The sequence below is a fragment of the Schistocerca piceifrons genome, chromosome 6 (genome assembly GCF_021461385.2).
Source record: "Schistocerca piceifrons isolate TAMUIC-IGC-003096 chromosome 6, iqSchPice1.1, whole genome shotgun sequence".
NCBI classification, from domain to species: Eukaryota; Metazoa; Arthropoda; class Insecta; order Orthoptera; family Acrididae; genus Schistocerca; species Schistocerca piceifrons.
This window is the reverse complement of record NC_060143.1, coordinates 91169349-91457706: the sequence shown is the minus strand read 5'-3', so window position 1 is coordinate 91457706 and position 288358 is coordinate 91169349. Positions and strand designations below refer to the sequence as shown.

At 43.7% G+C, this 288358-nt stretch overlaps 1 protein-coding gene and 2 non-coding genes across 4 annotated transcripts; 1 reads left to right on the top strand and 2 right to left on the bottom strand.

The window, feature by feature from the left end:
* Window positions 1–48699: 48699 nt before the first annotated feature.
* Window positions 48700–286641, top strand: LOC124802607 (pancreatic triacylglycerol lipase-like). Of its 2 annotated transcripts, none has more exons than XM_047263490.1 (8): window positions 48700–48771; window positions 111574–111670; window positions 181035–181221; window positions 184633–184769; window positions 202962–203097; window positions 257888–258073; window positions 265944–266121; window positions 283098–286641. In XM_047263490.1, exons 2-8 carry the CDS (start codon window positions 111596–111598, stop codon window positions 283225–283227), a joined length of 1029 nt encoding a protein of 342 aa, XP_047119446.1. In that variant the 5' UTR covers window positions 48700–48771; window positions 111574–111595; the 3' UTR covers window positions 283228–286641. The 2 variants fall into 2 exon arrangements, with proteins under 2 accessions (XP_047119446.1, XP_047119445.1); XM_047263489.1 differs by lacking the exon at window positions 181035–181221 and adding an exon at window positions 145216–145364 and having other exon boundaries at window positions 48706–48771.
* Window positions 254176–254250, bottom strand: Trnas-cga. Its single transcript has one exon. It is a non-coding gene; the product is annotated as a tRNA-Ser (tRNA).
* On the bottom strand, window positions 273046–273120 carry Trnap-cgg. Its single transcript has one exon. It is a non-coding gene; the product is annotated as a tRNA-Pro (tRNA).
* Window positions 286642–288358: the final 1717 nt, after the last annotated feature.

Below are 288358 nucleotides of genomic sequence, written 5' to 3'. Positions count from 1 at the left end.
TTTTCTTGCAGTTATGAATACAAATTTATCGAAAATCGAGACGTTTGCTAGGGATTTAAAAGTATTCGTAGACCAAGTAATATGGTCAGATATGCAGAAGAAAAAACTAAAGCCCTTCTTTTAAATGACTCCTCGACAGCCAATATAAATGACGAAATATAATTCATCAGTTCCTGAAGGCGGTGAATTCATCAAGAAGCTGATTCCAGGAAAGTGCGCAGGCATTGTGCAACCTGCCGATGTTTCCTTCTTTGTCCATACGAAAAATTTGTGAAGTTTATTACAGATACAATTATGGTATCTTCTGACAATGATATTAACATATGGCATAGAGATCACTTCTTGGGCCTTCAATGGTTTGTTTATTTCGAGTTCTCGGCGGCATGACTCTCCATCTTCATCAAATTTGCCCTTTTTGCAATGCGACTAGATCAAGGACCTTCCTGGTGTGCTTCAAACATTCTTGGAGTATTGCTTCGAAGAAGGACTAACGGAAGAGTGTTTCGAGAAGAGCTGTGACCAACCTGCTTTCATCAAATGTGGACACTGCGAGAACTGTCTATGCACTGACCATGCTGTTATTGCTGACTTGCGTATAATAATAATAATAATAATAATAATAATAATAATAATAGTAATAATAATAATAATAATAAGCAGAAAGGAAGGAGGAAGGGGATTTATCGACATAAAAAACCTACATTATGGACAGGTAGACAATTTAAGAAAATTCTTTATAGAACGAGCAGAAACTAGCAAAATACACAAAGCAGTCACTCATATAAATACATCGGCTACACCACTGCAATTTCATAACCACTTCTACAACCCTTTAGATCACATAACATCAACAGATACGAAGAAAGTAAATTGGAAAAAGAAAACACTACATGGCAAGCACCCGTATCATCTAACACAGCCACACATCGATCAAGACGCATCCAACACATGGCTAAGAAAAGGCAATATATACAGTGAGACAGAAGGATTCATGATTGCAATACAGGATCAAACAATAAACACCAGATATTACAGCAAGCATATTATTAAAGATCCCAATACCACAACAGATAAATGCAGACTTTGCAAACAACAAATAGAAACAGTAGATCACATCACAAGTGGATGTACAATACTAGCAAATACAGAATACCCCAGAAGACATGACAATGTAGCAAAAATAATACATCAACAACTTGCCTTACAACAAAAACTTATAAAACAACATGTTCCCATATACAAGTATGCACCACAAAATGTACTGGAGAACGATGAATACAAATTATACTGGAACAGAACCATTATAACAGATAAAACAACACCACATAACAAACCTGACATCATACTCACCAATAAAAAGAAGAAATTAACACAACTAATCGAAATATCCATAGCCAATACAGCAAATATACAAAAGAAAACAGGAGAAAAAATTGAAAAATGCATCCAACTGGCTGAGGAAGTCAAGGACATGTGGCATCAGGATAAAGTTGACATTATACCAATTATACTATCAACTACAGGAGTCATACCATACAATATCCACCAGTACATCAATGCAATACAGCTACATCCAAACTTATATATACAACTACAGAAATCTGTAATTATTGATACATGTTCAATTACCCGAAGGTTCCTAAATGCAATATAACACATACCATAAAGTTAAAAGGAAGTGACACTTGATCAAGGTCCGCATCACTTTCCATTTTTAACCAGACTTAACATCGGAGGAAGTAAAGAAATAATAATAATAATAATAATAATTTTATTGTCATTCAGCCATTACAGCAATAGACAACGTCATATACATACTAAAATACAATTAATAGTTTCAAAGAAACAACAGGTTTGTTGTTAACATTATAGTATTATATTACAGTTGATAAATTCTCTTGTATCATAGAATGGGTGGAGGACTAGCCAGTCATGAATTGTTTGTTTGAATAATTGTTCAGGTAATTCTTGAACAGATTGAGGAAGATTATTAAATAATTTGTACCCCATGATTGTTGAGTGACTTTGACAATCTGTGGTAAGGAATATAGAGGCACCTATTCCTTCTTGTATTGTGGCTATGTACATTTTCTCTGGTTTTTGTTTCTGGTAATTTCTTCTTCATATAAATTAGAACATAGTATATGAACAAGTTTATAACAGTCATGATTTTCTGTTCACAGAACAATGGTTTACAGTGTGCCTAATATGCAGAATCAGTAATCATCCTAATAGCTTTTTTTTGCAGTATTAATATGTCATGTACAGAGCTAGAGTTCCCCCACAAAATAATTCCATATGTTATTATACTTTGAAAGAATGAAAAATAGGATATTCTAACATATTTTTCAGGAACACAATCCATAAGTCGCCTTAACAGGTAAATAACTCTTGACAACTTACCACTAATATATTGTATATGTTGACCCCAAGATAATTTACCATCTATGTATACCCCCAAAAATTTGACATAACTTGGATCATCTGACAGCAGCTTGTCTCTAAGACTACAAACCATCTGCTGTGTTTTGTTTTCATTCAGCAGGAATCCATTTGCCTTGAACCAATAGGATGCTTGGTCAGTTGTCTTTGCTGCACAAGTTTTAAGGCTATTGAAATCATCACTAGCATGAATAAATGTTGTATCATCTGCATACAACACAGTGGTGGACTTGATAAATGACGGCAGATCATTTATCATTATCAGGAACAAAAAGGGGCCCAGCACAGATCCCTGCGGAACACCTACCTTGACTTGTTCTATGCTCGACATTTCTTTCCCTACACAAACAACTTGCTTACGATTCTGAAGATATGATTTTATTAATTTAAGGCTGTTATGTCTAATGCCATAGAATTCCAGTTTTTCTAGGAGTGGCTTATGCTTTACACAGTCAAAAGCTTTGCTTAGATCACAAAATGTGAGTTGAGCATAGCCCTTATCCTCAAACATTTGATGTAAGTATTTGACTACAAAGTCTATAGCATCCACAGTAGACAACTTTTTCCTAAAACCATATTGAGATTCACTAATTATTCCTAATTTTTCAAAATAAACCGATAGCTGTTGGTAAATTACACATTCCAGTCTTTTAGAAAAAGCTGGGACTATGGAGATTGGTCTGTAACTGGAAGGTGAGTCTATATCTCCATTTTTATATACTGGAACTACCCTAGCCACTTTGAGTTTTTCAGGAAAATATCCATCAGATATGCATTTATTTATACAGAATGTTAAGGGGTACACAATATAGTCTATTACTTTCTTTACTAAATTACAGGATATGTCATATATATCTACACTGTCTGAAGATTTCAAACGTTTTACAATGCTTAGGACATGACTAGGTGAGACCTCGGAGAGCATAAATGTACCTGTGTCTGTTGGTGATCTGCAAACATTTTTAGAAAGTAAGTCTGATGAACCGATATCAAGTTTGATTACAGTAGTTCCTACATCTGCAACAGATTTAATAAAGAAATCATTCAATTTTTGGGGACTTCTGCACTACTGACCATTAAAATTGCTACACCAAGAAGAAATGCAGATGATAGACGTGTATTCATTGGACAAGTATAATATACTAGAACTGACATGTGATTGCATTTTCACGCAATTTGGGTGCATAGATCTTGAGAAATCAGTACCCAGAACAACGACCTCTGGCCGTAATAACGGCCTTGATACGACTGGGCATTGAGTCAAGAGAGCTTGGATGACGTGTACAGATGCAGCTGCCCATGCAACTTCAACACGATACCACAGTTCATCAAGAGTATTGACTGGCGTATTGTGACGACCTAGATGCCCGACCACCATTGACCAGACGTTTTCAGTTAGTGGGAGATCTGGAGAATGTGCTGGCCAGAGCAGCAGTCGAACATTTTCTGTATCCATAAAGGCCCGTACAGGAACTGCAACATGCGGTCGTGCATTATCCTGCTGAAATGTAGGGTCTCTCAGGGATCGAATGAAGGGTAGAGCCACGGGTCGTAACACATCTGAAATGTAACGTCCACTGTTCAAAGCGCCGTCAATGCGAGCAAGAGGTGACCGAGAATGTAACCAATGGCACCCCATACCATTACGCCGATTGATATGCTACACTCCTGGAAATTGAAATAAGAACACCGTGAATTCATTGTCCCAGGAAGGGGAAACTTTATTGACACATTCCTGGGGTCAGATACATCACATGATCACACTGACAGAACCACAGGCACATAGACACAGGCAACAGAGCATGCACAATGTCGGCACTAGTACAATGTATATCCACCTTTCGCAGCAATGCAGGCTGCTATTCTCCCATGGAGACGATCATAGAGATGCTGGATGTAGTCCTGTGGAACGGCTTGCCATGCCATTTCCAGCTGGCGCCTCAGTTGGACCAGCGTTCGTGCTGGACGTGCAGACCGCGTGAGACGACGCTTCATCCAGTCCCAAACATGCTCAATGGGGGACAGATCCGGAGATCTTGCTGGCCAGGGTAGTTGACTTACACCTTCTAGAGCACGTTGGGTGGCACGGGATACATGCGGACGTGCATTGTCCTGTTGGAACAGCAAGTTACCTTGCCGGTCTAGGAATGGTAGAACGATGGGTTCGATGACGGTTTGGATGTACCGTGCACTATTCAGTGTCCCCTCGACGATCACCAGTGGTGTACGGCCAGTGTAGGAGATCGCTCCCCACACCATGATGCCGGGTGTTGGCCCTGTGTGCCTCGGTCGTATGCAGTCCTGATTGTGGCGCTCACCTGCACGGCGCCAAACACGCATACGACCATCATTGGCACCAAGGCAGAAGCGACTCTCATCGCAGAAGACGACACGTCTCCATTCGTCCCTCCATTCACGCCTGTCGCGACACCACTGGAGGCGGGCTGCACGATGTTGGGGCGTGAGCGGAAGACGGCCTAACGGTGTGCGGGACCGTAGCCCAGCTTCATGGAGATGGTTGCGAATGGTCCTCGCCGATACCCCAGGAGCAACAGTGTCCCTAATTTGCTGGGAAGTGGCGGTGCGGTCCCCTACGGCACTGCGTAGGATCCTACGGTCTTGGCGTGCATCCGTGCGTCGCTGCGGTCCGGTCCCAGGTCGACGGGCACTTGCACCTTCCGCCGACCACTGGCGACAACATCGATGTACTGTGGAGACCTCACGCCCCACGTGTTGAGCAATTCGGCGGTACGTCCACCCGGCCTCCCGCATGCCCACTATACGCCCTCGCTCAAAGTCCGTCAACTGCACATACGGTTCACGTCCACGCTGTCGCGGCATGCTACCAGTGTTAAAGACTGCGATGGAGCTCCGTATGCCACGGCAAACTGGCTGACACTGACGGCGGCGGTGCACAAATGCTGCGCAGCTAGCGCCATTCGACGGCCAACACCGCGGTTCCTGGTGTGTCCGCTGTGCCGTGCGTGTGATCATTGCCTGTACAGCCCTCTCGCAGTGTCCGGAGCAAGTATGGTGGGTCTGACACACCGGTGTCAATGTGTTCTTTTTTCCATTTCCAGGAGTGTAGTATGGAGATGACGAATACACGCTTCCAATGTGCGTTCACCGCGATGTCGCCAAACTCGGATGCGACCATCATGATGCTGTAAACAGAACCCGGATTCATCCCAAAAAATGTTTTGCCATTCGTGCACCCAGGTTCGTCGTTGAGTACACCATCGCAGGCGCTCCTGTCTGTGATGCAGCGTCAAGAGTAACCGCAGCCATGGTCTCCGAGGTGATAGTCCATGCTGCTGCAAACGTCGTCGAACTGTTCGTGCAGATGGTTGTTGTCTTGCAAACGTCCCCATCTGGTGACTCAGGGATCGAGACGTGGCTGCACGATCCACTGCAGCCATGCGGATAAGATGCATGTCATCTCGACTGCTAGTGATACGAGGCCGTTGGGATCCAGCACGGCGTTCCGTATTACCCTCCTGAACCCACTGATTCCATATTCTGCTAATAGTCATTGGATCTCGACCAATGCGAGCAGCAATGTCGCGATACGATAGACCGCAATTGCGATAGGCTACAATCCGACCTTTATCAAAGTCGGAAACGTGATGATACGCATTTCTCCTCCTTACACGAGGCATCACAACAACGTTTCACCAGGCAACGCCGGTCAACTGCTGTATGTGTATGAGAAATCGGTTGGAAACTTTCCTCATGTCAATACGTTGTAGGTGTCGCCACCGGCACCAAACATGTGTGAATGCTCTGAAAAGCTAATTTTTTGCATATCACAGCATCTTCTTCCTGTCGGTAAAATTTCGCGTCTGTAGCACGTCATCTTGTAGCAGTTTTAATGGCCAGTAGTGTATTTATTTTTTGCTTCTTACATCTTTAGCAACACCATTTATTAATTTCCATGCAGCTTTGCACATATTTGTGAAATTATCAATGGTACTGAAATTATGTGCTTTTTTGGCTTCCACGATGGCTTTTTTGTACTCAGTCCTGCATTTTATATTTACTAATCTGTCATGTTCTGTTTTCTGATTGCTACATATATTGAGCAACACCATAACTTGGTTTTTTCATATGTGATGATTGTTTAGTGAACCATGAATTTTGTCTGTTTGTAGCCCTGTTTGTAAAGCCATTGTCAGTTAATTTGCATTTCTTTATGGAGATGTTGTCATTAAATTATGTCAGAAATGTTTTAAAAAGTCTCTCAAATAATAGTGGCCGTGCGGTTATAGGCGCTACAGTCTGGAACCGCTCGACTGCTACGGTCACAGGTTAGAATCCTGCCTCGGGGATGGATGTGTGTGATGTCCCTAGGTTAGTTAGGTTTAAATAGTTCTAAGTTCTAGGGGACTGATGACCTCAGAAGCTAAGTACCATAGTGCTCAGAGCCATTTGAACCATTTGACTTGCGTATTTTTTTGCCTCCGATAGTGTAGTCGTGTAAATAAATCATCCATACTTACAGTATTCTCATAGCAGGTTTGACGACTGACATCTCCTGTTCTAATAGTCCATAGCACCTATAATTTTGTTCGTGTAATCGTATGTAAATTTTGTTGTTGCATTAACTGCACTATCTATGAATAGAATTTGCGCGACAACATATCGTGACTTTCCCTTGTGAGAACGCACTCATGACGCATCCTAGCATTTATTTCAAAACTGTCCAAACTGGGCTCTTGGCACTTGCCTAGGCATGGTTGTTCGTACCTGAAGTAATATTAGCATGATATTCAAGTTGCGAGCTAACATCCCAAAGATGTTTGGGCTCACAAGCGGTTCCTCTTTGTCGAAATGTCTTGGCTCAAACTCGTCGAAGGATTGAACCACACATGTAGCATTACACGCCCTAAATTAGACACTTGTGCCCCTTTGGTTAAATTGTCTAGTTGCTAGCAAGTTTGCGAAATTTTTTGAAACATACTCAGTTAATACAACATATAATAATAGTAATAAAGCTATCGGGAGCTAAATTAACGACCCATAAATGATGTATGCCACACAGTTGCGATTTGGTTAGAATAATGTTTATTCAGAAAGCAAACTAATGGCGAAAGTGGTCGTATTTAGAGTTACAGTTACACTCGAGCGCATATCCATTTGACACAGTTCGATCATCCACAATCTCATCGCAAAATACAAGTCCAGTACTTCACCTCGTTATCTACGCGGAAAGTTAAAAGAGTTCACACCAGGCGCGCGGCTGCTCACCGTTCAGAGACTAAGTTCCGCGATACCACAAAATGCGAAATTTTCTAAGTCGTTTCGCTTCCTAGCTAACTAAAGACCGACTTTCCGCTTTCGTGTCTCAATTCGAACTGTACCCTTTGGTGTCTAGACCAGCACTGTCTCTCTGCCCATATCCGGTCGCGTCTCCCTGGTGCCGAACATCGTCACTCAACTGACTAGTGCAGTTCCCTTCCCTGAAGACGTCAGACGTCCATCTCATTGGCTACGGCTTATTCTACATTATTTTACATTTCAACATATTTAAATACTCAGAGCCTGACCACTTTCACGTTCTAAATAAACTAACAATAATATCCATTACATAATAAACGATAAATTCTTTTACATAAAACCAGTGCAATTTCCTTCTTAACTTTGAATGCCATGGACAGTAGCCTTGCACCAATGCGCTTTCTGATAAATAAATAAAGAACGAAAGTGACTATTATGCACTAAACTTTACAACAAATATACTATTACCTAATGATTCAATAAGGTGTCATGCTGTCATCGTTCAATGTGTTTTGTGTGTAGGAAATGATGATCTGATGCTTAACTGAAAATACTGATAGTTTAAATTGATATATCTTTTAAAAAAATAAATTTACAGAGCTGATATTTACAACATTTGTCATTTTAATGATGCGCTTTTGTATGAAATGTCGATCGTTAAGATCGACGAAAGCGTTCAGATTTTAGCATTTAGGTCTTTGTTACAAAACTTGATAACTACACTTAAACAGTAAATCGTAAACTATTATAGATATGATCAATATCCAAGTTTTTTAGGACTACCATGAAAATTCAAGAAAGATGGTAGATTAAAATTACTGTGGCTTCATTCCCTGAATTACTACAGAAATAAATAGTTTTCATAAATGTTTCCCGTTATGACCGATCTTAGGTCCGCCATATTTAACACTGCTAGGCCTCCCTGGGCAAAAACAGCTCCTACTGGGTTTCCATATGTTGTAGGTTCTCATATGTCTCACTCACATATTATAGTGCTTAGGCCTGATCAGCCTGGTCTCATTCAGCACAATAACCGCCTGCGAATTTCCACATCTCGTGCCGAATCTGCGCTCTTTGTGGCACACGGTCTTGCATGACAGGATTCGTTTCACAATTCTTGGAAGGCTGTCTCTTTTGGCCATATACTTCAAAGAGAGCGAAATGCTCGTTAACTCAGAAGGTCCTTTGTGCGCTCTTAGATCATGCCGTACTAATGGTCAAGGCAAGCTATCAAAGGCTTTCTCTGGATCGATAAATAGCAGCAACTGTTTTTGTTTCTTGCTGTCGATCTATCATTATTACACCGTATATCCCATTCGTTGTGCTTTTGTCTAATTTGAAACGATGTTGATTTTCAGTTATTGTTAATAGTTCGAGAATTCGCTCATATATTATAACCAGGGCAACCAACCAAGAACAAGAAGCTTTCTGGCACCCGAAGGAGCGAAAGGAAAAAAGAGTGACAAACAAAAATTGAGCAGAGACTAGGAAAAGCTACTAAAACCGATCGGTCAAATGAATTCTGCTCTCTTTTTGCCTTCTAGTAATAGTCAACATAAACAGACTAAGTTCACTTCTGCTAAACAGGACTCAACTTCTCGATTCATTGGCATTCGAAGTACTGGTTAAAATCGCTTTTCAAATCAATCTTTTTCTGCGGATCGGTGAGAACGCCCGATGGCAGGCGATATTCCTGGCAAGAATGACAGAGATATATCGCTCGTATGTCGGGCCTTTAATGGACTCGTCGTCGGGGGGACTACTACATCTGTCAGGCCACGGGCTACACAGATGCGTAAGAGGCCATGTGCGAAATTATGCTTATTGCTAGAAATTATCACCGAAATGAAACGCAGCATTAACCAGTGACGCCTATAGTGTTGTCTCTACTGTGCACAATATTGTTTGATATCCAAATTTGGCAGCAACCTTTACCTATCTACTGCTATAGAAATGTGAAGCCAACAAACGCTGTTCGATCTGTTCTGGGATTGAGGATACGAATTAATTTGACAAAAATACGATAAATTTAACTATTTGTCACCAGAAGCACCAATTTCGTATCGCATGTTAACAGACAGATTGAGTCAAAAGACAAATCAGTTTAAAGAGAAAAATAGATCTTAAAAGCATGAAATCCATTTACAATGTGTAAGAAATTCTTAACGAGATTTATTATTTCGTGTAATACTTGCAAGGAAAGCGAGTGTTTCAATACACCATGGCGACATACTCAGATGGTTGAACATTATCAATACAAGTTTATACAGAAGCAGACTTGGCATGGGAATTTCATAGGAGAGTGGAGAACTTGTAGGAGTCCGATTTTCCTATACTTGCAGGATTTATAAAATTCGGAGTCCTCCAAGACAAACTACTTCAAACAACGAGTGGCAAACAGTTTGGATGACTGGCTTGCAAAATAAAATTCCCCTGGGTATAACTACCTTGTTAAAAGATCTGCATATTTATACATATTTGCCTATTGGACGTCATCAGAAAGGTGCAACCAATTTTACGCTTGTGTTTTGAGTGTCACAGACTGACTGATTTCTTATGTTCGTTGATGACTTGCCTTCTGACTGCTATCATTGCGCCGTCCACTTACTGTATTTCACGTGTTTCCTAAGCTTTGCTGACTAGGGACAGACACATCTGCGCTGCTCTCTAATCGTCTCGTCTCAAACTGATGCTAAGCAACGGCGTGGGCCGTAGCCGGGATTCCTGTATGTTTAAAAGTTGCGGCACCTCTCGATATGTTGTTTTTTCTAAGAGGACACCTGGAATATTATCACTGCACAGTTATGGAAAATAACAAACGATAACAAGACGTAAGAGAGATGATATCGAGCTACCCTGACATATGCATAACCGTTCTGACTTATCTAGCAGAACCTAAAGCTGTTGCGAAAGGAAGCGTTCTTTTTCGAAACTAAAATATTTAAAAACTAGCTTCTGGGCTTGTGGTTGTAATGGGACTGGTCAATGATACACTTTTGTCTTTAATGTGCAGCTCCTTACATTCAGTAAGGTCATTACCCAATCACTAACATTCTTTACACAATACGAAATTTTGATTTTTATTTATTTTTAAACGGATAGTCTAATATTATTTTGTTCATATTCGAACATAAACAAGCCAACAAAAAAACTATTTGAGACTAGAAACTGAAATATTAAAAAAAAAATGTTAAACATATTTTTACAATTCTGAAAAACCATGGTATTTAATATTAATATTATTATTATTATTTCTATGACACTTTTATATTAATTTAAAAATATTTATAATGTTTATTATCAGATAATACTAAATTTACCTTCCCTTCTATAGATCGGTGTTTAGCAATATGATTTAATGATCAGTACTTCGGGGGCCGGCAGCCATCTCTAAATCTACATGGCTACTCCGTAAATTACACTTAAATGTGTAGCGAAGGGTTCAGCGAACCACCTTCAAAGTATTTCTCTATTATCCCAATCTCGAACAGTGCGCAGAAAAAACGAACACCTATATCTTTCCGTGCGAGTTTTGATTTCACTTATTTTATTATGATGATCATTTCTTCCGATAGAGGCCGGCGTCAATAAAATATTTTCGCGTTCGGAGGAGAAAGTAGGTGTTTGAAAATTCCGGAGAACGAAAAACGCCTTTTTTTAAATTTTTTTAATGAGGTCTACCCTATGTCCTGTATCATGTCGGTGACACTCACTCCCTTATTTAGCGATAATACAAAACGTACAAAACGTGCTGCGCTTTTTTGAACTTTCTCAATGTACTTCGTTAATTCTATCTTGTAATGATTCCAGACCATGCAGTAGTACTCCAAAAGAGGACGGACAAGTGTAGTGTAGGCAGTCTCTTTAGTAGATGTACTACACTTTTTAATTGTTCTGTCAATAAAACGCAGTCTTTGATTCGCCTTCCCTACAATATTTTCTGTGTGTTCTTTCCAATTTAAGTTGTTCATTATTGTAATTTCTAGGTATTTAGTTGAATTTACGGTCTAGATTTGGCTGATTTATCATGTAAACTAAGTTTAACAGACTCCGTTTAGCACTCATCTGGATAACCTCACACTTTTCATTATTTAGGGTCAGTTGCGAATTTTCGCAGCATACAGATATCTTTTCTGAATGGTTTTGCAATTTGTTTTGATCTTCTGATGACTTTACTAGACGATAAACGACAGCATCACCTGCAACAACCTAAGACAGCAGCTCAAATTGTCTCCCAAATCGTTTGTTTACATAAGGAACAACAGAGGGCCTATAAAACTATCTTGGGGAACGCCAGAAATGACTTCTATTTTAGTCGACGACTTGTTTGCAAGTCGTGGTCTAGTGGCTAGTGTTGCTGCCTCTGGATCAAGGGGTCCTGGGTTCGATTCCCGGCCGGGTTGGGGATTTTTATCTGTCCAGGGACTGGGTGTTTGTGTTGTCCTCATCATTTCAACATTATCATCATCATTCGTGGCAGTGACTAGATTGGACTGTGAAAAAAAAATTGGGACTTTGTACAGGCGCTGATGACTGCGCAGTTGAGCACCCCACAAAACAAACATCATCACTCGATGACTTTCCATAAATTACTATGAACTGTGACCTCACTGACAGGAAATCACCAGTCCAGTCTTATAACTGAGAAGATATTCCATTAGCACGCAATTTCACTACAAGCTGCCTGTGTGGTATAGTGTCAAAAGCGTTCTGGAAATCTAAGAATGAGGAATCAATTTCAAATCCCTTGTCAATAGCAGTCAACATTTCGTGAGAGTAAAAATCTAGCTGTGTTTCACAGGAACTATTTTTTCTAAATCCATGTTGACTGTGTGTCAATAGACTGTTATCTTCGAAATAATTCATAATGTTCGAACACAATATATGTTCCAAATCGTGTAATTTAGTAGATTACTCCCACTACCTCTCTTGAATATTGGTGTGACCTATACGGATCTTTCGTCGAGCGAGCGGTTGAACATGATTATTAACTAAGGAACTATTTCATCAGCATACTCTGAAAGGAACCTAATTGGTATACAGTCTACACCGAAGGATTTGCTTTTATTAAGTGACTGAAGTTGCTTCACTAATCAAAGAATATCTACTTCCAGTCACTTATGTTGGCAGCTGTTTTTGATTCGAATTCTGGAATATTTATTTCGTCTTCTTTGGTGAAGGAATTTCGGAAGGCTGTGTTTAGTAACCCTGCTTCGGCAGCAGTGCCGTCTGTAGTATTTCCATTGCTATCGCGCTGAGAAGGCATTGATTGTGTCTTGTGCCTAGCATATTTTACATTCGACCTGAATTTCTTTCGATTTTCTGCTAGGTTTCGAGACAAAGTTTCGTTTTGGAAATTATTGTAACATCTCGCATTGAAGTCCGCGCTAAATTTCGAGCTTCTGTAAAAGATCGCCTATCTTGGAGATTGTTGCTGTTTTCGTTGTTTCTACAACAGTGTTCTGACCTGTTTTGTGTACCAAGGCGCACATCCCAAAGAGCCCCATTCACAAGATGGTTGGAATACGCCTAATATAACGTAATGTAAAAATATAACAGACTGACGTTCATGGTACTTTTTATATCTTTTCACATTGGTTCTGTTAAACTTCTTATAAACAGGAGAAATGCACTCTTTTTTCAGTCATTTTTCAGTCACTTGGTAGTGTTCGCAGGATGAAAGGCTCGACATATTTGAATGCAGAAAAGGGAGATAATCTTGTAACGTACTCACTGTACCACTTGACCCGTATACCTCGTGGTTAGTATACCGTCGTGGTTAGTGCGTTATTCGGTTTTAAAGACTTCAGCTACCTCTCGACACCGGGATGTTTACATGTGTGGCGTCCACTCGCATGTTCGTGTCTCACATTGGCACAGTATCACGAACTTAGTACGTGAGTTAGAAGCAGGATTTAAAATTTCGGGTATGCTTGCGTCGTTGCCTGTTTGGGCACCAACCTAGATCCACGAGTGACTGAATAGATTATTTTGATTATCTAAGCGATTTTATATGGATCAGAATTTTCTCTCTTTGTTTGAAATGTCTTTTGTTGATGACTGTAGTAGCGTTTTAAGACTTGTTCATGACAAGTAGGGGTTGTGTGAACTGTTAACGGTCCCAGGAAAAAGGCTTTCGTGTTTCTGACTAGTGCCTGGAAACTGAACACTTGTTATCGAAGCAAGGAAAATGTCCTGAAAAGAACAGGACACAGATAATGCTAAGTACTCTTGCAAAAACTGTTAAGAAGCTAAATTTATCTTGTTCGTTTTAGTCGTGCTTGAAAGCGGTGAAAGCGTTTGAACAGGAGCGAATTCTTGAAGGAGCACCAGATACCCACAGCTAGTTCTCAAGTTCCAGGACATTCAGATTGAGAGTGCGCACGCTGGTGTATTAATAAATCTTTTCCTAGAGCCTAATTATTTGTCACAAATAAAAATTATTTTCAGCCATCAAAAACATCTGGCATGCCCTACTAGTTTCTGCTTATTATTGTTATTGTCGACTTCAGTCCGAACTTGTCTGATTAAGCTTTCAGCGATAATAAGGAACCTTTCCATCGTTTTTGTGATCTATTACTGCTAGATCGACGGTGTAATCAGATCCGTAATTGAATTTGTCACTCAATGGATCGCATTATGAAGAAAGAAAGGTCCTCATAAGTGAATTCTGGTGTCGGTTCCTACAAGATCATTAATGAATGATATCTGGGGTATGTTATCTGTCTGCTGAATTCATAGTATTGCTCCAGATTAACCCCAATTGTATTTACTCTTTGCAAACACACACACAAGGAAAAAAGCACACATTAACGAGATTAATAAAATACAGAACTAAAAGGAAATACAAGCCGTGAACATCGAGACAACTTAACTGAGTTTTATATCTGCTTGGCATGCCCACAAGGAACGGATAATCCAAGAGTGACAGACATCTCAGTAGGTTGTCCCCTGAAACGCATAATCGAGTTCGGTGCATAATGATTGCTCCGATAGTGCTATGAAACAAGGTACTGGTTCCACATGTAACAGTCTGGACCCATTCGGTTATGGATAATCCCTCTGTTACAAGAGGAAACATCAAGCCGTTTTGTCTAAACATGTTTAAAAGAAACGAATCGAAAACACGTAGCCATTCTCTTCTCGTGACGGCCAACGCAGCAAGCTATTCTCAACGGAATCGACGGCTCAGAGCGATAAGACTTGAATCTGCTACGGCCTGCTGGCAGCAACAGCCCATCAGTTATGGAGTGATGAGCTGATTCTTGCATGCAACTGTGTACCTCTTGTCCACGTCTTCCGATCGAGTGTTTTCCTCTGCATCCCCTGACCAAGTCTCCCCAAAATTTTACATTCGTCTCCACTACAGAGACTCCCGCAATAGTCCGTACGAACTTTACTCCTCCAATGTGAAGGCTCGCCCAAATGTTGTCCAGTAAAATTTGAGAAACGAAGCTTCAGCATCCCACGTAGCAGACACAGTGACGGAAAAAAATCACAGTACCAAAAAATAATTAATGTAGTATATCAAGTTCCGGGAGTACATTTGTCTAGGTAACACATTTAAATGATTAACATTGCAAGAACACAGGTTAACGTAAGCGCGAAATAAGCCATTGCAAATATGAAATGCTGGTAAATTAATAAGCCGTGTAACCGCCAGGGTGTTGCATGCAAGCGTACAAACGTGCTTGCATTGTGTTGTACAGATGCCGGATGTCAGTTTGTGGGATGGAGTTCCGTGCCCGTTGCACTTGGTCGGTCAATACAGGCACGGTTAATGCTGTTTGTGGATGACGCTGGAGTTGTCGTTCGATGTTGTCCCATATTTGTTCAACTGGAGACAGATCTGGCGATAGAGCAAGTCAAGCCAAGATGTCGACACTCTGTAGAGCGTGTTGCATTATAACAGCTACATCTACATATATTACTCCGCTAGTCACCAAGTGGTGTGTGGCGGAGGGTACAATTCGAGCCAAAGTCATATTCCCCCCTCCTCCCCCCCTCTGTTCCACTCGCGGATCGCACTAGGGAAAAACGACTGTCTGAACGCCTCAGTACGAGCTCTAATTTCCGTTATCTTTGAATGGTGATCATTGCGCGATTTGAAAGTTGGTGGCAATAATATATGCTCTACATCCTCGGCGAAGATCGGATTTCGGAATTTAGTGAGCAGCCCCTTCCGTTTAGGGCGTCGTCTGTCTGCAAGTGTATCCCACTTCAAACTTTCTATGAGATTTGTAACGCTCTCGCGGTGGCTAAATGAACCAGTCACTAATCTTGCCGCCCTCCTTTGGACCTTTTCAATCTCTTGAATGAGACCCAACTGGTAAGGGTCCCATACAAAAGAACAGTACTCTAAGACTGGACGAACTAACGTATTGTAAGCAATTTCCTCTGTTGAAGGACTGCGTCGCTTCAGGATTCTACCAATAAACCTCAGTCTAGAGTTCGCCTTGCCCGTTACTTGTGTAATCTGATCATTCCATTTGAGGTCATTTCGAATAGTCACACCCAGATACTTGACGGATGTCACCGCATCCAAAGACTGGGCATTTATTTTGTACTCGTACATTAATGGGGATTTTCGGATGTTATACGCATTACGTTACACTTACTGATATCCAGAGATAACTGCCAGTCATTACAACACGCATTTATTTTCTGCAAATCCTCACTGATTTGTTCACAGCTTTCGTGTGATACTACACCCTAGACCATAACTGCAAATGTAGGTCAAGTGTGTCTAGCATGCAGACAGGTTGTTTGCAGGCCCTCAACAGTCCCCCTTCTAACCAACATACGACCACCACTGGCAATGATGGGGTCAGGGATTTTCACCTGCCTTTAGATGACTGGGTGTTTGTGCTGTCCTCGTCATTATCATTCATGACAAGTGGCGAGATTGGACTGAGCAAAAGTTGGGAATTTGCACGGGCGCTGATAACCTCGTAGTTGAGCACCCTGCAAACCAAACATCATCATCATCGCTAGCAGTGAGGCAGAACCAGCTTTCATCAGAAAACGCAACTGCCTTCCAATGAGCTCTCGCTTGACACCGCTTAAAAAAAAGTCGCAAATGGCGATGGTTTGGGGTCGATGGAATGCACGCCACAGGGCTTCTGGCTTGGAGCTGTCATTGAAGTAACCGATTTGTAACGGCTCGTTGCGTCGCTGTAAATGTCACTGTGAAGAATATAATGGGGAGAGCCTGTCAGAATAGCAGAGACATTAAAAGCCAACTCTTAGAAATTTGGCAAAGGGAATGGGATTCATCTGAGAGAGCTAGGCGAGTATATGGTTTCTTACCTTACATTCGAGAAAGACTTAAAATGAAGTGTTTTCAACGAACAAAAGGGATAGTGCATTTCCTAACTGGTCACGGAACCTATCCGTTGTACCTGCTTAGGATGGGGAAAAGCCCAGAGCCAGCCTGTGATTGTGGGGCAGAGATGGGAATCCTGAAACGTATAGTCTTTGGGTGTCCTAACAACGCACAAGTTGCGTAAGGAGAGGCAAACCACTGGAGGAAAAGACGTTTATGGTGCTTTTGGTGTTGCTGAGAAATGTAAAATTTAGTGTGATCTAACAAAAGAATTCGATCGACGCTCAGCAAGCTTATCAAAGAGAAATGCTGCAGCGTGGCGAAAGATAGGAGAGGAAAGTCGTGTGTGCTGAGAGGCACACATTGTCAGTAATTGAAATGAGTCAAAGTACGATTATGTTTTCCATCGATGAGGGCAGGCCAGTCTCTGGCGAGACCGCTCCTCCTCGGAATGGTTTTAATTACCAGACTGTCTATGAAGGTTACAGAGGCAGAGATGTAAGCGATGGAAGACTTCCCCACATAGCGAAATCTAGGGACAGGATGGAGTCGACAGGAACGGACCTTAGTTGATGGTTTGCCTCCTCTTGACCTTCCGACTTATCCTAACTTGAGTGAATTAGTGTTTGGGGCAGCTCTTGATGGTGGGTTAGCTCAAGTGAGCACCTGTAGACTAATGATTAAATTGTTAATGTTTTGTTATTGGATATTAAAATTATTTGTTATTAGGCTGGCAGTAGTGTGTGCTAGGTGCTAAACCCCGTCTACTTCCACGTAGTTAGGGATGGGTACTGGTCCCTTTAAGGAGCTTGCTAAGAGATGGGAAATGTTGTATAACAGAGAAAGATTGTAAAGTAGAACTGCTGTATACATTCTAATGAACTAAAAAGTAGATATGCTTAGTCGTAATACAGTTGAGAGTCTGTTCATCGTTTTCTAGAAAACAGACCAGTAGTGTTTTGTTAGACGAAAAAAAAAGATGTCAATGTGGGGTCAACTGCTGCTTAAATTGGTGCTGCAGATGTAGAGCCATGCACCAGAGCCATACGCTGAACGAGCTGATCTTCCCTCTCGGTAGTGCTTTGTTGCCGTCTGGAGCCCAGTCTTTTGCGATCATACATTCTTGTACGTGCCAGTATTAGTGTAAGTGGCCACATTCGTGCCAAGTCTTTTTGCAGTATCGCAGCGTCTCGTAGCTCTATCACACGACATCGTGCAAACTCAGTGAGATGTTGTTAATGGCGTCTTTGTCGCCTTAAATGTATTCTTGACCGACTTCAACTCATCACGGCCAGTCTCAAAGGTAACTAACGCTCACGGCTAATCGCCGCCACTCGTATGCGGCTGGCACGAAATTTCAATAGACATCATCTTTCAGATGTAGAAAGACGCCCACCAACTTTCTTTTATGTCACACATTTCCTCCTTGGTGTTGCGATATTTTTTCCGCCAGTGTATATTTTTCAGCCACCCAATGAGGTGCTTTCCACCGCCACGAGAGAGAAATTTGTTGTTCACGTAGTTTACGTCCGGATGGTGTCATTCCTGCCCTACAAAAGAGGAGATAAACACTAACAGCCGGCCGCGGTGGCCGAGCAGTTCTAGGCACTTCAGTCCGGAACCGCGCGACTGCTGCGGTCGCAGGATCGAATCCTGCCTTGGGCGTGGATGTGTGTGATGTCCTTAGGTTAGTTAGGTTAAAGTAGTTCTGAGTTCTAGGGAACTGATGATCTCAGATGTTAAGTACCATAGTGCTCAGAGCCATTTGAACCATTTGAACACTAACAATAACCGATACAAAGCCTTCCAACGTCAAGACAACGAGATTGCTTCATTTTGCCAGGATGGCTTCCCACAGTTGTCTCGAAAGGCCTGTCAGAGAAAACATATCACCAAGAGTTTCTTTTTAACAAGAACAGCGGTTGATATGACAATTTATTTCGCATCAGGCTGACTCACAACATTGTTCCCAAACCGATCCTTTGAGTGCAGTGCCGGATGAAGTTCGTAATTCTAGGGACTTGGAGCTGTACGCGAGCTCCTGGCGCCACAGTGACCAAGTGGTGTGGCTGACGCATCCTAGCTCTGATGAGTGGTCGGTGCATTGTCTTCTTCTAAGGTCGACCTCCTGTCACAAATCGCCCCATCCCTATGGACATACCTGCCGCCCACAAACGGCTTTCGAGGCTGCCTTTTCCATGATCCATTAATTTTTTTCTGCGGAGATGTATGAGGGAAGTCAAAAAGCAAATGGACTTATGAGAAAAGGAATATTTATTCTAATGATAGAAAAATGAAACATACATTATTCTTCTAAATAATCTCCCTGCGTTTCGACGCACTTTGTCAAACGTATCACGAGTGTTTTGATTCCGTTGGAAAAAAAGTTTTTTGGTTATACCTGTAACCAATGTTGCACCACATCAATGACTTCTTCATCGGTTGCTAATGTTCTTCCCCTGAGCCCTTCCTTCAAAGGTCCAAACGTATAGAAATACGCTCGGAGTCAGGTCTGGCCTGTATGGCGGGTGTTCCAGAAATTCGAATACCAACTCCTTTATTGTTTCTTTCGGCCGTCCATTTCGCAGAATATGGGCGAGCGTTGTCTTGCTGCAGGATGATACCTTTCCACAGTTTTCCGCGACGTTTGGTTCTGATCGCAGGTTTCAATTTAGTTCGCAACACATCACTATAGTTCTCACTATTCACAGTTTCGCTTCTTTGGGTGAAATGAACGGCTACAACATCTTACATGTCCCAGAATAGTATTAGCATAATCTTAGCAGCTGGTGGTTGACGTTTAAATTTTTTAACTTCTGGTGATGATGAGTGTTTTCAAACCATGCTCGCAGCTTCACTTTTCGGTTCATGATCTTGCACCCATGTTTCGTCTACTGTAACTATTTGCCGCAAAAATCCATTTCCCTCGCGATGATAACGAGTCAAATGTTTACGAGAGATGTCCATCCTTTGCGCCTTATCCTGCGCTGACAATTCTTTCGTTACCCATCTTACACACACTTTCTGAAAGATGGAATACACTGGACCATGAATGATATGTAAAGTATTCGCGATTTCGTCTGTTGCGATTCGTCTGTTTTTCATCACCATACCATGAGTAACTTCCAAATTATCCTCAGTTGTTGACGTCGATGGCGTGCCCGATCTTTCTCGTCACACAGAGAAGTTCTTTCCTGTGTGAAGCGCTCTACCTATTCGTAGATCTTAATTCGCGATGAACAGCTGCCGTCATACAGCGTTTACATTAGACGAATAGTTTCCGCAGGTTTAACACCTTGTGCAAACAGAAAGCGAATCACTGCCCTCATTTCCTCCTTGGTGCAAATAGACAATGGAGTTCTCATGTTTCACAGTCTGCTACAGTAGAACGAATAACACAGGAATAAGAGTGACACATTATGTAGAATTCTTGCATGCAACCATTCTACAGTCCTGGGTACTAGCGTGTTACCAAGCCCTACGGCGAGAAATTGCAAAAGTCCCTTTGCATTTGGACTTGCCCTCGTACATCCCATTAAATAGAGAAACGTGCAACTATATAATTAGATAAAAAAATTAAATGAAGCAGATGTCAGTGGCATGGTCCTTGCAGTTCTTATCATTATGCATGATACTAACAAACAGATTTCTATACATCGTCTGGATCACCACATAGAGTTCCATAAGTCGGAACAACTATAATGAAACATGGAACTATCAGCCCAATACTAGTGTCTTCATCTCTGTATATGAACTACAACCTATATTATTTTGGAACCTAAGCCTTAGACTTCCTCTAAAATTTTACCTTCCCTCACTTGGATCCGTTACCAAATTAGCAATTAATTGATGTCTCAGGTTGTATCCTATCAGCCTACGCTTTCTTTTTGTCAATTTCTGTCATAAAGCTCATTTCTCTCCGATTCAATTTGGTGCCACTTCATTAGTTATCTGATCTACCCATCTAATATTCAACGTTCTTCTGCAGTTCCACATTCCAAAAGTATCTCATGTCTTTCTGCCTGTAGTGTTTATTGTTCACTTTTCACTTCCACGCTAGGCTACTCCTACCTTCCAAACTTCACAGAAGCTCTCCTGCGAACCTTGTAGAACTAGCACTCCTGGAAGAAACGATATTGCAGAGACATTGCTTAGCCATAGCCTGAGGGATGTTTCCAGAATGAGATTTTCACTCTGCAGCGGATATGAAACTTCCTGGCAGATTAAAACTGTGTGCCGGACCGAGACTCGAACTCGGACCTTTGCCTTTCGCGGGCAAGTGCTCTACAGGTTTGGAAGGTAGGAGGCAAGCTACTGGTAGAAATGAAGCTGTGGTGACGGCTCGTGAGTCGTGCTTGGGTAGCTCAGATGGCAGAGCACTTGCCTGCGAAAGGCAAAGGTCCCGAGTTCGAGTCTCGGTCCGGCACACAGTTTTAATCTGCCAGGAAGTTTCAATAATTGTTACTTTGTATATCCTCTACTTCGCCTATTATTACTTCTTTTCTCCCCAAATGACAACACTCACCTACTCCTTTAGTGTCTTATTTCGAAATGTAATTTCCTCAGCATCACCTGATTTAAATCGACTAGATTCCATAACTCTTTTTTTGCTTTTGTTGATGTAAATCTTGTAACCTCTTTTCAAGGCAATAATCGTTCTGTTCACCTCATCTCCCAGGTCCTTTGCCATCACTGACAGATATAGTGCCATCGGCGAACCTCAGAAATTATATTTTTTCTTCCTGAAATTTAAACCCTTTTCAAATTTCATCTTGATTTCCTTTACTGCTTGCTCAATTTACAGATCGAATAACATGTTGGATTTGCTACAACCCTGCCTCACCTCCTGCCTGCCGTTCACAATCTTCCAGTCATAGGATTTAGGTCCAGCTTTTACACTTACAGGCACATCTATGATCTGAGAAACCGCTATGAAGTGAATGACAGAGGATACTTACCACTGCAGCACATGTTAGGACTTTTTCCCGTTCCATTCGTGTATGGAGCGCGGGAATAGTGATTGGTAAAATGCTTATGTGCACGCTGTAATTAATCTGCGGCATATAATGGATCGGCACTTATGTCCCAGATATCTGCATGATTTGTTTTATTCTTGCTGTGACTCAGTGGTATTGTATACGTATGATACTACGTTTCTTCGTTTTGTGAAGTAAACAGTTTCACATTTCTGTTCATTTATAGCAAGTTGCCAACGGTTCCACCACTTCAAAATGTTATCAAGGTCTGACTGAATATCTGTGCGGCTTTCTACATCTACATCTACAACGCCTCTCCGCAGTCCACCGTATGGTGCGTGGTGGAGGATACCCCGTACCACTATTATAATCCGTTCATCATAAGAATAAACCAGATGTAAACATTGCACTATGTATTCTTCCGCGTTTGCTGGAACCTCATTGGATTTCCGTTTCACGTATCCGCAGCTCGTGGTCGTGCGGTAGCGTTCTCGCTTCCTACGCCCGGGTTCCCGGGTTCGATTCCCGGCGGGGTCAGGGATTTTCTCTGCCTCGTGATGACTGGGTGTTGTGTGATGTCCTTAGGTTAGTTAGGTTCAAGTAGTTCTAAGTTCTAGGGGACTGATGACCATAGATGTTAAGTCCCATAGTGCTCAGAGCCATTTGAACCGTTTCACGTATGACTGCAGCCAAGCTGTCCGGAGTACCGTTAAGTACGATAAGAAGGGTACATTTTGTGCTGTGCGTAGTACTGTTAAGTACGATAAGAAGGGTACGTTTTGTGTTGTGCGTAGTGCTGTTAAGTACGATAAGGAAGGTACGTTTTGTGCTGTGCGTTACGCGCACATCGACTTAGCGATAATACGGAACAACAACTTCACCGGCGGATTTATCTTAGACAGCACTGACCGGTCAGTTGGAAGAGATAGCCTGCAGTGACGTGGCTAGCTACAGTTCACACGTAAAAAAGAGACGAGCAGAGGACCATTACAACTTCGAACGTCATTTAATTTTTAAGCAGAATGAATCAATACACTGGAAATCTCCCACAATACGCTTCTTAGACGATTAGACGAAAAACTACAACACGTTAACTGTTTTAGGTAACATACTGTTGTAATTGAAAACAAGAATGATGAAAATTGCTGACTTAACCACAGGGTAATTTTTATGCATAAGCTGTGTGCAACGTAAGAGAGTATTGAAGAATTCACCGTATAGTTAAATATTGAAACCACTGAAGATATTACGTACAGTCAGTCGTCTGGTAATGTCTTAGCCCCTTCTTTATCCGAATCCGAGAAATACATTTCAGTTCTGGAAGTGTCACCTGCTACGTTGAAAGAGCCTATCAACAACAGAATCCACGAAGACAACCAGCCGCAGCATTTTCTCTTCTTCTTTTATGACGAGCCGTTCTATATCCCGCCAGCGTTCGGCAGTGACGTGTGAAAAAGCTGAGTGTGTTAGTTCCAGTGCGTCTGGCAGCTTAACAGTCTTGTTACTTCTCGGGTCAAATCACGCAGCTTGGCTCCAGATCAGTTCCGTTGGGTCATATTGTAATGGTACAGTACCAAATGTAAAAATGCAGCATTTGTATGATGTGCTCGATGCTGCGAAAATGATTGTTTTTTATTTTTCTACGATACTTACCTACATCTGTGGTACAAAACGATGGACATAGTCCAAATAAAGAGGATATGGGTTTTCATTTTTGCCTTAAAAATTAAATTGTTATGTTTTCTTAATTGAAACATCTGAGGTCATCAGTCCCCTAGAACTTGGAACTACTTAAACCTAACTAACCTAAGGACGTCACACACATCCATGCCCGAGGCAGGATTCGAACCTGCGACCGTAGCAGTTGCGCGGTTTCGGCCTGAAGCGCCTAGAACCACTCGGTCACAAGGTCCAGCCTTTGTTTTTGTTTTTGTTGTTGTTGTTATTATTATTACTTTTTTCTTTAAGTCTGACGGTATTTCATCTGTCTATTAGTTGGTGCATATCAAGCAGAACATATTATGTCAAATCAAACTAATTTAAGTCACTGTTTGGTCATCCAAAGACTTTAATAATTATGAGAGAATGTCGTGTGCAGGTCCTTTGTGTCAACTTCGGTCTTTCACTCCATTGAGCAACCGAGCTTTCGTCTTTTCTTCATTCAGTCACGAATCGAAAAAAGCTTCTTATTTTTTTCTTATGCAGCGATTCCATGCAACAGGCTTTAACTCCACCACAACTCGTGAGACGTGCAGCTGCCAAAACTTTCATTTCAGACAGGACTCAGGGACCCACAAAACGACGAAAGTGTATACTGGTGTCGCCGTGTCTACAGTCATACATGAAACCACTTGCGTGCAACTCACTCAACAAAACGAGTGGCGCAACCCAATGTCGTCGTGTAGACTAGGCTTAAGCAAGCTGAAATGTTGCTACAACAAACAACTTACTACAGGGAGAATTTTAATGGGTAGTACGCTACGAATTGAGTAACACGAGTGTGATGAGACTTCAGTATTTTGTGAGGTTAAGCACTTCACAGGGTTGCACTGTTCACATTCTGTATAATATTCCTTGAGGCCACACACAAATGCAGTCACTGCAGTACACCAAATATCCGTTCGTGGCAGTAGAATTAATCAAATAGTGTCATACATGCGGCGCAGGGGATGCACGCGGGTATCAGCGTGTGTTTCTCTCGATTCGATTCACCTTCATACATTTTGCGAACCCCTGTACTATTCCGTGATGTGTACACGCGAATGCACATCACTAAACACCGTTTAATACAAAAAATGGTTCAAATGGCTCTAAGCACTATGGGACTTATCTGAGGTCATCAGTCCCCTAGATTTAGAACTACTTAAACCTAACTAACTTAAGGACATCACACACATCCATGCCCGAGGCAGGATTCGAACCTGCGACCGTAGCAGCAGCGCTATTCCGGACCGAAGCGCCTAGAACCGCTCGGACACAGCGGCCGGCATATACAAAATTAACATCTTTTCACGACCCATTTCCTTCCTTAGCTCTGTCATGTGAGCCAGCCCATCTTTCACTCCACTACTTACCGACTTCTCGCTACACTTGGCGCAAACCATTTCCAATAGCGCGCCAAACAAAAGGGAACCAAGTACGCTGATCCAATTGTCACGGGTAACATTTATTCCACATTTCCTACAAACGGGCCGGTCGAAGTGGCCGAGTGGTTCTAGGCGCTACAGTCAGGAACTGCGCGACCGCTACGGTCGCAGGTTCGAATCCTGCCTCGGGCATGGATTTGTGTGATGTCCTTAGGTTAGTTAGTTTTAAGTAGTTCTAAGTTCTAGGGGACTGATGACCTCAGAAGTTAAGTCCCATAGTGCTCAGAGCCATTTGAACCATTTTTTCCCTACAAACGTGATGTCATTTTGACGTCACACACAGTGTCGACAACCGCAGGAACTGCTGTCGACTTTCGTTATCGTTCGATGCGGGCTTCTCTCGCACAGGTAACAATTCAAAAGACTTTGCGGATACATGACGTCACTTTGACGTCGCATGCATTATCGAAGATTTGTAAGAACACGTCTTTCTTGGTACGATTCATTATAATTATTATTATAATTAAACGTCATATGTCACAATACAGAATCTAAAATTTCGCATCGTAATCAAAGAATGGCTCAAAAGGCTCTGAGCACTATGGGACTTAACATCTGAGGTCATCAGTCCCGTAGAACTACTTAAACCTAACTAATCTAAGAACATTACACATCCATGCCCGAGGCAGGATTCGAGCCTGCGACCGTAGCGGTCGCGCGGTTCCAGACTGAAGGGCCTAGAACCGCTCGGCCACAACGGCCGGCGCAACGTAATCATGGTGTGGAATTGCGAAGCAGAAGGTTGCTGGTTCGCGCCACATCTAAATTTAGTTTTGCCCTTTATAAAAGATTCTGTGGCATCCTTATCAGTTTAACAGAAGTATGTTGTGTAATATTCGATCTTACGTACATATAAGAGTGTTCCCTCAGGAGTGTGTTGTCTTGTCAGTAATTTGCAAATGAAGCATGAAACACGCAACGACGAGTGAAACAAACCACCACTGAATAAAAAGCATACAAAAGACTGACACATTTGCAAAAAAATTAAAATGTAACTTAGTTTCAGCTATCTGCACTGAGGTCACCAAAGTCGTGGGATGGCGATATGCACTTATAAAGGTGGCGGTAGTATCGCGTACACCAGGGCCGTGCATTAGCGGTGCTGTCATTTGTACTCTGGTGCTTCATGTGAAAAGGCATCCAACGTGGTTATTGCCATATGACGGATACTGGCAGACCTTGAAAGCGGAATCTTAGTTGGAGCTAGACGCGTGGGATATCCCATTTAGGAAATTTTAGGGAATTGAATATTCCGAGATCCACAGTGTCAAGTGTGTGCCGAGAATGCCAAATTTCAGGCACTACCTCTTACCACGGATGTCACAGAGGCGACGGCATTCAATTAACGACCGGGAGCAGCGACGTTTGCGTAGAGTTTTTAGTGTTAACAGACAAGCAACACTGCGTGAAATAATGGCAGAAATCAATGTCAGACGTACGACGAACGTAACCGGTAGGATAGTGCGGCTAAATTTGGAGTTAATGGGTTACGTCCGACGCGAGTGCCTTTGCTGGCAGCACGATATCGCCTATAGCGGCTCTCCAGGGCTCGTAACCGAATCGGTTGGACTCTGGACGATTGGAAACCATGGCCTGATGAGATGATTCCAGATTTCATTTGATAAGAGATGATGGTAGGTTTCGAGTGTTGCACGGACCCTATGAGGCCCTGGACCCAAGCTGTCAACAGGACACTGTGCAAACTGGTGGTGGCTCCGTCATGATGTGGGCTGTGTTTACATGCAATCGACGGGGTTCTCTAGTCCAACTGAATCATTGACTGGAGTTGGTGACGTTCAGCCACATTTTAGATCATTTGTAGCTATTCATGGAATGCATGTTTTCAAACAACGATGTCATGTGCCTGAGCCACTGGTGTTCGCGACGGGTTTGAAGAACATTCTGGACAATTCGAGCGAATGACCTGACGACCCTGTCGTGAATGCTATCGAACATTTATGGGACATAATTGAGAGGTCAGTTTGTGCACAACATTCTGAAGCGGCAACACTTTCGCAATTGTGGACAGCTGTAGAGGCAGCAGGCGATTTCCAACGACTTGTTGAGTCCATGCTGCGTCGAGTTGCCGCATTACGCCGGCCAGAAGGAGGTCCGACACGGTATCCCATGATTTCTTTCACTTCAGTCTGAAGAGAATAAAGGGAAATTTCCGAGCAAGTTCTTTTAGCACATTTCTTTGTCAGACGAGAATGTCTTCAATTAAAGTGCGTATTTAACTACCACTATGATGGTTTTAGTTATTTTGTTGCAACAAATTGTACCAATACGGACGCGGTTTTCGAGCTCAATGTGCTGATGTTTTGAAATAGCGTGTATTCATACACTACTGGTCATTAAAATTGCTACGCCTCGAAGATGACGTGCTACAGACGCGAAATTTAACCAACAGGAAGAAGATGCTGTGATATGCAAATGATTAGCCTTTCAGAGCATTCACGCAAGGTTGGCGCCGGTGGCGACACCTACAACGTGCTGACATGAGGAAAGTTTACAACCGATTTCTCATTCACAAACAGCAGTTGCCTGGTGAAACGTTGTTTGATGCCTCGTGTAAGTAGGAGAAATGCGTACCATCACATTTCAGACTTTGATAAAGATCGGATTGTAGCCTATCGCGATTGCGGTTTATCGTATCGCGACATTGATGCTCGCGTTGGTCGAGATCCAATGACTGTTAGCAGAATATGGAATAGGTGGGTTCAGGAGGGTAATACGGAACGCCGTGCTGGATCCCAACGGCCTCGTATCACTAGCAGTCGAGATGACATGCATCTTATCTGCATGGCTGCATCGTGCAGCCACGTCTCGATCCCTGAGTCAACCGATGGGGACGTCTGCAAGACAACAACCATCTGCATGAACAGTTCGACGGCGTTTGCAGCAGCATGGACTATTAGCTCGGAGACCATGTCTGCGGTTACCCTTCACGCTGCATCACAGACAGGAGCGCCTGCGATGGTGTACTCAACGACGAACGTGGGTGCACGAATGGCAAAACGTCATTTTTTCGAATGAATCTAGGTTCTGTTTACAGCATCATGATGGTCGCATCCGTGTTTAGAAACATCGCGGTGAACGCACATTGGAAGCGTGTATTCGTGATTGCCATACTGGCATATCACCCGGCGTAATGGTATGGGGTGCCATTGGTTACACGTCTCGGTCACCTCTTGTTCGCATTGAAAGCACTTTGAACAGTGGGCGTTACATTTCAGATGTGTTACGACCCGTGGCTCTACCCTTCATTCGATCCCTGCGAAACCCTACATTTCAGCAGGATAATGCACGATCGCATGTTGCAGGTCCTGTACGGGCCATTCTGGATACAGAAAATGTTCGACTGCTGCCCTGTCCAGCACATTCTCCAGATCTCTCACCAACTGAAAACGTCTGGTCAATGGTGGCGGAGCAACTGGCTCATCACAATACGCCAGTCACTACTCTTGATGAACTGTGATAACGTGTTGAAGCTGCATGGGCAGCTGTACCTGTACACGCCATCCAAGCTCTGTTTGACTCAATGCCCAGGAGTATCAAGGCCGTTATTACGGCCTGAGGTGGTTGTTCTGGGTACTGATTTCTCAGGATCTATGCACCCCAATTCCGTGAAAATATAATCACATGTCAGTTCTAGTATAATATATTTGTCCAATGAAGACCCGTTTATCATCTGCATTTCTTCTTGGTGTAGCAATTTTCATGGCCAGTAGTGTAGAACGTGAGTTAAATGAGCTGCCACTTTAATTCGTCAGCTAGAATGGCTGTCCATCCTTTTCAATTACAGAGCAACTCCTGTAACTAGTTTTCAACGTTTCTAAAAATAAACTTACGTTGTTGGGACACTTTAATGAACAATGTTGAATACATACATAAGTGTATTCAATGCTGGCCGGTTTCAGCTGCTGCTTGCTTGTAAATCAACGTGTATCAAATTCGCGTTGATGAAGGCGTATAGGGAGAAATAGTTAGCACAACTTTTTCAATAAGTTTGTGAATTAATTCTTGCAAACATTTTAATCTCTCCCTTGTGCAGTGCACAATCCTCATGAATCAGAACTTCACACATTTGTAAACAACGTCACATCGAGCTTAACCTGTACAGCAGTAAAGAAAAAGCGCAACCTCCAATTCTCTCTAAGTGAAGCGAATTTTGCTGTTTTGAACGTAATGATCGCTTTGCATGTTGTGAACGTTGCGATCAATAAGTCGATAGACAGTTCTTTCCGTCTTCGATTTGCTTCGATACAGCATCAAAATACGTCACGTCTGCACGAAATCTTGTGACATGCGTGATACCCGACTGTCGATCGCAGAGACAATTGGTGACTTACAAATATCCGTGACATGTTTTTACTTTCTTTCAGACTGATGCTGAATAAACACATCAATCTATTTTGCGAGGCAGAATGCTACTTCGGTTTACAGAGATATTTTCGGGGGTCTGGGGATAAGCAACTCCCTCCTCTGCTTGATCTTGAATCCAGGAACAAATGGTGTGCACTGGGCACTAGATCAGGTCTACATGGTGTGTTTGTGTCCCTTTTCTGCATCAGGTCTTCAGGACTGGCAGGTGGTCGCAAATTTGACCCTCTTTCAAGAACATTAATACGGCCATCTTCAAGCTGTCTAACCCGTTTTCTTACCGTTCCACCATTTATTGTGTTTCACCACGAACTTTATTAATTTTCAGATGAATTTCGACTGGTTTCATGTCTTTTATCTAGGAAAACAGCGCATTGCGTGTGTTTCAGACTTGGTGGGACTTTCGATGAAGTGAGACATTCTTTGGTGAGACAACACATTATGAGCGGCTGCTTAGTAGCGTGTTGGAACGCAATAAGCCGGTTGCACACACGCATCTAATGAGGCGCCACAACTTGTGTCTTGGTGTAATGGCATCATAAGCTACCGTTCGCAGTTGCACAGCTTTCAGTATGGCGTCAATTGAAATCATATGGGCGGGTATGAATGTTATGTGCAGGTTATGACTTTAGAGCTGTGACAACAATTAAACACAAAGAACACGAAATCTAAATGTTGGTTCCAAAAATAGATTTCGCACTGGAAAAAATCAGGGAAATCAAACACGTTTCTAAAAGAAATAACGCCCAGAGACGAAAATGATGTCTGTAATAGCAAACTAACCAACAGCTGGCATGTAAATATCATCGGCAGATATGCCACTCTTCCAGGATTTTAGAATCTTATTATATTCGTTGATATAGGCATTTTGAATAACTAATTTTTAGTTTAACAGCTGCCACATCACATTCTGGAACTATTTCTTGCATATAATCCACGATTTATACAATGCTTCGTCTCACAAATTACGAAGTTTATCCGACACGCTTTTGTGGTCACATATATTAAGTTTAAGACTGTGGGATACGTCATAGGCTTGCACACACACACACACACACACACACACACAGACACACACACTCTCTCTCTCTCTCTCTCTCTCTCTCTCTTTCTCTCTCTCTCTCTCTCTGCTGCAGAAAATCAAACATAGGTTGCTGTTCTTTTAATTCTAGAAGCTGAGGAAGTGTACCTGCCGACCACTGTTTTCACTTGTTTGTACATACACTCCTGGAAATGGAAAAAAGAACACATTGACACCGGTGTGTCAGACCCACCATACTTGCTCCGGACACTGCGAGAGGGCTGTACAAGCAATGATCACACGCACGGCACAGCGGACACACCAGGAACCGCGGTGTTGGCCGTCGAATGGCGCTAGCTGCGCAGCATTTGTGCACCGCCGCCGTCAGTGTCAGCCAGTTTGCCGTGGCATACGGAGCTCCATCGCAGTCTTTAACACTGGTAGCATGCCGCGACAGCGTGGACGTGAACCGTATGTGCAGTTGACGGACTTTGAGCGAGGGCGTATAGTGGGCATGCGGGAGGCCGGGTGGACGTACCGCCGAATTGCTCAACACGTGGGGCGTGAGGTCTCCACAGTACATCGATGTTGTCGCCAGTGGTCGGCGGAAGGTGCACGTGCCCGTCGACCTGGGACCGGACCGCAGCGACGCACGGATGCACGCCAAGACCGTAGGATCCTACGCAGTGCCGTAGGGGACCGCACCGCCACTTCCCAGCAAATTAGGGACACTGTTGCTCCTGGGGTATCGGCGAGGACCATTCGCAACCGTCTCCATGAAGCTGGGCTACGGTCCCGCACACCGTTAGGCCGTCTTCCGCTCACGCCCCAACATCGTGCAGCCCGCCTCCAGTGGTGTCGCGACAGACGTGAATGGAGGGACGAATGGAGACGTGTCGTCTTCAGCGATGAGAGTCGCTTCTGCCTTGGTGCCAATGATGGTCGTATGCGTGTTTGGCGCCGTGCAGGTGAGCGCCACAATCAGGACTGCATACGACCGAGGCACACAGGGCCAACACCCGGCATCATGGTGTGGGGAGCGATCTCCTACACTGGCCGTACACCACTGGTGATCGTCGAGGGGACACTGAATAGTGCACGGTACATCCAAACCGTCATCGAACCCATCTTTCTACCATTCCTAGACCGGCAAGGGAACTTGCTGTTACAACAGGACAATGCACGTCCGCATGTATCCCGTGCCACCCAGCGTGCTCTAGAAGGTGTAAGTCAACTACCCTGGCCAGCAAGATCTCCGGATCTGTCACCCATTGAGCATGTTTGGGACTGGATGAAGCGTCGTCTCACGCGGTCTGCACGTCCAGCACGAACGCTGGTCCAACTGAGGCGCCAGGTGGAAATGGCATGGCAAGCCGTTCCACAGGACTACATCCAGCATCTCTACGATCGTCTCCATGGGAGAATAGCAGCCTGCATTGCTGCGAAAGGTGGATATACACTGTACTAGTGCCGACATTGTGCATGCTCTGTTGCCTGTGTCTATGTGCCTGTGGTTCTGTCAGTGTGATCATGTGATGTATCTGACCCCAGGAATGTGTCAATAAAGTTTCCCCTTCCTGGGACAATGAATTCTCGGTGTTCTTATTTCAATTTCCAGGAGTGTATATATAAAAAAAACGCTGAAATCGAATGGCGTACGGCAGCAACTACACCACGATAATTGCGACAGAATGCTCGTGTTTCGATGTACTGCCACCAGGGAGCGGTGGTGGTAGGAAAGTGGTGCAACAAAGTACAACCTAGCTTAACCTTTTTTTATGTCACAAAATACTGGGAGTTCACACATGTAACTACTATGCAACTAGAGTATGCCACTAGCTTTGGCGACACTTTTGTTGCGTGTGTGAAGCCGTCTATACAGCAGCAACTGTGCGTGGCATGGATTTGACGCATCGGTGGTAGGTTTCTGGAGGTATGTGGTACCTGATGTATATGCAGGTTGCAGTAGTTATGCAGAGATGAAGGGGCCTGCACGGGATAGAGTGGCGTGGGTAATTGCAGGAAACTAATCTTCGGGCTAAAGACAATAACAGCAACATAGTGGTATTATTGCACATAATGTGAGCACATAACTCGTCTCTTAAGTTTATTTTTTTCTTCCAACTTTGTTTCTTCATCAGTCTCCTGAGAGATAACGTAGAAGGACAAAGAGCAGTAACCTTAATGGGCAATAAAACAGATCTGCGCGGTCCATCTATCAGTTAGAAAATGAGATCTTACTTGGGGCACGGAATGTTTAGCGACTTCATCATGCTGACGGAGTAAACCCAGGCGAGTAGCCAAATGAACCCCTTCCAATAACAACGGCAGCTTATTACACTTTTTTTGTAATTAGCTATCAATGAAGTGCATAGCAGAATACCCCTTAAGAATTATACCATGCAAATGTATTGACATCTGGTTGGCAATGGCCAAATACCTAAAACAAAATAAAGGAAAAAAAGTAAATGTCTTATTACACGAGACGTCTATATACATGATCCTTGTAAGTAATCTGGTAGATACGATAAGACAACACACACATTTAATAATTTGTCGGTGATATAGTTTCAAGGTTTTGCATACAATCGTTGTAGCTAGACCAAAGAAGTTCTTCGTAGGTTTTTAAAGAAGAAGAATAAATTGAGACGACATGATTTTGGTCAAGTGAAAGTAATTAGAAAATATTCAGCAGCAATATGGGTACTTGCGGTTCAAGAGACCATAATGCGTGAAGAAGTTTTTATTCAGTAGTCGATAGTCGATAGGAAATGATTGCTACTAATGTTCAAAAAATGTCTTTTCAATGGAATGTCCGTTTTCGCCACACTGTCCTCGTATGCGATTTTTTTGGTCATCTCATATGATACTGCTTTCATAATTTAAATGCGGATAAATGCCACAAATGCCCCTAAAAAGGAGAAAGAACCCTTTAGCATTCACTCAACAAGATTACATGTGAACTTCTGGAGTACGCCACGTAGTTCACAGGCGGAGTGTGTTTTTCGAAGAAAGTATCGCTTTCAAATATGGCCGCTACAGCGATGCTGTTGGCAATCCATAGCCAAGCGGTGTTCGTAATATAAAGCAGCCAACAACAAAAGAATTGTGTGACTTGTAAAATGAGCGATTTTTGAGTTGATACTTGAATGACATTAGTTAACAGAGAAAACACATACAACTGTTTGTGAGGAAATGAGGCAAAAAAAAAAAAAAAAAAAAAAAAAAATTAAGAACTCATAAATGCGATTAATTTTGTACATAGCGTATACAACATTACTTGCACGTTTTTAAGCAAAAGTTTTGACGTCTTTGGAAAAAGGCAATATTTCCGTGAGTATGAACTGTTAGGAATATCTGTGGCTGTTTTAAATGTAGTCTACAGTAGTTGTTTAGTAAAACATTCACACATATCCAAATAATATTTTCATACAATACGTAATACTGAGGCATGCACATCACAGTCGGTTGTATTCACACAGATTTTTTTTAAAAACTGAAACTTCTTTTGCAAGGACTTCCACTTTCAAATGGTTATCAATAACAATAAACACTAAGTAATGGGTTGCACAATAGAGCGATACACACAAAAATGAAACATTCTTGTTTCACTACTTTCGCTCAGTTCTTCTGTAAAGATGTCACATTAACATCATCTTTCAGCTTATAAATGCTGTTATATGAAATTCTTTTGAAATACTCATTATGGATGGCTGCACAAATATTGGTGCTACCCTGCAATACCGTTGCTCCAACAATCTTTTTCTTCTGGTCCCTTCTGCATGGTCTTCCAGTTGAAAATAGGTAGGCTGGACAGATAGGAAAAACGCTTGGCACGGAATTTGAATCATGCCGTGCTTTTGAAAGTGGATCAGTTCTATCGATACTTCCCAGATGATGTAGCTAGCTTTGAAACGCTTGGTGCACCACTCAGAAATGAGCAGTGAAATACAATATTTGTAATATATTCTAGCCAAGTGATCCGGTAAATAATAATGTACCACAACCTAAAGAACTCATTACCAGATTACATTCAATACAAAACTTATCAGTGATTAAATTAGTAATTGTGAGATTCTGCCTTGAGATTTAATGGAGCCATTTGTGTCTCATTGTATCGTATTTAGGAATCCTGAATACATGTATCTTGCCTCCGGCTGTGTAATATCCATTAGCTTTTCGCGTAATGAAGATGGAACTGCATAAACGTATATTATGTTGCGTTAAACTCACACAAACACAACTTTGAAACACTCAATATGACTTCACTGTACTTAAATAACGATCTCGTAACAAACTCATGGCCAACAAGTTTTTATACCCAACACATTGTTGATACAACACAAGACAGCTGTTGACATTCGCCGCTTCGCGCTGACATCACAATTTCCAATGTTCGCAGTTGTTTGAGATTTGATTAGATGCACTTTCCGATTAAGTTAATCCATAGTGAAGAGATCCTCTGGGATGTGGAACATACCAGAAAACAAGAATATACAATAATATTTACAAAATAAGGACAGATATGCTAATGTATCTTCCACAGATCCCAAATGAAACTGCTCTTATGCATGTGGAATCGGTAAAAAATATCTTAAGCATATTTACATTTAAAAGAATATAAAACTTTCACCAAATATTAAATGGTCAATACAGTTACGATCGTATGATAACTCTTAGGCTTTTGTAGTCACGCATCATCAAATAAAAAAATAAAATTAAAAAAAATTACAGCACTTATTTACAGTGATCGCATTACTGCACGAAATTTGTACAGAAGTCAAATTGTATGCAATATTCATATTCTGTGATATTAATAATATACATGTAAGAATCCGTTCCCCTGAGAAATTCATCAGTGGAGTAGAAGGAACTGCCGCCAATAAATCCTATAGACTCTTCTCGAGCTGAATTTTATTATTAGTTAAACTTTTTTATGACCGCTGGCATGTTATTGCAAAAGTGTATTGCCGAATAGTGGACACCTTTCTGAACCAAAGTAAGTGACTATAAGTCTTTGAAAAAGTTATTTTTATTTCTAGTATTGATTCCACGACCAGAGCTGTTGATATGAAAAAAAGATATATGTTTTAATGGCACATTTCATTAAAGAATACATATATTTGGAAGCAGCAGTTATTATCCCTAGTTCCTTAAACAGCCCTCTACAGGACTTTTTGACTACATACCGCAAGTAATTCGTATTGCGCGTTTTTGGGCTCAAAATTTTAGCTTGGCTTGATGAATTATGGAAGATTTTTATTTTTATATCATCTATGTCTGACACATTTGCATAGCAATTGTTTAGTGTTTCAGCAGTTCTGTGGTATGCTCCTCCCACTTAAATTTATTACTAAGCCGTAATTCCAAGAATTGCTTGTCGTGGTATTTAGGCATATACAGGCGGGAAACTTTTACAAGTTCTGAAATGAATATATTATGTTTTTCCAAGGTTTGGTGCTAGAGAATTGGCTAAGAATCATTTATTAAAGTCCATTAAAATTTCATTTGCTAACCTTTCTAAGGCTATACTTGATTTACCATCTGGTAATGTTACTGATGAAGAGTCACTTATACAGGGTGGTCCATTGATCGTGACCAGGCCAAATATCTCACGAAATAAGCGTCAAACGAAAAAACTACAAAGAAAGAAACTTGTATAGCTTGAAGGGGGAAATCAGATGGCGCTATGGTTGGCTCGCTACATGGCGCTGCCATGGGTCAAACGGATATCAACTGCGGTTTTTTAAACATGTACCCCCATTTTTATTACATATTCGTGTAGTACGTAAAGAAATATGAATGTTTTGGTTGGACCACCATAAATCTCTTTGAACTTATTACCGTATTCAAGCCTTAGTGCCCTATACAATTTTTATTCCTCACACTTCCCCCCATTACCAAATTGGCAATTCGTTGACGCCTCAGGAAGTATCCTATCAACGGATCCCTTCTTTCAGTCAAGCTGTGCGTAAATTTCTTTTTTCCCACTTAATACAGTAACCCTTCATTAGTTATCCGATCTACCCGTCTAGTCTTCAGAATTCTCCAGTAGCACCTTATTTCAAGAGCTTCCATTCTCTTCTTGTCTGAACTGCATATCGCCCACGTTGCGAACGAGGCTACACACCAGACAAATACCTTCAGAGATGACTTCTGAACACTTAAATTCGTATTAGATGTTAGCAAATTTTTCTTTTTCAGAAACGTTTTTCTTTTTATTCACAGTCTTCATTTTATATCTTCCCTAGTTCGGCCATCATTAGCTATTTTGCTTCCCAAATAACATAACTCATCTATGTACCAGGTAATTTTCATCTTGTTTCTGAATTTTAATTTCTTTTCAAGATATCTCCTTGGTTTCCCTCACGGCTTGCACATTGTATGCAATGGATGCATCGGGGGTAGGCAACGTGCGTCTCTCACTCAAAAAGCACTATGGGACTTAACATCTGAGGTCATCAGTGTCCTAGAATTAGAATTACTTAAACCTAACTAACCTAAGGACATCACACACATCCATACCCGAGGCAGGATTCGAACCTGCGACCGTAGCAGCAGCGCGGTTCCGGACTGAAGCGCCTAGAACCGCTCGGTCACAGCGAACGGCGTCTCTCACTTCCTTCCCAACAACAGCGTCCCTTCTTGTCCTTCGACCCTTATAAGTACATTCCGGTTTCTGCCTAATAGAGCAAAATCGCTAAACGTATTCTAACAATGTTGTAACATTTATGTGATGTACAGACGGTAGCAGAGCCAGGATGGGGAAGGTGTAGGCACATTTATTTGGTCCAAGCCAAGTTGACACAAATTCATTATTTAACAATAATTGGTTATACATCCAAGTTAATACAATTAACAGTTTAAAAGGAAATTTTAGCAATAATTTTTTTTGAAACATTCTCTAGAAGAACATGCAGCTCCACTCTGAAACATTACATAAAGGTACTGTTAGTAAAAAGTATATTATATCGTACAATAGTGCAACATGTACAAATATTAACAATTACACCAGAAAAATATTGAACTTGTGATTTGTACTACATGTAAATCAAACCTTTAAAAAATCCAATTTGGTAAGAGTGCAACAAATTCCCTACTGCCTGCTAAAAACAAAATGTGGCAATGATGGTCAGTTTTTTTTTTATTTCACTTAAGCTCACGTAAACCGTACACAAATATGTCAATGTCATGTGACATCAGTTCACTTTCGTGACAGATACACAAAATTTCTAAATTATTTTATATCAGTTAAATAAGCTACAAGACAGAAATAACATTAACGACTGGTGACATGAGTAAACACTGTCAAGTTTTCAATTTCACGACGGTTGTCTTATCTAGCAAATTTTCATTTAAATACTCCCCTCCCCCCCCCCCCTTCCCACGTGTTCCACAATCAATTCAATCAGTCTCGGGAAGGAACACAACTTAATACAGAAATATGGCAATATCAAGAAATAGATGGGTTTATCCCAAGCAATATTAGTAGAATTAGGAAATTTGCAATTTAAACGCATCAGTTTTAACAAAGACTAATGTAATAATAATTTGGACAGAACTTTCATAAAATGATCGATGATAGTGGCTCCCGTGCCATACACTATGGAACAAATTAAGAATTATTCGCAGTAGACACCTGGCATATGATGATATTCTGAATTATTCCAAATCACAAAATGTTGGTTACAAGTACCAACCCCATAATAAAGTAATGGTCATGAAATATAATAAAAGTATATGAAAATTTCGGCCTTAGCCAGGTGACGAGAACCACACCAATGCAGTTTCCTGTTACACTCGAGTGCTAGGCCCAACAAACAACAGCTGGTCATTGAGAACTACGCTAAGCAAGCGAGCATTTCGTCCTCCCCACGTGATCGCAAACAGCCACACTCATCGCAGTCCTTAATCGGCAGGCACCAGTTGACTCCCCGCCGCTTCCGTCCTGTCACCACCATGTCCCGACCGAGCCGTCCTCCAAAAACTTGCTCCGCGCACCAGCGCCGACAGCGCTCAGCGATCACGCCCCCTATCCCTGCGGCGAAAACAACTGAAATAATCTCGCGGGTAAATCAAAAATGCTCAGCCGTGACACAGCTCAATTTATTAAAATTTAATTTATAATTTTGCAGAATATTTTTGCGACATTGCATGCGTAAAATGGTTCAGTTTATTCGCTTTTGGCAAATTTTAATTTTTAGGGGGTTGCTTTCAGAAAGCTGTAGCTCTACAGAAAATTACGATTGGTCACATTTAAATAAAAACTTCTCCGATTCGTAGGTGTTCCTATAACGTCTCTCGAATTGTCACTCCCGATGTTTCCTATAAGGTTGTACGAGGGGGTGCTGGAAAGTAATGCCTTCTAATTTTTTATATGAAAATTCTGAAAGATTTTTGAATAAAACAAACTTTATTAACATCCTGAATCTTTATTCTCCTTGTCTACGTATTTATTTCCCAACATAGTCACTCTGGCGACGAACACATTTCTCCTAACGGGAAACTAGTTTGTTAATACCGTCACTGTATTATGTTCCACTTTGTTTATGGAGCCACGACCTCATCTCTGTCTGCACCGCATTATCACTATCAAAGTGATGTCCTTTTTTTACCTTAATACGCTGATCTACAGCCGAGAGAAGAGTTAAACAACACAATGGTAAGATACCAAACAATAAAATAGGCGATAAAACGGTGACTTTGTTAATAACAGTCAAATGGCGGAAAGTTGCGGAATTTAGAATATAAAAAGACACTGGTGACGATGCGGATGAAGACACACAGTAAATAGACAGGAACAATTAAAAAACACGGCGACAGTCGGGTGTCTGTTCGCACGATATAAAAAAACACAACTAGCGACAGTATGGTGGCTGTTCGCAACACTGACAGGGGACGCACAACACTGAACATTGACCGAAAACAGCACTATAGGCGACACGGCGTTAGATGGGGGTGGGGGGAGGACCTGGACCGATGAGGGGGAAAAAAGGGGGTAGGAGTGGAAAAGAAAAAGAGGAGAGCCGATGGAGGAAGAGGACATAGGAAAAGGGGGGGCAGAGCAGACACAAGAAGGAGTGTGGAAGGCAGTGGAGGGGAAAGCAAAAGGACTTGGGGGAGAAGGAGTCGAAGAGGGGAGAGTTGGGGAAGAACAGGATGGAAATGGGGGGGGCAGAGGGAGCCCAGGAAAAGGACAGAGGGAGGAAGGGGGAGGGAGGTAAGGATCAGAGTTGACAGGACGGATAAATGGAGCGAGAGGGCATCATCTGATAGGGGGAGTTAGTGGAAGCAACCTCAGGAAAGGAGATGAAGGGTGAAAAGGTGGAGGGTAGGGGGGATACAATGGTGAAGGTGTCGCAGTGGGTGGGGGTTGGAGAGGAGAGGAGCGACCATGGGATGAGGGGGATCAAGGCAGTGGGAGATGTAGAGGATGTGGATACGTTTTAGGAAAAGGAACAGATGGGGGAAAGGAATCAGGTCATAGAGGATCCGCGTGAGGGATGGGAGGCATATATGGAAGCCGAGGCACAGTGCATGGTGCTCGAGGATCTGGAGGGACTTATAGAATTTGGAGGGATGGATATCCAGGCGGGACTGACATAACAGAGGATGGGAGAATTAAGGATTTGTAGGTGTGGAGGTTGGTAGTGGAGTTCACCCTCCATGTCCAGCTAGAGAGGAGTTTAAGGAGTTGGAGGCAGTTGTGGGCATTGGATTGGATAGAGCGGTGATGAGGGATCCAGGTGGTGTGACGGTCTATGCTCAGGCCGAGGTAGGTGAGGGTGGGGGAGAGGTGGACAGGATGGGCGCAGATGGTAAGGGGAAAATCAACGAAGGGGAAGGAGCGAGTGATACGACCTACGATGATTGCCTGGGTCTTGGAAGGATTGATTTTCAGAAGCCGCTGGTTATGCCATGCGGCAAAAAGGTTAAGCTTATTCTGGAGAAGGCATTGGGACCGATGAAGGGTAGGAGTGAGGGCAAGAAAAGCGGTGTGATCAGCATACAGCAGGAGGTGTACTGGAGGAGGTGGCGGTGGGTGGGGCATATCTGCCGTGTACAGGAGATAGAGGAGAGGGGAGAGGGGAGAGCCCTGGGGCACACCCGCAGACAGGTAAAAATGTAGGAATCGGTGTTATGGATGGTAACATAGGAGGGGCAGCGCGAGAGGAAGGAGGCAATCAGATGGACATAGTTGATAGGAAGGGCGTATCATAAGCTGCGACATCGTCGTAGGTCTTGAGTTTGAACAGGAGACCAGGATGCCATACACACTCATAGGCCTTTTCAAAGGTGAGAGAGACAAAAATGGCGGAGCGACGGGAGTTAAGCTGGAGGGAAAGGAGATGAGTGAGGCGTAGGAGTTGGTCATCAGCAGAGAAGGAAGATTGAAAGCCACATTGGGTGTTGGGGAGGAGGTGGTGTCAGTGGAGGTGGTGATGGATGCGCAGGGTAAGGATGGATTCCATGAGCTTGCTGAACACTGAGGTGAGACGTATAGGGCGATAGGAAGAGGCATCAGATGGAGGCTTGTTGGGTTTGGAGAACATCAGGATACGGGAGATTTTCCACGGGTCGGGGTAGAAGCCGGTGGCAAGGATTACGTTGTAGAGGGTGGCAAGGACTGCAAGGAAGGAGGGAGGGCAGTGTTTGAGATGGCGGTAGGTAACGCGGTCGTGGTTGGGAGCAGTGTTGCGTTTAGTGTGGAGTGTGAGGCTGATGTCCTGTGTAGTGATGGGAGTGTTAAGGTGAGATGGCGTTGTATGGCCCAAGTACTGGAATCTAGGAGCAAGGGGAGGAACAGAGGTTCGATGACGTTGGGGAAGAGGGAATAATCAAATTGTGGATCATCGGTAATGGAAAAGAGACATTGGATAGGTGGGAGGCAAAGTGGTTGGCCTTACTGAGGTTGACAGGAAATGGATGGACATCAAGGAGGAGAGGGTACTGCAGGGTAGGGCGGTTCCCAGTAAAGAGGTGGAAAGTAGGCCAATACTTTGAAGAGTTTATTGGGAGTGTGGCGTTGAGTTGTGTGCATGTCTGTCACCAGGCACGGCGTTTCTTCGCAGTAAGCATGTTGCAGATGTGTCGTTGCAATTGCCGGTGGCAGGTGAGTGTGTCCCGGTCACGAGTGCGGAAAAAGATCGGTAGAGACAGCGGGATTCACGAAGGAGAAGGACGGCCTGTGGGGACAGGGCTGGGCGGTGAGGGTGGATGGCTTTGGTACGGATATGGATGGCTACGGCGTCAGACAAGGTCTGGAGGAGGAAGGCAGCGGTTCGGGAGACGTCATCAGGAGATTGGAGGGTAAGGTCGTGGCGTTCGACCTGGGTTGTATGGAGTCCCGGTAGGCAGCCAGTTGGCGCGGGAGTAATCGTGGACAAGTTTAGGAGGAATGTCAGGGCGAGGAGCGGGACGGGGAGGTGACGTCCTCGAATGTGTTCTTTAAGGTTTGGAAACAGATGGAAATCGGATGGGAGCAAGTCAGGATTGTATGGAGGATGCTCGAGGACAGTGAACCTAAGGCGTTGGATTGTTGCAGACGGCGTGGTGCTCGTGTGATGTGGCATTCCCATGCCGAAGGAGAGCGTGCTCCACGTGTGGACAGTCAGAAACACGATTACAGCACGCTGTTTCTCGTGCACCGTCATGCCACCGAGTTACACGCTACAATTAGGAGCCCTCTAGCGCCCGAGGGTTGCAAATTGCGCCAGCGCAGCGGGAAAGTCGACAGAGTAATATGCTTGGCAGATAATACCCGAGCCGATATCGTGAACAGAATAAAAATGAAATTTGGAGGCATTATTTTTCAGCTCGCGCTCGTATAGTAATGAACAGCGAAATTTTACATAGGTAAAAATAAGCAATAATATAAACAAAAACGTTTCTGTTATCGTTCTTCCGCAAGCAGGCCGTTTGCAAGATGACTGCGACTGCACGGTTACCAGCCACTATTCACCACAGTATGAAATATTGTCCTAGTTAGTGCTAAAATATTTGAAACGTGTAAATTTCGATTGAGTCTCCATCTATTGGGATTCAAATTTCACCAACAAGCCATGGTTGGGAAATCTGGCAGATGCAGAACAGGGTCCCAAACACATTTTCCCGCTGATGTACTTCGACATCTCTGGCTCTAATATGGTCCAGTATGGACCAGCAGAGGCTGTATCTTGGTCTCCAAGACCATGTGACACCATTCCTCTGGATTTTTATGTCTGGTGTCATCTCAGAAGTGAAGTGTACAGCACTCCCGTTGATACGGTCGGAAGGTCGGAGCAACGAAATTTAGTCTTGTCAAGATTGTTAGATGAGCGGGGGATTCAAAAAATCTGTAACTCACTGCAGAGATGAGACCACTATTGAATCAAAATGTGAAAAGGACACGTGGAAGACCTCCTTTAACAGGTAGGTGTGTACAGTGAATTGTGACATACAACGTGCTGAAGTAGTATTCTACGAAGCGTGTTCAGAAAGTAATGAAAATTATGTAATTTCGCTTGTTGTACTAGATTGATTCGCGCGTTTTTTTTCTTTTTGTGTTTGTAAACATGTCAGATAAGTATCTGCACAGTGTTAGCCATATCAGTCAGTGTGCTGTCACCTGTCAAAAAAGGTTACATGTGTTGTGGTAGTATCGGCGATTATACTGGACAACAGATTTTTAGAACTCTCAGTGTACTATCCTGCGGTCGGCAGGAAAGAACTAACAGTAAATATGAACACAATTTATTACAATTAAAGAAAAGATGCCTTCTTTGCATACACAAAGCAGAAAAAAACCGCTACTCTGTGGTGCCAAAACAGATAAGGAAACACGACAGTGGAGGAAAATACTGACCAAAACTACTCTGCAAAATACAACGTGCGACTAAAAGACTACGGCGAGTGAATACAAGGCTAGGGCCGGCGTAAGTAATGGCCGGAGCTGTTCCTGGTTAGCCGGCTGGTGTGGCCGAGCGGTTCTAGGCGCTGCAGTCTGGAACCGCGCGACCGCTACTGTCGTAGATTCGAATCCTGCCTCGGGCATGGATGTGTCCGATGTCCTTAGGTTAGTTAGGTTTAAGTAGTTCTAAGTTGTAAGGGACTGATGACCTCACATGTTGAAGTCCCATAGCGCTCAGAGCCATTTGAACCATTTGTTCCTGGTTGGTAAACACTGCCGGTCTGACCGTCTAGGCGTACTTATAAAGCCAGGTCGGCGGAGTGCCACATCAGTCATACGAGTTCCGATTGGTGGAACACTGTCACATGTTGTCTAGCTAAGTAGTTCCCTGTTTATTTGGAAAATCTGTTATTATTTCAGTCTGCTGGCGATGTTTCTCTCCGCGACCCTGAAAGGGGGTCGGCAACCCATCTTGCGAGTCGGTTCTGCGGGCCCTCTAACAATAAGGGGCCGCTACGACACTCAGTTGCATGATATTTATTTACTGATTCTTTTACTGATTTTTCCCGTTCCAGTTTTTTTCGGTTATAGTAAATACTTAAAAGGGAGATGGGACAAATATAAGATTGCAGATGGATGCTGGAGGATTAAAGAAGATCTCCCTGAAGTGTTTCGCAAACATAGGAGCTTGAAACGAATTTTGGTCTCTCTCCAAACTTGTAGGTGAAGTGGTGTGCTGAGTGATAGTGTAAAAGTCTCAAATTAATGAAAGCTGGAAGGGGTCTTTTCTTTGATATTTAACAGAGAAAAAGAAATGTGTTCATGGGCATATAATATCTCATGTCTTCTCTACGCATTACATTGTACAGTCCAGATGACTGGCGTTTATTTGTAGACAATTCAAAAAACAGTCTGAAGTGTGTTGTATTACATAATGGAAATGTCTGTGGTCATGTTCCAATTGTTCATATATGTATTTACGAGAGGAGCATAATGACAGAGACTACGATTAACCGGTTAATTTGCTGCTGGGTTAACAGAGATGGCCATGCGTGAGACTCTGCAATCCAGTATGCCAATTGTTGTCAATGATTCAATTGTTAGTCGAGAGAAAACAACTTCCCCTTTTACTACACATCATACAGGGTTTCATTAAACGGTTAGTTAAAGCGTTAGATAGAGCAGGGAATGCTTCCAACATGTGGTCAGCACTCTTCCTGCCTTGTCTCTTGAGAAGATCAAGACAGCAGTGTTTAGTGGACGCCAAGTTCAGGCACTTCTACGTGATAATGAATTTATCACAAAGATGGATACCAAAAGAAAGACTGCATGGGTGTCACTCGTGGCAGTAATGGAAAACTTCCATGGTAATAAAAATACTGCTAACTTTGGAAGTTTTGTAGGTTATAATTGAAATTTAAAACAGTCTTGATCGCAATTTTTTTATTGGAGTGAGTGACCGGTTTCGACTCTTCAATAGAGTCATCTTCAGACTCCAGAGCGGTGGATTTACACTGCCAGACGAGTTCCGTCGACCCTCGCAAGAGCGTCCAGGGTCGACGGAATTCGTCTGGCAGTGTAAATCCACCGCTCTGGAGTCTGAAGTGACTCTATTGAAGAGTCGAAACCGGTCACTCACTCCAATAAAAAAATTGCGATCAAGACTGTTTTAAATTTCAATTTTAACAAATTTTAAGATCGTTGACTATATTTTCAAAAATTTTAGTTTCTTAGGTGATACGTCGTCAGCATTTCATGACCTGGGGTGTAATATGAGTGTCAAACACCATTTCCTATAGATCAACTTGATAAATTCCCTGGTAACTTAAGCGATGATATCGTGTAAAATGTGAAAGAACTGGTTATGAATGATCATCGAATCAGAATAAGAGATGTCGCTGATTATGCTGGTATGTTGATTGGCTCTGGCCACCACATTTTCTCGTATGTTTTTGGAGCAAAAAGGGTGATAGCAAATTTTCTAATAAAACTTTAAAAACTTGAACATAAACGGTGACGAAAGAAAGTTGCTCGGGAGTTGCAAGATGAAGGAAGGAAGTTTAGAGTTTAACGTCCCGTCGAGTATTTGATCATTAGGAAGGGAGCACAGGCTGGAATTTGAGCAGGAAACTGGCCGTGCCTTTTACAAAGGAACCATCCCAGAATTTGCCTTAAGCGATTTAACGAAATTACAGAAAAGCTAAATCTGGATGGCCGGACGGGGATCTCAACTGTCCGCCTCCCGTAGGCGAGTCCGGTGGCCAACTCCTTCTACTCCGCCGACGAATTTCTTAACAGAACCGATTCATTCGAATCTGAAGGGTGACACACACAATAAAGAGAGATAAAACAAAACAATATTAAAATTACGTGCCAAACTCCAACAACAGCGAGTACACCGCGTTACGTGAAATAAAAAGTCATTTGTTCAACCGAAATGACACAATGTACATGTAATATGTGTGTTCAGTACCCACAGAATGCGAAAGAAGAAGGATCAGTCACAACAAAATGTGAATAACAATAAATATATACACAAAACATACTGTCACAGCAAAATCACGTTTTTAAAAATCACAGGATGTATTAAGTCGCGGATAAAATTCACATTTACATCGTTGCTTTGCAGATGAAAGCTATCGGTGCAGGACACCACACAGATGGTCCTGCAAAACCATATAATGTAAAATCCTGATAAGAACAAAACCGAACAAAAATTGTCTTTAGGCCTAATTTTGTTAGATCACCTACAACCTAAAATTGTTTAATTTTTACAGTTTTTCATTAAACAAAACCCACTGATGATGGCGCAGAGTTGCCGAAACATGTTTGGGTACCAAGAAAAAACAGTGGTTTGCCTAAAAGGCGGAGCTTATATCCAATAATTTTAACTGCAAACACGGAAAAAAATGCAAGAGCTGCAAATCCAGAAGATGAATATTTGAAGAATGGTACACTGAGATCTGCTTGTGCTAAGAATACTTGTAATGACTACTTGGAGTGTCGATTGGCTACAAAGTTATACCCAGCAGTGTCAATCATAACCATGAAAAACCAACGAGCCAAGAGTTGAACCGACGAAAGTTGAGCAATTTACGAAAAAGGAAAAGCACTCGAAGATATTTCGTGCAGGTTGGATGAGTTGATGCGTCAAGGCTGATGAAGAACGGTGCTATCGAAACTCTCACACAGGAAGACGAGAGTTGCATTCGATGCAAAATACATCTTGCTCAATGACCATTCCACCTAAACTTTCCCCGTAGCGAAAACGAAACGCTCGACAATATAAAGCTCCTCACACTGAAGACGAGTCGTGACGAACAGTTTTTGATGACGAACGACGATGTTAACTTCTTTATATTTTCAATACCTACAAATTTGAAGGTACTGAGTGAGCCGTCGCAAATATATGTGAATGGTACGTTTAAGAATTATCCACGATATTTCGCACAATCATTCACCTTTCATGGTCTGATAGATAGTGTCTACGTGCCATTTGTATTCGTCGTCCTGGCTGATAAACGGCCATGTTCATAAAATACAGTGTTACAGCATGTTGCGCAAAGTTCTCATGGCCACGACATTCAACCTGTAGAGGTTTTTATCGTTTTTAAAAGTGGCATTAACGAAGCAATGAACAGCACTGGATCAAATTCAGGTATCAGTGACTGTTGGTTTCACCTTGCTCAGTCTCGGTGGTGGAGGATACAGGAGCTAGGCCTGTCGAAAACGCAGCTCCCAGCACGCCAGAGAATAAATTCTTCGGTGTGCCTTTCTTGAATCTAGGTGAGGTGATGGATTGTTTCACTGATGATTTAGAGGCAATTATCCCTGGTGACTCTGTGTGGGGAAGACGAGGAGCTCATGTTCAAACAGAAACCTGCAATAGTAAAATTTACTGACTACGTTTTCGACGCGTATTTACGCCCTGAAGGCTTGTTTCATCTAGCTGTCTGGGCCGAACACTCGCCCACCTGCAACCGTACCACCGACGGTTGTGAAGCTCTCTGTTCTAAACTGAAGGATCAGTTTTATTCTGTCCACCCTTCTGTCTACAGTCTTGCGGAATTCTGATTGATGTGCAAGCAGACGCATACGTGAAAATCAGGAGTGCGAACAGTGCCAAGCGACGAAAACAAAACTGTTGAGAAGGAAGCTTTTTAACGGGAGGAAATGGAAGACTTGAGGAAAGGAGTCATCCATTGTTTCTGTTTTGTTAATAGATCTTATAATTAAATTTTCCCGGAAACATATAAGTCTCGTCGCTATCTAAGATAATGAGGGAATCTGAAGAAGTGAACTAAATTTGTGCCACGGCAGAGACTCGACCCCAGGTCTTCCTGTTTAGTAGACAGAGATGCTAACCATTACGCCACTGGGGCACTATAGTCAGCATTGTATGTACGGAGAAAATAAGCTAAAGACATGAGGTTGTGTTGCGGAGGGCATTCACTTGGGTAGTTCGTGCAGCAATGTTGACTATAGCGCTACGGTGGTGTAATGATTAGCATTTCTGTCTAGTAAGCAAGAAGATCCGGGGCACGAGTCACGGCTGTGATACAAATCTTAGTTCATTTCTACAGTTTTCATCATTTATTAAAAGAGTTAGCTTCAGGTAAGTTTTTGTCCCAAGAACTGAAGAAGAAACCAGACGACTTATTTTTGACGATATAATGATTTCCAATGATGTGTTTGTTGATTGTTAGTTTAGTTATAATTTCGGTCGCGTATATGGGAGACCATCAGCCAGTCTCCTCGTGATGTCTCCCTGGCAATGGTAACTGGCTGACTAATTCTCTGCCGGCATTTCGCAAGTCCCAAGTTGACCCCTTCCCGCAGTTCACATGATTAAGAGACGGCTGTCCGCAGTTCACAAGCTGTGGACCGGAGAACTGCCTTCAGTAAGTGATTTAAGCTGCTCCGCTGGTTTTGGTTCTATTATCGTCTACTTCTGGCGGTGTCAGCTTTCGCTATTAGGACCGATGTCCACTGTACATCGTGAGTAGTACATTTCTTTCAGACTTGCTCGAGGTGCTCGCTTATGGCGAGGATCTCACTGAGAGCTCGTGGTGAGTTCTAGAATTCCGACGAGTTCTAGAATTTCACCACAATAATGTTACGGCGTGCCTGCGGATAAAGGGGTGCGCGACCGCAGCGCCACGGACCGTGCCCCCACCACAGACGCCAGTGGGGACGGGGTACATTAGCGCATCGTCGCTGGCGGCGTGAGGCCAGTGCGCCACGGGACTGGCGCCAGTCGCTATACATGCCGGCCGTCCGCCGATTGCTCGCCGCGCTGCTGGCGCTCGCAGGTAAACTGTTTGACTGATTGGTTTTTATTCGTCACCTCAGTTACTGAATGTGTGTATGCATGTATGTGTGGTTGTGAAGGCCGTATCAGGACAAAACAAAAGAGCTACGTTGTGAGGGAACATTTCAGTGATGGAGGGGCGAGGGGTAACTCCTGTTTGCACGAATATTCTGTCTTGTTTAGCGCTATTTCTAATTAATTCTATTTTCTGTTATGGAAGCCGTGTTATATCCATGTTCATTATCTTTATGGTAATGTAAGTTATCAGTACATGTAGATTGCCGGCCTGTGTGGCCGAGCGGTACTAGGTGCTTCAGTCTGGAACCGCGCGACCGCTACGGTCGCAGGTTCGACTCCTGCCTCGGGCATGGATGTGTGTGATGTCCTTAAGTTGGTTATGTTTAAGTAGTTCTAAGTTCTAGGGGACTGGTGACCTCAGATGTTAAGTCCCATAGTGTTCAGAGCCATTTGATTTAGTACATGTAGATTATTCAATAAATTACTGTTATGGGAAGAAAGCGGTAAAGCGTGTGCCTGGAAACCGAGAGGTCGCGGGTTGGAATCTTGGCCGGACCACGGATTTTTCAGTCTTCGTTTTAACATAGCGTTCACTTGTTAATGATGTGAGGGACTGCCAGAAACAACACGTGACACGTGGTTCGGACTCCCCATTAGACTGTAGTTCCCCTTTCCCCGTTTGGAGAACTGGGGTATGTTGGGGACACGCAAGTCGACGAAGAGGCGTCCAATAGAAGACTCGCATTAGGCCACTGAGCCACAAAATTGTTATTATCACCTCTTTAAAATGACGCATGTATTTTGAACTTATCGTAACTCTGAGTAATCTTAATTTATTGTCTAAAAATTTCTGACACACGTTTGTCGCAACTTGTTGGCTGAAAAAACCCGCTTTTCAAATTTTAAATTAATTCCACAGATTATATGTCAGATGTTACATCCTGTGCAAAGAAACGTCATGGTTTTTAGAACCAAAATTAGGGTACAAATCACCATTGTTGGCTCTCTCAATCCGATTCTCTGTACAACCATGAAGAGATTTCTTCCATAACTCAGTGTCAGACAGAGCTCTGAAAAATAAGTTTGATGTCTATAACGTCCAGATGACGGTAGCCTCTGGTTGTATTTCCTGGTTTCTCTGATCCTTGGTATCTAGCGTATTTGCACCAAATGTATCGCCGCACTGGGCATAATCCATGTAAAGAGCCAAGATATGTATTGTGTTCTAAATTTATAATCATATGATGCTCTTGTTACGAACAGCAAAGGAAAAATATTACAGGGTGACACAGAAAAACGGAAACTTTTGAAACACCCAATTAAAATAGAAAAAAATCCAATAGAAAACTTTCACTGAGAGCAATTGAACCACCACAACTTGCATTTCAAGAGACAGTAATCCAAATTATTGGTGTTTGAGGATTACATCCTGTAGAACTTCGTGACCATATTATGAGTCCGAATATAATAGATTTTCTAGAGATCGAAAAGCTTATGTTCAAGAACCAGCACGGTTTCTGAAAGCATCGCTCATGCGAATCCCATTTTGCTCTTTTCTCATATGTATACTGCGATCTATAGATGAACAGCAACAGACAGATTACATACTCGTATTTCTAGATTTCTGGAAAGCATTTGACATGGTGTTCCACTGGAGACTGTTAACGAAGGTACGAGCATACGGATTAGGTTCCCAGATATGTAAGTGGCTCGAAGACTTCTTAAGTAATAGAATCCAGCACATTATCCTCGACGGCGAGAGTTCATCAGAGACAAGGTTATTGGCAGGAGTGCCGCAGGGAAATGTGATAGGATTGCTATTATTTTCTATATACATAAATGATCTGGCGGACACGATGAGCAGCAATCTACATCTGTTTAGTCCAAATGGTTCAAATGGCGCTAAGAACTATGGGACTTTACACTTGAAGTCATCAGGCCCGTAGACTTAGAACTACTGAAACCTAACTAATGTAAGGGCAACACACACATCCATGCCCGAAGCAGGATTCGAACCTGCGACCGTAGCAGGCGCGCGGTTCCGGACTGAAGCGCCTAGAACCTCTCGGCCACAGCGGCCGGAAGCTGTTTCGTGATGGCGATGTGGTATGAGGGAAGGAGTCGTCTGTAAACGACTGTAGGAGGATACTTAGACCGAATTTCTGGTTGGTGAGATGAATGGCACCTTGACGGTTGGTGGAGTTTTTGCTAGGGCAGAATTTCCCAAACTGCGTGTTTCACGGAAAGTGAACAAGTGCTCTGCAAAAAATAATTAATACAATTTTTTCGACAAAATTATTTTTTAAAATTTTATTGTGATTATTGTGTTATTATTTATGATTTACAATTGAAGTAATCACTGAATAACACAGGTTTTCGTCATTTTTAAAAATTTTAGTAACCTTCAAACTAAGACAAGGTATTCCATGAAAGTGTATCAAAATTCTCAAAGAGGTCCACCTGAGGAAAAGTTTGGGAATCACTGTCCTATGGGTTCACTGGAAGATGGACTGCAAAGCTCGAACTAACATAAAAAGGCTAAAAATGAACAGTAACATAACGGCTATACGGAAACACGCTTACCTTAGGATGAATGTTTGTATGAAAAATCCGTTCTCCGCTCCTTAAGAGCAGAGACTCTGTCAATGAAGCATTCACTGGAGCCTACGATGCTGTGTACGAAATCTCTCCTGATAGAGAGCACTGCATCTGTCGTTAGCCGTGGTACCTCGTAGAAAAATTATATTCTCTACAGAGCAGAGAAAGATCGCTCTGCATCATACGCTGTCACCGTTGCCGGTTTGATAAAGATCGGTTTCTGGACTTTCATTTTATCCCTAAAAGGCTTCTGAAAATTATTTTGGAACGCAAATTGCAGAAGCAGAACAGCACCTGTGAGAGTTACAAACTCGCTCCTCGTGTAGAGTATCTGAAGTTTTGCTCTCAGTCACGCGGAGTGGCGGCGTGGTTTGAGGCGCCATGTCACGGATTGCGCTGCCCCTCCCATCGGGGGTTCGAATCTTCCCTCGGGCATGAGTGTGTGTGTGTTGTTCTTAGCTTAAAGTAGTGTGTAAGTCTAGGGACCGATGACCTCAGCAGTTTGGTCGCATAGGAATTCACACACATTTGAACGTTTTTCTGTTCTCAGCTTATTAGCATCAGCGAAGGGATATGTAAGACCTCTGCGACAAACTTTGTGGAAATTGACTTATAAACGAAGTAAATTTTTCAGAAATAAATAAGCTTGCACGACGAGATACCCTGTGAAGTCAAAGTGTTCAACAACCTGAGCCATTATTGTATCACACACTACTTTTGCTAACAACAGGTTTTGAAATTCGTTTCTATGTCTATCTTCGCAGAACCCAGCAGTTTTCGGCACATATAAATCATGTCAGTAATGCTGTCTCGTATATGCTGTACGGCATTTTTGAAATGTTCTTCCCTCTGTTATTCGGTCAATGGCCAACCGCGCATTTTTGGTATTTGCTGTACAATATCTCAACGTGTGGCATAATATAAGAAAATATAGACAACCAAAATTTACTTCGGGCGCAGCCTCTTTTTTGAGTAATTTTTGCAGTTTGTCGAGATTTAAGCTGAATGTACTCCAGCCATTCTAAAAGATGCTATCTATTTTCGTACACAACAAGCTCAGTTCTCAGTTAAAAATTCCATTTCGTTTTGCGAATTACGGGGACTTTCCTGTTCATTATGTCAATTAGCTCGCTGTTCGCTGTGAAGAACTGTGAAAAAAAAAGAAGTAAGACCCTCACAAAGGTCAGCAAAAGCCAAAAAACTCTAAAGTCCATACTCAAGAATCGTTCTTTGGGCTGAAATCAGCTTACATGTACGAGCATAACAACGAATAAATAGATATGTCTAACATGCTCTCTCAGAAGAGTCTGTACATCTGGACGACGACCCATGATGTATAGTACGTTTCTTTAAGCCATTGTGGTAACGTTTTTGTATCATGTTCATGACGACTGAGGAACGTTTAAAACCTTTCTACAAATTTTCCCTTAGACGAAACGTACCTGATAACCATGGCAAACTGCGAAATTGTTGAAATATCGGTTATGTTATCGACGATAACTGATACAAAATCAGTGGCAGCAATTTATTTTCTTGCTCGGTAATGATAAACCTCCAGTGTACACGAAATGCATGCTCAAAAGTACGATAAAATTTCATACAGTCCACAGTTTTAGAGTAAACGTAACAATATTTGTAGATCTGATCATTGTGTCTTTCAGTTGACTGCCTATAACCAACATCCAGTTGTAGTCTAATATCCTGTTTCCCTAAAAGATTGTGCTCTAGCTGTGCAGTTACATGTGATGTGGACCGCTCATGTTTCTTTTATTTTCCGTGTTTAATGTACGAGATCGTCAATGTCTCTTAGCCTCCAAGTCTTTTAGCACCCAGCATGTTCTCTCTGTCTGTCTGTCTCTTTTTAAAACAAAAAACACGGAAACAATACAATTTGTTTCTGATATTACAGTCACATACTCAATCTACTCTCCTGTAAATGTGTTGGCTGAAATTTATTTCAACTTCCTTACTCGTCATTTTAGTTATCTTGAATAACTTGATTTCCGGCGTCAGGCTCCCTAAGTCCTTAATATGGAGGATATCTTGAAGTGACCGGAAAACAAATTATTTTTTCTAAACCTCAGCGTTGAATTATCACACATTTTGACTTCTTCCTGTATGCTGTCACATCTTCAAATTCACAACTGTATATCGAATCTTCCTGCGTGACGAATAGTAAAAGCTGGTCACAGTATTGGTAACTTAAAAGCAACAAATAAGAAATTGGCTCTGAGCACTATGGGACTTAACATCCGAGGTCATCAGTCCCCTAGAACTTAGAACTAATTAAACCTAACTAACCTAAGGACATCACACACATCCATGCCCGAGGCAGGATTCGAACCTGCGACCGTTGCGGTCACGCGGTTCCAGACTGAAGCGCCTAGAACCGCACGGCCACACTGGCCAGCCAACAAATAAGAGAAAACTTCCGCCTATCGTTGCTGACCAGGCTCTTGTTGTTATTGCAGTCCCATAAATATAACAGCTCGCAGAGATCAATGACACAACAGATATTATAAGTTAGAGAATATTGTTGATATGACTATGTTGGTTCATAAGTTCATAGCGTTTTCGTTTTGCTTGTGGGTATTCCGGTTGCAATGGGTTTATTTATCGTTTGTCAGTTTTTATTTGTGGTTCACTGTTGCTATTTGAGTTTACATACCGCCCTTTTGTCATTTGGAGTTAGTGAGTGGAGCTGTGGACGCTAGAAACTGGAGCGCCAAGTGGAGAAATCGGAACATTTCCGACACATTCTTCTGTTTGAGTTCAGCAGTGGGGTGACAGCAGCGCCGTGTATGGGGATAATGCCATTGGACAGAGTACGGAAAGAAAATGGTTTTCTCGTTTTAAGGAGGATCGTTTTGACATTAGTGACTCTACACGTTCAGGAAGACATTTGGGGTTTCACGAAAATCGTTTGAACACATTAATTCACAATGATCCACGTAACTGTACTCCAGAACTGGAAGATGTTATTGCAGCATCGTGCGCCATTTTCATGCAGTGAGGAAGGTCCAAAGACCGGCTATGTGGGTATCACATGCTCTATGCCAAAACCACTCGAGCGTATGGGTATCACATGCTCTAAGCAAGTGGCCGTATGTGCTTCTCTGCTTGCTCATCAACTGGGTCATGAACAACATCGACCATTCCTATCTAGCTATCCATTATCGGTACTGGTGGTGAGAAATGGTGTCTTTAGGCTAACATAAGGAAAAAAAGAGGAATGGTTGAGCTCAAAGAAAGCAGCAACTATCCGTACGAAGACTGAATGCATCCATAAAAGATAATGTTATGCATCACATCTACATCCACGTCTACACCTACGTGATTACTCTGCTATTCACAATAAAGTGCCTGGCAGAGGGTTCAATGAACCACCTTGAAGCCGGCCGCGGTGGCCGAGCGGTTCTATGCGCTTCCGTCCGGAACCGCGTGACTGCTACGGTCGCAGGTTCGAATCCTTCCTCGGGCATGGATATGTGTGATGTCCTTAGGTTAGTTAGGTTCAAGTAGTTCTAAGTTCCAGGGGACTGATGACCTTCGATGTTAAGTCCCATAGCGCTCAGAGCCATTTAAATTATTTTGAACCACCTTCTAGCCGTATCTCTACCGTTCCACTCTCGAACGGCGCCCGGGAGAAACGAGCACTTAAATATTTCTGTGCGAGCCCTGATTTCTCTTATTTTATTGTGATGATCATTTCTTCCTATGTAGGTGGGTGCCAACAGAATGTTCCAGCAATCGTCGGAGAAAACTGGTGATTGAAATTTCATGAGAAGGCCCCCTCGCAACGAAAAACGCCTTTGTTTTTATGATTGTCACTCTAATTTACGAATCATGTCTGTGGCACTATCTCCCCTACTTCGCGATAATACAAAACGAGTTGCCCTTCTTTGTACATTTTCGATGTCATCCGTCAGTCCCACCTGATGCGGATCCCACACCGCACAGCAATACTCAGAATAGTGCTGACAAGCCTGGTGTAAGCAGTCTCTTTAGTAGACATGTTGCACCTTCTAAGTGTTCTGCCAATGAATCGGAGTCTGGTTGTCTCTATTCACAACATTATCTGTGTGATCGTTCCAATTTAGGATATTTGTAATAGTAACCTCTAAGTATTTAGTTGAATTTAAAGCCTTGAAATTTTTGTGACCTATCGCTTAATCTAAATTAGCGAATTTCTTTTAGTACTGATGTGAATAGCATCACACTTTTCTTTACTCAGGGTCAATTGCCACTTTTCGTACCAGACAGATATCTTATCTAAATCATTTGGCAATTCGTTTTGGTCATCTAATGACTTTACAAGATGGTAAATCACAGCGTCATCTGCAAACAATCTAAGACGGCTGCTTAGATTGTCTCCTATGTCGTTAACATAGATCAGGAACAATAGAGGGCCTATAACACTTCCTTGGGGAAAGCCGGATATTATTTCTGTTTTACGTGATGACTCTCCGTCTATTACTGCGAACTGTGACCTTAGGAAACCACGAATCCAGTCGCACAACTGAGGCGATATTCCATAGGCTTGCAGTTTGGTTAGACGCTTGTGGGGAACGGTGTCAAAAGCGTTCTGAAAATCTAAAAATATGGAATCAATTTGACATCCCTTGTCGATAGCACTCATTACTTCTTGAGTATAAAGAGCTAGTCGTGTTTCGCAAGAACGATATTTTCTGAATCCGTGCTGACTTCGAGGTACTTCATAACGTTTGAAGTTCGCCCCCGGTAGCTGAGAGGTCAGCGCGACAGAATGTCAATCCTAAGGGCCGGGGTTCGATTCCCGGCTGGGTCGGATATTTTCTCCACTCAGGGACTGCGTGTTGTGCTGTCCTCCTCATCATCATTTCATCCCCATCAACGCGCAAGTCGCCGAAGTGACGTCAAATCGAAAGACTTGCACCCGGCGAACGGTCTACCCGACGGGAGGCCCTAGTCACACGACATTTACAGTTTTATAATGTTCGAATACAGTATAAGTTCCAAAACCCTACTACAAATCGACATTACTGATATGGGAATGTAATGGACACTGCTTTTAACAACAGCTTTCCCTCCAGCCTCCAAGCAGTTCTCCCAGTGTATGACGTTCATTTGCAGCAGCGTTCTCATGATCTCTGCTGTGTGGCTGGGTTCCCTTCCGGTCACCACAGCCGTCAGTTACCCTAGAGGAGATACGTAGTAAGAGCCACCGGTCTGTGAATCGCGTTAACTTTGCCCTGTGTATAATTGTGCCTGTAATTAAACTGTTTGTGTGTCGTATGTTATGAAGCGGCTGTTGGCACCGGCCTAGGATTTGCCTGTGCGATTGTCAAAAGCCGCTTACAAGCCACATTCTGGCTGGCCAGTGTACCAGACCAGCGGTTGGTTAACCTAGCTCTGGATTGCGATATGAGTACGTGTGATTCCAGCGGAATACGAACTACAGCAGTGTCCCGTAACGCCCCTAATGCCTTAATAGCGGGAAATGCGTGGCTTGATATTGGGCTTCTATTGACTAAAGCTCTATGTTTTCACTAATTGGTGCTTGTTAGCTGCAACTTTTATGCCTTTTATGCCCTCAGGTGCTCAATGAACCCTCTGCCAGGCACTTAAATGTCATTTGCAGAGTATCCATGTAGAAATAGATGTAGATTTAATTGTATTACTATACACTTAGAGTCGGTCCGGGATCTTCTTGTCACAAAGTATACCAGTCACTGTCCGGCATTGATGCCTGGCGTTGTTAACGCGGTTTATTATTTCACGGTTCTCTCGTTTCTGAAATCACATGCTGCGTTGGCAGTGCGTGGCTTAAATGGAAGGGCAAAGACTGGAGTGCTCTGTTATAAGAAGATCCCGGGCCAACTCAAATCGAAAGTATACCGCTCTGCATTCCGCCCAGTTGCCTTGTATGGTGCAGAATGTTGCCCCGCAACAAAAGAAACAGGATGAATTGCTATAATGGAATGCAAAATGTTTCGGTGAACACCTATCCTGAAAGTTCGTGATCATGCGACCAGTCACGGAATTCGCAGGCGGTTCGGAGTGACACCTGGCGTTGAGAGGATGAGGAAAAGCTTTCTACTGCGGTGTGGACACGTACTTCGAAAACACAGCAAAAGGCAAGTTTTCATTAAAAGTCGAAGGTAAACGATCTTTTCGCAAAGCGAGGTAACGTTGGTTGGATACTTAGATACCTTCCATGTACTCGTATAGTGACGTGACAGATGTCATGGGATATCAATATATACATATACAAATAGCGATAGTGTCGCGTACACGATGTACAAAAGAACAGTACATTGGCGTAGATGTCATCTGTACTCAGATCATTCATGTGAAAAGGTGTCCGATGTGATTATAGCCGCACGACGGCAATTAACACACTTCGAACGCGGAACAGTAGTTGAAGGTAGACAAATGGGACATTCCGTTTCGGAAATCGTTGGGGAATTCAATATCCGAGATCCACGGTGTCAAGAGTGTCCGGAGAATACCAAGTTTCGGGCATTACCTCTCACCGAGGGCAACGCAGTGCCCAACTGCCTTCACTTAACGACCGAGAGTAGCGGCACTAGCGTAGAGTTGTCAGTGCTAACAGACAAGTAACACTGCTTGAAATAACCACAGAAATCAATGTGGGACGTAAGAAGAACGTATAAGTTAGGAAAGTGCACCGAAATACTGCGTTAATGGGCTATAGTAGCAGACGACCGACGTAAGTGCCTTTGCTAACAGCACGACATCGCCTGCAGCGCCCCTCCTGGGCTCGTGACCATATCGGTTGGACCCTAGATGGCTGGAAAACCGTGGCCTAGTCAGATGAGTCTCGATTTCAGTTGGTAAGATCTGATTGTAGAGTTCGAGTGTGACGCAGATCCCACGAAACAATGGACCAAGTTTGTCAACAGAACACTGTGCAAGCTGGTGTGGCTTCATAATGGTGTGGGCTGGGTTTACATGCAATGGACAGGGTCCTCTGATTCAAGTGTGCCGGCCGGAGTGGCCGTGCGGTTCCAGGCGCTACACTCTGGAACCGAGCGACCGCTACGGTCGCAGGTTCGAATCCTGACTCGGGCATGGATGTTCGTGATGTCCTTAGGTTAGTTAGGTTTAATTAGTTCTAAGTTCTAGGCGACTGATGACCTCAGAAGTTAAGTCGCATAGTGCTCAGAGCCATTTGATTCAAGTGAACCGATCATTGACTGAAAATGGTTATGTTCGGCTACTTGGAGACCATCTGCAGCCATTCGTTGACTTCATGATCCCAAACAACGACGGATTTTTTATGGATGACAATGCGCCATGTCACCGGGCCACAATTGTTCGCGATTGGCTTGAAGAACATTATGGGGCGAATGATTTGGCCATCCAGATCGCCCGACATGAATTTCATCGAAGATATATGGGACATAATCGAGAGGTCAGTTCGTGAACAAAATCCTGCACCGGCAACATTTTCGCAGTTGTAGACGGCTATAGAGACAAGGTGATTCAGTATTTCTGCAGGGGACTTCCAATGATTTGTTGAGCCGATGCCCCGTAGAGTTTATGCACTGCGCCGGGAAAAAGGACGTCCGATATGATATTAGGAGGTATTCCATGACTTTTATCAACTCAGTGTATTTGTATGCTGCATTGTAATCGTAGTCACTAGAGCTGCTTTTTTATATCTTTCTTATTTCCTGCTACCGGTTTCGAGCGTGACTCATTTTTAAGCGCTATCTGAACATAATGAAGGCAATGAGATCGTAAATGCTATTTTTCAAATGGGATGTCCTTCTGTTTTATTATTTTCGTACATGGTCGTGACATTATTCATATAAATCTCAAGATAGCGTGCTCCACCCTGACGAAGGTCAAGACAGACTGCTGAGGAAGAAGATTAGCATTCGTTTGTCTTTTCATGCGTTCGTAGCCTTACGGACCACACTGCTACGTACTTCGAGTCATAGTCCACTCTTGTGAGATCAAAGGCTGTCGCAACCGGAATCAATTTCTATGAAATTCTTCCTTCTTGTTTATTACGTCACGTTGTAAGATGCGATAACAAAATTTCCACCTCTGTTGCAAGCGGCCTCCATCAACGCAGTTTAATAACAGAATCGTTGGTTCATCATTTTTGTTATACCGGAGCCAAGGTAGTCCCTGAGGGCCGGCATCCCATGTAACACCACAGAGGACGAAGTTGTCTATGCCCAAGGCGTACCCAAAAGCACCATGGTAAACACCGGCTATTTACGTACAAGGTAATGGAAACAGGCATTCCGAGCACTACTTCCTACAGGGGGAGCTCGAGCCACGGCCTGCAGGAAGTATCACTACGCCAAAACCTGATTGGCTGGAGACAGCTATTTAGGGGCTAGAACCAGGCCCGAAGTTGAGTTCACGCCGGATGCCGACCTCGTGTACTGCGACCGTTGAAGATTACGTCTTCGTCTCGGAATTGGACTGTATGAGTATGTTACCGCGAACCTTTGTGGAAAAATAGAAGTGAACTTTTGTTTGCCTCAATTAGGAAACTTTTATCGTTATTGTTACTTTTCGTTTCTATGTTCAGTCATCAACATTGTGTACTTACATCAATAAAGTTGTGTTTGTGTAAAATTGCGAATTGTCAGTCACAACAATTTTATACAGGGTGTTTCAAAAATTACCAGTATATTTGAAACGGCAATAAAAACTAAACGAGCAGCGATAGAATTACACCGTTTGTTGCAATATGCTTGGGACAACAGTACATTTTCAGGCGGACAAACTTTCGAAATTACAGTAGTTACAATTTTCAACAACAGATGGCGCTGCAAGTGATGTGAAAGATATAGAAGACAACGCAGTCTGTGGGTGCGCCATTCTGTACGTCGTCTTTCTGCTGTAAGCGTGTGCTGTTCACAACGTGCAAGTGTGCTGTAGACAACATGGTTTATTCCTTAGAACAGAGGATTTTTCTGGAGTTGGAATTCCACCGCCGAGAACACAGTGTTGTTGCAACAAGACGAAGTTTTCAACGGAGGTTTAATGTAACCAAAGGACCGAAAAGCGATACAATAAAGGATCTGTTTGAAAAATTTCAACGGACTGGGAACGTGATGGATGAACGTGCTGGAAAAGTAGGGCGACCGTGTACGGCAACCACAGAGGGCAACGCGCAGCTAGTGCAGAAGGTGATCCAACAGCGGCCTCGGGTTTCCGTTCGCCGTGTTGCAGCTGCGGTCCAAATGACGCCAACGTCCACGTATCGTCTCATGCGCCAGAGTTTACACCTCTATCCATACAAAATTCAAACGCGGCAAACCCTCAGCGCCGCTACCATTGCTGCACGAGAGACATTCGCTAACGATATAGTGCACAGGATTGATGACGGCGATATGCATGTGGACAGCATTTGGTTTACTTACGAAGCTTATTTTTACCTGGACGGCTTCGTCAATAAACAGAACTGGCGCATATGGCGAACCGAAAAGCCCCATGTTGCAGTCCCATCGTCCCTGCATCCTCAAAAAGTACTGGTCTGGGCCGCCATTTCTTCCAAAGGAGTCATTGGCCCATTTTTCAGATTCGAAACGATTACTGCATCTCGCTATCTGGACATTCTTCGTGAATTTGTGGCGGTACAAACTGCCTTAGACGACACTGCGAACACCTCGTGGTTTATGCAAGATGGTGCCCGGCCACATCGCACGGCAGACGTCTTTAATTTCCTGAATGAATATTTCGATGATCATGTGATTGCTTTGGGCTATCCGAAACATACAGGCGGCGGCGTGGATTGGCCTCCCTATTCGCCAGACATGAACCCCTGTGACTTCTTTCTGTGGGGATACTTGAAAGACCAGGTGTACCGCCAGAATCCAGAAACAATTGAACAGCTGAAGCAGTACATCTCATCTGCATGTGAAGCCATTCCGCCAGACACGTTGTCAAAGGTTTCGGGTAATTTCATTCAGAGACTACGCCATATTATTGCTACGCATGATGGATGTGTGGAAAATATCGTACTATAGAGTGTCCCAGACCGCAGCGCCATCTGTTGTTGAAAATTGTAACTACTGTAATTTCGAAAGTTTGTCTGTCTGAAAATGTACCGTTGTCCCAAGCATATTGCAACAAACGGTGTATTTCTATCGCTGCTCATTTAGTTTTTATTGCCGTTTCAAATATACCGGTCATTTTTGAAACACCCTGTACGGAAAAAAGTGATGAAACAACTGCATACGTGTTCACTAACAAACACGTCTGGTATAAGAATCAAACATGCAACTGAAATTCATTTGACTTTAATTCGCAGAACAAAGTCTTTGTCCCCAGATTCGTTCAGCGACAACATGAACTCGACGACTTTCACGCAACTTCTTTATTTTACAGAGACGCAACAAAATACAGGGGTACAGACAGACAGTCTTCCGAAAAGAAATTCGAAAAATGCTGATAAAGCAAAGGCTGTTGCATTCTTGGTTCAAAAGAGAAAGCGAAAATTAGGGCAGCCAAATGTTAATAGAATTCCTGCATCTGTAAAAAGATTGTTGCGCGAAGCAAACAACTGCCACAGTCATACCTTAGCAATAGATCTCGTCGAGAATCTGAGAAAATTCTGGTCCTATGCAAAATCGCTAAGTGTATCTAAGGCTTCTATCCTGTCGCTTGTTGGCCAGTCTGATGTGGCAACAGATGGCAAAAAAGACGAGATTTTAAATTTCACGTTTAAGAAATTGTTCACGCAGGAAAATCATGCGAACATACCATCGTTTACAGACTCTGGTATGGAGGACATTGTAATAATCATCCCTGATGTAGAATGAAGACTGAAAGAGTTGAAAGAAAATAACTCACCAGATCCGGATGAAATCCCAATTCGGTTTTACAAAAAGTCCATACGGCAATGGCCCCTTATTTAGCTTGCATTTATCGCGAATCATTCGCCCCGTGGAGGGTTGCAAGCGACTGAAAAAAAGCGCAGGTGACTCTTGTACATAAGAAGGGTAAAAGAACGGATCCACAAAATTAAAGATCAATATCTTTAACACCGGTAGGCTGCAGAATCCTTGAACATATTGTCAGTTGTTGTTGTCTTCTTCAGCCCGAAGACTGGTTCGATGCAGCTCTCCGTGTTACTCTATCCTGTGAAAACCTTATCTCTCAGTAACTACAGGGTTATTACAAATGATTGAAGCGATTTCACAGCTCTACAATAACTTTATTATTTGAGATATTTTCACAATGCTTTGCACACACATACAAAAACTCAAAAAGTTTTTTTAGGCATTCACAAATGTTCGATATATGCCCCTTTAGTGATTCGGCAGACATCAAGCCGATAATCAAGTTCCTCCCACACTCGGCGCAGCATGTCCCCATCAATGAGTTCGAAAGCATCGTTGATGTGAACTCGCAGTTCTGGCACGTTTCTTGGTAGAGGAGGTTTAAACACTGAATCTTTCACATAACCCCACAGAAAGAAATCGCATGGGGTTAAGTCGGGAGAGCGTGGAGGCCATGACATGAATTGCTGATCATGATCTCCACCACGACCGATCCATCGGTTTTCCAATCTCCTGTTTAAGAAATGCCGAACATCATGATGGAAGTGCGGTGGAGCACCATCCTGTTGAAAGACAAAGTCGGCGCTGTCGGTATCCAGTTGTGGCATGAGCCAATTTTCCAGCATGTCCAGATACACGTGTCCTGTAACGTTTTTTTCGCAGAAGAAAACGGGGCCGTTAACTTTAAACCGTGAGATTGCACAAAACATGTTAACTTTTGGTGAATTGCAAATTTGCTGCACGAATGCGTGAGGATTCTCTACCGCCCAGATTCGCACACTGTCTTCACTTCACCATTAAGAAAAATGTTGCTTCATCACTGAAAACAAGTTTCGCACTGAACGCATCCTCTTCCATGAGCTGTTGCAACCGCGCCGAAAATTCAAAGCGTTTGACTTTGTCATCGGGTGTCAGGGCTTGTAGCAATTGTAAACGATAAGGCTTCTGCTTTAGCCTTTTCCGTAAGATTTTCCAAACCGTCGGCTGTGGTACGTTTAGCTCCCTGCTTGCTTTATTCGTCGACTTCCGCGGGCTACGCGTGAAACTTGCCCGCACGCGTTCAACCGTTTCTTCGCTCACTGCAGGCCGACCCGTTGATTTCCCCTTACAGAGGCATCCAGAAGCTTCAAACTGCGCATACCATCGCCGAATGGGGTTAGCAGTTGGTGGATCTTTGTTGAACTTCGTCCTGAAGTGTCGTTGCACTGTTATGACTGACTGATGTGAGTGCATTTCAAGCACGACATACGCTTTCTCGGCTCCTGTCGCCATTTTGTCTCACTGCGCTCTTGAGCGCTCTGGCGGCAGAAACCTGAAGTGCGGCTTCAGCCGAACAAAACTTTATGAGTTTTTCTACGTATCTGTAGTGTGTCGTGACCGTATGTCAATGAATGGAGTTACAATTTATGAAATCGCTTCAATCATTTGTAATAGCCCTGTACTTTAAGTCCTTCTTAAGCTGCTTACAGTATTCATCTATTGATCATCCTAACGTTTTTTACCTCCCACATTACCCTCCAGTACTAAATTTGTGATCCTTTGACGTCGCAGAATGTGTCCTACTGACCAAATCTTTCTTCTACTCAGATTCTGCTACAAATTTCTTTTCTTCTCAGTTCTATTCATTATCTCCCCAATAGTTATGTGATCTACCCATATAATCTTTAGAATATTTCCTTGAGAGGGAAAAGTTTCTGTCCAAAAATCAGCACGGTTTTAGAAAGCATCGCTTGTGCGAAAATTAGCTTGCAGTTTTCTCACATTATATCCTGCGAACCATGCATGAAGGGCAACAGATGGATTCCATATTCCTAGATTTCCGTAAGGCATTTGAAACGGAGCCACACTCGCGACTGTTAACGAAGGTAAGAGCATACGGAATAGGTTCCCAGGTAAGTGACTGGCTCGAAGACTTCTTAAGTACGAGCGGTATTTCAAAACTAAGGTCCGTCTGGTCGTAAAAAAATAAGATTAGGTGAAAAGTTTTTCATAGACAATAATATTTTACCATATATCTTCTTTTCCACATAATCGCCGTTTATAGCAACACACTGTCTGTTACGCTGCACCAGATCAACGAAAAGTTTGAATCTTATCGACGGTTTTGGCAACGGAGTGAGAGCGTGCGTTGTCGCGGAGGAAGATTATGGCAGGCGGCAGTTTCCCGTTGAGTGATTATAGGAGGATAGAAGATGAATTGACAAAGTTTCTACTTGATGTGGTGAACAGCAGATAGCTTTAAATGTAGAGAAATGTACGTTAATGCAAATGCGTAGGAACAAAAAAAAACCTAAATGTTCTAGTACAGTGTACTGCTTGACATAACCATGACGATTAAATACCTGTAAGTAACGTTCCGAAGCATATGAAATGGAGCGAGCATTGTACGTTTTGGTAGGCAGGCCGAATGGTCGACTTCGGTTTAGTGGGAGAAAATAGGAAAGTGTAATTCATCTGTAAAGGAGACGTATTTTTGAGTACTGTTAAAGTGTTTGGGATACTCACCAGATCGGATTAAAGGAAGACATTGTAGCATTTCAGAGGTGGCTGCTGGATTTGTTACCGGCAGATTCGAACAACCCACAAGTACACTACTGGCCATTAAAATTGCTACACCACGAAGATGACGTGCTACAGACGCGAAATTTAACCGACAGGAAGAATATGTTGTGAAATGCAAATGATTAGCTTTTCATAGCATTCACACAAGGCTGGCGCCGGTGGCGACACCTACAACGTGCTGACATTAGGACAGTTTTCAACCGATTTCTAATACACAAACAGCAGTTGGCCGGCGTTGCCTGGTAAAACGTTGTTGTGATGCCTCGTGTAAGGAGGAGAAATGCGTACCATCACGTTTCCGACTTTGATAAAGGTCGGATTGTAGCCTATCGCGATTGCGGTCTATCGTATCGCGACATTGCTGCTGGCGTTGGTCGAGATCCAGGAGGGTAATACGGAACGCCGTGCTGCATTCCAACGGCCTCGTATCACTAGCACTCGAGATGACAGGCATCTTATCCGCATGGCTGTAACGGATCGTGCAGCCACGTCTCGATCCCTGAGTCAACAGATGGGGACGTTTGCAAGACAACAACCATCTGCACGAACAGTTCGACGACGTTTGCAGCAGCATGGACTATTAGCTAGGAGACCATGGCTGCGGTTAGCCATAACGCTGCATCACAGACAGGAGCGCCTGCGATGGTGTACTCACCGACGAACCTGGGTGCACGAATTGCAAAACGTCATTTTTTCGGATGAATCCAAGTTCTGTTTACAGCATCATGATGGTCACATCTGTGTTTGGCGACTTCGCTGTGAACGCACATTGGAAGCGTGTATTCGTCATCGTCATACCGGCGTATCACCCGGCGTGATGGTATGGGGTGCCATTGGTTACACTTCTCGGTCACCTCTTGTTCGCTTTGAAGGCACTTTGAACAGTGGACGTTACATGTCAGATGTGTTACGACCCGTGGCGCTACCCTTCGTTCGATCCCTGCAAAACCCTACATTCCAGCAGGATAATGCACGACCGCATGTTGCAGGTCCTGTACGGGCCTTTCTGGATGCAGAAAATGTTCGACTGCTGCCCTGGCCAGCACATTCTCCAGATCTCTCACCAACTGAAAACGTCTGGTCAATGGTGGCCTAGTAACTGGCTCGTCACAATAAGCCAGTCACTAATCTTGATGAACTGTGGTATCGTGTTGAAGCTGCATGGCCAGCTGTACCTGTACACGCCATCCAAGCTCTGTTTGACTCAAGGCCCAGGTGTATCAAGACCGTTATTACGGCCAGAGCTGGTTGTTCTGGGTACTGATTTCTCAGGATCTATGCACCCAAATTGTGTGAAACTGTAATCACACGTCAGTTCTCGTATAATATATTTTTCCTATGAATACCCGTTTATCACCTGCATTTCTTCTTGGTGTAGCAAGTTTAATGGCCAGTAGTGTAGTTTTGTGACGGATAACGTCCACTAACTAATTCTACAAAGTTTGTAACGAGAACACTAGTCATCTTACTTTTGAAACTTTTTCAGAATATTCTTTTGAAGCCACTGATATATTTCAATCGAAGAAAAATACCTCACTTCTGACGGCTAAGCCCACTTAAAAGACGATGTTTTAATCGCTTTTAATGTAATTTAAACGTCGGTAGAGACATATAGATAACTTTCATAATACTTTGCCAGGACGAAATCCAATCATCTCTTTTAATCCTCTCATAAAACTGAGTCTTTGATATATAGGATCATTCACGAAGATATGCAGATATTTTAATATGTTAGTCTAAAAGTAAAAAAAGTCTAATCACATTTCATTTCTAGTATAAAATATTTGTTCAATGAATACACTTTTATCATCTGCATTTCTTCTTGGTGTAGCAGTTTTAATGGCCAGTAGTGTATTACGGATATGCTTCGCGAAATCAAACAGGAATCCCTGGAGGGAAGGGACGCTTTTTTCGAGGAGCACTATTGAGAAAATTTATAGATCCGGCATTTGAGGCTGACTGCAGAACGATTCTACTGCCATCAACGTACATTTCGCATAAGGACCATAAAAATAAGAGTGGAGAGATTTGGGCTCTTGCGGAAGCATATCGACATTCGTTTCTCCCTCGTTCTATTTGCGAGAGGAACAGGAAAGGAAATGACTACTAGTGCTACAGGGTATCCCTGCGACGCACCATACGTGGGTTGCGGAGTAGGGTACACTCATGTTCAGAGAAAACAGAACACCTCGAAGAACTAGAGGTAGGACTTTCACATTCACAGGACTTGTCCTTTAGTATGTTCTGCAAAAATGATTAGCATTACAGTCACCTTAGTTCAGCATGTGTCATGTTGCCTACCAGGCAGAGGATCCGCCTTAGGCCCTGATAAGTTGTTCCATGCGTGATGGCATCGAAGTGTATAAGGTGCGAATGGCGTGCTACGGTATAGCCATCCGTGCTGCATTCACCTGGTTCCAAAGCTCATGTGTGGTGATTGGCATTGAGTCACAGCGCTGCACCCGTCGTTTCGTCATATTCCACACATTTTCGATTAGACAAGTCTGCTGGTCTGGCGGATCAGGCCTAAAGGCTGACATCCTGTGACACCAGGAAGGCACGTGTTCATGCAGCGTCATGTGGTCGTGCATTGTCTTGTTGAAAAATGGCATCTAGGTGTTGTGCAGAAAGGATGTGGCTACAGGTTGCAGGATGTCATTCACGTAGGCCACACTGGTCACAGTGCCCTGGGCACACATCAGCTGTGATTTATGGTTGTAACCAATAGCACCCCAGGCCATAAGGCGTTGATTTGGCGCTGTATGTCTTGTGCGAATGCAGTCACTGTGATGCCCTCCCCCTATCTGCGACGAACCAAAATGCGGCCATCATTTTCAAGCAAACAGAACCTGCATTCATCTGAAAACACTATATGATGCCATTCCTGTCTCCACACGCCATTGCCGTCTAACATGTTTCTGCACATTCGTCAAAGGTAGGCGGAGAAGTGGACGACGCGCACGTAACCGATACCGTAATAAGCGGGGACGGACTGTCACTCTTGATATTGTACGATGTGTTACATTGTTCCACTGTTGCGCCAGAGCCGAGAAGGACCCAGAGCTGTCCTGCAATGCCATTCGGATGAGGTGTTGATTTTCCCATTGGGTGGTCTGGGTGGTGGAACATCACCCATCTCGTCATGTTCTGCGGCCCTCCGTGAACCAGTATGCTGCACACACCCGTTGCCCTGCCGAAACACTTCGTCCTACACGTGCAGCAGTTTTTTGGATTGATTCATCACATTCACTCATGCCAATAATGCGCCCTCTCTCAAACTCACTGATTTGACGGTACGGTTCGCGCCTACGTCTGCGAGACATCCTGCACGTCTGCTCAAGTCACACTGGTTTATTACCTTCCGTTCATAGCGACAAAGAGAGCCGGATTGGGGTTGTTTGGGGGAGGAGACCAGACAGCGAGGTCATCGGTCTCATCGGATTAGGGAAGGACTGGGAAGGAAGTTGGCCGTGCCCTTTCAAAGGAACCATCCAGGCATTTGCCTGGAGCGATTTAGAGAAATCACGGAAAACCTAAATTAGGATGGCTGGACGCGGGATTGAACCGTCGCCCTCCCGAATGCGAGTTCAGTGTGCTATCCACTGCGCCACCTCGCTCGGTCGAGAGCCGGAGGCACATCTTACCGGTACGTGGTGTTGCGCCGCAATATCGATGTTGACCTTGAACCCTGAGGGCCGACATGGTTAAAATGCTAATCATTTCTGCAGAACATACTAATGTACATGTCGTGTGAATATAACGTCCCACCTGCAGGGTGATCGGAAATTCCCGTTACAAACTTCTAGGACATGTAGAGGGTGGTGACTACATAACATTTGCCGGCCGGAATGGCCGAGCGGTACTAGGCGCTACAGTCTGGAACCGCACGACCGCTGCGGTCGCAGGTTCGAATCCTGCCTCGGGCATGGGTGTGTGTGATGTCCTTAGGTTAGTTAGGTTTAAGTAGTTCTAATTCTAGGGAACTGATGACCTCAGAAGTTAAGTCCCATAGTGCTCAGAGCCATTTGAACCATTTTTACATAACATTTTTAATAGGCACCCATGTCGGGAAACGTATCGTTTCCATTCTACGACAGTTTCAATGCAGATGATTATCTCATCCCCCCCACGTGAGGAATGTACTTTAGGCGTGACCCAGTACAATTGTTGCAATCCATTTGAAAAGAATAGTGACTCGTTCCATTATAACTTACGCATTTGCATTACAACGTACACCTTATGGTTTACATTAGTCGACAGCAACAAGAACCCAGCATCTACGGCACCAGTCGCAACGTACCGATGCATTACAACAGCGGTTCGATGTGGCGAGTACCAACGTTGTTACACACAATGTACCTCCGAAGCATGTTCTGGTACACTCTCTTCATCCCACCTGGTGTCTCTTCAGTGTCTTGTGCAGCGGCCTGAACTCGTACCAGCAGATCTTCCTCTGTCTCTACAAGTGTCTCATAAATTAGGCTCTTCATACAACCGCACTGGGGTCCATAGGGGTTAAATCCGGAGATCGTGGCGGTCACGCAGTTGGACCACCATACCGTCTGTTGAGATGTCTCCGGACAGCCAGTGAAAAGTGAGGTGGTGCTCCATCATGCTGTAACCACATTTCCTGACGGACATTCAATGGCACAGCTTCCAAGAACGGGTCCATTAGTGTCGTAGGAAGACTAAGTATGTGGGACCCGTGAACTTGGATGGAAGGAGGTATGGTCCAATCACAAGACCGTCCAGAATACCTGCCCACACGTTAATTCCAAACCTGTCTTGAAATCACTGAACATGCGTGGCATGAGGGTTTTCGTCCGCCCAGACATGGCTATTTGGAGCATTCAGAACACAATCCCTTGTGAACCAACATTCATCTGTGAAGAGAACTCGACGTGGAAACAGGGGCGCGTCGATGCAACGGTGTAGGAACCACGTGCAGAAGGCGACGCGTTGTAGAAAGTCTGCTGGACCCATAGTGAGTACCCTTTGTAAGTGGTACGAATGTAATTGTTGCTCATGCAGGATGTCCAAGAAGGTACTGTGACTAACAGCCATGGCACGCGCAACTGTTCGCGAACTCGTTGACGAGCGGTCTTCAATGCGACACAGTACACGTTCTTCAAATTCGGGAGTGCGGCGTCGCCTTGGAGAGCACCACAGTCCTGCCTCCTAACGGTGAAGGTACCCGTTTCTCGTAGCCGTTGTGTAACTTGGGCAAACAGTTTGTGCTATGGAGTGTGACGGTGTGGAAAACGTTCGTGATACAGCCGACTAGCAGCTCTTCCGTTACCTCCTGCTTCGCCATACACCAGGAACATGTCTGTGCATTCCGCAAAGGTGTACTGGACCATGTTTCCTCTATCGGTGATGCACAGGTATTGACTCGCAGACAATAAGTGACATCTGGGGATCGTTTGACGTAGTACACGTCATCGAGTCTACCCTGTTGCATACCAGGACAGGGAACTCTGAGACGTTTCTCTTGCCCTAAGCAGACGTTGACGAGGTACACATCTGAATTGAAACTGTCTTAGAACGGAAACGATACAATTCCAGACATGGGTTCCCATTCAAAATGCCGGCCGTTGTGGCCGAGCGGTTCTAGATGCTTCAGTCTGGAACCGCGCGACCGCTACGGTCGCAGGTTCGAATCCTGCCTCGGGCATGGATTTGTGTGATGTCCTTAGGTTAGTTAGGTTTAAGTAGTTCTAAGTTCTAGGGGACTGATGACCTCAGATGTTGGCTCCCATAGTGGTCATAGTGGTCACTACCCTCTACATGTCCTAGAAGTCTGTAACGGGAATTTCCGATCTCTCTGTATAGTCGTTCAAGGTGTTCTCTTTTTCTGAACATGAGGGTAGGTAGTTAATGGTTCACGTTCATTATCTGTCGCGCTAACAGACGCCACTCCTATTGTTCAATTCTTTTATCTTGGCGGTTTGCGCATGCCCGCCCAGACTCGAGAGATTGCTGCGTTGCCAGTTGTACGCGCCAAGAGAAGCGGCAGCATAGTATAGTTCGCAGACTTCACGTTTAGGGGGGACCGCGCAGTTTATGAAGTAAAGCCACCACGGCCGCACTAACCCTTTCGCTGCTACAGAGACGTGCTCCCCGCATTCCGCGCTGTGCGCGATTTTGTCATCACTGCACTGCTCGCCTGTGCAGACTCATGGTGTTTCACTGTTTTGACTCACTTTATCATTCGATTTTACAAAAACTGTTTGGCCCAAAAATTTGATTTTTACACACCTTTTTGACTGATACCTTCCCCCAATAAATGACTTAATTTTGTTTCGATGTTCAACGCAGTTATTGTACAGCATTAGATGTAGTAAACCATTGCACGAAATTTTGAAGAGTTTGCAGAGGTAAAAGTCCATAGCGTATACTTTCTGTATGGTCGATTTTAGTTGCCACTAGAAATTTCCAAAAATTACATTAAAACGAATAAAATTCATGAAGTAAGACACTTCGATATTGTTTTTAAATAAAGAAAATATTAAGCTCCAAACAAAATTAGAACTCAGAACCTGTGGCCCAGCAGCCATACACTTTAACCATTACGCTAACGCAGCTCGTCATTCAATAGAAATACCGGAGGACTTTAAAATATCACGCAAAATACCGACAAACACTGTTGGTATGACTATGAATTACTCACGTTTCGTCGAAGCACAATAGGAAATAAACAATTACCGCTGTTTTTTATTGCGAAAAAGCGGTCAGTGAGAATAATACAAACACCTTCCATTGCTATCGCCTGAATTACGAGGCTTATTGCTTGTTCGGTTTAATTAATTAATAGAATATGAAGCAATTGGTATAAAGAATGCTTTTTCCAAACTTTCCATAAAAGAAAGTCTGCTATCAAGACATTGCTTTTGTTCAATTACTTTATTTATGACTGAACGTTTCCAAAACTGAAGACACTCTTCCACACTCTGTACCACTGTCTAACATAACAGTCGCGACACTCACTGCTGTAAAAGTTGTTGCCGTTTGACAGATGGAGCGACACTAGTGCTCCAAGCGGCGGGTAAGGTGAACGTCAGACGCGTCGTAAGCATAATGTTTGTTTGCATCCATTTCCTACGTAATTTCCGATTTATTCGACTTATTTTCTTGCCTCCAAGAGTTTGTGTAGTATCAGAAGGCATATACGTTTCTAAAAATGATTCCAAAATATGCGTAAGTATGGACAAAAACCATGAATAGAGTGGCAAGCTACAACACATTCGTGAAGAAACACCTGTGAAACTGGACAGAATTGCAGCTTTCCACGTTGATATCAAAAGAATATAAACACACAGATTCACATGTAAGAAGCACAGACACGTACCTCTACGTGCAAAAGCGATCGACAGCTCGTTTATCGTTCTGTAAGCTTACTGTGTTTGTCATTGTCGCCTGTTGCCACAAGTACGACCTTCATCTTTATATTATTCTAAGTGGGACAAGCAACTGCCAAATAGTGGGAGACATATGCTGAAAACACTATAATGAGCTGATTACATTACATTTCACGAAAAACCAAATATTTGAATAATTTTCAAACAATCTGTCTGTAGGCACTTTCCTTGTCCCGTAATAGTTTCGCTTCTGCACATTCTGACACTTCACACGCTTTTGTAAGACACGAACAGCTGCACTTAATTTAACCACTTCATCGTCAAAGCAGGTCTGTGTTGGTGATTCACACGAATCTGGCACTGATACATGGAGAGTCGAACTGGCTGCTTCTGTGTCATAGGACTGTTTTACAGCTTTAGATTGACTGTCGAATCTTTGTGGCAGTTTCTTCTTCATCGTCAATTGAGGGGGTTTATTTGGAATGTCAAACAGTGTGGGTACTGCATTCCAAACGAGTTTTTTATTGTCTGCGTTCATGAACCGGTTTTGTTCGAAATGGAGCGAACAAAAGCTAATATTATTATACAGGTAAACTGGGTCTTTCTTCATAAGGTCTTCTCGCCTGCTATTAACTAGCCATTTTGTGCTCCTAAAACGAAACATTCATCATTTATACACTTATAGTTTGCAAGTGAATCCTAACGATACAGTTTAGTAACATGATGGTATATACCTCCCAGAATCCTTAGGAAACCAAAAAAAAGACAGCTGTGGTGTCTTCTTCCTGTTGTTGCTGCAATTTATTGCGTTACAAACGCTCCCGATGGTAAAAACCATTGTATAAATAAAAATAAACAATCACTATTCGCTTTAACGATCGTGCCGAACTCACAGTTCAATCTACCGGCCGCTTGGGGCGCTGCTGGCGCTGTAGCAACAAAATAGAGGCGAAGTGTCGCGACTGTTATGTTAGACTGTGCTCTGTACTGCAGTCGAGCTCTGGCAACGTCGTTCTCTGTTCATTGGCTGACTGTGTTTTGTGACGTCAGATGCGCAGAACGAACCTAAACTCGGCCGCCGTGGTAAATGACGCGCAGTTTAGTATATCCGAATCAGCGGAAGTCAACGGGGACTTAGTTGCGTCCACGCGGCCTTTCTTGGCAACGCGACAGCTGGCCGCGGCCTTGACGCGGCCTCACCGTCTGGTGCGCCGGCAGACAACTACTGGCTGGGCGCCCCCCTCTGTCTCTGGATTTTCTGACGTAGTTACCTCTGGGTAGACAGCGTACCATCGCTAAGAGAGGGGGGACCACAGAAGGTAAATTTCTTTGGAAAACATTATGAACCCATAGCGCTCGACCGGCGGCGCAGCACCGACAGCGTAAATATCGTAACAGACTCAAACTTCAGTTCGCTATAACTCGTATATCGGAATTCTCACCGCCATATTTTTTGTACTGAAGTGTTCTGAAATGGGTCAGCAAGCGATGAATCTACGAAGAAACACATTTGTCGGACGCATGCCGCTATTGTTTCGTTTTCACGTTTCTCGTTCACTCCTAAGGACGAAGGTAGTTTTTGGAACTATAACAATAAAAGTCGGGGATTCATGTGATAATCCTAAAACAATATTGGAGATATTGGGTGAGCGATGACAACAGTAGTTACAATACTCTTCTCGGGTGTGCAGTCGGATCATAACGGCCCAACTGGCCGCCATCTTCAGGTGAGAGTGCTGGTACACGATCTCGCCGGAACTGACTTCTCAGCGCAAGCGGCGGCCCCTATACAGGGTGTTACAAAAAGGTACGGCCAAACTTTCAGGAAACATTCCTCACACACAAAGAGAGAAAATATGCTACGTGGACATGTGTCCGGAAACGCTTACTTTCCATGTTAGGGCTCATTTTATTACTTCTCTTCAAATCACATTAATCATGGAATGGAAACACACAGCAACAGAACGTGCCAGCGTGACTTCAAACACTTTGTTACAGGAAATGTTCAAAATGTCCTCTGTTAACGAGGATGCATGCATCCACCCTCCGTCGCATGGAATCCCTGATGCGCTGATGCAGCCTTGGAGAATGGCGTATTGTATCACAGCCGTCCACAATACGAGCACGAAAAAATGGCTCTCAGCACTATGGGACTCAACATCTGAGGTCATAAGTCCCCTAGAACTTAGGACTACTTAAACCTAACTAACCTAAGGACATCACACACATCCATGCCCGAGGCAGGATTCGAACCCGCGGCCGTAGCGGTCACGCGGTTCCAAACTGAAGCGCCTAGAACCGCACGGCCACACCGGCCGGCGAGCTCGAAGGGTCTCTACATTTGGTACCGGGGTTGCGTAGACAAGAGCTTTCAAATGCCCCCATAAATGAAAGTCAAGAGGGTTGAGGTCAGGAGAGCGTGGAGACCATGGAATTGGTCCGCCTCTACCAATCCATCGGTCACCGAATCTGTTTGTTGAGAAGCGTACGAACACTTCGACCGAAATGTGCAGGAGCTCCATCGCGCATGAACCACATGTTGTGTCGTACTTGTAAAGGCACATGTTCTAGCAGCACAGGTAGAGTATCCCGTATGAAATCATGATAACGTGCTCCATTGAGCGTAGGTGGAAGAACATGGGGCCCAATCAAGACATCACAAACAATGCCTGCCCAAACGTTCACAGAAAATCTGTGTTGATGACGTGATTGCACAATTGCGTGCGGATTCTCGTCAGCCCACACATGTTGATTGTGAAAATTTACAATTTGATCACGTTGGAGTACATACTGACGAAACTAAAATGAGCTCTAACATGGAAATTAAGCGTTTCCGGACACATGTCCACATAACATCTTTTCTTTATTTGTGTGTGGGGAATGTTTCCTGCAAGTTTTGCCGTACCTTTTTGTAACACTCTGTATAGGCCGCAGAAGGCCAACAACGCGTGCGCGAGAAGGTGCCGTAACTGCTCTCTAGCGCAAGTAAACAAATCGGGCCGCCAGTGGTGGAAACAGGCGAAATCAAGATATCGCTATCAAAAATTAAAAATTATTCCGACGATCGAAACACAGACCGTTTATTTTTAATGTCTGATAACACCGGGTTCCAAGTCATACTTAAAATATAACCCTTGTCTCTATTAATAAGATTCTCAGATAAACGAATCTCTATGGATTCATTTAAAACACAGTCCAAATAGCGAGAGGCAGGAGCAAGCGTTTGTGTCTCGTCATACAGCATTCTATGTCTCTCGGTGAGACAGTGCTCCGCCACTGCAGATTTCTCATGTTGAAGTAACCTTGTGAGCCGCTGGTGCTCAACACATCGGTCCTGAATGGTCCGGACTGTCTGACCAATATAAGCCTTCCCACAGTGGCAAGGGATCTTCTACACACCGGCCTTCCTCAAACCCAAGTCATCCTTAACAGAGCCAAGAAGCGCTCTAATCTTGGCTGGCGGACGAAAAATATTTTTGATATGCTATATTTTTATAATTCTTCCTATCTTCGAGGAAATGCTCCCAGCAAAAGGTGGAAAAGCCACCGATTTGCAGGTATCTTCTGGTGGTTCAGGCGAAGGTCCAAACTGGAAAGCACGACGGATCTGTTTATCTGTATAGCCATTCTGCTTGAACACAATCTTAAGATGGTCCAATTCTTGTGTCAAGCTGTCTCCGTCTGAAATGGCATAAGCTCTTCTCGCCAACGTCCGCAGGACCCCCGTACGCTGGAACGATGGATGACAGCTAGAAGCATGCAGGTAACGAACGGTCCGTGTGCGTAGGCTTTCGATAGACACTGTCCCAATGTCCCATCATCCTTTCTGTGCACCAGAACATTCAGAAATGGAAGCTTTCCATCACTTTCCGCCTCCATTGTAAACTTGATGCTAGGATACAGGGAATTAAAATGATCTAGGAGGCGGTCAATAGCTTTTCTCCCATGAGGCCACACCATAAACGTATCGTCGACGTACCTTCAGAAACAGGTTGGTTTTAAAGACGCCGTCTTCAGCGCCATGTCCTCAAAATCCTCCATAAAAAGATTGGTGACTAAAGGGGACAATGGGCTCCCCATAGCCACTCCGTCAGTCTGTTCAAAATATTTGTCATTGAATAAAAAGTACGTCGACGTCAGCACATGGTGACAAAGCGTGGTTGTTTCCTCATCCAGTTTCTCACCAATTAATTGCAAGGATTCTTCCAGAGGAACCCGAGTAAAAAGCGACACGACATTGTGTCAAGATGACGTTATGATCCGGCTGCACACCCGAGAAGAGTATTATCAATTATTACGACGGGAAAGCCTTCGTAATCACAACTGTAGTTACAGTTCACAAAATAGTGACAGTGAAGGTAAAAATACAGAATTTGATAGAGGTGAACATGCAGAGTTTACAAATAGTGGTAGTAAAAACTAGTACTGTGCATCCTATAGCTTTATCATGAAATAAAAAAAACAAGTGGCGTGAGATGTTTTCCTGCGTGTTGGAGGTAACTGTACTGTAGTCAATAGCTTTATTCGGCAAAATCTGGATGCTACTTCGAAGCAGAAATCCAACTGGATCCACGAGTGACACAGAGTGGCAGTTCTGAAAGCTCTGGTTGGACATGTACGGAATACAAACGGAAGAAAGAGGGGAAGACCATCTGGTTTCAGTCACGAGGAGAGACCATCGTAGAAGCCGCACTTCGTTTTCTCCACTGAAAACAGTAACAGTATGGATTTTGCTTTAACGGGAAGGTAAAAGGTGGTAGAACTCTTTACTGCTGCAACATACACGTTCCAGAAAACCAGAACTCCAACCGTTTCAATGCATCGGAAATTACCACACCTTGAAGAAATGTAAGGCCTAAGTAACGAAATCTACATCTACATCCATACTCCGCAAACCACCTTACGGTGTGTGCGGAGGGTACTTTGAGTACCTCTATCGGTTTTCCCTTCTATTCCAGACTCGTATTGTTCGTGGAATGAAAGATTGTCGGTATGCATCCGTGTGGGCTCTAATCCCTCTGATTTTATCCTCATGGTCTCTTCGCGAGATATACTTAGGAGAGACCAATACACTGCTTGACTCCTCGGTGAAGGTATGTTCTCGAAACTTCAACAAAATCCCGTACCGAGCTACTTAGCGTCTCTCTTGCAGAGTCTTCCACTGGAGTTTATTTATCATCTCCGTAACGCTTTCGCGATTACTAAATGATCCTGTAACGAAGCGCGCTGCTCTCCGTTGGATCTTCTCTATCTCTTCTATCAACCATATCTGGTAAGGATCCCACACCGCTGAGCAGAATTCAAGCAGTGGGCGAACAAGTGTACTGTGACCTACTTCCTTTGTTTTCGGATTGCATTTCCTTAGGATTCTTCCAATGAATCTCAGTCTGGCATCTGCTTTACCGACGATCAACTTTATATGATCATTCCATTTTAAATCTCTCCTAATGCCTACTCCCAGATAATTTATGGAATTAACTGGTTCCAGTTGCTGACCTGCTATATTACAGACAAATCATAAAGGATCTTTCTTTCTATGTATTCGCAGCACATTACACTTGTCTACATTGAGATTGAATTGCCATTCCCTGCACCATGCGTCAATTCGTTGCAGATCCTCCTGCATTTCAGTACAATTATCCATTGTTACAACCTCTCGATATACTACAGCATTATCCGAAAAAAGCCTCAGTGAACTTCCGATGTTATCCACAAGGTCATTTACGTATATTGTGAATAACAACGGTCCTACGACACTCCCCTGCGACACACCTGAAATCACTCTTACTTCAGAAGACTTCTCTCCATTGAGAACGACATGCTGCGTTCTGTTATCTAGGAACTCTTCAATCCAATCACAGAATTGGTCTGATAGTCCATATGCTCTTACTCTGTTCATTACACGACTGTGGAGAACTGTATCGAACGCCTTGCGGAAGTCAAGAAACACGGCATCTACCTGGGAATCCGTGTCTGTGGCCCTCTGAGTCTCGTAGATGAATAGCGCGAGCTGGGTTTCACACGATCGTCTTTTTCGAAACTCATGCTAATTCCTACAGAGTAGATTTCTAGTCTCCAGAAAAGTCATTATACTCGAACATATAACGTGTTCCAAAATTCTGCAACTGATCGACGTTAGAGATATAGGTCTATAATTCTGCACATCTGTGCGACGTCCCTTCTTGAAAACGGGGATGACCTGTGCCCTTTTCCAATCCTTTGGAACGCCGGCCAATGTGACCGAGCGGTTCTAGGCGCTTCAGTCTGGAACCGCGCGACCGCTACGGTCGCAGGTTCGAATCCTGCCTCGGGCATGGATGTGTGTGATGCCCTTAGGTTAGTTAGGTTTAAGCAGTTCTAAGTTCTAGGGGACTGATGACCTCAGACGTCGAGTCCCATAGTGATCAGAGCCAATCCTTTGGAACGCTACGCTCTTCTAGAGACCTACGGTCTGAAATACGCAGAATGAAAGACAAAGCAGGACATGTTCAGTGTAATAATATAAGTGTAATTTGTTTTATTGTTTATTTTGAAAGACGCCAAGCTCTTGTGGCTTGTCCCTTCCTTTTCTTGCCTTGATTCAACTTTTTTCGGTAAGTTCCCGAGTTGTGACGGCCAATTGAGGCCACTAGAGTAATGAAATCTGGAATGAGAGGTCTAATTTTCTTACATAGGAACTGAGTGACGGGGCTGGCTCACATTGTTTGGCGTGGGACGACGCGTGGCGTCACAGCTTCCTGTGCAACAAGAGCATAATACGGCCCGCTCGTCGCACCACAGGGGGATGCCCTGCGTTTTCGCCTTTTTTTGTAGCGAGGCGAGCAGGATGTCTGGGATGTGGGCAGCGTCGGGTCCGGACGCCTCGCAAATCGTTTAGTGCACTGGACCCCGCCGCTCGCCTACCAGACGAAGCCGGATGGCTACATTGTCTGCGTCGGTTTGGAGAATTTTAATGTCTGCGTCCACGGGGAGCGGATAGAGGTTATTCTCAGTGCAAATATTACGAGTGAAGTGGCAGTACAGGGCGAAAAAAATCGAAGGGAAAGGGTTAACATTTGTGAGAAGTAGCGTGCGTATCACAACCTTGTAGACTGTAAGAAGAGCACCAGACGCAAACTGAGTAACCTACAGTCCAGTTCATTTGTTGTTTGACCTGCTGAATATCTGCAACTCTATGTACCGTGTAAGCAGAGGGATTTTGAGAGATATGCCATTCCAAATGTCCGTCGCAACAATTCTCTCCGTAATGTTCACTTGGAAGTGCTTGAGGTGGTCCTGCTGTCACTGACGAAAGTAATTCCTGTTAGGTTTGGAACCTACTTTCGCTGGCGAGGCGTCGTACTCGTCTCTGGTCCCCGTCGATTAGTATGTTTGGAGGACCACTGTTATTAAGCTGTGTCACGTGGCTGTGAGTGGTACACCATTCCATGCAGACACGTTGCACAGGCTGTTTTGATACACCAACAAATCAGGCAACTTCATTTATGGCGTGGTCATGGACACATCCAATCACGGTCCCTCGTTTCTGCCCTTCCGTCCGTCTCACCGTCAATCCATGTTATTGCTCTACCTTCCTTACAACTGACTGGTACAGACGTACCACGACACTTCCATCACCTACGTTAGGGTAGAGGGTCACATGACCATCTGGTACCAATTCTACTCTGTCTACAGCGCTCTAGAGCGACCAGTGTGCTCTTTAGTGGGTGACGAATGCTTTGCCCCGTGAGTTTATCAAGCGTGTCATTAAACAGCATCACTTGTTATTAAGTGTTATAGACCCCCCAGGAACGTCTCATGCCAGACGAGTGTAGCTCCAAATGTTTACGTGGTAGAGTAATTACGGTGTTCACGTACGTGGAAACGGTGTTTGCGCAGCAATCGCCGACATAGTGTAGCTGAGGCGGAATAAGGGGAACCAGCCTGCATTCGCCGAGGTAGATGGAAAGCTGCCTTAAAAACCATCCACAGACTGGTCGGCACACCGGACCTCGACACTAATCGGCCGGGCTGATCCGTGCCGGGGACCGGCAGGCCTTCCCGCTCTTGAAGTGGCGCGTTAGACCAGGCCGCTAGCCGGTCGGGCAACTTGACCTTACTCACAATATTCTGCAATAAAGCCCGATGCCGACATCAGTCCACGAAGTTTTGATGCACGGATATGCCATAATCTAAGCTGCTCCATTGCTGACTGATCGGCTATCCAAAGATGCGCACGAAGCTCAGAATAAGGATATCCGGCGTTATCAAGACGCTTTTACACCCAAATATTTCCGTGAGAAAACTAAACATGTCGCGTTGCATCCGCTTCTGATGTTTGCGGATCCAGTCATCTCTAACAGTCCAGAAAGTGACAACTGAAGAAGACAAACAGATGCCAGCTAAGGTAAAAGATTTGTTTTTCGAACCATCTCGTAGTGGACAATCCTTCTGAAAGTAGTAATGGCATAAGCGACGAACGTGACTATGATTTCGATTGGAGCCGGCTGCGGTGGCCGAGCGGTTCTAGGCGCTCTTGTCCAGAACCGCGCGACTGCTACGGTCGCAGGTTCGAATCCTGCCTCGAGCATGGATATGTGTGATGTCCTTAGGTTAGTTAGGTTTAAGTAGTTCTAAGTTCTAGGGGACTGATGACTTCCGATGTTAAGTCCCATAGTGCTCAGAGCCATTTGAACCATTTCGACTGGAAACATTTCAATATGGTAATTTCGACATCACCGGCCTCACAATACTTTGTACCTGAAGTTTTACTCGAATCCGCTGAATTTATGATTTTTGATCCGCCAATTTCGATTCGCCATTTTTAATTTTATAATGCAGACATCGGAATCCTAATCTGCCACCCAAAGAACCTAAAAAGAACACAGTTTTTTAGTATTATATATCAATTTTTGTATTATGCCCACGTTTTGAAGCGAGTTAGCCCACTGCGTCTCCAGGATACGAATAGGCTACCCGCTGGTCATGTAGTACCAAACTAGCGTCATTTAGTGATTCCTGCTACAGTGGCGAGCATTTCTCATATGATGTTCCACAAGGTAGCGTATTCGATGCAACTGCATGATGAAGCATCGCCTCGACAGTGGAATGTAAAACTGCTCCTTTGTCATCGTCGTTAGGCTCGTAGCCTTGCTTCGCCCTACATGTAGAATGAGTTTACATGCAAATCATCAAGGAAAATATAACAAAGAGACAAAGGTTGTTTCACTGCCGGTGTATCGATACTTCGACGCTTATTATTGATTGGAACGTCCTGAGCATTTTTTCCGGCCGCATGTGACACTTCGTTATTCCAGCGACCCACTTTTGCTAGAAAAGGGACCAGTTCCTCTACATGTTCATTATCGACTCTAATTGAACACATTAGTACCAGAGGTTTTATTTCATCTGTTGTTGTTGTTAGGTTCTTCAGTTAGAAGACTTGTCTGGTACCTTCTCACAGCTCTGTACGTAAATCTATCCTTTGAAAGTCTTTTCATTTCTGCCTGTCTACTCAACCTACACTCACTTGAACCAGCCTACTGTAGTCAAGCCTGTGTTCCCCTCAACTTTTGATCTCTCGCCCTTTCTTTGAGCCTCAGAATGTGTCCCATCAACCGCTCTCTTTATTTTGTCAAGCCGTGCCGTTAATTTCTGCCCCCCCCCCCCTCCAGTCGATCAGTAGATTCAGTACCACTATCTATTCATTCTACCTATTCTTCTATTTTGCTATTTGGGGAGCAAAATAACTGATGATGGTCGAAGTAGAGAGGATATAAAATGTAGACTGGCAATGACAAGGAAAGCATTTCTCAAGAAGAGAAATTTGTTAACATCGAGTATAGATTTAAGTGTCAGGAAGTCGTTTCTGAAAGTATTTGTATGGAGTATAGCCATGTATGGAAGTGAAACATGGATAATAAATAGTTTGGACAAGAAGAGAATAGAAGCTTTCGAAATGTGGTGCTACAGAAGAATGTTGAAGATTAGGTGGGTAGATCACATAACTAATGAGGAGGTGTTGAATAGGATTGGGGAGAAGAGAAGTTTGTGGCACAACTTGACTAGAAGAAGGGACCGGTTGGTAGGACATGTCCTGAGGCATCAAGGGATCACAAATTTAGTACTGGAGGGCAGTGTGGAGGGTAAAAATCGTAGAGGGAGACCAAGAGATGAATACACTAAGCAGATTCAGAAGGATGTAGGTTGCAGTAGGTACTGGGAGATGAAGCAGCTCGCACAGGATAGATTAGCATGGAGAGCTGCATCAAACCAGTGTCAGGACTGAAGACCACAACAACAACAACAATTCTTCTATAGCACCACATACCAGAAGCTACTATTATATTCTCTTCTGAACTGCTTGTCATTCACATTTCACTATCTTACCGTAGACAAATATAACCAGAAAAAGCTTCCTACCACTCAAATTTTTATTCGATTTTAAAATGTTTCTCTTTTATAGGAAATATTTTCTCGCTGTGGCAAGTCTGCATTTTACATCCTGTCTACTTTGGGCATCGTCAGTTATCTTGCTACGAAACCTTGGCCATTACCTTCGGTTTCTGATTTCCTAATATAAATCCTTCAGCACTACCAGCCATAATTCGGCTCCATTCCATTATCCTCGCTTCATGTTTTTTAAAATGTTCATCTTATAAACACCTTTCAAGGTAGTATCAATTCCGTTTAATTGATCTTCCAATTTCTGTACTGTCCCTTGGCAGATTTATAATGTCATCGGCAAACTTCAAAGATTTTATTTCTTGTCTTGCAGCTATAATTTCCTTTTCTAAACTCCTCCGTGGTTTGCTTTACTGCTAACTGTATACATAAACTGAATAACATGGGGCTAGGTTACAACCGAGCCATGAGCTGACTTTCAATGCCACGCACAATTATTACTGTATCTCTTATTTTCACACTTGAGTAACAATAAAAGGTAAGAAGCACGTTGAGATCTTCATCACTGATGTAATCTCGCACAAAAGTAATTTAGTATTGTATTCTCGATTTTTTCATTTTCCTTTGTGATGTCACTATGGCCAAAGAGTGACCGGGCAGATCACTTTGGTCCATGGTAATGAAAGACGATGTGGAGTGGACATCAACTAATAGAGAGGAAAAATAATCATTTTTTTCAGTTCTTTCCTTTTTTTCTTTTTCTATTCAGCTGTATTTGCTGCTGTCTGTGTCACGATCTGGTGAGAACTGCTACATAGTTAGTGCTAGTAGTTCACGAGTGGATGAAAAATAGCCTCAAATTACCGCTACGTATAAGCATCCGGTGTAGAACATGATATTGTGTTGCTAGGCGATCAGATCCAAACCTTGATGCATACTCTGTGTGAGGAAACCTTCAGATTCAACATTCGTTGTGCGCTCGGCTTCGTTACTGGGGCACTGTATTCAGGCAAATATTTCATGTGGAGGTCATTGCATTCAGGCAAGCAGCTCATGTGGAGGTCACAGAAATATTTTTACCAAAGCATTACACACAGCAGCTGAGAGCCAATAGATATTACTATTTAAACGGAAGTCATTACTCGTTCCCGTACAAGAAAGAGTCGCACAGGCAAAGTATTTGTCAGGGCGGTCCTATCGCGCCCTCGACGGGATAGTGTGCCCCACTGCAGGAATGACGTCATGTACGTGCGCTTATTACTGAGAAAGCGAAGTCCACATTGTCATCTATCGTTATCATGTAGGCACTAAACAGTTTTTGTACGAAAAGACGCACTATCTACTTTTTATCAGGCCGTTTGAAGTCTTCTAGTTTCTAGCTTTGCAATTTTCTCACTCTGCTTCCGGGAGATAGCGTGTCGCGCTTTTGCGACAAAGTCGTACTTTCTGACACAGTGTTCAGCCTAAATAAAAGACGCCACGTGTTCCCAATTACATGTACCTAAGCCACGTTAAAGGTGCAATACCACTCGTTATCTCGCGAAACCTAAGGTAATAACATACAGTTTTAAAACTGGCCGTTACACACCAATTTTACTTTTAAAACTGGAGCGCAAGCAAAAATAACTCGCTCTCTTCTTACTTTAAGTCATACTGTTCGAACGCTTGTTGTTGATTACGGCGACTTATTTAACTTGCTTTTCTTTGGCACTGCACTCACCTCTGGAATTTTTGTTGGTGACTCTTGCTCATTTGTTTGTCCCTGTTGTTAGACGTCTTCCCAGCGGCCATGACGTCGGTATAGTCTTCAGTAGGAAGTGGACAGCTCTATTCATAAATGTGAGATCGATTGGGACCAACAGATTTATTCCAAATCGATTGCCTCCGATGAAAACTCGTCTGTTCGTCACAACCTAAATTCTGTGCAATAAAAATTGCTTCCAATGTAACATAACGGACAATTTCGGTCACTAAATAGAATTACCTGAAGTTATCCGCCCCTTTCTCCCATCAGTCTTTTCATTTATATTTATTTCACCAGCTTTCTTCGTGTGGTTGAAGTTTGTCTTTTACAAATTATCCGCAACTTTATTAACATGTATTCGGAATCAGAACTACCTCATTTTCGAAGTGACATGATAGTTTTGTGACAGATAGCGTCCACTAACTAATTCTACAAAGTTTGTAACGATAACGCTACTCATCTTACTTTTGAAATTTTTATAGAATAGTCTTTTGAAGTAACTGACATATTTCAATCGAAATAAACTACCTCACTTCTGACGGCTAAGTCCACTTAAAAGACGATGTTTTAATTGCTGTAATTCAAATGGTTCAAATGGCTCTGAGCACTATGGGACTTAACTTCTGAGGTCATCAGTCCCCTAGAACTTAGAACGACTTAAACCTAACTAACCTAAGGACATCACACACATCCATGCCCGAGGCAGGATTCGAACCTGCCACTGTAGTGGTCGCGCGGTTCCAGACTGTAGCGCCTAGAACCGCTCGGACACCCCGGCCGGCGCCTTGCTTCAATTGCTAACGTCGGAAGAGACATATAGATAACTTTCATAACACTTTGCCAGAACGAAATCCAATCATCTTCTGTAAACCTCTCATAAAACTGAGCCTTTGATATACAGGGTGATTCACGAAGATATGCAAATATTTTAATATGTTATTCTACAAGCAAAACTAAACATAGGTCCGCAAATGTTAAGTTACGGAGTTACGGCTAATAGAAGATTTTGCCCGAATTTTAGCAACTTCGCTAATATGAAGCCATCGCAAAACTGTACGAGGTCAAAGTAAAGCACAATTTCCATTTATTTTGTTGTTATTGATCTGGTGAATGTAACATGTCCCAAACGTGTATCTGCAGTAGTTTTCCAGTATATCCAGGGAAGCAAAGATTATTATACAAGTAAATTTGTTTACTTTCCATTAAAAATCTGGAAACGTTTATGTTCTTGTTGGAAACCGGTAGTGAGTTGTTCAGTAGTTTCCCAACCTTGAACCGAGTTAGTTTTCTGTATTGTTCAGTGAAAGAACATAATAACAACAGTGCATTTTAGTGAAACCACACAGTAACTGTTGCAGTTCGTAGATTATTTATGAAATAGGGATGCCTTTCAAATTTACTACAGAGGAATACGCCGATATGGTGTTAATTTATGGTAAATGTGATGGTAATGCTACGTCTGCAGTTAACGAATATCTCCTACGTTATCCAACTCGGAGGATTCCAAATGCACAACCATTACTGGAGTATTTCGAATGTTACAGGAGACAGGTTCTCCACCTAGTGTTCATAATCAATACAAGCGCTCGATATGTGAAGACAATGATGTGGATATTATGGATGCTGTTCAGCGTACCCCGGGTACCAGTACACGACATATCTCTCAATGATTAGGCATTTCACAGTCTAAGGTATGGCGTACACTGAAGTACAATAATCTGTATCCTTACCATAAACAAAAAGGGCAACATTTACATCCGAGAGATCCTGCCCTTCGCTTGGAGTTGTGCAACTCGTTAAATATTAATTGGCAGTTACACAAATGCATTTCGTTTACTGATGAGGCACAGTTTACTCGAGATGGTATAAACAAAATACATAACGAGCACGTATGGTCTGAAGCAAACCCACATGCAACAGTGCAACACAATTTCCAGCAGCGATTTAGCATAAATGTGTGGTGTGGTATAATCAACTCACACATTATTGGACCATTTATTTTCCCAGGATGTCTAACTGGCAAGACGTACTTACAGTTCCTTCAAGAAGAAATGCCCCGCTTGCTCGAAGATGTTCTACTTGCTACGCGACTGCAAATGTATTTTCAGCATGACGGCACGCTTCCACATTTCATCAACGCCGTTACTACACATTTATATGAACATTTTCCCCAGAAATAGATTGGTCGTGGTGCTACACGTCTGTGGCCATCCAGATCGCCCGATTTAACACCAGTGGATTTTAATGTCTGGGAATGGATGAAAGACATAGTTTATGAGGATAAAGTCAATACACTTGAAACATCAGTTGCTCGCATTATGAATGCAATAGACGAAGTTAAGATCAACCCTATGAAACTGACACGAGCAACAAAATCTGTTTATAATCGTGCAGCTAAATGAGTTGAAATCAGTGGAGACATTTTTGAACACTTAGTGTGAATGTATTGTGAAATTGTATGTACTCTGTACAACTTCCTTAACACTGAGGTTTGTTTCTTTCGGTTTCACATGAATTCGCGTGTGCTATGGTATTGATAAAAGCATGTTATCTGACACATTCATGCAGTTTCAGTTAACGTTATTACCATCAGTTAAATTCTCCTCAACTTCTGTTGAAAACGTTGTGCGATTGTCTGGAATTTAAAAAACAAATTGGACCAAGTATTTATTAAATTAAAAATTTTACGAAATTACTTCTTTGCTTCTCTGGATGTTCTGGAAAACTACTGCAGATACACGTCTAGGGACATGTTTTATTAGATTAACCAGATCAATAATGACAAAATAAATGAAAATTGTGCTTTACTTTTACCTAGTGTAGTTTTGCGATGGCTTCTTATTAGCGAAGTTGCTAAATTTCAGGCAATATCTTTTATTAGCCGTAACTCCGTAAATAAACATTTGCGGACCTATGTTTATGTGGACTTTTTTCTTTAGTTTTACTTGTAGAATAACGTATCAAAATATTTGCATATCTTCGTGAATCACCCTTTATATTCTGATAATATTTTGACATTTTTTCCTGGTGACTTCTGTTTTTATAAGTTTTTAGTCTTTTACACCCCCCTTCAACCCCATTCAGTCAAAATATTACATACACAATTTGCATGTGACCAGAACCGACAATTTGTGTCTGATTCCCAGTGACATTTGGATACACTTAAGTATCCGTGTTATTAACCATCAACATACGTTTACCCGATACTTAATTTGAATCGTTAGATACGTCGTAATTTTGACTTTTCTGTCACCATGGGAATGACTTCACTAGAATAAAAGACGCACCCTCGGCTGAAGGGCGGTCTTTTTTGGCTGCAACCCTTGCGTGGAAGGTTGGTGTGATGAGAGTCTTGGCAGACGCTTTGGCAGACGACAAATGATTGGTTCAAATGGCTCTGAGCACTATGGGACTTAACATCTGTGGTCATCAGTCCCCTAGAACTTAGAACTACTTAAACCTAACTAACCTACGGACATCACACACATCCATGCCCGAGGCAGGATTCGAACCTGCGACCGTAGCAGTCGCGCGGTTCCGGACTGAGCACCTAGAACCGCTAGACCACCGCGGCCGGCACGACAAATGAGCGTATGTTTCCAAGATGCAAGTGGATTGTTTTTACCAAGGATGGAGGTGAAACACTGACTCACGCATTCAGCAAGATGCATGAAGGCATCGATCTCATAATGTGCTTATGTACAGATCAATAATAAACAAAGATCAGTCGAAGATTCTGTTTCTCGTCTGTAAAAATGTAAGGTCACCTCAGACACACGTACAAACCTTTGTACCTGAAACCCATGACAACGAAATACTACAAAATAAATATCCACGGGAATTGTGCATTTAGGAATCTATGTTAATAATTGGGGCTCGAATTTATACCGTTTACAATAAAGTAGCCCTGTGGCAGTGTATGTCACAAAGCCAAAAATCACACTACAATGGTTTGAGGAGCACAATAGTGAACTCACGTTGATGTCCTGACCATCAAATTTGCCTCATCTGAATCTGATGCAGCACATCAAGACACCAACGTTCATCAGACCTGCGTCCATTAACAACCAGTCCGTAATTTAAGGTAATTTCGTGACCTGTGGGTAGACACGTGGTACTAAATATCTCCGAAAAAATATAAAGGACGTATCGAATGCACGCCACGTAAAATCATTGCTGCTTTACGTTATATAGGAGGACTATCGAGCTGTTGAGCAGATTGTCGTAATGTTCTGTCTTGATAATGAAATTAATGTGGTTTAGCAATTTGAGGTTACTTAGAAAAAAATCTTCCCGGACAATTTATTCCAGCATTTGAACTACATTGGCTTACGCCAAGAGGAAGAACGAGCCAAAAAATCACTCCCGCAATGTAATGCGGAATAAACTGTTTGGGACAGTAAGCGTAAGCCGTGATCTGGGAGAGGTGCGGACTAGTTACGACGCAGACCTACCTTCAGATGCTGCGTACTAGAAGTCCAGCAGCACATTCTCGACCTGTTAAAGCTACTTGCCCTTACCTATAACGCAGTTGCACTTGTGCTGCGCTCACATACTCGTATTTGCACCTTATTTAAACTTGCTTGAGTACCAGAAGACTCGGGAAGGGTTTGGTACACCGTTAAAGAAAGAGCAAACTAATCTGTAAAATCAAATACATTATTGAAGCCCTTTGTCCTCTAAGTTGGTGTACATACGTTACAGCATTTATGCAAAGCTCACAGTAATACTCATGGGAATTTAGAGAGCTTGCGAGACTGGAACTAATTAAGATTGACAAGTCCACGCTACCGAATTAGCTACTTACACGTAACATAACATAACTCGAAAGTAAAATTCTATGTACCGACTTGACAGAAAATCCTAGGAAGTTCTGGTCTTACGTTAAACCAGTAAGTGGCTCGAAACAGCATATCCAGACACTCTGGGACGATGATGGCATTGAAACAGAGGATGACACGCGTGAAGCTGAAATACTAAACACCTTTTTCCAAAGCTGTGTCACAGAGGAAGACCGCACTGCAGTTCCTTCTCTAAATCCTCGCACAAACGAAAAAATGGCTGACATCGAAATAAGTGTCCAAGGAATAGAAAAGCAACTGAAATCATTCAACAGAGGAAAGTCCACTGTACCTGACGGGATACCAATTCGATTCTACACAGAGTACGCGAAAGAACTTGCCCCCCTTCTAGCAGCCGTGTACCGCAAGTCTCTAGAGGAACGGAAGGTTCCAAATGATTGGAAAAGAGCACAGGTAGTCCTAGTCTTCAAGAAAGGTCGTCGAGCAGATGCGCAAAACTATAGACCTATATCTCTGACATCGATCTGTTGTAGAATTTTGGAACGTATGTTTTGCTTGCCTATCACGTCATTTCTGGAAACCCAGAATCTACCCTGTAGGAATCAACATGGATTCCGGAAACAGCGATCGTGTGAGACCCAACTCCCTTTATTTGTTCATGAGACCCAGAAAATATTAGATACAGGCTCCCTGGTAGATGCCATTTTCCTTGACTTCCGGAAGGCGTTCGATACAGTTCCGCACTGTCGACTGATAAACAAAGTAAGAGCCTACGGAATATCAGACCAGCTGTGTGGCTGGATTGAAGAGTTTTTAGCAAACAGAACACAGCATATTGTTCTCAATGGAGAGACGTCTACAGACGTTAAAGTAACCTCTCGCGTGCCACAGGGGAGTGTTATGAGACCATTGGTTTTCACAATATATATAAATGACCTAGTAGATAGTGTCGGAAGTTCCATGCGGCTTTTCGTGGATGATGCCGTAGTATACAGAGAAGTTGCAGCATTAGAAAATTGCAGCGAAATGCAGGAAGATCTGCAGCGGATAGGCACTTGGTGTAGGGAGTGGCAACTGACCCTTAACATAGACAAATGTAATGTATTGCGAATAGTCTACATAGAAAGAAGGATCCTTTATTGTATGATTATATGATAGCGGAACAAACACTGGTAGCAGTTACTTTTGTAAAATATCTGGGAGTATGCGTATGGAATGATTTGAAGTGGAATGATCATATAAAATTTATTGTTGGTAAGGTGGGTGCCAGGTTGAGATTCATTGGGAGAGTCCTTAGAAAATGTAGTCCATCAACAAAGGAGGTGGCTTCCAAAACACTCGTTCGACCTATACTTGAGTATTGCTCATCAGTGTGGGATCCGTACCAGATCGGGTTGACGGAGGAGATAGAGAAGATCCAAAGAAGAGCGGCGCGTTTCGTTACAGGGTTATTTGGTAAGCGTGATAGCGTTACGGAGACATTTAGCAAACTCAAGTGGCAGACTCTGCAAGAGAGGCGCTCTGCATTGCGGTGTAGCTTGCTGTCCAGGTTTCGAGAGGGTGCGTTTCTGGATGAGGTATCAAATACATTGCTTCCCCCTACTTATACCTCCCGAGGAGATCACGAATGTAAAATCTGAGAAATTCGGGTGCGCACGGAGGCTTTCCGGCAGTCGTTCTTCCCGCGAACCATACGCGACTGGAATAGGAAAGGGAGGTAATGACGGTGGCACGTAATGTGCCCTCCGCTACACACCGTTGGGTGGCTTGCGGAGTATAAATGTAGATGTAGATGAACATCACAATCACTTTGTTGCTCTGCCAAGGAGTCTAAACATGAACTTCCAGGATAGTTTTGGTATCTTCTGGCAATGAGACTTACGATTTCTCAAAGACAAAAACACAAACTACGCTAAGCCCCACAGTAGCAACCAGATAGCCATAATCGACATTCTACAGAAACACTGAGCAAGTACACAACTCGATAACGAGCCCTGTCTAATCTACCGACATTTGGTTGGATGATGCGTGATACGCTTTGTTCAGTTAACCTATCACCATCCAAGTCTGACGATGTTGTCGTCAGCAAAAATGTATTTTGAAACACCAATTGAAATCGCTGCCTACGCGAGTTTACGATTTGGGGCTTATTTAAATGAAATGAAGTAATACGAGGCTTAAGGCGGGCTGCCAGTTGACAGAGTCTGACCTCAGTCAAGTTCCGAAACGGTCTCCTTCATAAAATGGTCCACCACTCTTACTGGTAACATTTGAGAATGTTGTGACGTTAGAGAAGCCACTTTCACGATTATTTTCCTTTCAAATTTGTAGTGTCCTAAATCGGTTTCATCAGTGGATCCTCTTCCGAGGCCGGCCGCGGTGGTCTAGCGGTTCTAGGCGCTCAGTCCGGAACCGCGCGACTGCTACGGTCGCAGGTTCGAATCCTGCCTCGGGCATGGTTGTGTGTGATGTTCTTAGGTTAGTTAGGTTTAAGTAGTTCTAAGTTCTAGGGCTGATGACCACAGATGTTAAGTCCCATAGTGCTCAGAGCCATTTGAACCATTTTGAACCTCTTCCGAGACTCTCTCTGAAATAATTCTCGGTTCATTCTTATTCTTATAAAACGAGTTTTAGTGCTAGATTAGTTTTCTTTCCTTGGTCGTCCATTCGTTAGAGACGTCCATCTACTGGTTTCCATGGGGCGTCTGCTCTCTGAAATTGCGCTAACTTTTAGTTTGAGCCTTTTTTATCGTTACGCTAGCCTTCCAAAAAAATTCCATAAACGTGCTGAAGCCAGCCGTGATGACGTAGCGTCTTTGGGCGCTCTGCCACATCACCAACGCGAAAATGGTCGCCTCTTGCCTTCGCGCAATACCACAAATTCTGATTGCAGTGCTTAATTAAAATTGAAATATGTCGTGATCTACAACTCCGATCACTATGCGGTCTTCACCAAACTTTCTTAAATAACCGACAGACCCAAAAACTTTCTGCTCCATCCATTTCCTCCTGTTAATCACAGAAACAAATACTTCGCAATGAGCGTGGTCAGGGACTGCACATATTACTACCACGTCTCAGACGTGTGTCCTGAATATCAAAGAGGGATTGGGTAATGTCTTTGAGAGAGGATCTATTAAACTCTGTGTTGTTAGACAATGCACTGAACGGTTGCAATATGCCTGCGTTTCATCAGTATAAATACACACATCAAAAAAAGTTTTGCGTCACCTCGATTCCGAGAGTTTCGAAGCCTGTACAGAAAATTGGAATAGAGATCAATATAAACATCATTTCCGCCCTTCTTATTGCTCGTAAAAACCACACATTGCAAGTTGTACCACCATACAGCGAGATCTTCAGAGGTGGTGGTCCAGATTGCTGTACACAACGGTACCTCTAATATCCAGTAGCACGTCCTGTTGCATTGGTGCATGCCTCTATTCGTCGTGGCATACTATCAACAAGTTCATCAAGGCACTGTCGGTCCAGATTGTCCGACTCCTCAACGGTGATTCGGCGTAGAACCCTCAGAGTGGTTGGTGGGTCACATCGTCCATCAACAGACATTTTCAATCTATCCCAGGCATATTCGATAGGGTTCATGTCTGGAGAACACGCTGGCTGCTCTAGTCGAGCTCTGAAGGAAGCCATTCACAAGATGTGCACGATGGGGGCGCGAATTGTCGTCCATGAAGACGAATGCCTCGCCAATATGCTGCCGATATGGTTGCGCTATCGGTCGGAGGATGGCATTCACGTATCGTACAGCCGTTTCGACGCCTTCCATGACCACCAGCTGCATACGTCGGCCCCACATAATTCCACCCCAAAACAGTCTTGCTGCACTTGCTGGACATTGTGTCTGAGGCGTCCAGCCTGAGCGGGTTGCCTCCAAACACGTCTCCGACGATTGTCTCGTTGAAGGCATATGTGACACTCATTCGTGAAGAGAAGGTGATGCAGTCGTGAGCGGTCCACTCGGCATGCTGTTGGGCCCAACTGTACCGCGCTGCATGGTGGCGTGGTTGCAAAGATGGGCATCACCATGTACATCTGGTGTGAAGTTGCGCATCATTTAGCCTATTGCGGACAGTTTGAGTCGTAAAGCGACGTCCTATGGCTGCACGAAAAGCATTATTCAACATGGTGGTGTTGCTATCAGGGTTCCTCCGAGCCATAATCCGTAGGTAGCGGTCATCCACTGCAGTAGCAGCCCTTGGGCGGCCTGAGCGAGGCGTGTCATCGACAGTTCCTATCTCTCTGTATCTCCTCTATGTCCGAACAACATCGCTTTGGTTCACTCCGAGGCGCCTGGACACTTCCCTTGTTGAGAGCCCTTTCTGGCACAAAGTAACAATGTGGATGCGATAGAAACCGCGGTATTAACCGTCTAGGCATGGATGAACTACAGACAACACGAGCCGTGTACCTCCTTCCAGGGAGCACATCACACACATCCATGCCCGAGGCAGGATTCGAACCTGCGACCGTAGCAGTCGTGCGGTTCCGGACTGAAGCGCCTAGAACCGCTCGGTCACAGCGGCCGGCCCCTCCGTCTGATAGGCGCTGCTCATGGTTGGTTTTTTACATCTTTGGGCGGGTTTAGTGACAGCTCTGAACAGTCAAAGGGACTGTGTGTGTGATACAATATCCACAGACAACGTCTATCGGGAGTTTTGGGGATAGGGGTGATGCAAAACCGTTTCCGATGCGTGTGTTTTCATCGTATGAATTGATAAAGATGATATTTAAAATTCGACAATCATCGATAGGTTGATTTGTGTGCTCCTTTTAGGATGATGGAATCACTGCTGTGGAAACAGGGGCACGGGCAATTAATTTAACGATCTCCTTTGTCATAAAAGGACCACTGATCATCTGTTAGCGACTACTCATCCAGAATATAAATTGCAGTAAGAAATAATTGAGCCTGTTCAATTTGTAAATTCCATAATTATAAAAAGCGTATTAGATAGCTCACCTTTCACATTCACAAGTGGAAAATGAAAAGTGACTGCAATGTAGCAGTGATTTCATACAAATAAACTTTTATTCGCCACTTAGATATGTACAATATTGCGGTGCCTGTGTTGTTCACACAAGCCAGTACAATATCATATATATCTGTCCATTCCGGGCAAGCGACTGTCAATTAAAACGTCTCCCCTGTATGGGAATATACGTAATGGATGTACGAGTGCGGGTTGTAGACGCACCGTTGACAGCATACGGAAGTGTGGGTCTGACAGTGAGTTGCGCTCGGATGGTAAGGTGACTGCCCCCGACAAGCGGCAAATCCGGGTTTCAGTCCCAGTGCAGCACAAATTTTCACTGTCGGCATTCCGTTATACAGCAGATGGTTGTCCATATTTGCAACTGCAAATACATTTCATGTACTTAGATATGTGGTGCCCTGAATACGACCATAATCATGGGCTCACGGAGTTACTGACAGCTTGTCTCGAACAACAGTTTCAGTAGCTTCCAGTCCTCTGTAGATGCAGTGCTACTCAGCAATCGTCAGTGCTATGAAACATATTTCTCTGTTCCTCTTACCGTGGTTATTGCTAAGAAGCGGCTTAAACCAACACCACCTTCACAAGAGGGCTGTGATGTCCAAACAGGCATAATTTTTCTGTTCCTGATAGTGTTATCAAATTTTAGGGAGCACTATCGAATTTATTATTTTTTCATTTTTAATTATTTATGAGGCTATTATGTGTACTCTGACACGGTAGATAGTCTCTTGATATTTTAAGTGAAGGACTGCACAATATGTCAGAAAGCAGTCCCCGCAAGACACCTGTCGCAAGAGCTCAGGTTCATCATTGTGTTACTCACATACTTTCAGTAATTTAAAACTGAAAAGTTACAGTAGCTGTAAAAAATCGTTTCTGTCATTGAGGAATAAAATTGCAATCAGCCACATTATTGCTTCAGTGGCTCAAGGGTGTCGCGTCGGATAATGTTGTGAAAGCTGCACACTATTTCAATGAGACAGCTGCCCGTCGTCTTCAGGTGTCTACTGACGTGTTGCTCCAGTGGCTTGCCAATATACACTACTGGCCATTAAAATTGCCACACCACGAAGATGACGTCCTACAGAAGCGAAATTTAACCGACTGGAAGAAGATGCTGTGATATGCAAATGATTAGCTTTTCAGAGCATTCATACAAGGTTGGCGCCGGTGGTGACACCTACAACGTGCTGACATGAGGAAATTTTCCAAACGATTTCTCATACACAAACAGCAGTTGACCGGCGTTGCCTGGTGAAACGTTGTTGTGATGCCTCGTGTAAGGAGGAGAAATGCACACCATCACATTTCCGACTTTGATAAAGGTCGGATTGTAGCCTATCGCGATTGCGGTTTATCGTATCGCGACATTGCTGCTCGCGTTGGTCGAGATCCAATGACTGTTAGCAGAATATGGAATCGGTGAGTTCAGGAGGGTAATACGGAACGCCGTGCTGGATCACAACGGTCTCGTATCACTAGCAGTCGAGATGACAGGCATCTTATCCGCATGGCTGTAACGGATCGTGCAGCCACGTCTCGATCCCTGAGTCAACAGATGGGGACGTTTGCAAGACAACAACCATCTGCACGAACAGTTCGACGACGTTAGCAGCAGCATGGACTATCAGCTCGGAGATCATGGCTGCGGTTACCCTTGACGCTGCATCACGCGCCTACGATGGTGTACTCGACGACGAACCTGGGTGCACGAATGGCAAAACGTCATTTTTTCGGATGAATCCAGGTTCTGTTTACAGCACCATGATGGTCGCATCGGTGTTTGGCGACATCGCGGTGAACGCACATTGGAAGCGTGTATTCGTCAGCGCCATACTGGCGTATCACCCAGCGTGATGGTATGGGGTGCCATTGGTTACACGTCTCGGTCGCCTCTTGTTCGCACGATGGCACTTTGAACAGTGGACGTTACATTTCAGATGTGTTACGACCCGTGGCTCTACCCTTCATTCAATCCCTGCGAAACCCTACATTTCAGCAGGATAATGCACGACCGCATGTTGCAGGTCCTGTACGGGCGTTTCTGGATACAGTAAATGTTCGACTGCTGCCCTGGCCACCACATTCTCCAGATCTCTCACCAACTGAAAACGTCTGGTCAATGGTGGCCGAGCAACTGGCTCGTCACTATACGCCAGTCACTACTCTCGATGAACTGTGGTATCGTGTTGAAGCTGCATGGGCAGCTGTACCTGTACACGCCATCCGAGTTCTATTTGACTCAATGCTCAGGCGTATCAAGGCCGTCATTACGGCCATAGGTGGTTGTTCTGGGTACTGATTTCTCAGGATCTATGCACCCAAATTGCGTGAAAATGTAATCACATGTCAGTTCTAGTATAATATATTTGTCCCATGAATACCCGTTTATCATCTGCATTTCTTCTTGGTGTAGCAATTTTAATGACCAGTAGTGTATGCGCTGGTTCGCCAGAACAGCATAGGCAGCAAGGGGTAGAGCTGTTACGTCATCGTAGACGTGTCACAGAGGACGTCGACATCCAGGATCCCCTGTCAGAGAAATGTGTCACGGTCTTCGTAGGCGCAAATCGCGGTCCGGCGTACGCGCGGGCAGTGTGTTGGCACCCAAGTTAAGTGCCCAGACACCGATTCCCCTTCTGTGTTGACTCTGATTCGTTCGTCTGCGGCCGAACATGCGTTAGTGCCGCTAGTGCTGGTTACCATGCCTTGCTGAGTTAGAATCCCGCGTCTCTATTAATCAGGACGTTACTCATATATATTTCGACTGCTTCTTTAATGATAGAGCACTAGTACGTGGAGGCCGACGAAAGGATCTTTGTCTCTCCATAGTTCATGCTATGTCCTGTTTAAAGACATTGTTCAACAACATCAGCCTTTTCTGGCTGCCTTAATCTGGCGTTACATCTATGTTCAATGCATCTATATTTAGTTAGAAAAGTCTGTTGAAGACTGGAGCACTCTCTTGATGTGGGACATAGCATGAACTACGGAAAGACGACGATCTTTTCATGCGGCTGCATGTACTGGGGCGCACAGTCCCAACACCACCTGCGTGAGAAGTGGGCTGCGATTCGCGGACGCGCTTTTCCTGAGTTGCGCGTGCGAATACCGTGGCCTGTTTCTCTGGCAGGGGGCTCTGGATGTTTACGTCATCTATGATATGCCTACAATGACGTTAGAGCCCGACCACTTGGCGTTTGAGCCTTTCTAGCGAGTCAGTGCATATATTGGTGAACCATTGCAAGAACTCATCAGTAAGCACCTGAGGATGACGAGGAGTTGCCTTGTTGGAATATTGTGCAGCTTTCACAACATTATCCGATGTGACGCCCGTGAACCACTGAAGTATATATCACGCTGGGAAAGTCTCAAACAACACAGCCACATTATTATTAAACCCAGTGATTTATTTTCTTGTAAGGACACTGCTTGCCACTATAACTGCAACATTAAAAGGTGGCAATCTGCAATTGTTTTCTGATGACGCTGTAGTGGACAAGAATGTCTGGAGGAGGACACAAGATGGCTTGAATAGAATTTCCATTTGGTGTGACGATAGATAGGTTGTTCTCAATGTGGGGAAACATAAGTTAATGAAAATATCCTTTAGCGTCCGAATACAGAATTTGCGGTATTCTGCATTACACAGTGTACAGATCGAGAGTTTGGTATCCTCGCCAGATCAAATTAAAGGAAATCGAGGCATTCGTAGGCAGGCTGCTAGATTTGTTACCGACAAGTTCTATCAATACACGAGTATTATGAAAACGCCCCATGAACTCAAATGTGAATCCCTGGAGGGAAGAAGAAATTCTTTTCTCGAAACACTATTGACGAAGATTGGAGAAGTGGCATTTATAACAGACTGCAGAACGAGCCTGCTGCCAGCAACTTATATCACACATAAGTATCCCTAATAAGGGAACCTCCACATCGCACCCCCCTCAGATTTAGTTATAAGTTGGCACAGTGGATAGACCTTGAAAAACTGAACACAGATCAATCGAGAAAACAGGAAGAAAATAAGCAAAATATACAAACTGAGTACTCCATGCGCAACATGGGCAACATCAAGGAGAATGTGAGATCGGGAGAACCATGGTCCCGTGGTTAGCGTGAGCAGCTGCGGAACGAGAGGTCCTAGGTTCAAGCCTTCCCTCTAGTGAAATAATAACTTTTTTTATTTTCCTTCAAAGTTATGATCTGTCCGTTCGTTCATTGACGTCTCTGTTCACTGTAATAAGTTTAATGTCTGTTTTTTGCGACCGCACCGCAAAACCGTGCGATTAGTAGACGAAAGGACGTGCCTCTCCAATGGGAACCGAAAATATTTGATCGATAGGTCATACGTCAACCGATTCCTCCACAGGAAAACACATCTGATATATTCTATACAACACTGGTGACTCATGAGAGGAATATGTTGTCGACCCACCTAACTTGTACACTTGGCAAATGGGTAAAAAGATTCTTCTACCTTGCCCGATGTAGGTTTTCCTGTGGATGTGATAATCACTCCCAAAAAAGTGATGAAAACATAAGAGTTTGTCATATAAACTGCAACAAATGGCTGCAACAGTTTCACAGTCGCACAGTTTTCCCTGTGCTCTGTCAAAACATATGTTTTCAAATTTTCCCATGTGTAGACCGTCAAATCCTGCATATGTCCAAGCAAATCTGAACTGTCCTGGAATTTTGGAGAGCGAAGTTGATTATATGTCAGTGCCTGAACTTTGATAATTGTCTGAAAATAAAATATTAAACTTTTCACTCGAGGGAAGACTTGAACCTAGGACCCCTCGTTCCGCAGCTGCTTATGCTTACCACGGAACCACGGCGCTCCCGATCTCACATTCTCCTTGATGTTGCCCATGTTGCACATGGACTACTCAGTTTGTATATTTTGCTTATTTTTTTCATAGTTCCACATAACTTCTTCCTGTTTTCTCGATTGATATGTGTTCAGTTTTTCAAGGCCTATCTTCTGTGCCAACTTATAACTAAATCTGAGGGGGGTGCGATGGGGAGGTTCCCTTGTAAGACAAAATTAGAGAAATCCAGTATACATTATGACCACCAACCACTGGCACACCGGTTGGCAAGGACGAAACGCGAAGATCGATAAGTAGGCGCTTTATCAAGCGCGCCTATCACGGGAGAGGCCAGAGACACACTGACAAGCAATATGCCGCCAGCGCCCTCTCAACAGTATGTATTTAGACCGCCGCTGCTGACCGGAGAGCCTTACTCAGTTGCTCAGACTCACTCACTGACTCACTCATCCAGTTTGGCGTCTGTCAGTCCACTCACAGAGCGGGAATAGATCGTAACAGGCTAGTACATAGTGACCAGATTAGTGATTATAGCGGGACTTGTACTTTACTCGCAGTAAAACTAAAGTTTGTAGTAGCAAGATTACTGATATTGTCTGCAAGAGAAGACTATTGCTGATGAGTTTGTACCACAACACATGGACTCTATTCAAGTTAAGTTTCCAGATCAAGCAAATTAAGAACCCGACTGTTCACGTGCTACTGTCGTGAGCGTCTACAGAAAGAGGTAGAAGGATAGCAAAACTACCACTAGGCACTATATGGTTGGACATCCACGACTCTTCGCAGAAGCTGCGATTCGTAAGCTTGTCTGCTCTGTAAAGTAGGACAGATGGTGATCTGTGGCCTCTCTGCCAAAAGAACACAATGCTGGTGCACGCGCGAATGTTTCGGAGCACACCGTTCATGGTATGTTATTGAACATCCGCAGCAGACCCCCCCATACGTGTTCACATATTGACCCAACGACATCGTCAATTACGATCGCATTGGGCACGGGACCATTTGGATTCCACCGTCGGACAACAGAAACTTGTCAGGTTTTCGGGTGAATCACATATTTGCTGTTCTAAGTCGCTTCACGTCTCCACAACGGCGCCATCGAAGTAAACGGAGGCTCGAAACGTGCAGCGCGCCCCGGACACAGGCAGGCGGGAGAAGTATTATCGTGTGGGAGTCATTCTCCTGCGGTTGCATGCGACCTGTGGCAGTAATCGAACGCTGACAGCTGAGAACAACATGCGTACCTTCACGCTTGATGTCTTCTCCAATGGTGATGTCATCTTTCAGCAATATAATTGTCCGTGTCCCAGAGCCAGAACCGTGCTACAGTGCTTGGAGGAGCATTAAAGTGAACTCTCATGATGTCTCGGCGGCCAAATTCGCTTGATGTATGTTCTACAGAATCCATCTGGGTCGCTATAAGACGCCATCACCGCGTACGTATATCAGCAGCCCAATATTTATGCGAATTACGTGACCCGTGCGTAGACATCCAGTGCCACATACCTCCAAAAACCTACCAGTGATCTGCTGGATCTCTGACATGCAGAATCAGTTATGTATTTCGTTCCACGGACGGACAAACAAGCTGTTAAGCAGGTGGTAATAACATTTTGGCCCTTCAATGTAAGCAATTGTTGTATCCTTGCCCGAACTGGAAAGAGAATGACTAATGCAGTCACTGCGTACCCTTCGCCATGCACTGTGTGGTGGCCTGCGGAGTATATATGTAGATGCAGAACGTAAGTAACGAATTCTGCGTTGCTATGTTTTTACAGTATAGTAAGAAGACAGATTTTAGATGGTTTGGGGAAATACAGGGTACTTAATTTACTGTACGGAGCTACCACTTCTGTCAGCAACAACATGGTAACCCAACTGGTAATGTAGTCAACTAAGCTTAGATGAAAGACACGGTTGAGGTATTCCACGCGTCTCCAAGTCTATTCCAGATTCCATTAATCGCCGCGCGGAGTGGCCGTGCGGTTGGAGGCGCCATGTCACGGATTGCGCGGCCCCTCCCGCCGAATGTCCGAGTCCTCCCTCGGGCATGAGCGTGTGTGTTGTTCTTAGCATAAGTTAGTTTAAGTAGAGTGTAAGTCTAGGGACCGATGACCGCAGTGCTTTGATCCCTTAGGAATTCACACACATTTGAATATTTTTTGCATTAATCTTAGTGGCTGACGTGTTGTGGTGTACCAGCCCGTCGGCAACCAATGATCAAATGTTCTCATTGGGTGGGAGACCTGGAGGAAACAGACAATAGCCAGACATTCTCTGTACTTGGGTACACCTCTATAGCACTGGCGACGCGTAGTCTTGCCTTACCTTGTTGACTGCGAGGACAGGACACGACCACCTCCATTAAGAAGAACCAGATCCAGCTATACGGCCCTGTTAAATTTAAGGGTCGTTTTCTTCAGCTCTATATGCACTATAAAGATAAGTTTAGTCAAAATTATTTCAATAAATTAATTATTATTTCAAAAATATATTATGTCTGGAAAAATTGAAAAATTTTTCACTAACTTTTGTTGGTACTTCTTCTTTTTGTTAGGGCCTACTTAGGTCCACGAGGCACGTTTGATTCTTTACATGTGTCTCCTGTTTCGTCTTGTGCCAAAAAGCATTCATTCTATGGCTGTGAGCAAGCTTTCTCTCCTACGTCCACTTTGGCCCCAGTTCTGTGATCATTTTGTTGGTAAGGGACACTGGGAATACCGGTACCTCTTGTAGAGTTTTCTGTCGGAATCTGGACCTGTACTGTATGGTTTCTAACGGAATTTCAAGTTGCTCCAGGTTTGATGTGATCCATTTGCTTTTGGATGCTTTCCCTCTGGACGTCATGGTGAATATCCCATTCCTGAGTCTGCATGAGTTAATTTGGATTAAATGACCGTAGAAGGCCAGTCACATTATCCTCATTGATGTGATTATGTCTTCCTGGAAATGGTACAGCTCGCTGCTGTGTCTGATCCTGTAGGATGACTGGGTGTTGTGTGATGTCCTTAGGTTAGTTAGGTTTAAGTAGTTCTAATTTCTAGGGGACTGATGACCATAGCTGTTAAGTTCCATAGTGCTCAGAGCCATTTTTTTTTGGTCTTGTAGGAGCCATCCTCTTCTGTCATTGACCCTAGTATTCTCCTTAACATTTTCAGTTCCTTGGGCTCCAGTTTCCTGAGTGGGCCCTTCCTGTTCATCAAGAGGTATTCAAAGGCGTACAGTATGGAGGGTCTTACTGCTGAGTTGCAATGTTTGAGTTTAAGGTTCTTAGACATATTCTTGGAGATGTAAATTCTCTTTCAGGGATGGTAGACTCTCTTCAACTTAGTATGTCTGATATCTATTGCCAAATTCTCAGCCTCATTTGCTGAAATCCATTCTCCTAAATATTTGGCCGCAGGGACTGCACGATTGGTGGTGCTTTCTAGTGGAATTGTAGATGGGACTGACTGTAGGTAGGTATTGAACTCAGTTTTATGTATTTTAGGTTGGTAATGAACTCAGTTTTCTGTATTATGAACTTCGAACCGGTCTTTGCTGTAGCGGCCACCTAGTTGGCGAGTAACCTCCTCTATACTGTTGGCTAGCAAGACCAGGACATTTGTAGAGACTAGATGCGTTAAATTGAGGTTATGTTTCTTGTATCCAGGCGAGTAACCTCCTCTATACTGTTGGCTAGCAAGACCAGGACATTTGTAGAGACTAGATGCGTTAAATTGAGGTTATGTTTCTTGTATCCAATCTCCTGTTGGCGTTAATCTTTAATTTCAACATATTACAAGAAGTCTAAGGTAAAACGTGTAAATTGATTTGCTGGACTGACCCTGAAAATGTTATGTATCTATATCTAAAATTTCACCTCAAAATATTCCTTATATGACAAGAACACACATTTTCAGTAAACGAAGTCTAAAGTTTGAACAGCAGTTTCATGAAGTCTCGGAGCGAAGGTAGTACTTTCTGATTCACTTGGTAGCTCTTTATTTGTGCTTTTGTGCTTCTTTCAGAGGCTTTCGTCCTTTGTCTAGATTGCCTCTCCATATTCTTCTGTTGTCTGTCAGCGGTTCTCTTCCTCTGATTGTCTATGAATGACATAGCATTAGTCATATATTTTCCAGAGGACATAACGCATTGGTGACACAAAAATGCACAAAGCCTGCCATATGCTGTTGACAGCACTGTGGAACAGTGACCTCGAACTGTAAACAATCTAGCCAACGAGTAACTACGGATCTATGGAACGGTCAAGAGCATGTTTTTGCCTAAAGATATTTTACAAAAACAGTGGTAGTTTGGAAAGTGCGAAGAGGGAGTTCCGACGTTTGGATTAATATATTTAAAGGGACTGGATGCGCTCTACAAATGTACCATCAAGGCCACCGAGAAGTGCACATACTCCGCTGAATCTCGAAGATATACGCGTTTCAGTTTTATGGGGTCCACGGCGTTCAGTTCATAAGGAAGCAGTGTGGACAGAGTGACTCGAGAGAATTTCGCCGAATTCTCCATTTACATTTAAAATTTCAAAAAATGGTTCAAATGGCTCTGAGCACTATGCGACTTAACTTCTAAGGTCATCAGTCGCCTAGAACTTAGAACCAATTAAACCTAACTAACCTAAGGACATCACACACATCCATGCCCGAGGCAGGATTCGAACCTGCGACCGTAGCAGTCGCTCGGCTCCAGACTGTAGCGCCTAGAACCGCACGGCCACTCTGGCCGGCTTTAAAATTTCATCCATACAAATTGCGGATCGTGCAACAACTGAAGAAAAACAATTACCAGTTGCGATTAGAATTTTGTAAGCAAATTATGACGAACATAAACGAGGACAATGGATTTCTGGATAAGCTGTGGCTGTCAGATGAGGCTCATTTTCATCTCACAAGTTACGTAAATAGGCAGGACTACCGTTACTGAGCAGGCAGAAACCCTAATGAAGTTCATGAACGCCCGTCATACATCAGGATGTTGTGTAGTTTCGTAACACGGGGTCATCAGATCTTACTTATTCGGAAATGAAGAGCGGATCACAGGGATTATGATGCAACCTGTCTTTTCACGTACATTGAAAAATATTCTACAACTTCACTAAAACTGGTTTAAACGGCATGGTGCGACATTGTACACTGCAATGCAATCAATTACACCTGTGCAAGAACTCTTCAGTAACTGTGGCCTCTCAAGACTCGGACATTCCTTGGCCCCTCCAAGATAGCCGGATTTTTGCGTCTGTGATTTTTTTCTTGCGTGGCTGGCTTAAGAGTTGGCCTACACGACTCGGCCAAGAACACTGGATGAACTGAAACAAAGAATTCAGAACGAAATTCGTGGGATCCCAGCTGAGATGTCACGGTAATCCAGGAGGAACCTTACGAGCAGATTGAAAGAATGCATGGTTACAGGAGGACACTATCTACAACTACACTGGTGTCCAATTCAAGATATATTCACACAAACTGTCAACGGATGTCTGCATGATCGTGTTCTGTACCGAAGATGGCATTCCGGTCAATGGACAACCACACCAGTGACGACTTCAGGGCACCTATGAAACGGGATAGTCGCACATCCACAATCGCTATGTACACAGTCACAGACGGTGCAGTATGGCACAGAGAAGACGAGTACCAGGCTTTCTGCAGTGAAGGACCATAGGAAGAATGGAGACACGACAGTCGCAAACTGATGTGGCCCGATGGATTAATGTGAATCGTTCTGTTGTTTCTCGGATATGGCGACAATTTACAGAGACCAAAACTGTATCCCAAAGACCACGGCAGGGCCAACCACGTGTGACATCAGAAACAGAAGTCCGTTATTTGGCTGTATGGGTACGACGGTGCCGCCTTAGTACTGCACAGCAACAGCCATGTGAACTCGCAGCATCCACTGGTTGTGCTGTATCGAGGCAAACGGTGCACAGAAGGCTTCGGCATAGTTTCCTTTATAGTCGGAAACTTGCTGTATGAGTACCTATAACACATCTTCACAGAAAGGAACGTCTAGATTGGAGTCTTCAACTTGCCACCTGGACGGGCGAGTAGTGGGCCAAAGTTCTTTTCCCAGATGAGTCCCAATTCGGTCTGGGGAGTGACTCTCGACAGATTCGACTCTGGAGGGAATGTTGAATACGATTTCGGGACCAAAACATTGTGGAAAAATTTGGATCCCTAATTGTGTGGACAGGGATTATGTTGACCACTCGAACATCTCTACATGAACTTCTACGGTTGAATCTGCAAAGTTTAACTGCTGCCAGGTAGCGTGATGAGATCTTGAGACCTCGTGCGATTGCTGCGAGGCGCTGTAGGCCCAGACTCCGTACTGATAATGCTCGACCTTTCAGAGCAAGTGTGGTTGATGGTTTCTTGGAAACAGGAGATATTGCACACATGGCGTGGCCTCCTCGCCCTCCCGATACCATACTTCATACTTATTCCCATAGAGCATATCTGAGATGCACTAGGGAGACGGCTTGCATCACGTAAGCATCCACCAACGACACCCCAAGGCTAACGAGCACTTCTGCACGAATAATGAGCGTTATTGCCTCAACACGGCACTGATGACTTCATTCGCAGCATGTCCCGTCGTTGTCAGGCCTGTATTGCTGCCAGAGGTGGTCACACCCCATACTGAGCACATTAAACAATTGTCGGCATGTGTGTGCAAATCCGCTTAGTTGAAAAAAAAACCGAACATTTTTGTTTATCGCTATGCATGTTGCTTTAGTTTACGTTCTATATTCTTTACATTGTTTCTACTTTGCTTTCACCTGCTTATACTGTTTTGTGGCAAACTAAACGCAACTTTGGAAAATTTCCGTTTGTTGCTTTAATTTTGGACACTAGTGTACATACATACTTGGCAAGCCACCGTACGGTGCGTGGCGGAGGGTTCCCTGTACCACTACTAATTATTTGGTTTCCTATTCCATTTGCAAATGGCTCTGAGCACTATGGGACTTAACATCTTAGGTCATCAGTCCCCTACAACTTAGAACTACTTAAACCTAACTAACCTAAGGACATCTCACACATCCATGCCCGAGGCAGGATTCGAACCTGCGACCGTAGCAGTCCCGCGGATCCGGACTGAGCGCCTAGAACCGCACGGCCACCGCGGCCTGCATTCCATTTGCAAATAGAGTGAGGCAGAAACGACTATATGTATGCCTCCATATAAGCCCCGATTTCTTGCATCTTATCTTCGTGGTCCTTACTCAAAACGTACGTTGGCGGCAGTAGAATCGACGTGCAGTCACCTTTAAATTCCGGTTCTCTAAATAATCCCCAAGCGTTTCTCGAACGTCGCCTTTCCTCCAGTCATATCCATTTGAGTTCCCGAAGCATCTCCGTGATACTGCGTGTAGTTAGAACCTACCGGTAACAACACCTCTGAATCGCTTCTATGTCTTCTTTTAATCCGACCTGTTGCGGATCCCAAACACTCGATCAGTATTCAAGAATAGGTCGCACTGATGTCCTGTATGTGGTCTTTTTCACAGATGAAACACACTGTCCCAAAATTCTCCTACTAAACCGAAGTCGACCATACGCCTTCGCTACCGCAATTTTCACATGCTCGTTCATTTCATATCGCTTTGCAACGTTAGGCCCATATATTTAAGGGAGGTAGCTGTGTCAAGCAGGACACTGCTAATGCTGTATCCGAACAATACCGGTCTGTTTTTCCTGCTCATCCGCATTAACGTATATTTTTGTAAATTTAGAACTAGCTGCCATGCATTACATCAACTACAGCGTTGTTGTATCCTCCTACAGTCACTCAACCTCGACACCATCCCGTACACCAGAGTATCATCAGCAAACAATCACAGGTAGCTATCCACACTGTCCGCTAGATTATTTATGAGTACTGAAAAAAAAAATAGAGGCCCTATCACACTTCCATGGGACACACCTGACCATACCCTTGTCTGTGCTGAACACTCAACGTCGAGGACAACGTAATAGGGTCTATTACTCAATAAGTCTTCGAGCCACTCCCATGTCTGGGAACCTTTCCCATATGCTCGTACCTTCGTTAACAGTCTGCTGTGCGGCAGTGTGTCAGATGCTTTCCAGAAATCTAGAATAGTGTAACCTGTCTGTTGCCCTTCATCCACAGTTCTCAGTATATCATGTGAGAAAAGGACAAAATTAATTTCGCGCGCATGCTACTCTCTAAAACCGTGCTGATTCGAGAACAAAAGCTAGCTTTTCGGCCTCAAGGAAATTTATTATATTCTAACTGAGAATATGGATATAATATTCAAACATTATATCATATTATATACCGGTATATAATATTATATACGAGGTTTGGAACTTAAACTCTGCTAACGGTATACTACGCCTTCCACATCGCTGGCAACGGTTTCTAGATAACGCTGGTGACTACTCTGAAGGGCAGTAACAGGTGCAAACATGTAACTGTTTTGTATCGGTTGTGAACAAATAGTTGCCGCTATTTAAGTTCCAGCCCTCGTATATAATATTATATACGAGGTTTGGAACTTAAACTCTGCTAACGGTATACTACGCCTTCCACATTGCTGGCAACGGTTTCTAGATAACGCTGGTGACTACTCTGAAGGGCAGTAACAGGTGCAAACATGTAACTGTTTTGTATCGGTTGTGTATCGGTTGTGAACAAATAGTTGCCGCTATTTAAGTTCCAGCCCTCGTAATATATATATATATATATATATATATATATATATATATATATATATATATATACACTCCTGGAAATTGAAATAAGAACACCGTGAATTCATTGTCCCAGGAAGGGGAAACTTTATTGACACATTCCTGGGGTCAGATACATCACATGATCACACTGACAGAACCACAGGCACATAGACACAGGCAACAGAGCATGCACAATGTCGGCACTAGTACAGTGTATATCCACCTTTCGCAGCAATGCAGGCTGCTATTCTCCCATAGAGACGATCGTAGAGATGCTGGATGTAGTCCTATGGAACGGCTTGCCATGCCATTTCCACCTGGCGCCTCAGTTGGACCAGCGTTCGTGCTGGACGTGCAGACCGCGTGAGACGACGCTGCATCCAGTCCCAAACATGCTCTATGGGGGACAGATCCGGAGATCTTGCTGGCCAGGGTAGTTGACTTAAACCTTCTAGAGCACGTTGGGTGGCACGGGATACATGCGGACGTGCATTGTCCTGTTGAAACAGCAAGTTCCCTTGCCGGTCTAGGAATGGTAGAACGATGGGTTCGATGACGGTTTGGATGTACCGTGCACTATTCAGTGTCCCCTCAACGATCACCAGTGGTGTACGGCCAGTGTAGGAGATCGCTCCCCACACCATGATGCCGGGTGTTGGCCCTGTGTGCCTCGGTCGTATGCAGTCCTGATTGTGGCGCTCACCTGCACGGCGCCAAACACGCATACGACCATCATTGGCACCAAGGCAGAAGCGACTCTCATCGCTGAAGACGACACGTCTCCATTCGTCCCTCCATTCACGCCTGTCGCGACACCACTGGAGGCGGGCTGCACGATGTTGGGGCGTGAGCGGAAGACGGCCTAACGGTGTGCGGGACCGTAGCCCAGCTTCATGGAGACGGTTGCGAATGGTCCTCACCGATACCCCAGGAGCAACAGTGTCCCTAATTTGCTGGGAAGTGGCGGTGCGGTCCCCTACGGCACTGCGTAGGATCCTACGGTCTTGGCGTGCATCCGTGCGTCGCTGCGGTCCGGTCCCAGATCGACGGGCACGTGCACCTTCCGCCGACCACTGGCGACAACATCGATGTACTGTGGAGACCTCACGCCCCACGTGTTGAGCAATTCGGCGGTACGTCCACCCGGCCTCCCGCATGCCCACTATACGCTCTCGCTCAAAGTTCGTCAACTGCACATACGGTTCACGTCCACGCTGTCGCGGCATGCTACCAGTGTTAAAGACTGCGATGGAGCTCCGTATGCGACGGCAAACTGGCTGACACTGACGGCGGCGGTGCACAAATGCTGCGCAGCTAGCGCCATTCGACGGCCAACACCGCGGTTCCTGGTGTGTCCGCTGTGCCGTACGTGTGATCATTGCTTGTACAGCCCTCTCGCAGTGTCCGGAGCAAGTATGGTGGGTCTGACACACCGGTGTCAATGTGTTCTTTTTTCCATTTCCAGGAGTGTATATATATATATATATATATATATATATATATATATATATATATATATAATTTGGATTACTGCCTCTTAAAAGGCAAGTTGTGATGATTCAAATGCTCTCAGCAAAAGTTTCCTCCTGTTTTTTCTATTTCTATTGGGTGTTTCAAAAGTTCCTGTTTTTCTGTTTCACCATGTAATATTTCGTTTGCTATATGTGACAATAACATAATATACTCGTAAATTCAGAATATAATACACATCTTGCATCTTTGCATGGTTTATGACCAGTGTGACAGTACATTAGCTGCAAATATAATATATACCATGGATCGGAGAAGGCTCTACACATAACCAGAGTCTATCAACATCTGTCACGGACATCGTTATTTTTCAGAGCTCTGTCTGACGCCGGTAGTGAGTTATGGAAGAAATGTCTTCGTGGTTGTAGAGAGAATCTGTCTGACAGTATGAACAACGGCAGTTTGGACAAGAATTCTGATTCTCAAAACCATGGCGCTCCTTTGCACTGGATGTCACAGTTTGTATATAAATTGCGGAATTATTCAAAAGTTTGACTGGAAGGTTTTTTCAGGGAACATTTCGCGGCTAAATGTGTCACAATATTTTTGGAAAAAATATAAATTACAAATATTGCTGATATATTTATTATGGGCCTTAGGCCGTGGTCCAGGACATAATTCTCTGCCTAACGTTTCGTCTTCCAATGCTGCACACACCGTCAGTGGCTGTAATGACTCAGAAAGCTGTTACAGACTCAGCCAAACTCAGCAAGCTGAACTGATTATATCTACGCAACGGTCGGTTCCTGACGTCATCAGACTGCTACTTAAGCTCGTGGAGTCGCTCCGACATATGTTGTGGAGCTTGTAATGGGGAACAGTTGGCAGTGTTTTTTTTTCTCTTTAACACTAAGGCACACAACATGCCTAATTTCAATCCCTCTCCTTTTCTGTTGAAATTGTTTTTGTGCTTTGTTTATCTATGGCCTCTCTGTACATCCTACCATAGTAAATGTTACATCTTGCTAAAACCAAGGTGCCTGAGACTTAACCAACGTATTTTACAGTAATAAATAAAGTCTCCATACTCTCCATTCAGTTCCATCGAAAACAGTTACAACTCACAGTGGAGTAATCAGAAAACTTACTGTTGATACCACCAATATCTTTCCATGCTGCATGCCTGCAAATTTCTCAAAAAGTGCGTTTTGCTGTAGAAGACACTGAATCCCGTCTTGTGGATCGTTGTAATTTTTCGTTCTTTTACTGTCATCTAAATATTTAAATTGGTATTGTAACGTCATTTCATGGCAAATAAGCACTATCCATCGCTTATGCGAATTGAGAATTGTCATCCCTCTCTTCTGTCAGTCCCATTCATTTTAAAGGATTGTGACGTTAGATCCCTAGACTGCCTCTGTTTTGCAAACAGACACTGGACCTGTGAATGTCCTCCATACCAGGAACAAGTAGCAAAACAGTGCTGACACCACGATTCTGCCGAACTCAGAGAGTTGTGCCGACCGAAAAACGCCGCACCGCAATGTTACATGAAACGTGGCGCTGTTCCGAGAACTTCCGAGAAGGGCCGAGCAAACCCGAGTGACATGTCGGGCCTTCGCCCACACGCGGCCCACAGACGCTGCACGCTTGAACTTTGACTTTCAGGGTGTCTCTCCTCAGTCCATATACTCCACATTCTTACGACTCGTGGCATGCCGGCCATCCCGAGCAGCGACATTGCGGAACGACAGACCGCAGCGTCGACACTCAGAACGACAGCATGTGCTGGCAGGCGGCTCTCCTCTTACACCAGAGGCAGCCTCATCCTCTCACCAACTACGAACACTCCAATGCGATTTCAGAATGAAAAACGCGCTGTGTAATATTTCTTTGTATAGAAAACGTAGATGGCGCCACTCCCAAAGTCGTTGAGTGATTGCGCTGGGATGCTAACCATTTGCATATCTGAGCATGTAGTACATCTTACACCAAACTGACGTTCGCTGCATTCCGCAGTCGAGGTGCTCCAATTTTATAGCCCAGCAGTGTACTTAAGAAACGAACCTCGACAGAGGTCCGTTAGTCGTGACAACCTGTCCCAACGCCCGCTGCCACCACCGAAAAGGATACTCGTTAACCTTTCGGAGCCTGCTAAAGGAACTCCAATGTTCAGTTTCTTCAGTGTGTTGTTATGAAATTGCAGCAGGTAGAGTAGTCTGAAACTTTGCAGAAGACGCCAGTAAAGATGGAATGTTTGTGTTTTGGCAGCAACGGCTGGAGTGCGACCTGAATGGGTGATTGGTCCGTGCACCCTGGAGTTGTCCACCAACTGCAGCAGCAATGTTGTCTTCTACCTCTTTCACAGGTAAGCTACTGACATATCTTTAAATCTTTGGTTTTTTGGTGTTGGACTCAATCGATTGTTGACGTTTCGAAGATTGGTATGGTACCGTTCTGCACCTCTCTCCAGGGTGGGGATTTTCTCCACCTGGGGACTGTGTGTTTGAGTTGTCTTCGTCATTTCATCATGATTCATAGAAGTGGCGAGATTGCACTGTGTAAAGATTGGGAATTTTTACGGGTGCTGATAACAGTGCAGTTAAGCGACCCGCAAAGCAAACATCATCATCATCATCATCATCATGCATTATCATCCTTCTCTCTCTACCTTCTTCCAGTCTCCTCATCACTGTGTACCTGCTACACGAAGTGCTCTCTACAGGGTGATAGCAAACCTACGGCCAAACCGTCACGAAACGTTCCTCAGACGTACAGAAAGAAAATATGTTCACGAACATGGATCGGGTCCCGGCGGAGGTTCGAGTCCTCCCTCAGGCATGGGTGTGTGTGTTTGTCCTTAGGATAATTTATGTTAATCCTGTGTAAGCTTAGGGACTGATGACCTTAGCAGTTAAGTCCCATAAGATTTCACACACATTTGAACATTTGGGTTGGGTTGTTTGGGGGAAGAGACCAAACAACGAGGTCATCGGTCCCATCGGATTAGGGAAGGACGGGGATGGAAGTCGGCCGTGCCCTTTCAGAGGAACCATCTCGATATTTGCCTGGAGCTACGTAGGGAAACCATAAAAAACCTAAATCAGGATGGCCGGACCCGGGATTGAACATTTGAACATGGATCGGGAAACGCCTTATTTCCATCTTATTAGAGATCAGTTTCTACAACTCTTCAAGAGTTTACTCACGCGAAACACACAAGAAAAAAACTGAACAGCACAATGTGAAACACTTTCCTAAATGAGATGTTAAAAATGCCCTCCGTTAGCAAAGATACATCCATCAACCCACCGTTGCATTGAATCCCTGATTTGCTGGTGCGTCCATGGAGAATTGCATGCTGGCCGCTGTGGCACACTTTCGTGAGGATTCTCGCTCCATTTCAGGTCTCTTCGTAGGCAAACTCCTAGATATTTTATGGAAGTAACTGCTTGCAGCAATTGTTCTGTAGTAAAGGGTCTTTCTCTCTGCGTCTTCGCAATACCTCACATTTGTTCATACTGAGGATCAGTTGCAACTCATTGAGCCTAGCGTCGATCCTCCACAGGTCTTCTTGCATTTCCCTACAATTTTGTAGTGTCGCAACTTCTCTGTATACAACAGCATCATCCGCGAAAAGCCTCATGGAACTACCGATGTTATCTAATAGGTTATATATATATATATATTGTTATTATCCGCGTTGGATCTCCTGAATTTCGCGCCTGTTAATGATACTTGGTGAATTAAGCAACCAGCCACAAATACTTTTTGAATGGACCACAACAAAACGAACCGCCACCAGCTGGAACGTATATAAGTGAACACAAGTATTTTGCCTCATATATTGCAAGCACTTTAGCGTATTTTTATTAATGAAACAGAGAATAAAGTGCCACTAAATAATCAAATATTCTTGTGCAGTGTGCAGCAGACTACATGCTGTCAACCCAAACTCTACCTAACGAAAATTGTTAGCCATCTGACGACGAACATGGTAGACGAAAACACTCAAAAACTATTTGTGGGTGGTTGCGTCATTTGCCAACTGTTTATATACCGGGTGGCTACAGTTAAATGTTCCCTATTTAACACGTTATCACACGGAAAGTTATTACCGTACGTGTACCAAACTTGGTAGCATTAGTGTCCAAGGTATGGGGAGTATGATTTCTATGCGTCACAGCACCACCGTCCAGTTCCAACTATGGCCACCAGATGCCGTGATCAGGCATCGTGATTCGTAGTCTTACACACCTGACTAGTCGAAGTGCTCTTGTTGACGTCTCAATATGAGCTTGGACGAAAGGAGCAGGGCATTATTGGTGAAGCTCTATTATCAAAACAACAGTAATGCTGCGGCTGCACTTCGAGAATATCGCCGGCTGAAAGGATTACGGAAGGGTCCTCTTTCTCCACCTGCTGTGCGGAGCATAATGAAGAATTTCTAATCAACTGGAGAACTGGGCGTTGCTCTGGGAAGAGGCCGACTACCTGTTGCACCACAGGTAGTTCATGAAATCGCTGTTCTGTGGCAGACAACGCTGCGAGCTGTTTCCAATCTTCAGACAGCGCGCGTGTTGTGTCATGACAGTTGAACATCCCGTGGTCCACTGTACGGAAGGTGCTTCACCATTCTCAAGTGGTATCCGTACAAGATCCATATTGTACAGCAGCTTGCACCACAGGACGCACAACGACGTGTTGACTTCGCTCTCCACTTTCTCGCAAGGATTGAAGTTGACGAGGGTTGGCCCTGGACCATCCTACGGACAGATGAAGCTCATTTTTCACTGAACACACAAAACTGCCGAGTGTGAGGATCTTCACCTCCAGTCACTGTGCATGAAGTTCCTCTGTGTGGTGAACGTGTCACCGTATGTTGTGGCTTCACGGCTACGTTCATTATTGGCCCATTCTTTCTGAACAGGTTGGCGATCAAGGAACAAGACGTGCAATGTGATTGGCCAGCATTACTGTGATACGCTCCTGCTCGAATTAACAGCCGAAAGTTTCCAAATGCTTGGCCAGTACGATCACTTAATCTCATTCCCTGTGATATCTGATTGTGGGGCTACCTAAAGGACAGGGTTTACAAGGTGAACATTTACACATGTGCTGAATAGAAACCCAGCATATCAAGAGAGGTAGCCAGCACACCTACGGACATGCTTCGATCTGGTGTGCAGAATACAATCCTGCGCTTTCAGCCTCTTCTCGACACTGATGGGTACCATATTGAGCCCATTTTGTTACAGTAATGGTACTGGTATGTAATGGTATGATGTACCGTAGCAGCTCATTACAAGCGTTTCAATTGAATTGATTCTGGATTATTTATCTTCCGCATGTCCTTGACATTAATGCTACCTTGTTTGGTATTCGTACGGTAATTAGTTTCCGTATTAAATAAGCAAAGTTTAATTATAACCACCCGGTACATTGCGCAACATAATTGTCCTACAGTACTCTGCGGCACTTCCGGAGTTACTTCTACGTCTGTAGATTTCTCTCCGTTCAGAATGACGTGCTGGTCTCTGTTTGCTAGAAACTCTTGAATCCAGTCATACAGCTGGTCCGATATTCCACACTGTACCGAATGCCTTTCGGAAATCATGGATCACGGTATCTACCTGGGCGCCTGTACCTTCTGCATCCTGTGTCACCTGGACGATTTTTGTTTTCGGAACCCATGTTGGTCCCTAAAGAGGAGATTTTTGGTCTCCAAAAATTTCCTAATACACGAGCATAAAACGTATTCCAGAACTGTACAGAGGACCAACGTCAGGGACATAGACCTATATTTTTGTGTGTCTGTTCGGCGACCCTTCCTGAAAACACGAATGACCTGTGCTTTTTCCAATCATTAGGAACGCTTCGCCCGTCAAGAGACCTACGGTACAGTGCCGTTGACACAGGGGCAAGCTCTTTCGCATGCTCCGTGTAGATTCGAACTGGTGTCTCGTCAGGTCCAGTGGCCTTTCCTCCGTTAGCGATTTCATTTGCTTTTCTATCATTTAGTCACTTATTTCGATTCTCTCATTTTGTCGTTCGTGCGACGATTTAAAGGAGGAGCTAATGTGTGATATTCCTCTGTGAAATAGTTTTGGAAAAAGACTTTTACTGTTTTGGCCTTTTTGTGTTATTCTTTGTTTCAGTGTCGTTATGATCACGGAGTGTCTGGACAGATGGCTTCGATTGATTCACTGATTTAGCGTAAGACCAGAACTTCTTAGTATGTTTTGTCAAGTCGGTAGACAGAACGCTCCATGCACAGCCGTCCTCTTTTTGGCTTAGTTTGATTACCGTTGTCGAAACACGGTGACACGGTGGATGTTTTCCATCCCTTACAATTCTGCTCGTTACATACTTGTCTGAAGCGTTTTGTACGACGCTCGTGAACTTCGTCCTTTGATGCTTAGCGCTGTTAGTGCTGGTGATGAAATTTTCGAGATGATCTGTCAAGTAATCTTAAATCTGTCTCTTATCGCTCTTGCTAAACAAAAAGACCTTCCTGACTTTCGTTATACTCGTATTTACAACCGTATTCAGTGATGCTGTATCGGCCTTAGGCCGGTAGTACTCTATCATATTTCTTTGACAAAGATCTTTGACATGGTACTAAAAATGGGTATTACACTGTCGTCATAATTTTCGTCAGATTTCAATATGGCGGACAACAACAACTTGTTGTTATGCGCTGCAGTTGCTTGTACCACAGTTGCTCTGTGAGTGCATTTAGAAGAAAAAGTGGCGGAAGGAAAGGAAACATACTTGGGTGAAGCCATGGGTATTACGTCGAGATAGTAAAAGTATTCAGCAAAATCTGTTATGAGAATTCAGTATTTCATTGCTTATTAGCATCTGGTTTCATCCAGATTTCTGCCTTTAGTGATACGTGTGCATTATTTATCTACAAGTTAATTTATACAGGGTGGGGCAAATAAAAGTGGTCTGGAAGAGTGAATACGACTGGAGGTTAATGTATGCATATAACCACATCCCGTGACGCGCACACCATGTGTACGCCCGCCATTTGACCTACACCGGTTGGTTCAAATGGCTCTGAGCACTATGGGACTTAACATCGATGGTCATCAGTCCCCTAGAACTTAGAACTACTTAAACCTAACTAACCTAAGGACATCACACACATTCATGCCCGAGGTAGGATTCGAACCTGCGACCGTAGCAGTCGCGCGGCTCCGGACTGAGCGCCTAGAACCGCTAGACCACCGCGGCCGGCGACCTACACCGGTTCAGAGCATAGTTCGGGCTGTGTCAGTGTGAGTGGAACGGCGCAAAGAGGACGATGTACTCACACTAGAGCAGCAGGTGTTCGTTATGGAAAGTTACGTGACAACAAAGTCGTGGAAACGGTGAGGTTAGTTGTTTGCTGAGAAGTTCAGTGGTGTCAAAGTGCCAGCAAAGAGTGCATGGGGGCTTAATTATTATTAAATTTGAAAATCATTTTTATTTTTTTAGTAGCTGTATGTCCGATTACGCTGTGTCTCGTAAACGGTTGGCCCTGACTAGTTTTTGTACGCAATCTGACTGCATAGAACAACAACAAAGAATGAAATGAAAACTTCCGTTAATACAATTAATTAATTAAGTCCCCAGCAACTATAAAACCTACGAAGCCAACAAAGCACAAGTGTAGCTGTTCTGTGTGTGGAAGTGTGATTCAACGTACACATCTGGCACGGTTCTTCTTCAATAAGACAAGAAATTTTAAATATCATTTATACTGAAGTAATTAAAAAAATAGAAATACTATAATTGCGTAAGGAAAGCAGAATTAGACTCTAATACAAGAACACAAGCCAGATGCTTTGTTGACTGAACCTGTAATGACGCATTATTTAAGACATTGAGATAATAAAAAGAAAAGGAAAATTTTTTTTTTCTTTTACCTTCATATATTGACGAAAAGCACTCTAATCATTACAATATCTCCACACCGACTCGCTACTACCACATCTCAACAAGAACTCCCTACTGCCACATCTCGACAAGCACTCTTCACTACGACATCTCAGCAAGCACTCACTGCTACGAGTTCTCAACAAGCACTGTCCTCCGCTACTTCTCAATAATCACTGCCGGTGGAGGCGGCGAAACAAAACTCTCTGGCGCTGTGGCTCAGTGTAGCCACCTTTCAAGAGTGCCATGGAACGCTTAGTCCGAAAATCGCGTCAGCCAGGATCTTTTTTGAACAGGTCAAACAACGTTCCAAAACATGTCCGCTCACCAGAAAATGTGGCTGCAGTCCACTATAAAATGTTTCAGAGTTCTATCAAATCAATCGGACGCCTGTCGTAAGATACGGACATATCATGTCGATCATGCGGACGAATATTCCATCTGGACCTACCCATGCGTTGCTGCCGCGTCTCTCCCGACCGTGCGTTAAAACCAGTAGATGCTCGTCAGCGCCTCCAGCACAGTGAATGGCTTGGTCATGGCTTCATGTCTGAAGAAGCGTGCTTTTACGTGAGTGGTTATGTCAACTCACAGAATCACATGTCCTGGGCAGTGGAGAATCCGCGTAACTCCCACAAAACACTATTGCATGATCAGAAGGTTGGGGTTTCGTGTGCAGTGTCTGAACGCCGCATTATTGGTCCCATCCTCTTTCATCGGACGCTGACTTCGGCGCGTTACATTGAGAGCATTTTGAAACCATTTGTGGCAACACTAACGGGGAAAAACACATAGTTACTTCCAACAGGATGGAGCAATTGCCCATACAGCAGGCCGAACCTTGAAGCACATTTGCACTAACTTCACGCCTGACAGAGTTGTTAGCGGAGGTCAGTCTGGTCACGGCCCTAGCTGGCCAACCAGATCACCCGATCAGTCAGTGTGCGATTATTTTGTGTAAAGAGCCCTCAAGTCTAAGGTGTATCGCAACAACTCTCATAGTCTTCAGGAACTGGAGCGGAACATTCCGGATGAGACTGCAGCAATTGCAGCAGTCCAGTTTCGATCCGCCTTAGCAATTTGCTAACCAAGGCCCAGAAGTGCCTAGAGATGAATGGTGGTCACTTTAAATACCTGCAGTAGCCATGTTTGTACTGTATTTCCTTTCTTACGCTGTGTTTCTTTGTACCCTGAAACTGTGATCTGCGGGCCACTTTTATGCTGCGGTGGCTTGCCGCTCGGTCTAGGGCGCCTTACCACGGTTCGCGCGGCTCCTCCCGTCGGAGGTTCGAGTCCTCCCTCGGGCATGGGTGTGTGTTGTCTTTAGCGTAAGTTAGTTTAACCTAGGAACCGATGACCTCAGCAGTTTGGTCCCATAGGAACTTACCACAAATTTCCAAATTTTTGCCACTTTTATTTGTATGTACAGGGTGATTCAAAAAGAATACCACAACTTTAAAAATGTGTATTTAATGAAAGAAACATAATATAACCTTCTGTTATACATCATTACAAAGAGTATTTAAAAAGGTTTTTTTTCACTCAAAAACAAGTTCAGAGATGTTCAATATGGCCCCCTCCAGACACACGAGCAATATCAACCCGATACTCCAACACGTTCCACACTCTCTGTAGCATATCAGGCGTAACAGTTTGGATAGCTGCTGTTATTTCTCGTTTCAAATCATCAATGGTGGCTGGGAGAGGTGGCCGAAACACCATATCCTTAACATACCCCCATAAGAAAAATCGCAGGGGGTAAGATCAGGGCTTCTTGGAGGCCAGTGATGAAGTGCTCTGTCACGGGCTGCCTGGCGGCCGATCCATCGCCTCGGGTAGTTGACGTTCAGGTTTCATAACTAACCTTTTTCGTAGGACTCTCCATACAGTTGATTGTGGAATTTGCAGCTCTCTGCTAGCTCTGCGAGTCGATTTTCCTAGGCTGCGAACAAATGCTTGCTGGATGCGTGCTACATTTTCATCACTCGTTCTCGGCCGTCCAGAACTTTTCCCTTTGCACAAACACCCATTCTCTGTAAACTGTTTATACCAACGTTTAATACACCACCTATCAGGAGGTTTAACACCATACTTCGTTCGAAATGCACTCTGAACAACTGTCGTCGATTCACTTCTGCCGTACTCAATAACACAAAAAGCTTTCTGTTGAGCGGTCGCCATCTTAGCATCAACTGACGCTGACGCCTAGTCAACAGCGCCTCAAGCAAACAAATGTACAACTAAATGAAACTTTATAGCTCCCTTAATTCGCCAACAGATAGTGCTTAGCTCTGCCTTTTGTCGTTGCAGAGTTTTAAATTCCTAAAGTTGTGGTATTCTTTTTGAATCACCCGTATTGTGGAATGTAATGGTCCTGAACCTCCGCCGCTGCCGTAAGTAATGACAGTGACAGTGATGTGCATTCAGCAGTCAGTTGTATGGAAGCTGTGCAGTGAAGTGGGTCAACGTGGAGATGTGGCAGAATGCCAGAAATGAAGCACCCTGCTTGGACGTACCCACCACCACACTGCGAATGAAGTTTCTCGACCTATTGATGTCTCAATGCTGGCTGTGCAAAGAATGATGTACCACTCACAGCCACGTAACACGCCGAAAGAAAGCAGTCATAAAGTGCCTTGTCACTATCAATCGGATCCAAACCCGACATGGATTGCTGTTGGCAGTGAATGCTAGTCCGTGTGAACCAATGTCAAGCGCGAACATTGGAAAGGGAACTGCATGCAGTGGACTTTATGAGTCCGGTTCATCATAAAAAATATTTGAAATGATTTATGCCATTCCTGGCTGGGAGACCATTCCCGGTATTACTCGTCCACCTGCTGCAAATGTTTCTATCCCCTTCGGCGACTTGCGAGTCGATGAAAATGAGATGAAATGCTTAAGGCAATACAACTCTCGTAAAAGACCACTGAGCAGTGGTCTTTCACAGCGGCACGTGAAGGTGCATGTCTGCAGTGGGCCAAACAGTACAGAAAGTGAACAGTTTCGATTAGATTAGATTAGACTAGAGTATACTACATATAGACCACATTAGATGTACTTTTTGTTCTATAGATACGCCGAGTGAGGAAATCATCAAGGTTGTGAGATTTGTCATTAAACAAGAATACCCAATACACATTTACAAAGAATAAGAGATATATTAATGTACCTTCCACAAACCTCAAGCGAACTAGTCCTAAAGGATATGGAATAAGTCAAAAAATCTGAAACATGTTTTCGTTAAAAAAGGAGTAAACACCTAGAAATTTCGAGTATGCTGGGATTATAAATATTAGGCTATTAAACAGATACATTATCAGACAGTAAATCATTTTACAAGCCTCATTTACATTGATTACGTTATTGAGCTGAAGATATGCAGAAATCAGGTTGAACTAATACCCGCATTACTTGATACCAGCTGAAAATAATCCGCTTCGCTGGCGTTTTTGTTTCCTGCCAGTAGTTTTATGAATGTAATAATGACAAAAAACTGCGGTGCAAGACTTTTTCGTTATTTTTTAAAAATCATTATACGGACAAATATCTTATATGTAAGAGAACACTGCTAGACATGCTTCTTTCTTCATCGGTTTCGTTGTTCCGCGCCACCTTTTGTTTTTTCGACACTATACAGGGTCGCTAAAAGTTGTTTTTACGTTTGGGCATTTTTCCAATATATTTTCACCTTCCTTTTTTTTAAACACAGATATTAATTACTCCTCCTTTAATTGCTGAATTGGAACTGAACCACAATTTTCGAGTGTAGTTTTTCCTTCATTATTTTTTTCCTGTGATAATTATAAATATTACTAATACGCGCTAGGCAGAGATTACACTTCGCAATTTGAGTTGGCAGCGCCGAGTCAGCATTACAATTTTCGTCACCTACAACCACCCACTTTCACCCAGCGCGGCCTAAACACCATAGTGCATAATGGGAGAGACTGAGGCTACTCGCATGTATAAACATCATTGGTCTGTAGTGAATAATTTTAGCTACCAACTAAATTTACCGACACGCGTCCCTTGAGTATTAGCAACATATAAACATCTGTTGGCTCTACTTAGATATTCATCAGTGGAGTTGGAGGACTTGGTCACCAATAAATTCTTTAGGTTCCGATTAAATGAATTTTATTAGTACTTAAGCTTTTTGTGGTTGCTGGCAAGTTACTGGAAATGTATCTTCCTGAGTACTGGACAATTTTCTGGATCAATGTAAGTGATTTGAAGCCTTTGTGAAGATTATTCTTATTTGCAATATTCATTTTACGAACTGAGCTACTGGTTTAAAAGAGTGAATATTATTCATGGCAAATTTCATTCAGGTATAAATACACTGCAAAGCAGAAGTTAATACTAAGCGCTTTTGAACTCGGAAAATTATAGCTTGGATTGATCATTTTCTCAGTTCGAATATAATAAATTTTATTGAGACTGAGAAGCTTATGTCCACGAATGAGCATGATTTTAGAAAGAATGGCTCATTCGAAACTCAGCTTGCACTTTTCTTACATGATATACTGCGAACTATGGATGAAGGGAATCAGGCAGATGACATATTTCTAAAATGGTTCAAATGGCTCTGAGTACTATGGGACTTAACTTCTGAGGTCATCAGTCCCCTAGAACTTAGAACTACCCCGCGGTTCCAGACTGTAGCGCCTAGAACCACTAGGTCACTCCGGCCGGCCCATATTTCTAGATGTTTGATACGGTACCCCGTTGCAGGTTGTTAAAGAAGGTACGAGCATGTGGAACAGGTTCAGAGATAAGTGACTGGCTTGAATACTTCTTAAGTTATAGAACCCAGTATGTTGACCTCGACTGCGAGTGTTCATCAGAGACAAGGATATCGTCAGGAGTGCCCCAGGGAGGTGTGTTAGGACCGCTATTGTTCTCTATTTACGTAAATAATTTGGCGGACTGCAATCTGCGGTTTTCTGCTGATGATGTTGTGGTGTACGTTAAGGTGTCGAAGTCGAGTGACTGTAGGAAGATACAAGACGACTTAGAAAAAATTTCTAGGTGCTGTGATGAATGACGGCTAGCTCTAAACACAGAAAAATGTAATTTAAAGCAGATGGGTAGGAAAAACAAATGTTCGGATACACAGTGTCTCGGTTCACAAAACAACGACGTTTAAATATCTGGGATAAACGTTGCAAAGCGATATGAAATTAAACGAGCTTGTGAGGATTGCGATAGGAAAGTCGAATGATCGACTAGGGTTTATTGGGAGAACTCTAGAAAAGTGTGGTTCATCTGTAAAGGAAACCGCATGTAGGACGCTTGTGCGACCTATTCTTGAGTACTGCTCGAGTGTTTAGGATCCGTACCAGGTCGGATTGAAGGAAAACATCGAAGAAATTCAGAGGCGGGCTGCTAGGATCGCTACCGGTAGGTTCAAACAACATGTAAGTGTTACTACATTACGCGTAAGGACCACAAAGGTAAGGTAAGATAAATTAGGGCTCATACGGAGGCATGTAGACAGTCTCCCTCACTCTGCGAGTGGAACAGGGATGGAAATAATTGGTAGTGGTTCAGGGTACCTCCGCCACTCGCCGTAAGGTGGATTGCGGTATATCGATGTAATTGTATATGTAGATGAGTTACTTAACAATTTGATCCTGTATGAGGTTATGGAATGTTATTATTCGAAATATTACACTACTGGCCATTAAACTTGCTACACCACGAAGATGACGTGCTGCAGACGCGAAATTTAACCGACAGGAAGAAGATGCTGTGATATGCAATGGTTAGCTTTTCGGAGCATTCACACAAGGTTGGCGCCGGTGGCGACACCTACAACGTGCTGACATGAAGAAAGTTTCCAACCGATTTCTCATACACAAACAGCAGCTGACCGGCGTTGCCTGGTGAAACGTTGTTTTGATGCCTCGTGTAAGGAGGAGAAATGCGTACCATCACGTTTCCGACTTTGATAAAGGTCGGATTGTAGCCTATCGCGGTTGCGGTTTATCGTATCGCGACATTGCTGCTCGCGTTGGTCGAGATCCAGTGACTGTTAGCAGAATATGGAATCGGTGGGTTCAGGAGGGTAATACGAAACGCCGTGCTGTTTCCCAACGGCCTAGTATCTTATGCGCGTGGCTGTAACGGATCGTGCAGCCACGTCTCGATCGCTGAGTCACCAGACGGGGACGTTTGCAAGACAACAATCATCTGCACGAACAGTTCGACGACGTTTTCAGCAGCGTGGACTATCAGCTCGGAGACCATGGCTGCGGTTACCCTTGACGCTGCACCACAGAGAGGAGCGCCTGCGATGGTGCACTCATGGGTGCACGAATGGCAAAACGTCATTTTTTCGTATGACTCCAGGTTCTGTTTACAGCATCATGATGGTCGCATCCGTGTCTGGCGACGTCGCGGTGAACGCACATTGGAAGCGTGTATTCGTCATCGCCATACTTGTGTGTCACCCGGCGTGATGGTGTGGGGTGCCATTGGTTACACGTCTCGGTCAACTCTTGTTCGCATTGACGGCACTTTGAACAGTGGACGTTACATTTCAGATGTGTTACGACCCGTAGCTCTACCCTCCATTTGATCCCTGCGAAACCCTACATTTCAGCAGGATAATGCACGACCGCATGTTGCAGGTCCTGTACGGGCCTTTCTGGCTACAGAAAATGTTCGACTGCTGCCCTGCCCAGCACATTCTCTAGATCTCTCACAAATTGAAAACGTCTAGTCAATGGTGGCCGAGCAACTGGCTCGTCACAATACGCCAGTTCTACTCTTGATAAACTGTGGTAGCTGCACGGGCAGCTGTACCTGTACACGCCATCCAAGCTCTGTTTGACTCAATGCCCAGGCATATCAAGGCCGTTATTACGGCCAGAGGTGGTTGTTGTGGGTACTGATTTCTCAGGATCTATGCACCCAAATTGCGTGAAAATGTAATCACATGTCAGTTCTAGTATAACATATTTGTCCAATGAATACCCGTTTATCATCTGCATTTCTTCTTGGTGTAGCAATTTCAATGGCCAGTAGTGTATTTTTAGGTCTTTTATGTCTGACAACATCTGCGTAAGTAATAGACAATAGGAGTAGGTGGTAGGCAATAATTGACTGGTAGCATGTGCTTTTTCTGCCGTTTCTTCTGCACCTTGATGACGAGTGTATTGCGGTATGGCGGCACCCAGTGTGCCGCGCTGCTCACAGCTAGAGGGAGACGGCACGTTTAAACCTCGCACCATGACGCCGCTGGGAGAGCTCGCTTGCTGTTCTCGGAGAGGCGATTCCACGCCTACTCGCCACCAGAGGACGATAAACCGATATGACCTAACTTCTCACGACGCTGATTGGCTGGCACGTCGTTTTAAACTGCCGCGCTCAGTGCTTTGGCCCCAGCTTCAGTGCATCTGTAGAGTTATCAACAGTACTACGGAAAACTGCAGTGAGGACATTACATCAACGATGCCCGACACTACTAAGCATTACTAACACTCGGAGACTTTTATGAGAGCGTCAGCATTACAGAGTATTTGTTTCTATCAAGAACATTATTCTCAGGGTGGTCCATCGATAGTGACCGGTCCAAACATCTCACGAAACAAGCATCAAACGAAAAAACTACAAAGAACGAAACTCGTCTAGCTTGAAGGGGGAAACCAGACGGCGCTATGGTTGGCCCGCTAGATGGCGTTGCCATAGGTCAAACGGATATCAACTGCGTTTTTTTAAATAGGAACCCCCATTTTTATTACATATTCGTGTAGTACGTAAAGAAATATGAATGTTCTAGTTGGACCACTTTTCTCGTTTCGTGGTACATGGCGCTGTAATAGTCACAAACGTATAAGTACGTGGTATCACGTGCGGACGGTATTTGCTTCGTGATACACTACCCGTGTTAAAATGGACCGTTTACCAAATGCGGAAAAGGTCGATATCGTGTTGATGTATGGCTATTATGATCAAAATGCCTAACGGGCGTGTGCTATGTATGCTGCTCGGTATCCTGGACGACATTATCCAAGTGTCCGGACCGTTCGCCAGGTAGATATGTTAATTAAGGAAACAGGAAGTGTTCAAAAATGGTTCAAATGGCTCTGAGCACTATGGGACTTAACATCTGTGGTCATCAGTCCCCTAGAACTTAGAACTACTTAAACCTAACTAACCTAAGGACATCACACACATCCATGCCCGAGGCAGGATTCCAACCTGCGACCGTAGCGGAAGTGTTCAGCCACATGTGAAACGTCAACCACGACCTGCAACAAATGATGATGCCCAAGCAGATGTTTTAGCTGCTGTCGCGGCTAATCTGCACATCAGTATCAGACAAATTGCGCGAGTATTGGGAATCTCAAAAACGTCGGTGTTGAGAATGCTACATCAACATCGATTCTACCCGTACCATATTTCTATACACCAGGAATTGCATGGCGACGACTTTGAACGTCGTGTACAGTTCTGCCACTGGGGACAAGAGAAATTACGGGACGGTGACAGATTTTTTGCACGCGTTCCATTTAGCGGCGAAGCGTCATTCTCCAACAGCGGCAACGTAAACCGGCATAATATGCACTATTGGGCAACGGAAAATACACGATGGCTGCGAGAAGTGGAACATCAGCGATCTTGGAGGGTTAATGTATGGTGCGGCATTATAGGAGGAAGGATAACTGGTCCCCTTTTTATCGATGGCAATCTGAATGGTGCAACCTATGCTGATTTCCTACGTAATGTTCTACCGATGTTACTACAAGATGTTTCACTGCATGACAGAATGGCGATGTACTTCCAACATGATGGATGTCCGGCACATAGCTTGCGTGCGGTTGAAGCGGTATTGAATAGCATATTTCATGACAGGTGGATTGGTCGTCGAAGCACCATACCATGGCCCGCTCGTTCACCGGATATGACGCCCCCGGATTTCTTTCTGTGGGGAAAGTTGAAGGATATTTGCCATCGTGATCCACCGACATGCGTCAGCGCATTGCCAATGCACGTGCGAACATTACGGAAGGCGAACTACTCGCTGTTGAGAGGAATGTCGTTACACGCATTGCCAAATGCATTGAGGTTGACGGACATCATTTTGAGCATTTATTGCATGAATGTGGTATTTACAGGTAGTCACGCTGTAACAGCATGCGTTCTCAGAAATGATAAGTTCACAAACGTACATGTATCACATTGGAACAACCGAAATAAAATGTTCAAACGTACCTACGTTCTGTATTTTAATTTAAACAACCTACCTGTTACCAACTGTTCGTCTAAAATTGTGAGCCATATGTTTGTGACTATTACAGCGCCATCTATCACAAAGCGAAAAAAGAGGTCCAACTGAAACATTGATATTACGTTATGTACTACATGAATATGTAATAAAAAATGGGCGTTCCTATTTAAAAAAACACAGTTGATATTCGTTTGACCTATGGCAGCGCCATCTAACGGGCCAACCATAGCGCCATCTGGTTTCCCCCTTAAAGCTAGACAAGTTTCGTTGTTTGTAGTTTTTTCAAAAATTGTTCAAATGGCTCTGAGCACTGTGGGACTTAACTTCTGAGGTCATCAGTCCCATAGAACATAGAACTACTTAAACCTAACTAACCTAAGGACATCACACACATCCATGCCCGAGGCAGGATTCGAACCTGCGACCGTAGTGGTCGCGCGGTTCCAGACTGTAGCGCCTAGAACCGCTCGGCCACCCCGGCCGGCGTAGTTTTTTCGTTCAAATGGTTCAAATGGCTCTGAGCACTATGGGACTTAACAGCTGTGGTCATCAGTCCCCTAGAACTTAGAACTACTTAAACCTAACTAACCTAAGGACATCACACACATCCATGCCCGAGGCAGGATTCGAACCTGCGACCGTAGCAGTCGCGCGGTTCCGGACTGCGCGCCTAGAACCGCGAGACCACCGCGGCCGGCAGTTTTTTCGTTTGATGCTTATTTCGTGAGATATTTGCCCCATCACGATCAATGGACCACCCTGAATAACTCTGTATGACAAAAGAACCTACAGTTATACAAAGTTATGTACGTCTCATTAGGAACCCCTTGAGTGCGAGGTCGCGAAAGATTAATGTTGATTACGACATTCGATGTCCGACACATTGTCTACCATACAACCGCAATATTGTCTTTAATGGTAACAGGGGTGGGGCTGGACGTGTCCAATCGTGAGTACAGCATGAGGCTACAGAGCATAGTTTAACTGCTTTGTCGACGAGTAACTCACAACAGTGCTAGTGGTATTGATATAAAGCAGAGTAATGGCAACGGTGAACAAAGCAAACATTGCGTTATACCGAATACAGCGCTTGCCGAATTTGGCATTTCGGCAGAAAGGAACCAAGGAATTTTGCAGAGAGAGAAAGAAGTGACAGATGAAGTATTAGCGTTTCTTCAAGATGAGTCAGTGGAATGTGTGGTGTCGTATGTGCCCGACTGTGCGGACAATATATGATGGGCTTATTTCAATAGTGGTACAAGACCATTACCTCCACTTTTCTGTCTATAATGCTTCTGAAATTAATGAGCCAAACAAACACGAAGAAAGGTTTCATCTCTAGCAAGAAGCCATATGCTTGAATATTTCTGGTATCTCAACTGCAGATTTTTCAGCGCTCATTTAACTTTAGGATTCTGTATCTCAATATGAACAACAATGGACTTGTACCACTAATGAAATAAGCCCTTCATATGTGAGGTGTACAGTGATGACGATACTTGCTTAACAAGTAAAAATGATACTGAAACAGATGCCGAGCCATGTAGTTCATAATCTCTGTTGGACAGGGAGCCACAATTCCCGTCTCTAGTGAAACGCAGTAAAGGATAATCGTCGTCCAGGGAGCGGGCACGAAACATACATAAGTACATGGAAGATCATAGGCAGCACAGTAAAAAAATACTCATGAACAGATTTTGATAAGTCCGCAGCAATATGATCGTGTAGTGCATTAGAAAAACTACGGATATTGAAGTGAGGAAAAGGCACACTTGTTACAAAAACTGATGTTTGCGCATTTCAAGGATTCTCAATGTAATTTACAGGATAGTGATCTACTACGTTATGCACATCAAATTGCGCGTGACGTAGATTACACTGATTTCAAGGGAAGCAGAGTATGGTTGCATAACTTCAAACCGCGCTACCGAGCTGGAAGACGTATGATAACGAAATTTCAAACAAAGCGTCATCTTGACGAAGCACAGCAAACTGAGGAATCGGCCCGAAAATTTGTAAATTAGATAAAATTATCCCATCGTTGAGTAAGGTATTTGTTTGTAACTCCTACCAATGGGGAGTTGAAGAGGAAATGGATCTTAAAGGAACCCTGGAAATCAGAGGTACAGAGAGAGTTGTATCAAGATCAACTAACACCATTGCCTTAACGGATTCACATACAATTATTCCGACTGTTAATCTAAATGGTAAATTGGCTGGAAAGTTATTTGTTGTCCTGCGAGAAGTTGGAGGTACTCTGCCCCTTACGATTCTTTCTCGTGTGCGTCATCTTGCAAGGGCAGCGGGGAATATTCACGTCACAACATGCAAAAGTGGGAAAATGGATGTAAGAGATATACAACTGTGGTATGAGCACTGATTTTGATCTATAGCTGGTCGAAATAACTAGGTTTTGCTTCATTCTTGGTCTGCGTATAAAAATTATACTTATTTTGAGTAAACTACCTCCCAAAAAATGTGTGACATTGCAGTTCATACCCCCTGGAACCACTGGACAAATTCAGCTTCAGGATGTTTGCTTTTTGCGTGCCTATAAAACGTATTATCGTACTATCTGTAGTTAGGCCTTAAAGGATAGCCACTTTCACGAGAGACTGTTTCGCATTCGGTTGCTTGCCGTCACAATCCATCAGCTGTTATCACCCGTTACACCGATATGATTCTATAAGTATTCTTTAAGAGTGGATACCTAGCTGGACGTCCTGATGGTTTTAACTCCCAAAGAGTTCTCCTTCAGTCTTGATGGCGCGGGCCTTTGTGATCACTGTGGTGTGCTATTTTTCATTCGGTTTCCATGATGCAAGTTAATGGTTTGTTTTGAACATTTCTTGAATGTCGACGATGTACATGTTGTGAAGTGTAATACATACATCCATAGAAGATTGATGTTTGCACCTCCCGGACAGTCACTTCCTGTCGCCCTCCTGATGCATGTGGTGAGCGTCATCAGCATCCAATATTTTTCCTGTCGTAATTGACACTTTTAAATGAGCCTTACTAGAGACCGAGCTTGCTACCTCGCACTCAATGGGTTCCATGTCAGTTCATTGAACATAGTGTAACGTATCGTAGACGTCTGATTGGTTGTCTTTATTAGCCACATCTCCTGCGAGCACATCATACAATGTGTAAAAGATGACAACAACCGTGTTGATGGGTCACAAACATCAACTGGCTCTCTAAATGACCCTGCCTTAAGCACATACAAAATGTCATAGATTATTTGGAACAGCGGGTGAAACGCGACATAAATACCCCCTCAATTTGGTTGCCCTACGGGCTATAATCGCCGATGTGTGGCTATCCCTGGATACGGCATACCTGAAAAAAACTTGTAGGCTCTGTTCCTAGCTGATCTGAGGCCATTATCAACGTTAGACACGGTGTTACGCGGAATTAGCGTCATGTCTCAAACTTTTTGGTCCAGTGTACTTATTAACATGTACATAAAAAATTCACTTCTTTACGAATGAAAAACACAAAACTTTTGTGTAACGTTACACGAAATTTAGTATTCAACTAACCAGTTTCCGATTGTTAGGCCATCAACTTGAAAATAAATATAAGGGGCACTCAAATAAACACAAGACACTCACCTACATCTACATCTACATCATACTCCGCAAGCCACCTACTGGTGTGTGGTGGAGGGTACTTTCGGTACAACTTTCTGATCCCTCCAACCCTGTACCACTCGCGAATAGTGAGTGAGAAGAACGAGTGTCGGTAAGTCTATGTATTGGCTCTAATTTATGGAATTTTCTCCTCTTGCTCAATACGCGAGATATATGTGGGGGGAAGTAATATGTTGTTTGACTCCTCCTGAAAAGTTCTGTTCCGAAATTTCAATGGTAAATCTCTCCGTGATGCACAACGTCTCTCTTGAAAAGTCTGCCAGTGGAGTTTGTTTAGCATCTCCGTAACTCTCTCTCGCCAGCTAAATGACCCCATGACGAAACGCGCCGGTCTTCGTTGGGTCTTCTCTACCTCCTCTATCAGTCCTACTTAATAGGGATCCCAGATAGATGAACAATACTCAAGAATCGGGCGAAGAAGAGCCACTTCTTTCGTGGGTGAGTTTCATTTCCTTACGATTCTTCCGATGAATCATAGTCTTGTGTCTGCTTTTCCCACTATCTGTTTTACATAGTCATTCGACTTAAGGTCGCTCTGGATAGTTACGCCTAGATACTTTACGGCAGACGCTGTCTCCAGCTGTTTGTCATCAGTAGTGTAGCTGCACAGTAGTGGATTTCTTTTCCTATGTATGCGCAATATGTTACATTTATTTACGTTCAGGGTCAACTGCCAGAGCCTGCACCATTCATCAATTCTCTGCAGGTCGTTCTGCAAATTCTTACTATCTTCTGGCGTTGCTACTTTGGTATAGACAACTGCATCATCTGCGAACAGCCTTAAAGAGCATGCAACGTTTTCTACTAGGTCATTTATATACATTGTGAACAGCAACGGTCCTATCACACTTCGCTGTGGTACTCCGAATATTACCTTTACCTCTGTCGATTTAATTCCGTTAAGAGCGACGTGTTGAGTTCTATCTACAAGGAAGTCTTGAATCCAATCGCAGTTCTGCACCGATACTCCGTAATCTCGTTTTTTTTTTTTTTTTTTTTTTTTCATTAAGCGGCAACGCGGGGCGGTGCCAAATGTCTTACTGAATTAAAGGAACACGTCATCAACCTGAGCGCCGTTGTCCGCTGCACTCTGGATCTGATGGAGGAACAGACCGAGCTGAGTTTCGCAGGATCTCTGTTTGCGGAATCCATTTTTATTTTTATAGAGGAGCTCTTCATTTTTCAAAAACGTCATAATTCTTTAGCACAGAACATATTCCACAAATCCACAACAAATTGACGTCAACGATATAGGTCTATAATTGTGTGGATCTGTCTTACGGCCTTTTTTAAAACCGGGAATGACCTGCGCTTTTTTTTCCAGTCGTTAGGTACCTTTCGTTGCTCAGGCGATCTACGATAAATTACCGCTAGAAGGGGAGCAAGTTCTTTCGCACAATCTTTATAGAATCTTATAGGTATCTCATCTGGTCCTGAAGCCTTTCCACTACTAAGCGATTGTAGTTGCTTTTCAGTTCCGCGATCGGTTATCTCAATATCTGTCATTTCGACGTTCGCACGACGACTGAAAGGAGGGACAGTGTTACGATCTTCCGCGATGAAACAACTTCAGGAGACAGAATTCAGTATTTCGGCCTTCTCTCTGTTATCTTCCGTTTCTGTGCCGGTGTGGTCCCTGAGAGATGAATAGATGATTTTGACCCACTTACTAATTTTACATACGACCAAAATCTCTTAAGGATTTTACTCAAATCGTTTGAGAACGTCTTACTTTCGAAATCATTGAACGGTTGTCTCATTGCTCTCCTTACGCTCATTTTCGCTTCGTTCAGCTTTTGTTTGTCAGCTAGTCTCTGTTGCAGTCATTTAATTGTTTTATTGATGCCAAATATGCGTTTCAAGGGGTCAGTGCATCATTAGACTGGAACAATATCATGACAATCTGGCTGCATGCTTAACGCCCTCAGCGTTCAACTAACTAAATTTTACAGTTTTTTTTAAAAGTTTGCTCACCTATTAGCGATATTAGATCCGCTGCTCGTTTGATTAATATACCTGAGTTGTTATTATTTGTTGACTGCTCCAGTCTGATGTGCTAACCAGGTGAAACGCGTAATTGGAATTAATAAAACAATAACATAATTGTAACAGAGGCTATTTACCCATTTGAATAATTTATTTACTGTTGCTGTATCTCCCGTAAAGGAATGGAATAGAATATTTAAAATTGACACACACGGGAAAGAAACGTAAGCAAACTCTTTATTATTTCAAAAGTAAACGTTGCAACTGTTAATACATTTATCCCACCGTGAGAAACATAGGAGTAGTAGATATCCTCGGAGTAACGAAGCAGCTTAAATCACTTAATAAAGGCAAGCCCTTCGGTCCCGATTGTATAACAGTCAGGTTCCTCTCAGAGTATGCTGATAAAATAGCTCCATATTTAGCAATTATATACAACCACTCGCTCACAGATAGAGCCGTACCTGAAGAGTGGAAAATTGCTCAAGTCACACCAATACACAAAAAGGGAAGTAGGAGTAATTCGCTGAATTACAGGCCAATATCACTAACGTCGATTTGCAGTAGGGTTTTTGAACATATATTGCATTCGAACATTATGAAGTACTTCGAAGAAAACGATTTATTGACACATAGTCAGCACAGATTCAGAAAATATCGTTCTTGTGAAACACAACTAGCTCTTTATACTTATGAAGTAAGAAGTGCTATCGACAGGGGATGTCAAATTGATTCCATATTTTCAGATTTCCAGAAGGCTTTCGACACCGCTCTTCACAAGCGTCTTTTAACCAAACTGCGTTCCTACGGAGTATAGCCTCAGTTACTAGAATGAAATTTTCACTCTACAGCGGAGTGTGCGCTGATATGCAACTTCCTGGAAGGTTAAAACTGTGTGCTGGACCGAGTTTTAATCTGCCAGGAAATATCGCCTCAGTTGTGCGACTGGATTCGTGATTTCCTATCAGAAAGGTCACAGTTCGTAATAATAGACGGAAAGTCATCGAGCAAAACAAAACTAATATCCGGCGTTCCCCAAGGAAGTGTTATAGGCCCTCTATTGTTCCTGGTCTATATTAACGACATAGGAGACAATCTAGCCGTCTTAGATTGTTTGCAGATGATGCTGTCATTTACCGTCTTGTAAAGTTGTCTGATGATCAAAACGACTTGCAAAATGATTTAGATAAGATATCTGTATGGTGCGAAAAGTGGCAATTGACCTTGAATAAGGAAAAGTGTGAAGTTATTCACATGAGTACTAAAAGAAATCAGCTAAATTTCGATTACGCGATGAGTCACACAACTCTGTAAATTCAACTAAATACTTAGGGATTACAATTACAAATAACCTAAATTGGAACTATCACATCGATTATATTGTGGGAAGATCAAACCAAAGACTGCGATTCATTGGTAGAACACCTAGAAGGTGCAACAGGTCTACTAATGAGACTGCTTACGCCACGCTTGTCTGCCCTATTCTGGAGTATTGCTGTGCGGTGTGGGATCCGCATCAGGGGGGACTGACGGATGACATCGAAAAAGTTGATAGAAGGGCGGCTCGTTTTGTATTATCGCGAAATAGAGGAGACAGTGCTACAGACATGATACGTGAATTGGAGTGGCAATCACTAAAACAAAGGCGTTTTTCGTTGCGACGGGATATTCTCATGAAATTTCAATCGCCAGTTTTCTCCTCCGTTTGCGAAAACATTCTGTTGGCACCCACCTACATAGGGGGAAATTGTCATCACGATAAAATAAGAGAAATCAGAGCTCGCACAGAAAAATTTAAGTGCTCGTTTTTCCCGCGTGCCGTTCGAGAGTGGAACTGTAGAGAGACAGCTTGAAGGTGGTTCATTGAACCCTCTGCCAGGCACTTTATTGTGAATAGCAGAGTAATCACGTAGATGTAGATGTAGACGTAGAGATGAGACGGTCAATGCCTTTATGGGAAAATGTTTGCAGTTGTCTACGAAACCGAGATTGCACCCAGGCATGCACCTCTTCGTCCGAAGCAAATCTGTGGCAACTATCGTCTTTCTTCAGGGCTCCAAAAATATGGAAATCGCATGGGGAGAAATCGGTACTGTGTGGAGGATGTGTAAGGGCTTTCCAGCGAAACATAACGTAGTCGAAACAACGTTCGCAACTCGTGAGCAGACATTATCCTGCAACAGAATGATACCGTTTCGTTTACGTTGTCGAAGTTTCGCTCGCAAGTCCTTACACAACCTCCACACAGTACCGATCTCTCCCGCGCGACTTAAATGTTTTTGGTACCCTAAAGAAAGATACTCGTGCTCATCGATTCGCTATGGGCGAAGAGTAGCACGTCTGGCTACAATCGTGGTTCCGTAGGCAACCATAAACATTCTTCCATGAAGGTATTGGCCGCTTTGTCTCACAGTGAGATAAATGTATTAACAGTTCTGAAATAATAAACAATTTACTTCCTTTTTCCCATCTGTCTCTTTTTTATGTGACTGCCTCTTATACGTATGGTTGTGAATTTTGTTAGCTCAAAGATGTGTGCTGAGATACTTTTGGATCTTGTTCCATTAAATTATTCTAATTTACGAACGATTATAGTGTGTTTGCACATTTAGCTGCACTAATTGGATGTTTCGTTCCTTCGTGGTAGAATAAACTGGTCAGGAAAATAAGAAATATTATAGAATATTACACAAGTGTCACGAGTTCTTCTTTAAAACTGCACGCAATTGTCTATCGTTAAGCAATGCAATAGTCAGTTAATTCATTTTTCTTTTAATGATCCGGTATCACATAGAGACTTTGAATAAAAGAGTACTGCGGAGCAGTGCTTATTAGGATTTAGGTATTGCTTTGCAAATATATCTCGTGTTCTTAAAGGGCTTGGCATCTCTCCAAAGTTACAGCTGATCGTCTGTTCAGAATCTGCCACAACGCCGCAGGGACCCACAAAGACGTGGGAGAAAAACGAAGTGACGCAAAGTTTATCCGTCGGCTAACGTTAGATGCGAAGCCTGCACAGAAGAAGTCGTCACCTTGGTATTCCGTCGTTTAACGCGGCGTAGGACAGGCTGTAATGGAGAATCAACCGTAACAGTGGTTTTATTACCCTCGATCGCCCTGTTAGGAGGATAACAGTTAGAGCTTTTGTGTCCTGTTGTCAACCGGATCATAAGTTCCGGGCCACTAGCTGGACGGATGAGAGAATTAATAATGATTTCATGAGCTAAGCCACTTAAAAGCCGAAGGAATGCTCCAACCATGGTGGCTGCAAAGGAAATTAGACGCCATTCTTTTCACGATTTCAAGAATGTCTAATACCTCGATCGCTCAGTTGCCTGATGCTCCGTCAGGAATTAAAGCGCCTCGCGCGGGGAGCGAATAGCGATACTCGCAGCAATGAGAGATTCAGCAAGAGTCTGAGCGACTCTGAGGTCGGTATTCCTCTCTTCATTTTATATTTTTGCATATACTCGCACAATTTATGTTTGATAAATTGAAGGTTTTTGGATACATGTAAACGTAAACACCACTCAGGGACCGAGCGAGGCGGTGCAGAGGTTAGCACACAGGACTCGCATTCGGGAGGACGACGGTTCAAACCCGCGTCCGGCCATCCTGATTTAGATTTTCCGTGATTTCCCTCAATCGCTTCAGGCAAATGCCGGTATTGTTCCTTTGAAAGGAACGACCGACCATTTCCCATTCTTCCCTAATGGGACAAATGACCTCGCTGTTTGGTCCCTTCCCCCGAATCAACCACTAATCACCACTACTCAGCGGTTAGGCCTTGTGCCTGTTCCCACAGGCCGACTGTTGTCTACAAAGACGTGGCCAGTGATCTATGACCGTGGGATCTGTGATCAGCATAGCGTCCATACCTCCAGCCGCTATTACCAGTAGATGAATCCTGATGAGTCTGCTGCTCTTTTATTCCAGCAGCTCGTCAATGGGCCTCAAAAAACTGAGTGGGCCTCATTCCAGACGGTACCTTGTTGTGTCGAGGTCGTTGAGGTGACGAAGGTGTTCAACACTGAAACTGACTGGATATTTAAAATCTTTTATCACCATTTGAGAAACCTGTTGACATCATGAGTTCGAAGCCTACCTTCTTTTGACCAAAAGAGACTCATATAACCGTTTCCCGCAAATAGTGTGACAGCTGCCCAGTTGTGACTGAATGTGTTCAGGCGCAGTTCTAATGGATTGTTGAGACGATTTGCAGTGACTGACTTTTCCTCCCCTTACTTGCTTCTGTGTTTCTCGCCACCTGTAACAGGGTCCGCTTATAATGGTCATCGTCAACCAACAATTGGATAATTACGTTAATTCGGTCATCGCAAACGTCGGTTATTCCAAGGAAGGAAATTTGTGTATCTAGACATCAACGATGCCTTGTTAGATTAGAACATGTAGATTGAAGGTGGAGTGGGAAGAAAGGAAAGGAAAGAGAGTATTGATGTCAGTTGCATTGGGACTTTCTGCCTAATCAGCGGCGACAAGTGAAAATGTGTGGCAGGCCGGGATTCGAACCCGGAACCTCTTGCTTACTACGCAGTTGCGTTAATCACGGCGCCACCCAGACTCAGTGTTTATCGCAATTTCTCGGACTACCGCGGCAGGCCTCTCGTCCGACCCGTATTCCCACCTACTGTCACCTATCCACTGTCCATGCTCGCAACTTTGAGATTCCCACAAGAGGTCGGATCTAATTGTGCATCCGCACTGCAGATGGTGTGTTCATTGCCATTCGAGACGACTCAGTTACATAAATGCGTGGTGGCTGTTCTTTCAGACTTGTCCGAAAGAACAGTCACCAGGCAGTCATGTAATACAACAGTTACACTGCTCTTCCCATAGCCTCATACCGAGAAGTTCTTAAGGATGTGCAGCGTGGAAGGAACAGGTGGTATACTAGAGTTTCTTCCATAGAGCCTAATGAGACGGTGCTGGAAAGTGTGGAAAACAGTCAAGAATTTTAAACATTTTCATTTACACATTAATAGAAATTCATCACAACCATGTAAATATGTGCTTACTGAAATATACAACATATGTACAGGCTACTGTGGACGAGCTTCGGGAAAAGAAGGCAATATACGATGCTTATATCCACAGATTACGATGCTGGGCGGAATACATGTGGAAGTCGGGTACTGCACATCATTCGCGTTATGTCCTTTCTTTCCACTCCACCCTCAATCTACATATTCTAATCTAACAAGGTATCGTTGCTGTCTAGATACACAAATTGTTAATAATAAGTGCATCAACTGGTTCTTGTAAGAAATTCGTCAATGGAACAGAAGGAGCTGACCACCAATAAACGCTTTTGCTTCCTCTTAAACTATATCTACTAACAGGTTGCTGGCAGGTCATTTAATGGTGTTTCTGAATAATGGATGCCTTTACGGACAAAAGTAAGTGACCGTAAGCATTTATGGAGGCTTCTTATCCTTGGTATCGATACGTGAACTGAGGAAAGAGAGATACAGTATTTATGACTAACTTCGTTAAGGAATAACCTACTAAGAAGCAAGTCAGACTACACAGTTGACTGAACGGCTTCTGCAAGACTTCCTGAATTCAGACCACAAGCGATTCGTGTTACATGGTTTTGGACCCAGAAAATTAACGAGTTCGGTGGCAGTGTAGAGAGATGCGAGGTCATAGTACAAAAACATATTTTGTACTCAAATTATCTTGTGCAAATTGTGTATAATCAACAGAACATTGTACAATAGACACCAACCGAAGAGGCAGCGCATTTGTTTAGTCACTGACCTCATATCCAGGAGCTTGAAATTTGCTTTGTCCTTCCATCTTCATTTAGGTTTTCCATGGTTTTCCTGAATTTGTTACTTATTTATTGTATTGCGCATGGCAGAAGCACATATACAAACACAACAATAAACAAGAAAACAAACGTGCGACACATGTAGGAGAATATAAAGAACGCAGTAAATACCATATAACAGACACAAAGGAATAAGGTATGTAGCATTCAAGACTGTTGACTATCCATCGATGTCCAGATGTTGTACCCACTTCACAGCATGAGGTGCGGCATCCATTAAGACATTACTGGATGCCCCGTGATATGGCGACAGGTGAGACCATGTAATGCACCCAAGAACATTGTCGAACATGATCGATTTTGTGGTCTCAGTGTTATTGTGCGGGGAGACATAATGTTCCATGGGCATACTGATATACAAATCTTTGTTAATGCGTCAGGATTGGCCAAGAAGGGAAAGCAGTAGGCACCAGTTGAAGTGAAGAATAAATCATAGTTTAAACTGTACGAAGTTTTAACGCCGTAAAAAGAGTCAGGCCTGGAGAAGCCACCGAGGCTGAATTAGCAGCCGCCCAAGAGAGCAGGTGAGGAGGGCGTCTGATCGGTTTGGAAGCTGCCAGCAGAAGAGAGCGAGCGGCGTGTCCGCTCCCGGCAGCTGGTCGTGGTTCCACCCCCACGTGACCACCTTCAAGCCTCCCTATTGGTAGGTCAGATCGTAAGACGCGCAGTTCGGTAGCGTTTCCTCGTCAGCAACACATGAGTTTAGCGGTGATTTTAACGTCGTAGACCGGCGTAGTGGTGGAAGAGAGAATGTTTTCGAAGATGCAGAATTGGAGACATTGCTGAGTGAAGACTCGCGTCAAATTCAAGAAGAATTGGCAGGATTAGTGGGTGGAGTGACACAGCAAGCCATTTCAAAAAGTCTCAAGGCTATGGGCATGATTCAGGAAGAAGGAACTTGGGTCCCGTGTGTGCTGAAACCAAAAGACGTTGAACGGCGTTTGTGTGTTTGTGAACAGTTGCTTCAGAGGCAAAAACGGAAGGGATTTCTGCATCTATTGTGACCGGGGACGAAAAATGGGTTCATTATGATAATCCTAAACGAAAAAAAATCATGGCGATATCCCGGCCATGCTTCCACGTCGACGGCCAAACCGAATATTCACGGCTCCAAGATCATGTTCTGCATTTGGTGGGACCAGCTCGGCCTCATGTACTATGAAGTGTTAAAACCAAGTGAAACAATCACAGGTACTCGTTATCGAACACAATTAATGCGTCTGAGCAGAGCATTAAAAGACAAACGGCCGCAATAGAGCGAGAGGCATGGTAAAGTGATTTTGCAGCACGACGACGCTCGACCCCACGTTGCAAAAAAGGTCAAAACGTACTTGGAAACGTTGAAATGGGAAGTCCTACCCCACCCGCCTTATTCTCCATACATTGCTCCCTCTGACTATCGCCTGTTTAGATCAATGGCGCATAGCCTGGCTGAGCAACACTTCCGGTCTCATGAAGAAGTCACAAATTGGATCGACTCGTGGATCGCTTCAAAAGATGAAAAATTTTTTCGACGCGGGATTTGTACACTGCCCGAAAGAGGGGAAAAAGTAGTGGTCAGCGATGAAAGACACTTTGAATGATACATGTGTAACCAATTTCTTTCGTTAATGTCGGGGAAAAAACGCCGGAAGCAAAGTTGTACACCTTGCAGTTTCTCCAAACGGGTAATACGAGGGTCATTTTTAAATTAAGAACCGATTTGTAATAGAGTGAAATGTATCAGAAACTACAATATGCACATTTTTTCTCTTTTCAACATAGTCACACCGAACATTTAAACTATTTCAAGTCGTCGCACCAGCTTTTGGGTCCCTGGATCAACTAACCTGCGCCTGGCAGTTAAATCAGTTAGTAACAGTTACTTCAACGTGTCATCATTTTCCAAGCGCTTTCCACAAGGAAATTCGTTCAGTTTTGGAAACAGATGAAAGCGCGATGGTGCTAAGTCAGGGCTGTACGGTGCGTGATCCACTAATTCCCAATGAAACTTGTGGGACTGCGTCTTTGTTCCTGCCGCAACGGCAGGTTGAGCATTGTCGTGAAGCAGAGCGACGCCGCCAGATAGCAGTCCCTGGCGAAAGTTTTGAATAGCGCGCCCCTAAGCTTTAATAATATTTCACAGTACCTCTCAGAATTTATTGCATTCCACTTGACAAAATGTCTAACAGAAGAATGCCTTTCTGGTCCCAAAAAATCGTGGCTATGATTTTCCATGTTGAAGATTCTTGTTTGAATTTTCGTTGTTTCGTCGGGGACTTTGAATGACGCCACTCATTGGATTGACGTTAATTCTCTGGAGTGTAGCGCGCTATCCACGTTTCATCACCGGTCACAATGTGACTCAAGAACTCGTCACCACCCTTGTGACAGCGTTCCAAAACGTACAAAGAACGTGCCATTCACATTGTTTTGTGTTCTTCTGTCAACATTTTCGGCACCCATCTCACACACATTTTTTTGTAGTGAAGTTTGTCAGTGACAATGTGAAAAACCACTGCTCTTAAAATTTGTGGAAATTTCTGATGCAACTCGTTAATAGGGAAGTGCCTGTTTTAGCGAATTGCCTCGTCAAATTTTTGTATCAAGTCTTCATTCATGACAGCAGACCATCCAGATCGTTCTTCATCATGCACATTTGCCCTTCCTTCATTGAACAATCTACACTATTTACGCATATTACCATCACTCATTACACCAGCACCACAGACTACAACAAGCTGCTGGTGAGTTTCAGATAGACGAACATGTCTTGCATTTGAGAACCTAATAACCGAGCTCACTTCACAATTAACAGGATTACTGATGGCGACAGACGAAGCAGTATAACAATACAAGCAACTCCGGCAGAGACGTCAAACGTAATAGCGGCGTGGTGAGAGACTGGCCAAGAGCGGCCGACCGTGGCAGGATGCGCGAAAACGATGCGCTGTCGATTCTTACTTTAAAAATGACCCTCAAATAAAAAATACTTTACTGAATAAATGACTTCCCAAGTTAGAGCTCAACAAAACCTGTAACTAAACGTCTTTTGGAGCTTTCCAGGAAACTCAAATCTTAGAGTTAAAATCATGTAGAGTATTCTAGCCCTAATCATTTCTTTATCGTCACATACGAGGTGCGACAATAAAGTAATGAGACTGATGTGAAAAAAATGTTGCTTACCGTTTTAGTTAAGTTTAGTGTTGTCTCCTTCAAAGTAGTTCCCTTCGGATTGCAAACACATTTTCCAGCGCTTCTGCTATTGATGGTAACATTTCTGGAACTCATCTTCTCTAATATCCTCCAAGACCCTCGTTACAGCTTTTTGGATATCTCGTGTTGTTTGAAAATGGTGTCCCTTGACCGCCGTTTTGACTCTTGGAATAAAAAAAAGTCGCACGGAGCCATATCCGGTGAATAAGGTGGCTGTAATAGTACTGAAATTTGTTTTGAGTTTAAAAATTGCTGTACTGACAGAGCAGTATGGGATAGCGCATTATCGTGATGCAAAATCCAGTGTTGGCACGGACACGAAGAACCATTTTATGAAGTCTTTCTAAAATTTCTTTGTAGTAATATTGGTTAACTGTTTGTCCTTTATGAACAATTGCCTTGGAACCAAAGAAGCACACAAACATGCATTTCACTTTTGACTTTGACATGCGAGCTTGAGCTTTTTTTGGTCTGAGTGATCCTTTTGAGCACCATTGCGAACTTTGGCGTTTTGTCTCTTGATCGTACTGAAAAAACCAACTTTCATCACCAGTGATAACACGACTCAACAATTCTGGATTGATTTCCGTTTGCTCTAACAGATCGACTGCCACATTTTCCCGTGTTTCTCGCTGTTGTGATGTGAGATTTTTGGGGGCCATTTTTGCACAAATCTTTCTCATACCAAGATCTTCAGTTACTATTAGACGAATCGTTTCTTGATTGATGTTCGGTTCTTCTGCAATCATTTTCATGGATAATCTTCGATCAGATGATACGAGTTCACGCAACCTGCCGGCTGGAGTGGCCGAGCGATTCTAGGCGCTACAGTCTGGAACCGCGCGACCGCTACAGTCACAGGTTCGAATCCTGCCTCGGACATGGATGCGTGTGATGTCCTTAGGTTAGTTAGGTTTAAGTAGTTCTAACTTCTAGGGAACTGATGACCTCAGATGTTAAGTCCCATAGTGCTCAGAGCCATTTCACGCACCCTGGCCAAGTTGACATCCATCCGTGAGATTGATGGTCGTCCACTGCGGTCTTCATCTTCAACATTCGTTCTGCCTCCACTAAACATTTAATGCCAATGAAAAACTTGAGCTCTTGACATAACCTCCTCTCCAAAAGCCTTCTGAAGCTTACCGGAAGTTGTCGTCGTGTTTTCACCCAATTTAATGCAAAAAGAAATGGCATACCGTTTCGCAATATTATGCGGTTCCATTTTCGTAACGAAAGACACAAACACGTGTTAACTTATTACAACACAACTCACGACTGAGCAGTTGCATCGATGTGCTGCTTGGACTAGAAGCAGCTTATAGACCAAGGTCAAAGATATTGTACCTACGCAAGGCTGCAGGGTTGTCACATCTTGCAAAGAAAATCAGTCTCATTACTTTATAGTCGCACCTCGTACACTGCCATACAAAAAACAAGTGAAGCACCCAGAAGCGGAGGAGGAAGCAAAATAAACATTCGCAGGTTGAGAGGGTATGTAGTGTTATTTCAGTGATTACAACAGCGAGTCAAATTTACAAAGAATTTGGCAGCATGAGCCACTTTTTAATATAATGTTACACCTCCACTGACCCAGTACATGCACTGTTTTGGTTGGGAAGGATCTCATAAAGCTGCTGTATCCTCTTCTGAGAAAAGATGGCCCACAAGTGTCGTAAATGTTCTTGATATCCTGAATACTGTCACTGGCATGGAGTTGACATCTGTGCTGGCCCCAAACATTTTCTATTGGACAAGGTCTAGGGATCTTGGTAGCGACAGGAGTACCTTGAAAACATGCAGACAGTTCAGAGACGTATGTTGCACGTTGAAGGTGGCACCACGGTACTGTTGGGTAAGAGCTAACACTTGAGGACGCAGAATGTCCGTGACGCGCCATCATGACGTCACAGTTCCGTCAGTTGCGACTAGCCGTGCCTCGGAATCATACCTGATGGCTCCCCACAGCGTGATATCGGGAGTAAGACGATAAGTCTCTCGGAAACACGGGAAGAATGAGAACTGTCTCCAGGTCTCCAACATACTCACCGGCAATGGTCATCCGAAATAATGCAGAACGACGATTCATCAGAGCACACAATGCAGCGCGCAATTCTTCAGAAGCCCACGTTTCCTGGTGATGGTACCACTCTAAACGCATCCATTTTTGTTGTTGTGTTAATGTCAGTTCCTTAGACCAGCTGCTGCACCAATGGTGCAGGAAGACCTAGAATGTTGCAGGAAACCCATTACTACTTGTTCTCAGATGGCAAGCTCTATGAAGGGGTTATGATATAGTTGGTGGAAAATATGGCAATGCTCGCTTGTGGTGGTCAGATGTGATCTGCTGGAACCTAGACAACGAGTATGCTTGTCCCACGATCCCATGCAGGCCAACATCAGGCCACTGTCACATTGCACTGCTCCACAAATCTGGATACTGTACCAATCGCCAATGTGGCCAAATGGAGAACCACATTGAGGGCCCTTTCAGGCTACTGTCAATGGGCGAGGTGGCGCAGTGGTTAGCACACTGATCTCGCATTCGGGAGGACGACGGTTCAAACTCTCGTCCGTCCATCCTGATTTAGGTTCCCATGATTTCCCTAAATCGCTTCAGGAAAATACCAGGGTGGTTCCTTTGAAAGAGAACGGCCAACATCCTTCCCCATCCTTCCTTAAACCAATGGGATCCTGTTTGGTCCCTTCCCACAAATCGACCAACCAACCAAACTATTGTCAGTTGTGTCGTCAGTAAGTGTCGTCTCTATGTCCTTCACAATGATCACTAAACATCAGGCGCTGTTCACAGCCTTTATATACCCAACCAGGCCTGGTAACAACACTAAACCCGAAAAACACCAATGTACTCTGGTGGGCGTTCTATTTGTCACACAGAATTGCATCTCAAATTATTTAAACACTTGTGGATGGCGTGTACGTGTACGAAGTTCCACCGATGATGTCTTCTGGGCACTTCATGTTTTCGTTTGGCAGTGCAGCTCTCTGTATTATAAAGTTATTTAATCAGATGTGTCCTTGGTGAAAATTTTAATAAACATTGGTTCAATAATGTGACTCAACAGTGTATATACTCTGAGGTGACAAAAGTCATGAGATACCGCCAGATAATCGTTTCGGGACTCCTTTTGGTCGTAAAATGCAGCAACTCGAAGTGGCAGGGACTCAACAAGTCGTTGAAAGTCCATTACTGAAATATTGAGCCACGCTGCCTCTACAGCCGTCCATAATTGCGAAAGTGTTGCCGGTGCAGGATTTTGTGCAAAAACTGACCTTTCGATTCTGTCTCATAAATGTTCGATGGGATTCATGTCTCGGGTGCTCTGGGTGGCCAGATCATTTGCTTGAACTGTCCTGAATGTTCTTCAAACCACTCGTAAACAACTGTGGCCCGGTGACATGACACACTGTCATCAATAAAAATTCCATCGCTGTTTAGAGTCATAAATCGATGAATGGCCAAAAATGGTCTCCAAGTAGCTGAACGTAAACATTTCCAGTCAGTGATCGGTTCAATTGGACCAGAGGAACTAGTACATTCCGTGTAAACACAGCCAACATCATTATGGAGCCACAACCGAGTATGTTCGTCGTACATCCCACATTGATCTCTGTGGTTATTTCACGCAGTGTTGCTTGTCTATTACCACAGACAACTCGCCGCTGCTTTCGGTCGTTAAGTGAAGGCTGTAGGCTGCTGCGTTGTCTGCTGTGATAGGAAATTTGGTATCTCGGCACTCTCTTGACACTGTGGATCTCGGAATATTGAATTATCTAACGATTTCCGAAATGGAATGTCCCATACGCTTATCTGCAAGTACAATCCTGCGTTAAAAGTCGCGGTCATAGCCACGTCGGACACCTTTCCACATCAGTCACCTGAGTACAAATGACAGCTCAGCCACTGCACTGCTCTTTTATATGTTGTGTACGCGATACTACCGCCATATACGTGCATGTCGCTGTCCCATGACTTCTGTCACCTCAGTGTGAGTGTTTATGGAGAACATTATTTGTGAAGACACGTGTCTTTGTAGCGAGCACCCGGATGAGCCGGTGGAGCTGCGCCTGGAAGACGGTGAGCAGCGGCTGGACGGCGTCTTCGACCCGCGCCGCCCCACCAAGGTGATCGTGCACGGCTACGTGGGCGGCGTCGACTTCAACGTCACCAAGATGGTCCGACAAGGTGCGTGCGTCTCTGCAGTTCTCGCACTCAATGCACAGTACGCCCGACTAGACAAAAAATTTATCACCTGCCATGCCGAATACCCTATTTCATTGAAAGTATCCAGGCAGGCATATGTACGAGGCGTGTTTTTTTAAGTAAGGTCCGTTTTATTGTATGCACTCGTAGTTCGCGCGTATACCGCAACGAGCGCGAGCGTCGTGTACCGGCATGCCTCGGGAACAACTCTACTCAGTTTCAGCTCTGTAGCTATCCTTTACGGTTCTGTTCTGTCTTTCAAAATTTTTAAGACTATCAACTCGCCCGCCGCGTGTGAGGTTCGCTCAGTTATAACGGTTTTTGTCAGCAAGGAACGTGTCTGCTGCAGAAATTCATCGAGACATTTGCGAAGTGAACGGTGCTACTGTTACGAGTGAAAGCAAAGTGCGTAAGTGGGTACAAGAATTCAAAGATGGCCGTGACAACGTCCAGATTGATTACGAACGATTTGGTGGCTTCAGTTGAAGCGAGGATTCGTGAGAGCAGGCGCTTCACAATAACAGGTCTCTCAAACGAATTTCCTGATGTGTCGTGACCAGTGCTTTACAATATTGTTTCTGAACACATAAAGTTTAGGAAACTGTGCTCCTGTTGGGTCCCAAAACTCCTAACAGAGGACCACAAAAACCAAAGATTTGAGTGTGAGCCGGCCGAGGTGGCCGAGCGGTTCTAGGCGCTACAGTCCGGAACCGCGCTGCTGCTACGGTCGCAGGTTCGAATCCTGCCTCGGGCATGGGTGCGTGTGATGTCCTTGGGTTAGTTAAGTTTAAGTAGGTCTATATCTAGGGGACTGATGACTTCAGATGTTAAGTCCCATAGTGCTTAGAGCCATTTGAACCATTTTTTGAGTGTGTGATGAAATTCTTGACTCATTATCACGAAGAAGGTGACGACTTCTTGAGTCTGATCGTAACTGGAAACGAAACATGGGTTTCGCATATCACGCCCGAATCGAAGCAACACAGCAAGGAATGGAGACACACATACTCGCCAGTGAAGGTGAAGGCCAAACAGACACTGTCCCATCGCAAAATAGGGCGTCGGTGTTTTGGGATAGGCACTGTGTTTTGTTGGTCGACTTCATGCATTGGCATACTGCCAAACCCTGAGAAAGCTACACAGAGCGATTCAAAACAAAAGACGCGGCACGCTGACAAAGGGAATTGTCCTTCTCCATGACAATGCAAGACCTCACACTGTAGGTCAGACACTCGATTTATTGGACAGTTTTGGCTGGGAAGTTTCAGACCACCCACCCTTCCACCCTACAGTCCTCCACCTCAAACAACACCTCAGTGGCAACCGTTACAATGATGACAAGGATTTGAAAACGGCAGTGAACTCTTGGTTATCGGAGAAGGCGGCAAGTTTTTATGAAGAGGGTATTTTAAAATTCGTTGAGAGGTATGATACATGTTTCAACAAACTTGGCAACTATGTCGAAAAATAGAGTGAAGTATTTAGTTTCTGAAAATAAATTTACTTTTTTGAAATAACCTTTCGTTGTGTACTTATGTTCAAACGGACCTTACTTAAAAAAACACGCCTTGTAATAGGAAATTTATCGCTAGATGTCACGACAGGCAGACCCGCCACTATAATTGAAGATGCGGAGTATTGTATTGTCAGTAGAGAATCAGTAACAGCAGCATGATTCGGTCATGAGAGCTCAATGACATCTCACGGGGATTAGTAATCCGATTTCACCTGAGCAATAAGTACATCATGGATATTTCAATCATTCTAAAGCTGCCCACGTCGGCTGTTGGTAATGCCACTGTGAAGTGGACACATGAAGGAACAACTATAACTAAACCAAGCCTACGCAGACCAAATGAACTGGTGGACAGCAACCGTCGAGCACTGTGAAATGCAGCTGTAAAAAACAGCATAAAATCAACAGAAGGAATCGCTCGTGAGTTCCAGAGTGCTACCAGCAATCCATCTAGCACAATGACTGTGCACAAGGTATTAAAAAGAAAGGCTTACAATGGTCAAGCAGGTCATCATAACCCACACATTTCTGCAGTCAGTGCTAAGCGACACTTGGGGAGGCGTCAAGTGGAGCGCCACCGGACATGGAATGACCGGAATTGAATGATTTTAAATAATGAATCACGCTACACCCTACGGCAATCCGACGGAAAAGTTTGAGTTGGAGAAAGTCTGAAAAACATTAGATGCCTTCATGTAGTGCCAACAGTGAGGTACAGAGAAGGTGGTAATGATGTGGTCCCCTTATTGCGCTTAAGGAAACGCCAAATGCAGAAGAGTATTAACACATTTTACAGCATTGTGCACTGTGTACAGTAGAGGAACGGTTGGGAGACGACGACTGTGTGTATTAGATGATGTTTGGTTTGTGGGGCACTCGATTGCACAGTCATCAGCGCCTGTACAAAGTTCCAGTTTCTACACAGTCCAGTCTTGCCACTGTCACGAATGATGATGATAATGAAAACACCAACACCCAATACCCAGTCAGAGAAAGTCCCCAACCCGGTCGGGAATCTAACCTGAGACCCCATGTTCGAGAGCCAGCAACACTAGTCACTAGACCACAAGCTGCGGACTGTGTGTATTAGCACAACAATGCATCCTGTCATAAAGCAGCATCTGTAAGACAATGGTCTGTGGACAATAACATTGCTGAAATAGACTGGCTTGCTAATAGTCCTGACCTATACCAATGGAACACCTTTAGGGTTAGTTAGAACGTCGAAACACCTTTGGGTTAGTTAGAACGTCCACTTCTCTGATTTTAGCGTTTGAGGAAGAATGTGCTACCTCCAGAGACGTTCGGATACCTCTTTGAAACTTTCTCAAGCAGAGTTCAAGCCATCATAAAGGCGAATTATGGACACACTCCATATTAATGTCCACTAATAGGTGTCCAGATACTTTTGAGCAGATAATATGTAATAGTAACTTATGGCAGAACATGTAACACATGTAAAATTTAAAATTTTCCCGGCGAATCAACTGTTCAAAGAGATTTTGGAATTGCAGCCAGTCGTCGTAAACTTCATTCCACGATATTTCGGTCAAACAACTACCAGCCATCTTCAAGTGAGCCGAACAAGGACTTTTTTTCTTTATTGTTATTTTAAACCTTTACAAAAGGTAGGCTGGCAGCGGCCTATCCATGCAGCTCTTCGGCCACAGAAAAAAAAAATACAAGAAACATGAAGACATAAAATCAGGAGACATAAAAACAGGAGAAAGACAAATGAAAAAGAAATGAAGTCATTCACGGAAGGCACTGGTCGCACAGGGAAGCTCAGCTTAGTGCACAAACGTAGACAGATGGTTGAACACATGAATGTAAGAGCACTGACAAAGAAACACCATTGCACTAAGATGAAGAAAAAAACTAACACAATGATTGTGACCTTCGGCGCTCTATAAACACCCTGTTGCATGAAGAAAAAGGAGGGCCTACTGCAGGGAAATACGGCAGGGCAGGGGGGAGGGGGCGAAAGATGCCAGGTGGAGAGAAGATGGGAGGGAGAGGGGAGAGGGTATGGGGTGTGTGGAAGCCCAGGGAGGGGGAGGAGACGGAGAGAGGAGAGAGTAAGTGAGGAGGGAGAGAAGGGAAAGAAGGTACCCTGGAGGAAAAACGCAGGAGTAGGAAGGGGAGGATTCAAAACTGGTAAGAGGGGTAGATGGAGGGGACAAGAGCATCATCTGGGAGGGGAAGTTGGCGGAAGCCACCTTGGGCAAGGATATGGATTATGGTAAGATGGAGAGCGGGTGGGATCCTGGTGTACAGGCATGGCAGCGGATGGGGGTGGGAAAGGATGGAAGAGACAAGTGGGTGAGGCAAATCAAGTGTATGGGAGGTGTAAAGGATCCGTATCCATTCAAGAAAGAGGAGGTGGTATGGAAAAGGAATTAAGTCATAGAGGATCCACGTGGTGGATGCGAGGCGGATGCGATAGGTGAGGTGGGATGCATGGCGTTATAGGATTCGAAGGGACTTGTAGAAGGTAGGAGGGGAGGAGACCCAGGAAGGATGGGTAAACAGAGGATGGGGCGGATGAGGGATTTATAGGTGTGGAGAACTGTGGACGGGTCCAGACCCCATGTGCGGCCAGAAAGGAGCTTGAGGAGGTGGAGTCGGGAGTGTGCCTTGGCTTGGATCGTCCAGAGATTGGGGGTCCAGTAGAGGCGACGGTCAAGGATGACACCAAGGTACTTGAGGGTGGGCTGAGGTTGATAGGATGGCTGTAGACAGTGAGATAAAAATCTAGGAAATGGAAGGAAGGGGTGCTTTTGTCTACAATGATCTTCTGGGTTTTGGAAGGATTGACCTTGAGCAGCCACTGTTTACATCAAGTGGTGAACTGCTCAAGATGGGATTGGAGAAGGTGCTGGGAGCGTTGCAGGGTGGGGGCGAGGGCAAGAAAGGCGTTGTCATTGGCGTATTGGAGAAGGTGTAAGGGTGTGAAGGTGGTGGCATGTCCGCAGTGTAAAGAAATTAGAGAAGAGGGGAGAGGACAGAACCTTGGGGCACACCGGCAGAGGGGTGGAAGGTGTAGGAACCCGTGTTATGGATGGTGACGTAGGAAGGACAGTGAGAATGGAAGGAGGCGATCATACGGACTTAGTTAATAGAAAGAGCGAAGGTTTTGAGCTTGAAGACGAGACTGGAATGCCATACACGGTCGTAGGCACGTTCAAGGTCGAGAAAGAGGAAGATGGTTGAGAGACGGGAATTTAGTTGTTGTGAGAGGAGGTGAGTGAGGTGAAGGAGAAGGTCATTGGGAGAGAAGGACGGTCGAAAGCCACACTGGGTAAAGAGAAGGAAGTGGTGCTGGTGAAGGTGCTGGTGGATGCGTCAGGTGAGGATGGATACAAATAAGTTCTCCGCTCCATCTTATATAGTGTGCTGATGGTAATGCCACGCATGCATTGAAATCACAGAGACAGAAGGACCACACCGCCCAGCAGCAGCGCCCTCGCTGGTGGAACTGCAAGACTCAGATGCCGTCGGTATTGTCGCTGGCCGCAGCTATCGAAGTCTTCTCACGTCTTCTTCTCGAGCTACTGCTGGGCGGTATGGTCCTTCTGTTTCCGCGATTTCAACGCATGTGTGGCAGTACCATCAGCGCACTATATAAGATAGAGCGGAGAACGTCATTGTCAGTCCTCATTCGGCTCACCTGAAGATGTCTGGCAGTTGTGCAGCCGAAATGTCATGGGTGAAGTTTACGTATGTAAAGCATGTATCATGAAAGGAGTGATTTTCTGTCTGATAGACAACCACGTTTGTTCTTTGTCTTCTGTTGAAACTAGATAACAAGCTACTTATCTGCTAAACAAAATTCATAATAAAATGGGCTTAAAATTAAAGCTAGACCTTAGTTGTACAAAACAGCTGTTCTGGTGATTGCCAAGTCCATAGTGGCGGACAGGACATCATGGAGCAACCACATACATTTCCTGAGAAGTTGACAGCCAGTCCACGTTTGAAGTGGAGTCGTCCCTGTTAAGCTGAGCAGGTGTAGCACATGGTGTGGGCCCAAGAAAAAAAAAAGCAAACTGCAAATGTCGCTAGGCCAACGTAGGCTAGTAATTCAGCAGTCAGTACCAGTGCCCAAACAGCATACTTGCGTGTTGTTACGATAGGTTTGTGTTGACACAGTCTGAACACAGTGGATCGGCAGTCGAACCTGGCTCTTGAGCTCCACCACCAGAAATAAATTGGGCTCCTGTGTGGGAAAAGTTGGGACCGCATTCCCATCTGTGTTGCTTGGAAACCAGTACAAACTACCTCACTCCTTGCCCTGACCGTGAATTTCTCTAAAATCACAGTGGAATAGATCAGATGTGGTGACAGATTTACGACTGAATGTGGTAGCACAACTGTACTTAAAGAGGAGTCGACTACATACTCAATTAATTAAGTATATTTTGAGGAAGAGTCACAAATAAATTAATAATGGAGCTCCCACGATTGAAAAAAGTAAAAAGGCACTGACATATGTAGCAAAGGTACCTAGATATCATACACGTTTTACTGGACTAGGAGACTAGGAGAACTGCATTCCAGTCGCCCATGACTATTAGATTTTTGTCCCCCTTTACATACTGCATTACCCTTTCAATAGCCTCATACACTTTCTCTATCTGCTCATCTTCAGCTTGCGACGTCGGCATGTATACCTGAACTATCGTTGTCGGTGTTGGTCTGCTGTCGATTCTGATTAGAACAACCCGGTCACTGAACTGTTCACAGTAACACACCCTCTGCCCTACCTTCCTATTCATAACGAATCCTACACCTGTTATACCATTTTCTGCTGCTGTTGATATTACCCGATACTCATATGACCAGAAATCCTTTTCTTCCTTCCACTTCACTTCACTGACCCCCACTATATCTAGATTGAGCCTTTGCATTTCCTTTTTCAGATTTTCTAGTTTTCCTACCACGTTCAAGCTTCTGACATTCCACGCCCCGACTCGTAGAACGTTATCCTTTCGTTGATCATTCAATCTTTTTCTCATGGTAACCTCCCGCTTGGCAGTCCCCTCCCGGAGATCCGAATGGGGGACTATTACGGAATCTTTTGCCAATGGAGAGATCATCATGACACTTCTTCAATTACAGGCCACATGTCCTGTGGATACACGTTACGTGTCTTTAATGCAGTGGTTTCCATTGCCTTCTGCATCCTCATGTCGTTGATCATTGCTGATTCTTCCGCCTTTAGGGGCAATTTCCCACCCCTAGGACAAAAGAGTGCCCTGAACCTCTTCTGCTCCTCCGCCCTCTTTGACAAGGCCGTTGGCAGAATGAGGCTGACTTCTTATGCCGGAAGTCTTCGGCCGCCAATGCTGATTATTTATCAAAATTTAGGCAGTAGCGGGGATCGAACCCGGGACCGAAGACGTTTTGATTATGAATCAAAGACGCTACCCCCTTTTTTTTTCTTTGTCTCATTTTGTTCGCTTTTGATCATTGCACCTGCTCAGGGCGGACGTCGTAAAACATCCATTGAAGTTCGTTGTTAATCGAGTAACTCAGTTTTTTTATTACAGAGAGCACGTAACCCTCTGACCGAACACGCTGAGCTACCGTGCCGGCTCCCCTAGACCACGGGTCATGGGCGACTGGAATGCAGTTGTAGGGGAAGGAGTAGAAGAAGAGGTTACAGGAGAATATGGGCTTGGGACAAGGAATGAAAGAGGAGAAAGACTAATTGAGTTAGGTAACAAGTTTCAGCTAGTAATAGCGAATACCCTGTTCAAGAATCACAAGAGGAGGAGGTATACTTGGAAAAGCCCGGGAGATACGGGAAGATTTCAGTTAGATTACATCATAGTCAGACAGAGATTCCGAAATCAGATACTGGATTATAAGGCGTACCCAGGAGCAGATATAGACTCAGATCACAATATAGTAGTGATGAGGAGTAGGCTGAAGTTCAAGACATTAGTCAGGAAGAATCAATACGCAAAGAAGTGGGATACGGAAGTGCTAAGGAATGACGAGATACGTTTGAAGTTCTCTAACGCTATAGATACAGCAATAAGGAATAGCGCAGTAGGCAGTACAGTTGAAGAGGAATGGACATCTCTAAAAAGGGCCATCAGAGAAGTTGGGAAGGAAAACATAGGTACAAAGAAGGTAGCTGCGAAGAAACCATGGGTAACAGAAGAAATACTTCAGTTGATTGATGAAAGGAGGAAGTACAAACATGTTCCGGGAAAATCAGGAATACAGAAATACAAGTCGCTGAGGAATGAAATAAATAGGAAGTGCAGGGAAGCTAAGACGAAATGGCTGCAGGAAAAATGTGAAGACATCGAAAAAGATATGATTGTCGGAAGGACAGACTCAGCATACAGGAAAGTCAAAACAACCTTTGGTGACATTAAAAGCAACGGTGGTAGCATTAAGAGTGAAACGGGAATTCCACTGTTAAATGCAGAAGAGAGAGCAGATAGGTGGAAAGAATACATTGAAAGCCTTTATGAGGGTGAAGATTTGTCTGATGTGACAGAAGAAGAAACAGGGGTCGATTTAGAAGAGATAGGAGATCCAGTATTAGAATCGGAATTTAAAAGAGCTTTGGAGGACTTACGGTCAAATAAGGCAGAAGGGATGGATAACATTCCATCAGAATTTCTAAAATCATTGGGGGAAGTGGCAACAAAACGACTATTCACGTTGGTGTGTAGAATATATGAGTCTGGCGATATACCATCTGACTTTCGGAAAGCATCATCCACACAATTCCGAAGACGGCAAGAGCTGACAAGTGCGAGAATTATCGCACAATCAGGTTAACAGCTCATGCATCGAAGCTGCTTACAAGAATAATATACAGAAGAATGGAAAAGAAAATTGAGAATGCGCTAGGTGACGATCAGTTTGGCTTTAGGAAAAGTAAAGGGACGAGAGAGGCAATTCTGACGTTACGGCTAATAGTGGAAGCAAGGCTAAAGAAAAATCAAGACACTTTCATAGGATTTGTCGACCTGGAAAAAGCGTTCGACAATATAAAATGGTGCAAGCTGTTCGAGATTCTGAAAAAAGTAGGGAAGCTATAGGGAGAGACGGGTCATATACAATATGTACAACAACCAAGAGGGAATAATAAGAGTGGACGATCAAGAACGAAGTGCCTCTACTCTTCAATCTGTACATCGAGGAAGCAATGATGGAAATAAAAGAAAGATTCAGGACTGGAATTAAAATACAAGGTGAAAGGATATCAATGATACGATTCGCTGATAACATTGCTATCCTGAGTGAAAGTGAAGAAGAATTACATGATCTGCTGAACGGAATGAACAGTCTAATGAGTACACAGTATGGTTTGAGAGTAAATCGGAGAAAGACGAAGGTAATGAGAAGTAGTAGAAATGAGAACAGCGAGAAACTTAACATCAGGATTGATGGCCACGAAGTCAATGAAGTTAAGTAATTCTGCTACCTAGGCAGTAAAATAACCAATGATGGACGGAGCAAGGAGGACATCAAAAGCAGACTCGCTATCCCAAAAAAGGCATTCCTGGCCAAGAGAAGTCTACTAATATCAAATACCGGCGTTAATTTGAGGAAGAAATTTCTGAGGATGTACGTCTGGAGTACAGCATTGTACGGTAGTGAAACATGGCCTGTGGGAAAACCGGAACAGAAGAGAATCGAAGCATTTGAGATGTGGTGCCATAGACGAATGTTGAAAATTAGGTGGACTGATAAGGTAAGGAATGAGGAGGTTCTACGCAGAATCGGAGAGGAAAGGAATTTGTGGAAAACACTGATAAGGAGAAGGGACAGGATGATACGACATCTGCTAAGACATGAGGGAATGACTTCCATGGTACTAAAGGGAGCTGTAGAGAGCAAAAACTGTAGAGAAAGACAGAGATTGGAATACGTCAAGCAAATAATTGAGGACGTAGGTTGCAAGTGCTACTCTGAGATGAAAAGATTAGCACAGGAAAGGAATTCGTGGCGGGCCGCATCAAATCAGTCAGTAGACTGATGACCAAAAAAAAAAGGAGACAATGTGTGGTCAGCCACGAAAAACCACACACTGGGAGGACAGAAAATGAAAAAAAATAAAACTCCTAATTGAGGGCGAGCGAGAGAGATTCTCTCTAAAGCCGTAAAGATGGAACGTTGCAGTAGCATGTGTCACGCTGTCTTACACACCATGAGGAGTTTGCAGAGTGTAGATGTAGACGTAGCTGTAGTCATAAATGTAGCCACGGCATGGGGATGTCAGTGATATGGATGCATCGTCACTATCTCCTCAACTGAGGAGAATCTGAACACAACTCCACATCACGGAGCTGTAGAGCCTGGAGTACTGCTCGCTCCCCCTTGCCTAACGGAAAACTCCACATGGCAACAATAACTGACTTGCAAGCCTTCTCCAAAGCTTGAAGGCCTGCACGTTCGATTGCCGTGTTGCCCATCTCACATATCTGGATAGTACTTCTTCGCCGACTTTTTCATCACACCCTTTCAGTACCCAGAGCACTCTAAACTTATACACGACCATTTCTTCGGAGGAATATATTCACGCCATCTTTAATTCCACGCCACAGGCTCTGATGTCAGCACGTGGTGTATCTGTATGAGAGGACCTCTGGCCACATTGCCAATACGCAAGGGTACAGGCTCCACACTGGACAAAGGCGTCCCAGGCACTATTGTGTACCCAGACGGACTGGACGGACACACAGCACATATCTTTGGCTGGCAAGGTTGGAGACAATGCAATGGCGGGACCTGACAAACTGATAACTCAACAGGACGTGGAATTTGCAGATGTGGCAGAAACAAATAGTACTCAAGACTCCACAGGAATGTTAGAAATATGTGTTCTTGGTGAGCGACTATGTCTATGTGCGGGAAAAGAGACCATTACGCAATAGTAACCAAAGATGCTGATACGAGGGCAGTTCAATAAGTAATGCAACACATTTTTTTTCTCGGCCAATTTTGGTTGAAAAAACCGGAAATTTCTTGTGGAATATTTTCAAACATTCCCGCTTCGTCTCGTATAGTTTCATTGACTTCCGACAGGTGGCAGCGCTGTACGGAGCTGTTAAAATGGCGTCTGTAATGGATGTGCGTTGCAAACAACGGGCAGTGATCGAGTTTCTTTTGGCGGAAAACCAGGGCATCTCAGATATTCATAGGCGCTTGCAGAATGTCTACGGTGATCTGGCAGTGGACAAAAGCACGGTGAGTTGTTGGGCAAAGCGTGTGTCATCATCGCCGCAAGGTCAAGCAAGACTGTCTGATCTCCCGCGTGCGGGCCGGCCGTGCACAGCTGTGACTCCTGCAATGGCGGAGCGTGCGAACACACTCGTTCGAGAGGATCGACGGATCACCATCAAACAACTCAGTGCTCAACTTGACATCTCTGTTGGTAGTGCTGTCACAATTGTTCACCAGTTGGGATATTCAAAGGTTTGTTCCCGCTGGGTCCCTCGTTGTCTAACCATAAAGAGCAAAGGAGAACCATCTGTGCGGAATTGCTTGCTCGTCATGTGGCTGAGGGTGACAATTTCTTGTCAAAGATTGTTACAGGCGATGAAACATGGGTTCATCGTTCATCACTTCAAACCTGAAACAAAACGGCAATCAATGGAGTGGCACCACACCCACTCACCTACCAAGAAAAAGTTTAAAGCCATACCCTCAGCCGGTAAAGTCATGGTTACAGTCTTCTGGGACGCTGAAGGGGTTATTCTGTTCGATGTCCTTCCCCATGGTCAAACGATCAACTCTGAAGTGTATTGTGCTACTCTTCAGAAATTGAAGAAACGACTTCAGCGTGTTCGTAGGCACAATAATCTGAACGAACTCCTCCTTCTTGATGACAACGCAAGACCTCACACAAGTCTTCGCACCCGAGAGGAGCTCACAAAACTTCAGTGGACTGTTCTTCCTCATGCACCCTACAGCCCCGATCTCGCACCGTCGGATTTCCATATGTTTGGCCCAATGAAGGACGCAATCCGTGGGAGGCACTACGCGGATGATGAAGAAGTTATTGATGCAGTACGACGTTGGCTCCGACATCGACCAGTGGAATGGTACCGTGCAGGCATACAGGCCCTCATTTCAAGGTGGCGTAAGGCCGTAGCATTGAATGGAGATTACGTTGAAAAATAGTGTTGTGTAGCTAAAAGATTGGGGAATAACCTCGTGTACTTAAATGCTGAATAAAACAACCCCTGTTCCAGAAAAAAAATGTCTTGCATTACTTATTGAACTGCCCTCGTAATAATTCGTTTAGTAACATGAAGACACTGAGTTGTCGAGTCAGTTGTATGGACAAGATCATAGCAAAATTTGTAGAAAGCTAGGGGAAATTCTTTCCTGTAGCGTGGAATTTCGCTTTTAGGCCTGGCGAAAGCATTTCAGCCACTACTTGGAGGTCAGTCAAGACGTTGTTTCTGAGTGCACTGATAAAGAGTAGGAGCCCCTACAGCAGGAGGAAGTCATTAGCTATTTCTCCAACTAGCCGCCGATCTGTTATTAAACTTTATGGTATCTGTAGTACTCAGTTATACTGTCTCAACATGGCCCATAAACGGTAGAACCATGTTGTCTGGAGTCATGGAAGCGCATCTTAATAGCAGAAGGACTCGGGTTCGGCCGGCCGGTGTGGCTGTGCGGTTCTAGGCGCTTCAGTCTGGAACCGCGTGACCGCTACGGTCGCAGGTTCGAATCCTGCCTCGGGCATGGATGTGTGTGATGTCCTTAGGTTAGTTAGGTTTAAGTAGTTCTAAGTTCTAGGGGACTCATGACCACAGATGTTAAGACCCAGAGTGCTCAGAGCCATTTTTTGAACTCTGGTTCGAGCGAGGCAGATCTCTTGCTGTGGGGATTACTAAAACAGTGAGTTTCAAAGAAAATGACCGACCGCGCAGAGTCCTCTACTTTTCGTAGCCAACCTACCTGTGCTCATCTACACAGTTTTAGGCAGGTTGCTTAGCTGGGTTAGGTTGCCAGACACTGACTTCTCCTAACAGGCAGAACCGCTGCACAGGCACCTGTCTGGGGTATTCTTGTGAGGTGGACCTTTCAAACTTTACTGATAGATTTCTTGTACAACTTAAAACGCCATCTTGGCGAAAATTATCAGTACCCGAGTTAATAGCCGTTACGACCAGCAAAAATTTATACTGTATACTTGGTATCCCTCGTTTGCTCTCGCGATACCCATAAAACCACGAATATAATTAAGGTAGAAATTAATTAATGAAATTGCTAGTCTCAAGATCTGTTAATCTCTAACTGACCTAGTTCTGATATGGCGCTAATGGTTTGTCACAGCTGGAGGGTGTAGCATCACAAGTGGTCACGTGGGATAGTCGTGTGATAACCAGTGCTCGGTTCGTCGTGGGCGAAGCGACACTGTTGACAACGCCTCTGGCATATGATCACTATATTAGAATTGCTGTACGCCACACTGGCATCACTCAAACATCCAGCTTGCTGTGCGCCGTTGCAGGAACTTTCCTCTCATATACTGGTTCTCCAGAAAGTCCTTTACACGCTTGTAACTTCAATGACACAGTCATTTGTCCTTACCTTCCGTACGTGCACAACCATTATTCCTGCACAGTTCAGGTAACCTCCACGTCCTCCATCTCATCCGCTTTAACAGCTGCAGTGTCATATGCTGGAAGGCTTGAGGCACATTTGCTCACAGAGCGTCGTCGTCGAGAGGTTGGATCTGTTAGGCGGCCGGGTATAAAGGACTGGTGAATTTGGAGACCCACGTGCTATCCAATGGCAAGAGAACAGTTCATTCAGGCGTTCACGAACACCAAGTGAGAAGTGGGCCAGAGTTCCATCGTGTTGGTAAAGAACCGTGTCATTGACGCCGGAAGCATCAGCGAACATCTTGTTTCTAACAAACGTTGTTCTCCATGACATGATCTACCACTCCTAGACGTTTAACCACTGTGAACTTCATTCCACAGGTACTTCCCATTGTACTAAGTTCTTCCTGTTCCATTTGCCTATGGAGCATGAGCAGTCTGCTTAAAGAACTCTCGCGTAACTCTGGTTCTTATAACATTGTAAGTAGGCATTAATATTATCTTAGAACCTTTCCATTTCGTCCGTGTTTGCATAGAAAAACAGTAATATCACAAATTGAGTCCGCCTTGATGCAAAACAGCGTGTTACTCGTTTATTTCTTTATCATCCCAAACTAGTTTCGGCGACAAATATCACCATCATCAGTGGGGTTTTTTAAATCTAAAACATTCAGAAAAATGGTATGGTTGTACAACCACAGTAAAACATTATTACATTTTTACAAATCGTCTTTTGAAATATTGTTTTATATTGATACTTTCATACTACCTTATTTATTGTATGCTACAGGATGTTTATAAGCAATTATTGGCGCTGTTTGTGACATATTTTCTGTGCACTTTTTTCTGTTGCCTTCTTTTTATTTAGCGAACATCATGTCATCTGCAACCATGTGAGCGGCTATTAGTAAACAAATACTCAACGGTGAACTTCGTACATCAGCAGTATAGGCTATACTGGGGATTGTGGTAGTGTTGTGGAAACCAGTTAATTTCGTGTGTATTTAGCTGTTGCTTAGCTATTCATGTACTCACGTTCGTTGGATGGTGTGTGGTTGCTTTTTACACAGAAAAAACAAAACTTTTGCACTTTGTTTCTGATCCCGAATAAGAGAGAGATGGTACACACTAACATACAATAACAAAATATCACATAGAATAGGAAAATCTTAAAGACGCAAGGGATCCCAATAACATTCAGAACAAACAATACAGTTCAGAGAAGACTAAGACCAGTCAGAAAAACCTCAGACAAATTCAGCAACGCTGGAATATATCAACTCACTTGCAACTCTTGTCAGGCCCACTACATAGGACAAACAAGCAGAAATTTCCGAACGAGGTACACAGAGCACATGAGAGCTCTAAGAAGCGACAGCACAATTTGCAGAACATCTAATAAACAAAAACCATAACCCCACTAATATCGAAAACGATCAACGCATTCTCAGAAACAGCAACAGTTTATACCGACAACTAACAATAGAAGAAAATTACCACATACAAAAGGCCATAGTCGAAGGGAAATATGTAACAAGTGAAAACACAACTCTCTGCAACAACACACTCTTTACCGCTCTGAGAGAACTGACCGAGGACAGAACAGAAAGCACACACGCAAAAGAACCACTTCCCCATCACACACAGAGACATAAATAGTGAACAGAAGTCGTCGTAATTCGCGCTACAGTTTTTCATAGCCTTTCTCGCCACTTGCGATACGGATCTCGCGACACGCGCGAACAGCAAGATGGCGTAATATTCTGGATCAGAAACAAAGTGCAAAAGTTTTGTTTTTTCTGTGTAAAAAGCAACCACACACCATCCAACGAACGTGAGTACATGAATAGCTAAGCAACAGCTAAATACACACCAAATTAACTGGTTTCCACAACACTACCACAATCCCCAGTATAGCCTATACTGCTGATGTACGAAGTTCACCGTTGAGTATTTGTTTACTAATAGCCGCTCACATGGTTGCAGATGACATGATGTTCGCTAAATAAAAAGAAGGCAACAGAAAAAAGTGCACAGAAAATATGTCACAAACAGCGCCAATAATTGCTTATAAACATCCTGTAGCATACAATAAATAAGGTAGTATGAAAGTATCAATATAAAACAATATTTCAAAAGACGATTTGTAAAAATGTAATAATGTTTTACTGTGGTTGTACAACCATACCATTTTTCTGCATGTTTTAGATTTAAAAAACCCCACTGATGATGGTGATATTTGTCGCCGAAACTAGTTTGGGATAATAAAGAAATAAACGAATAACACGCTGTTTTGCATCAAGGCGGACTCAATTTGTGATATTACTGTTGTAAGTAGGCTTTAGCAGGGAAGTTTGCGTCTATCTTCAAACGTCTGCCAGTTCAGATTGTTCAGCTTCTCCCGTATGTGCCAAACAAACCGGTGCCTGTTCGTGCTGCCCTTCTCTGTATACATTCAGTATTCCCTGTTAGTCCTATGTGGTATGGGTCCCACACACAATGTTCTCTAGGGGTGCACGAGTGTTTTGTAAGCTACAAGGTTTGTAGACTGACTCCAGTTTCCCAGAATACTATCGGTGAGCTGCGTCTGCCACCTCCTTTACGTTTGACCGAGCCTATGTGACCATTCCATTTCATACCCCAACAAATTTTTACACACAGACATTTGTATGAGTTGACTGATTCCATTTGTGAATCACTGATACAGTAGTCATAGGCTACTAGGTTTTTTTTTTCGTTTTTCAAAAGGCACAGTTTTATGTTTTAGAATATTTGACGGAAGCTGCCAATGTTCGCGCCAATATGAAATATTATCAAGATCTGACAGAATATCAGTGCAGCTTTCTCAGGTATTACTTCGTTACAGATATTTAAAAAAAGCCGAAATTTTGCAGTCACGTTATTAGCTTTGTAGACTGCAATATTAAATTTTGCTGTTTAGTTTCACTGTCCTCCTGTTAGGGTCCGGAAAAAGTACATGTGCGTCATTTGTTTCGTGTCAGTCTGGAAACACATTGCTACGCTTCGACGATTATGAGCGATATAGTCTGTCTACGACTTTCAGAATATTATGAAGCTGCTGTCATGAGCTAGATTGTGATGGACCCAGTGGCCAGTGTTAAAGACGCGGAACTAGATTTTCATTCCCGACCTACCATGCCGATACTGATCTATACTTTCTTATTCCTGGTTCGCATCAGGCGATGCCAGCTAGGTTCCTTAAAAAGGTCACGACTACCATTTTATCTCACATTCATCAAATCCGAGTTTGTGCTCCGTCTGTAATATCAACGTCGTCGTGGCGTCAAACTGTAGGTTTGTTTTTCGCAGAACACGGTTATGTGTTAGAGCTAAAAGAACTCACCAGAAAAATCATTCCTTCAGAAAAGCGCACGTGAAGCAGAGCCGGTGCCAAGCGCTCATGTCAACCTTTACGCCTGACAGAAGCCGTCGCAGCGAAATGCCCGCAGGTTGTACGGAATGAGAGCAGTAAAATGGCTCGATGTGAAGATACGACAGGAAGGCGGGAAGTACCTATTACGTGCGGTTGTCGTGGACTTTTTGGCCGTTGACTTTGCGACTCGTGATCTAAACATGAAATTTCTGACAGATATTGTAGCCGTGGATTTTTCCGGCCCTTTTAGTTACAAGAACATTCCTATGGGATCTTACGAATGTACCGTAAAAATTACACCCATCTTCTGTGCATAGCTGTCTTGGTATGTACGGCTCTGTTTTGGTACCCAAAAACAGTTTTTCAGATGTTTCTCGATAGCAGGTAAAGATTTTTAATAACAGGAAGGTGGTATATCTATAAAAATGCCTAGAGAATTTAAAGTTAAAATTTCTTGAAACTGCTGCGATTGTTTTTTAGACCCCGCCTCACCCCGTATTTCACGTGTGCATGTAAGGTTTCTTTGAACCTCTGTATCTTGGAAACGGATAAAGATGTCAAGAAAATTGTCGAGTATGTTCGAATCGTGATCGTAGGAATATGTTGTAAAAATTTCAGCCATTTACTGTGAACAGTCGTGTTGGAACTCACTGCTCGGTACTGGTACGATAAATGGCGAAAAGATGTCAAGAAAATTGTCGAGTATGTTCGAATCGTGATCGTAGGAATATGTTGTAAAAATTTCAGCCATTTACTGTGAACAGTCGTGTTGGAACTCACTGCTCGGTACTGGTACGATAAATGGCGAAAAACCTTTTTGTTTTGAGGTTTTCTAAGGAACCGACCGTGAACTAATGTTGCCTCCAGAAGCTTCTTAAGGCCCACGTAGGGCACATCAAATGCAAAAAGAACCATTCTATTTGCTCCATTTGCCTGACAAGGAGGAAGTAAGTAATATTCATAATTTGACTTACACTGTAGGATAGCGCCACTAAGACGCTCCTTTTGCTGGGTGACAAATGGTCCATAGTCCAAAGGGCCATCCAGAATACTTGACGCTACCTTGCTATCACCAACAGGACCCGATGTATGAGCCCCGGAGGAATCCCGTTTTTATGCACGATTTGGAACTTATTAGGTAGCCCAAGATGTCGTATGCTTACCGATAATATCTGTTATTCTTTTGTTAAGATTTATGTACGTCTTTTATTTTTGAAGGGGCAGGCCAATGGAGTCTTTTTTAATTTCAAACATAGCATTAACTGAATCTTTCTTCAGCTTATTTATCAGCAATTATACTTTCGGATGTTTTTGATTTATTGAGGACTTCAGTTTTCTGTAGCAACCTTCGACAACGTTCGTGGTCCTGTGCCGCTGATTCAAAACATTCCACATTTGAACTGGTATACTAGTATTTTGCATTCACTGATTGCGCATATGGTCTGAGAAATGCGTGACCTTTTCTTCACCGGGCATTTCCTTTATGATAACCATAAACGCTTTATCAACGCTGTTTAGTGGAAAATGTGCCACTGCAGCACACATGCTACAAAGTAGTCGGACCTCTTCTTTACTTCTGTATTCCTCCGTTAATCCCAGTTCTTCGATTTCTGCCACAGACATCGACTGAAGTGCAAACTGCAACCGGAAAGGGATTCAGGGAACACTGTTTTCATTGCTTTAATTGTTACCATTTCGAAGTCTAGCACTGCAGTATCCAGCGACCACCCGGTCATCTTATTTTGCAATCCCGAAAAGGTCTTTCATATTTATTTTGAATTTTGTCTGATGAGCAAAGCAAGTAAAACAGGAAATACTTTCTTCTCCTGTTCTGTGCTTCCGATATCGCCGTTTATTGTGTGAAATTGTCTGAATTGTTTCGAACAAGTGTCATATGAGTCATCCATAAGAACAGTTCCATTCCCACACAAAATTTTGTCAGCTTTTCACAACGGAACAACAGGATTCTTCTGTGAGGAATAGTCGCATCGTCAGTTTTCAGCAAGTTATTTCTTCAGTTAATTTCAGAATGCCTTCACTCAGTTGAATCTCTGAAATAGTGCCAGGATTGTGGGTCATCCCAATAGCTTCCCCTGTTGCTTTATACAATGCAGACTTGGAGTTCCCATAATTTGGCATATTTGAGACGACGTTACAGATCTCGAAATCTCTCTTTTAAAAATCTGGGAAAACAGGCAGTAGTTACGCATTCGCTTTTTAATCTACGTATTCGATTCGTCAAGTAGACAAGAATGTTGCTGTTAGCTCAAATTCTGCCATTCGCAATTTTTAAACGGCCTTCACACTTACTCCGTTCAGAATTCGTGCACAAGCAGTTCACTCCGTTTTCGGTGCACCTGTAATGATGACAGTCCTTGAAAAGACAAGGCTTTCCTTTCGTTGTTGTAATTATTTCCATTATTCACGGTGTTAGAACTCAAGTAGCGCAAAAAACTGCACGAAAACGAAGGTTGTCGGCGAGAGTACTGGCCAACTAATGGTGGAAACACGTCGGTTGGTACTCAATGGCTCACGTAAATACCACGATGCACCTGCAGTAGGTGAGGAAATGAAATAAATTTCGCAATAGGATATTGAAATGAATTCAACGGCGACAAGCGAAAATTTGTGCCGGACCCGGTCTCCTCTCCGGATTTCCCGCTGTAGAAGAGTGGTCGCCTTCACGGATTCGGCTATCCCAGCACGCTTTCCGTTAGACCAAAAGTCCCAACTTGTAGCACACCACTTAGTTGGTCCTACAGGCGAAAAAAGTGCTCGGATGTCCGAAAAGTGAAGGTGACAGCTCGCGTAAAGCGATAACTGCGGTTTCAAGTAGAGGTTCGAGACAAATTTTCACTTGTTATCGTTGTATTCATTTCAGTGATCATCTGTGGTTCAAAAATGGCTCTGAGCACTATGGGACTTAACATCGGAGGTCATCAGTCCCCTAGAACTTAGAACTACTCAAACCTAACTAACCTAAGGACATCACACACATCCATGCCCGAGGCAGGATTCGAACCTGCGACCGTAGCAGTCGCGCGGTTCCGCACTGAAGAACCTAGAACCGCTCGGTCACCACGGCCGGCGATCAGCTCCGGCCGGTGTCATAATTTATTTCGTTTCATCATGTATACGTACGATTGCGGATCAAGAATGGTGTCTGTTCTTTCGGACATGTCCTAAAGAAAAGACACTACACATATATGCCTACAGTGGGATAGAGAAACGTTACCATCGGAATGCCCATGTAGCTGTTTGCAAGTGTGCATAACAACTCAGCGAATGAAGTTGCCTGATTTATACATGTGTGAACGTGAATGAACGTGGATCGTCCAATATGTGTACGAGGAAAGGCAAGACACTCGCATCCACGTAACATGGCGTAAGAATAACGGGCGCAGCAATATCGAACAAGATCCAAAGGACTGTAAAGCGCTGTCAATGACAATCGGTTTCAAACCCAACAGTAGCTGCTACTCTCAGTAGGCTACCTCATTAAAAGCCGCTGTCCGTAGTGACACGTAAATCTGTGCCTTTTCAGCGGGTCAAACAACTCAAACTGGATCGTAAATCTATCAGCTTACAGAAAATATGGTGCAAATGGCTCCGAGCACTATGGGACTTAACATCTGAGGTCATCAGTCCCCTAAAACTTAGAACTACTTAAACCTAATTAACCTAAGGACAGCACGCACATCCATGCCCGAGGCAGGATTCGAACCTGCGACCGTAGCAGCAGCGTGGTTCCGGACTGAAGCGCCTAGAACCGCTCGGCCACAACGGCCGGCTACAGAAAATATGATAAAGACCATTAGCAAACGACGATTACAGTTCTACGGTCACTACATAGAGTAGGCGGCAACAGGCCCACAAATAAAAGTCGAAAACTTAGATGCAAGGTGCCAGATTTACCAATTAACCTTTATTCACTAAATTCGAAAAAGAGGTACAAGAATTCAGATACCCAGGAGAAATCAATGGTCCGGCAGATCTAAATACAAATGGTAACAAAGAAAAAATTGTTAAAATACAAAGAGCATACAAACTCTCTCGGAACAGGTACAAGAAAAAAGCATTTCGAAAGGAAAAATTACGACGTTATAGCACAAACTCCTAATTCATCTGAAACCGTGATAAATGGTGACAGACTCCAAACGCAAATCATTGAATAAAAAGAAAGGAAAAATCTTAGGACTGAAATGTGAATGACAAACGCAGTCAAGAGAGGCTGGTTACAGTTTTACGGTCAGCTATATAGATTTGACAACAACGAGCTCATAAAAAAATGTAAACTTAGCTTACATGTAAAAAATAACAACTGTGTGACAGAAGTTAATGAAGACCCAGAAAAAATTGTTGTTTGTGAAGAATTGGTTCAAGGTAGAAGGAAACATAAAACAGTAATTCACAAACACACATTTGCTGAGATGCCTATCCCACGAAGCTCGGGATGAATAAGAGAACGTAAAAAGAAAAACAGTGAACAAATGAAGAGACTCTGGGAGGAAAAGAAGGAAAAGTGCGCTAAATAAGTTCAAACAGCTCTGTGGTTGGGCACAACGAGTAAAAAATTTTTAAATAACACAGGCACAATTTCCAAATCACAATCCAGTACGGACGACGTAAGAATTCTTGCTAATATCACTTCACGCGCTTCAGATTCCACGCTAAACTGTTGGTCCGCTTTCCCCAGTAGGATAAATCAGCCACGCAATCCGTATAAGTGGGGTTCAGTTGAAAGACTTGCGCCAGGCCGTTTCACACTGAATTGCTATTATACAACCACTTAACAGCCTTTTAGTTCTCTGTTGGATTAGAATGATTGTCTTAGATTATCTTCTCTATACAGGGTGTTCAAAAAAAGTGTCGAATACTTTGAGAGGTGATAGTACGCATCGAGACAAAAAAAAAGTGCAGTAAACATGGGTCGAGTAATGCATACTTTCTGCGATAAACACGTGTTTACAGCAAGTTCAACGAGGCGTCCATTCATGAAAGTACACCTTTCTGCCCTCCAGCGTAAGGAATGACGCAACCTCTGAAGTATAGCAGGTTGTTGTTGTGCCTGGTGGCACACATTGAAGACGCGACCGTGTAGTGTCCGCAAATGGCTGATTGGCGTGGCGTAGACCATTACTTCAAGTGTCCCCATAATCACAAGTCTAGGGGACTGAGGAACGAGCAGGCCAAGGTGTGAAGCGCTCTGACGAATCCAGCGGACCTGAATGTCCAGATGTTCACACACATGGTGACGAAAGTGTGCTATTGCGCCATCATGCATGAACCACATATGTATTCGTTGCTGTAATGGCAGAGTCTGCAGCTACATAGGCAGTAAATTTGTGAGAGAGTCCAGTAATGAGCGCCAGTTAACTTTTGCGGCAGCACGTATGGCCCCATTAATCTATCGTCAAGTGCGCCTGCCCATACGTTGATTGATAATCGGTGTTGACGCCCTCCTTCTGAGTTGCTTGGGGATTTGCATCTCATCATACAAGCTGATTATGGAAATTCACAACACCATTTCTTGTGAACCGTGCCTCATCGGTAAATAAAATCTTGTATGTGACCAGTGGATCTGCGACAGACGTCTGCAACAGCCATTGACAGAACAGCCGTCTGCCGTGATGATCCTGTAGCGTTAGGACCTGAACGCTCTGTAGATGATATGAGAACAGCAATTGCTCATGAAGTACCCTCCAGACAAGAGAGTGAGAGACGCCTTCTGCTGCTGCTAATCGTCCCAGGGGTTTCCTCCAACGAACGTGGCTCACGCTCCTCGATGTCATACGTGCTCTCTGCGCAGGAGCCCTCCACAGTCAGTCTTCCGAGGTGCAAGGCTATCTGTGTCCCTCAGACGCTGGAAAGTCTGCCGAACAGCTTATCAGAGTCCACCCTGCGCTGTGAATATTTTTCAGCATCGAGGGCGCGGGCTCGCAGGCTGTGACCATTTCTTAAAGTTTTGAACATGGCTGCTTGGTTCAGTGGCCGTATATAAATTAAAATTGAAACAAATGAGCCCTCGGTCACAAGTTTTTAGTCTTATTAACCAGGTTTCAACGCTTCTAAGAGTGCCTTCATCAGAATTTAGACGTTTAAAGTGGTCAATAACATTATTACTAATTTGTGGGCTGCACAGGTATGAGCAGCCTTTAGAGGCTCGCATTCACACATTCCTTTTAAATATTTTGTGACTAAAGCCCTTCTGGCCTGAGCCGGCCGGTGAGGCCGTGCGGTTCTAGGCGCTTCAGTCTGGAACCGCGTGACCGCTACGGTCGCAGGTTCGAATCCTGCCTCGGGCATGGATGTGTGTGATGTCCTTAGGTTGGTTAGGTTTAATTAGTTCTGAGTTCTAGGCGACTGATGACCTCAGAAGTTAAGTCGCGTAGTGCTCAGAGCCATTTAAACCATTTAAACCTTCTGGCCTGTTATTTATTTTATACGTGACATGTAAGGACTGTCTCCGTCTTGTATCGCTAGTCAGTACTTTTTTATATAATTTTTTTTTCCTTCCCACAAATTTGTAATTATCCGCCATTTCACTTGTCGAGTGGTAGGCTTCCATTGCTAACAAGTGATGGAAGAGAGAAAATGTAAATGTACTATCTCATTTGTACGTACAAACAGCGCAATAACAGCAAAGCAAACTCATAAGTGAATCCGCCTTTGGAAGAAGGTCCGGCAGCCGGCATCGTCTAGCCGGTTGTGAGGGTGTGGCGCTTACGGGACGTTTCACACCTGGCCGACAGACGACGTGGACGGTTGAACGACGGCCGACAGCCGGGCCGAGGCTGTGGGGTGGCGGCGGCCCCCACTGTGTCGGCCCGATGTCGGTGTCGTGCGGAGATGCCGGCGCAGGTGGTGGGCCATGCAGAACAGTAGAGCGCTACACATATACCCGACAACTATCGTGTGCCGGCCAGTTCTTTTTTGCTTTTTTGGTGGTTCAATCTCTTCTGGACATTTCTAATCAAGGTGGAAATTGATACCGAAATCCTTATGACATTAGTTCAGGAATGACCAGTTTTGTGGGACAAGACTTTAGGTACTTGTCCATAAGGACAGAACACAAACACGGAGTGCATGAATCGAAGTTTGCAAAGAACTGAACGAAGGCTTTGAATGGATGTGTGACAAAGACAGAGACGACTATGGTAAGTACAAATCTTTATTTTTTACGTTAAATACAAAAAAAATTTTAGATAATTGTAATTTCACAGATCCCTCCAGTGTCATAAAATAATCCGTCATCATTTTTCGTACATTATTGGGAGAAATTCACCCACATACACATCCACTTATTGTTATACTTTCTCAAGTACAGTTATGGACAGAGTACCTTCGGTATTGTGCAAAACAACACACGCCTTGACAATGTCAAGAGAAAAATCGGGTTTTAAATTTATAACTCTGTGGAAAATCCTCCATTTATTAGTCAGTATTCCAAATGAACATTCTACCTACCTCTGGGCTCTTGACAGGGGATAATTCAACTCTCTTTTAGCAACTGTTAATTGGTGCCCAGAGTATGGCCGTAGAAGTTGTTGATGCAGTCTAAACGCTTCATCACCAACAAAAAAATGAGATACCTTTGGACTTACTGTAGTCTGAAGGCACCTGTCTTCAGCAATTAACAGTTATTTCCATCGGTGATTTGCACAAAGAACATTCTTTAACTATAGTAGAGCTACTCTCTTTAGCATAATTGCCGATATCTACGTTGATAAATCTATAGTAGAGTCAGCCACAGCCGCCAACACTATAGATGAATATCCTTTGTAACTGTAGTACAATGAGTTAAATGGATCATGAATGGACGATACGAATGTACTTTCCATCTGAAGCTTCAACACAGTGAGGAAACTTTGCTCTTTGCTCAAATTTTCCAGCAATGTTTACAAAGTCGTCTTTGGTGGGTAGAGGTATACATTCATATCGCAGAGACCAAATAGCTTGGCACACACATTTGACTACTTTACTGATTGTGGAAATATTTAACCAATGTTTTAATTTTTTAAGGTCATAGCAAAACTATACATCCTTAAGGATAATAATTTTTTTAAAATTTCAGCTATTGTTTTCTTTCCCACTCACATGACTGTAATTGGAATTTGGAAATTGCCGACCGGAGTGGCCGAGCGGTTGTAGGCGCTACAGTCTGGAACCGCGCGACCGCTACGGTCGCAGGTTCGAGTCCTGGCTCGGGCGTGGATGTGTGTGATGTCCTTAGGTTAGTTAGATTTAAGTAGTTCTAAGTTCTAGGGGACTGATGACCTCAGAAATTAAGTTCCTTAGTGCTCAGAGCCATTTTTTAATTTGGAAATTTGTGGTAAGGTCTTACGGGACCAAACTGCTGAGGTCATCGGTCCCCAAGCCTACACACTACTTAATCTAACTTAAACTAACTTACGCTATGGACAACACACACCGATGCCCGAGGGAGGACTCGAACCTCCGACGGGAGGAGCACGGACCGTGTCAAGGCGCCCAAGACCGCGCGGTTACCCCGCGCGGCTGACTCTAATTGCCAACATTTGTATGGGCTGGATACATTCTCGGAAGGATGTATTAACGCGTTGAATGGAACTCTTCATTCGTGCATGTGTAAAAGTTCGTAAACTCATCCGAAAATAATTAAAAAACTTATTTTCATCTCCCCTTAATTTCTCAAAAAGAACAAAGACTGCACCCACTTCGTCTCTTCTCATACTGAGTGGATGGACCCAATGCACTCTTCTTCTTCTACTGTTTATCAAACGTCTGTACAAGAGATACCACGCTAATAGCTGGTCGTGCTCCATTTATGTCGAGGTCAACTCAATATGCACGAGACGCGAAAGGACGGCACGGCATGCCATGCGGCTGCCGGCTATGTGTGAAGAGGCGGTAGGTCCCGTGTCGGCCCGGCAAAATACAGGCTTGTCGGCTGCCGGGTTGATGTGAAATAAGCCTAACGCACTGCTTCCCGAGCGGGAAGGTGTGCCGGTCCCCGGCACGAACCCGCCCGGTGGATTAGTGTCGAGGTCCGGTGTGCCGGCCAGCCTGTGGATAGTTTTTAAGGTGGTTTTCCACCTGTCTCGGCGAATGCGGGCTGGTTCCCCCTATTCCGCCTCAGTTGCACTATGTCGGCGATTGCTGCGCAAACACTGTCTCCACGTAGGCGTACACCATAATTACTCTACCACGCACACGTTGGGGTTACACTCGTCTGGAATGAGACGTTCCCGTGGGGTCCACTGGGGGCCGAACCGCACAATAACCCTGCGTTCGGTAGAGGGCAGCGGTGGGGTGAGTGGACTGCTGTAGCCTGTTGTGGGGTTGTGGACCAGTGAGGGCTATGACGGCGACGAGGCCTCTCCGTCGTTTCTAGATCCCCAGTTCAATACATACATACAGACATACATACCATCTCTCAAAGTATTAGACACTTTTTTTAACACTCTATATATTGACATTATAATGACTTACTGAGATTTAGTTTATTTGAGTTAGAAGATTAGGGGTCAGTTTCAGATGTGTACGGCGCTAGCGTTAACCCTCCAGTGGCGCACTAACTGACCGCGAGTTGCGGCTCCGTGCGCTCGGACTGTTGGCTCATGAGGCGAAGCGGTGACGCAATCGCGAGTAACGTCCAGTTCTCCAGGAACGGCCGAGCCCAGTGCAGTCCGGCTGGCGCGGAATTTGGCTCGCTGTTCGCTTCTGCGAACGCCATCTGCCACTGAACGGCTACACTTACCGCCAAGTGCCCTGCAATCGCTGCCTCGGTTTATGCGATTAGAGGCTTTCTCGGCGTATTTCAGCTACGAAATCTTCACGGGTTATCAGCCGAGTGGCGTCGTCTTCTAGTCGCAACGCGTCAATGGAATGCGTATCCATCATCTTCAGGCGAAGTCGCCACTCGGGTGATAACCCGTGAAGATTTCATAGTTGCCTCGATTGTTATACATTAGAAAGTAAAGCTGCAGAATTACCCAGCCACATCCCGATAAGATGTCAAAGTGCTGCAAATTTTGGCAACTTGCTTTAAACGTACAGAAATGTAAAACTGTGCGCTTCCCAAACTGCAGAAAAGTAGCACCCTTTAACGACAATATCAGTGAGACCGTGCTGGTAGCCGCGTGGTCTGAGGCACCCTGCCACGGTTCGCGTGGCTCCCCTCCTATGAGGTTAGATTGAATAGTGTGTAAACCTATGGACCGATGACCTCAGCGGTTTGGTCGCATAGGAACTTACCACAAATTTCCAATATCAGTGCGTCACATTCAGCTACTCATACTAATAGGCTACCTGGGTGGGATGACTTGTGCGGGTATAAAATGCAGTGTTAACAAAGACCCTATTGCAGGTAAGGCATATGTTAGGCTTCAGTTCACTAGTTTCATGCGGGATGGATTCCCATAGTCGTTCACACTTTCATTTTTTTTTTATTTCTTGCGATTGCAGTTTGGAGTATTACTTATCAACAAACAGAACGTTGAATTTGAGGTTTCTCTCTGAAGATGGGCGTTCAGTGTCGATAAAAATACATAGTCCTGTAATTCGTCCAGTACTCTATAATCACTCAATGCATTGGATAACTGTAATCGAATGATAAGAAGTTTTAATAATAAAGTTGGTGGTCTAATTGCTTACCTTCAACCACAGTATTAATTACTATTATGACAAGTATTTAATTATCTAGTGTCACAGTACATGTTTTGACAAAAAGAGTTTTAATCATAATGTTGGTGGTCTAATTGTTTAGCTTCAGCCACAATATTAATTAGTATCATGACCAGTGTTTTATTATCTAGTGGCATTGTACATATTCCGACAAAAAGAGACTGACTGCATTATTAATTATTTCTGAAGACGGATTCAACTGTAAAATGTGCCAAAGAAAACTTTTAGTTCATTGGCTTTTGGTGCGCAGTTTACCAAATATGTGTTCTTCCACCTTGCCGGACGGGATAATTGGCGGAGCTTTACGTAAGCTCGCGGGAAATAATGTGGAGGAATGTTTTGAGCAGTGGAAGGAACAACTGTAGAGTGCGTGGACTCAAACACAGATACAGCTCGTGCCAATTCTAACTTCGGTAAATCGAGTTTCTCGATCAATCAAACAAGTTGTGAAGTCCCTTGAAAAAATGTCGGTGGTCGAATAAATCACGTGTTCTGATACGCTGGATAAAGTGAATGGATTGTCATGACAGATAGTACCGAAAACAGTTTATACCCCAATTCGAAGTTAGTGGCTGGTGAACACTAGGTAATTCTAATTGTTTTGCGAATTGTTCAGATAGTTTCTTCGTCATGCAACTTTTTGCGACACTCGTTTTTTGTCCCAATAGTGCGTAACTTACCACAGTACATAAATCAGTTGCAAAAAGACATCAAAGAAGTTCAAGTTTTTTATGTTTGCAGAAGAAAAGAGGGTTAATGAGGCCATGTAATGTGTAGTGAAAACAAAAGTTTGAAGAAAAAAAGGTCAGATTTTTGTGAAATTATTTGTCAAAAAATAAGAAATAAAATACATTCGAGAATCACTTAACACACCCGTGAATGATGTTCGAAATCATGTACAGCAAATGAGACGCAGGTTGATAAGGCACATTTCCCTTCCCGGTGTTTGAAGGATTTTCTAGTGAAACATTTTTGAGACTGGAAAGTTGTTGGAACATTTTTACATCTTTGAGTGTAGATGACAGAAATATGTCAGGGCAGATACAACAGACTGCACGGTCAACATAACCCACCAGGCAAATATCCTCTAGCACTCTTTAAAATTATAGCACTGAAGAATTAAACATTAAACTTTAAAATCTCAACTGGCTCCTCATTTGCTGCACATGATTTGGAGCATTAATCAAAGGAGCATTAATAGTTTATCTAATCCATTTTATTTCCTACTTTTACACAAATAATTTCACAAAACATACGACTGTCTTTTAGACTTTTTTTATTTGCAGATTTTGTGCGGAAAGCGTGATCTTTTCGACCCCTCATTTAGTTTTCTACTGTCTTCTGTTCTCGAAATGTCCTCAGTTTCGTTCTTGATTCGAATAAAACTATTTTAACAGTTAATTATCACACCAATGCAACTTATTAGTTGCGAAACTGCTAGACCTTGAAGAGATGAATTTTTTGACAGTTATAAAGCTACCCGCTCTTGAAATATTTCAAATGTTCCTCAAATCACTAAGAAAGATTTTCGTAATCACCCTGATTACTTTCAAGCAATTAAGTATGTTTTTGTAAAACTAGACCTCACTTTGGTCACTTTGATACCCCATTTGTCAAGTACCCACTCTTTGTTTGGCTACGAAAATTCGGACAAAATCCCATTGCGTGATTCATAGCAGGTCTTGTTTTCGCTCAGCTCAAACATTTGACCAAAGAAGGACGTAGCGAAAACTTTCGGGATTCTTTCATCCACACTATCAGCAATCCTGTAACCGATCGATCTGACTGCTGTCGCTCATATGGAGCGAGAAAGTGGAAGTGCCACGCTGAATGTTAGTTGAAATGGCTTAGTCAATGTAGAGGACAAAAAATACCAGTCTAAGGTTATGTGCTTAAAAAAAGCTAACTCACTTGCTGTTAGTCTCGGCACTGAAAGGTTCGCTCAGGCGAGTGGTGGCACACTAACTATAAAGACATAATTTGGTTCTTCAGATGATTTGCGGAGAAACTGCGGGCGTTGATGACACAGCTTGTTGAGCATGGAAAATAGAATGAAACAGATGTGTTCTTTTGTATTCCATGAAATTTGTGTGTGACTTTAATTTCAAATGTTAAAGTAAATGAAAAATAATTAAAAGGTAAATTTGAAGGCGTGGCGCAAGCCGTTGACCGGCTTGTTAACCTGACTGCAGCTAAAGTGCAGCTTTTCTTCGCCACTGCAATAGGAAGGGGAGGGTGGCGGGCCCACAGCCCCGATCGCCTTTTAGCCCCGGACAAGATACCCGGTACCCATTTGATAGCAGGCTGAGTGGAACTGCGGCCATCATGCAGCAAATGGAGCCAGGAAGAATCCCGCCATATCCGGTATTGAAACCGGGACCTCCAGGGCCGGTGTCTAGCGCTCTACTCGCTAGACCACCGTGGCCTCGAAAAGTAATTAAAGAATTTAAAAATCATCATTCTTTTAATTATTGTTTTAGTTATTACTTTCTGGCCGGCCGGAGTGGCCGAGCGGTTCTAGGCGCTACAGTCTGGAACCGCGCGACCGCTACGGTCGCAGGTTCTAATCCTGCCTCGGGCATGGATGTGTGTGATGTCCTTAGGTTAGCTAGGTTTAAGTAGTTCTAAGTTCTAGGGGACTGATGACCATAGCAGTTAAGTCCCATAGTGCTCAGAGCCTTTTGAACCAAGCCATTACTTTTTGCTTCCTTTTATAAAGGAAGGCAAATGTTATTGAAAGTACAGTAGCGGTTTTGAACATACTCTTATTTCGACGGTTTTTCTGATTCCACTTTGGTCATTCAAGTTTCCGTTAAGTCGAACTCTGAACTATTTGAATTTTTTGTTAGGTCCCCAGTTCGAGATATCGAGACAGGACTATAGGTCCTAGTTTGAAGACGATCATCAATAACTGAACATATTTGGTAATTAGTAAAATCTGTAGCATCAATCTCGATTTGTTTCTTGTACGTCATAAGACTAAGAGGTGTGTCATAAAATTTTAATTATCTCTTCGAACAAACTGAATTAAATGATTAGTTTTTTGTTTTCTGGCAGGCACATTAGAACAAACTTGCTTCCTTCTGCACAAGATTCTTCTATTCTTCTCTGTAACTACGCTGGCTCCAAAACTACTTGAAAGAAGTTATTTCTACTAAGAGTCTATAGCAATATTGTGGTCGACACCAATTGTGTCTCTTGGTTTAAAGCATTCGCTGACAGTCTCGGGTCTCACATATAGTTCGAACTAAAGGAAAGCCGATTGCTACCTATAGCAGTAGTTCCTAAACTGTTAAATGGTCGTAGTGCAGTAATCACACAACACAATCCAGTAGTTCAAAAGAATTTGCATGTGGCAAAAATTTAACGTATCAGTTCATCATATCGCTGTCCTCATATGACTTTTAAGATATTCGAAACAATTAAAATAGTGCACAGACATAATCAGTGAGTCCGTCAACATGCTCTGCTAACCAGTCATTGGTGACAGAAGTCAATAATCACTCTGTTCCTCTAGTAAGATCTCTCTCGGAATTAATTAGTAATTATTGTCATAGAAGTCATGAATTAAACTCACGAAAACGAACTCTATGCAGTATATACAAATATTTCAGAATGTTAGCTGTCAGACTACAGCACGTTGTTCACGACAAGAGACGTAGGTGTTGCTCGTTTTACTCTCAACCGCAGACTGCCTGATCTCAGATGTGCTACATCTGTATATAGTTTCGCCTATGAACAGTATGTTTTACACTACTCACTATTGACGGCAACCATCTTAAATAAAATATTTTATGACCCTCAAAATATTGAACTTTCTAATTAGTGTGTTAATTAACAAATGCTGCACGTCAAACGAAACATAAAAAATATATCAACGAAATTATAATTCCAAAGTTCAGAATCTAACAGTAATTTGTAACTGAAGTTAGCAATGGTCTAGTGCTTTGATGTTGATATGTTGATTAATTCGAAAGATAATTAGTTTCAGACAATTTTAGATACCTTATGGAAAAGCGCGAGAGATATACTTTCAAATGGCATGCGTCAATATGCTGAAATATGTTTCCTACTGCTCACTAAATATGTAAGGTCATACTGCGTTAACCTTTTCAGTTAACAATATTTCGTAATTACGAAGTTTCTGAGTTAATTAATCAGATCATTGCAACAATATTAGCTAGTAGTACATAAGAGCAGTTAAATTTAATGGGATTAAGATTATTTATGAGTCTGAAATTACTATGCACTCACTGGTTACTAGGTAAACTATCATATTGTAATTATAATAGTTTAGGAAAAAATTTAGAAAATCTTGGGAGGCCGAAAAACATAGCAGATGACACTGGATACTCAACTTGCTTCGTCTCAACATGTGTGCAGTCCTGGTGCACATTGAATGCCTTGCGTCAAAGTGTCGTAGCACCGCGCTAGGGGCGCTGAAACGAAATTGTTCAGCCCTCTGAGAACGTATGAGCGTCGTGAGGTGATTCGTTTTCTGCATTTGAAGGAGAGTAACACTGCAACAATCCATGGTGAACTGGTGGAAGTGCATGGCAACAATGCGCCCTCAAACGACGCAGAGGTCATGCGGCACCGAAAATTCCATGCTCTGAATGCTGAAGAACAAAGTCGATGACCATCGGTATATTGATAATTTTTACTTATGGACCGTCTGACAGCAACTGAATAAAACACAATTTTAGTGCCATACGCGTTTCGCCTTTATTTTCTGCAAGGCATTATCAGTGGCCTGGAATATGTACATATGTTAGCTATTTTATTTACATTTTTGTCACTGTGCCTATAGGTTATAAACAGTTCTGGTGGTTGCTATTTCCTGTTAAGTAGTAATGTTTTGAACTGTACTTACAGGTTGCGTGGACAATTTCTTACGTATTACGCTCCTGTTGCATTTTTAGTGTTGTTCTTCTTCTTACGAACGCCAATTTGCGGTTTTTTCCACATTCCACTGCACTATGCACTGAACGCTTGTTTTAATGCAATGTTTTGGTTTCTGTTGCCGACTGTCAAATGTTTTTGCCAAAGATCGAAACTTATGAGTGTAATTATTGAAGTATCTCTGGTCTGTTCGTGTATGCATTTGTGTGCGCGTTTGTGTGTGTGCGCGTGTGTGTGTGTGTTTTGGTGTGATATTAATTTTATTTTATTTTACTTTATTTTATTTTTATTTTATTTTATTTGTGTGTGTGTGGGGGGGGGGGCAGATGGTGTGGGGAAGAGTTTTCTTGTTTTACTTTATCATTTCTTTTATTAAGTGTAGTAGGGAGCCTGTGCTGATGTGTGTTTGTTCATTTATCACATGTTTGTTTTCTGTTATGGCTTTCTGGATGTGGAAGTTTTCTTGTGTTTGTATAAGATGTTTGTCATGGTTGCTTATTCTCATTATTTTCATTTCTTGTTCCATGTTTGTAGGATGATGGTTGTAGTGTTTTAAATGCTCTGCAAATGTGGAATGGTTTGTTTCATACTTCCAACATCTGATATGTTCTTTGTATCTTGTTTCAAAATTCCTGCATGTCATGCCTATGTGTACTGCATCACAACTTTGACATTCAAGTTTATATATTCCTGATTGTTGGAATTTGTCCCTCTTGGTAGCTGGCTGGCTTAGGTGTGATTGAAGGGTTTGCCCAGGCTTATATGCTATTTTGAAGCCCTGTCTCTTTAGGATGTTTGCAACTCTGTGTGTTAGTTTACGTGTGTAGGTCATGGTGTACCATCTGGTTCTTTTCTGTGTGGTGTTGTCATTGTGTGTGTTTGTTGAGTGGTTTTGTAAGTTTTCAGCTTGTGAGTTCTTTTGTATTCTGGAAATGTTGTGTTTGTTTTTTATTTGTGTTTTTATTTTTTGATTGAGCCTGTGTACCACATGTGTGTCATACCCGTTGTTCCTAGCTATTTGTATGATTGTATTCATTTCTTGTTCGTAGTTTCTCTTGCTGAGTGGGATTCTGTTTAATCTATGCAACATGTGTCTTAGTGCTGCAAGTTTCTGGCTATGGGGGTGGTTGGATGTGGAATGTATTATTGTGTCTGTGGCTGTTGGTTTTCTAAAGATGTTAAATGTATGTTTGCCATTTTCTTTTTTAATTGTAATGTCAAGAAAATTTATTTGATTTTCTTTTTCTTTTTCGAGTGTGAATTTTATGTTCTGATGAGCTTTGTTTATTTCTGAGTGGAGTTCATCTATTTTTTCACTTGGCTCATCTACCAGACAAATAATGTCATCCACGTATCTGTACCAATATATGATTTTGAAACTTTCATTTGTGGTTATCCTTTCAAATATCTGATTTTCTAGGTGACTGATGAAAATATTTGCTAGTGTTCCTGATATTGGGGATCCCATGGGCAGTCCATCAGTTTGTAGATAATATTCTTTCTCAAAATGAAAGTAGTTTTGTTCAGTTGTCAGTCTGAGTATATCTGTTATTTCTTTTATTGCGTCTGTGGTGAGGTTGCAACAGAAACCAAAACATTGCATTAAAACAAGCGTTCAGTGCATGTTTGTTGTTGTGGTTTTCAGTCCTGAGACTGGTTTGATGTGGCTCTCCATGCTACTCTATCCTGTGCAAGCTTTTTCATCTCCCAGTACGTACTGCAACCTACATCCTTCTGAATCTGCTTAGTGTATTCATCTCTTGGTCTCCCTCTACGATTTTTACCCTCCACGCTACCCTCCAATACTAAATTGGTGATCCCTTGATGCCTCAGAACATGTCCTACCAACCGATCCCTTCTTCTGGTCAAGTTGTGCCACAAACTTCTCTTCTCCCCAATCCTATTCAGTGCATAGTGCTGTGGAATGTGGAAAAAACCGCAAATTGGGGTTCGTAAGAAGAAGAACAACACCAAAAATGCAACAGGAGCGTAATACGTAAGAAATTGTCCACGCAACCTGTAAGTACAGTTCAAAACATTACTACTTAATAGGAAATAGCAACCACCAGAACTGTTTATAACCTATAGGCACAGTGACAAAAATGTAAATAAAATAGCTAACATATGTACATATTCCAGGCCACTGATGATGCCTTGCAGAAAATAAAGGCGAAACGCGTGTGGCACTAAAATTGTGTTTTATTCGGTTGCTATAGACGGTCCATAAGTAAATATTAACAATATACCGTAATATTACACGCAACTGAGGAAGACAGGACTACAAAAGTCGATGACCATCCTCTGTGTGGAACTGTAAATCAGAAGAGACGTGAGGATCCTGGTGTTCGAAAATCACCGCATCGTAGTCGAAACGAAACTAAGAGTGGACAAACTGTCATGGGTTACTTTTACCATCTCTGGCTTTCACAAATGATCGCGCCTATTCAAAAAGTCTGCCGAAGCGAGGCAGCTGCGGACATGCTACAGCTGCATCAGGAGAATCCAGATGATTTATTCAGCTCCCTGATCAGAATGAAAGAGTTCTGGGTGTATTAGTCTGACCCCAAGACAAAGGAGCAGAGAGAGCATCGGAAACATATGGATTCGCCACCGCTGGAAAGGGCAAAGACCCCACCATCATTGGGCAAGCTGATGCTTAGTATGTTTTGAGGTTGTCATGGTATGGCGCCAACAGGTTAGTGGCAGACCGTGAGGTTCATGACACTGCTCCATCTCTTTCAGCGCAGGCCAGTCACACATGCTGCTTTTTTGGGCTATCAAATATGGCCTCACCACCCTATATTCGCCTACCATGGCACCCAGTCACTTCTTCTTTTTCCTGGGATCAGAAAACCATTGTGTGGCAGACATTTGCAGAATGAGGAGTTGGGACTATTTCTTAATCAGCCAAAATGTAGACTTCTACAACAAGTTCTCCGCCAGGTCATCCACTGTTCATGAAATGTGTCACATTGGAGAGTGAATGTGCAGAGGAAGACTAACAGCATCACCAAGTTTTGATTTTTCCCAGGAGATGATTACAGCTTAATGTCTATCCATGGGCATCCTCAGAAATTTATCCATGGGTGGAAGTGGGTGACGGGGAGAGACTAAAATTGTCATTTTGGTTGTAAATGAGTTGCTCACTTTCGTGATTTGGTATACCATAAGGCCTACATTTTATGGGTGACACAGAGAAGTCCACATATCCCAGATACCTCTGTAATGAATATAATGAATAAGAACTCTATTCCAAGAGGGAGTGCGGAGGGTGGGGGGGGGGGGGGGGGCGCAAGTGCCCTCTTGCACCCACCCCCACCCCCGCCTTTTCTCCTTGCAGATGTCAATGTGTCCGTTGTAAACTGCTCGTCCCCTACCTTCGAGCTGATCCGTTGTGATGAAACTTCTCACTACGTAAAGGCTGTTCGAGGTACAGAAGAAAAAAACCGGTTAATCACTAATACAATGCAAGAAATATTTGTTTGTAGTACAATGTGTGGCAAAAAAACTGTCTGTTTTAATTGGTCTCTAAAAGTGAAATGGTATTATTGGCAACACTGAAAGTTTGTTGTATGTTTCAGGTAGGTGCGCCATTTGCCGAGGTGGGATGCTGCAGTGGACCTGAACGTGCTATGTGTGTTAAGCCTTTTACAAAAGCGGTGCCTGTGTTGCTGCTGCTATACAGGACTACCGTCGTCAATTCCCCCTTAGACGGAACGATCCTGTACCATCGGCACAAGCTATTGGGGAACTTCTCACAGCAGACAAGTATAAACCCAAATGTTTGTGTGGTAGATTAATTATGGAGTACACGTACGTGGAGACAGTGTTTGCACAGCAATCGGCGACATAGTGTAACTGAGGCGGAATAAGGGAAACCAGCCCGCATTCGCCAAGGCAGATGTAAAACCGCCTTGAAAAACATCCCAGGCTGGCCGGCAAACCGGACCTCGACACTAATCAGCCGGGTGGATTCGTGCCGGGGACCGGCATGAATTCCCGCTTGGGAAGCAGCGCGTTAGACCACGCGGCTAGCCGGGTGGGCTATCGGAATGTCAGTGTGGTGCGCTGTTTCTTCACTGACAAAATAAGCCTTTGTTTTTTGAGGATGAATATGGACGAGCAACCACAATCACATGTCAGCGGTAAGCTGCCATGGTTGATGCATTCCGTGCATATCAACTTGAATAGTTTCCTGCAAATGATTATTCGTTTCAGCGTGTGGTGCTACGTCTCATGGTGCTCAAATTTCAGTGACATGTGCAGTGTGTTTAGTAACCAGATGACTTCAAGGAATGGGGACATTTTGTGGCCCCCTAGATCTGCCGTCTTATCGGTCTGGCATTGCTTTCTTTGGGGGTTCCTGAAACAGCGTTTATGCCAGACGTGCACACGTAATTGAGGAACTGAAAGACACCATTGGTGAAGAAATCAGAAACATTCCTATACAAATGCTAGAACGAAAGTACCGAGAAAGATTTAAACTGCAGATTGTCAACGTACCAATGGTGGCCATCTACAAAACATAACTTTCAAAACTAGAACAGCGCACGAAATGGCAATACCTAATGGTTTCGCTGTTGTGACTGAAACTGTTTCACAACATAACCCCTGGCCAGTTTCGCTATATGAGGGGCATTTGAAAAGTCTGTGCAAAAATAAGAACTACTTACGTGTTTGGAGTAAACTTCTTTTTATTTTTCGACATAGTCTCCTTTTAGACTTATACACTTCATCTAACGCTGTTCTAATTTGTTGATCCCTTCCGAATAATAGGAATTGTCCAAGTCTGCAAAATAGCTATTAGTTGCTGCAATCACCTCCTCGTTTGAATAAAATCATTGTCCCGCCGGCCATTTCTTCAAATTGGGGAACAAATAGTAGCCCCAGGGAGCCAAGTCTGGAGAATAGGGGGGATGTGAAACGTGTTTGAATCCTATTTCCATTAATTTTGCGAACCACAACTGCTGAGGTGTGTGCTGGTGCATTGTCGTGATGGAAAAGGCCTTTTTTGCGGTCCAATCGCCGGAATTTTTTTTGCGGCTCGGTTTTCAAACGGTCCAATAACGATGAATAATATGCACCTGTAATAGTTTTACCCTTTTCCAGATAGTCGATGAGGATTATCCCCTGCAAATCCAAAAAGACAGTCGCCATAACCTTTCCGGCCGAAGGAGTGGTATTCGCCTTTTTTGGTGCAGATTCTCCCTTGGTAACCCATTGTTTAGATTGTTCTTTGGTCTCAGGAGTATACTAATGTATCCATGTTTCATCCACAGTGACGAAACGACGCTTAAAGTTCTGCAGATTCTTCCTGAACCTCTGCAAACCATCCTTGCAACATTTCACACGATTCCGTTTTTGGTCAAGCGTGAGCAATCGTGGAACCCATCTTGCGGATAGCTTTCTCATGTCCAAATGTTTATGCAAAATATTACGTACCCGCTCATTCGAGATGACCACAGCACTAGCAATGTCATGCACCTTAACTCTTCTGTCATCCATCTCCATATCATAGATTTTATCAATGATTTCTGGAGTTGCAGCCTCCACAGGGCGTCCAGAACGTTCATCATCACTTGGGCCCATATGGCCACTACGAAATTTTTGAAACTAATTATGAACTGTTCTAATCGAAGGTGCAGAGTCAAGCTTCTCTTTAGTCTCCTGAGGCGTTTTGCCTTTCATAGAGTAATGTTTAATCACCACACGAAATTCTTTTTCGTCCATTTTTTGACAATCACTCGACTTCCTTGATTCGCCCGAATGCCAAACACAAAGAAGTAGACCTATATGGCTAAAACTTGGTGTGCCTTCTTTCCAAAGATGCTACTAACTAAACATGACCTCGATGCGCGCCGGTGGTGCCATCTCTCGGACTTTGCACGGACTTTTCAAACACCCCTTGTATGTCGCTATATGCAAATCGACCTGTTTTTCTGCCAGGCCCTGTTGGAAGAAAGCAGTTTACTTTCTGATAGACCTTGTAATCTACTTTTTAGTGTTCGGTATCTCAGTCGTTAAAAACTGAACCCTTATAGGATCAGTGTGTCTGTGAGTCTATTAAAATACCTTTTCTCAGGGACGGTTAGAGGTATCAAGTTGAAATTTATGTGACATACTAAGTTGTACGGTCCCTTGGCGGTGTGAAAAATTTATGCGTCTAAGTGAATGCAATCAGCAGATACGGCCATTTATGTCACATACTTGGATACTCATAAACTCACTCATCAGAACCTATACGGGGTGAACATTAATAAAACCGACAAACTGCAGGGACGGATTCCTGACTGGAAGTAGAGGAAAAAATGTCCTATGAACATGTGTCCGGAAATGGACGGCGTGCGTGCAACGACAGAAAATCGTCCCGCAATAGAGAGCTGATCGCATCCACGTCACAACAGGATTTCAAAGTCCTCCTGGGGACTGTACGTGATATGGATAGCAGCGGTTGTCATTTTGGATACACACAATCGTACTTTTGCTTACACCACGTTGGTAGGCCACTTGGATGGAGCATGTACTAGGGTTGGTCTCAATATCCTGTATAACCATGCCCTCCAAATCTGGTGTACTCACAATCCGCTGCCTCCCTACACGTTCGTCTGTCTGAAAAGACCCATGATCACACAAACGCCGAAAAAAGGCTTGAAATGTTGTGGAATGTGGTTGGTGCCTGCGAGGGTACTCGTTTTGGTATAGCTGTGCTACCCCTCCACTTTTTCCATCTGCTTGCCCGTACGCAAACGCCATCTCGTCTTGTTCCTCACGTGAATACTGGACCATTCTGCTGCTTACAGTACACTGTGTCAATCGCACTGCCTGCAACACACAAGGAACACACGGCACATGGTCAGAGGAACTGCCATTCGTCGGCGCCATCTAACGTGGCAAAGGCGCATTTCTGGACACATGTTCTTAGGGCTTTTTCTCCTCGATTTAAAGTCAGGAATCCGTCCCTACACTTGGTCGGTTTTATTAATGTGCACCCTGTAGAATGTAGATGAACTATCTAGATACAACAATGAAGTTTGTATGGGACCGTTAGGGTGCGGGTCCTTCTCGTGCTTGTGCTTTTTTTGCATGTACACACTCATGTTACCTCGGAATACCCCCTGATGCTATCTTTTGCCCAACATAAGTGGAGAAAACAGCTGACGTGTTGTTTGTTGTGTGCAGCATACCTGCGCGCGGGCGGTCTGAACGTGCTGGTGGTGGACTGGGGCTACCTGGCGCCTTCTCCTTGCTACCTGGCCGCCGTGCTCAACACGCTGCACGCCGGACGCTGCCTCGCCGCCATGCTGCAGCGGCTCCAGGTACGTCACCACATACTCTCCCTGGGGTACAGGGGGTTAAGAGACTATGGAAACACAAAATAACACATAATGTTACCATTCCTGGGTTGGGTTGTTTGGGGGAAGAGACCGAACAGCGAGGTCATCGGTCTCATTGGATTAGGGAAGGATGGGGGAGGAAATCAGCCGTGCACTTTCAAGGGAACCATCCCGGCATTTGCCCAGAGCGATTTAGGGAAATCACAGAAAACCTAAATCAGGATGGTCGGACACGGGACTGAACCGTCGTTCTCCCGAATGTGAGTCCAGTGCGCTAACCAATGCGCCACCTCGCTCGGTACCATTCCTGGTAGGTGTAGGAAAGCCTGTGGCACTCAAAACAGCTTCTAGTCGTTTCAGAATGGGTAAATAGAGGTCCTGAATGGCTTTCGAGGGAATCTAAGTCTTCCTGCAAGATACTGGCAAGCTCAGGTAACGATTATGGAGGTGGATACTTTCTCTCCAAAGTAGACCACCAAGGCTCAGTAATTGTGAATGTAAAAGTTAGGAGAGATGCAAAATCCAAATTCGTGCTCATAAAATCAGTCCTGGACCATGCAGCTGTGTGAAGAGGGGCCGTGCCGTCTCGGGACACAGTATCACCACTGGGGAACGAACACTGTAACTTGGGAACACCATGGAACACCATGAAATGGCTGCCCAAATCATTACCGAATCCCTGTCATGTTTCACTCTTGGGTTAGAATCGTAGCCAGAAGTTTGAGAGAGGGTGTAACAAGACTTATCCCACCAAGTGACTTCGTTCCATTCTCCATAGTCCAGGTTTTATTGCCGCAGCACCAAGTTTTCCTAATATGGACACTTGCATCACAGATGAGTGGTTTTGGAATTCCAGCTCACTTTGCAGTTCCCTACTTATGGAGCTCCCTCAGTGTTGTGGTGCTGACAGCGTTCGTGAGTGCAACATTCGGTTCTACAGTGACTTTTGCACTGTCGTCCTCTATTTTTCCTCAGACTCCTCTTCAGTCACGAGCAGTCACAATCACTGCCCCCCCCCCCCAAAAAAAAAACCGACACACACACACACACACACACACACACACACACACACACACACACACATACACATTCGTCCGTGTTGCGTCTTATCAGACGATGTTTCCCCAGCTACACTGTACGTGGTGTAGATCTCTAAGACGGTACCTCTTGAAACCCCAAACACTTCAGATACCTTGGTTACGGAAGCACCAGCCATACGAATTCACTTAGCTCCGACATAATGCACTTACAACTATACAGAACACTGTTCTGAAAAAAATGGCTCTGAGCACTATGCGACTTAACTTCTGAGGTCATCAGTCGCCTAGAACTTAGAACTAATTAAACGTAACTAACCTAAGGACATCACATACATCCATGCCCGAAGCAGGATTCGAACCTGCGACCGTAGCGGTCGCTCGGCTCCAGACTGTAGCGCCTACAACCGCACGGCCACTCCAGCCGGCACACTGTTCTGACCACGAATGAACTTGTACTGTATTGAGGACATCGTACAGGTGCCGTTCGTGGTCAAATACAACAGCGCCACCTGTATGCTTGGCTAAAATCTGCATTTATATTCAGTCATGCACTTGCCGTGGTCTTTCCATATTTTTGTCCTACCCCTGTACCGTCTCTGTACTACTGTCTCGTGGTGCGAAATTTATTCATGATATCGACACGAAAAGAATTGTCCTACCCGTTCTGCTTCCCTATCACAAGATAAAAGGAGTCTTACCTGCGGATCATCTGTCCCTTGGCCACGGCAGCATTGGAGTTCGTCGCTACAGCAAGTGTTTCCGTTAGAAAAAGTTGGATAATGAGGAACACTGGGAACGCCTCAAACTCCTGACAGACAAGGGGTAAATCAGTGGCTCCGTACTATTAAATGGCTAAATGGTGCACGGTCCCAGCTAAAACTTGCCTATTTAACAGCTACGAGGGGCATTAGCAGTCTGATTTTCAATATTTCATATAACTGACAGAACTTAGAATTTAAAGTTCTCAGGACACAAAAGAATTAAAGGCATTAGCTTCCAGTGGCCATTGACTTATATCAGTGGGACAAGTTCAAAATATGCAGACATTATCTAAAGGTTTCCTCACTCGGAATACTTCCATGGAATGACATGAAGATGTAATTAAACTTTGTTTATTTGAACAAGTAATCTTCGAACACAAAACAGGCTACTGTTTCTGATGCAGTACAACAAAATAAAATAAACGTTTCCCAGAAATCCTTCTAAGTAATGTGAAGGAAAAGTTCACCACAAACAACTGTTCCTCAACGAAACGAAGAGAGACTCTTGAGAGCGTATATTACGTTCTATTGACCATTGAAAAGCGTATCTTTAAAACAGAATACGTATTCAAAGTTCTATCTCACGAGGAGCACCACTTTTCCATGGCACAGAACAGCGAGGCTCAGACCACAGGTCGCAGGACTCACCTGTCAGGGAGGTGTCGGCGACGTCCTATCCGAGCCAGTGTCCTTCAGTATCTGTCTGCCAAAGAGGAACTGTCTATAGCCACTGACGCTGAGGCTCCATTGGCGTGCTTTCCTTGCTCGACATGTTCAGTAGTGTAAGCATAAAAATGCTGTCCCAGTTGTTACAAAGGGGAAGAAAAGAAAAATCATCTATACGAATGTCCTTGGGTGATGTGGTGATGATATCCTGTGTCTTCTGCGAGAGAATTATTCTCACAGCATGTCAGGAGAACGTGTGGTTCGTCTGTGGTGCGGCTAGCGGCCCAATTCAGGGAGGAACCAGTTGATGGATTGTCGCGCTTTCTCATAGAAGGACCTCGCGGTGATCCTGAACCTGTGCTGCAGGAGCGGGATGCCTGTGTCCTCGTGCAGGAGGAGAGTGGATTATTCCCTCGGAAGACGTAGAGCGGTCTTCAGAGCTCGGTTCTGGATCCTTTACAGCATTGTGATGAACGAATCTGTGGCCTTTCCCCACACCACAGCTGTGTATTCCAACACCAGTCGGACCGGTGTTACTTGCAGACTGGCTCCATCCGGCTCCGCTCGGGCGGAAATACACTCACGGCGGAAGGTTTTCCTATTGGCTGCCAAAGTTGCGGCGGATGCAGAAAGAGGTGCACGTCTGGAGCGACCCCTGTTGTTACCTTCTGCGCCTTCTGGCTGGTTACCGGGGTGCCCTCTACGGTTTGAGCCAGATACCGCGGAAACTAGCCTGAACGTGGGGTTGAGCTGACGATAACCCGGTAAGTGAAGATGCGTTGTGGGTTGGCGGCGTCGGTGATGCAGAGAGACACGCCAGATTACAGTATCTAGTATCCAGTATCCGCATTTACCACTGAGTGAATCTGCATCATTGTACGACACATCGTTCGGGAGATGTTATGTTTTGTACATGGGAGTTCGATTCTTTAAACAGTCGGGAGTCATGTTTTACCGGTATGAATACATATACAGGGTGCTCACATCAACCGCTGGCAATGAAGACAACATTCTAGCACAAACAGTGTGTTGTAGACCAGCGTAGAGAATTGGCGCAAAACCACTGCCAACTGCCTTCTGACGATGGTATTGGAAAGCTTATACAATGCCACGACAAATGACTAACTCGGAGCGGCGACTACATATACGTATGTATAGCTGGAAGTTGTAGCTAGTCGACTGAAATAAAACTGCACTTGGCGGCCGAACTTCCCCGAATGGGGCCTCCCGGCCAGTGGTGCCATACGCTCACTTCCATTTTACCGGGACTGGCCAAAAATGTGGAAATAAATCCAGAAACGCATGCGTCAAAATAAATGGAGATGCTAGCCAAGCCAGCACGTTGCATTATTTTATTTGACCACGGAAGGCGCCTGTTCATTATCATGAATACTTTTGTGGCGGTGTTCGTAGCGACAAACAATTCGCGGTAGAAACGGCTTACGAAGTCACCGCCACACTTTTAATAGCGGGCCGAGCGGTCCGCTGGAACAGTGTACAGAAAGATGAAACCCAAACACTCTGATTAAATAAAAGTCGGTACTTATCTTTATTAACACAGTAGTGAACTCCGTGTCTACAGAAATCTGTCTAGTTCGAGTCGGAGCGGCTAGGTCAGCGTCGGCTGACGACAAACAACAACTCTGCTGCGATGAACACACAACTGACCAGCAAGTACACAATTCGGTGGCGAGTATACAACTGAGCGGCGAATACAGAACTGTCCTAGCGCTCGCGACTCCAGCGCTTAAGAAGCCAGAAGCCAGCGGTGGCGCGCGCAGACTTGCGGCGATTTGCTGTCTCGCTGGCGCTGCTTATGCGGACGGCGTCCGGACTTTGATGCTGCCAACCTTTTGGCAGCGGGCTCGGGTGGCATTACTGGCTAGGATATAACACTCCTCCCCCCCAAATCGCCGCACCGTCGTTGAATAATGACGTGGCGAGCGTCGACGGCGGGGGAGGCGTCTGGCCGCAGGCGTAGCAGAAGAGACCGGGGCGGAGACTGTTGTCGGTGGCAGTCCACGGTCCGCACCCCAGCATTGGCTGCGCGGGGCCTCGGGAAACACCGACTGAAAACCGAGGTCAGGGTGCACGCCTGTACCACGGGCGCAGCTTCTGGTACTGGACGCGACGGGGCGTCGGGACCCACGAAGAGAGGCAGCGGCTCCTGACGCTGCGTCGACGGCTGCTGAGTGGGCGCCGGACAAGGCGCTGCGGCGTCAGACTCCTTGGGGGTGCCCAAGGAAAGCGGCTGCAGGACAGGCTGCACAGCCACCGCTTGGGAAGGCGGCCCGGCTGAGGGGTCGACGTCCATCAGCTCCAAAGGCGGTGGCGACTGAAGAGGGACCGCAGGCGCCGAAGCGACCACCTGGGGCGCTCCCGGAGGAAGCTGCGCGGGAGGCATCAACGGGACGGGCTGTCGGCGTGGTAGCGGCGACGGCTGCTGCTGCTGCTGCCCCGGGGGCGGCAGCGAAGTTGGAAGGCGCGGCTGGAACCCGCCGCGGACCAAATCTGTGGACAAAGAACGAGCGGCAGAATCCGGGCGGCCAGCGCGGCGCAACTGGTTCTGATGCCTCCTGTGCACCCCAGTAGCACCTTGAACAGTATAAAAACCGCGACCCTGGACACTTATCACGGTACCACGTTCCCAACGACGGCGACCGTGATAAACTCTGAAAAAAACGGCGTCGTTGCGCTGAAACGCGTGCGATGCTCAGAAGCGGCGGGTCGATCCGGGGGGTGCAACAACCGTAGTAGGGTGCGATGACGACGGCCGTGGAGAAGCTGCGCAGGCGAAGGGCCGTCGCGTGGCGTGGTCCGGTACGACGACAGGAACGTGATGAGGGCCTGCTGACGAGAGTGCGTAGCATGAAGGCGGTCCATATGATCCTTGAATGTGCGTACAAAACGTTCCGCTGCACCATTCGATTGAGGGTGGAACGGCGGAGTAAGAACATGGCGAATGCCATTGGCAGAACAAAAACTTTCAAATTCAGCAGAGGTAAATTGTGGACCATTGTCAGACACTAAAACTTCTGGAAGACCCTCAATACAAAAAATTGAAGTCAACGCCTGTATAGTTTGTGCAGACGTTGTAGACTGCATGGGCACAACAAACGGAAAATTACTAAATGCATCTATCACGATGAGCCAACGAGAATTCCAATATGGACCAGCGAAATCAATATGTACTCGCTGCCAGGGACCGGCAGGGCGTGCCCACTCAAAATAGCGTTGAGGCGGAGCAGCTTGGTGTTCGGCACACGTCGAACAATCTGTAGACATCTGCGTAATCTGCTTATCAATGCCGATCCATGTACAATGACGGCGGGCAAGCTGCTTGGTGCGGACCACTCCCCAATGACCTTGATGCAACAAGTCGAGGACCTTGGATTGGAGCACTTGGGGAACCACTACACGAAGCTGGTCATTCTCGGTGCGTAACAGCAAAACTCCGTGCGAAACAGACAACAGATGACGTTGCGGATAATAGCGACGAACCACAGGATCCGATATGTCCTTTGCCTTGGACGGCCAACCACGTTGAACAAAACGTAATAGTAAACTCAGATGAGGATCCGTAGCTGTCTCACGTGCCACCTGACGATAATCAATCGGAAAATCCCGGAGGGATTGATGCTCATCGGCGTCAATCTGATGGCAAGAGTCGTCAGAGGAATCGAAGACATCATCCGCAGCAATCGGCAATCTAGAAAGCGCGTCAGCGTTTGCATGCTGAGCTGTAGGGCGATACAGTATCTCATACTGGTATTGTGATAACAAAAGAGCCCAACGTTGTAGTCTCTGAGCTGTCCGCTGAGGAACTGGTTTAGACGGATGAAACAGTGACGTCAGGGGCTTGTGATCTGTTACTAAATAGAATGGTCTACCATAGAGGTAGTGATGGAATTTTGTGACACCGAACACAATAGCCAACGCTTCCTTGTCCAATTGGCTATAATTACACTGAGCTTTGTTTAGCAATTTAGATGCGAACGCAATAGGACGTTCGGTGTTACCGACTCGGTGAGACAACACAGCACCGAGGCCGAAAGAAGAGGCATCACAAGCTAACACCAGAGGCTTGTTAGGGTCGTAATGGACCAGACAACGATCATTCAATAAAGCCTCTTTAAGCTGCTGAAAGGCTGATTGGCAATCAGCTGACCACACAAACGGAACATTCTTACGGCGGAGACGATGCAACTGTGCAGCAATCTGTGATGCATTAGGTATAAACCTAATATAATATGTCAATTTGCCAAGAACTGCTTGCAATTCATGCAGATTGCGAGGGGCGGGCAAATCACGAATAGCTGCTAAATGTGACTGGGAGGGATGAATGCCTTGAGCATTAATAACATGTCCCAGATACTCCAGCTCCGTAAGGAAAAATGAACATTTATCGATGTTGCAACGTAGGCCTGCCTGAGACAACACTTTAAACAAACACTCCAAATTACGGAAATGTTCAGCAGGCGTCCGACCGGACACAACAATATCGTCTAAATAGTTGCAACACGATGGCACATTAGCCAGAAGTTGTGACAAAAAACGCTGAAAAACAGCTGGAGCTGACGCACAACCAAAAGGCAAACGCAGAAAACGGAACAACCCCAACGACGTGTTTATGACAAAATACTGTTGTGATTGCTCGTCGAGGGGCAATTGCAAATATGCTTCACGGAGATCAATTTTGGAAAAGAAACGAGCTTCCCGTAACTTATCCATCAGCTCGTCCGGTCTAGGCAAAGGAAAAGAATCAATGGCAGTCTGAGGATTAACTGTCGACTTAAAATCAGCACACAAACGTAACTTGCCAGACGGTTTCTTTATAATAACTAAGGGAGAAGCCCACTGGCTCGCTGAAACGGGTTGAATAACACCGTTGTTTTGCCAACGACGAAGTTCATCTTCTACAGGTGTCCGGAGGGCGTGAGGCACTGGACGAGCACGACAAAATAGAGGCTGAGCATTATCTTTTAAAGTAATATGAGCGGCAAAGTTCGCAGCACAACCTAGTTCGTCTTTAAATATGTCACTGTATCGTGTACACAAATCGGTTATGCTGTCTTGAGGAACAACAACAGAATTAATTTGCAACACATTGTCTTGAATAGACAGGCCAAACAAGTCAAAACAGTCTAATCCGAAAATGTTTACACTGTCTGTAGCGCGGAGCACTGTGAATGAAACTGTTTTGGTATTGCCACGGAATGTGGCTGGCACGCTACATACCCCTAACACAGGAATTTGTTCGCCACTATAAGTAGCCAAAGAATGTTTTGCCGCTGAAAGTTTAGGGCGGCCGATAGCCGCATACGTAGCACTATTTATGAGAGTCACAGACGCACCAGTGTCTAATTGAAAATTGAAGGTCTTATCCTGGATGCGTAGCTTCACAAATAGTTTATTACACTGTCTCTGGATCGGTGCAGTGGAGGCGGAAGACACAAAATCAGCGCGTTTAGCGCGTGTTCGCTGCTTACGACAACTCGTGGGTTGGGCGGGTGGAACAACTCCCGCTTCACTTGCAGTCTGTACATTACTTTTTACAGCGTTGGAATTACGCTTGGGTCGCACAGCAGAGGGCTGGGTGGGTGGCTTATCGCGAACAAGTTTATTACCCACACGAACCGTGGAAGAGTCTTTAAACGCGACCTTCTGGGCGGGCTGGCTTTGAAGAACATGAATATCCATGGGCTGGGCAGCACTAGAATTGTTCTTGCGTTTACGCAAACAAACAGTCTGGATGTGTCCTTTCCTTTGACAAAAGTGACAAACCGCGTTTCTTAGCGGGCAACGTTCACGAGGATGAGCAAGAACACACTTAGGGCAAGACTTAACTCTATCATTTGGCACACGCGGCTGACGAATGTGTTTAACATGACGCGGCCGGCTAGTGTTTACAGTCTGACTCTGCCGGTGGGGCCGCGGGCGTGACATAACTTGCTTAGCACAGGCAATTTGAGAAATACATGGCTGATCTAACGCACACTCAGCATAGTCAAAAGTATCTTGGGCTTCAATGATGTTCATCACAGTCTCTAATGACGGGTCAGGCAACTTTAAGATAGCAGCACGAATACGAGAATCTGCAATGTTTTGAGTAATAGCGTCTCGTAACATGACATCACTGTAGGAAGCTCCACACACACAATTAAACCGGCACTGACGGGTGAGGCCCCGTAAATCTGTTAACCACTGTTTATTAGATTGATGTGGCAGTTTCTTTAATCTTTAGAACTTGAATCTGGCTGCTGCCACATGAACTCGCGACTCGAAATACTCAGCAAGCTTGTTAACAACAACGTCATAGTCTAAAGCTTCTGGCTTGGATTCCGGGAACAACTTACAAAGTAGTCGATAGACTTCCACGCCTGCAGTGGAAATTAAATAAAGCTGCCGCTCAGTACCTGTGATTTTGTAGACTGTCATGTGCGCCTGCAACTGTGCGAAATATTCTCGCCATTCTTCTCTTGATGCATCAAAAGCACGGAACGGTGGTGCTGCCTGTGCTTGTTCCTTTTGTGTTGGTGGATTAGCCGCCTGTTTGGCGATTGCTTCCACCAGACTTTGTATTTGCTGACTCTGTAACAAGATCAACTGTTGTAATTCGGCAGACATAGTGAACACAAATTAAACCAGCCCCCAAAATTTTATCTCTATAATTAGGATAACAAGAAACAAGTTGAACCAGCCCTGCACACGAGTTCGGAAGTCCTCGTCGCCAGTTTTGTGGCGGTGTTCGTAGCGACAAACAATTCGCGGTAGAAACGGCTTACGAAGTCACCGCCACACTTTTAATAGCGGGCCGACCGGTCCGCTGGAACAGTGAACAGAAAGATGAAACCCAAACACTCTGATTAAATAAAAGTCGGTACTTATCTTTATTAACATAGTAGTGAACTCCGTGTCTACAGAAATCTGTCTAGTTCGAGTCGGAGCGGTTAGGTCAGCGTCGGCTGACGACAAACAACAACTCTGCTGCGATGAACACACAACTGACCAGCAAGTACACAATTCGGTGGCGAGTATACAACTGAGCGGCGAATACAGAACTGTCCTAGCGCTCGCGACTCCAGCGCTTAAGAAGCCAGAAGCCAGCGGTGGCGCGCGCAGACTTGCGGCGATTTGCTGTCTCGCTGGCGCTGCTTATGCGGACGGCGTCCGGACTTTGATGCTGCCAACCTTTTGGCAGCGGGCTCGGGTGGCATTACTGGCTAAGATATAACAAATACATTGCAGCGTCAGTCGTTCCCTTTTGTTGCGAGTGCATCACTATGTCAGAGCTAAGTGGTTTCGGTCATGGGCAAATTGTTGGTACTAATATGGCGGGTGCTCCCGTAACCAAGGTACCCGTAGTGTGTGATGTTTCAAGAGATACTATATCGAAGATTTATACCACATACAGGCAAAGCGGAAGAACACCATCCGCTAAGTCACAAAGCGGACGAAAGTATGTGCGTTGAGTGATCGTGACAAACGGTCATTGAAGAGGATTATGACGTAAAATAACAGGAAGATAGCTGCGAGAGTCGCAGCAAGACCTTATGCCACACTCGCGAACCATGTCAGCAGCAAAGCAACACGAAGGGAGCTCCGTAAGCAGGGAACTGTGGGGCGAGCTTGAATTCCACAAACCACACATTAGTGATAGAAATATCTGTAAGAGGAAAACGTGCTGCCAGAGCCGTAAAACCTGGACTGTGCGGTAACGGAAAAAGTACACTACTGGCCATTAAAATTGCAACACGACGAAGATGTGCTACAGACGCGAAATTTAACCGACAGGAACAAGATGCTGTGTTATGCAAATGATTAGCTTTTCAGGCCATTCACACAAGGTTGGCGTCGGTGGCGACACCTACAACGAGCTGACATGAGGAAAGTTTACAACCTATTTCTCGTACACAAACAGCAGTTGACCGGTTTTGACTGGTGAAACGTTGTGATACCTCGTGTAAGGAGGAGAAATGCGTACCATCACGTTTCCGACTTTGATAAAGGTCGGATTGTAGCATATCGCGATTGCGGTTTATCAATCGCGACATTGCTGCTCGCGTTGGTTGAGATCCAATGACAATTAGCAGAATATTGAATCGGTGGTTTCAGGAGGGTAATACGGAACGCCTTGCTGAATCCCAACGGCCTCGTATCACTAGCAGTCGAGATGACAGGCATCTTATCCGCAAGACTGTAACGGATCGTGCAGCCACGTCTCGATCCCTGAGTCAACAGATGGGGACGTTTGCAAGACGACAACCATCTGCACGAACAGTTCGACGACGTTTGCAGCAGCATGGACTATCAGCTCGGAGACCGTGGCTGTGGTTACCTTTGACGCTGCATCACAGACAGGAGCACCTGCGATGGTGTACTCGACGACGAACCTGCGTGCACGAATGGCAAAACGTCATTTTTTCGGATGAATCCAGGTTCTGTTTACAGCATCATGATGGTCACATCCGTGTTTGGCGACATCGCGGTGAACGCACATTGGAAGCGTGTATTCGTCATCGTCATACTGGCGTATCACCCGGCGTGATGGTGTGGGGTGCCATTGGTTACTCGTCTCGGTCACCTCTTGTTCGCATTGACGGCACTTTGAACAGTGGACGTTACATTTCAGATGTGTTAGGACCCGTGGCTCTACCCTTCATTCGATCCCTGCGAAACCCTATATTTCAGCAGGACAATGCACGACCGCATGTTGCTGGTTCAGTACGGGCCTTTCTGGATACAGAAAATGTTCGACTGCTGCCCTGGTCAGCACATTATCCAGATCTCTCACCAATTGAAAACGTCTGGTCAATGGTGGCTGAACAACTCGTTCGTCATAATACGTCAGTCACTACTCTTGATGAACTGTGGTATCGTGTTGAAGCTGCATGGGCAGCTGTACCTGTACACGCCATCCAGGCTCTGTTTGACTCAATGCCCAGGCGTATCAAGGCCGTTATTAAGGCCAGAGTTGGCTGTTCTGAGTACTGATTTCTCAGGATCTATGCACCAAATTGCGTGAAAATGTAATCACATGTCAGTTCTAGTATAATATATTTGTCCAATGACTACCCATTTATCATCTGCATTTCTTCTTGGTGTAGCAATTTTAATGGCCAGTAGTCTATTTTGACTGGATGACTCTTATGTCACACTGTATCGAACTTCTGACCGAGATTACGTCCCAAGAATGAAGTATGACGGAAGTTCGGTGACGATTTGGGCAGGTATATAATCGTATTCCATGGGATCCATGGTTAATCTGGAAAGTCATGTTACTCCCAAGGATTGTGTGCCCGTTTTGGTTGATCACATCCGCCCCATGGTGCAATATTCATTTCCCAATGTTCCAAGACGACGGGGTCCCTGCTCACACAAGGGATTTCAGATCGATTCCGTATTCCTGGATTTCCGGAAGGCTTTTGACACTGTACCACACAAGCGGCTCGTAGTGAAATTGCGTGCATATGGAATATCGTCTCAGTTATGTGACAGGATTTGCGATTTCCTGTCAGAGAGGTCACAGTTCGTAGTAATTGACGGAAAGTCATCGAGTAATTTCTGGCGTTCCCCAAGGTAGTGTTATAGGCCCTTTGCTGCTCGTTATCTATATTAACGATTTTGGAGACAATCTGAGCAGCCGTCTTCGGTTGTTTACAGATGACGCTGTCGACTAATAAAGTCATCAGAAGATCAAAACAAACTGCAAAACGAATTAGAAAACATATCTGAATGGTGCGAAAAGTGGCAGTTGACCCTAAATATCGAAAAGTGTGAGGTCATCCACATGAGTGCTAAAAGGAGCTCGTTAAACTTCGGTTACACGATAAATCAGTCTAATCTAAAAGCCGTAAATTCAACTAAATACCTAGGTATTACAATTACGAGCAACTCAAATTGGAAGGAACACACAGAAAATGTTACGGGGAAGGCTAACTAAAGGCTGCGTTTTATTTGCAGGACACTTAGAAAGTGTAACAGACCTGCTAAGGAGTCTGCCTACACTACGCTTGTACGTCCTCTTTTAGAATACTGCTGTGCGGTGTGGGATCCTTACCAAATAAGATTGACGGAGTAAATGGAAAAAGTTCAAAGAAAGGCAGCACGTTTTGTATTATTGCGAAATATGTGAGAGAGTGTCACTGAAATGATACAGAATTTGGGCTGGAAATCATTAAAAGAAAGGCGTTTTTCGCTGCGACGGAATCTTCTCACGAAATTCCAATCACCAGCTTTCTCCTCCGAATGCGAAAATATTTTGTTGACACCGAGCTACATAGGGCGGAACGATCACCAAGATAAAATAAGGGAAATCAGAGCTCGTTCGGAAAGATATAGGTGTTCATTCTTTCCGCGCGCTATACGAGATTGGAATAACAGAGAATTGTGTAGGTGGTTGAATGAACCCTCTGCCAGGCACTTAAATGTGATTTGCAGAGTATCCATGTAGATTTAGGTAGATGTAGGTGTAGCTCGCATCGTCCCGGACTGGTTTTGTGAGCACGAGGCCACCAGTCACAGATCTCAGTATTACTGAGCCTTTGTAGTTTGCTTTGAGGAAAGGGGTGCGTGGTCGCAATCCACCTCCATCACAGTCACTAGTACATGTCTATTTTGCAGGGAGTGTGGTTTAAGATTCCCTTGGAATTTATCCATTACGAGACCACTGGAAGCTGCTTTGAATGTCAAAAGCTTTTTTTTTCTTATTTTACATCGTACTAGGCGCGGTAATGTGTTGTGTTTTTTGCCGGCCGCGGTGGCCGAGCGGTTCTAGGCTCTTTAGTCCGTAACCATGCGGCTGCTACGGCCGCAGGTTCAAATCCTGCTTCGGGCATGGATGTGTGTGATGTCCTTAGGCTAGTCAGGTTTAAGTAGTTCTAAGTCTAGGGCACTGATGGTCTCAGATGTTAAGTCCCATAGGGCTCAGAGCCTTTTGTTGTGTTTTTGGTGTTTCCATGTTTTTGTCCAACCCCTGTATCATTATCTACAGACAGAGCCGCCTACAATGCAGTTGATGCTTTATGAGTAGCGTCACATAATACTCTGTGAACACAGGGATAATCATTGCTGGCCTCACCCTGTTGTCTCCTTGTCACAGAGAAACTGTCCAATACTGCTGTGCACGATGACGTCACAGGTCATGCTACATGGTAGCTGCAGTTGATACGGTTCCTGACCATGATGCTTAACTCCAACCCCCGTACGCCATCCGCTGCAACAATTGCGTCATAGCACGATACTAACACAAAGTCTGTATTCTACAAAAGATACGAAGGCTTCTTATAATTAGAACTTAAATTGAGTGCCGGACGACTTACAGACAATTAGTGTTTGACTTAACGATTAACAGCGAATCTTCTACATAAATAAACTGACAGAGAAAGAGTATGTGTAGTAGAAGAGGTGAGATGGGAGATATCGTACTGCGAAAAGAATTTGACAGGGCATTAAGTCTACGGAGAAGATGACATTCCCTCAGAATTATTGAGATCTTTGAGAGAAATAGCCATGACGAAACTGTTCTACTTGGTATGCCAGATATATGAGACAGGCGAAGTACCCTAAGCTTCAGGAACAATATAATAATTTCTATTGAAAAGAAGCAGCAGCCGAGAGATGTGAATATTACTGAACTATCAATTTCATAAGTCAGGGTTACAAAATACTGGCACGATTTTCAATGCTTAACGTCAATTTTAATGGTTAACCACATGTTTTGTAAGCAGTGTGGAGCTGCATCTGCTCTTTGTTTCTTTAGACTCTGCACTTGTAACATTTTGAATCGTAAGTTTTCTCTATAACTAACGCTGTTGTGCCAGTTGTATTATCTGTGGCGCATGCGCTGCTCAGCCCACTCTATATCTGTACTATGCAAACCACCGTGAAGTGCATGGCTAAAAGGATACGACACACCGTACCAGTTATTAGGGTTTTTTCCCGTTCCATTCACGTACGGAGCGCGGGAAAAATGATTGTTTAAATGCCTCCGTATGTGTCGTAAGAGTCTAATCTTATCCTCACAATCCTTACGATAGCAATGTGTAAGGAGTTGTGGTATATTCCTAGAGTCATCATTTAAAGCCTGTTCTTGAAACTTTGTAATTAGTCTTTCTCGGGATAGTTTATATTTTCGCATTTTAGCGTACCAACAGGCACTTATGATCACTCGGAAGTCAGTCATCTGCTCAACATGAAGATGGCTGTAAGGCTCATAGCCAACATATCGGAAGAAAAAATGTTGCTGGTCCGGATGCGAGATCGAAAAATGATAGAAAGTTGATTCTGTATATACGGCTTCATTTTGCATGTTCTTCCCAGTGAGATTTGTATCGTGGATGATGTTCCGATGATCTGAAGACCTCCCTCAGAGAAGGTTGTATATCACAACTGCATAAAAATTATTGTTGTTTCCCTTTGGTATTGTTTTTTTACATGTTTCATTATTTATGATCAAGTAATACAGTATGTATCGTAGACCAGCAACATTTATTTAGCATATTTTATAATATTTAGAAAGTTATGTTAATTTTTACGTAGCCTTCCGTGTAAGAACGTTGCATATATTATAAAAGTACATTATCAAATAACTGTGTTAATTTAAAAAATAATTTTCTTTTACAATGTCGAAAATAGTAGAAAGTATAAACAGAATATATTATCTGACACACTGAAATAATACTGTGTATTTAATTCACTCCAAAACCAGAAAAAGCTAGTTCTATATAGTAAGATAAAAAATGACAAAGAAAACATTAAATGGCGGAAAAATAAACTGAACTGCTCCGAGGGTAAGCTAATAAAATATTCTTTATACAGGGTGAGCAGGAAGAAAGTAGATAACATTAAATGGTTGTTAAGATATGATATTGGTGGATCAATATTGGAAATAGCGCAAACGTGCAGATCATTAAATAGGATAATGATTTTTCATGCCGCGTAGTGACGACGGTGGCCAGGAGAGGTGAAAGAAGAGGTTCATAACTTTTTGAGCAGCATGGCGGCGAGCTGGTATGACATGGGCATACAGAAACTGCCACAGCGTCTACAAAAATGCATCGACAGAAATGGTTATTATGTGGAAAAATAGCTAAATGTTCTAGCTGTAAACTGATGTAAACCATTGTAGAAATAAACAGGTCTATGTACTTATAAAAAAAAGGAGACCTTACTTTTGGGATTACCCTCGTACTTCCCGCCCACTTGTACAACAAATGACTGCCCCAACATAGGAGCACCAACCATTTTCCTTAATCGAATTCACTTATCTCCTACATAACGCTCTCACAATTACACAGAACATTGTTCCGACCAGGACTGACACTTGCAACATATAGGATTGCACAGGTACAGGGATGTTAACCTGAGGTTGATTTTCTCTTTTGTTTTATAGCAGGGAGCGACATACCGAAAGTTCTGTGACACTCTGCTTAAGGCGCAGGAGCATAGCATTTGGATCATCTGTATTTATAATCAGTCATGTAACTAGTAGTATTCAAGTTTGGGTCAGACTTCATAAGTATTTCAAGAACATTGACAGCAGTAAAATCATTCTGGCTCATTTCCTTTGTAAAGGAAGGTGTACTTAAACAAGCTTCCGCTATTGCATACTTCCATTCAAAGGTAATCATGACATTCATTACTCTTCTTTTTTTCCCAGTTAATGCAACAGTGGGGTCCCTAGGCATAAAGCTATGCCCCAAAACAATAAATTTAGCTCCTACTGTTCTAAAACATCCTGTCAAAAACAAGTTAGTTAGACAAAAGTATCATTTCCCAGGGTTTTTTTTTTCATTATAATGATATACAACTTTCTTACATGTACCAATTTCGATGTAGTTTTTTCAGGCACATCTTCAACAGTCGCAGAAACATAAAATTCTACACCATTGCTCTTACTTTTCTTGACACTCGGCTTCCAATTTGATCGATGTGTTTCCCTTTCTATGCTTTTATTTAAGGATACAATATACTTTGCAATGAAACTTACATCAGACACGTCCGCTATTTTCATTGCTATAAACGTTCTTCCAGGATGGTCAACTTTCAAATTACAAATAGGTCAACTTGTAAACAGAAAAAGAGACATCCGTTGGTATTCTAGCATGTCTCATGTGCTGTACCACATCATTACAGTGAGCCACCAAAATGTGATATACACACATCAGAAAAAGTTTTGCAGCACCTCGTTTCCGAGAGTTCTGGAACCTGTATAGAAAATTGGAATAGAGATCACTATAAACATCATTTCCGCCCTTTTTATTGCTCATGAAAACCACACATTGCATGTTGTACCAACATACAGCGAGACCTTCAGAGGTGGTGGTCCAGATTTCTGTAGACACCAGTACCTCTAATACCCAGTAGCACGTCCTCATGCATTGATGTATGACTGTATTCGTCGTGGCATATTATCCACAAGTTCATTAAGTCACTGTTCATCCTGATTGTCCCACTCCTCAACAGCTATTCGGCATAGATCGGTCAGAGTGGTTGGTGAGTCACATCGTCCACAAACAGCCCTTTTTAATCTATCCCAGGCATGTTCGATAGGATTCATGTCTGGAGAACATGCTGGCCACTCTAGTCGTGCGATATCGTTATCCTGAAGGAAGTCATCCACAAGATGTGCACGATGAGGGTGTGAATTGTCATCCATGAAGACGAATGCCTCGCCAATATACTGCCGATATGGTTACACTATCAGTCGGAGGACGACACTCACGTATCGTACAGCCGTTACGGCGCCTTCCATGACCACCAGCGGCGTACGTCGGCCCCACATAGAGCCACTCCAACACAGCAGGGAAACTCCACCTTGCTACACTCGCTGAATAGTGTGTTTAAGGCGTTCAGCCTGACCAGGTTGCCTCCAAACACGTCTCCGACGATTGTCTGGTTGAAGTCATATGCTACACTCGTCGGTGGAGAGAACGTGACGCCAATCCTGAGCGGTCCATTCGGCATGTTGGGCCCATCTGTACGGCGCTGCATGGTGTCGTGGTTGCAAAGATGGACCTCGCCATGTACGTCGAGAGTGAAATTGCGCATCATGCAGCCTATTGCGCACAGTTTGAGACGTAACACGACGTCCTTTGGCTGCACGAAAAGCATTATTCAACATGGTGGCGTTGATATCAGGGTTCCTCCGAGCCATAATCCGTAGGTAGCAGTCATCCACTGCAGTAGTAGCCCTTGGGCTGCCTGAGCGAGGCATGTCATCGACAGTTCCTGTCTCTCTGTATCTCCTGCATGTTCGAACAACATCGCTTAGGTTCACTCCAAGAGGCCTGGACACTTCCCTTATTGAGAGGCCTTCCTGGCACAAAGCTACAATGCGGACGCGATAGAACCGCGGTAATGACCGTCAAGGCATGGTTGAACTACAGACAACACGAGCCATGTACCTTCTCCCTGGTGGAATGGCTGGAACTGATCGGCTGTCGGACCCCCTCCGCGTAATAGGCGCCGCTTATGCATGATTGTTTACGTCTTTGGGCAGGTTTAGTGACATCTCTGAACACTCAGAGGGACTGTGTCTGTGGTACAATATCTACAGTCAACGTCTATCTTCAGGAGTTCTGGGAACCGGGGTAATACAAAACTTTTTTTAATGAGTGGTCATCGTTTACCGAGGTGCAGCAGTTGCTTGGGTTTCGGACCCAGCCGCACACTCCCAGGTCTAACCTAGCCTTGTGCGGTTGCAGCGTATCCACGGCGGCGGCGACGGCGGCGCCCCCCTGGACGTGCACCTGGTGGGCCACAGCCTGGGGGCGCACATCTCCGCCTTCGCCAGCAACCACCTGCAGGACGCCACGGGCTCCAGGGTCCGCAGGATCACAGGTCAGTGGGCGGCCTCTTGGGCGCGTGCGTCTTCACTGTGTTTCCACGGACCGAAATGTGCATTTTGTCTATGGTGGACGGGTAGTTACTAAGTTAGCAATAGAATAATTTTACCATTATTATTGTTTCATCCTCATTGCCCATTATCTCTCTTAATCAAGGATACTGGATGAGAATTACTGCGATATGGTTGGTGATCCTTGACTTTAATTTTGCAGGTGCATTCTTTGATCAAACAAGGTGTTTTTGAAAATACACTGCACAACAGAATTACAGGATCACCTTTTCGAAACATAGCAGTTGTCTCCCACTGCGATGCATCAGTTTGAAATTTGGCTCAAAGATGACCGCAAAGTTTGTAACAAAAATGGCTCAAATGGTTCAAATGGATCTGAGCACTATGGGACTTAACATCTGCGGTCATCAGTCCCCTAGAACTTAGAACTACTTAAACCTAACTAACCTAAGGACATCACACACATCCATGCCTGAGGCAGGATTCGAACCTGCGACCGCAGCAGTCGCGCGGTTCCGGACTGAGCGCCTAGAACCGCTAGACCACCGCGGCCGGCGTTTGTAACACCCCATAGAAAAATTAAGAATGACAGTGCTGGTAAAGCTCTTACATTATTTGATTTTGAAACAGCTGAGCAAAACTGAACATACTCAGACATTTCTCTCTTTACTTATTCTGATCAACAGTAAACTGACACACAATTCTTTTTTTTTTTTTTTTTTTTTTAGCGCAACGCAATCTGACTTAATAATTCCTACAAAAGAATGGCCCTGACTAACAATAACCTATACCTTTCATGAATCACTTACCTCACAAAAATCTTCGTTACTCAAACTACTGCAATACAGCGTGCGCCAATACTACCAGCTAAATAAAAGATTCTAACTACTGAAGGCACTATTTACTGATAGGCATAGTTAGCAAATGAAAGATTTTGATGGAGAACAAACAGTGTATTTACCTTAATAGTGTTCAAAAGTCATTATATATCTATATAAAATCAGTTCATGACATTCAGTCTTACAAATTTCCTTTTACTGACAGACACACGTCCAGATCGTCCGCTCTCAAAACTCTGCCATCTCTCTCCCCACATCCACCACTGCTGGGGGCTCACCTCCAACTGCGCAACGCTACACGCTGTTCACATACAACTTCCCAACAGTACAATAGCGAATATTCCAACAACGCAAACCAGCCACAGATTTCACACAGCACAGTCAGTGATTTCCATACAGAGCGCTACGTGTCGTTACCAACATAAAAACCTAAACAGCCTACTTACACGTGTAATGGTGCAAAAGCATTGTACCTTGTGACATCACCATCGGGCTCAGTGACACTTCTACAAGCAAGGTGTCGACACATGCGAAAAAAGGGCCAGAGGTTCATGTGACATGTAAAGTGGGCTAAAGATGTCCCATTGGCAGCTGTGGTGTGATTACGGAGGAGTGTACGAAAATGAATCATGTGTGACCTCAATGACACTTCCTCCCCTTCCCCCAAACATCTATAAAGAAATTTAAAACTGTATCTTTGCAGAAAGAAACTTCCGAAGTAGTACTAAGCGCCTGCAGAAAGGCAACTGGCACTGGAGTTTTATCTAGTGGTTGCCTACATGCAGGGGTGTAGCAGTCCTTCGAACGTTTTCTCCGTAAAGGTGTGTTTTGGAATTCTCAATAAATGGGAGCGGCTGCCACCGAGGTTATTACCGAACTGGGGTCTTACAGGACCCAATTTTTGCCGTTTCATTCACGCGTGTATTAATGTCGCAGACCTCCGTGATCACATCATAGGAGGGCGAGAAATAGAAGCACTGAAAAAGCATAAGTCCCCTTTGCTGCTTCGGATCATGTTCAAGTTTCGTCGAATGGTTTTGAATGGTACCTAGTAGTTACACCCTGTACACCAGAGCAAGAAGGAGTGAGATCGCATTCAGTGGGGTTGGTAGTCCACGATGTCTTTAGAGATGGTTTGAAGCGTCAGGCGATGTCAGCACTGCCAACGATTGCCAAGAACGTCTTCATGTGGCGTTATCACATTACAAACTTGTTTTTCTATCGACAGATGTGTGGGAATCAGCACAAAAGGATGATTTCATTGACCCCTTTACGCTACCCGCTGAGGCCTTTTCCTGTCGATTCCGAGCGGCGATGTGTGTTTTCTTCGGCCACTGCTCATAAGAAAACTGCTTGATCTCTACGCTGGGCGACGCGGTTCTGACCTCCATCGCAGAGCCGTCATATGAGGGGGCGAAAGGTGGGTTAGAGGTATTGTGACGACCCTCCCTCCGTGTGACACTTCCACGGCGGCATTGGCCAGATTTATGATTAAATTTGGTACCAATGGGGCAGCATTAGCCCGCTTTACATGTCATATGAACTTCTGGCCTCTGGCCTTTTTTTCGCATCATTACAGAAGAAGGTTCATACATCGCGCAGGGAGACAGTTATTTAAATTTGTAGTTCCCTCTTCTTGTAGAAAACGCATTAACCTCATGCTGGCACACGCAGAGCTCATGTTATCTTCACTAACAAATCCCTTCACTTCTCTCCATTGTTTATCTTCACACGAAGACAGCTTTCTTCAAAATCTATTTTACATTTCATTTCAGTTAACCAATCAATATTAGCCGAGCGGTCTAAGGCGCTTCAGTCATAGACTGCGGCTGGTCCCGGCGGAGGTTCGAGTCCTCTCTTGGGCATGGGTGTGTGTGTTTGTCCATAGGATAATTTAGGTTAAGTACCGTGTAAGCTTATGGACTGATGACCTTAGCAGTTAAGTCCCACAAGATTTCACACATATTTGAACATTTGAACCAATCGATACCGAGAATTCGGCCAATATTAAGAGAGCCAAAATCAGTACGGTCTGCTTGTACTCATCTTCCTGACTTTAGAGCTTTAGTAGTGCCTGATGTTTGATGTGTTTGCTACGATTACCTACAGCAATGACAATAAGTACGCCATCATCAACAAATGCTGCGAAGGCAACCAGATTGTCAGTAGGCATCCACCGGCATGTGCTACCTGATATATTCCAAAACGCCGCGCATAAAAACGGGATTCTCGGGTTCTACTGGTGATGGAAAGGTAGGTCCAAGTGTTCTGGATAGTCCTTGGGCTAAGGACCATTTGTATACCCAATAGAAGGATGATCTTAGTGTCATTATCCTACAGTACAGCGTCAAAGTTTGAATATTAGATACCTCCTCTAGCTTCGGCAAACAGAGCAGATCGGTTGGTTCTTTTTGAATTTGATGTCGTCTACGGTGCACCATGAAGTGCTTATGGAGGCATCATTTAGTTCATGAGCGGTTTATGAGAAAGGTGAAAAACGCGTTTTTCACCACTTTCTCGCTGTCAGGAGCGGATATCTAAATATCTAACCGAAGCAAATTGCTCAAAATTTAGTGGTATATTCATTAGCCGTTTGTCTAGAAGTGCCATGCTACCGTTTACAAAAATATTTATCCGCTATGGGGAAACAGTCGAACACATGGTTTTTGGGTACCAGTCAGATCCACGGATTCCAAGACAGCTATGCACAGCAAATGGCTAGAACTTTTACAATACATTCCTAAGATCCGGATCTCGGACGAACCTGAAAATTTCCTTGATATATTTATCCGTTTCTGAGGTACAGATGTTCAAAGTTACCCAACTTGTACACGTAAAATGCACACAAAATATACGGTGTGGGACGAAAACGCTTCTTATAAAGTGTCGTAGTGTCTCTCTTATCATCAGAAGGATTCTGGGAACCTTATATTATAGTACTGAAGCACATGCAAACCTTTTGCATAAAATCCGGTAAGAGGTGTAAAATTGTGCACCTTTGTGCTATCCCAATTTCATATAAGCAAACTATCAAAATTTTACTGACCCATAAAATTCTTTTCACGTGTGACACGCTGTAGTGGGGAAAAGAAGGGAACCAGCGGAAAAATGCTCTTTCGGAGCATAGAAAAGACTAATAGGCTCTTGTTAATACTCTGAGTGAAGAGTCGGGTACCAGCTTCCCCATTCTACCTTGATCAGAATCATCGAAAATTTTCTTAAAAATTTTAGCGTGCGAACACATTCACACTTTTCGTGCTGAGAGAGAAGAAGACAGTGGTAGTTGGAAAGAGATGGAGAAATAAGTAGCGGAAGATAGGAGCCAGCCGCGCGGTCTCAGGCGCTTTGTCACGGTCCGTGCGGCTCCTCACGTCGGAGGTTCAAGTCCTCCCTCGGGCATGAGTGTGTGTGTTGTCCTTAGCGTAAGTTAGTTTAAGTTAGATTAAGTAGTGTGTAGGCTTAGGGCCTGATGACCGTTGTTTTGTCCCATAAGACCTTACCACAAATTTCCAATTTTCCAAAAATAGGAGTCAGTGGTTGTGGTATAGAAAGAGCAGATACTACGATGCCTGTGTGTGTGAGAAAGAGCGGGGCACAGTGGCAGCGGTACATAGTGACAAAACAGTGCTAGGGAAAGAGTGAAGGAGATAGTGCCAATGAGAGAAGAATAAAAAGAGATAGTGGAACTGGTTGAGAGCCAGTAATAGTGAGAGATGGAGTCTACGACAATGACAATGGGAAAGAGAGAGATGGTGACAGTGAAAACAGTTAGCAGCAGTGGGATGGAATGAATGAGATGGTAACAGTAAGAGAGAGCAAGAGGGAGACAGTGACAGCGAAGGAAGGAAGATTGGGTTTAACGTCCCGTCAACATCGAGGTGATGAAATATTGTGTCAAGGATGGAGAAGGAAATTGGCTGGCGATTCAAGGAAATTTTCGGAATCTTTTAAAAGAGGAGCATATTAGCCTTTTTCATGCTATTATAGCATAGCCTCCGGAAAAAAAGAGTATGAATCAAATTATCGATACACAACAATGGAAGCGCTATATGCGCTCTCAGGATAGTAATGTGTAGTATATTTGTCATTTGGTACAGAAGGGATGAACGTATTTTCTTTCAGTGCCTTCTTGATTCTGATGTTCTAGCTGACGGACGATTATTGTTCACGGTCCGTAACTAAGACAATTATCTGTAATAATATTAGTAATATTCTGAATATATGTGTATATATATATATATATATATATATATATATATATATATATATATATATATATATATATATATATATATCATTCAAAATTGTGGTTTTGTCAGTAGCAAGTGCCTTACCTGCCCATGATTTAGCTACGTAATAATTAGATGTTGCCCTGGCCATTTTGAATAGGCTCATTGTCGTAGCGACGCCATTAACAATAAAAATGATATATGCCGTTTTAATAGTCATTTATTGCTAAAAGTATTAAAAAATAATCTCAATAAATACTAAACGGCATCTTGTAATATTTTCCAATTGCACATAGGCACCTATCCTGTAGAATCAAGCCTCACATTGTGTTTAATTGGCTTATCGCGTAATATTAAAAAAAGATTTTTTCTTAATCCACCGTAAGATGGGTGTCTTCACGTTGGAATACGTATGGTATATCTGGCGATAGCGCCCTGAGAAAATTTAGCCCTGGCTTTTAACAAACATAAAAGAATATTTTTAACAAAACGCTTCATTCAGTTATCAGAATGTTCTCTTTCATTAAAAAAAAAGTTACGCGATACTATACAGAAGCATTTATATGCTGTTACAGTTATGAAACTAAATTTTACGATCCACTAAGGCATTCATAATTATTCCGCTTATTTCCACTTCTACAAAAACCATTAAGATTTCTTTATCATTCCCTTCTTCATCTCTGTGTAGGTCTTCCTTCACATCTGTGATAAGTTCGCATTTAATGGCTTTTATTGTGACATCTGACGCGTTTCCCATAACATCAGTGTAGCAGCGGGCCGTTGCCAAAACTTTATTTAGTTTACCGTCACTCTCCCGGATTACGATCGCGGCAACTAGCGAGTTTCGGCGATAAATTCGGCGCCCCGTCTCCTGCATACGCCGATCGATTTGGTTGATGATTTGGATTAAATCCGTTCTGTGGGTCATATTCGTCCCTTAGTCGCCTGCTGTCGTCTCATCGACCTAATCTACTTGGTCGTCCATAATCCTGAAATTCTCCTCGCGGTGGGCCAGCATAGCGATTTTGGTGATCGTCTTTATTTCTCTCTCGTTGTTCTCATTCTGCTACCAGGACTTCAGTACGATCGACCACTAAACACACTTGTTCCGTATTCAAATGCGGGCTGAGGGACAACTCTTTACATACGAGTGGTAACTTTTGTGTTAAAATTGATACTAATTCTTTCTTTTTAACCGGTTCGCCGAGGTATGCATTGTCATATCAGTTTTCTGTGTATACTCTCGCATAGTACCCTGATGGCACGCCTAGTTCGGTAGTGTAAGAATTTTTTTTATTTATGTCACACCGTTTTTCTCGAAAACAAAATTTATTTAAGAACGCTATTTCCATTTCTTTGTACGTGAAATAATTGTCGGATACACTAACACCCCAGATATGTGCTTCACCTTTCATGTGGATGATGCACGTATCTTTTTTAGTTTGTTCGGTTTAATGTTTCGGAAATGGATGTTTGAACTGTTTTATGAAAGCTAGGGGTAGATACCATGTTTGGGAACATATTCTTGGAAATTTAGGGCACTCATCCAAATGTCTACAATTACTTGTGGCACGTCAACTGTGTTGTGACCGATTGTGGTAACGCTGCATTAATCTCTTTTCGTACGAAGTTTTTACTCACTTCTCGACCCTTCATTACATTCCAAGACTTTCCTGCGGAGTTTGTGTACTTTGCTCCCCAACTCACTGCACTGCGTCTGAACCCCGCCAATTAATTTTATAATCGGCCCTTTGTTGCTGCGGCAAGCACTTATTGCGAGCGCAGTTTCGCCATCGTGGACACGAATTTTAACATGAGCCTCGATAACGAACATTTTCGTTTCTTCACAGTGTTCGTCAATCTGTGTGTTAAAATCTTGTATTCAGTTTTGAGTCCCTCACGTTTGATCTGAAATTCATTTCAGAGGTCATCATTCTTTTGATGAAATGTGTTACTGTGCTCCGTTCACAGACTACCAATTATATTTCATAATTTATTGCAACCCCCTGCATTTCCCTTTTAATTTCCTGTCGAGTGAAATGATAATTAAATGGACACCCTAGCTGCAAACAGGCGTTGATGTACTTCATTGAGGAGATGTTGAAAATGTGTGCCCCGACCGGGACTCGAACCCGGGATCTCCTGCTCACATGGTAGACGCTCTATCCATCTGAGCCAGAGGACAGTGCACCTGCAGGGATTTATCCCTTGCACGCTCCCCGTGAGACCCATATTCCCAACATGTCCACACCGCTACATTCGTAGTGCGCCTAATAGATGTTTGCCCGTCATACTCATTACTCGTGGGAGATTAATCTACCAAGTGCAAGGGATAAGTCCCTGCATGCGCACTATCCTCTGTGCCCTCGGTGGCACAGATGGATAGAACGTCTGCCATGTAAGCAGGAGATCACGGATTCGAGTCCCGGTCGGGGCACACATTTTCAACATGTCCCCAATGAAGTACATCAACGCCTGTTTGCAGCTAGGGTGTCCATTTAACTATCATTTCATTTCTAGCAAAGCTGTATGGTCATCAACGGTAACTGTTCTTTCGGGAACAGATACTACCGTCATATATAGTTCCTGTCGAGTGTCTTAGATTTCTTGACGAGAGTTTTTAATTTCTTAACGAGAATCTTTAACTTCTAGCATAATCAGTAGCATTAAATGATTGCTTAGAATGTTCGTTACTGTTTTCTGGCTAACTGCTGGAGTCGAACTGTGCGTTGTTGAATCTAAATTGCAGGTGCTGCTATCTTCAGTTACACTATTCGTGGTATTAACAAACTCAGAATTCTGTTCTGTATTAAGTCAAATGTTCAAGTGTCCTTCAGAAAATATGTAGCTACATTTTTGTTCTTTAGTAACAGCTGCAACGGTTTGCATCATTGTCACCATTCGTTACAACTTAGATCCACAGTATATGTAATTTAAAAGCTCGCTCGTGAATAAAAAATTATTAACATAATTCACACTTTCCCTCCTTTCCTATTCACTCCTGAACAACGCTGCATCCAGTTCTCCACTAGGCACCACTGTTGCAAATAGCTGTTATACTGGAACTTCCTGGCAGATTAAAACTGTGTGCCGGGCTGAGACTCGAACTCGGGACCTTTGCCTTTCACGGGAAAGTGTTCTACTATCAATTTTTTATCTCATTTTGTTCGTTATTATTCGTTCTATTTGTTCGGGGCGGACGTCCCATGACGCTTGTTCAGCTTCATCATTCATCCATTAACTCAGTTTTTTATTACAGAGGGCAGCTAACCCTCGGACCGAACACGCTGAGCTACCGTGTCAGCTTAGCAATCCAAGTACGACTCACGACCCGTCCCCACAGCTTTATTTTCGCCAGTACCTCGTCTCCTACCTTTCAAACTTCGCAGAAGAGTTTCTGTGAAGGTTGGAAGGTAGAAGACGAGGTACTGACGGAAGTAAAGCTGTGAGGACGGGTCGTCAGTCACGCTTGGATTGCTGAGATGGTAGAGCACTTTCCCGCGAAAGGCGTAGGTCCCAAGTTCGAGTCTCGGTCCGGCACACAGTTTTAACCTGCCACAAAGTTTCACATCGGCGCACACTCCGCTGCAGAGTGACAATCTCATTCTGGAGCTGTTATACTCACCGTTTTGTTACGTTGACTTCTCTAACTCATCTGAAGATTGCGTTGATTTTAGGGTACTGGAGCAGGTGTCGCCATGTCGAACCTACGTTGCCTCCTAAGCATCTGTCTACTACTATTGTGACCTATACAGGATTTTTATGAATTAGTTATACAAAAGTAACCTTTAACTGTGAAAAGGGTAAATAACTTACAGAAATGTTTGATACAGCACTGAATGCAGTATATCTTCAGATTTTATCTACAAATGTTCCATGTGGCTACCTTTTGTAACACGACAAATGTCCTATCTGTAATCAATTCCCTGCCAGATTCTATGAAGCAAGTCTTGATGTATGGTGACAACTTCTTGTGTAATCCGATTTCGCTGCTCGTCTATGTTTTCCGGAAGCTGAGGAACAAACACTATCTTTAAGGTATCCCCATACACAGAAGTCCACTGTGGTTAAATCAGATGAACAAGGTCGCCAGGATATTGTTCCACAACGTCCAGTTCAGCTCGGCACATTCCTTCGGATATACGCGACAACTTAACGATGATAATGTGGTGGCGTGCCATTTTGCTAGTAAATACATGCTGTGCCCATATCCTTTTGTAACTGAGGCTTTAGATAATGCTCAAGCATGTCCAGGTACAATATGCCAGTTACAGTTGACTCGGAAAAAAAGAAATGATCGTAAATCTCCTTACAGCTTTCAGCGCAAGGAAAATTTACCTTGGGCGAGTCCCGTACATGTTCGATTATGTGATGTGGTTTCTGCACACCGTATATCCGAACACTGTGCCCATTCACTTTACCGAAGGCATGGAAGGTTGCTTCGTCACTGAACACAATTTTATTAAGAAAATCATCTTCGATTGAATTTTGTTAAACGTTTGTACGCAAGACTCAGCTTGTTTTTCTTTGTCACTTTCTCTTAAAGTTTGCAACAGTTTCAGTTTGTAGGGTTTGAATGAATGACGTTCCGTGATACGTATTACACTGTAACACTAGGCATATTCAATTCTAAGATGGCAGGTCTCGTTGATTTGCGCATACTCTGATTGAAAGACTGCCGAACTTGTTCAATTGCCACGTCAGAGACTTCTGGCCGACTCTGACCTGGCATCCTAAGTGATACACTGCCAGTTTCAGTGAAACGGTTGTGCCAAATAACAACAGTCTGTCTTGAAGTGGTCCTGAATTGTCTGTGAACCTTAGCAGCAGATCTGGATTCATGAAACCATAAACAACGCTGCGCACGTTCTGCACTGTTACACTCTGAAGAGCCAAAGAAACTGGTACACCCGCCTTATAACGCGTAGGGCTCCCGTGAGCACGCAGAAGTGCCTTGACACGACGTGACATGGATTCGACTAATGTCTGAAGTAGTGCTGAAGGGAACTGACACTATGAATCCTGCAGGGCTGACCATAAATCCGGAAGAGTTCGAGAGGGTGGAGATCTCTTCTGAACAGCACAGTGCAAGACAGCACAGATATACCCAATAACGTTCATGTCTGGGGAGTTTGGTGGCCAGCAGAAGTGTTTAAACTCAGAAGAGAATGCGCAACGGACGTGAATGGGTGCAGGTGATCATATAGGATGCTAATGTACGTGTCACCTGCCAGAGTCGTATCTAGACATATCAGGGCTCCCATATCACTCCAACTGCAAACGCTCCACTCTATTACAGAGCCTCCACCAACTTGAACAGTCCCCTGCTGAAACGCACGGCCCATGGATTGTATCCATACCCGCACACCTCCATCCGCTCGATACAATTTGAAACGAAACTCGTCCGACCAGCCAACATGTTGGTCCTGAACAGTCCAATGTCGATGTTGACGGGCCCAAGCGAGGCGTAAAGCTTTGTGTCGTGCAGTCATCAAGGGCGTACGAGTGGGCCTTCGGCTCCGAAAGCCCATATCGATGATGTTTCGTTGAATGGTTCGCACGCTGACACTTTTTGATAGCCCAGCAATGAAATTTGCAACAATGTACCGAAGGGTTGCACTTCCGTCACGTTGAATGATTCTCTTCAATTGTCGTTGGTCCCGTCCTTGCAAGATTAAAAAAAAATGGCTCTGAGCTCAATGGGACTTATCGTCTGAGGTCATCAGTCCCCTAGAACTTAGAACTAGTTAAACCTAACTAACCTAAGAACATCACACATACCATTGTAGCAGCAGTAACCGATCTACCAACTGCCCCAGACACTTGTCTTGTATAGGCGTTGCCGACAGCAGCGCCTTATTCTACATTTTTACATATCTCTGCATCTGAATCCGCATGCCTATACCAGTTGCTTTGACGCTTGACAATGTACGACTCCATGATGATGACTGTTGGAATAACTCATTCGCGCTTGCCAACTATCGGGAACGTCGGGAACTAGCAGTGTTAGTGGAAATAAAACTTGAAGATGTACTGAATTCAGTGATGTATCAAAAATTTCTGTCAGTTTTTTACCCATTTCACAGTTGAAGGTTACATTTGTGTAACTAATTCATAAACACCCCATATTTATGGCTAATGTGAATGACGTTTCTTCCACTGCTAAATTATGTAACTCACTGTTGAATTCAGTTTGGTTCAAAATGGTTCAAATGGCTCTGAGCACTATGGGACTTAACATCTGAGGCCATCAATCCCCTAGAACTTAGAACTACTTAAACCTAAGTAACCTAAGGACATCACACACATCCATGCCCGAAGCAGGATTCGAACCTGCGACCGTAGCAGTCTCGCGGTTCCGGACTGAAGCGTCTAGAACCGCACGGCCACCGCGGCCGGCTGAATTCAGTTTAAACACTGTTTATTAATATCAATCAAACCTCCATCGTATAAATATTTCAGGATACACATTCGCTGCTAATACTGTGTGGCACTAAATAAATCTACGCGAAAACAGTCTTTCTTCTGAGCCCGCCCAGGGTTCACTGTAGTTAGACGCGAACTACTGATTGCCACTAAGCGTTTTTGGCGTCAGCGACTACCTTAGATTCAGAAAAATTCCTGGCGCTTCCAAGAATTGAACCTGAGTGTTCTTTCCGGCAGTCCGATACAGTTATTGGTTACTTGGTCATTAACAGTTCCTCCTTCCCCCCACCCCGTTTTCCTAACCCACTCTTCATTTCCACCGTTTATTAGGAGTTGTCGACTATTGTCCTGTCGAGAAGTGTTTCCTTTGTCAACTGAAATTAAAGTCTTTATGGTAATGGACGGTATTTAAACATGACCTGCCGCCTTTTCCTGCAGGTCGTCTTCTTCACCCAGGAAGCGCTATACAAGGATAATTAAGAAATATGAATCCTAATGAAAAGGAAAATAAAGATTGCACACAATAGTTACATTAAAAAAGTAATAAGTAAGTAAATGAGCTACGGAAGCTGGACATTCCTCCTTATCACTTGCTAAAACGTCCGAATAGTTTTTAATGAGATGACGATGAGTGAGACGTCTGTAGAAAAAACTTGGCGGGAACAAGAGGCAGAACAAGACGTCCCCACACAGGCACCTGTAGGCAGTAAATCCATGCCTGGAGAGTGTTGAAGCTCACAATACGGCGGCATCGGCAGGAGGATCTGGCGTGGTGCGTGCGCGGAATGCTCGCTCCGGTTGGCGGCGCCGAATACTGATGGACGCTGGGGCCCGTTTGCTTTCCCCGCGGCTGGCGCGCCGTCCGATTTCGCCAGAAGTGCTGCGTCGTGTTGAGTCTGGCCGAAGCGAGGCGAAAACATCAAGTCTGAGTTCCAAGAGCTGCGACGCAGGGCTGTAACAGAGATGGGACAACCGCTGTATCGCCCCGGGGTTCCCTACATCTGTATCTACGTCTATACTCTGCAAACCACTGCCAAGTGCATGGCAGACGGTACTACCATTGTACCAATTATTTGGGCTTCTTCCCGTATCATTCACGTGTGGAGTGCGACAGTCGACTAATTATCGATATATCGATATTTTTTCGAAAGAAGTAACGAAATATACCGGTGATATTTTTTTTCACCGATTTATCGATATTCCGACGTCGCATTCATGACGATATTTTTACTTTATACCGTACTTTTTAACAATTTTCTGTAAATATTTGATATCGTTCTCCTGAAATTGTGCTATAACATAATTTTATTTTCACTGCGTGAAGGACTCTTACTACTTTTTGAGCTTTCATCACGTCGAGTCTTACGCTTTGATTGTGTGAAGCTAGTAGGCCTATAGCTGACACGAAGAAGTCCAATTGCACTGTGAAAAGGGGGGGCGGGGGATGGCGGTTTGAATGGAATAACAAGATTTCCGATGTGAATAAACAGCAGACCCGTTGCGTTAAAAAACAATTTTTAACGCAACTAGTTTAAGACTGGTCTTTGCGGCGGGCAGAGACCTATGGGGGGAAATGCTGACGCAATAGGCGCTCGGCGCTACCAACAGAAACTGCAACGTTGGACTTCACCACGCAATTTTGACACGACGACTGCTAGTTCGCTGGCGTTTGCAGCAATAAAAAAAAACCCGGAGAAGTCAACATGAAGTGTTCCAGACAAATTCGATATGTGACGAAACGAATGGCGGACCCATCGGACACCTTTTATTGTGGCTCTTACATGCAGTTACCAGTGTTTGCAAAGCGGTAATCGCCAAGCATGAATGTGCATTTATTTCCTATTAATTCTTGCTCTCAGGGGGATGAACAAGCTGCTAGCTTGTTGATATACATAGCATCTAATAATAAATCTATACTTACATATACAGCTCTAAAACTGGCAGTATTTACAATGTGCAGCCGATATTTTTATCGATATACTCACCGTCATTATATCGATAGTTCTTCTCGATATATCGAAGGTCGATAATGATATTTACTTAAATATCTATATATCGTTCTCTCGATATTTTTAAAAACATCAACCTATAATAGAGCGCGTGAAGAATGATTGTTTGAATGTCTTTATGCGTGAAATAATTATACACACGACCGCCAAGTGCCGGCACGTGTGGCCGAGCGGTTCTAGGCGCTTCAGTCTGGAACCCCGCGACCGCTACGGTCGCAGGTTCGAATCCTGCCTCGGGCATGGATGTGTGTGGTGTCCTTAGGTTAGTTAGGTTTAAGTAGTTCCAAGTTCTAGGGGACTGATGACCTCAGATGTTAAGTCCCATAGTGCTCAAAACCATTTTTGAACGACCGCTATGTGAGCGATATGTAAGGCGTCGTAGTACATTTCTAGAGTCATCATTTAATGCCGGTTCTTGAAACTTCGTTAATAGACTTTCTCCGAATAGTTTACGTCTGTCTTCAAGAGCCTTCCAGCTCATTTCCTTCAGTAGCTCTATGTCACTCTTCCACGGATCAAACAGACCTGTGACGATTCGTGCTGTTCTTCTCTGTATACATTCGATACCCTCTGTTAGTCCTGTAAGGTACTGGTCCCCCACACTTGAGTAGTATTCTAGAACCGGTTGCATGAGTGATTTGTAAGCAATCTGCTTTGTACACTGATTGCACTTTCCGAGCATTCTACCAGTAAACCTGCGACTGAGCCTATGTGATCACTCCATTTCATATCCCTACAATGTGTTACATCCAGGCATTTGTATGAGCTGGCCGATGCCAACAGTGACTCATTGATATTATAGTCATAGGATCCTATGTTTTCTGTTTTGTGAAGTCCACAGATTTACATTTCTGGACATTTAAAGCAAGTTACTAATCTATGCAACACTTTGAAATCTTATCAAGATCTGACTGAATATTTATGCAGCTTCTTTCAGACAGCGCTTCATATTAGATAACTGTATATCTGTAAAAAGTCTGATGTTACTGTTAATATTGTCTGCAATGTCATTAACATATAACATCAACAGCAAGAGTCCCGACACACTTTCCTGGCGCACACACGAAGTTCTTTCTACATCTGACGAAGATTCTACATCCAGGGTAATAGGCTGTGTCCTCCCTACCAAGAAGCCCTCAATCCCGTCACAATTTCACTTCATACTCTATATAATTGTACTTTTGATAATATGCGAAGATGTGGTACTGAATCAGATGCTTTTCGGAAATCAAGAAAAACTTCATCTATCTGACTGCCTGGATCCAATTCTTTCAGTGTGTCAAGTGAGAAAAATACGAGTTGTGTTTCACATGATCGATGTTTAGGAATCCATTCTGTTTGCCACTGACGATGTCATTCTGGTCAAGATACCTCATTATGCTTGAGCTCAGAATAAGCTCTAAGATTCCATTGGGCTCTCGAGCTTTGTTCAGTTTTAACGCTTTCAGCTGTTTCTCAACACCACTGACTCTAATGCTTCCCACATTCATCTTTTTAGTGGCACGAGGATTAAATCTGGGCATTTCTCCTGTGTCTTCCTTTGTAAAGTAACATTTGAAAACGAAGCTAAGCATTTAAGCATTTCGGCTTTTGCTTTGCTACCCTCAGTTCCAGTTACTGGCTCATTCGCTAGGGACAGGACACTAGCTTTGGTGCCTGTAACCGCCTTTACACACGACCAGAATTTCTTTGAGTTTGTGAAAGATCGGTTGAAGATACTCTGCTGCGGTAGTCATTAAAGGCATCACGTATTGCTCTCTTGAGAGCCTAACGCGTTTCATTCCCTATCTGTAGCCCTACGCATTGTTTGACACTTATTATGCAGTAATCTCTGTTTCTTTAGAAGTTTCTTTATAGTGACTGTATACCATACAATGAAAATTCCCTCCTATTATGAGCTGTTCTACTGGGTAAATATCTACCCAGTGCATGGTCAACCGCGAGGTTAAGGGGACACTGGCGCCCGGAACAAAGAAACAAAAAAGACACGAAACAGTAATAATTATTGAAATAAAAGTACATTTTTAATATAACATGTTTTCAAAGCTCTCCTAACCTAAAAATCAGAAAATAAGTACTTAAAGAACGTTAATATAAAACGTTGTTTAAACGGACTGAAAAGTATGAAATAATTTCTCCCAACTCCACAGGGATGCAGATAGTCCCGAAACTTTGTGTTCGTCAATTTTTAATAGCTATGAAAATACTTGTAAGACTTAAAAAGAGAGATGAACGTAATTACAGGCCTATATCGTTGCCGTCAGTCTGTTGTAGAATTACAGAACATGTTTTATGGTGAAGAATTATGATGTTTTTGGTCAACGAAAATCTCGACTGTAAAATCAACGTGGATTCCGCAGTCAGAGATCATGCCAAACTTAGCGCGCACTGTTCTTCCGTGAGATCCAGACCGCTGTACACAACGGCGGTCTAGTTGATGCCGTGTCCTTTGACCTCAGGAACGCATTTGCACCATCCTGCACTGACGATTAGCGAAAAAAAAACAAGCTTATGGAGTAGCGGACCAGATTCGCTACTTGATTCAAGACTTCCTTGATGACAGAACTCAACACGTCGTTCTTAACGCAACAAAATAGACAGCTATAAAGGTAATTTCCGGAGTACCTGTCCACCCCGGTTAGCTGAGTTGTCAGCGCGGCGAAATGCCACGCGAAGAGGCACAGGTTCGATTCCCAGCTGGAGCAGGAGATTTTCTCCGCTCAGGGGCTGGGTGCTGTATTGTCCTCATCATCATGTCATCCCCATCTCCGATGCCGTAAGCTCATTTTTATTTCCGGCATACCCCAAGGAAGTGTGATAGAACCGTTACTGTCTACAATGTATATAAATGATCTTTAAGACTGTTCGCAGATGATGCGGCTGTATATAAGAAAGCAGCAACGCCAATGAACGGTATCGATTTGCAGGATGACCTGCAGAGGATTGATGAATAGTGAAGGCTCTGGAAGTTCACCCTGAACGTAAATAAATGTAACACATCCGAGCCAACACAGGAAAAGACATCCACTACTGTACAATTACACTAATGATGACAAATTCCTACAAATAGCATCTACCGTGAAATATTTAGGAGTAAATAGCCAGAGCGATCTTAACTGGAATGATCACAGAAAACAGATGGTAGGAAAAGCAGATGCCAGACTGAGTTTCATAGCGCGTTCTTACGGAAATGTAATTCATTCACGAAAGAAGTGTCTTAGAAAGCCCTTGTTTACCGATTCTTGAGTATTGTTCATCAGTCAGTATCCTTACCAGGTAGGACTGGTAGAAGAGATAGAGGAGATACAACGAAGAGCGACGCGTTTCGTCACAGGTTCCTTTAGTCAGAATGAGAGGTGCTGAACAAACTCCAGCTGCAGGCGTTTGAAGAGAGGCGTTCAACATCACGGAGACGTTCACTATTGAAGTGTCGTGAGAGTACTTTCCGGGAAGAGTCGGACATTTAATGAAATAAATAAATAAATAAATAAATAAATATATATTTATTTATTATGTAAAAATGAAAATGAATGATAGTGGATTTGAAAATGGAGAAGAAATGTTGCTTTAAATATTTTTGTTCTTCGCTCTTTCTGTACGAACTTTGTTGTAGAATCCCTTATTTACGTGTGGTAATAAAAATTCATTTAGGCAGAATTAAGCACATTTAAAATTACGTGAACCTTAGCAACCCTCTCATGCTGATAAATTCATACTAACTGATTGAGAACATTTAGTTGAAAATTATACAAATTAAATTTTTTACGTACTTCGGCCTTGGCACACGTTTTCTAAATGCAGTTGTTTTTTAAATATTTACTGAATTCTTTCCCGGCGTTAGCTATGGAACACAAGACTGTCTCTGTTAGCATAAATTGGTTAAATATTGCCAAGCCGACCTGAACGTTTAATTATCATTGACAAAACACACTTCACTATACGTTTAAGTTATTTGCTTTAGAAATTGAAAGAACCAACAGATTAACAACTTCAACGTTAATTATCCGCCTATGAATGCACAAATGTAAAACCAGTAATAAATTCCGTCAGCCTCAGGATCGCTGTAAAAGAAAAATATTTCGTAATTCACTGCTAATTTTATCTGCTCCCGATTTACGGGTTTGGTTAATTTTTTTTTTTTTTTTTTTTTTTGCGGAACAATTTTCTAAATGTGCCGCCGCTGCAAATCGTTCGGTCGCGGCGTTATTTTCAGGCCCCCACATCCGCACGAGTGGTCGACTGTGAAGAGCGGACAATTGAATAGCTGGGCGGCGGCCATTAGGGTGGTAAACTGACGCGCGGAGTTCGAATGTTTATACATCGCTTTTGGTTATAAAATGCCTTCCCTTGAGTTAGGTCACAAGCATAATGCCTCATTTAAATACGTTACTACAATATATCTTTTAATTTATGAACAAACAGCAACTAGTCACTGTTTATGAATTTATCTTACGTACTACATGGAATCTGCCGTTGCTAAACGTTATGTACTGGACCCCTAGCATTTTTCTTAGTTCATTTACGATAGATGTACGCAAAATGCATCAAAATACTCGAAGATTTTCCCACTATATTAATAGATATTTTCTGACTCTCCCTTGCTTTAGATTTTATGACGAGAAGTGCGTTATATATGGCATAGTGCTTTGGCCACTCACGACCAAATTATCAAGTTTCAACCTAACCTAGACCATGAAAACACTACCGATCAGCCAACTTTCTTCAAAATGATCAGAACATATAAAAAGTTATTCTGTCGGTCGGAAATCTTGCCTCCTGACAGCGTGTAACAATTTTTGTAACAGCTATGGTTTTGAGAAACGAAACCTGCAAATACACTCCTGGAAATTGAAATAAGAACACCGTGAATTCATTGTCCCAGGAAGGGGAAACTTTATTGACACATTCCTGGGGTCAGATACATCACATGATCACACTGACAGAACCACAGGCACATAGACACAGGCAACAGAGCATGCACAATGTCGGCACTAGTACAGTGTATATCCACCTTTCGCAGCAATGCAGGCTGCTATTCTCCCATGGAGACGATCGTAGAGATGCTGGATGTAGTCCTGTGGAACGCCTTGCCATGCCATTTCCACCTGGCGCCTCAGTTGGACCAGCGTTCGTGCTGGACGTGCAGACCGCGTGAGACGACGCTTCATCCAGTCCCAAACATGCTCAATGGGGGACAGATCCGGAGATCTTGCTGGCCAGGGTAGTTGACTTACACCTTCTAGAGCACGTTGGGTGGCACGGGATACATGCGGACGTGCATTGTCCTGTTGGAACAGCAAGTTCCGTTGCCGGTCTAGGAATGGTAGAACGATGGGTTCGATGACGGTTTGGATGTACCGTGCACTATTCAGTGTCCCCTCGACGATCACCAGTGGTGTACGGCCAGTGTAGGAGATCGCTCCCCACACCATGATGCCGGGTGTTGGCCCTGTGTGCCTCGGTCGTATGCAGTCCTGATTGTGGCGCTCACCTGCACGGCGCCAAACACGCATACGACCATCATTGGCACCAAGGCAGAAGCGACTCTCATCGCTGAAGACGACACGTCTCCATTCGTCCCTCCATTCACGCCTGTCGCGACACCACTGGAGGCGGGCTGCACGATGTTGGGGCGTGAGCGGAAGACGGCCTAACGGTGTGCGGGACCGTAGCCCAGCTTCATGGAGACGGTTGCGAATGGTCTTCGCCGATACCCCAGGAGCAACAGTGTCCCTAATTTGCTGGGAAGTGGCGGTGCGGTCCCCTACGGCACTGCGTAGGATCCTACGGTCTTGGCGTGCATCCGTGCGTCGCTGCGGTCCGGTCCCAGGTCGACGGGCACGTGCACCTTCCGCCGACCACTGGCGACAACATCGATATACTGTGGAGACCTCACGCCCCACGTGTTGAGCAATTCGGCGGTACGTCCACCCGGCCTCCCGCATGCCCACTATACGCCCTCGCTCAAAGTCCGTCAACTGCACATACGGTTCACGTCCACGCTGTCGCGGCATGCTACCAGTGTTAAAGACTGCGATGGAGCTCCGTATGCCACGACAAACTGGCTGACACTGACGGCGGCGGTGCACAAATGCTGCGCAGCTAGCGCCATTCGACGGCCAACACCGCGGTTCCTGGTGTGTCCGCTGTGCCGTGCGTGTGATCATTGCTTGTACAGCCCTCTCGCAGTGTCCGGAGCAAGTATGGTGGGTCTGACACACCGGTGTCAATGTGTTCTTTTTTCCATTTCCAGGAGTGTAGATGCACAGACATTATGCTAATACCGTGTTACAAAAACATTTATTAAGCAAGTGCACTGACATACAAAACAACTTAAAATATCCACATACCTGTGAAATGTAATATTCGTTCCTTTCTCGAATTTATTTGTACAATTAATCGCTGCACAACTCTTCACCATTGTACTTCTTTTGATTGGAACGTACAGACAGTAGAATTACGAGTAACAAATACTGTATGTACGCCCAACAAATATACAACGTTGAATAAGTGTCTTCATAAACAACAATACGACACAACACATCAGACTACAACCACTATAATGGCGTCCAGCCGAAGGTTCAAATTATCCCGCGATTGCAGCGCCATAAGTGAGTCTAGTTATTTTTTACAAGGTCTTTTGTCGCGGCACAGCCCAGCAACACCAACGATAATCGCTAAAAATGCTGAAAATTCTTTAAAGAAATGCTATAGATGACATGGGCAAGCTAATTTACATTAGTAATACACAATTTTGATAAATTATAATGTATTTAGACCACAACAACAATTAAACTTACATTACTTTGTAATTTCTCCTCTAATGGCGGCTAAAGATAGATACAGACAAAAGAAGTCTACTCACTCATAAAATGCTACGTCACAGGTTCCTCTCTCTCTCAGCTCTCGAGGAAGACGACAAAGAATGCACATTATGTATTTCTATTTATACTATTGCTGATAGTTAATGTCTCTTTGTAATCTTACAACATTATTTTCCTCTGTGGCTGTATTTTATATTTTTTTTATCGCAGATATTAACATATTTCGTAATTACATTATGAGTACAGAAATATTACAATCATAAATACATCGAGAATATTATTACAGAAAATATTACAATAATAACGAATGTCCTTTATACAAAATTAAATAATATTTTTTTTTGTTAAACAATTACAGTACATACGAATTGCTTCATAGTGGCGTACATAGTACAATTAAATGTCATTTCATTTTATTAATAGTGTGTGTGCTGCCAGGGAACGTTACAGACAACATATTAGTGTCTCCCTCATACATCTCACGAATTGACCACGACGAGAGAATTCGAGAAATTAGAGTTAATACACAGGCTTACAGATAATCATTCTTCCTACACGTCATTCGCGAGTGCAGCAAGGAAGGGGCTATCAGTTAGTGGCAACGTAAGTACCTTCCGCGACGCACCGTTAGATAATTTGCGGAATATGATGTAGGTGTAGGTATTGATAAGAAACATGGGGCTCATGCAACAGATAATACTGACGAGATGAACTATTGCATGTTTTCTGCATTTTTCGTTCTAAATCTTACAAGCAATTTCACAGCTATTAAAAATTCACAAACACACATTTTCAGGACTATCTGCATAGTGTCAGTAATCTCTATGGAGTTGGGAGACATTAGTTTATACTTTTCAATCTGTTTTAACAACGTTTTCTATTAACATTGTTTAATTAATTATTTTCTGCTTTTTAGTCTTTTGCCTGTGAAATTCTTCAATTGACTTCAAACATTTTGATGAGATTATAACACAAACATGTGCTAAGTCCAGGTTTATTTCAGTTTCTCTCCACCTGACACAGCCAGTATATCGCTTTCTCCTACGTGTATCTCGCGAAAAGACTGCGAAGGTAAAAATTAGAATGATTCGAGCTCACACAGAGGCTCACCAGCAATCTTTTTTAGCGTGAAACATTCGCGACTGGAACAGGAAAAGGGGGCAACAGCAGTGGTACACAAAGTACCCTCCGCCACACACCAGACAAGAAAGGAGTTAGTATTACATTATTATCCAGTTCCAAGCTATATTGAAAGTTCAGAATGAGATTTTCACTCTGCAGCGGAGTGTGCGCTGATTATATCGAAAGTTTCATGTCCTTAGCTCATAAAGAAGTTAGTCTGAAAGCAATTGCAATATTTGTACCAAGTAGACAGAAAAACAAAGTATCCTTCACCACAGACCAAACACGAAAGCGTATTAATATTACATTGTCATCCACTTTTGAGTATGCTGAAAGTTCCAGGTCTGTAGTTCAAGGAAAGACTGTTTACTATCAATTCCAAAATTTATACTGAGGAGACAGACAGATAGGAAAACGAACTAATGAAAACGAGTTAGTTAGTAAAATCGCCCAGCCAAATGACGTCTCTCTCTGCATTAAAATAATCAAAACTGATTTTGCAAAGCATTCTGGCATAAATGGGTATCATTTAGTCAGTTTAGCAAGCAGACAACAATGAGTTCGGAGAGTCTATGTTCTCGTACGCGAAACCAGACGTAAGAAGCGGAGTTAAAGATAACAGAAATTTTATATGTAATTGAATTTGAAATGGTTTAAATTTACTGATGCATTCAATGAAGACAGCCTTTGCTCACGGTATTGAAAGCTGGTAGCGACTGAAAACAAATGAATATCAGTCAGATTTCTATCGCAGCAGCTACTGGCTCAAAATGGCTCTGAGCACTATGGGACTCAACTGCTGAGGTCATTAGTCCCCTAGAACTTAGAACTAGTTAAACCTAACTAACCTAAGGACATCACAAACATCCATGCCCGAGGCAGGATTCGAACCTGCGACCGCAGCGGTCTTGCAGTTCCAGACTGCAGCGCCTTTAACCGCACGGCCACTTCGGCCGGCGCAGCAGCTACTCCCGTCAGCCGCTGATGCACCGGAGTTCTCGGAGTGAATGATTGTGCCAGATCAAGGAAGTACAGAACAGCGCAAGAGGACGTCAACGAACGATACTCATTGCCACAAACTAATTCTCACCGAGATGAATCACAGCATTAAGCAACGCTATTCTGGAGTTAAACCTGTTTGCGCGCAGTGCTGGCAGCGAGAAGACTCAGTATATTGCCAACTCGACCTCCAGAGACCTCTTGATTCTCATTACTAGGGAGACAAGAAGCCAAGAAAATGTGGGCTCACTGTACTGGGACTGAGGATACGAACTGAGGCGACAATAGGACGATAAAGCTGACCACCCTTATTTAACTACACGTAGGCAGGAACAACAACTTTAAATCACATTTCATTCCGTTTATAAGAAGCCATGAATTAAAAGGCAAATTAATGTTCTAACAAAAATGCAGCTTAATATCTAAAATTCGTCTACAATGTGTTAGAAATTCTGGTAATTTCCAAGAATGAGTGCCTATCGAAGTCGCGGGGTCCAAACGATACATATCGAACGTGCGATCGTAAATCGATCATGCAGCTCTGGTGGCGGGCGTTATGAGTATGTTTGCGGTGCTCACTACAACAATGACAAAAAAATGGTTCAAATGGCTCTGAGCACTATGGGATTTAACTGCTGTGGTCATCAGTCCCCTAGAACTTAGAACTACTTAAACCTACCTAACCTAAGGACATCACACACATCCATGCCCGAGGCAGGATTCGAACCTGCGACCGTAGCGGTCGCGCGGTTCCAGACTGTAGCGCCTAGAACCTCTCGGCCACCCCGGCCGGCCAATGACAAAAGAAGAGCGTTGCAAATATACTTGTAATTGCAAAGGAGACGACTAACATTACTCGTCGTCGGTGTTGTCGTCCTGTTAAAGTCCACTACGGTGGTCTGGATGGATAAAAATGCGTCAGTGGCTCTGAGCACTATGGGACTTAACTTCTAAGGTCATCAGACCCCTAGAACTTAGAACTAATTAAACCTAACTAACCTAAGGATATCACACACATCCATGCCCCAGGCAGGATTCGAACCTGCGACCATAGCGGTCGCGCGGTTCCAGACTGTAGCGCCTAGAACCGCTCGGCCACCTCGGCCGGCTGTCTGGATGGATAATTTGGAAGAGTCGAACCATGCATTGTTCCTGATACTTGTTTGTTTTCGGCACTATCCGCAATGAAATTGTATTTCAGCATGAAATTGATCTTACGAAGTTTTACACACTTCGCACCACCCCAGTCTGCACAGTCCCTTCTATCCTCGTCCGGTAGTCTCCATATTTGAGACAAAAAATCAAACAATTTTTTACGCTGGATAAACATGGAATTGAATTTTTCCATGTGAGAGAATCCACCGAAGAAACATCAAGAGCACCACACATCCCACCCACTAAGGACATAAATCGTCTGGGTTTCCCTAACAACTCACAAATAATTAGCGGAGGAATGTAATTTAGAGCATCTACGGGAACAAAAGGAAACAGATAAAAATGACGATCACAAATAACTGATCGCAACGCCCGCCACCGGAGTCGCATGATCGATTTACGATAGCACTTTCGATATGTATCGTTTGGACCCAGTGACGTCGATGGGCAATCATTCTTGGAAAATACTTCTGATGAACTGTGCAGGGAAAACATCATGGTGGTACACTCGATTTGTCAGATATTATCTATATGAACGAATAATGGGAGTTCTTGCCACGGAAACCTCGTAGGAGAGTGTGCTGATTATAGTATTCCAGTTTCCCGGTAGCTACAAGATTTATAAAATTCGTCCTTTTACCACACATACTGCCCCAGACTTAACAGTGATAAATAGTGTGGATGACTGGTTTCCAAAATCAGATAATTATGAATATAACTGCAGTGTCGAAGATATTCATAAAACATACATACCTGTAAGGATTTACGTCATGCGTCCACAGTAAGGTTTGGGCGGCACGGATTGGCAGAACGCAGATGTCTGTTGATGTCTTACCTTCTGTCTGCGTCTCGTATTTTTCCTGCGTTTCACGGTTTTAGTAAGATTCTGTTGAACTAGGACAGAACCATTCGTGTTGCCCGCCAGTCGACTTCACTCAAACAGATGCTAAGCAACGGCGTACGTCGCTGTAGGAACCCTTCTGTAGGAACTCTTCCGTTTAGCGCGTTGTCTGTCTGCAAGTGTATCCAACCTCAAACTTTCTATGAAATTTGTAACGCTGTAGCGATGGCTAAATGTACCAGTCATGAATCTTGCTGCTCTTCTTCGGACCTTTTCAATCTCTTCACTTAGACCCAACTGGTAAGGGTCCCATACAGACGATCAATAATGTAAGACTGGACGAACTAAAGTATTGTAAGCAATTTTCTTTGTTGAAGGACTGCATCACTTCAGGATTCTACCAATAAACCGCAATCTAGAGTTCGCCTTACCAGTTACTTGCGTAATTTGATCGTTCCATTTGAGATCATTTTGAATAGTCACACCCAGATACTTGACGGGCGTTACCGCTTCCAAAGACTGGGCATTTATTTTGTACTCCTACATTAATGGGAATTTTCGCCTTGTTATACGTAGTAGGCGACACTAATATTGAGAGATAACTGCCACTCATTACACCACGTATTTATTTTCTGCAAATCCTCATTGATGTGTTTACAACTTTCGTGTCATACTACTTTCCTGTAGACTACAGCATCATCGGCAAACAGTCTATGCCGCTGTTAATACTATCAGCCAGATCGTTTATGTAAATCGTAAAAAGCATCGGACCTATTACGCTGCCCTGGGGCACACCTGAAGTTACTCTTGTTTCTGTTGAAGTCACCCAATTCAGGACGACATACTGCTCTCTGTCTGTTAGAAAACTTTCTGTCCAACCGCATATGCCATCGGATAGACCGTAAGCGTGCACTTTTTGGTGCAAGTGACAGTGCGGAGCTGAGTCGAACGCCTTTCGAAAGTCGAGAAATACGGCATCATCCTGGGAGCCGGTATCTAGAGCCTGTGTCTCGCATGACGGCTGTTTCCTAGAACTGCAGATGAGCTTCTCAGAGTCTAGAAAGGTCATTATGTCTGAACACAAAACATGTTTCATGTTTCTACAACAAATCGATGTCAGTGAAACTGGCCGGTAGTTATGTGCATCCGATTTTCTAGCCTTTCTATAGATTGCTATGACCTGGGCCTTGTTCCATTCCAGTGGAACTTTCCGCTGTTCCAATGATATCTGATAGACGATAGATAAGAATGGTGCTATATTTTTAGCATAGTCAATATATAATCTTACGGGGATACCGTCTGGGCCAGATGACTTCCTGGCGTCTAGGGATCTTAACTGTTTTACCATCCCAGACACACTAAACACTATGTCATCCATCCTTGCGTTTGTTCGATAATTGAAAGGGGGAATGGTGCTACATTCCTCTACCGTAAACGAGTTTTTGAAAGCTAGGTTCAGAATTTCGGCCTTCTGTTTATCATCATCCGTTACAATACCCGTACTGTCAGCAAGAGAAGGTATCGAATTATTTGTAGCGTTCATAGATTTTACGAACGACCAAAATTTTTTGGGGTTATTTTTGGAAACTGCCGATAAAATATTGCTTTCCTAAGAATAAGAAATCGATTTCCACAATGCCCACTGTAGACTGTTGGCGAAGGACGAGCATATGGATTAGTTTTGCAGAGACGTGAGTGACTCGAAGAGTTTTTAAGTAACAGAAGCCAATACGTTGTCCTCGACGGCGAGTACTCATCGGAGACAAAGGTATCGTCAGGTATTCCCCATGGAAGTGTCATAGGACTGATTTTATTCTCTCTATACATAAATGAACTGACTGACAGGATGAGCAGCAGTTTACGCATGTTTGCTGATACGCTGTGGAGTACGGGAAGGTGACTGTGGGAGCATACAATATGAAGTAGACAGTGGGCTCGATGAATGGGAGCTTGCTCTACACCTAATGTAAGTTAATGCGGATGAGCAGGAAAAACAATGCTGTAACATTTGAATACAACATCAGCAGACTGTTGCGTGATCCACCCACTTCGAATAAATATCTAAGCGTAACGTAGCAAACCTACGTTTCTAGTGTTTGTAGACTTAGAGAAAGCTTTTGACAATGTTGACTGGAATACTCTCTTTCAAATTCTGAAGGCGGCAGCGTAAAATACAGGGAGCGAAAGGCTATTTACAATTTGTACAGAAACCAGATGGCAGTTATAAGAGTCGAGGCGCATGAAAGGGTAGCAATGGTTGGGAAGGGAGCGAGACAGGGTTGTGGCCTATCTCCGATGTTATTCAATCTGTATATTGAGCAAGCAGTAAAGGAAACAAAAGAAAAATTGGGAGTAGGAATTGAAGTCCATGGAGAAGAAATTAAAACTTTGAGGTTCGCCGATGACATTGTAATTCTGTCAGAGACAGCAAACGACTTGGAAGAGCAGCTGAACGGAATGGACAGTGTCTTGAAAGGAGGATATAAGATGAACATCATCAAAAGTGAAACGAGGATAATGGAATGTAGTCGAATTAAATCGGGTGATGCTGGGGGGTATTAGATTAGGAAATGAGACGCTTAAAGTAGTAAATGAGTTTTGCTATTTGGGGAGCAAAATAACTGATGATGGTCGAAGTAGAGAGGATGCAAAATGTAGACTGGCAATGGCAAGGAAAGCGTTTCTGAAGAAGAGAAATTTGTTAACATCGAGCATAGATTTAAGCGTCAGGAAGTCGTTTCTGAAAGTATTTGTATGGAGTGTAGCCATGTACGGAAGTGAAACGTGGACGATAAATAGTTTGGACAAGAAGAGAATAGAAGCTTTCGAAATGTGGTGCTACAGAAGAATGCTGAAGATTAGATGGGTAGATCACATAACTAATGAGGAGGTATTGAATTGGGGAGAAGAGAAATTTGTGGCACACCTTGACAAGAAGAAGGGATCGTTTCTTAGGACGTGTTCTGAGGCATCAAGGGATCACCAATTTAGTAATCGAGGGTAGTGTGGAGGGTAATAATCATAGAGGGAGACCAGGAGACGAATACACTAAGCAGCCACAGAAGGATGCAGGTAGCAGTAGGTACTGAGAGATGAAGAAGCTTGCACAGGATAGAGTAGAATGGAGAGCTGCATCAAACCAGTCTCTGGACTGAAGACCACAACAATAACAACACAACGTAGCAAAGCGATATGATATGAAATGAAATGAGCAAGTCAGTTTGATAGTAGGAAACGTGAATGTACGACGTCGTTTTGTTGGGAGAATTTTTGGAAAGTACAGCTCATCCTGCGACCCGTTCTTGATTACTATTCGAGAGATTGGGATCCCCACCAGGTAGGATTAAAGGCAGACATCGAAGCGACTGAGTGTCGTGCTGCTAGATTTCTTACCGGTAGGTTCGATCAGCACATAAGTATTATGGAGATGCTTCGAGAACTCCAGTGGGGATCTCTGAAGGGAAGACAACGCTCTTTTCACAAGGTACTACAGCGGAAATTTAGAGGACCGATATTAGAGGTCGACTGTTGGCAACGTACATTTCGCGTAAAGACCACGAAGATTAGATGCGAGATATTAGGGGTCGTACGGATGATTTTAGAAAGTTGTTTTTCCCTCGCTCTGTTTGCGAGTGGAACAGGGAAGGACATGGCTAATAGTGGTACAAAATTCCCTCCGTTTTGCATCGTACAGTGGCTTGAGGGATACGTATGTAGATCTAGATGTAAAGAACAGAGTGCAGCAGTAGGTCTTAAAAACATAATTATGCCTTACATGCCAGGTGACAGTCATTGAACTACACGAAAAAACGGAAATTAGTTACAAATCACGGCGTACACACACTTCATTCAATATGTAAACGTCACTACAGATATTCGGATGTAGGTTATGACATGTCCCATATGCCTGCCTGTGCGCAGACGAATAGCGAAATTCTGCACGACCCGCTGAAGTGTAGGAACATCGATGCTTTCGATGACCTCTTAAATGGCTGTCTTCTGCTAATCAATGGTTTTGGGGTAATTGCTGTACACCTTCGTCTGTAATATGGCCCCACAAAAAGAAGTCGCATGACTTCAGATTCAGAGAGTATGGCGGCCAATCGAGGCGCATGCCAGTGGCCTCTGGGTACCGCAGCGCCAGAATGCGGTCCCCAAAGCGCTCCTCCGGGACATCAGACACTCTCCTGCTTCGATGGGGTCGAGCTCCGTCTTGCATGATGCACATATTGTCGAAATCAGGGTCGCGTTGGATAATGGGGATGAAATCATATTCCGAAACCTTCAAGTACCGTTCAGTAGTCACTGTGCCATCGAGGAATATGGCACCGATTATTCCGTGACTGGACTTCGCACATCACACGGTCGCCCGTTGAGGGTGAAGAGACATCTCGATGGCGAAATGCGGATTCTCAGTCACCAAATGCGCCAGTTTTGCTTATTGACAAACACATCCAAATAAAAGTGGGCTTCGTCGCTAAACCAAACCATACAATACATGCTAATTCCCAACGTGCTCCGCTCCCAGCCATGCAGTTTGAACGTCATAACGCAAACCTTTCAGAAATTGTGACGATTTTATTTCGTATAGTTCAATAATTGTCACCCTGTACATTCACTATAAACAGAATGAATACAGCACCTAAGACCTTGCAGTCTGTGAGTATGAATGTCACAGCCGCATGTGTTTTCTTAGGCTACTGCCCACGTGCGTTTTTCACAGCGTGATGCGAGCTTGAGAAAACGTGGCAAGAATTCCTGCAAGTGGGACAGTCAAACAGAGCACGAAAAACTGCCGGGTATTGGTGTCCGGTGGCCAAGTGTAGGTGCCGGTGGAACAACGCCGCGAGTACGATCACGGTATTTATTACAATGACGTGTATCATATTACTGTTACTGTGCGGGGTAGCTGTGCGTTCTAAGGCGCCTTTCGCGCGTCTCCCCCCCCCTCCTCCCCTCCCCCCCTCCCCCCCCCCCCGGCTGAGGTTCAAGTCCTCCCTCAGACATGGATGGGTGTTGTCCGTAGAGTAAGTTAGTTTAAGTTAGGTTAAGTAGTGTGTAAGCCTAGCGACAGATGACCTCAGCGGTTTGGACCTGTAGAGCTTACCACCATATTACGGTTACAGACTGACAAATGATATGACAGAATCGTCAGTATCCGACTCAGATCCCACACTACTTTCCGTCGAGAACTGTTCTGGTACTGCAGATTAGTTAGATCACGATGGAAGGATAAGGAGGGTAGAATCAAATACACTATGTAATTAAAAGTATCCGGACACCCCAAAAACATACGTTTTTCATATTAGGTGCATTGTACTGCCACCTACTGCCAGGTACTCCATATCAGTGACCTCAATATTCATCAAACATCGTGAGAGAGTAGAATGGGGCGCTCTGCAGAATTCACGGACTTCGAACGTGGTCAGGTGATTGGGTGTCACTTGTGCCATAAGTCTGTACGCGAGATGTCCACATTCCTAAACATCCATAGGTCCACTGTTTCCGATGTGATAGTGAAGTGGAAGCGGGAAGGGACACGTACAGCACAAAAGCGTACAGGCCGACCTCGTCTGTTGACAGACGGAGTCCGCCGACAGTTGAAGTGAGTCGTAATGTGTGATAGACAGACATCTATCCAGATCATCACACAGGAATTCCAAACTGCGTCAGGATCCACTGCAAGTACTATGACAGTTAGGCGCGAAGTGAGAAAACTTGGATTTCATGGTCGAGCGGCTACTCATAAGCCACACATCACGCCGGTAAACACCAAACGACGCCTCTCTTGGTGTAAGGAGCGTTAACATTGGACGACTGAACAGTGTAAAAACGTTGTGTGGAGTGAAGAATCATGTGGCGATCCGATGGCAGGGTGTGGGTATGGCGAATGCTCGGTGACGTCATCTGCCAGCGTGTATAGTGCCAACAGTAAAATTCGGAGGCGGTGGTGTTGTGCTGTGGTCGTGTTTTTCATGGAGGGGGCTGGCACCCCTTGTTGTTTAGCGTGGCACTACCACAGCACTGACCTAAATATTTTAAGCACCTTCTTACTTCCCACTGTTGAAGAGCAATTCGGGGATGACGATTGCATCTTTCAACACGATCGAGCACCTGTTCGTAATGCACGGGCTGTGGGGGATTGGTTACACGACAATAACATCCCTGTAATGGACTGGCGTGCACAGAGTCCTGACCTGAATCCTATAGAACACCTCTGGGATGTTTTGGAACGCTGTCTTCGTACCAGGCGTCACCGACGGACATCGATACCTCGCCTCAGTGCAGCAATCCGTGAAGAATGGGCTGCCATTCCCCAAGAAACCTTCCAACAACTGATTGAACGTATGCCTGCGAGAGTGGAAGCTGTCATCAAGTCTAAGGGTGGGCCAATACCATTCTGAATTCCAGCATTACCGATGGAGGGATCCACGAACTTGTAAGTCATTGTCAGCCATGTGTCCGCATACTTTTGACCACATAATGTATAACTGTATTGGATTGTGCTGGGGGATGTACTGATCTCTTTAAATAAGCCTGCACTAACTGTAAAACTTTCACTTGAAAATCAAGTTTGTCTGTTTGTCTCAATTTCTTCTTCACTGTAATCTAGGATGGTAAAAAAATATTTCATCAAGATATCTATTCTGGGGCGGTCGTCTTACATTATTTTTAATTACACTGATTATTTCCTGTTTTAATGGACCTGGAGTACGCGTAAAGTATCTTTTTCTCGACTGTTTTGGGGACATTGGAACAGGTCCAGCCAAAGGTGGAGTTGAAACATTTGGCGACGGTGCAGTTACGTCAACTACTGAACTGATTGCGAACTGCTTCCTGTTGACCTCCAAACATTTTCTACACTGCAGCGAACAAAAGTAATGGAACATTCAACATAAACGTTTAATTTATCTCAATAAATTACTCTGTTGATTGAAAACATGACTGGAGATATTGGGTGCCACAGCTCCATCTTCATACTTCCGTTTTTATATTCGGGATACCTTATGTCATAAAAATGTGGATATTTCTGGAGTTTCAGAATGAGCTCAGTGTCGAAGTACTCCATTTTGCGTGTCATAAAACAGCGCTGTGATTAGGAACGAGCGACAGACTGAACGCTGCGAGCAAAACTGCTTGTGTGGTCACTCAGGCAACTGGAATTCCAGCAGAAAAATGGGTCGTAGTGCATTTTGCTGTGTGCGACCTCGGAAACGCGCCGCGCCGGTACAGCAAAAAAATAGTTCAAATGGCTCAGAGCAACATGGGACGTAACATCTTAGTTCATCAGTCCCCTAGAACTTAGAACTAATTAAACCTAACTAACCTAAGGACATCACACACATCCATGCCCGAGGCAGGATTCGAACCTGCGACCGTAGCGGTCGCGAGGTTCCAGACTGAAGCGCCTAGAACCGCACGGCCATACCATCTGGCACCTGTACAGCAGCTGCCCTAACTCCGGCGCTGCGTGGCCGTCCTCTCGCAGAAGCTGCATTTCTATATTTCTGTCGCATTCTTTCCAGCTCGTGTCCCACTGGAAAAAAAGTGCCGTAGTCTTAGGAACGGCGCTCTCAGAAATAAAGATGAAAGATTAGGTTTTAGCGTCCCGTCGACAACGAGGTCGTTAGAGACGGAGCACAAGGCCGGGTAGTGGATGGATTGGTAAGGAAATCTGCAGTATCCTTTCCAAAAGAATCGTCCTGTCATTTGCCTCAAGTATTAGATCGGAGCTGAATGGATTCGAAAGTGCACAAATTTTTGGTGCTCGTATTTATTTTTATTTATTTATTTATTTATTTACATGTGAAGTTCCGTAGGACCAAATTGAGGAGCAAATCTCCAAGGTCATGGAACGTGTCAGTACATGAACTTACAACATAAAAGTAATAACAGATAAAAATAAATGTTCAAGAACCTGAAAGAAAATCAGTCCATAAGTTTAAGCAAACGTTATCAGCAATACAGTGAGAATCAGCTTAATTTTCCAAGGAACTCCTCAACAGAATAGAAGGAGTGACCAATGAGGAAACTCTTCAGTTTCGATTTGAAAGCGCGTGGATTACTGCTAAGATTTTTGAATTCGAGTGGCAGCTTATTGAAAATGGATGCAGCAGTATACTGCACACCTTTTTGCACAAGAGTTAAGGAAGTCCGATCCGAATGGAGGTTTGATTTCTGCCGAGTACTAACCGAGTGAAAGCTGCTTATTGTTGGAAATAAACTAATATTGGGAACAAGAAACGACAATAAGGAATATACATATTGAGAGGCCAATGTCAAAATACCCAGACTCGTGAACAGAGGTCGACAAGAGGTTCGTGAACTCACACCACTAATTGCCCGAACCGCCCGTTTCTGAGCCAAAAATATCCTTCTAGAATGGGAAGAGTTACCCCAAAACATAATACCATATGACATAAGTGAATGAAAATAAGCAAAGTAGACTAATTTACGTGTCGAAGTATCACTCACTGTCGATACCGTTCGAATAGTGAAAATGGCAGTATTAAGTCTTTGAACAAGATCCTGAACGTGGGCTTTCCACGACAGCTTACTATCTATCTGAACACCTAGGAATTTGAACTGTTCAGTTTCACTAATCATGTGCCCGTTCTGTGAGATTAAAACGTCAGGTTTTGTTGAATTGAGTGTTAAAAACTGTAAAAACCGTGTCTTACTGTGATTTAACGTTAGTTTATTTTCTACAAGCCATGAACTGAGGTCATGTACTGCACTACTTGAAACCGAGTCAATGTTGCACACAACATCCTTTACTACCAAGCTAGTGTCATCAGCAGACAGAAATACTTTAGAGTTACCCATAATACTAGAGGGCATATCATTTATATACAGTCCTGGAAATGGAAAAAAGAACACATTGACACCGGTGTGTCAGACCCACCATACTTGCTCCGGACACTGCGAGAGGGCTGTACAAGCAATGATCACACGCACGGCACAGCGGACACACCAGGAACCGCGGTGCTGGCCGTCGAATGGCGCTAGCTGCGCAGCATTTGTGCACCGCCGCCGTCAGTGTCAGCCAGTTTGCCGTGGCATACGGAGCTCCATCGCAGTCTTTAACACTGGTAGCATGCCGCGACAGCGTGGACGTGAACCATATGTGCAGTTGACGGACTTTGAGCGAGGGCGTATAGTGGGCATGCGGGAGGCCGGGTGGACGTACCGCCGAATTGCTCAACACGTGGGGCGTGAGGTCTCCACAGTACATCGATGTTGTCGCCAGTGGTCGGCGGAAGGTGCACGTGCCCGTCGACCTGGGACCGGACCGCAGCGACGCACGGATGCACGCCAAGACCGTAGGATCCTACGCAGTGCCGTAGGGGACCGCACCGCCACTTCCCAGCAAATTAGGGACACTGTTGCTCCTGGGGTATCGGCGAGGACCATTCGCAACCGTCTCCATGAAGCTGGGCTACGGTCCCGCACACTGTTAGGCCGTCTTCCGCTCACGCCCCAACATCGTGCAGCCCGCCTCCAGTGATGTCGCGACAGGCGTGAATGGAGGGACGAATGGAGACGTGTCGTCTTCAGCGATGAGAGTCGCTTCTGCCTTGGTGCCAATGATGGTCGTATGCGTGTTTGGCGCCGTGCTGGTGAGCGCCACAATCAGGACTGCATACGACCGAGGCACACAGGGCCAACACCCGGCATCATGGTGTGGGGAGCGATCTCCTACACTGGCCGTACACCACTGGTGATCGTCGAGGGGACACTGAATAGTGCACGGTACATCCAAACCGTCATCGAACCCATCGTTCTACCATTCCTAGACCGGCAAGGGAACTTGCTGTTCCAACAGAACAATGCACGTCCGCATGTATCCCGTGCCACCCAACGTGCTCTAGAAGGTGTAAGTCAACTACCCTGGCCAGCAAGATCTCCGGATCTGTCCCCCATTGAGCATGTTTGGGACTGGATGAAGCGTCGTCTCACGCGGTCTGCACGTCCAGCACGAACGCTGGTCCAACTGAGGCGCCAGGTGGAAATGGCATGGCAAGCCGTTCCACAGGACTACATCCAGCATCTCTACGATCGTCTCCATGGGAGAATAGCAGCCTGCATTGCTGCGAATGGTGGATATACACTGTACTAGTGCCGACATTGTGCATGCTCTGTTGCCTGTGTCTATGTGCCTGTGGTTCTGTCAGTGTGATCATGTGATGTATCTGACCCCAGGAATGTGTCAATAAAGTTTCCCCTTCCTGGGACAATGAATTCACGGTGTTCTTATTTCAATTTCCAGGAGTGTAAATAAGGAACAGAAGCGGCCCCAACACTGATCCCCGGGGCACCCCCCACTTGACAGTACCCCACTCAGATCCCACATCACAGCCGTTATCAACATTGTGAATAATGACCTTTTGCTGCCTGTTGCTAAAGTAAGAGGTGAACCAATTGTGAGCTACTCCCCTTATTCCGTAATGGTCCAACTTCTGGAGCAATATTGTGAGATCAACACAGTCAAATGCCTTTGTTAAATCAAAAATACGCCAAGCGTTCGAAACTTTTCATTTAGCCCATCCAGTACCTCACAGAGAAAAGAGAATATAGCATTTTCAGTTGTCAAACGACTTCTAAACCCGAACTGTACATTTGATAGCAAATAGTGTGATATAAAATGATCAATTAACCTTACATACACAGCCTTTTCGATAACTTTTGCAAACACTGATGGCATAGAAATAGGTGTAAAATTATCTACATTATCCCTTTCTCCCTTTGTATAAAGCGGCTTTAGTACTGAGTACTTTAATCGCTCAGGAAACTGACCATTCCTAAAGGAAAAATTACAAATATGACTAAATACAGGGCTAACATGTGTAGCACAGTACTTTAATATTCTACTAGACACTCCATCATAACCATGAGAGTCCTTAGTCTTCAGTGATTTAATTATTGACTCAATCTCCCTCTTGTCTGTATCACAGGGGAGTATTTCAGACGTCAATCTCGGAAAGGCATTTGATAAGAAATTTATATGATTTCCTGTAGAAACTAAATTTTTATTTAATTCACCAGCAATGCTCAGAAATGCTCGTATGGTGAGTGTTTCCATAAGCAACATAACCAAAGTGTTTGGTGTTTCAAGAGAAACCCTACCGACAATTTATGTCGCATACAGGAAAAGCTGAAAGACATCATCCACTAAGTTCGAACGGAGACGACAGTGTGAGTTGAGTGATCGTGACAGATGGTCACTGAAGAGGACTTTGACGAAAAATAAGAGGACGACAACTGCAAAAGTCACTTCAGAGCTAAATGTCGCACACGTGAACCCTGTCGGCAAAAAAACAACACGAAAGGAGCACCATAAGCAGGTAATTGTAGGGTGAGCTGGCATACGAAAACACTTATCAGTGACTCAAACGCCTGTAACAGGAAAAACGTTATGTTGAAGCCATAAACCGTGGGATATGGTGAAAAGGAAGAAACTCATTTGGACAGTTGAGTCTTGTTTCACGCTGTTCCTTCTTCTGGTCGTCATTACGCCCCAAGTGCGAAACATGGCCGGGGTTCGGTGATGATTTGAGCAGCCATATCGTGGTATTCCATGGACCTCATGTTTACTCTGCAAAATCGTATTACTACCAAGGATTATGTGACAACTTTGACTGATCAGGTCTATTCCGTGGTACAATGTTTGTTTCCCAATGACGACAAGCGCCCCTGTTCACGCAGCTCGTAACGTCCAGGACTGGTTTTGCGAGTACAAGAATGAATTGTCGCATATTCCCTGGCCACCACACTCACCGGATCGAAATATTATTGAGCCTTTATGAACTACTTAGCATACAAGACAGTGTGGTGCTGTCCACCTCCATCACCGTTACGTGAATTCGACACTATTTTTCAGGTTGAATATATAAGATTCGCTTGAAAACTATAGTGGACCTGTAGTTATCCATTCCGAGACTACTGGATGCTGTTTTGAATGCCAATGGGTTCCCTACACCGTATTGTGCATGGTAATGTGTTCTGTTTTTCGTGTTTCCATACTTTTGTCCACCCTCTGTACATTTACTTGAGATTTTTCCTGCCTTGTACTTTTCTTGCAACCGGTCCTATGTGATAACCTCAGGTCGCTCAGGACAGCTTTTAGGTATTTTACAGTACCTCACGAAATAAGCATCAAACGAAAACACTACAAAGAACGAAACTCGTCTAGCTTGAAGGGGGAAACCAGATGGCGCTATGGCTGGCCCGCTAGATGGCGCTGCCATAGGTCAAACGGATATCAACTGGGTTTTTTAAATAGGAACCTCAATTTTTTATTACATATTCGTGTAATACGTAAAGAAATATGAATGTTTTAGTTGGACAGATATTGTTGTATTTTCCAACAGTTTATTGAACGTAACTTCTTCTACAATACAATAGCTGGCTGTACAATAGATGTAGACGTCCGTCGATCTAGCCGGAGATGTGGTTTCTCTCGGTCGGCTGGTACTTCGATCGGCGTGCAGTACAGCGGCTTCGGTGATATCTTCTCGGAGACTCTGCTATAGTGGTTGCCATTAGCAGCGAACGAAGACTGGTCTGCCTTCGATCGGCCGGGCGTATATAGTGAGCTGGAGCCAACAGAAACCTGGCGTAGGAATCCGTGACCGGATATGTCGCGGCGACATCTGCAAGGAAAGGTTCCTATAAATTGACTGGAATCTTTGGCGTGTTTACCTGATGTCTTCCCCTGTTTGGCTGTTGGTTTGTTTCCCTCATATTGTGGCTGTTATGCGGTGCTGCCTGCCATTTAGGGGAACCCGATGGCAGACAGTACACACCACCCTTCACCCTTCCCGGGGGGGGGGGGGGGGGGTAGGAGAGGGCGACGTCGTCCAGGCATTGAAAACTCAACCCCGCAGAGTAGGGCGCGGCATGGCGGGCCAGACGGGTGGAGCTGCGTCGCGGAAGAGGCGTGGAAGCCGGCCGCGACAGCGCCAGGGGCATAGGTTCATCGACGTCCGCGGGATGCTGCCCGGAAAGTGGACCGTGCAGGCGTCGCTGGCTAGGCTGCGACATCGGCGGCGGCGGTGCCTAGGGCATGGGGGCATCGTCAACGTTGGCGGATGGCGCAGCCGGTCGGGCCAGCGGAGGAGCCGATGGAGCTTGCAGCCGCTGTGGAGACGATGGCTGTTGCTGCTGGATGGGGTCTGGCGCCCCTGCACGCCGACCATCGGTGGAAGGGAGCACATCCGGGCGGCCGGAAGAAGGCGGCAGAGCAGCTTGCTGGAAAGAAGAGGCGATGCGGACGTCAAAGAGCTGACGGCCTCGCGGCCAGACGATCACCCCCTGAATCCATCCGGCTCTCGGGCCGAAATCTCGCGCCCAGATAAGGGATCCTCGAACAAAGGGAGCCTGTGCAGTCGGAACCTGTTGTTTGGGTCCGGGCCGGAGGAGGTGCAAAAGGGCATGATGTTGCCGGCCATGCACAAGTTTCGCCGGACTACGGGAGCCGATGGACGTCGACCGATAGGAACTGAGGAACAATGTCAGCGACTCGTCCAAAGTGTGGGCGGAGGCATATTTTGTCATTTGGGCCTTAAATGTCCGGACGAGGTGTTCGGCCTCGCCGTTCGATTGCGGGTGAAAGGGCGGAGTGAGGACGTGTTGGATGCCGTTGGCAGAACAAAACGTCGCGAATTCCTGGCTCTGGCATTGAGGGCCGTTATCGGTAACAATTGTTAGCGGCAACCCTTCGAAGGAAAAAACTTTCTGGAGAGCAGCGAGGGTCGCTTCCGAAGTGGTGCTGGTACAATGGATAATGAACGGAAAATGTGAAAAGGCATCGGTGATGAGAAGCCATTGGTAGCAGAGGAAGGGGCCGGTGAAGTCCAAATGAATGCAATCCCAGTTACCAGCTGGCTTAGGCCAAGAGAGGAAGGTTTGAGGGGGCCGGGACAGCTGTTTGGCTCACGTGGAGCAATTCTGAACCATGTGAGTGACGTCCCTGGTAAGCCCGAACTAAAAGACGTGACGCCGGGCCAACGCCTTGGTGGGAGCGATTCCCCAATGGCCTTGATGTAAGAGACGCGAGACTTCGGTCCATAGATGCTGGGGAATGACTACACACGGAGTGGACGTAGGGGCTACCCACAATAGGACAACATCCACCGCCGACAGCTGATGGCGGATAGAAAAAAAGAACCAAAAATGCTGCTGGTCGCGGGTAAGGGCACAGCTGGGCCACCGGCGCTGAACATAGGAGCGGACATGGCGCAACAATGGGTCACGCGTGGTCGCAAGGGCTACCGTGGAGGCCATGATGGGAAACCCACGCAGGGTGTCGTGGATCGCTTCATCAACTTGGAACACGAGGACGTCCGAAGAGTCAAACGCAGGGTCGGGACCAAGAGGAAGGCGGGAAAGAGCATCTGCGTTGGCGTGCTGGGGGGTGGACTTAAAATGCAAGGTGTAACGGAATTGCAAGAGGAACAGGGCCCACCGTTGAAGCCTCTGAGTCGTCTTCGTAGGAAGCCGGGCCTCCAGGGAAAACAGGGAGAGGAGGGGCTTGTGGTCAGTGACGATATGAAAGCCCCATCCATATAAAAAGGCTTGAGTTTGGTACAGGCGAATACGATAGCCAATGCCTCCTTTTCGATCTGAGAGTACTTCAGCTGGGTGGCAGTTAGGGCCTTGGATAGAAAAGCCACCGGACGTTCTGTCCCATCCGGAAGCTTGTGGGAGAGGACAGCCCCGACCCTGTAATCAGAGGCATCCGTGGCCAGGAGCAACGGCAGAGACGGATCATATGGCATCAGGCAGGAGGCCGATTGCAACTGGCGTTTGAGGGTGGAAAAGGCCGTCTGACGGGCCGGGGACCAACTGAAGGGGACATTTTTGCGGCATAAGTGATATAGGGGGGCCACCACCTGAGCGGCCGACGGAAGGAAGTTCCGGTAATACGATATTTTTCCAAGGAAGGATTTCAGCTGATGGATGTCCCGTGGGGGAGGCAGGCGGTGTATGGCATCCACATAGGAAAATGATGGAGAGATGCCTTTATGTGAAATAACATGTGCTAAATAGCAAATAGAAAGTTGAAAGAAGGAACACTTCTCCTTATTGCATTTTAGCCCAGCCTGGCGGAGGCGAAGAAACAGCTGACGCAAGTTGGTAAGATGGACTGCAGCAGTAGGGCCTGTAACAACAAAGTCGTCGAGGTAATTAATGCAACCGGGAATGTCCTGCAGAAGTTGTTCCAAGAAGCGTTGGAAAATGGCTGGGGCGCTAACCAGGCCAAACATGAGGAGTGTGACTTGGAACAGACTGGCCTGTGTATTCAGAATGGTGAGGGCTTGAGAAGCTTCATCCAAAGGAACCTGGAGGTACGCCTCAGCGAGATCAATTTTGGTAAAGTAACGACCACCAGCCAATTTACGGAAGAGATCATCAGGCCAAGGGAGCGGAAAGTCGTCCACCTGGAGCTGGGGGTTGAGGGTCGCCGAAAAGTCCCCACAGAGATGGAGACGCCTGCCTGGCTTCTGGACGATGACGAGAGGCGTGGCCCAGGCGCTGAACTGAACAGGCCGTAGCACCCCTTCCTGTTGCAGACGGTCCAATTCGTCACGCAGCTGCTGCTGGAGAGCGACGGGGACCTGCCTCGCCCGGAAGTATCGAGGGGGGGTTAACGGCTGGAGGTGGACAGTCGCTGCAATCCCCTTGGCGCACCCGATGCCGGGGGAGAAGAGATGCTGGAATTCGGTGCAGAGAGAGTCAACTTCGGGAAACGGCACCTGTGGAGAAACCAGATGTACATGATCGTCGATTGTGAACCTGAACATTTGGAAAGCATCCAACCCAAACAGATCGGTAGCATCGGAACTGTTGATTACTAGAAAAGAAATCGTACGACTGACAGATTTGTAAGAAACCACCGTCGTGAACTGCCCCAACAAAGCGATTTCCTGTCTGTTGTACGTAAGACGGTTGAAGGCTTGGCGCTACTAAAACGGTGTAGGTAGTGTAATTGAGCAGGGATACCGCAGCCCCTGTATCGACCTGCATTCGAACTGGCTTACCCAATATGGTGACATCACATCAATATACAGTTTGGGGGACGCCGAAGACACAACTTGGTTCGTGTCCAAGGACGCCTCGGCGTCGGAGCGCGTGGAGATCGGCGCCGTGGCAGAGCGACAGACAGATGCAAGGTGCCCGTCCCGACCGCAACGGCGACACGACGTCCAGCGGTCAGGGCAATGCTCGCGTTAATGCCGGGAGTAGCATCCCGGACAAGATGGAAGGCGCAGGGGTTCCCTGCAGCGGCGTTGCTGGCCTGGCGGCGGCTGCTGGTTGTCTTCCTGGAACGACCGTCTCTTTTTCTGTTCCGTACGCCGAGAAGATGCCGGGGTGTTGCGCTGGGGAATGCGGCGTGAAGGTGCGTATATGGTCGCGACGTCCTCCTGGACGTCGGTAGTCTCTTCTCGGATGGGTGCGACGTCGGCCCACGTTTCCAATCTGCGGTCAGCTGCAGTGGAACCTTCAAACTTGAATGCAAGTTCTATGATTTGATCTAGCGACGGGTCCTCCAACTTTAAGGCGCCGTGGGAGAAAGCCGCGTCTGGGGCTGCTTGGATCAGGTTATCCTGGACCATGTCATCTGCGTAAGATTCCCGGGATATGCGGGTGACAAAGTTGCACTTCCGAGCGAGACCTGGGAGCTCAGCAGCCCATTGTCGGTACGTCTGATCGGGTTTCTTTCGACTCTGGTAAAATTCCACTCTTGCTGCCATGACGTGATATCTGCGGCGATAGTAGGAGGTGACACACTCACATATGGCGGTGAAGGTAAGACTGTCAGGATCACGTGGCTGGAGTTTCGCCAGGAGACATTCCAAGAAAGAAAATAGGCTCTCTGATCATTTTCCTGGGATACCTGATGAATCCGGAAATGTTGACGAATCCTCTTTTCGTATGTTTCCCAATCTTCAGCGTCTTCATCGAATGCTGGGAATGCTGGTGGTGTCGGTGGACGGTGAAGACTTTGAATTTCGGCAATCAGTTGCTGCTGCAGTATCGCGAACTGTTGAAAAAGTTGATTCAGTACCTGCTGCACTGATAGATCCTGCTGTTGCATCTGTGGTTGTGATTGTTGTTGTTGTGGTTCCATCTTCCTTGGGTTGTCGAATCCTTACTCGTCGCCACTGTTGTATTCTCCAACAGTTTATTGAACGTAACTTCTTCTACAATACAATAGCTGGCTGTACAATAGATGTAGGTGTCCGTCGATCTAGCCGGAGATGTGGTTCCTCTCGGTCGGCTGGTACTTCGATCGGCGGTGTAGTACAGCGGCTTCGGTGATACTTCTTGGAGACTCTGCTATAGCGGTTGCCATTAGCAGAGGACGAAGACTAGTCTGCCTTCGACCGGCCGGGCCTATATAGTGAGCTGGAGCCAATAGAAACCCGGCGTAGGAATCCGTGGCCGGATATGTCGCGGCGACCTCTGCGAGGAAAGGTTCCTATTAATCGACTGGAATCTTCGGCGTGTTTACCTGATGTCTTCGCCTGTTTGGCTGATGGTTTGCTTCCCTCATAGCGTGGCAGTTATGCGGTGCTGCCTGCCATTTAGGGGAACCCTATGGCAGACAGTACAGATATCAACTGTTTTTTTTTTTTTTTTAAATAGGAACCTCAATTTTTAATTACTTATTCGTGTAGTACGTAAAGAAATATGAATGCTTTAGTTGGACCACTTTTTTTCGCTTTGTGATAGATGGCCCTGTAATAGTCACAAACTTCGTGGTATCACGTAACATTCCGCCAGTGCGGACGGTATACATTACCCGTGTTAAAATGGACCATTTACCAATTGCGGAAAAGGCAAATATCGTGTTGATGTATGGCTATTGTGATCAAAATGCCCAACGGGCGTGTGCTGTGTATGATCTTCGGTATCTTGGACGACATCATCCAAGTGTCCGGACCGTTCGCCGGATAGCTACGTTATTTAAGGAAACAGGAAGTGTTCAGCCACATGTGAAACGTCAACCACGATCTGCAACAAATGATGATGCACAAGTAGGCGTTTTAGCTGCTGTCGCGCCTAATCCGCACGTCAGTAGCAGACAAATTGCGCGAGAATCGGGAATCTCAAAAACGTCGGTGTTGAGAATGCTACATCAACATCGATTGCACCCTTACCATATTTCCATGCATCAGGAATTGCATGGCGACGACTTTGAACGTCGTGTACAGTTCTGCCACTGGACACAAGAGAAATTATGGGACGATGACAGATTTTTTGCACGCGTTCTATTTAGCGACGAAGCCTCATTCACCTACAGCGGTAACGTAAACCGGCATAAAATGCACTCTTCACTTAAAACTTCCGGGCTGATAGGCCGTGGTCGAAGTATAAAACTCTCCCCTGACGTTTCGTCTCCGAATGCGGGAGACATCCTCGGAGGTAAAGCGGCGAACTGCGAAGAGAACTCGAGGAAGCGCTGATTATATAGGCAGTACAGAGGGCGCCACTGTCGATCACGTGGCGTCGGCTATGAGATTGTCTCTGGTAATGCCAACATTCTCGATTGAAAGTAATCGATCGTCACGCTTGCGGTGCAACGCTGACATCCAAATTTTATCCAGTTTAACACCTTCGTCTTTCCTGTTTAAATTATTACGATGTTTATCAATCTCGATAGCCTCTCTATACAAGCGTGCATAATAATGCGAGGTTTTTGATATGACGCTCGTCTCGCTGAACTTTATTTCATGATCACCTTCCTGGTAAACATGTTCCGCTACGGACGATTTATCCGTGTGACCCAGGCGGCAATTCCTCTTATGTTCAACAAGACGGGTGTTCACACTTCTCTTTGTGGTACCGATGTAAACCTGTCCACAACTTCAAGGAATTTTATATACTCCCGGTGTAGCCAAAGGGTGTCGTGCATCTTTTGCCGACCTTAAAAATTCTTTTATTTTTCTGGTGGGTCTGAAAATAGTTTCCACCCCATACTTGCCTAAAACTTTCCCAATGCGGTCTGTGACCTTACTAATGAACGGAAGAAAAACTTTGCCCTTGGACGACTGTTGTTCGTCGTTACTCCTGATTCTCTGCCTAGAGCGAAGTGCTCGATCTATATCCTTGCTAGAAAAGCCATTCTTCACGAAAGTTGACCGTAGATGTTCAATCTCATCTTTTAAATAAACAGGTTCACAAAGTTTGTACGCCCTGTCCACCAAAGTTTTCATTACACCTCTTTTTTGTCTAGGGTGGTGGTTTGATTCTTTGTGTAGATAACGATCAGTATGTGTGGGCTTTCTATGCACCTTATGGCCCAACGTTCCGTCCCGTCGTTTAATCACAGACACATCCAGGAAGTTCAATAACCCATCCCTTTCCGTCTCCATAGTGAATTGGATTTTCGGATTAATGCTGTTTAAATGTGTCAGGAAGGCATCCAACTCCTTTGCTCCGTGTGTCCATACTACGAACGTGTCATCGACATAGCGATACCATCTGGCTGGTCTCTTACTGGCAGTCTGCAACGCCCGTTGCTCAAAAGTCTCCATCAATAGGTTAGCCACAACAGGACTGGGTGGACTGCCCATAGCTACCCCGTCAAGCTGTTCATAAAAGTTATTATTGTATTGAAAATAGGTTGTGGTGAGGCAGTGTCGGAATAATGCCACAATATCTGTGTCACCAGAAGGTCTAATATGTTATCGCCACGAGTCGGTTCTCTGTTTAACTGCTCAAGGTAGTTTTCAGATAAAGCACTTAAAAAAATTTCACTGGATTCTTTGTCCCTGCCACCCGTTATGAACGTTTGAGTCACCCAGTCTATAACCGGCAAATTAAAATCTCCACCCAGAACAATAACATGGTGGGGAAATCTACTCGAAATATTTTCCACATTATCCTTCAGGTGCTCAGCCACATCAGCTGCTGAGCCAGGGGGCCTAAGAGGCATCCAATTACCATGTCTGAGCCTGCTTTAACCGTGACCTTCACCCAAATCATTTCACATTTCGGATCTCCGTCAATTTCCTTCGATAATATTGCACTTCTTATCGCTATAAACACGCCTTCCCCTTCACTGTCCAGCCTGTCTCTGCAGTATACATTCCAATCTGAGTTTAGGATTTCATTACTGTTTACGTCTGGTTTCAGCCAACTTTCTGTCCCTAGTACTACGTATATGGGCGTTGTGACCGTTTATTAATGAGAGCAGTTCTAGGACCTTTCTATAGACGCTCCTGCAGTTTACTATTAGCACATTAATATTGTTATTCCCTGTTGCATTTTGCCTACCCTACCTTGCCGCGTTTTAGGAGGCGTCTTGTCGGGCCTAGGGAGGGAATTCTCTAACCTAAAAAACCCCCATGTGCACTCCACACGTACTCCGCTACCCTTGTAGCCGCTTCCGGCGTATAGTGCACGCCTGACCTATTCAGAGGGACCCTACATTTCTCCACCCGATAGCGGAGGTCGAGAAATTTGCACTCCAGATCTCCGCAGAATCGTCTGAGCCTCTGGTTTAAGCCTTCCACCCGGCTCCAAACCAGAGGACCGCGATCGATTCTGGGAACGATACTACAAATAGTTAGCTCTGATTCCAACCCTGCGAGCGAGGCTTTCCGCCTTCACCAATTCCGCCAACCGCCTGTACGAACTGAGGATGACCTCTGAACCCAGACGGCAGGAGTCATTGGCGCCGACATGAGCAACAATTTGCAGTCGGGTGCACCCAGTGCTCTCTATCGCCGCCGGCAGGGCCTCCTCCACATCTCGGATGAAACCCCCAGGCAAGCAGACAGAGTGAACACTGGCCTTCTTCCCCGACCTTTCCGCTATTTCCCTAAGGGACTCCATCACCCGCCTAACGCTGGAGCTCCCAATTCTTGTGATCAGGAAGCTTACACCACTGCCTCCCCACCCCTTGCTGAACAAATACTGGGGTAAAAATTTGTTCCTCCACGAAGACTTGAACTGGCTGCTTAGAAGTTGAGTTCCGCAGCACGGATGTGCGCTGCCGACTTCGTCTACTTCTTTTTTTTTGTAATACATTTATCACACTTTTTGCTATTTGCACACATATATCATATTTTTTAACTGGGGCACAAAAAGAAGTAGAAATTCGGGCCATTTTATGTATTACACAAAATACAAATGAACATATTCTTATTGCAGAAGGAGCTTCAGCTGAATAGTGTAAATATTTTTTCATAAAGTGAAACACTTTCATCGATAATACCAAAAGGCATTTGTATTCAATGCCTTGCAGCATTTCCACTTGTGCACTAACATGCACCCTTGCTGACGGGGTCAGTCATTCACCACGGTATTTTCTTTTAACACAACACACACTCAATTTTTTCTCTTTGCCATTAATATTGTAAAAGTATAAAAACATATAATACAGTTCTCATAAAAAACTATAGGGCAAGTCCGGAGGAAAAGTACACTACTGGCCATTAAACTTGCTACACCAAGAAGAAATGCAGATGATAAACGGATATTCATTGGACAAATATACTAGAACTGACATGTGATTACATTTTCACGCAATTTGGGTGCAGGATCTATGATCCTGAGAAATCAGTACCCAGAACACCCACCTCTGGCCGTAATAACGACCTTGATACGCCTGGGCATTGAGTCAGACAGAGTTTGGATGGCGTGTACAGGTACAGCTGCCCATGCAGCTTTAACACGATACCACAGTTCATCAAGAGTAGTGACTGGCGTATTGTGACGAGCCAGTTGCTCGGCCACCATTCACCAGAAGTTTTCAATTGGTGAGAGATCTGGAGAATGTGCTGGCCAGGGTAGCAGTCGTACATTTTCTGTATCCAGAAAGGCCCATACAGGACCTCCAACATGTGGTCTTGCATTATCCTGCTGAAATGTAGGTTTTCGCACGGATCGAATGAAGCGTAGAGCCACGGGTCGTAACACATCTGAAATGTAACGTCAACTGTTTAAAGTGCCGTCAATGCGAACAAGAGGTGACCGAGACGTGTAACCAATGGCACCTCGTCCCATCACGCCGGCTGATACGCCTGTATGGCGATGACGAATACACGCTTCCGATGTGCGTTCACCACGATGTCGCCAAACGCGGGTGCGACCATCAAGATGCTGTAAACAGAACCTGGATTCATCCGAAAAAATGATGTTTTGCCATTCGTGCACCCAGTACACCATGGTTGTTGTCTTGCAAACGTCCCCATCTGTTGATTCTGGGATCGAGACGTGGCTGCACGATCCGTTACAGTCATGCGGATAAGATGCCTGTCATCTCGACTGCTAGTGATACGAGGCCGTTGGGATCAAGCACGGCGGTCCGTGTTACCCTCCCGAACTCACCGATTCCATATTCTGTTAACAGTCATTGGATCTCGACCAGCGCGAGCAACAATGTCGCGATACGATAAACCGCAATCGCGATAGGCTACAATCCGACCTTCATCAAAGTCGGAAACGTGATGATGGTGCGCATTTCTCCTCCTTACACGAGGCATCACAACAACGTTTCACAGGCAACGCCGGTCAACTGCTGTTTGTGTATGAGAAATCGGTTTGAAACTTTCCTCATGTCAGCACGTTGTAGGTGTCGCCACCGGCGCCAACCTTGTGTGAATGCTCTGAAAAGCTAATCATTTGCATATCACAGCATCTTCTTCCTGTCGGTTAAATTTAGCGTCTGTAACACCTCAACTTCGCGATGTAGCAATTTTAATGGCCAGTAGTGTACAAGCTTTGAGGGGTGATATTGTTGGTGATACTGAACAAAAAACTTAAAATGAACATATGCCCTTTTATTTACCGTAGCCACATACAGCTGTTCGAAAATCACAGGCGTCAGTCGCATGTCCTACACCAGAACTCACACGCGAATACAACTGAAGCGACATTAGACCACATTTCAATGCACTCGTCACAAAGGAGGAGTTTCTTGTTCGTATTTTACAAGCGTGTGTTCAAGTAAAGGATCGTACGATGAGCTCAAATCAGCAACACAGCAACTGTTTACAAGAGTTGAAAAATGCAGTGCAGGTATCGGTGGACGTTTTGAACATATGTTGTGAGAAAATGCGTATAATTAAACACATCATTAGATCACAGTCTTTCATTTACAATCATCTGCATATGTTCTGTTACCCATTGTTTTCATTAGTTACCTCGGAAGCTGGTACGAACAGGTCACATGTGCAAATCACGTTTTGTTTACAAAATCACTATTGCTATCACCCCTCTAAACATGTACCTTTCCACCTGACTCACACTGTAGATGGTAGCAGTTTATCGGATAACGTTTCTCCTGAGTCTTTTGACCAATTGGCACTACATGGAATGGCGTCTAGCCTTTCGTTTTAAATCCTGCTCTTGATCACAATGTCTGTACCCGTCCACTGAAACTGTTTGCCGGCAGCTGTGACTGAGCGGTAGGCGCTTCAGTCCGGAACCGCGCTGCTGCTATGGTCGCAGGTTCGAATCCTGCCTCGGGCATGGATGTGTGTGATGTCCTTAGGTTAGTTAGGTTTAAGTAGTTCTAAGTCGAGGGGACTGATGACCTCAGATGTTAAGTCCCATAGTGCTCAGAGCCATTTGAACGATTTTGAACCTGAAACTGTTCAAGTTTACTAGCAGTGGCTTAGGGCAGCTTTTCCAAACTTGTTCTCTGAAGTACGAGGCCGTGCTGAAAAGTAATGCGAATTTTTTATGTGAAAACACTCACAGCTTATTAAATAAAACAGACGTTATTAACATTTTACATTTTTGTTCTTTAAGTCTACATAATTATTTCTCAACATTGTCACCCTGGCGGCGATCATATTTCTCCCAACGGGAGATCGGTTTGTTGATACCGTCACTGGTTGATTGGTTGATTTGGGGGAGGAACCAAACAGCGAGGTCATCGGTCCCATCGGATTAGGGAAGGAAGTCGGCTGTGCCCTTTCAAAGGAAACATCCCGGCATTTACCTGAAGCGATTTGGGGAAATCACGGAAAACGTAAATCAAGATGGCCGCACGCGGGTTTGAAACGTCGTCCTCCCAAATGCGAGTCTAGTGTGCTAACCACACCGTCCCTGTAGAGTGTTTGACTGTATTGATGGAGCAGCAGCTTCACCTCTGCTTGCACCGTTGTATCACTATCAAAGTGATATCCTGGAAGGTATTCTCTAAGTTTTGGTAACATTAAAATCGGACAGGGTTAAGTCGGGATGGTATGAAGGATGATCGACGAGAGTGAACCCAAGGCGTCGGGTCGTTACAAATGCCACAGTGTCCTTGTGTGGCCTAGCATCGTCATGACGAAGGTGAGGGGGCTGTTTGTGTAGACGAACTCCTCAAATTCGAAACTCGATTACAGCACGCTGTTCGTCATCTGCCGACGCAGCTACATTAAACATCGCCTTTTTACACTCTACAATTCGGAGCCTTCTAACGACAGAGGGCTGCAAATATGTAGACATGAAAAATAAAGATGCATACTGTTAATAACGCTTGTTTTATCAAAAAAGGTTTAAGAGTTTTCACATAAAAAAATTCGGTGGCGTTACTTTTCAGCACGCCCTCGTATTTATAATCATCGTGAAACGCTTGAAGCCCAGTCCTTTGGAATCCTGAACAGTTCTTCCAGATAGACTTTGTAAGTGCATCCAATCTCAGTACACGTTTCTTTGCAATGGAACCAATAACTGCTTAACAATATCTTCAGTCTCGATGCGTTGTAGGATCCTGTTAAGTACACGCGGATTTCCACGAAAATCAAGATACAGGACGTCCCACTACTTCTGATAGCTGGCAGGCAGTACCTTCGATAATGTAGCACCTTTAAGTGCAACCTATGGAGGCGGGTTTTGTTCCACAATGTGTAGTGTTGTCATATATGTGTAGTTTGATTTTTTCTTTTCTCTTTGTAAATTAAAGTTAGGAGACCTTGTGTTTTATTTGTGACTGTCTTGCTTCCATCATCAAGAGATATAATTTCTCTCCGTGTCTTCAAGAGTGGTTGAAAAGTCACCGATGGATACATGAACGGTATTGATTAAAATATGTAACCCTAACGAGCTCGCATGTTAACTAAGATGGGAGTTCAATAAGTAATGCAAAACAACCTTTTTATCTAAAAGCATGTTGACTTCATTCAGGATCCGAATTCACCATATTATTCCCACTCTTTTGGCTACAAAGCCCTGTTTTTCAACACAATCTCCGTTTAACGCGACGGCCTTACGCCACCTTAGTGGGAGAGCCTGTATGCCCGCAAGTTACCTGAGATGTTGTATTTTCACACCGCCACATCTCGTCACATACAACACTGATCTGAGCAATGAAAGAGGCCAAGAGCCATTTATTTGTCAATGTATAATAAATAACTACGCATTGTAATGATGTATTTTGACGATTTACAAGGAGAAATGAATCCAGCGCCACTGACGCGCTTGACAAACTATAGACAAATTCAACGCGCATGTAAAAACATCGATGTTAAACACAGACTCTGAAGACGTTTGAAAATTACAAAAAAACATGCGCGCAACCCATCGTCCACTGCCGGACAATATCACTCTCTTTTTATCTCCTGTATAATACGGAGGCACCATTACATAGACGTCATTATAAGATTTGTAATTTCTTCTAATCTATTGATAAATACTGTTATTTTGTTGCGTGTGAGACTAGTATGTGTGAAAAACACAGAGTGGTTAATGAATGGACATTTCTACGTGATTTCTAAACTTTTCAAACCGCTCAAGCTCTGTCATTGTTATTGACGTAAGTGTTAACATGTTAAATGTACGTCCAAGTTCGTAATTACTGTATCAAATTCTCTAAATTTGTGTTTGCTTAATCATTTACTTTCTATCTGCCAAGTTTTTTTACAAAGCCAACCGTGTCCGACGTGTCATTGTGCGAACAGAACAGCCGAGGCCGACGTTAACATACTACTTTATCCCCCCCCCCCTTGTAATATTCGTCAATCTCAGTTTTAAACTGGCCCTTAGGTACATTTTCAGTGCGAGTGACGTCCGGGAATTTCTTAGCAAACTTCTCTATTCGCATATCGCTCGCACAAAGCCTTACTGTTCCACAATGGTACGCGGCACTTTCTAGACGGGAAAGGGAGCCACGCAAATATACGTTGCTTCCCCTTCTCAATCTGATGCTTAAATAATAATAGTAATAATATTTCCTTACATCAGATACCGCTCTACTGGTCAACGTCGAAGCCAATTTCTGGCTGTACCAGTAACCTATCCATTACAATGACATTTTCACTCTATAGCGTAGTGTGCGCTGATGTGAAACTTCCTGGCAGATTAAAACTGTGTGCCGGAACGAGACTTGAACTCGGGACCTTTGCCTTTCGCCGGCTAGTGCTCTACCAACCGAGCTACCCAAGCACGACTCACGCCCCGTCCTCACAGCTTTACTTCTGCCAGTACCTCGTCTCCTACCTTCCAAACTTTACAGAAGCTCTCCTGCGAACCTTGCAGAACTAACACTCCTGAAAGAAAGGATATTGCGGAGACATGGCTTAGCCACAGCCTGGGGGATGTTTCTAGAATGAAATTTTCACTCTACAGCGGAGTGTGCGCTGATATGAAACTTACTGGCAGATTAAAACTGTGTGCCGGGCCGAGACTCGAACTCGGGACCTTTGCCTTTCGCGGGCAAGTGCTCTACCAACTGAGCTACCCAAGCACGACTCACGCCCCGTCCTCACAGCTTTACTTCTGCCAGGAGAGCTTCTGTAAAGTTTGGAAGGTAGGAGACGAGGTACTGGCTGAAGTAAAGCTGTGAGGACGGGGCGTGAGTCGTGCTTGGGTAGCTCAGTTGGTAGAGCACTTACCCGCGAAAGGCAAAGGTCCCGAGTTCGAGTCTCGGTCCGGCACACAGTTTTAATCTGCCAGAAAGTTTCAACCTATCCATTGTCCACGTAATGCTTCCCACGGAATACATCATTCAATATGTCAAACGTGGATGAGGAAGAACAGTCCAACGAAGCTTCGTGAGCTTCTCTCCATGCGTTGTCATGGAGAAGGAGTTCTTTTGCATTTTTGTGGAAACAAACATGCTGAAGTCGTTTCTTCAATTTCCTGAGGGTAGCACAGTACACTTGAGAGTTAATCGTAGCCGCAAGAGGAAGGACATCAAAGAGAAGAGGTATATCAGAGTCCCACCGTCGCCATGACTTCACCGGTTGAGGGCGCGCCTTCTTTTCGGAGGAGAGGTGGTGTGGTGTCAGTCCGTGGATTGCCGTTTTGCTTCCGGTTTGGAGTAACGAACTCATGTTTCGTCATCTGTGACGATTTTTGACAAACAATTGTCACAATCAGCTTCGTAACACGCAAACAGTTCCGGAAAGTTGGTCCTTCGTTGCTCTTTATGGGCTTCTGTTAGGCAACGACAAACCGAGCGACTACACACATTTCAGTACACCAACTGGTGGACCAGGTTGTCAGCATTACCGCCAGAGACGTCCAGTTGTGCAGACAGGTGTTTGACTGTGATTCCTCGATCACCTCGAGCGAGAATGTCCACACGTTCTGCCAGGAGAGACAGCTGTGTGCAGCCTTCTGGCATGAGGGATTTCGGACAGGTTCGCGCTACCTTGTTTCGATGATGACAGACGCGTCGCCCAATGGCTCACCGTGCTTTCGTTCTCTGCCAGATCTCCGTAGACATTTTGCAAGCTCCTATGAATATCTGCAACGCTCTGGTTTTCCATCAAAGTAGCTCAATGACAGCTCTCTGCTTGGAATGCACCTCTGTTACTGACGCCATTTTACAGTCTGTGTACAACGGTGCCGCCTGTCGGAACTTCATGAAACTATAGGGGACGAAGAGGGAATATTTCAAGGTGTAACACCATTATCGATTATGAGTAGTTAATATAATGAAATTAAGTATATGTAACTATGTAGTGTTTATTCTGTATGAGTTAAGATCTTTGAATTGTTGGAGGGAAATGGAACTTTATGATGTATAATTTGTTTAACTTAACAGTGTGCTTAAATAATGACTTTATTAAATATGTATGTTTGTAAGAACAAAATTGTATGTAAAGAACTAGTTCATACTTAGGGAGTTGTTTTGTAAGGAAAGAAAAGGCGTAGGGAAACCCCTCCATTATGGAAGGAGCTTGGCGCGCAAGAAAAGGTGTAAGTGGCGGTCTGCTGATTCCAACTGTAAAATGGTGCTCTCGCATTTGGAATTGGTCTAAAAATGATTGAGTCACCGCCAAGAAGAAATGAAATAGAGCATTAAACCGCCAGAGAAGAGACCAGATAGCTGCCGCGTGCTTGCCTCCACTATTGCGCCACTGCTTTAACAACTGTGGAGAACAGATATGTATACCAGTATGAACCAGTGTGCTTGTGTGTGTTTTTGCAATAATAATTCAAGTGCTGCAAAATTTCTGTTTGATCATTGAAATTGTCCACTTCATGGTAGGGTCCTATCCTAAAAGTGCTAAAGACCGAGTATCCTATTTTTGAAGAACTAATAATATGTTTTTAATTTAAATGTATCTAAGTTTTAGTGCTAAAGTTCACAAATGTGGTTAGTTAAAATCACTTGCTCCACAAGTGGTGTTATGAGGCACTTAATTTTGATCCTGTTTAAAATTTAACTTGAACCTGAACTTGTTTCCAAAGCTTAATAAGAATATTGCTAGTGTAAATTCTTTTAAAGTATTGAGAGCTAAATAATCTTAAGTGGGGTTGTAGTTCAGTATTTATGTGATGCAAGTTGTTTCATAAATGTGAACGGAGTTACTTAAAAAGGAAGGGACAATTTAAGGGACCCCATTTTAGCCTTTACTAGAAGGAGAAAAGTCAATTTGAATCTGGTTTTGCTAACGAAATCTGAAACATTAGTACATTGGAGTGAATATGAAATGTGTTATTTCAGCGTCACATTATTGCATTTGTGTGTGTGTGTGTGTGTGTGTGTGTGTGTGTGTGTGTGTTAGTTACATTTGAACTCTTGTCAGGTGCTTTGTAGTCCCGTGTTGTGTTTGGGAACATTTTTTGTGCTGAATTAGTTAAAGGTTAAGGTGATGACTGTAGTTAACAGGGGTAAAGTCTCTTTTACTTTTCTGTGACTGCTAACCTATGCTGTTGATAACTACAGCTACCCACTGTATAATTCGTCTGGTCATTATAGGTGTTCATTGCACTTTACTAAGAAAGAATTAATGAAAGTTCCTTTTGCAATAGTATATATATAAATCCATTGAGAATAATGTTTGCACATACGTCTAATTAGGCTGGCGACCGTTTTTTGTTTCATTTACGTAAATTTTATCTTATTTCATTATTTTCTAAACTTTAGTCTTTCTGCCGCGTGGTCTAAGGCGCCTTGTCACGGTCCGCGCAGGTCCTCCCGTTGCAGGTTCGAGTCCTCCCTCGGACATAGGTGTGTGTCTGGTCCATAGCGTCAGTTAGTTTAAGTAGTGCGTAAGCTTGGGGACCGATGACATGAGCAGTTTGATCCCGAAGCTCTTACCACAAATTAAATTAATTAATTATAGTCTTTCTGATTTCTACTAATTGCCACCCTTACGAAATTCACGTTCGATTCCCTCTGTCGGTTAGGTTAATGCATGGTCAAACTTTTCAAAATTCCTCCCAGAGGGTAACACTTACCGCATGTTAAGGTCATATTTGGCATTTGACATTCCGCGGTTGCATTATACTTGACCTTCCTGTGACAGTGCTAGAAGTTGGGTTAATAGGAAACAGCTAACGCGGTGAGCCAGTAGCGTTGAAATGAAATGTCGTGTGACGAGAGCCCCCCGTCGGGTAGACCGTTCGCCTGGTGCAAGTCTTTCGACATGACGCCACTTCGGCGACTTGCGCGTCGATGGGGATGAAATGATGATGATTAGGACAACTCAACACCCAGTCCCTGAGCGGAGAAAATCTCCGACCCAGCCGGGAATCGAACCCGGGCTCTTTGAATTGACAGTCAGTCGCGCTGACCACTCAGCTACCGGGGGCGGACAGCCAGTAGTGTTATAAACGCCACTCTTAATTTTAGATCCAATAAATGTTACGTAAAAAATTGGGGTCCGCACTAACCTCCACACGCCCCCCCCCCTTCGTAATATTATTGTTATCCATTGTCATATACTCTTGTAATTCTTAGTAATTTTAGTGTCATATGTCATAGTGACCAGTGTTTACTTAATAAACTGACGTAATGGGACCATTACAGCAAAAGTTGAGACTCGGATAAGCCTCCACCGTTTTTCATTCGGTATTTGCTAACGCAACATGCAACTGAGGTGATGTGTATGCGTGACCTTGACGGGGGTCGCTTCGTACGCTGTGCAGGGCTGGACCCGGCGCTGCCGTTCTTCGCGACGCTCAAGTCCTCCTGGAAGCTGGACCCCAGCGACGCCGACTTCGTGGACGCCATCCACACGAACGCCGGCGTCTTCGGCAAGATCGAACCGTCGGGCCACGCAGACTTCTACGTCAACGGCGGCACACATCAGCCCGCATGCCGAGAAGCGCGCAGTGAGTCAGTCCCTCCTCTCTCTTCTAGCCACGCTTGCGTTGTACCTGCAGCCTCTCTCGAGTTCATCCGCTCTGCAGTAACGTATAACACGTCACATATTTTTCTTGTAAAGCTGTTGCTACACCTGCTACACCACATTACCCCTTTTGGCTACAACAAAACTTGATCAGCCATTGGCCGTAGCTGAACAAGGGTCTTAACAGAGGGAGAATGCACATGTCGTAAAACTTCGGAGCAAGTAGCTCATATGTGTCTCTTTCGATTTTATTCGTTTTTTATTTCATGGTTTAAATCACAAGAGAGAAAAAAATAGACATTTCGTCAAGTTAATCAATTGTTTAACGCACCAACAATAGTCGTTCCGTAATAAAGCCTCAAAGCCCACATCCCCTCATACTTCCTTAATGTGTATTTTGTCCTTGCTTAATTGCTCACGAGAATGCAACAGAACGATCGGTTTAAAAAGTTCATTGTGACCATATTAATTCTCTCTTAGCACTTTAGCCGAGCACGATAGTGGATGCTTCTGAAAAAATTGTGCGCGTGCAGTTCAGCTCCGTGCCGTAGATTTTTCGTGAAAACGTCGGGATACAATCGTATCAAGTGTTTCGTATGAATACATAATTTAACTATCAATCTTTAAACACTAGAAGTACCATGTGTATCATTTTTGACCCACGTTGGTTTTACTCCATAATCATAGCAGGACCAAACGCTCCCGCGGCTTTTCATCATGTATGAGGTTGTACAACTCACCAAAATTTCATCCCCCTAGCTCACCTAGAAGTATGAAAAATTTACCTGTTATGCCAGTAGTACCATGTGGGTCATTTTTGACCCATGCGCCTTTTAATGCAATTTGATATCAGTAACATCGGTCTTCAGACACTAAATAGTTTCCGGGCGTGCCTCGACGTTATTCACGAGATGTTAAGAGTATATTGTGATACTTTGAGCCAAAAGGAACGTGAAAAACGAAGTATTTGGGGGTTGGATGATATCAGCGCGGCTCTCCGTTTTCTATGGACTGGCGACGTGCAGACCTACGGAGTGACAATGGAATGCTACAGAATAACATATTGTACATTGGCGAATCCCCCCCGTCCCCTTCTACACTGCTGTCTGGAACGCTGCTAACAGTTCTCTTACACAACAAATGTCCGGCGCGTTGACCTTGGGGGACGTCACGACTGACTTCTTCACCTCCGTGAAACTGGCAGATCGCCTGAAACAAAAAGGAACAAGTTTAGTTGGCGCTCTTCGGAGCTCACTCAAGGAGGTTCTTCCTGCAGCGTGAAGAGGAGACGACACATTCCATGCAACACACAAGTCAGGCGACAATCTTCTCTGAACATACCAATGGAAAAAGAAACAAAATATACGTATCCTGAGTAACATGCATGCTGGATGTAAGATGAATGAGAATAATGAGAAGAAACTTTCAGAAACTGTGAAGTTTTGTAATGAAACTAAGGATAGAATCGATATATACTGTCTGATCAAAAGCATCCGGACACCCCCAAAAACATACGTTTTTCAAATTAGATACATTGTGCTGCCACCTACTGCCAGATACTTCATATCAGCGACCTCAGTAGTCATTAGACATCGTTAGAGAGCAGATTGGAGCGCTCCGCGAAACTCACGGACTTCGAATGTGGTCAGGTGATTGGTTTGGTTTGGTTGGTTTGGTTGTTTGGGGAAGGAGACCAGACAGCGTGGTCATCGGTCTCATCGGATTAGGGAAGGATGGGGAAGGAAGTCGGCCGTGCCCTTTCAGAGGAACCATCCCAGCATTTGCCTGGAGTGATTTAGGGAAATCACGGAAAACCTAAATCAGGATGGCCGGACGCGGGATTGAACCGTCGTCCTCCCGAATGCGAGTCCAGTGTCTAACCACTGCGCCACCTCGCTCGGTCAGGTGATTGGGTGTCACTTGTGTCGTACATCTGCACGCGTGATTTACACACTCCTAAATGTCCCCAGGTCCTCTATTTCCGATGTCATAGTGATGTGGAAACGCAAAGGGACACGTACAGCACAAAATCGTACAGGCCGTCCTCGTCTGCTGACTGACAGAGACCGCTGACAGTTGAAGAGGGTCGTAATGTGTAATAGGCAGACATCTATCAGACCATCACACAGGAATTCCAAACTGCATCCGGATTCACTGCAAGTACTAGGACAGTTACGTGGGAGGTGAGAAAACTTGGATATCATGGTCAAGCGGCTGCCCATAAGCCACACGACACACCAGTAAATACCTAACGACGCCTCTCTTGGTGTAAGGAGCGTAAACATTGGACGATTGAACAGTGGAAAAACGTTGTGTGGAGTGACGAATCACGGTATACAATGTGGCGATCCAATGACAGGGTGTGGGTATGGCGAATGCCCAGTGAACGTCATCTGCCAGCATGTGTAGTTCCAACAGTAAAATTCGGAGGCGGTGGTGTTATGGTGAGGTCGTGCTGATGATATTACTTGCGAGGTGGTAAAGCTGTTCGACTGTAGTGGATTTAAAGAAGCATGTTATGACTCTGCATGTGTGACTGAGAGCTATGCTCACCTGTCTGGCATGTTTTGAAATGTACCAAAAAGGATTTACATGCCCTGCCACAGAATGGCATAGTGCCATTGCAGAGGGTCGTAGAGTTTCAGCCCCACTTTGATCCGGCCAGTTTCTGTAAAAGAATGTTCCTTGTGGAAACCTCTGCCTTGCAGTTCATACGATGCTTCTTGAAAGTAAGAACTGTATCTAGTGTCACTTGTAGGTGTTTTGGGACCTCACAGTGTTCAATTTCAACACCTGACCATACTATCTTTAGTTTGCGACTAGCTTCCCTGTTTCTAAAATGAAAAGCCCACATTGTGCCTTTGTGGGATTTGGCTGAAGTTGGTTTGTGTTGTATTTGGAAAGTTGTTAAGGGCATTCGTGGGGGCCTTCTCCACTGATTCAAAATCTGTGCTCTGCGTGGCTAGAGCGAGGCCATTGGTATAAAAGAAGTTACTGCTGTTGGGTGCTAAGGGTTAGTCATTTACGTAGACATCGGACAGAATTGTAGCCGGCACACTTCCTGCTGGAGAGCGACTTTCTGCATTCTCCACCGGCTGCGGTGATCTTAGAAATCGACGAAGAATCTGCGACTCTTCAAAGGAGTGGTGATGAGCCCAGTTAGGCTAAAATCCTCGGTCAGGTTGTAGACCTTGGCTAGAAATAACTGGTGAGTGACAATATCATACACTGCTGATAAGTCGACAAATATCACTCCTGTCACCTTACGAGCTTCAGATCCATCATCTGTAAACATTTAGCTGCTGTCCGCCATAGCTTTTGCCACGTCAAAATACAGACTGATGAAGTATAAGTAAGAGGTCAATTACAGGAGATAGACGAGTTAAAATCGACCTTAGCAGCAATTTGTAAAGTTGGCATAGTAGCGCAACTGGTCTAAAATACTTTGTATTATTCCGATTATTTCAGCAAAGCAATTACTCAGCTCATCCACCAAGCCCAGAGAACATTCCAGAGCACCCAGGAGAACCCAGAGAGCATTCCAGAATGCCCCAGGGAGCTAAAACACTAAGAAGAATCGCTTCTCGGCTTTTGGCAAGATCAATGTGTAGTAATATGATTGAATTTGTGTATGTTCACATGCTGCTCGAATAAAGCATGGCTGTGTGCTCGGTGCGGCTGCCTCGAGTCGAATGAGCCTGCAGTTGCCTCGGGAGCGGAAGCGCTGATAAGACGTCACGCGCGACTTATCGTGACGTCACTGATCATGCAGTCAAATGAGAGGATGGTTATCACTGTTAGCATTCAACCGCGATTCTTATACATATATTTTAACAACGCGTTTCAAGAGACAATGCTCTCATCATCAGGTTGTAAAGTCTATGTCATGAAATTAAACGGACAAAAAAGACAAAATACCATCACAAATAGTTGGGAACTCCATAGAGTAAAACAGAATTAAAAGTATATTGGACTGTGGGTACTCGTCTTACATTGAAGTTGTTGACACAAATCGATGGCCGTCCCATAGCTACCAAGTATGCTGTCGCACTGTGCCGGCTCGGGAGCTGTTGTGGACTGACGTGCCTAGGTGTTGTGGCGTGGTTACAGCCGTGTGCTTGACGGTAACGCTATGCTATTGGGCGCCTTATTTCCTTATTGCATTGGTCTGCCATCGTTAGCCTCTCGCAACTCCGTCAGTGACATGCTACAAGTTTAAAGTCGCATACCTACCCTAAAATAATTCTAAAAACCCGCTAAAAATCTCATTTCTTTAAAATTATCTTGTGCATTTAGAATATTGCTTTGTTTCTTTTCATGGATAGCTATCTCGAATTCCTCTAGTAAATCAGGTTTCCTCCCTTTCTTTTCTACATGCAATATTTCTACGTTATATTCTATACTATTATTCTACGTTATCTTCTGTACTATTATATGTCACTGACGGAGTTGTGAGAGGCTAACGATGGCAGACCAATGCAGTAAGGAAATAAGGCGCCCAATAGCATAGCGTTACCGTCAAGCACACGGCTGTAACCACGCCACAACACCTAGGCACGTCAGTCCACAGCAGCTCCCGAGCCGGCACAGTGCGACAGCATACTTGGTAGCTATGGGACGGCCATCGATTTGTGTCAACAACTTCAATGTAAGACGAGGACCCACAGTCCAATATACTTTTAATTCTGTTTTACTCTATGGAGTTCCCAACTATTTGTGATGGTATTTTGTCTTTTTTGTCCGTTTAAATTCATGACATAGACTTTACAACCTGATGATGAGAGCATTGTCTCTTGAAACGCGTTGTTAAAATATATGTATAAGAATCGCGGTTGAATGCTAACAGTGATAACCAGTATAACGACAACTTCTACCTCGACTCCATAATGGATTATATTAAAAAGAGAGGATGTTTTTCACTACTTTGTAATTTTCAATTTAATACAGATTTCACTTATGCTCTGGCGAATATTTTTATTGTCTCACTGTGGTTCTAGTAGTGCTCTGTAAGCTCGTCACAGTAACACCTGATTTAATGTTCCAGCTAATCACACATCCACGCTACACCAGTTTATAACTTTACACAGAGCCTATTTATCTATCACGCGCATGCGCCTACGCTTGTACGATGACGTCACAGACAAAACAAATACTGCGCAACAAACACGTAGAGATGTGATCCACCGGTTGTGGCCTCAGCCGCTCTTTTACTCTTTACTAGCCTTCTAATTATTAACAATTTAGTTCTGGCAGAATTTTGTCACACAATAAAGTTCGACTGATGAGCGGATAGACGTTTTCATGATAAAACACGTGTTTGAATCATTTAACTTTCCTCAAATCACGCATCCATAAATGTGATGAAGGACGACAACCGCTATGCTAAGACACTGCACTCAAATACTGCAGGATGGTGATCCAACTCCTTTGTCAACCATCCAGATTTAGGTTGTCCGTGATTTCCCAGAATCCTTACTGTGAGTGCTCCATCTCTAATGATATCACTGTCGACAGGGTACTAAACCCTAATCTCCCTTGTAAGTGTACAGGATTCTGCGACCAGAGCCATTTAATGTAAAAGTTTTCTATATATGGTATGTGCCCACCTGCACATGGAGTCCCTATAAAACTGTTCAATAAAGTCGACTGATACCACACCTGCAACATGCTTATCGTGCAGGGCTTGAAAACTGTTTTTTGCCTCGGACATTTAGGCTACCTTGCAAAGCACACCTATCATGCCTGGCAGCCTACATGTCATAGTGGGATAATTGTTTCTTACTCCTGATATGTAGCCTGCCATCCCAAGCAGGTCGATAAGGCAGGCTGATATATTCCCATTTAAAATGCCTCTTGTGCAGGTAAACATATGTGGCAGGGTCTGAAAACACACTTTTTTGCCTGTATCTCCCTTTGTATTGCAGCTGGGAGGTTGCAAACTCCACAGCACTGATACTCATGAAGCTCGGCATTTGTGTTCCAAATTTATTTGAAATCGATCCAGGGGTTTGAGGGCAGATCCCAGAAATACATACATATGCGCTGCTTTATATATATATATATATATATATATATATATATATATATATATATATATATATATATATATCTGTGTGTGTGTGTGTGGATGGATATGTGTGTGTGTGCTAGTGTATACCCGTCCTTTTTTCCCCCTAAGGTAAGTCTTTCCGCTCCCGGGATTGGAATGACTCCTTACCCTCTCCCTTAAAACTCACATCCTTTCGTCTTTCCCTCTCCTTCCCTCTTTCCGGATGAGGCAACAGTTTGTTGCGAAAGCTTGAATTTTGTGTGTATGTTTGTGTCTGTTTGTGCGTCTATCGACCTGCCAGCGCTTCCGTTTGGTAAGTCACATCATCTTTGTTTTTAGATATATTTTTCCCACGTGGAATGTTTCCCTCTATTATGTATATATATATATATGATGAGACTTACCAAAGAAAAGTGCTGGCAGGTCGATAGACCTGCCAGCGCTTTTGTTTGGTAAGTCTCATCATCTTTGTTTTTAGATATATTTTTCCCACGTGGAATGTTTCCCTCTATATATATATATATATATATATATATATATATATATATATATATATATATATATATATATAGTAGCCATAACCCACAGATTCACCTGCATCTCTGCCCATCTCCCTTTCTCCTCCCTCCGTTCTCCCTACCCATCTCCTCATTCCCATATATCCTTATCCTCTTCCCCCTATCTCTGTCCATTTCCTCCTCTCCTCTTTCTACCCATCTCCTCCACTCCCCTCTGTCCATCTCGTCTCTCACTCACTCTTTTCCACTTACTTGCTTCCCTTATCCATCTTCCACCTGCTTACGACTTACCCTCCTCCACCTCTCCCTGTCAATCTCTTCCTCTCCCTCTCTCTTTCTATCTCATCCTACACTCTCTCTGTCAGACTTCATTCCCCCTCTGTCAATCTCCTTCTCCCCTCTCTCTTTGTCCACCCCCTCCACCCACTTTTCTCTCTGCGCATCTCCCTCCCCCTCTTTCAGCCAGTCTCCCCATTTTCCCACTCTCCTCTCAATTCATCCTTTCCTCTTTCTGTGTCCTTTTACTCTTACTTTTTCTGTCTCTCTATTTCTCCTTCCCTCTCTTTCTGTCCATCTTCTCATCCCTCTCTCTCAGTCCACCTCATTGTGATGTATACATTACAGTTAGGTATTACTTGTCAGTTTCTTAATAGCTAAAGCATTAATTCTTTCTTCAGATAAGAGTTTTTGATTCTTGCATTATGTGCCAGCCTTTCTTTTTCTAATATTGTTTTCTGAATTCGTTGTTACTTCCAAACCTGTTCGAGTTATTGAATGACATTTTGACTAAAGCATTCTTGATGAGAGGTTATTTGCTGAATTGTTTTGTTAAGTGATTCGTATCTGCAAAATTTTAAGTCTCGTAAGTAATTCTGGATTGCTCTTAAATTCATAATTTTTTGAGCTGTGAGTTCATGTAAGTGGGCTTTCGCATGCTGAAATGAGTTAATGTTAATTGTAATAAAAGTTTCAATAAATGTTTTATGTAAAATTTATGACCAAAGCTCAATCAATTGTTCCACCTTCTTAATCCTGATAGCCCAGTACTATGCAGTACTCTAACTATGCTCTGCTACCAAAGTGATGTGATTCAGACTAGATGTGCACGGCCCAGAGCAGCGTTCTGTGTGCTGTTACATCAATGCTTAGTACGAAGTATGAAATAAAAACAGCGGTAGAGCGTAGATTGAGGTTTAGAGCTGTTAATTTTTTTTTAACACAAGTTGTAGATGAATGAAGTGGTGGTGCTGCAAGCTGTTATCCCCAGTATGCGGTGTATGTTGCAGATGAGCCAGTGTGCTCGCACCTCATGTCGGCGGTGTACTTCGCAGAGTCGGTGGAGAGTGCTGCGGGCTTTTGGGGTTTGCCGTGCCCATCCTACTGGCAGCACACTCTGGGCTGGTGCCCGGATGGTGAGCAGGCACGCAAGCAGGCTGTCCTCATGGGCGAGCACTGCCCCACAGGGTGCGTCTCCAAACACTGCCTACTTGTTCTTCTTCTTCTCTACACGATATACGCACATCAACAGAAGTTTTGCTTCACCCCTTTATTTCGAAATCTGTGGCACAGGAAACAAAAATTGGTTGTGAGGCATCCTTATGTATTCATCTGCAGTGTGTTTAGACCACAAAATAATAACAAAATACAAAAAAACAAATATTTGTCTAATGACAAAATCGTCTGCTTCCCATGTAGGGGGCTTCCTGAGCAATGTCAATACATTGTGGAACTCTCCTTACTCAGATGAAGGCTGAATCCATCATTGTATACCTTTCGATGAGATCATCAAGCCAGCCCTGGTCCAAATTGTCCCACTCTTCAATGGTGATGCTGTGTAAGTTGCACAGAGTACTTGGCCATTGTTGACGTCGAAGAATAGCTCGTTTCAATCACGCAGATGTTCGATTGGGTACATGTTCAGGGAACATGCAGCTCACTCCAATCTGGTGATCCTAGCATGAGAACAGTACGGTGAGCAAGAAGATCATCCACCAAGATGAAATTGTCACCAAAATGTTGGTGATAGGGTCCCACTATTGATTGCAGAATCTCATCTCTGTACCATAGAGCTGAGAGATTGCCCTCAACAACCAAGAGAGCTGTAAGCTGGCCCCATGTAATGTCACTTCACATCACCACTCCACCAACCACCAACTTGATACATGTAAAGGACAGTGTTGGAGGTGTTCAATATTATGGGGTTGACTCCAAACACGTTGTATGGTAATGTCAGGGTATAAACAGGTCTGAGTTTCATCCATAAACAAAACACTACGTCAGTCCTAGAGTGTCCATTCTGTGTGATTTCATTTCCATGTGTAACGAAGCCCGTGGTGTTGCAGCGTACTACGTGGTGCTCCAAAAAGGTTCAAATGGCTCCAAGCACTATGAGACTTAACATCTGAGGTCATCAGTCCCCTAGTCTTAGAACTACTTAAACTTGACTTACCCAGGGACATCACACACATCCATGCCCGAGGCAGGTTTCGAACCTGCGACCATAGCAGCAGCGCGGTTCCCGACTGAAGCACCTATAATCACTCAGCCACAGCAGCTGCTCAATGTGGTGCTCATTGTGGTCATCGGAAATGGAGATTCACATTAGGATTAGTTTAGGAAATCTTCTCTCATCTCTACTGTTAATATAATCTTTGCACCTCTTCCTGTTTGCTACTATTGATGTTCTAATTATAATACAATTTACTTCTTCTGGTATTTCATGCTAATTTATCCAGACCAACCTAAGTATTCTATAACCTCCTTAGAAATCTTATTTCCGCTGTTTGGATATTGTTGTAGTCTCTCTGGCCCCATATGTTGCAACTGACACCGCCATTATCCCATAAATGTTTATTCTTTAATCATTCCTTGTCATGTTATTCTGTCATTTGATCATATATGTACTCGAAGCATTATACCTTCATTTCTATTTGTACATTCTTACTTATACCAACCTCCAGTTAACAGAAGTGTTCACTATTAGTATTACAGATAACTGTCTTTGCTTGAATATTTAAATTGGAGAGCTATTGCTTCCAATTCGTGGATTTCATAAATGATATATATAGAGTCTTTGCAGTCTGTTCTAATTTGTAGAAGGGTCACAGAAGTTCGTCATCTGTTTTTTTTGTTGTCTGTTTGTGTAATAGTAATATTGGCAGCATATTATAAAGACTGTTTACAACTGTATCTTCAGCTATTTTTATTCCTGAGTCTACTTCTTTCTTTCATTCTTTTTCGGTGTGGTCTATGTATATATTAAACAGAGTGGCGGATATACCGTAGGTTTGTCGTACTCCATATGTTTTTTGTAAATTAATATTGTTACTGTAGTAACCAAGTAACACACGAAACCGATACCAGTAATACAAATATGGCTTTATTCATAAACCTTTGAATAATAATGGAAATAAGCATCTTGTGACTCCACGTGAAACAAGATAAAAGAATCGAACAGAAGGTACAACATACGTGATACACACACAAACTGATGTAATCGGTACAGACTAAAAGAACATAATGACTGTGAGTCAGCACTGCTCCACATATATAAGGGCACAAGTCACTGTCAGACAGCACAGTGGAGACCACGTCATGTGCATGCTTCCTATGGGTAGCCTCTAGTGGTTGGAAGTGGCTGGCCCGTGCTGATACAGCTGGTGTTTGATTAAAGTACACATGTGGGGTAACACTGCACTCAGTGCACTCACACACACTCATAGCATGATACAGCACACCTCTCCCTCATGCAAAAGGGTTCCCAGGCGACAGACGAGATGCCAGCGGCCTGACAAGAGTAACATCTATTGGATCCAGAGTGCCGGCAGCCGGTGCCAGCCGGAGAGGAGGGTGCCATAACCATCTCTGCTTTGTCATCAGCATGCAGGTCCTAGTGTGGAGGAGGTGGGGCTGGACCCACCAGCGATGATTGCTGAGGTGAAGCTGGCAGGACAGGCTACGGCAACCGGGCCACACTTGCAAACCAGTAGCTTCCGGCAGTGAGCAAGGGTGCAACCGATCAAAGTGGCATGCCACCAACGCATCGGCCATACAGACATCACAAAAACGGCATCCCCATCAACCATGTAGGCCAGGACCAAACCCTCGTGCCCACAGTGGTGATCCCAGTGCAAAGGGATCAGACAAAACCGACTGTGGCAGGTTCAGTGCGGGATGAAGAATGTGGAAGAGTGTGCATAGCTGTGAAGCAACTCAGCCAGGCTGTGTGCGATAGGTGCTCAGAAAATGGACAAGGGCGTCATCCAGTGAAGAATCCCCAACAACCTGTTTTTCATTTGGGTCTTGAACATATGCACTGTTCATTCCACCTCACCATTCGATTGAGGGTGATGAAATGATGGAGCAGTAACATGACAAATGCCATGATGGAAACAAAATAACTGAAAAATGTGAGAAACGAACTGTGGTCCGCTGTCGGAAACTAAGGTACAAGGCAACCCCTGAATAGAAAAAAACCCTCAACTGCCTACAAATTGTGACTTCAGTCGATGTTGTAGCACACCAGAGAATGTAAGGAAACTGGGAAAATATATCCACAACCAAGAACCAATAGGAATTCAAGAAGGGACCCGCAAAGTCTACATTAATGCGTTCTATTGGCTGGTGTGGAGCGGCCAGGAAGACAGATGCCCTAGAAGCTGCCTGTTGTCGAACACACTGCTCACAAGCTGCGACAATTTTGTCATCAAACTTCGACCAAAAATTATGTCTTCTAGCTAACAGTTTAGTGCCTGTGAAAAACTCCCCAATTCTCCTGGTGGACAACCTCGCGCCATAACAAGCAGGAATGACTACTCTGGGAGAGAGATCTTCTGTGGACAACAGCAAAACACCATAAAAACAGAGAGGCGATGCCATGAGGAAAAATACTTGCACAGGGGGTCTGAAGCCTATCGCGATGGCTTATCTGGTCAGAGCAGTTGAACAAACTGAACCAGCTGGTGGAGAACTGGGTTGGCGACAACGGTGGTTGCCATGTACGAGCTCGTAACTGAGAAATGCTCGACCAAGGCCTGTGTTTCAGTACCAAGATGGAAGCTAGACAGTTCTTCAGTATCAAAGTCAGGATTAGAACAAACAGTAAGGCAGGACAAGGTGTTCACATTGGTACATTCAGATGCAGTTGGAAAATGGATTTCGCAATTGTAGCGAGAAATCATTGCAGGTGGTGTGCAGCTTTGTCAGGCAAGGAAATGTGAGAGTCAAACAAGGAAACCAAGGACTTGTGGTCAGTAACTTCAAGCCATAAAAAAACACGAAATTTCTGGAGAGTATAGACTAAGGCAAGAGACTCTCTTTCCACTCAAGAGTAATGTTGCTGGGCCAGAGTGAGAGATTTGGAGGCAAAAGCAGCAGGTCATTCAGAACTGTTAGTGTGCTGGTGCGCTAGGACTGCGCCAAGGCAGTACTGTGTCAGTCGCCAAAATTATGTGCTGGTCTGGAGACAACGTAGCTAAACAAGGGGTCGAGTATTTCAACATTCAAAAAGCGTGTTTGCAATACAGGCTCCAGCAAAATGGTACAGTCTTACATAATGAGATCTGCAACGGGTAGACCAATGTGGCCACCCCTGGCAGGAATTTATGGTAGTAGCCTACCTTCCTTAGGAAGGCCTGAAGCTCCTTCATGGACGAGGAGTGAGGCATTGATGTAAAAGCGGAGATGTGGTCGTGCAAAGGACGAATTCCACCCTGCGAGACCTCAAAACCCAAATAAACAACAGAAGGCTGAAAAGACAGATTTCATGAGGTTACACCATAAGCCTGTGGACTGTAAGAGAGAAAAATAAGTTCACATATATTTCTAGTGATCGACCATGGAGGAACCTGTGATAACAGTATCATCAAGATAATTAACGCAACCTACGACAGGCATAGTAAATTGCTCTAAAAATCGTTGGAAAATAGCAGGGGTGGTAGCCACACCAAAAGGAAGGCACAAATATAGTTAGAGACCAAAAGGAGTACCCAAACCAGAAGTAGCTGTCTCTTCGTCCACAGGAACCTTCAGATACCCTTCAGACAAAACAATTTTAGAAAAGTACTGGGCACCCAATATTTTTGGCAACAGTTCCTCCTGGTAGAGGAGAGAATACATATACACAATCAACTGTGCATTGACAGTAGTACTGAGGTTGCCACAGAGGAGAAGTTTCCCTGACAGTTTCCAAACTACAACCAGCGGAGATGACCATTCACTAGCCATAATACATTGCACCACCCCTAAAGATTAAAGTCTGTCCAATTCTGCATGATGAAAATGCTGAGCCATGGATTTCAAAGAAATATGAGCAGAAAAATTTGTAGCACACTCTTTACCTTTTGACAAGTCTGAAAACTCACACAATGTTTCCAATTGAGAATACAGTAACTGATCAACACAACATGAACAGCATTGCTGATAGGAAATCCAAATACCTGAAATGCGTTCGTCCTGACAAGTATACCGGCATCAGCAACCACCACAGTGTAATGTAATGAACCACGGACTTGTAAGAGGCAGATGCCATAAATTGTCCCAACAGCACAATGTACTGTTTGTTATAACTGACCAGCTTCCACGACCAGTGTCAGCAGCTGGGAGGCTATAAGTTTGAGAATTCAATAACTTCTCTGTAGCACCTTTGTTGACCTGTAGCTGTGGCACTCAGCAAAAAACACTTAACTCCATAAACAACTTGGGAGAAGTTATGAGCACTCTAGTCATACAGTTTACGTCCATGACCATATCCTGAGCAACCTTGAGCGAACGACATCTGGAGGCGATGTGGCCTTTCTACTGGCAAGCATTACGAGTGGCCAAGTGCTTAGAGTATGCCGAATGTTCATGCTGAACTAGACAGAAAGGAAAAGATGGAAACAAAAAATGCTGTGGTGATCGCAGCTGCTCGGGCAGAGCTTGGTCTGCTTGGCGCTAGGTGCGTATGTTTACTGCCACTGTCACCTCCTTGTGTCGTCCTAGTGGGCACCTCGGCCACCTCGGCCCACACTTTAGGTTTGATCACCCATCCCAAGAAACTTCAAAAGATTGTTCTATTTGCAAAACTTCTGCCAGTGTGGTGCTTTCAAAGAGTAAAGCCGTTTGGCGCAGCTTCATGGGTTAGCCGCGCGGTCTGACGCATCTTGTCACCGTCCACGTGGCTCTCTCCATTGGAGGTTCGAGTCCTCCCTTGGGCATGGGTGTGTGTGTTATCCTTAGCATAAGTTAGTTTAAGTTAGATTAAGTAGTGGGTTAGCTTAGGGACCGATGACCTCAGCTGTTTGATCCTATAAGACCTTACCATAAATTTTCAAATTTCCTTCTGGAGCTAAAGAGATAATTATGTCATGCACCATAAAGTCTGCATAAGAGTCATTATGGACATCAACAGTGAACTGACACTTATGGCTAAAGCTGCGAAGTTTGGCTGCCCAGGCCCTGTATGACTGGTTTGGTTTCTTGTGGCATCAATACAACTCAACTCGTGCCATATGACATGCATTTGTTTACAATGGTATTTAGACAATAAACTGCACATATGAGCAAAAGTACGAGCTGCAGGTTCTCGTAATGGCACAAGTTGACACAGTAAGTGATACATCTCAGATGGAATCCATGAGAGAAAATAAGACTTTGCACAAATTTGAGTCTGTCACATTGAAAGCCAAAAAATGCTGAGGTTTGTGACCTTCCAGTACTTGGGTGAATCATCATATGGAGGAAAAGTGGGTAGATAGACTGGTGGAGTGGTGCCCTGTCTGTTAATGGAAACCGACAAAGTGATCACTGCTGAAGTAAGCTGTTCAATCGTGGCCGGTAGCACGGCATCCATAATGAGTAAACCTGATGAAACAACACTTAAAGACTGCACACAAAGAAACCATTCCAAACTCATTGCTAGTTGTGTAATTGTAACCAAATAATACATGAAACCAATCCAAGTACCACGAATATGGCTTTATTCATAAGCCTCTGAGCAATAACGGAAATAAGCCTCTCGTGACTCCACATATAAGCAATACACAGAACAGCTGATGTCAGCTGTACAAACTAAAAGAACATAGTGGGAGTGAGTCAGCACTGCTCCTTGCATATATAGCTGCAAGTCACCAGTAGGCGGTGTGCCAAAGACTCTGCCATGTGCAAGCTTCTTACAGGTGGTTGCGAGTGGCTGGCCCACACTGATACAGTTGGTCTTTGATTTAAGTACCCAGGTATGGCAACACTACACTCGATGCACTCACACTGGTAGTGGGATACAGCAGTTACTTCTTCCTGAGTTAAGAATGTGTACACATGTCTATAGGCTGAATTGTTTTTTGAGAATGAGATTTTCACTCTGCAGCGGAGTGTGCGCTGATATGAAACTTCCTGGCAGATTAAAACTGTGTGCCCGACCGAGATTCGAACTCGGGACCTTTGCCTTCCGCGGGCAAGTGCTCTACCAACTGAGCTACCGAAGCACGACTCACGCCCGGTACCCACAGCTTTACTTATGCCAGTATTTGAATTGTTTTTTATTTTTAACTCGAATGGGATATGCGGGATATCCTTTTCCATACATTATGTCTCATAATCTAGTTCTCTTCAGCTTATCAAAAGCATTTTTTAAATTCTTTATCTGCAATATGTGTTTAGAAATTGTAACCTTGACATTTTTTATGATAGAGTTTACAGTAAAATGTTATCTATAGTGGATCAGTTTTATTGAACCCATCTTCCTGACGTCATCTAGCTTTACCATTGGTAATGGCATTACTCTGTTTTTTATTATATTTCAATACATTTTATAGGCAGGATAAACAAAGCAGTCCTTCAATAATTTTCACATTTTCGTCTATCGCCATTTTTAAAAAAGAAATAACCTCGGCTATTTATCACAGATGGAATATTACATTGCTCTGCTTAATATACATGGTGTCCCATTTATCTTGACCACCTCAAATAACTGTTTGTCCAGATCCAAATTAAAAAATGTTTCAAGGAAATGTTCTTTAGCCATCTGGGGGACATTAATCAGCATGACTGCCTTCATTGCAGCTTTGTTTTTTACAAAGATAAGAACAGCGGTATGACTTCTTTAAATGGCATCCTGTATTTTTTATTTGGTAATTCATTTCCTATCCTAAAGACCTATTCAAAAATGTATCACTGTGTACATTCACTGAAACACAAAGTTGTTAATTACACATTTCAACATTGACATTGAGCCCAGGATCACAAACTCGTCCACTTGCTGGAGTTGTCAGTAAAGAAATGAAAACCAAGTAAAAACATAACACAACATTGACTTTGATTCTCCTGTACCATTGCCCAGATGTAGGACATTCAAAGGTGCTCAAAGTGGTGACCCTGGACACCGATACACTGGTGCACTCATTGATGAAAGAATTATTTACTGCTTCCAGTGTTGCCTGCTGAAGAGAATTACATGCAAGCATGATATGTCCCTGCATGTCCTCTGGAGTTGTTGGAAAATTGTGATAGACAATGTCTTGAATGCATCCCCAAAGAAAAAGGTCCAGAGGATTTAAATCAGGAGACCTAGCAGGCCAAGTAACTGTTCCTCCTCGACAAATCCATCTGGCAGGATACCTTCAGTTCATAACACGACATGTATGCAAGGCATTATGTGCTGGACATTCATCATGTTGACACCACATAAGCATTCTGGTTCTTAGTGGGACTTCATCCAGAAGAGGAGGAAGAATTCAGCTGAGGAAGTTGGCATATGCTGTGCCATTTAGACTACCATTGATGAAATAAGGGACAATAATTGTAGTTCCAAGCATTCCACACCAGACATTAACTCTCCATTGCCGCAGATGTTCCACCTGTCTAAGCCATCGTGGGTTGTCGCTGGACCAACAATGCATGTTCCTTGTATTTACCTGTCCTTTGTTTGAGAGAGAACATTCATCGGTAAATAGAACATTGGAGAAGAAGTTCAAGTTGGCAAGGATTTGCTGCCATGCCCACTGACATGTAAGAATACGATGTACACTGGTTTTAGGAATGCCTATCTCATGTTCAAGCTGTTGTGTGCTCACATGTGGATTCATAGCAATGGAATTAAGAACAGTAACTTTGGCAGCTTCATCTGTGCGAGTGCTATGATGATTTCGTTGCTGTGGGTTGACATTGACGGAATGACGGGTGTGCAATCTACTTACATTTACATTTGCCCTCTGTTAGCACCAGCGCATGGATGTGTTCCATTACCCCAAGTACCTGCATTGAGCACTGGGAGTGTCAACATCAGTGTTGTTTTGTAATTAATAATGTTGTGTTTCAGTGAATGGTACACTGTGATACATTTTTGAATAGGTCTGTAGGAGAGCAAATGAATTACCAAATAAAAAATACAGGGTGCCATTTAAAAAAATTATACCACTGTTCATAATGTTGTAAAAAACAAAGCTACAATGAAGGCAATCATGCTGATTGATGTCCCTCAGATTGATAAAGGACATTTTCTTCAAACATTTTGTAATTTGCATCTGGACAAACAGTTGTTTAGGGTGGTCGAGATAAATGGGACACCCTGTATGTATGAGGCAAAGTATGTGATAGGATGATAGTTGCACTTTTGGTGCATTTGTCACTAGTGATTTTGTCTCTTTTGGGCAAATAGGAGGCTTACCTTCTGTTTCACACTTTATAGGAAATGCAATTGCTCTACACACATTCTGTGTTCCAATATTTGTCTTAGAATTATTGTTTACCCTTTATTGTACCGGTGTGTCCATGTCCCTTGTAATAATTTCTCACATAACCTACTATTGATTCCATGTATGAATTACCTCCACCCTCCCCCCCCCCCTCCTTCCCCCCCTCCACCCCCACACCACCCTGTGAAACATGGACCATGCTGAGCTGGGGTGGCTTGCATCCATCAACAATATAGCAATACAGAGGGCTGTACCTTAGGGGCAACCATAATTGAGGATTACCTGTCAAGAGGCCAGACTAATTTGTAGTTCCCGAAGAGGGTCAGCAGTCTTTTGATTAATTACAAGTGTAACAGTCTGGATGATTGGCTGATCTGGTCTTGTAACATTAATTAACATGGCCTTGCTACCTTGGTACTGTGAAAGGCTAAAAGCAAAGGGAAACTACATCATTGTATATGGTGAGGACATGCAGCTCTACTGTGTCATTAAATGATGATGGCATCCTCTTGGGTAAAATATTTTGGAGGTGAAATAATCCCCCATTCGGATCTCTGGGCAGGACTACTCAGGAGGATATTAACATCTGGAGAAACAAAACTGTCATTCTATGGGTTAGATTGTGGAATGTTAGATTCCTTAGGTGGGTGGGTAGGTTAAAAAATTTAAACAGGTAAATGGATAGGCTGAACTTAGATGTAGTGAAAATTACCAAAGTGCTGTGACAGGAAGAACAGGACTTCTGCTCACATTAGTACAGGGAAGGGGACAAGGTGGAAAAATAGTAGAATATGGACTGGGGGAAAGGAATGAAAGAAGAAATCATCTGGCAGAATTTTGCACAGAGCAAAATTTAATCATGGTTAACTCTTGTTTTAAGACATGAAAGAAAGTTGTATACATGGAAGAGACCTGGGGACACTGGAAGGTTGCAGAATGATTGTAAGATGATGGCACAGAGATTTTGAAACCAGATTTTAAACTGTAAGATGTTTCTAGGGGTACACACTTTGAGCATAATTTGTTGAATGTAACCTGCAAATTAAAACTGAAGATATTGTGAAAAGGTAAGAATTTAAGGAGATGGGACTGGGGTTGTTGACGGTTCCAGAGGGAGCACTAGGCACTGTTGGGATGGAGCAGAAGAAAGAAATACAATAGAAGACAAATGAGTTGCTGTGATTAGGCAGCAGAGGATCACATGGGTAAAAAGAGAAGGCCTAGCAGAAATATTTGGACACCAAAGGAGAATTTAACTTATGAGAGGTGAAAATATAAAAACGCAAGAACTCAAAGAAATTTAAAAACATGGCAAAATTATTTTCCTAGACAGTCTATATAAAGGTGTATGATGCTCTGATAATGGTCTTATGTAGTATACGACCTGTACAATGCATGAAGTAGATGTCTTACAAGTTTAAAGATTCCCATCCATCCCAGTTTTTCTGAACATCTCCTATTTTTGAACAAACTGTTATGTTGCCCCAGAACACATTCAGGATTCAATGAAATATCCTGGATTTTTCTCCTTGTGAAGTGTGTGTTTCTTTTTTTTATTGCACTTACCATCAGTCCCTATAGATTGTTTCTTTCAGTACGTGGGACACTTGTCCCTGGCGTTACTTCAGTCATTGTGTCAATTTGGGGAAGTTGACATTTGAAAACTAAGCTGTGTCATACCTTGATTTCAACACATAACTCTGATTTTATATGCTTTTGTGTTCATTTACCACAACAGTATTGCTGTTTCTGTGCAATACATCATATTATACTGCAGTTTAACACATATTTGCATACAGCACTAACTGCATCTATGATTTTTACAAACACTATTGTAACATTTCCTGCAGTTGTTATGGGGGGACATACGTGCAGAGTAAACATGAAGTTAGTGCAAGTCCCTGATCATAAAAGGCAGATTGAGAATGTTTAATATACAGTTTGTGATGCAAAATTTAGTGCTGGACGTGGAGGACGAACTGACGTTGCAACTTATGTGACATAAAACAAACATGATTCTCATTAAAATACATCATTGAGACTTAAAATTAATAACTAACTACCACTGAAGTCAGTTATAGAATTTGAAAATCAAGTTGTCAGGCTAGTAGCTACATTTGCATACCACTCGTAAGACTGAAGCGTTTCTCAATCAGAAGCTTTCATGCTCTCAAACTAAAACATAACTGTTTATTGTGAATGTAGTTGCACCATTTGTTATAGAACAAATAATCAACAGTTTTAAAGAAGCATGATTTATTTAAGGCACTTATTTTTCAATACAGTTCATTTACTCTGTTTTTTTTATTGGTATAAAATTATTGGTCTCATAGTTCATGCCATGAGACTTCTCCACCAGATTATATTCAGAACATGTAATATTTGTGTTGATACTGAAGTAATGCTGAGTAATGACACCAATCTCTTATTTTGCCAAAATAAACAAGTAGTAGGCCTATGTCAGTATGTCTCAAAATTGATTCATTTTTATTAATTTCACTCACTTGCTCTGGATTTTTTGTACAGTACTTTGGAAATACCACAATTTCGCTTAAAAATAATTTGAGCATCCTATTCATATGTAAGTATTAGTTCAAGATGTCATTTTTCTTTAGTTTTAATGTATAAAATAGATAGCACACAATTCTTCAGTTTTTGGGATTGCCTATGTATCAACTTTTGCAATTATCTGCCTGCCTGAAGCACTTTATCTGATAGAACACAGAATGTGGCTTTAAAGAGCCAGCTTTGAGTGTTTTTGACAGAGTGAAGCAAGAAAAACTATTGTTTTGGCGTATATTGTGACCTTGCCAAAATCTGTGGATGTGTGGTCCAAAAAGGCCTCCAGTACTTGATAAGCTAAAGTGTTGTTGCATTAATGCTTTGGTGGAATCTTACCTTTGTAAAAGAAAGCAGTGGGTCTCATTGACAGATTGTGTCACAGGCATGAATATAACCTCAGAATGGGGGAGCAGAACACATAGGGTGGCACAATGATCAAAACTGAGTTCATACATGTTCTTAATCTCCTTAAATGATTGCCCAATAACTTTAAAGGGTGAATCAAAAACTGTAATATTTGCTGATCACACAAGCATATCAGCCAATGGCTCAAACTGAATCCTAGCACCTACAGCTCAGATGATGGTTGAGTAGATCTACAGGTGGTTCGCAGCTAGAAGTTTAAGTCTTAATCTCACAAAGACCCACATTATGTGATTTCAATCAAGCAGTAATGGCCTTACAAGTAGAAGACAGTAATAGCCATACCCTACATGAAACAAAGTGTGTAAAATTCCTTGACATTGAGTTGGTTAGCAAATTAAGAAAGATTCATCACACAGATAAACAAATTGAGGACCTCAGTTCCACATTATTGACCCTTATAAGCATCTATCATTGTGTTGAGTAAAAACAATATTGTGTAAAATAGCTAATCATACATCTTGCGGAAACCTTTTTTAAGAATATTTGAATTCTTGCATTCACTTCTCAACACATTTACATTTTAACTGTTTTTGTTGCCGACTGAAATTTGATCTACACAAGTGCAATAAAAAACATCAAAACAGTTTTCATCTAGACATTACATTCTTGTCTAGGGTTTGTCTTGTACAAAAGGTATTCAACAAGTTTCCATCTAAAATAAACCAAGAAATTGGGAATTCCAAACATTTCAAAAAAATTCGAAACAAATCTTATTGGCCATTCATTCTAAAAAAATTGTTATAATATCTAGATTAAATGATTGGAAATTTCTGCTAGATAATGGCAAGTACAGTGTTTTTTTTGTAATGCTGTGCAGCGTTACTCGTGGGTTTCTAGTTCCTACTCCTCACTCAGTGTATCCCTTTCGATACAAACAATTGCAGTGCAGTAATAAGTTCCACCAGAGTGTTGACAGTGTACAGCTAATAACTTTAAGCATGGCTCATTATTATTAATAGGGGGAGGCCATACACTGTTGCTCTATAGTACAACAACATACCTAATTATATTTATATCAAAGTCTTATACTACCAATGGGACATTAGCAAATAAGTTAATAAAAGGTGTACTGAGGATGGCTCTGTTGTTTGAAATCACCTAGGATAGTAAAATAAAACAGATTTATTTTAACTCTGATATAAATCTCATTTATTCTTCAGAAAAATACAATGTATGCAAGTGGTGGCCACATACAAATAATTCATTGAATAACTGTTCAGTGTAAAATTTTGAATTGTGTTGTAAATACACAGCATTTACACTCAGCAGCATGCACTAAATAATAAAGTACATCAGTGCAATAAACTCTCAAAAACCAGATCTATCCCTCAACATTCACTAGCATGAGTTTTATCATCCCCAGCGAATCTAAATTTTATAGTCATTAATGTTAATCCAACAAAATCAGTTCAAGTTCATCACAATATAAATCTGTTAAACCACAAATCTTTACTAGTTCACAATGACACACAATAGCAACTGAAGTTGCTGAAGTGAGATCTCATCACTAACTTGCCCAGACTGAAATCAGAGTGCCGAGATTCATAAGTTATCACACATGACCAAGCTTATTCTAAGTCCTCTACACAAAAGTAACGTTCGAGGCCAGACACTGCCCATAACTTTAGTGATTCCAGACAAAAATACCCCACCAAAACTCCATGCACAATATGACTGACGAAAGTTCACAAGCTTTGCCTTGCATGGTTACTTAAAGGTTCAGTCAGATGACCTCTCCTTGACTCAGTGCAGATGCTTTCATCCTGACCACCATTCATAATTTTCACAATAATTTTGTAATACTTATCATAAAACATATAGAAATTTTTGTGGTTGTTTTGCAACCTCTTAGTAAACTCACTTATGTGTTACTTCAACAATTTTAAACAAATCTCAGACGTACTGCCGCATCCAACCCTCAAGTCAAAATGCTAACTTGAACTATTGCATAAATCACAAATATAATTAAATGTACATTATCAAAAGTAGTGGAATATTGCATACAGCTCCAAATCAGTCAACATTTGTCTGTGAATAATATTCTTAGTGACTCTCAGTATGGCTTCAGGTCCGGCCTGTCAATGGCAAAAGCAGTTGAAGATGTTGTTTCATATATATTGTCATCATTCGAATCAGGATTATCAGTTAATTCGACTCTTGTGGACCTCAGCAAGGCATTTGACTCTGTCAGTCACAGGATACTACTAGATAAACTGCACTGCTGTGGTATTAGAGACTCAGAACTATCTCTGATCAGATCCTATCTGAGCGACAGAAAACAAATTGTGCATATGAGGTCAAATGTCTTGGATATCATGCAGGGTGTACCACAAGGCTCTGTGTTTGGACCTTTACTTTTTATAATATATGTAAATGACTTGCCCAGCACCATGTTACGTAAATCTACACTCTATGCAGATGATACAACTTTTGTTACAGCAGGGAAAGATTTAGGAAAATTAAACGAGGAAAGTGAGGCTCATCTCAGAGCAGCCATCAAGTGGTTCCAACTCAATGACTTGCATATAAATCATGATAAAACTGTAAATATTCTCTTTAGGTTGTGTGTTAAGAGTGATAAGATTGATTGTGTCTCAGCTAAACTATTTGGGATCCATCTTGACCCAAAATTAACGTGGAAGAGTCATAACGATTATATTTGTACTAAGTTAGCATGTGTGACATATTTGCTAGGTAAACTAAGGTCATGTGTTAGTGGTAAGTTATTACTCAATGCATACTATGCCTTTTTCCACACCCATTTAACATATGCCACTTTGTTGTGGGGAAACTCACCCAGAGCAAAACAAGTTTTCATTTGGCAAAAGAAGGCAGTCAGATGCATCCATGGAGTCAGAAATAATGTCTTGTAGACTATATTTCAAAAATCTAAAAATACTAACAGTTCAGTTGCACTCCTCCTTATACTAAGTTGTCTGATACACACAAAAGAAAACCAACAAAGTCACAAACTACGACAATCTATCCATCACCATGACACACGTATAAAACAGCAAATTGACATCCCAGTTGCTAGACTAAAGAAAACTCAAGATAGTTGCAGGTACATGGGAGTAAAACTATTTAACATGTTGCCAATAGAGGCACATAATGTGTCACTGAATGAGTTTAAAAGTGTCACAAAGAAATGGCTTAGAGAAAAAGCTTTTTATACAATAGAAGAGTTTATAATGTGCACTAAAGATGATCTTAAGTACTGGTACTAATACAGTTTCACTTAGATTAAACTTATACATGTAAATATAATGCAAATACCTTGTGCAGCATCAAGGACAAATTTTTGTATCTTATCAGACAATAATGATCTGCAATATATTAGAACATTTCTGTCAGTTATGTAAACTGTATATGTACACAAATGATGACATCAATTGCATTTTTAGTGACTAAAGATGGGTAATAAAATAAATAAATAAAAGTTATTGGAATATTAAAGAAGGAAACTAATGCTGATAAGATCATTTGTGCCTCTGTGGAGGATTCCATAGTTATGGCACTATTTACATAAACAAACTAAATTGTTTCTGACATTTTTGTATATTTGTTTAGTTGGAAAAGTAATCTGTTCATTATATTGCTGACATTATTCTATTTCATCTAGTGTATCATAAGTGTCACTTTTGTAATGGGTTCAGTTGTTACAATTTATTACAGACAATAATTGTTATAATATTAATAATTTTTAATTATTAAAGCTTCAAGCACAGATTTATGTTCAGTGAGCTCTTCCCATTATCATGGTCCCAAAGCTGCCATTGTCTTTTCTCTAGCATGTTCATAACGTATTTTACATATTTTATTGATGAAATTCCAAGTCACTGTTCCATCCATCTTAGCTCATCCTGTGACCATGTCAACCAAACTGATTGCTCTTTCAGCCTGGGAAAACTCTGATAACCGCTGTCCCATGTGACTTGCTAGCCACCTTTACTAGCACTCACAGTCCATCTGACAGCTGGCCGCCCCAACAGACATTCATGCTGTCCCACAGCCAACCTGTTAGATTTAGTCTGTCCTTCAGCAGTTGAACCAGCTGCTTGTAACATTACAGCTGACATTGCAGTTAACAGTTTATAATGTACTGTAAACTGGGCTCATTATTTACATATTTAGGAAGCTAAATAAGTATTAATCTACAAATAGCAGTTATTTAATGCAACTGAGGAAGTAACAGCTTTCTTGAATGTAACAGCTATGTTTCTAATTTTGTTGATTATTTAGGTGGTATAAGCATGAAAAATATCAAGCAGTAAAGATAGTTAAGGTAGGTAAAGTTCCGCATTCTAGCCCTAAACGATCCAGTTGCGGCCAACCATCCACTGTCTCATCCTCTACCATTCGTGTTACGGGATGTACTGTGGAGAGACATGTGGACAGCACACCATTCTCCCAGTCTTTGTCAGGTTTCTTGACCTTGGAAGCTCTACTGTTCATTCAAGTAAGTCCTCAGTTGGCTTCACAAGGCTGACTGCACCCCGTTCCAGTCCTCCCACCAAGGAAAAATCCCTGGTAATACGGTAATACTAGGAATTGAACACAGGTTCTCTGCATGACAGTCGTCTACTTTAACCACTCAGCTACCGAGACTGACAGTAAGCAGTATAATGATAAATTATTGTTAATATGGTATACAGATTAGATTTCAACAATTTTTTTGTCTTTTGTAACGTGTAACTGGACTTGTCCACATCCCTGAAGGTTCTCCTTCTTGAAAGGAAGTATAGAAGACAGTGTATAAATGGATGAATGTGTTGTGTGCAGGACCCGAGGGGTATTCATTGTGGAGACAGCGGAAACACCACCTTTCGCATTGGGAAACCAGCCGGCAACAACTACGACAACAGTGGCACCAGAGACAGCAGCTGACACTGACTACATAGCACAATCCTAGCACTGTGACACCATCCTGCATGTGAGAACTTAATCTGATAAGACATTCTGTTCCACCAGCAGATATGCTATCTTGGTCTTCTTGTGACAGTGAGATGTGGCAAGCTAACAGAAACAGAAGTAGCATCAACACAGCCAATAGAGGGAAAGCACTTTTCTCTTTTACCATGTTGTAAAGGTTTATTTCTTCTAATGTCTCATAATTTCCATCCTCACCTCTCAAATCCTTACTTCTCCTTTTTAGTTTTCTACTATCTGTGCTCCCCCTACACATAAAATGCAGCAAAAAAGGATTGTCAGGACTAACAATACACAATAGCCAAATGAAACAACCTTACACTGATTATTTATAATTTGTAAATACATTATCTTCTTTTTCATCCTCAGTGTTTGTCCCTCAATGTACAGAAGTCTGCCTTTTTTGCTCTCTAGCTCCAGTTGGCATAATCTTGAGCTTTGTCTTGGTGGAGACTCACTGGAGGATATCTAGCCAACATTGTCTTAGTATTCCCATAGGTCATTTACCATTGACTTTCAATGAAAACCAAAGATTTGCTATTGTTTCTTGATCTACTTGAAGAATGTGTCCATATCGCCATTGACATCTTTCTCCCATCTTCTCAACAGGGTGCATTCGGTACTGACTGTGAATTTAATCTTTGGTCATACAATCATGAAGTGCCAATACACTGTCACCAGTCATTTTTGATAGATCTGTCATGTAATTCATTATGGTATTTAAAATGCATTTAAAGATGCAATATTTTATTCACCTGTAATTCCTTTATCTCTTTAGGTTATCAGTCTTCTGTGTCCTGCCACAATCTCTTCTTCTGTGCCAGTCTCTTAATCTCAGCACCTGAACCGAACATCCTCAATTACACATTGTATGTATTCCAGTCTCTGTCTTCCAGTAAACAATTTTTCCTCTATAGCGCCCTCTGGAATCATTCACATTATACTCTGATATCTTAACACATGCCCTGTCATCCTGCTCTTAGTGTTTTCCATACACTCCTCTCTTTATCACTTCTGTGGAGAATCTCCTCATTTCTTATCCTAACAGTCTACTCCATTTTCAGCATCCTTTCATAACATCATGTACCAAATGATTTGATTCTTTTCTTTCCCAATTTTATTACAGCCAACAATTCATTTCTATGCTTTATAATACCTCTGAGTGACACTCTCAGAAATTTCTTTCTCAAGTTAACACCTAGGTTTCATACTAGCAGACTTATTTTATGGAGAATGCTCTTTTTTTCTTGTGCTCATTTGCTACTTAAATCCTCATTGCATTATTCATCATGTTTCCAAGGAAGCAAAGTTTCTTTACTTTGTCTACAGTGAGACATGTTCCATGCTGATTTACCCTTTATTACTCTCTCTCTCTCTCTCACACACACACACACACTCACTCACTCACTCACTAAGAATCTGTATGCCTCAGTAGACACTTGCATTACCTCAATATAGTCTCCATTAAGCTGCACACATTTGCATCACTGATATAGGTTCTCTGTAAGCCCTCCTAGGGGTATGTTGCACCCACCACAGGTCAGCTGCTAGCTGTTCCTGGGCATTCGTGAAATGGTGTCCATTCTGAGGTATCTTTGTGGCCCATTCTGGCCATTTCTTTTTAATTGCATAATGTGACCTCCAAAGGGTCTCACTGTGCATTCCAAAAGAAATGGCCTGGAAAATGGGTGAAGTGAATGCTCTTTCAGCACAATAACATTCATCCCCATATGACTGGAACAATCACAGCTGTCATTGTTGACATGAGGTTCTAGGTGCTGCCACACTCTCCATATTCTCATGACTTGTCCATTATGATTACCAACTATTCAATGCTACAAAGAAACTGCTGCATGGACATCATTTCACAGATGTTCAAAAGTGTGAGCAGCTGTCTGACGGTGGATGTGACAGACTCCAAAAACATGATTCAAAGATGTCCAACACATAAAGGTTTTTAATAAGCATAAAAATAGTGTAAATCAGTGTAGAATGCCCATCAAACATAGTCCCAAATTTCAATATAGTTTGTCAGTGATTCAACATCTGCTGCTCCATAATACTTTCATCTTTTTGGTTTATTCTTGATCCTTGTTCTTCTTACTTTAACTGTTCATTCCATTAAACAGGCCTTGTAATTCTCCCTCACCTTAACAGAGAGTAAAAATATTGTCACAAAGTTTTATTATTGACATTCTTTCACCCTGAATTTTAATTCTACTTCTGAATCCTTATTTTATTTCCTTCATTGCTTTTTTTGTATATAGGTTATGCAACTGCGCAGGAAGACTGTGTACCTGACTTATGCCCTTTTTAATCTGAATGCTTCTCTCTTTGTCCCATATTCATATGCCATAACTGATTACAAAAACACCTAAGGAAAATATGAAGCATGTTTTAGGATTACACTGACAAGTTTTAAGTATGAAAGCCTCCACACACAAGCTCATGAACCAATGCTTCATGAGTTATGTACATAAGGTGACTGTAAATTTCTGAGAATGAATAATGAGAATTGTGCGCATATTATGTTTCATTAAAGACATATTCAGATAAAGTCACAACAGGTGTTCAAAATGTTTTCTCTGAAACTCATCACGTAATTGTTACTTTTGCTGCAATCCTCTATCGAGGATAGCAGGATTCTGTTTCATGTCATCAAATGCATGGCTGATTTGTGAAATCAATCAGCTATGGTGACAATAGGAGTAATGTAAACTACTGTTTTGACAGCCACCAAAGAATTGAATCAAGATACAATAAATCAGGTGAAGATACTGGCCAGGTAACAGATCCTGCTTGACTTTCCCATTGTTCTTAAAGTTTACAGTTAGTTGTTCTCACACATCAGCAATGGAAAGAGAGATAGCTGTGCAAAGAAAGTGGTATTGTGACCAGCTGTTTTGTAATTGTGGTGTGCAGACTCTTGTAGTAAGGTTCTCCAGTTAAATAGGGCTAAAAGAAGAACACTGCCAAAAATCTTTATGAAAATCTTTGTTAGTGATAACAAACAGTAATTTACACAAAGGATCTCATTCTCCAACTTATAACCATTCTGTTAAAATATCTGACTACTACAAATTATGCTTCTTCTGTGAATAATAGTATTGCTGGAAAGCCAACACCATTACCATTATTTTGACGAAAAAACAAATGCATGAATGCCACACCAGATTTGTAGTTGGATCATCCTAATGTGACACAATATAGGTTATACTCTTGAAGACCCTCTAAATAGTTATATGATCTATGCCCATAATGTTTTACAAAGTGATGAAGTGGCTAAGAGGTTGGACTGATATGAAACTTCCTGGCAGATCAAAACTGTGTGCCGGACCGAGACTTGAACTCAGGACCTTTGGCTTTCGCGGGCAAGTGCTCTACCATCGCAGGAGAGATTCTGTGAAGTTTGGAAAGTAGGATATGAGGTACTGGTGGAAGTAAAGCTGTGAGTATGAGGCATGAGTCATGCTTGGGTAGATCAAATTGTAGAGCACTTGCCCACAGAAGGCAAAGGTCCTGAGTTTGAGTCTCGGTCCGGCATACAGTTTTATTCTGTCAGGAAGTTTCATGGTTCAAGCCACCATCCAGTCAGCCAAATTAAATTGTTTAAGGCTAATGTTGTGATGGTCCCTTTGAGAAAAACACTGTTGATTTCCTCTCCTTTCAATGTCCTGTATAAGCTTTTGCTCCAACTCTGATAACATGAAGATGGCCAAGATGTTAAATTATAATCTTCCTTTATCAGTGCACCAATTGCTTGTGCTACAGCATGCATACCAGTTGGAACTGCATTGCTAAAGCTATCTATCAAAATCTAGTGTTATCACAGCATCTTTGCCACTGCCAAGATGCCTAGCGTGAAGGCTATCAGTTTTGCAAAGGTGTTGAAAAGTATAACAGTTGCACTGCATTCAAGAAGCCAGTCCATGTACTTGCAACAAGAATATCTTCAATTACCTCTTATCTAATCATGATGCATTCCCATACCAGTGAGATAATAGTTCATAATCTGAGTGAATACACAACCCCACAACCAAACAACTGGTAAGGCACAGTTGGCGTTTAGAAGCAGAACAACTCGCTACAAGCTGGCTGTGATTAGTTTTGTGCCATTATCAAGGCACTACAATCATGCTCATAACTTATAGGAAAGAGGGTATGCTTGTTAATAAAAAAAAATTGTACACTTGTTAATAAAAAAATTGTACATGTGCTCTATAGTTTAATAATAAGATACTGAAACTTTCATTACAAACTCCTACAATTTGTATTTAGCCTTAAATAGAAAGAATTTTATAAAAGAATGTATGATGGAAAATTTCAAAAAACAAGATTATCTCAGTTATTTAAATCTTCCTCGTCTGCCATGTATAGAACTGCTGGTACCAAAATTAAATTTAGACCAACCAACACTTCATTGATAAGGGTTAATGGAATTATACAGAGTTCACGCCTGTAATGAAAAACAAATTAATATTCATAAATGCAAGAGTGAAGTTATTATTTCTTGTAACTATCTCAATTTCAAATACATAAACAGGAGGTTGGATTAGCAGCAGAAATATCAACCAGTATATAACTTCTAAAGCATAGCTATGTACCACTGCACATGATCATCGATAATGGATAAATGATACCTAGCTTAAATTATGGTCACATATATTTAAAAGGCTATGTTGTACAATATTGTAACACTAATAAATGAAATTTGTGGTTCCAAATGTATTCTGTTCAATAAACTGAATAAGTGAGTTAGTTACCAGTATTTATTAAAAAGTAAAAAATAATTTACTTACATACTCACAATAAGAAAAATAGCTACTGAGGTCATAATAACCCTAGTCTTTAATATATATCACATGTTCATTACAAAATAATCCTATTCCCAGAATGTTCCTAGATATGACTGACCGCAAGAGGAACACCTCCAACCGTATCATTTTAATTTTCCTAGTAGAATCTTATGATCTGCACAACCTTAGAAAGATCACAGAAAATGACAGATGAGTAATTTCTGTTGTTTAGAGTTACCATGACTTACTTCATGGGATCGTATATTTCTTCCTCAGTAAAGGAGCTTTAAATGAAGTGAAACTGAGCTGCTGCTAAAA

Bases quoted from the DNA above. Each gene is read 5' to 3' on its own strand.
- LOC124802607 (XM_047263489.1), top strand. From the start codon at position 48,726: ATGCCGGCCGTCCGCCGATTGCTCGCCGCGCTGCTGGCGCTCGCAG. The intron at 48,772-111,573 runs GTAAACTGTTTG...GTGTTTTGGCAG, and splicing joins CGCGCTGCTGGCGCTCGCAG to CAACGGCTGGAGTGCGACCT. The intron at 258,074-265,943 runs GTGAGTCAGTCC...TGTATGTTGCAG, and splicing joins CGCATGCCGAGAAGCGCGCA to ATGAGCCAGTGTGCTCGCAC.